This window comes from Rhinatrema bivittatum, chromosome 1 (assembly GCF_901001135.1).
Source record: "Rhinatrema bivittatum chromosome 1, aRhiBiv1.1, whole genome shotgun sequence".
Taxonomy (NCBI): domain Eukaryota; kingdom Metazoa; phylum Chordata; class Amphibia; order Gymnophiona; family Rhinatrematidae; genus Rhinatrema; species Rhinatrema bivittatum.
The window spans coordinates 379,889,533-380,177,890 of NC_042615.1; the positions used below are offsets into that span (position 1 = coordinate 379,889,533).

General features: G+C 45.2%; 1 long non-coding RNA gene across 5 annotated transcripts; it reads left to right on the forward strand.

The window, feature by feature from the left end:
* The first annotated feature begins 54,151 nt into the window (after positions 1–54,151).
* Positions 54,152–196,994, forward strand: LOC115091088. Of its 5 annotated transcripts, XR_003856609.1 has the most exons (8): positions 54,152–54,596; positions 139,891–140,057; positions 140,329–140,407; positions 154,072–154,094; positions 169,817–169,855; positions 171,908–172,119; positions 182,022–182,106; positions 195,243–196,994. It is a non-coding gene; the product is annotated as an uncharacterized LOC115091088 (long non-coding RNA). The 5 variants fall into 5 exon arrangements; XR_003856608.1 differs by lacking the exon at positions 171,908–172,119; XR_003856610.1 differs by lacking the exon at positions 154,072–154,094.
* Positions 196,995–288,358: the final 91,364 nt, after the last annotated feature.

Sequence of the window (288,358 nt, forward strand, 5' to 3'; positions counted from 1 at the left end):
TGGACATGGATGCACTGAATTTATAATATGCGTGCGCCGGCACATGCATGTTATAAACATAGAAACATAGAAATGACGGCAGAAGAAGACCAAATGGTCCATCCAGTCTGCCCAGCAAGTTTTATACTTTTTTTTTTCTCATACTTATGTTACTCTTGGCTATTAGTAACCTTTTGGTTCTATTTCCCTTCCACCCCCACCATTAATGAGAGAGCAGTGTTGGAACTGCATCTAAGTGAAATATCTAGCTCAATTAGTTAGGTTAGCAACTGCCGCAATAAGCAAGCTACACCCACGCCCACCTGCCCACCCAGACTAAATAATTCAGTCCTTGTTGGTTGTTGTCTGTATATAGATCCACCTTTCTTCATCCCCTTGCCGTTGAAGCAGAGAGTTATGCTGGATATGCATTGAAAGTGAAGTATCAGACTTTCACCCCTGTCATTGAAGCAGAGAGCTATGCTGGATATGCTTGAAGTATCAGTCTTTCTCCCCTGCCGTTGAAGCAGAGAGCTATGTTGGATATGCATTGAAAGTGAAGTATCAGGCTTATTTAGTTTGGGGTAGTAGCCGCTGTAACAAGCAAGCTACTCCCCGCTTTTTTGTGAATGCAAATCCTTTTTTCCACATTTCCTCTTGCCGTTGAAGCTTTGAGCAATGTTGGAGTCACATTAACCGTGTGTATGTTTATTGAATAAGGGTATTATCTCCAGGTAGTTGCCGTCATTCCCGCGAGCCACCCACTCTTCATTCACATCCTCTAGACTTTATGGATCCACAGTGTTCATCCCACGCCCCTTTAAAGTCCTTCAAGGTTCTGGTCTTCACCACATCTTCTGGAAGGGCATTCCAGGCATCCACTACCCTCTTCATGAAGAAATACTTCCTGATAATGGCTGCACGCACATGCATAAGGGGGGGATTTTACAAAGCAATATGTGGCAATGCAATCGTGCCTCTTCCAGTTCCCTCCCAATCTGCTCCAATTACCTATCCCTAATTTTTTTTATTTTAATACTTACTGCTTCTACGGAGCAGAGGTAGTCTGCTCATGTTGGCTGGCTGCCGGCACAAGCTTCCTCGGGACAGTGGCTAATGGTGCCTTCCAGAACCCCCACCCTCCCCAGACCACATCCCCAAGCCACTCCTTTTCCCTCGGCAGCCACTTCTTCATGTACCAGGGTTTACGTGCATGGGTGGACTTATTGGCGCCTCTCCTCTACTCAGCTTGTTCATATTTGTTAGATGCATCCCCGAACCTCGTACCCCCCGCCTAGCTCAAATGCCCTTATACAACCCTCTCCTTTGTTGACTACTCTGTATTAATTTAATTCTACAATGTGCCTTTGGTCTTTCTTTTTGATCCCCTCCCAGTTTTTTACTACCTGTTAATTGTATTTCCGTTTTTTTTTTTAATCTCATGTTTATTGTAAACCAATATGATGTACTTTCGAATACCGGTCTATAAAAGCCTTTAAATAAAATAAATAAATAAATAAATAAAAAGTAACATTTTAAAATGCACGCAATGCACACGAGGCCTAACTACATGCATATACCCCAAAACTTACAAGCTTAGCCCTTTTAAAATCCGGACTTTAAGTTTTACCTAGCTGAATGCAGTACTGTATTTATCAGAACCAGTTCTTAGGTTGTGTATTTTAAAAGGAAAAGGAGGGAGAAAGCTACAGTTCTTTGTTTTTAATGTGATACTGAATAACAATTGTTAAAACTGTAACTCAAAAGGGGAGTTTAATCCTTTGCAACATCCTTGCCTTCCCTACATTCCCTGGGAGGCAGTGCTGGGTGGGTTGCATATCCCTTTTCCCCCGTAGGAGACTGGTTGGGAGGTGTCCCTTTCAGACAACATTGCAGGACCCACCGCCATCTAAAATATGACTACGACTACAAGCAGCATCACTATCATCAGCCTTGACAGAGCTCCCTCATAGAAGTTGTGGTTTACAAAGGGGAAAATATCTTTCTCTGCCCCCATTGTTACAAGAGTGTATGTGTATTGGGGGAGGGGGGGTTTCTGTGGTCACAAAGTTTATATTTGCAGAACTGGAGGTACAGGATTTATATTGAGTTTGTCTTGCACATACAGTAACAAGGATGAACCTTTCTTAACCCAGGGTATAGTAGGATGGGTATGATCTCAGACTCTCATATTTACTGCTCTTGTTCTTCTTAATATGTGCGGAAGATATGGACTATAAAGAGTTTCGCAAGTTCTGAGGCTGAAGGTAAGCCAGGCAGTGGCACGAAGTGAGCCATCTTGCTAAAGCGGTCAACTGTGATCCATATGGTATTCATACCTCCAGAAAGGGGTAGATCAACTACAAAATCAGTAGCGATATGTGTCCAGGGCTGTTCCAGAGCTGGAAGCGGTTGCAGCAATCCCCACGGTTGGCCAGAAGTAGGTTTGTGCTTGGCACAATTGGCACAACATGACACATAGGATAGTGTATCTTCCTTGATAGTTGGCCACCAATAATACTTCTATAGCTTCAGCAGGGTACGACTTTGACTAGGATGGCCAGCCAGCTTGGAATCGTGCGCCCAATAGAGCACATTCTTTCTGAGATGTTTTGGCACGATGGTCTTACCAATGGGCACAGAATGAGTAGTCGCTAAGATGACTTTCTTCGGGTCGATTATGTGCTGTGGCTCTTCCGGAATATCCTCCGAGAGGAATGAGTGTGATAGGGCATCAGCTCTGGTATTCTTGTCTCTGGGGTGATATTTGAGCATGAAGTCAAAGCGGTTGAAAAATAAGGCCATCTAGCTTGTCTATGGTTAAGATGTTGCGCATGGTGGAGATACTCTAGATTCTTATGGTCCATAAACATGGTAATTTGATGTTGAGTGCCTTCGAGCCAAGGCCGCCATTCCTCAAATGCCAACTTAATAGCCAGGAGTTCTTTGTCATTGATCCCATAATTCTTCTCTGCCGAAGAGAAATGTCATGAGAAGAAAGAGCAGGGATGTAAGGACTTGTAATCTCCAGTCTGGCTCAGAACAGCCCCCACACCAACATCAGAGACGTCGACCTCTATGATGAATGGCTTGTTGGGGTCCAGATGACATAGGAATGGTTCCGTGGAAAAGGCAGTCTTTAATTCTTCGAACGCGGAAATGGCCTCCGCAGACCATTTAGAAGCATTGGCCCCTTTCAGGGTCATAGCAGTCAAGGGCACTGTTAAAGAAGAATAGTTCTTTATAAAGCATCTATAGTAATTGGTGAACCCCAAAAATCGTCTCAGGGCCTTCAGGCTGGTAGGTTGGGACCAGTTCTTGATACTTTCTAATTTTTGGGGATCTATCTGGAAGCCATCTTTAGACACAATGTAGCCAAGAAAAGGCACGGAGTCTTTATGGAATTCGCACTTGGATAGTTTGGCGTAGAGTCGGTGTTCACGGAGTCTTAGTAGAACTTGCTTGACGTCTTCTAGATGAGTAGACAGATTCTGAGGAAATATCAGGATGTCATCTAGGTATACTATGACACTCTTGTACAACAAATCCCGCAGAATGTCATTCATCATGTTCTGGAACATGGCAGGTGTGTTGCACTGGCCGAAAGGCATTACTGTTGCATTTGTACCTGTTCTCGCCCTCGCGTCACCCTCTCTACCTTAGAAGCGACTCCCTTCGGGTCTGATAGACAATTGCTGCCGCGGCTTCTCCTCGCCGTACTTCCTGGAATCCCGGGCTGGCCTGACGCTGCGGATCCGCCATGTTCCTGATGACATAAGAGCGCGCGTGCGTACTCCAGAGTTTGTACCGGCAAGGTCGCGAACCTCGAGGGCGTCCCCACGTAGTGACGTCATCTGCTTCCAGCTTAAAAGGTCTTTGTTTACAACTACGAATCGAGTTAGCAAGGGGTTTGATTGGGGGGATCATTCCTACTCGCTTCATCCTCCGCTGCTCTGCCTCCACCACCTTACCTAGGGGTACCCACTCCTCGGGGGCCCCGCTCTCTCTTCTTGATTTTAGATTGCTAAGACGGGATCTGGTACTTGCTCCACGAGGGCTTACGACCCTGAATGCTCAGAAGACTCCTTACTACCTGGAAGTGATCACAGACATGAACACAGTGAGTTCTATTACAGATAGGAACCAGTACTCACTCCACGAGGGCCTATGTTCTTAATCTCTGAAGACTCCCTTCTGTCTAAGACATTATCGCAGGTACGGAGATCGTGAGTCATTATTATAGATTGCAGATAGGAACCGGTACTCGCTCCACGAGGGCCCATGTTTCTAAATCCTTTCTCAACTCTCTTCTATATCAGAAGCCATCTCATACGCAGATATTGTGAGTTCTCATTCCAGACTGCATATAGGAACCAGCACTCGCCTACGGCTCCTGTTCCTGAATATACTGAAGACTCTGTTGCATGGAAGCCATTACAGATATCTACAATTGTGAGTGTATCATCTACTACTGGTTATGTATCCAGTATACCCTGTCTACTCACTACCTGTAGTCTTTCTCTACAGCTCAGCAACCCAGAGACCGCAATTCCAGTATCAGAAAGTCTTCAGCCCTGCCGGGCACATCAGCTCACTACTGCCAACTCTGGTGGTTCTACTTCCTGTCTAATAAAGAACTATCTGTGTTTGTATCCATACTTCAGCCTAGCCGGTGGTCCCTCTCAGGATATCCTTCTGGGGTGGCTGTCATCTGCCATTGGCCCAGGGATTCACCTCAAGTGTCATTCCTCACACTACTAGAGTGGTATAGTACGACTGCCACTCTGTGGGAAGCCAACCCACCACAGATCATTAACTCTGCCTATGGAGTATTACAATTGTTAGCTCTTCCCCTTCGCAGGATGACCTATAACTCCTTGGCGGACTCATAACAGATTGTTACTCCTAGCAGCAAGGATTGATAACGGATTGTTAACTCCTCCCTCTCCAGGAGGAGATCCATAACAGACTCCTAACTCCTCCCCTTACAGGAGGAGCTTGATAACAGATTGCTATCTCTTAGCAGCAGATTTATAACAATTACTAAGTACTCATAATGACCGTCTTGAGTGTTGAAAGCCGTTTTCCACTCGTCGCCACTGCAAATTTGGACTAAGTTGTAGGCCTCTTTCAGGTCAAGTTTCAAAAATATCTTGGCCCCTTGAAGCCGGTCAAACAGCTCTGAGATTAAAGGCAGGGGGTAGTGGTCTTTAATCGTAATCTCGTTCAGACCTCGATAGTCGATATCAGGACGTAAGGTATCATCCTTCTTCCCCACAAAGAAGAATCCTGCGCCGGCTGGCAACTTCAAAGGTTAATGAAACCTTTCTGTAAATTCTCCTCAATGTATTCGAACATAGCCTTATTCTCTATTGCAGAGAGTGGATAGACATGTCCCTTAGGAGGTTCAGTGTTTGGCTTCAGCCTGATGACACAGTCGTAAGATCTGTGTGGAGGGAGGATGTCAGCAGCTTCTTTGGAAAACACATCACTGAATGACGAGATAGAATATAAGTAGTCTTGGCGTAGGCTGTGGGAAAGTGTGCAGGCTGCAAGGTGAAATGCATGCAGCATTGGTTTAGGAATCCTCTGGTTCTTTGAATCTCTCCAGAGAAACAAACTGGAGCAGCCAGAGGTACCATAGTCTTTATAGTTACCTCAGGTAACTGACCTTCATTACCGGAAGTAGCGCCTCGCGTCTTCTGTGCTTGTAGCTGATGGAACACTGAAGGGAGCTTTTCCAGTGTGTCTTGTAATTCAGCAGTGCGTAGGGCCAGGCCTGGAATGGCCTGCAAGGCATTGAGCTGTGCCGGATCCATGGAGTTAGCAATCTGATATAATTAGTGAGGTTTGAATGGACCCTTGGACACTGTGGCAGCTGACCACGCCCACGGGGGGCAGTCCCATGAGGGGCCACAGGTCAGGCTCAGCTGAGGACACACAAACACAGAGATTTGATCTTTATTTAAACAATGTTGTATAGCCACCAGAGGTGGCAGTGATGAGTAATTGAAGTAGCCCGGCTGGGCTAGTATCTCTCAGGTACTGGAACAGGACTCCTCCGGTAGCAGTGCTGTAGTGGAAAGAACTGAGAATGAGTACAGTGGAATATGAACAAGCCCCAGTATGGAGAACCCCAGGATAGGAAGAGCAGGTGCTCGTGGAGCCAGCTTTTCCAGCATTTCCCGTTTCAAGGTAAAATTCACATTTATTTATTTATTATTCTATTTATTTATACTATTTACAATAAAAACATTTTTAATTTGAGGTCTAATGGTCCAATGAAAGAGAAACAGCCATACACTGGAATCTACCCTTTGAGACAGTACCCAGTGCTAATTCAACTTCTAATTCCCTGTATGTACCCGGATCAGTCCAGACTCCTGGTTTAATTCATCCCTGCCAGCAGATGGAGACAGAGAAAAGCTTCACTGACACTGCTTGAAAGCTCTGGTGTCACCTGCAGTAGCTCAGTAATTCTCTGTATCCAGCAGATGGCTGGTACATTAACCTGCAGGGCCTTTCTTTTTACCCTTGCTGTTTTTTCTTTCTAGATTTTTTCTTTTTCAGGTGAGCCTTCCTCCAAGGGGACTTGTTCCTTGGGGAACCATTCTCTGCTCGGTTGAGGTGGACCTGTTGAGGTCCAAGTTGTTCTGTGGGGGTATAAATCTGGTGGTCCAGATCCCTCCCCTCACGAGGCCAGTTGTGCAGCTTGCAGCCCTTCTTTTTTGGTCAGAGGTTTTCTCTCCTTTTACTTCAGCAGCTGTTTTGAGCTGGTCAGCTCCTTTCAGCTCTGGGAGAGAAGCTCTCTGTCTTTTTTGTTAACTTTCTTAAAGTTGAAAAAAAAAAAGATTTAAAACAAGAAGGAAGTCTGGTGACGATAAAGCTCCGGGGTGACTTCCCCCGCCCGTGGTTCGTACCTGCACTTTTCCTTTGATTTTTTTTGGTAGTTTATTTTAGTTTTTTGTGCTGCCCATCATAGTTTGTGGGGGCTTGGCTTGCCGCACGTGTGGAGCGGTCCCGGTGCACCTAAGTCGATCGGGCCTCTGTTACGGGTGCGTTTGGGGGGGGGAAGGGCCTCCCTCCTCCCGGGAGTTTCCAAATGCCGGCGACTCTGTAAGAGCATGGCTGCCGTGCTCAGTCCGTTTTTGCAGGCTCCTGCTGCCCCCTGGTCTGCCAGCTCCCTCGAGACGGGAGCGGTGGCCATTTTGGACTCTGCTTCTCGTATGCCGCATTTTCTGAAGAGGAGGGGGATCTTCCTCCGCAGCTGTCCCCCATCCATTCTGGCCCCCCCGATGCACAGGGGCTAGCCAGAGGGGCAGGCTCTCCAGGCCCTTTACCTCAGGGGCTTGGGGGAGACCAGATCCCCAATTTGCCTCCGGGTTCGCATCCCTTTTCCCCGGATTTCATTCTCCTGTTGCACCAGGCTTACCTGGCACAGCAGGAGGGTATATAGGGGGGTCTCCTGGGCCTTTGGCCACTCAGAGTCCGGGTCTGCAGCTTCAGAGTTCCGGGATGGGATCCGCGCGGCCGCGGGACTCGGGCATTCCCATCAGGCCTAACTTCGTGGGGGCACCAGGGGGCTCGCAGGTCCCGGCCCCTCCGGCTGGTGCAGCATCGGGCTTTTCAGTGCCTGATCTGGTTTCACCGGATCCGGACAAGGGAGATGACACAGGAATACCGTCGGTAGCAGAAGGAGATGATCCCAAGATTCTCCGGTTGTTCCGGAGGGAGGAGCTGGCACCTCTGCTTCCACAGGTCCTTGAGGAGCTGGGTTTAAACCCCCTCAGGAGGTTCCAGAGTTGGATGGTGCAGACCCCATTCTGGACAGTCTTTGTGCTCAGCCTTCCATCTTCCCGTATCATAGGTCGGTGTGGCAGTTGATTGAGCATGAATGGGATTCCCCGGACTCCGGTTTGAGAGTAGGTAGGGCTATAGCCAAGCTCTACCCATTGCCGGAAGAGACTTTGCAGCTTTTTGTACTTTCACAAGTCGATGTGGCAGTTTCCGTGGTCACTAAAAAGACTACGATTCCGGTGGAAGGGGCCGCTGCCCTCAAGGATGTCCAGGACCGAAAGTTGGTGCTTCACCTTAAGAGGGTTTTTGAGAGTGCAGCCTTGGGGCTCCAGGCTGCTGTGTGCTCCGGCTTTATGCAGAGGGCATGTCTGAGATGGGCACAGAATTTGCAGGAGGCTCCTCCTAGTCCCGACACGTTGGATGCAGATCACGTAGAGGCGTCGGTCGCATATGTAGTGGATGCGTTGTACAACTTGGTAGGTTCGCTCTTGCGTGTCATGAGTTTAGAGGTCACGGCCAGAGGGTTACTTTGGCTCTGTCACTGGTCGGCGGATGTTTCTTCTAAGGCCCGGTTAGGTTCTTTGCCTTTAAAAGGTCGTCTCTTGTTTGGACAGAGGCTGGAACAGCTCATCAAGCAGCTGAGTGAGACAAAGGTACCTAAGCTGCCGGAGGACAAGTCAAGGAATCGCCAGGCATTTCAATCCAGGTCCCGCTTCAGGGACTCCAGATGGTCTCATTCTTCCAGAGGGCCCATAGGGCACAGTCACAAAAGCCTTTTCAGCAACCGCGCGGCTCGAATTGGGGTCAGTCCTTTCGCGGCGGGCGACGACATTTTAGAGCTCCCGTGGTGGGGAGAGCAGCAACGGTCAAGTCCTCCCAATGAAGTGAGGCTGGTTCACTCTGCCGTTCCCTATATAGGGGGCCTGCTGGCAGATTTTTATGGAGAGTGGACCAAAATCACGCAGGATCAGTGGGTCCTCTCAGTGATAAGAGACAGTTATGCTTTAGAGTTTGCAAACCCCATTCACAACCTCTTCTTAGTCTCCCCTTGTGGGTTCTTGGCAAAGCATCAGGCGGTTCGGGAGACTTTGCGCAAGGTTGCGTGGTTTGGGAGTGGAGGCCCCAGTACCGCCTCGCGAACGGGGCAGGGGTCGTTACTCTATCTATTTTATTGTCCCAAAAAAGGAGGGAATGTTTCAGCCCATTCTGCACCTCAAATCGTACAACAGGTCCTTACACATTCCACGGTTTCAAATGGAGACACTACGGTCAGTAATTGCGACAGTCCGCTCGGGAGGTTTTGGCCTCCCTGGATCTGATGGAGGCATACTTGCATATCCCAATTCGGCCAGCGCATCAGCGGATTCTGCAGTTTGCGGTGTTGGTTCAACATTTCCAATTCCAGGCTCTGCCTTTCGCTCTAGCGATGGCTCCTCGCACGTTCACCAAGGTGATGGTGGTGGTAACGGCAGCTCTCCGACATGAAGGGATATTGGTGCACCCTTAGCTCAACGATTGGCTAATTTGGCATAAGTCGTTCCCTGTACATACCCTGATCAGTCCAGACACCTGGGTTTTGCCTCCCCTCCAGCAGGTGGATACAGAGAAGTTTTTCAAACAACCCTGCCATATATAGTAAGGTGCCACCCACAGTCCCTCAGATTTTCTCTGTCTCCAGCAGGTGGCAGAGGTGCAAAGCCCACAGTCTCTGCTGATTACCTGATGACAATTGGTGTCTAGAGTAGGGTTGTTGTCATGTTTGGAGTTGGCACGCTTTCAGGGATTCCGTGCCTTTAATTCTTAATTCTTTAAAAAAAAAAAATTGAAAAACTTGAAAAAACTGAGGAAGCAAGTCCCTCACCGATGGAGGTTCTGTCAGTATCCCAGGAGGTTGCTAGGTCCTGAGGGGACCATCCCTCCTGGTCGAGACCACTGCTTGTAAGGGTCGAGGACCCTGCATTTCGTGATCAGCAGCGTCGGGGTGATACCGGGGAGCCCAGCTCACTCACCCCTACAGGAGCAGGGCCTGCTACAGAACCAGGGACAGTGATCGGGCAAGTTTAAAAAAAAAAAAGTTTGTGTTGATTTTTGTGCGCTGTATCTCTGGTACTTCTCTATCCCTTCCCCACCTTTTTGCGCCGCCGTTTCGTCGCTTTTCGCCGCACTTTCCAGTTTTCTTTTTGTATTGTATAGTTTTCGTTGCCACGGCAAGGATGCTTCAGGGTTCGGCTTGCCGCAAGTGAGGCTCAGCGCGCGTGCACCTCTCGAGGGAGGGCCTTTGCGCGGACTGTTCACCCGGAGGTGAAGGTCCCTTCGTTTTGCCCCAGGGAGATTGCCAGAGGGCTCCTCGGTTCTCCGCGAAGCTACAAGCAGCTGGCCTGGCCCCAGCTGATCCATTCCAACTGAGCGCAGGAACGGAAGCCATCTTGAATTCTTTTCAGGCAGCCATGTGGGCCACGATGGGGGAGGGGCTTTCACCACCCTTCTTATCTCCACAGTAAATTGTCCCCGAGGGGGATGTGCCAGCGGGTCCTATTCCCCCTGCAAAAGAGGGCCCCAAGAGGGTGGATGATACCTCTTATGATTCTGATTCTTTTTCTTCAGAGTTTGTCCTGCTGATGCACAAGGCCTTTAAGGAGAGAAAGGCTGGGAGAAATTGGGAAAAACTCTCTTCACAGGCTTCTCTTAAAAAAATAAGGAAGTGTGCAGGTTCTGGAGGGGGGGCAGACCATCCTAAGGGCAAGAAGCTCTTATGGTCTGTGCCTCCTGGGATGGATTCAGAGTCCACTTCCCAGGATAACCCAGATCCACAGCCCAAACCCCTGGGAGGGGGGGGGGGGGGGGTTGATGAGGACGCTAATCCACTGCAGGGAGGGAGCCGAGGGGTTCAGGCTATGGAAGGCGACGATCCAAAAGTGGTCCGCCTCTTTAAGAGAGATGAGCTGAATCAGCTTATTCTGGCCATGGTCACTACTACATCCTCGCCCTACTCGACATCTCCGCTGCCTTTGATACTGTCAACCACGATATCCTAATCAGACACCTTACAGAAATCAGCATCATGGGATCAGCCCTTCATTGGTTCACCTCATACCTAGAGAACAGGCAATATATAGTTTAAATTCTGAATCACCTCCCACTCAACTCACACAAGGCATCTCCCAAGGATCCTCCCTCTCATCCACCCTCTTTAACATTTACCTCCTTTCCCTCCGCCATCTCCTCACAGATCTTGGCCTTCCACACTTCATCTACGCGGTTGATGTCCAATTTCTCATTCCCATCCAAGAATCCCTATCCAAGTCTATCAAAACCTGGGAGAATTGCCTCAGCGCGATAAACCTCCTCCTCACCAACCTCCACCTTGCCCTGAACATAGCAAAAACCGAACTCATCATCATCTTTCAAGATAACTGTTATTGTTAATGGTGTTTGGGTGGATCCTTGGACACTGTGGCAGCTGACCACACCCACGGGAGGCAGTCCCGTGAGGGACCACGGTGACAGGCTAGTGACAGGCTAGACTCCGGACAGACAAACACAGATTTGAGTCTTTTATTAAACAGTGTGTATGGCCACCAGAGGTGGCAGTAGTGAGTAGTAGTTGTAAAGCCCGGCTGGGCGCATCTCACACAGAATGCTGGAACAGTGGATTCTCTGCAAGGCAGTGCTGCAGTGGAAAGAGACTGAGAGTTATGAGTACACAATAAGATTAACATTCAGAGTCCCAATGTAGAAATAGGAGAAGCTCTGAGACAGGGAGAGCAGGCCCTCGAGGAGCGAGTACCTGATCCCTTAGAGCAGAGAGACTCGGTAGCGTTGTACTCACTTAGCAGTAACAGAAATTCCACTAGACGAGAGGTCTAGCACCGGAGTGGAGAGCAGGCCCTCGAGGAGCGATTACCTGATTCCAGTGAAGCAGTACTGTGGAGAGAGATGGTTTCTTTACTCACTGATGGTAATTGTAAGTTAGTTCTTCCAAGTAGAAGGATAGAGGTTGCAGGCAGCGACACAGGGAACATGGGCCCTCGAGGAGCGAGTACTGGTTTCCTGATAGCACCTGAAAGAATCAAAGAGGCCGCCGAGGAGCAGGTACTCCGTTAGAGTCCCCGAAGGGTAGTAAGTGTTCCAGATAACGCTGGAGTGACAGAGTAGCTTAGGAACGGAGAGTGAATCCCATCTGTAAGAATCCTGTTGCTAACTTAACGAGCTAGCAAATACTCTAGGCAGATATACCCGGAAGATGTGACATCAGAACAGGGGGACGCCCCTGATGTTCGCGCCAACGTAGAGTTAAAATGAGGGCGGCGTGTGCCCGCGCGCCCTAGAGGTACCTTGAAGCAGAATGGCGGGAGGCAGCACCAAAGCTGGTCTGGGGATGCCGGAGAGAATGACAAGCAGATGCTGTGGTGGCCATCAGTCCAAGGTGAGCAGGAGGAGCCAAGAGTAGAGAGAGGTAGGAGGGGCGAAACAGTTGAAGACCGACAAATGCAACAATAACATCACCAAGCATCCCTCAGAAAAGAACCCCTCCACAATTCCAATTCCCTGTATGTACCCGGATCAGTCCAGACACCTGGGTTGTGACTCCACACCAGCAGATGGAGACAGAGCAAAACTTGTCGGGCTTCCCTACATATAGTGAGGTGCCACCCACAGCCCCTCAGTCTTACTCTGTCTCCAGCAGATGGGGCAGGGTCACCCACAGCCTCTGGGATCCCTGGGTGGCGTTGTTAGTTAGTCAGGGATTTTGTTTGATTGGGACAAGTTTTAAAGAAAAAAAAAATATAGACACAAGAAGAAGTTAGGAGAAGGAAGATACAGCAGCAGTCTCCCTCATCCTGGAAGCCTCCAAGGGGGGTTGGAAGGTTCTGAGGGGACCATCCCCCCCTGGTTAAGGCCGCTGCTGAGGGTCGAGGACCTGGCCTTCCGCAGGTAGCAGCGTCGGGGGTGACACCGGGGAGCCCGGTTCACTCACCCCCGCTGGAGCAGGAGCTCAGGACCAGGGACAGCGCAAGTATAGAAAAAAAAAAAACCAGACTGTTTTATTTCTTCTGACCTCGCCGGCTCTCTGTTCTTCGGTGTCTGCATCGCGGGTCGAGGTGTTTAATTAATATTTAATTACTTTTAATTTTCTACAGTTTTGGCGCGTTGGCAGGGTGGCGGATGCCGAGGGGATCTTCTTGCCGTGCTTGCGGCTTGGCGCACGCGCGCGCTTGTCGCGCAATGGGGTTTGCTCGTCCTGCATTTTGGGCAGCGAGGGGCCGTCCGAGGTTGGTCGGGGGGGGCCGATCTCGGCCGGCGCGATCGCTGCCGCAAGCGAGTCAGCGAGGGGAAGGCAGTTTTGATCCGTTCCCGCTTAGCGCGGGAACAGCGGCCATTTTGGGGGCAGTGCAGGAGGCCACGTGGAAGGCTGCCGGTAATGGCGGCATGCCTCCCGCACTTTCCCCGCAGCAGCGGCCCCCCCTGGGGGGGCGGCATCCCCGGTGGAGGATAGTGCAGAAGAGGTATCCTCGGAGTCGGAGGCTTCCTTTTCGGCTGATTTTGCACTTCTCCTGCGCAAAGTGTTAAAATATAAAGGTTCCAGGAGAAAGGCGGGTAAGGCGTCGGGGGGCTCGGATGGCCAGCCGGGCTCCCGGAAGAGGAAAGCTAGAGATAGGCCCAGGAGGACCTCGGACCCACCTAGGAGGAAGCATCCTTTGCGGGGTATCCCTCAGGACACTGACAGCGAATCTATGTCTTCGGCGGAAGCGGATCCACCTGTAGAGCCCCTGGGGGGGGGGGGGGCAGATGGGTCGGATGCATAGGGACCAGGACAGCCCGGTACCGGCAAGGGAATGCCAGTACCTTTGGATCATCACCTTTGGAGATGATCCAAAGGTGGTCCGGTTGTTCCAGAAAGAGGAACTAGCACCGCTCATTCCGGCCATTCTCCAGGAACTGGGTGTGGAGGCTCCGCCGGTGGAGAACTTGTCAGGGGCCAAAATGGACCCGGTGCTGTTGGGCCTTCCCATTCCACTTTTCGGCGTTGGACATCCTATTCAGGGAATGGGATACCCCGGAGTTGGGCCTGAAAGTGAGCAAAGCTATGGATAAGCTATATCCGCTGCCAGAGAATGCGCTGGAGCTCCTCCGCCTTCCTAGAGTGGACGCAGCGGTATCGGCAGTGACGAAAAGGTCAACGATTCCTTTCACAGGGGCCTCAGCACTCAAGGATATCGAGGATAGGAAGCTGGAACTGCAGCTTAAAAAGGTCTTTGAGGTTTCAGCCCTGGGGGTCCGCGCGATTATTTGTAGTAATTTTGCCTTGCGTGCGGGACTGCGCTGGGCCCAGGTACTCCAGGCCAATGCAGGTCTCTCGGAAGAGGAATCTGCGCAGGCGGATCATCTGGAGGCGGTGATCGCATACAGAGCCGATGTGCTGTATGACCTGCTGCGCACGTCGGCCAGGGCCATGGTCTCGGCGGTTTCTGCACGCCGGCTCCTTTGGCTTCGCAATTGGGCGGCGGATGGCTCTTCCAAAGCTCACCTAGGTGCGCTGCCGTTTAAAGGAAAGTTATTGTTTGGTAAACAGTTGCATGACCTGATGCAGTCGATCGGAGAAAACAAGGCTTTTAGGCTGCCGGAGGACAAGCCCAGGTCTCGCACTTCTTTCTCCAATAGGCCCCGGTTTTGGGGGAGTAGAAGGTCGCGGCCGCAGAGATTGTCAGGTTCTTCCTACAGGTCCGTCTCCTCCAGGTCGCCATCATGGCCTCAGTCCTTTCGGGGGAAAAGGTTTGGCAGGCAAGGTGGACCCTCGGCGGGAACGGGGTCCAAGGCCCCCCAATGAAACGCGGGCGGTCCGTTCCTCGAGGCAGATTCAGTCGGTCGTGCCAAACGTAGGAGCCAGGTTGGCATTTTTTTCCGAGGAATGGACCAAAATAACATCGGACCAATGGGTCCTCAGCGTGATAATGATAGAGTTCAATTTTATGGACTACCAATGTATGAGATACCTGAAGATCTCTGACTAACCACGCCAGCAGTGAAACGCACAGCCATATTGAATGTATTAACATTTGAAACGCAATAACATGCACTACGTAATTACGTGCTTACGTACTGACATTCAGTGGAACGCACCGCCATTTTGTAATTCTAATAAGTTGTATTGTATTAATACGATCATCGCTATAAAATGTCTAACACGTCAATTAAATGACGAAACAATAGTCTGATTATAAGCTACACCTACTAGAAAACCACGCTAGCAAATGCTTGTTCAGCAGGTTGTAAAATGTTTGTTCAGCAGTTAGTAGAACGCATGTGTAAAAGATAAGAACTGTAAAGTGCATAAGAGTCTGCTCCTGAGGGGGTGTGACATGCAGTTGTACTAAGCCCTTGTCTTAGCTGCATCTTGCTGGCAATAAAAGTATCTTTACGAATCAGTTGTCTGGGCCTCCTTCCTGACTTTTAGAGACGGTTACATTTGGCGAGCCAGCCAGGAGGTACCGGGGACGCTATTTTAGCCCCCCAGCTGGTCCGGTAGTTTGGTGGCGGAGCGATCCCCCAGACTTAACTGGTGAGTGGCCACCGCTGAGTTCAGCGATCAGGTTTCTGAGGGGACCGTTCCACAGGAGACTTCTTGAGACCTCTGGGCAGGTGATTCGGGAAGAAGGCTTTCTTCGCGATCGAGAGAACGTTTCAGGCAAATATAATTTTATCCTCACGTGAATGAGAATTAGTGGGAACTTGAATTAGAGATAGGATAAAGCTGAAATTACTAGCCGATCCTGAAATATGGATCGAGGGGGCGTTGATCAAACCCCGCGCAGTGGTTAGTAGGGGCTCCGCTCCGAAGACCTCGCTAATTGAAAATTAGAATTGGAATTTTAGAAATTTTTGGAAATTTTGGAATTTTGAAAATTGGTAAGAATTCTTGGGAATAGGTTTCTTGTTGTGTGAAAGAGAGTGAATGGCCTCGCAGTTCTAGGCCGGGCGACCGCGTTCTAGTCGAGGCGACTGTGACCCTTTTGTGTCTGGCAGATACGGACCCCTTACCTATCTGCTATCCCTTCCCTTCTTTGTCTGTACCTCTATTCTAAATGGGTGGGGGAGGGTCCACTCCGTTAAAAGCCATGACGAAGCACTTTGGCGAAGTGTTCGATAAACATGCCTGCACTAAACCTGGCATGATTCAGCGCTGCGCCTATCGATGGCCGAGTCTGTGCATCAATTGGCCCCCGAAAGGAACTTTCGATTTTTCCACGGCCTCTAGGGTTCGAATTATAGTCACAAAAGAGGGCCAGCCAGGTTTTCCCAAAGATATTCCATATATCAATGCCTGGATTGCAGTTATTCTAGACCCGCCGTCTTGGGCAAAAAAGTTAGTGGAGGGAGCCGCCCTCATCATGGTGGCGCATATGCAGAAGGCGGGCAGCCGGAAGTCCCCAAACCGGAAGAGAAAAGAGAAGTCGGCCATATTGAGCGCAGACGATGTAACGTCATCGGAGGTGGCCATATTGGTAGTCCAAAAGGATGAGGAAACTACAGAAAAAAAAGTTAAACCCCCGCCTGCAGCAGAGGCCATATTAGCTGATGAACCGGAAATTTTAGCACCGCCACCTTACATTCCAATCTATCCACCGTTGCATAGTCTGCCACCGATTCCTGCTTATGAGCCATTTGAACCCTTTCCTAGTACGTCACATGAAACTAAAAGAGAATTAGAATCGGCAAAAACAGTGGACGAGCCAGGACCACCTGTCTCAGCCGGCACCCGCAGTAGGACGCAAGCTGCTGCTAGTCTACATCTCCCAATCAGGGAAACCGCGACTGTCGTACCCGTGGCCCCAAGTGAGGAAAATGCTTTCCAAACCTCGCAAACTATAAGACTATACACCTACGTCCCTTTTTCGTCGAGTGATCTTTTCAACTGGAAACAGCTTGGCCCTTCCTACGCTGAAAAACCGGATCAAATGATCGATTTCTTAAATGGAATTTTCTCCTCACATAATCCCAATTGGGCTGACATCCGTCATCTGGCTTCTTTCCTATGCACCACTGAACAGCGACGGCAAATACAACAAAATATGGAAGAAGCAGCCAGAAATGGAGCCGGGTCAGACGGCGATACCGATGCAATCGTGAGGGAACTTGCCCCGCTTATAGACCCTCATTGGGATTGCCAAACTCCAAATGGACGACACCGCATCGCTGCTTATCAAAGGGCTTTCCTAGAAGCCTTGAGGAAGGGAAAAAGGAAAATTATGAACATGGCCAAAATCCAAGATGTAGTGCAAAAAAGGGATGAAACCCCAGGAGATTTCCTAGAACGACTAATGGACGCATATCGCCGATACAGCCCTTTCGATCCCGAAGATCAAAAAAACCATCCTATAATAGTCATGAGTTTCGTAGGACAGTCATGCCCCGATATACGCCGGAAGCTCCAGAAAACAGAAGGATTTGAGGGAATGAACATCAGCCAGCTCAAAATCATGGCAGATAAAGTTTATGGAAATCGAGAGCTGGAAAACGAAAAAAAGGAGAAAAAAGAAAGTAGTAGAAGGATGAGAGAAAGTGTTAACTTGTTAACCGCAGCCATGGAAGAAACTAATTTTGGAGAGCATACCAGGAAGTATCGGGGATACCCTGGTCAGAGAGGAAGAGGCAAACCGCCATCCAGGGCATTGCCTAGAGGAAGATCAGCTAGAGGTGGATCGCTCAGAGGAGGAAGAGCGCCTCTAGGGGTCAATCAATGTGCATATTGTAAACAAGAAGGACATTGGAAGGCTGAGTGCCCTGAAATTCCACGAGAGGAGGATGAAGGGAAAGGATCTAAACCGTCCAAATCACAAGAAGCTGAATGGCAAATGGCATTGGATGAGCTGTCAGATGAGTCTAGTGATGATATCGGGCGAAACTCATGACTAGATAGGGAAACCCTACCCTCTGACCCGTTAGTGGAAATAAAGGTTGGGGCTAAAACTTTCAAAGGATTACTGGATTCTGGAGCACAACGATCAGTCATGACTACTGCAATAGCCATTCCCACGGCACAAAGTATCTCCATAGTAGGGGCCTCTGGGAAGCCGCTAGCAGCCCCTATTCTCCAGAATCGGCAGGTTCAAGTGGGAGGACAATTAGTATCCCACCGATTCCTCTATGTCCCTGGATGCCCAGTCCCATTAATTGGTAGAGATCTTCTTTGCAAATTAAGAGCAACTCTACAGTTTGATTCAAACGGTGAAATCAAAGCTTCCTTTGCTGACAATCCAGTTTCCCTCATTTGCCCTCTCCAGGAAGAATGGAGACTACATCTCCCCGTCATCGAAAAAATCATTGAACACCGATATGAGGAAGATACCCCTCTTAATGCAAAGCGAAGGTATTTAATGGACAGTGTACCTTCAGTATGGTCTGAAAATAATCCAGGAGGACTGGCAACCGAGGCTGATCCTGTTTGGATAGAACTAAAAGAGAATGCACAGGTCATTAATCAAACCCAATACCCCATTCCATACATGGCCAGGCAGGGAATACAGATATATCTACAAAGACTATTTGACTTAGGCATCCTGCGACGAGTCCGTTCTGCTTGGAACACTCCCTTGCTACCAGTCAAGAAACCCGGATCTAATGATTACCGACCTGTACAAGATCTACGAAAAGTAAATAGCCAAGTGGTGGATCTAGTGGCCCTTGTACCTAATCCGTACTCTATCCTAGCTCAAGTCACCCCCAAGTCCAAATGGTACAGTGTTATTGATCTCAAAGATGCTTTCTTCTCTGTTCCTGTGGCAGAGGAATGTCAGAAAAATGTTGCCTTCACATGGGAAAATGCTCATACTGGAATTAAACAACAGTATACATGGACTCGTTTGCCCCAAGGATTCAAGCATTCTCCCACGCTTTTTGGAGAACAGCTGGCCAAAGATTTGAAAACCTACCAGAAAATACATGGGCCAGTAATACAGTATGTTGATTATCTACTACTATTCAGGGACACATACCGGGAATGCTCAAAAGCAACTTTTCACTTATTACAGACTTTGTACTCTAAAGGGTACCGGGCGAGCAAAAAGAAAGCACAAATCTGTGAATTGGAAGTAGAATACCTGGGCTTTCGAATTCGTGAAGGCACGCGGTGCCTTGGGGTCTCCCGTACAAGTTCAATCAGAAATCAGCCTACACCTACCTGCAAAAAGGAACTTCGAGCATTGCTAGGAGCTACTGGATACTGCCGACTTTGGATTGCTAACTATGCAGTTATTGCCCAACCATTGTATGACAAATTGCGTGGAAAGGAAGCAGAATCTCAACCTTTTCAGTGGGAAGGACATGAGCTAGCACACCTACAACAACTGAAAGAAGCCTTGGTCTCACCCCCTGCTTTAGGATTACCTGATGTAATGAAACCATTTCATTTGTTCGTAGATGAGAAAAAAGGCATGGCCATTGGGGTCTTGACTCAAATCTTTGGATCCTGGGAACGACCTGTTGCATATCTATCAAAAGGAATGGACAATGTCGCAAAAGGATGGCCTGGTTGCCTTCGAAGTATTGCTGCCGCATGCCTATTGATACCTGAAGCCGTTAAATTAACATTTGGACAAACTCTGCAAGTAACAACTCCTCATACTATTCAAGGACTACTTGAAACTCACGGGCCAAAATGGATGACTAATTCACGTCTCGTTAAGTATCAAGCCTTACTGTGTGAAACACCCGAAATTCAAATACAAGACAGCAAAAACTTGAATCCAGCCACCTTATTGCCAGCCCCTGAGGCAGTGAACCATAATTGTGACGAAGTTATGGCTACAGTACACTCCAGTCGACCTGATTTAAGAGATCAACCTTGGCAAGGTGCATGGACTTTATTTACTGATGGAAGTAGCCAGGTCATCAATGGAATACGAGTGGCTGGTTACGCAGTAGTTACTGAAGACGAGATTATTGAAGCTGGACCCTTGCCTCCAGGAACGTCTGCACAAAAAGCTGAACTCATTGCTCTTACTCGAGCTCTACAGTTGGCAGAAGGACAAACTGTAAATATCTATACAGACTCTAAATATGCCTTTCTAACCATTCAAGTACACGGAGCTTTGTACAAAGAAAGAGGATTTCTCACTGCCGAAGGAAAACAATTAACAAATGCGCCAGAAATTCATGAACTGTTAAAATCAGTATGGTTACCACATAAAGTAGCCGTGATGCACTGCAAAGCCCATACTGGAAAGTCTGATCCTATCGCTCGGGGAAACCAGAAAGCTGACTCTGCTGCCAAAGCTGGAGCCCAGGACTTCTATCAAACAAAAATGACCATATGTCCCCTTCTGCAGTTTCCAACTGAAACACCCACTTACTCAACCGAAGAAAATGATTGGGCCCAGGCTGAAAATTTCCATCAACAAAATGGATGGTGGATTATATCAGACGGACGAATATGGATACCTGATACTATTGCCTGGACAATAGTAAGAGAAGCACACAGCAATACGCACCTTGGACGTGATTCATTGGCAAAGTTACTGGCAAAAACGTATTATATTAATCGAATCACACAACTGACCAAACATGCAATTAATCAATGTGTTACGTGTGCAAGGAATAATCCTCGCAACGGACCTGGCCCTGCCCCAGGGCATGTCCTCCGAGGGACTATACCATTTCAAGTTTGTCAAATTGATTTCACTCACATGACCCCTGCACAAGGTTACAAAGCTATGTTGGTAGCAGTATGTACTTACACCGGATGGATTGAAGCTGTGCCGACGCGAACAGAAACTGCAAAGGAGGTCGTTTCCTTACTTCTGAATCAGATTTTACCACGATATGGACTGCCAAGACAGATCAATTCAGACAATGGACCAGCTTTCATCAGCGAGGTGACCCAACACCTCACCAAAATTCTGGGCCTTAAATGGCACCTACATTGCACATGGAGACCTCAAAGCAGTGGAACTGTTGAACGAGCTAACAGAACTTTGAAAAGTCAATTAGCCAAACTATGTCAGGAAACCAAAACCAAATGGCCCAAAATGTTACCGTTAGCATTGCTCCACATTAGATGTACCCCACGACAATCAGGACTAACTCCGTATGAAACGATGTACGCAAGACCACCACCACTGCCCTCGTTCCCTGAATCCTTACAGGTTCAAGGGGAAATGGCACTCAGCAGACAGATAAAAGGATTATATGATACCGTGGAAGCAATTCGCAAGTATACCTGTGAGACAGAGCCACTGATCTTAATCAATCCTATACATCAATTCCAGGTGGAAGACTCTGTGTGGATCAAGGAGTGGGATGAGTCTGACTTCCTTAAACCTCGATGGAAGGGACCATTCACTGTGCTGTTAACTACACCCACAGCTGTCAAAGTATCTGGATGCCCCACCTGGATCCACTGGACCCGCGTCAAACCAGCCACTAACACTTGGCAGGTCTCCAGGACTGGTGACAATACTTTGCGATTTACTAGAAATACAGCAAGGGTTAACATACAGTAAAAGATTAATGCAGTCTCAAGAGCATTAATAACCTGTTTATTTCTTTCCTCCTTCACAGGCATTATAGCACATGATTTCAATACTCTGGAAGTGGGCCGTCAGTGCTCTCCTAGTTACCGCTCTAACTGTCATATGCCCTTCTAACAGCGATTGGAAATGGTTCATCAATATCATCTATATCCTCGTTTCTGCTCAACTATGGCTCATCTACGCCATTATCAGAGAATCCTATGGTTCCTAATGATTCTCCTAGCTACAGTACCAGCATCCTTCCACACTTCACTCAGCCAGAATTGCACAGAATGCATCAAACAAGTACGCACCACAACTGAAGATGGGTACCAGCTGGTATTCACAATCATTCATCAATCTCAACCGCCACCATCATGTATAAAGAAACCTGCTTGTGCCTTAAATACCACCCAAGGACATCAGTCTTTTCATCGATGTATCCTAAACAACAAACTCATCTGTCATTAGCCTACTACACCCAAGTATTATAACATAACGCTCACCACCGGACTGCCAAAAGCTTATACTTCTGATATTATACCAGATGGGAAAGGAATCCTATACGACATCAACTCAACGAAAGTCCTGATGGGCCGACCACCCACTGTCTTCCTTACCTTTGACGCATGCGCTGCCATTGACAGACATCCAAGCGCGATGCATTGTGGATCTCAAGCATGGAAGAGAGCCTACACTTTCAATCACAAATATCTTTGTCCCTATGATCGCTCTAGCAATCCCTCCCATTGGCTGCCATGTGCCGGGGATAAAGAGCTTTCCGGATGGAATTTGGTATGTGACTACACTGGAGGAGGATACTCGGGCTGCCCTGGAATGGGCAGACTAAGCAAAGGAACTGGGAACATTATCACTCTAGAATGGCCAGTCCGGTCTGAGGGATCCCCCTGGCAAGACACTTGGGGTTTTGGGATTGATGGGACAGGAGGGGATCCCATGACATACCTTACCATTACTCAGCGACGAGAAAAACCACTTCCCATCGTCCACCAAACCACTGTGGTGGGATATCAATCCTTCTTCGATGAAATCTCCCAGCTCAACGAGGAACTTAAGAAGCATACCATCTCCCATCAAGCCAAAAATATGTTCATAAACCTAGCCGAAAACATAGCATTGTCTCTGAAAGTACAAAACTGTTTTGTCTGTGGTGGCACCAACATTGGAGAACAATGGCCATGGGAAGCCAAAGAGATCTTCCAGGTTGACTTGGACGTTATGAACACTTCCACAACATATAACCGAAACCACAATCCCTATGAATGGGCTCTTCAGACAGATGTCATCGGAAGACAATGTTTGTCACGGCACTTCTCCAAGTTATATATGGTGCCTGTCGGAAATTCACCATGCACAGGAATCCTCACCGTTACCAGTCACAATCAATCATGGTGGCAAACAGAGAATCAGACCATACCTACCCCATTCTGGACCGAGTCTACTTTGAATGCTACTTGGAAAGCAGCTGGTCAACAAACGTCATTCATAGCTCCCGATGGATATTACTTTGTATGTGGACGACGAGCTTATGAACAACTACCTCCTCAATGGTATGGCACCTGTTTCCTAGCTACAATACGCCCTAGCTTCTTCCTGTTACCAGTCACTGCAGGAGAGACTCTAGGTGTGCCTGTCTATAGTCCCATGAAACCAAGTAGACGACGAAGACGACATAAAGTTTCCATTGGAGATTGGTCTGATCAAGAATGGCCACCTGAACGTATTATAGAATACTATGGGCCAGGTACTTGGGCAGAGGATGGCTCATTTGGATATCGGACTCCAGTCTATATGAATAATCGCATCATCCGACTACAAGCAGTTCTTGAGTTCCTTACTAATGATTCAGCATTGGCACTTAATATTCTTGCTAAACAGAATACCAAGTTAATTACTGCTGTATACCAGAACCGACTGGCTCTGGACTATCTCCTCGCACAGGAGGGTGGGGTATGTGGAAAATTTAACCTCTCTAACTGTTGTCTACAGATTGATGATAAGAGCAAGGTTATCGAGGAAATTACCGACCGTATGGTGCGACTCGCTCATGTTCCTGTGCAGACTTGGTCCGGAGCCCTTGACTGGACCGCCTCACTGCCTTCCTGGCTCTCATCTATTCCTGGTCTCAAGGAACTTTTATTTCCTTTATTATTTTTCCTACTCTCTTGTGCTCTCCTTCCTTTGTGTTTCCCTCTCTTACTCAGGAGCCTGTCGACCATGATGGAGAAGATTGCTGATCGACGTGCAGCTGCCCAAATCATGATGCTGAACCAGTATGCCTCAATTTCATCATTTCCTTCCGATGACTCTTCAGACTCAGAAGATGAATCCTCTGTTTACTATGACACTAACCTTTAAAACTAACATGTACGGCCACCTTGTTTGCTAAGGTGAAGTCCGGCTACAAAGGGGGGTGAAGCCAATAGGGCCCATCCGTCTCAAACCGGTGAAGACATCATCGACCTGGCTAACAATTTAGGGCCGGTACTCAGTATTATGGTACTAACTGTTGTTTGTCATTTCAGCTACCTCACGGATGAAGGTGATACTTGCGCCTTCTTAACGAAGTTGAAGTATCAAAGGGGGGAATGAAGGAGTTCAATTTTATGGACTACCAATGTATGAGATACCTGAAGATCTCTGACTAACCACGCCAGCAGTGAAACGCACAGCCATATTGAATGTATTAACATTTGAAACGCAATAACATGCACTACGTAATTACGTGCTTACATACTGACATTCAGTGGAACGCACCGCCATTTTGTAATTCTAATAAGTTGTATTGTATTAATACGATCATCGCTATAAAATGTCTAACACGTCAATTAAATGACGAAACAATAGTCTGATTATAAGCTACACCTACTAGAAAACCACGCTAGCAAATGCTTGTTCAGCAGGTTGTAAAATGTTTGTACAGCAGTTAGTAGAACGCATGTGTAAAAGATAAGAACTGTAAAGTGCATAAGAGTCTGCTCCTGAGGGGGCGTGACATGCAGTTGTACTAAGCCCTTGTCTTAGCTGCATCTTGCTGGCAATAAAAGTCTATCTTTATGAATCAGTTGTCTGGGCCTCCTTCCTGACTTTTAGAGACGGTTACAATAAGTCAAGGTTACGCTTTAGATTTTGCACGAGTTCCCGCAGACAAGTTTCTTGTGTCCCTTGCAAAGGCCAAGTCAAGCGCGTAGCGGTGCGGGAAACTCTTCGGTGGCTGGAGGCCCTGGGTGCAATAACCCCCATTCCTCCAGGGCAACAACGAAAGGGCCGGTACTCAATTTACTTCATCGTACCAAAGAAAGAGGGCACGTTCAGACCAATTTTAGATTTGAAAGGGGTGAACAGGTGTCTTCGCACTCCACGTTTCAAAATGGAGACGATCCGGTCGGTGGTAGCCTCGGTGCGACCAGGCGAATTCCTGGCTTCGTTGGACCTCACGGAAGCGTACCTTCATATAGGCATTCAGCCGTTCTATCAGAGGTTCCTCAGGTTTTACGTGCTGGGCAGGCACTACCAATTCAGAGCTCTTCCCTTCGGTCTCGCCACCGCTCCCCACACATTTACCAAGGTGATGGTAGTGGTGGCAGCCCAGGTCCGGAGGGAGGGGTTGCTGGTGCACCCCTACCTGGATGATTGGCTCATTCGGGCCAAGTCCGAGATACAGTGTCGGCGGGCGGTCGACAGAGTCCTACAGCTCTTGTGCTCCCTCGGATGGGTGGTCAATCTCGCCAAGAGTCGTTTGGTCTCCACCCAGTCCTTGGAGTATCTGGGGGTGCTGTTCGACACAAAACAGGGCAAGGTGTCTCTCTCCAAGGAGCGTGTGTGCAAGCTTCAGAGTCAAGTGAGACGTTTACTGTCCCTACGGCTGCCTCTGGTGTGCGATTACCTGATGGTTTTAGGCTCTATGGCGTCAACGCTAGCTTTGGTTCCCTGGGCTTTTGCGCATCTACGTCCATTGCAATCAGCATTGCTCTCCCAATGGAAGCCGGTGTCAGAAGAATTTCACCTCCCGCTCCTGCTCACGGACAAGGTGAGGGCCAGTCTTCACTGGTGGCTCAATCCCGACCATCTGATGTGCGGAATTTCACTGCTCATGCCCAGCTGGACAGTGGTCACGACGGACGCCAGTCTCTCTGGCTGGGGAGCGGTCTGTCTGGGACGCTCGGTACAAGGACAGTGGTCCATCAAACGCCTGGAAACCAGGGCGGTAACACTAGCGCTGCAATCCTTCCTCCTGCTGATCCGGGGGAAGGCGGTCAGAGTGTTGTCGGACAATGCAACGACCGTGGCGTACATCAATCACCAAGGAGGGACAAGAAGCCAGCTAGTGGCGGAGGAGGCACAACGCTTGATGGGCTGGGCGGAGCAGAACCTCAGCAACATCCAAAGCAAGAAACCTGTGAAGGAGTTGGTTGGACCATTGGATGACCGAGGGATTGAAGGGGCTCTTGGGGAAGATAAGACCATTGCAGAAGGACTGAATGGATTCTTTGCTTCCGTGTTTACTGATGAGGATGTTGGGGAGATACCAGTTCCGGAGATGGTTTTAAGGGGTGATGAGTCAGACGAACTGAACGAAATCACTGTGAACCTGGAAGATGTGATGGGCCAGGTTGACAGATTGAAGAGTGGCGGATCACCTGGACCGGATGGTATGCATCCTAGGGTGCTGAAGGAACTAAAAAATGAGATTTCTGATCTATTGGTTAGAGTCTGTAGCCTATCATTGGGGTCATCCATTATGCCTGAAGGCTGGAGGGTGGCCAGTGTAGCCCCAGTGTTTGGGAAGGGCTCCAGGGGCGATCCGGGTAACTATAAACCGGTGAGCCTGACTTCAGTGCCCGGAAAAATAGTGGAGACTATTCTCAAGATCAAAATTGTAGAGCATATAGAAAGACATGGTTTAATGGAACACAGTCAACATGGATTTACCCAAGGGAAATCTTGCCTAACAAGTCTGCTTCATTTTTTTGAAGGGGTTGATGGGCATGTGGAAAGAGGTGAACCGGTAGATGTGGTGTATTTGGATTTTCAGAAGGCATTTGACGGGGTCCCTCATGAGAGGCTTCTAGGAAAACTGGGAAGTCATGGGATGGAAGACGATGTCCCTTTGTGGATTGCAGACTAGTTAGGGGACAGGAAACAGAGAGTGGGATTAAATGATCAGTTTACTCAGTGGAGGGGTAGACAGTGGAGTGCCTCAGGGATCTGTGCTTGGACCGGTGCTTTTCAGTACATATATAGATGATCTGGAGAGGAATACTATGAGTGGGGTTGTCGGGTTTGCGAATGATGCAGGTTGTTCGGAGTGGTTGAATCACAAGCGGATTGTGATGCATTGCAGGGGGACCCTGCAGGACTGGAGGATTGGGCATCCAAATGGCAGATGAAATTTGGTGTGATGGGTGCAGGGTGTTGCATATAGGGAAAAATAACCCTTGCAGTAGTTACACGATGTTGGGATCCATGTTGGGGGCTGCCACCAAGGAAGGGGATCTGGGCATCATGGTGGATGATACTTTGGAGTCGTCAGCTCGGAGTGCTGCGAGAGTCAGGAAAGCAGACAGAATTTTGGGAATTATTGGGAAGGGAATGGTTAATGAAATGGAGGGTGTCGTGGTGCCTCTGTGTCGCTCCATGGTGGGACCGCACCTTGAGTGTTGTGTGCAATTCTGGTCGCCGCATCTTAGGGAAGATGTAGTTGCAATGGAGAGGGTGCAGAGAAGGGCAACCAGGATGATGGGGGGGGGTGGAAGAGCTCCCCTATGGGGTGGGGCTGAAGGGGTTGGGGCTGTTCAGCTTGGAGAGGAGACGACTGAGGGGGGATGTGATGGAAATCTTTGGGATCGTGAGAGGTCTTGAGCGTGTGGATGTGAATCGGTTATTTACACTTTCAAATGGTAGAGGGACTGGGGGGCATTCTGTGAGGTTTGCAAGTGGCACATTTGGGACTAGTCAGAGAGAGTTCTTTTTCACTCAGCGCACAGTGGAGCTCTGGAATTTCTTGCCGGAGGATGTGGTTAGTGCAGTTGGTGTAGCTGGGTTTGGGAGGGGGGGTGGGTGTTTGCATGGGTTCTTGGAGGAGAAGTCCATTAACGGCTGTTAGTCGGGTTTACTTGGGGAATGGCAACAGCTATTAATTGCATCAGTGGCATGGGATCTTCTTAGTATTTGGGTGATTGCCGGGTTTTTGTGGCCTGGTTTGGCCTCTGTAGGAGGCGGGAGGCAGGATGCTGGGTTTGATAGATCCTTAGTCTGACCCAGCATGGCAATTTCTTATGTTCTTATGTTCTTTGTTTGAAGCAGACTTACAACTTTTTACCCCCAAAATAGATTGGACAAAATTAAATTAATGTAAAATGTCAGATAAACAGGAACCACCTCCGCCCTCCGGAACAGCCCCTGGGTCGGGTCTTGGCGCGCCAGCAGCCTGCTGGTGCGCGCGGATTTACATCTGCCTCCAGTAGGCGTAAATCCATGGATAAAGGTGTGGGGGGGGGGGTTAGATAGGGCCGGGGAGGTGGGTTAGGTAGGGGAAGGGAGGGGAAGGTGAAGGGAGGGCGAAAGAAAGTTCCCTCCGAGGCCGCTCCGATTTCGGAGCGGCCTCGGAGGGAACGGAGGCAGGCTGCGCAGCTCGGCGCGCGCAGGCTGCCCAAAATCGGCAGCCTTGCGTGCGCCGATCCAGGATTTTATAAGATATGCGTGGCTACGCGCGTATCTTATAAAATCCAGCGTACTTTTCTTTGCGCCTGGTGCGCGAACAAAAGTACGTGATCGCGCTATTTTTTAAAATCTACCTCTCTGGGTAAACAAGCATGGAGGTAGATGCTTATTGCGGCGGTTACTACTCTAAGCCAACTAAGCCTGATACTTCACTTTGAATGCATATACAGCGTTGCTCTCTGCTTCAAGGGCAGGGGGAAATGTGGAAAAGAGGATTTGCATTCAGATAACAAGCAACAAGGACTTAACTGCACAGTCTGGGTAATCAAATAAGCATGGGGGTAGCTTGCTTATTGCAGCGGTTACTACCCTAAACCACTTTGAATGCATATATAGGGGTAGATTTTAAAAAATAGCGCGATCGCGTATTTTTGTTCGCGCACCAGGCGCAAACAAAAGTACACTGGATTTTATAAGATATGCACGTAGCCGCGTGTATCTTATAAAATCCGGGATCGGCGCGTGCAAGGCTGCCGATTTTGGGCAGCCTGCGCGTGCTGAGCCGTGCAGCCTGCCTCCGTTCCCTCCGAGGCCGCTCCGAAATCAGAGCGGCCTCGGAGGGAACTTTGTTTCGCCCTCCCCTCACCTTCCCCTCCCTTCCCCTACCTAACCCACCCCCCCGGCCCTATCTAACCCCCCCTACCTTTATCCATGGATTTACGCCTACCGGAGGCAGATGTAAATCCGCGCGCGCCAGCGGGCTGCTGGCGCATCAAGACCCGACCCGGGGGCTGTTCCGGATGGCGAGACCACGCCCCCGTAACGCCCCCAGGCCCGCCCCCCAAACACCCCCCCGAAATGCCGCATCATTTGGCGACGCCCCCGAGACGCCCCTTTTTAAAAGCCCTGGGACTTACGCGCATCCTGGGGCTCTGCGCGTGCCGGCGGCCTATGCAAAATAGGCGCGCCGGCACGCGAGGGCCCTGCTCGCGTAAATCCGGCCGGATTTACGTGGGCAGGGCATTTAAAATCCGCCCGATAGTGTTGCTCTCTGCTTCAATGGCAGGGGGAAATGTGGAAAACAGGAGTTACATTCAGACAACATCCAACAAGGCATTGATCTGTGCAGTCCGGGTAAACAAGTATCGGGGTAACTTGCTTGATGTGGCAGTTACTATCCTTAACCATTAAGCCTTACACTTCACCTTTGATGCATTTCCAACATTACTCTCTGCAACAATGGCAGGGGATGGCAAGAAATTTGAATCAAAAAATTACCAAGGGCCCTGAACTTGGTGGTTGGTGAAACAGAGAAGTATGGGAAAATAATGAAACAGATAAGTATGGGAAAATAAGTGTGGGAGCTTGCTGGGCATACTGGATGGGCTGATTGGTCTTTTTCTGCCATCATTTCTATGTTTCTATATTTACTTCATAATCTAGGGGTCCCGACTTACATTTTATCTTATAAGGTCCTCTCTATTTGGCAATTAATTTTTTCTGGGAGGTGGGAACTAACAACAGTACAAGGCAAATGAGCATTCTTGGACTCCAGTGTTGTAATTCCCCTTCTGTTTCTCTTGTGCTCTTTCCAAATCTACATGAGCAATTTGAAAAATTGTGCACCATTTCCTTTGAAGATCTGTGGCATACCTAATTACACTGTTATGATATTCTTCCTGACTCACACACAATTCATTAAGTATATCCAATAGACCCCTAGGTTGCCTCCCAAACATTAGCTCAAAAGGGGAAGAGCTAGTTGAGGCTTGAAGTACCTCCCTATCTGCAAACAGAAAAAAGGGGACTAATCTGTGCCAGTCCAAGTCTCCATCCGTACATTTCCTAATCATCTCTTTTAGTGTCTTTGTGGCACCCCTATGGGTAGGCCACTAAATGTCCCTAGTTCCTCATAGAAAGGACTAGGAATTGGCAGCTCCTCCCCTGTGAGATAGCCGAAGAGGTGGACATGGATATAAGAGGGTCAAGAGGAGTTTTTGCAGGAGGAGTCAAGGAGAAAGTTTAATTGGGAGAGGAGACCTAAGGTGAAGGGTCCTTTCCCACTGGAGAGGCCAACAGCCTTTCCCTAATTCTTTTGGGAGAATCAAACCTGTGCACATCCTGCTGGGTTAGGAGCTGCATGGAGGGAAGAAAAATATTTTCCAGAGTTTGGACTGAGGCTCAAATAATTCAGCCTGGACTTTGAGGAAGGTTGACATGGGCTCACCAGCCAGGTCACCAATTCCTGACCATACTCTGTGAGAACAAAGAAGAAATCCCCAACTACAAATCATGGGAGCATTTTTGAAGACCTTTTCCAGGATTTTCAGGCAGGAGACAGGTGCAGGTCAGGGCATCCTGTAAAGTCTGCGGGACCAAGCTAATACTGGGGAAAGTTTCCAGTAAACCAGTGCCATTCAGGACTAGTAGGAGCAGGGAAGCCACAACACTCCCCAGTTCAAGGGAGTCAGGACCCACCACTAGAACCAGGAAGTCAGCATTTATACAGGGGAGTAAACAGATAATCCTTGTACAGACAATTTCCACGCTTGGAAATTGATTTGCCATTTAACAGAATGAGTAAACGTTTTATTTGAACACCCCATCCTGTCCAGTATCCATCCTCAGAAAATGCCTATCACAAGCAGCAATACAATGAGAGGTCACTTCCCCCACCTGAGCCATAGCAGAAGCTTCCCCCATAGAAAGAACTCAATCCTGGGGACAGTGGCAAGGAAAGAAAGTCCCAAGACAACACATTCCTTTATGTACTCTCTAAGGAGATGCCCCTCAGGAGAAAAGTATTAAATAAAATGGTACCCAGTTACATGGGTTTGATGGGGGTGAAGATGTGCAATCATATACAGCGATAATTGTGATGTTTGGTGACTGTACAGTATAAACAAGAGTATTGGAGAAAAAACATGAAACTTACAAAGATGGTGCTCATTCTCACATTCAAGTTTCAGCAGGAAAAAGGAAGAGGGCAAAGACAAGACGTACGTGGCGTGCATGTGATGTCAGTGACGATGTACATGATGTATCACCAAGGAGACAGTATAAAACTGGCATAGTGTTTGCCACATCACCCTTAGCACAAGGACCGGTTGGAGCAACATGCATCAGCCCTAGGTTTGCAAATGCAGTAAATCAAGTGTGTAAGTGAGCGGCTCAGATTTTCGACATTGTCAAAAAATGAAAAAGGGGGATCTTGTGATCCACTAGAGAGAGTAGCTGCGTTTCCCCGGGGCTCCTGCTCTGATTGCCGAAATTGTTGTAATCCGGAAGTGGATCCTTGGGCCGACCGACGATGGAGGACGGTCGGGAGGCAGACACACGCTGCTGGAGCCAAATCTTCACCTGGAAACCCGTGACCCCCCCAGAGGAGCTGTTGGGATCCGGATTGCTAGGACTTAGGCGGCTTCGCCCTGGAAGTCCGCGGTCCCCCCAGGAGGAGCCTGTAGGGAACCGGACCGCTGGGACTTAGGAGATAAGGCGCTGTGGAAGAAGACCAGGAGCGGAGTAAAAGCTGGACGGGCCACCAGAGGCAGCGAAGACAGACGGACCGAGGTCTGGGCAGGCAGCAGAATACGGAGCGATGAGACAAGTCGGAGTCAGTTCAGGTAAGCAGGCAGGCAGGTAGACTGGCAGGCAGGCAGGCAGGCTGGCAGGCAGGCAGGTAGACTGGCAGGCAGGCAGGCAGACGGGCAGGTAGGCTGGTAGACTGGCAGGCAGGCAGGCTGAGCAGGAACAGCAACCTTCTAGGTAACTGCGTTGCAAGGCAAGGGAACCTAGCAGATGCCGGGTTTACATCCCCCCAGCTTCTGAGGTCACAGAAGGAGGTCTGACGTCACAGAAGGAGGCGTGTCCAGCTGACGTCACAACAGTACCCTCCCTCTTACGCCCCCTCCTCAAGGGTACGGGTTTATTGGGATAGTCATGATGAAACTGGGTTAACAGGGACTTGTCCAGTATATTTCGAGCAGGTTCCCAAGAGTCCTCCTCAGATCCGCAGCCCTCCCAGGCCAATAGATACTCCCATCGGTGGCTGTGGAAGCGTACGTCCCGTACTTCCCGTACTTGGTAAACAGGATCTTCGTTTGGGGAGGTGGAGATCGCATCCGGTGTGAGCCGATGGAAACGGGAGAATACCACTGGTTTCAACAACGACACATGAAATACGTTGTGGATGCGCATGGAGGATGGCAGATGAAGTCTATAGGACACCAGACCAACTCGTTCTGCCACCTGGAAAGGGCCGCAGTATCTGGATGCCAACTTACGTGATTGTCCAGCTAAGTGGAGATTCTTGGTACTTAACCATACTTTAGTACCGGGTAGAAGTGTTGGAGCGGCACGTCGGTGGCGGTTTGCACAGCTTTGTGCTTTCTTTGCTGCAGAGGTGAGACGTCGCTGAAGGGCTCTCCAGAGATCGTGAAGTTGGGTAGCCACTGTCTGGGCCGCCGGAGAAGCGACATCGATAGGTACCGGGACGGGTGTCCTGAGGTGGCGTCCGAAGACCGTTTGAAAGGGAGATTGCCCAGTAACCGAGTGAGTGTGGTTATTATAGGCGAACTCAGCCCAGGGAAGGAGGGAGACCCAGTTGTCCTTTCTCTGCGAAATGAAGCTTCGGAGAAATGTCTTGAGGGAACGGTTCATCCGTTCGGTTTGCCCGTTAGACTGTGGGTGGAAAGCGGTAGACAAGTTCAGTTGTACCCCAAACTTTTTGCAGAGGGCACGCCAATACCGGGCTGTGAATTGGGGTCCCCGATCGGAGACAATGCTCTGTGGAAGGCCGTGGGCCCGGAAGATATGTTGCGTGAAAAGAAGTGCTAGCTCTGGTGCAGACGGAAGCTTAGGTAATGGTACCAAATGTACCATCTTAGAAAACCGGTCTACGGTGACCCAGATTACTGTGTTACCCTCGGAAGGAGGCAAGTCCACCACGAAGTCTGTGGCGATGTGAGTCCATGGTTCTGTAGGTATTGGTAGAGGTTGTAGAAGACCCCAGGGTCGGCCGCCGAGAGGCTTCTGTCGGGCACATACCGGGCACGAGTCTACGTAAAGTCGCACATCCTGCCGGACTCGGGGCCACCAATAATGACAGTTCAATAGATCGAGCGTCCTCCCTCTGCCGGCGTGGCCTCCAATGAGGGAATCGTGGGCCCATTGCAGGACTTTCTTCCGGTCTTTGTGTAGAACAACTATTCTGCCCTGTGTAGAGATTGTGGTGCTGGCTAGTTCGATCTTTGCTGGGTCGATGACGTGTTGAAGGGGTTCCTCCTTTTCTTCTATGATGTCATTCCGAGAGAGCGCATCCGCTCGAACATTCTTAGATGCTGGACGATATTTGAGGGTAAAATCGAAGCGACTAAAGAATAGCGACCATCGTGCTTGCCTTGGGTTGAGTCGTTGAGCTTGGCTGAGGAACTCCAGGTTCTTATGGTCGGTATAGATCGTGATGGGGTAAGCGGCTTCCTCCAGCCACTGTCTCCATTCTTCAAGTGCCAACTTAATGGCAAGCAGTTCCTTGTCTCCTATACCGTAATTACCTTCGGCTGGCGTAAACTTCCTTGAGAAGTAGGAGCAAGGCAACAAATGCCCGGAGTCGGAGCTTTGAGACAGTACTGCCCCCACAGCTATATTGGAGGCGTCAACCTCCACAAAGAAGGGCCTTGACGCATCCGGATGGCGCAGACAAGTGTCCAACAGGAAGGCCTCCTTTAAATCCTTGAAGGCCTTACATGCCTCGGCTGACCAAACACGCGTGTCGGCCCCCTTTTTGGTCAAGGCGGTCAGAGGTGCGACCAGTCGGGAGTATTGCGGTATAAAGTGCCTGTAGAAATTGGCAAATCCTAAAAAACGCTGCAAGGCCTTCAGGCTTACTGGTTGGGGCCAATTCTTAATGGCGGACACCTTACTTGGATCCATGAGGAATCCCGTAGCTGAAACGATGTACCCAAGAAAAGGCAGTGACTCCTGTTCGAAGAGACACTTCTCCAGTTTAGCGTATAGGTGGTGATTATGAAGGATTAGGAGCACTTGCCGAACCTGTTGCCTATGAGAGGTCAAATTCTGTGAGTAGATGAGGACATCATCTAGGTAGACTATCACGCAAGAGTTCAGCAGTTCGTGGAGGACCTCATTCATGAGGTGCTGGAACACCGCAGGAGCGTTACACAAACCGTAGGGCATAACCAAGTACTCGTAGTGCCCGTCCCGGGTGTTGAACGCTGTCTTCCACTCGTCCCCGGGACGGATACGCACCAAATTGTACGCCCCCCTTAAGTCCAACTTGGTAAATACTCGGGCTCCCTGGAGTTTATCCAATAATTCTGGAATTAGCGGAAGTGGATAGCGGTTCTTTTTAGTAATGGCATTTAATCCCCAATAGTCTATGCATGGTCTCAAGGACCCGTCCTTTTTTGCCACGAAGAAGAATCCCACCCCTGCGGGTGACGTTGAAGGTCGGATAAACCCCTTGGCGAGGTTCTCAGCAATATATTCAGACATTGCTTTGGTTTCAGGTTGTGATAGTGGATACACCCTGCCTCGGGGTGGAGTTGCCCCAGACACCAGTTCGATGGCACAATCGAAAGGACGATGTTGGGGCAAAAGTTCTGCTTTTTCCTTAGAAAATACGTCCGTGTAGTCTGCATAATGACTGGGAAGGGTGAAGCCGGTATGAGCCAAGGGAATGTGCTGGACTGGTAGAGACTTCATACAAGATTTGAAGCAGTGAGGACTCCATTGGGTAATTTGCAAATCGCTCCATTGGATCACTGGAGAGTGCTGCTGGAGCCAGGGTAGGCCGAGGATCACCGGATGAACTGACTTCTCCAGAACCAAAAACGAGATCTCCTCAAAATGTAGGATCCCGGTCTGCATGGTCAGTGGTGCAGTCTCGGTAGAAATGTGGCCAGGCAGGCAGGTACCTTGTATGGATGTAATCCGTAAAGGAGGCTTCCGGGATTGTGTGGCCAGGCGGAGCTGATGTACAAGATTGGGAGTGATGAAGTTCCCTCCTGCCCCAGAGTCAATGAGTGCCTGAGTCTTGAAAGACCCTCCGGGATATCTGAGGGTTATAGAAACGGTACATTGAGGAGCAGCATTCAAACCACCTAGGAGGCACTCCTCCCTTACTCCTAAGGTGCGGGAGTTTTCCGCTCGCTCTTTGCACTGAGCGAGGAAGTGACCTTTGCCCCCGCAGTACAGGCACAAACCCATACTACGGCGGCGCCGCCTTTCTTCAGGTGTCAGTGACGCTCTTCCCAGCTGCATGGGCTCCTCGGATGTGGCTTCCGTGGACGTGCTAGCCCCCCGTGGGCCCGGTGTGAATGGGCGAGGAGAGGTTGGAGCCAGTGGGACTAAACGGCGGAGAGGTCGCCCCTCTTTGGCCCTCTGCTGAAGGCGGCGATCGATGCGGCCAGCCACTTCGATGAGAGCGTTGAGGTCCTCCGGAAGGTCTCGAGCCGCCAATTCGTCTTTTATCCTTGCAGCAAGTCCCTCTAAGAAGATTCCACGGAGGGCGTCATCCCGCCATCCGACCTCCAGTGCGAGGGTACGGAACTCCAAAGCATAATCGGCCAGGGACCGAGTTCCCTGCCTGAGTTGGAGCAATTCGGAGGTTGCGGAGGTCTGAGAGCTGGTTCATCAAAGGCTGCCTTGAAATCAGCTACGAAGACATTCAAGTCGTTCAGAGCCGGGTCGTTCTTCTCCCACATAGGAGATGCCCAGGTCAGAGCCCGACCGTCCAGCAGCGAGAAGATGTAGGCCACCTTGACGGAGTCCGAGGGGAACTGGTTGGGAACGAGAGCGAACCTTACGAAGCATTGGTTCAGAAAGCCTCTGCAAGCCTTGGAATCTCCCGCGTACCGTGCTGGCGCCGGTAGTTGCGTAGGAGTGTGAAGAGTCACCACCGGAGCCGGAACCGGGTCCGGTGCTGGTGCTGGCGGACCAGCATCCATCCTAGCGGCCAGTTGCTCCACAGTGGCAGCCAGGTTGTCCAAGACCTGTTGCTGCTGTACTAGCCGTTGAGCCAGTCCGGGAATGGCTTGAAGGCCGGCGAGGTCTGCCGGATCCATGGCCTTGCAAACTGTTGTAATCCGGAAGTGGATCCTTGGGCCGACCGACGATGGAGGATGGTCGGGAGGCAGACACACGCTGCTGGAGCCGAATCTTCACCTGGAAACCCGTGACCCCCCCAGAGGAGCTGTTGGGATCCGGATCGCTAGGACTTAGGCAGCTTCGCCCTGGAAGTCCGCGGTCCCCCCAGGAGGAGCCTATAGGGACCCGGACCGCTGGGACTTAGGAGATAAGGCGCTGTGGAAGAAGACCAGGAGTGGAGTAGAAGCTGGATGGGCCACCAGAGGCAGCGAAGACAGACGGACCAAGGTCTGGGCAGGCAACAGAATACGGAGCGATGAGACAAGTCGGAGTCAGTTCAGGTAAGCAGGCAGGCAGGCAGGTAGACTGGCAGGCAGGCTGGCAGGTAGGCAGGTAGACTGGCAGGCAGGCAGGCAGACGGGCAGGCAGGCTGGTAGACTGGCAGGCAGGCAGGCTGAGCAGGAACAGCAACCTTCTAGGTAACCGCGTTGCAAGGCAAGGGGACCTAGCAGACACCGGGTTTCCATCCCCCCAGCATCTGAGGTCACAGAAGGAGGTCTGACGTCACAGAAGGAGGCATGTCCAGCTGACATCACAACAGAAATGTTTTACTTTTTCTTGATTAAAGTCGGTTAGTATCAGCTATCCCAATGCCTAAACCTCCACAGAAAAGATCGCTTCCAGAGGTTTGGGCAGATCATACAAATAAGATGAAAAATAGCGATCAGGTTTCTATAACCCCCCACGCCAGATGCAGGCCTAGCAGATGTGCTCTCGTCTGAAGGAGAAGACTGGTTGAAACAGAGGCAACTGCCACCACAAAGGAGACACTTAAACAGGTCCTTATCCATTTCCTGGTGAAGTTGACCAAACCTATTGATACAAAACTGGGGATCATGGTAGATAAAGTCACCCAGTTGGTTTCCTCAGTTTGTGAACAGGAGAAGAGGACTGATGGCATTGAGACCTGGGTGAGTGATTTGGAAGACTTTCTGACAGTGTATGGTGGAAATTCTGATCGCTTGGATCACCATTATAAATTGCTGGACTCGCATCAAGAAGATCTGGAGGACCAAAATCGAAGAAATAACCTCCAGATTTTGGATTTACCCAAGAAGATGGAAAGGCACAATATGATAGCATTTCTGGCAAAATGGTTGATGGAATTATTGGGGCTTGAGGTGAAGGGAGGACGCTTAAAGTTAGATCGAACACATAGGTTGTTGGCTACTGCCTTGGGCCCTAATGCGCGGTCTTGTATAATTATTTTATGCTTACATCACTTTAGTGACAAATGCTGGGTTATGGAGGTGGCTCATCGAAAGTGAGACCTGCGATTTGGCATGCATAGAATTTTCATTTTCAAGATTTCTCCCCAGCCTTACAGAAAAGATGAGAAAGCTTTGCAGAAGCTAAATGCAACCTCAACATAAAGGCTTCCATTACCCATACTTTACCCAGCTCAACTGAAGATCTAAAATGCTGAGAAACTGCTTCTGTCTGATGACCCTGAGGTGGCTAGTAAGCTTGCTCTGGAACATACTCCTATCTCCTCTACACCTAATATGGAGGTTCAGGACTGCTGCAGGTGAAACATTTTCTAATGGCGTACAGACTAAAGATTATATAGGGATGAGAGTGAGCCCTTATTAGAAACTGTATGGCATTTTTAATTTTGTTTTCCACAATTTGCTTTCTACATATTTCATTTTTACCTTGATTGGTAAACAGTGGAGTACCTCAGGGATCTGTACTTGGACCGGTGCTTTTCAATATATATATATACATGATCTGGAAAGGAATACGATGAGTGAGGTTATCAAATTTGCGGATGATACAAAATTATTCAGAGTAGTTAAATCACAAGCGGATTGTGATACATTACAGCAGGACCTTGCAAGACTGGAAGATCGGGCATCCAAATGGCAGATGAAATTTAATGTGGACAAGTGCAAGGTGTTGCATATAGGGAAAAATAACCCTTGCTGTAGTTACACAATGTTAGGTTCCATATTAGGAGCTACCACCCACGAAAAATATCTAGGCATCATAGTGGATAATACTTTAAAATTGTCAGCTCAGTGTGCTGCAGCAGTCAAAAAAGCAAACAGAATGTTAGGAATTATTAGGAAGGGAATGGTTAATAAAATGGAAAATGTCATAATGCCTCTATATCGCTCCATGGTGAGACCGCACCTTGAATACTGTGTACAATTCTGGTCGCCGCATCTCAAAAAAGATATAGTTGCGATGGAGAAGGTACAGAGAAGGGCAACCAAAATGATAAAGGGGATGGACAGCTCCCCTATGTGGAAAGGCTGAAGAGGTTAGGGCTGTTCAGCTTGGAGAAGAGACGGCTGAGGGGGGATATGATAGAGGTCTTTAAGATCATGAGAGGTCTTGAACGAATAGATGTGAATCGGTTATTTACACTTTTGAATATTAGAAGTACTAGGGGGCATTCCAAGAAGTTAGCAAGTAGCACATTTAAGACTAATCGTAGAAAATTCTTTTTCACTGAGGGGTGGATTTTAAAAGCCCTGCGCGCCGGCGCGCGTAAAGCCCCAGGACGCACGTAAGTCCCGGGGCTTTCGAAAAGGGGCGGGAGGGGGCGTGTCCGGGGGTGTTCCCGAAACGAAGCGGCGTTTTGGGGGCGTGCCGTGGCATTTCGGGGGCGGGCCTGGGGTATGGCGCCGGCCCGGGGGCGTGGTCGAGGCCTCCGGACCAGCCCCTGGGACCGGAACACGAGCGGGGCTGCGCGCGTATCTTATTAAATCCAGCGTACTTTTGTTCGCGCCTGGTGCACGAACAAAAGTACGCGATCGAGTATTTTTTAAAGATCTACCCCTCAATGCACATTAAAGCTCTGGAATTTGTTGCCAGAGGAAGTGGTTAGTGCAGTTAGTGTAGCTAGGTTCAAAAAAGGTTTGGATATGTTCTTGGAGGAGAAGTCCATTAACTGCTTTTAATCAAGTTTACTTAGGGAATAGTCATTGCTATTAATTGCATCAGTAGCATGGGATCTTCTTAGTGTTTGGGTAATTGCCAGGTTCTTGTGGCCTGGTTTGGCCTCTGTTGGAAACTGGATGCTGGGTTTGATGGACCCTTGGTCTGACCCAGCATGGCAATTTCTTATGTTCTTATGTTTTTGTCTTTTGATGTTGTGTCACCTCTTCAGTCATTGCAGGTCTTTTTCGTCCTTCATTCAAAATGATGTTTAGCAACTTTATATTGAGCCTGAGATTTCTGGCGCAATGTTCTAAAGACTTGCCTAGATGATGTATTCCTTGCGCATGCTCCTGCTTTTTCGCAATGGAAAAATGGTTTTTATTTGTACTTTGTGTTTCTGGATATGTTTGCAGTGGAGTTTATACAATTTTTGTATGTCCTGGATCTTTGGAACTGATTGAGAAATATTATATTTGAGATCAAATATTACGTCTCTTTTGAAATGTTTTGTTTTTTGTTTTTCTCTTGCCGATTTTTCTGTACTATTTCAGTCTGGAAATTCTTACTCATTCAGTATTGTTGACAACTTATACAGTGGTCCTTGTTATTTTCAAATTTATTTTGATTTTTCCTTTTTCTTTATATTGCCTGAAGATGGTGGGCATTTTTTCCTGCCCGAGGCAATGAATTGTGATGGAAGGATGGAAGTGGCTGAAATCATGAATGGTAACGGGTATGAAAAATTGTGTTCCACCTCGATACAGTCTATTCCATCATATTTGGTATTTGCAGGGTATTGATAGGTTTAGGATTGGAATGGAGAATTTCAAGTTGTTTTTGTCATTTAGGGTGGGTTTTGAAGAAGGGATAGATAGGGTGGGAAAGCTTTTGTTGTGTTCATGGACCCTTTCTCTGTGATGAGATGAAGTTCAACTCAAAGGAAAAGCCCCTGAGATTTTTGTCAAAGGAAGGCAGTGCAAGCGAAGAAGACTCAACAGGATATTTGTCCATACAAGTCCACGTCCTCCTCAAGTTCAGTCTTTAGATTTTGGGACCATCATCAAAGGGGTGGTTGAGATTGCCAATGTGGCTATTACTGGATCAGGAACAGGCTGGATCAGGAACAGACTGAAGCAGGAACAGACTGAACAGGAATAGGCTGGATCAGGAACAGACCAAGCAGGAATAGGCTGGATCAGGGACAGACTAAGCAGGAACAAGCCGAGACAAGCGAAGGCTGAAGCTGGAGCAGGTTGTCAGACTTCATAGAGCCCTAACTGTTGCCAAGACAAAGGGAACACAGAACGGTTGGTCTTCAAATAGTCCTGTGCCTCTGATGTCAGCTTCTCTGCCTTGAGCCCTGATTTCCTGCCATGGCCCTTGTAAGACATTGCTGATGTCACTGGGCCATGCGCACACGTCCCGGGGGGAGGGGGTGTGTGCACCAATGCTGCCAAAATAACGACTCAAGCCATGCGATCGGCCTGCAGCCTTTAACAAGTGGTGCGGCAGACCCTCAATGCTAAAAATAGATCCCCCATCCCCGCCAGAGCAGGTAGGAAGGCCTGACTGTGGCGAATCATGGCCGGGTTTCCTAAGAGGTTTCTCTTGGAGGTATGGAGATGTTCCATATTCCTCATTATTTCCTCATTATTTTAGAAGAAGTTTGTTTAGTTTAGAAACTGCAAGATTCAGGACATGGATGAAACATGGAAATGTGATGTTTCTTGATGGGATATGCTACTACTCATTTAAAATCTGTGGATATATGGGTCCATGGTGCTTTTGATAATTCAAGAGTACATATCCTGCTGGGATAGCCAGCTGAAAGAGAATCATGAGCCTAGGCAAGCACCTTTTGTCTAAGTCGAAGGGGAACAACTGTCTTCCCTACTGGCACAGTTTGTACTGCAGCAAGGATAATTCATGCTGGATCCACAATATATTGCAGAAAAGTTGGAGTGTCATCTGTCTCATAAGCTCTTGATAGTGCATCAGCCCTGACATTTTTTGTAGCTAGTTGATATCTTAAGGTGAAATTTAAGAGGCTAAAGAATAACGCCCACCGGGCTTGACGGGGATTCAAATGTTGGGCCTTGCTGAGATATTCTAGATTTTTATGGTCCATGAAGATGGTTATTGGGTGTAACACCCCCTCAAGCCATTGTCGCCATTCTTCCAGTGCCATCTTGACTGCCAGCAATTCTTTATCTCCAATACCGTAATTGTTTTCAGCTAGTAAAATTTTCCTGGAAAAATAGGAGCAAGGAAAAGCATTCTGGCATCAGAATGTTGGCTGAGAATGGCTCCAATAGTGACATCCAATGTGTCTACCTCAACCACAAAGGGGCGTGATGGGTCTGGATGCCTGAGACAAGGTTTTTGAAGAAACGCTTGCTTTAGATCTTTAAAGGCCTTCTTTGCCTCTGAGGACCAGTTCTGTGCATCAGTTCCCTTCTTGGTTAAAGCTGTCAGTGGATCCACACGATGAGAGTAGTTTGGAATAAAGTTTCTGTAAAAATTTGAAAGAGGGATTAACAAGGGTTCCTGTTAATTCATCAGAATTGAATAATTTGACAGCCTTTTTAGAGACCTCAACTGAAGAGTTTCTTGAGAGAGTTACTCTCTTGATTACCTTAGTTACTATCATTACATTCAGACTTTCTAAGTCCTCTACTGGCATACAAAATCATACGTTCATGCCCATCTTGGATTTGACTTAATATTGCACTTAAACCTCTAAAACTAGCATCTGTTGTTACAATGAATGGCAGGTCAAATATGGGATATGCCAGTATTGGAGCTGTTGTTAAATTTTCTATAAGTATTCCAAAAGTGTCTTGACATTCAGTAGTCCATTTAAACAAATTTGAAACTGAAGATTCCTTTCCTGCTTTGCCTGTTATTTTATGTAACGGTGCAGCTATTTGAGCAAAAGAGGGAAAGAACCTACGGAAATAACTGGCAAAACCTAGAAATCGACGAACATCTTTTATACATTGAGGTTTAGGCCTGGTATTAAGTGCATCAATTTTTGATGTATGTACAGCAATTCCTGATTTAGAAACTATGGGGTGGATTTATCAAAATGCGGTAAGTACTGCATGCGATAGCAAAAGGGGCGTGTTTCATGCTAATATAGCATTTATAGCAATTTGCACTAATTACCTGTGCGATGAGCTAAGTTAGCGCAAATTGCAATACCATTTTCAGCGATAAGTGCCAGACCTGTTGTATTTCCTTCATTCAACCACCAGGGGACCATTGTTAATGGTGAGAGAGAGAGAGAGAGAGAGAGAGAGTGAGAGAGAGAGACTGGCCATAATGTCATGGCCCATAGGTAGGTATTTGTATCCCTATGGTAGGCCCACCTAGTAACTCGAGGAGGGGATTAGGTAAGAGTGTAGGGGGTTAGGGGCCACTTTGGCATTCTACGTGACACCTACGAACAAGCTAGGTTGAGAGAACATTGCCCAAATCTCATCTTGGAGTGAGTTTCCGCACTCCAAAGGCCAGCAAATCTTCACAAGAGACCACTGTTCTGTTGTAGGTGTCACGTAGAATGTCAAAGTGGCCCCTAACCCCCTACACTCTTACCTAATCCCCACCTCGAGTTACTAGGTGGGCCTACCATAGGGATACAAATACCTACCTATGGGCCATGACATTATGGCCAGTCTCTCTCTCTCTCTCTCTCAATCTCTCTCTCTCTCTCTCCCTCCCTCTCTCCCAATGGCAATGAAACCTTACCACAATCCAAAGAGGTGTAGTTAAAATCAGCATTATAGCTCTTCGCAGACAGGCTAACCCAGCCCACTCTCCACCCCTAACTCCTCCTATTTTTCTGAATTTGCATCGCCTTATCGCATTTTGATAAATGACCCCCTATGTGTCCTAAATATTTTACTTCTTCATCAATTCTAGGCAAAGGATATGCATCTCGAACCGTGATCTGATTCAGCTTCTGATAATCGCAACAGAACCTTATTGAACCATCTTTTTTTTTAAATGATAACAGCAGGTGAGGCCCATGGGCTACTGCTCTTCTGTAAAATGCCTTGAGCTACCAGATCTTGTACATGCCTTTTAAATTATTCATAAACATGTGGTGACACCCTTCTATAGCATTGCTTTATTGGAGTGTGATCACCAGTATTGATAGAATGTCTGATTAACTCTGTGAATCCAATGTCAGTATCACTGACTGAAAATACATTCTTATGTTTGCTTAAGCAGAAGCTTGTGATGGAGTTAAGCTATCCCGCTGTACCTTAACTGGTATTTCCCTGTACGTACCTGGATCAGTCCAGACCGTGGGTTATGTCCCCAATCCAGCAGATGGAGTCAGCCCAAAGCTTCGAGGGGGCGTCACCATAAGTACTACTACCCCCTCTGCAGGAGTTCAGTATCTTCTGACTCCAGCAGATGCGAGTAGGGGAATCTGGGCTTGCTCCCGATTTCCTATATCCTATTCTGTTTTCCCTTGGTTGGAACTTTCTTCTCTGTCTCTGTCTTGTCTTGGATCAAGTTGTATTTAAAAAAAAAAAAAAAAAAAAGATAGTTAATTGATTAATTGGGGAGGCGGGGCTCCTTCCTTGTGCTGCCTCTCTGTCTCCTTTGTTTCCTCAGCGCGAGCCTGTGTTCTTGCCGGGGTAAGTCGTTTTTCTTGGTTTTCTGGGCTGTAGTTTTATTTTCAGCTTGCTGATTGAGACTGCCGGTGTGCCCGGCCTGCCAGCGATTTCCCTCGCTCCCGCGGCCATCTTGCACGCGCCTCGTGGGCTGCAGGGAGCAGGGTGAGTGATCTCAGCGGGTTGCGAGGCCAGGACAGGCCCCCCCGCGGCGCCGCTTGTTTTTCTCGGCGGGTTGTGCAGGCCGTCCGGGCCCCCCCGCAGCGGCGCGCCGTTTCGCGGCCCCCCCCCTTCCGCCCCGAGGCTCACCGAGTGATTTTAGCTGCCGGGGGTGGTTTTTCTGAGCGCCTGCTATGCCGCGGCCGTCGCGTTGCTCGGCCTGCGGCGAGCCCGGTTCGCGCATTTCCAGGGAGGGCATCTGTGCTAGGTGCCTCCCAGGGGGGGAAGGCACGTCCGGGCCCCGCACTCGTTTTCCAGCGGTGCTAGCCTTGCCCGGGCGGCGTGGGCCGGCCCCTCCCCCATTCCTGGCAGGAACGGCGGCCATTTTGCACGCGCTGCGCCGCGAGGGAGATCGGACAGCGCTGGGGGATGGGGAGGCTTCAGGGGACTCTCCCCCGAACTTGCTGCCGGAGGAAGATCCGGAGCTGGACTCACAGGAGCAGGGCCCTCCGGGACCCCCCCCCCGCGGAGATTCCCCCGAGTAGGCCGGGGTTCTCCCCAGAATTTATTCGTCTGATGCACACAGCGTACCTGCAGGAGCTGGCAGCTCCCACGGGGCCTCCGCCCCCCAAACTACCGCGACCTTCGTCCCTCTCCTCGGCCCCCCCCCCCCCCTCCGGGGGGTGTGGGGGCCCCACAGCTCCCCGCACACGTCCGGCTCCCTGTGGGTTCGGGGGGGGCTGGCTCGGACCCAGTTTCCCCGGGATCGGACCCTGCCGTTTCGGGACAAGGGGATTCTACTTCAGAGGGAGAGGATCCACGCACGCTGCGCCTCTTCCAGCGGGAAGAGCTGGATGACCTAATCCCACAAATCATTCAGGGGTTGGACCTCGATCCCCCGCCGGACCCGCCAGCTCCCGTCGCGCCCGCTGTCGTTACTTCTTCGAAGAAGGGGGACCCGGTCCTGGCGGCGCTGCGCCCGCGGGCGCGGGCATTTCCCATCCACGAGTCGTTCCTGCAACTTCTTACTAGGGAATGGGATTCCCCAGAAGCTGCGCTAAAGGGCAGCAGAGCCATGGAGAGGCTGTACCCGCTGCCGGAAGATTTTCTGGATCTCATCAAGGTACCCAGGGTGGACTCCGCAGTGACGGCGGTCACGAAGAGGACGACCATTCCGGTGATGGGTGGAGCGGCGCTGCGGGATACGCAGGATCGCAAGTTGGAAGTATTCCTCAAGCGGGTCTTCGAGGTCTCCGCAGTGGGACTGCGGGCGGCGATGTGTAGCTCTCTTGCCCAGCGGGCTAGTCTTCTCTGGGTACAGCTACTGCTCACTTCTCAGGTGCTGCCTCCCGAGGAGGCCGCCCAGGCGGACCGACTCGAAGCCGCAGTGGCATACGGGGCTGATGCCTCCTACGATCTATTCAGGGTCCTCGCCCGCTCCATGGCCTCGGCAGTGGCGGCGCGTCGACTCCTATGGCTCCGCAACTGGGCGGCGGACACGTCCTCCAAGTCGAGCCTGGGTTCCCTGCCTTTCAAGGGTAAGTTCCTGTTCGGAGAGGAGCTGGACCAGATAATCAAGTCGCTGGGGGAAAACGCGGTCCATCGCCTGCCGGAAGACAGATATCGCTCCACCAGGGCGTTCTCGTCCTCCCGGACCAGAGCCAGGGCGCAAAGACGCTACAGGAGTTACAGGCCGGCGGTATCCCGGCCTCCTCCCTCCAGGGCTCAGCCCTGGTCCCGTTCCTTTCGCGGGCGCCGCCCAGCGTGGGCCGCTTCCACGGCGGGACAGCCCTCGCCCAAATCCTCTCAATGATGTTCAGCTCGCCCACTCCGCCGTTCCCAAGATCGGGGGACGGCTGGCGTTCTTTTACGAGGAGTGGGCACGGATCACCTCGGATCAGTGGGTTTTGGACACCATAGGACACGGCTACGCGTTGGAATTTGCCCGCCCTCCGAAGGGACGGTTCATCTTCTCTCCCTGCGGCTCGGCCATCAAGCGAAGGGCGGTGCAGCTGACCCTGGACAGACTGTGGGAGATAGGCGCCATTACGCCCGTACCCTCCGGAGAGGTGGGCTCGGGCCATTATTCCATCTACTTCGTCGTACCGAAGAAAGACGGTTCCTTCCGCCCCATCCTGGACTTGAAGGAAGTCAACAGATCCCTTCGGGTGGTCCGGTTCCGCATGGAAACGCTACGTTCGGTGATCGCGGCGGTACATCGAGGGGAGTTTCTGGCCTCCTTGGACCTGACGGAGGCCTACCTTCACATTCCCATTCGCCAGGAGCATCATTGTCTGCTACGGTTCAAGATCCTGGATCAGCCTTTCCAGTTTGTGGCGCTTCCGTTCGGATTAGCAACGGCCCCGCGCACCTTTACCAAGATCATGGTAGTTGTGGCGGCTGCCCTCCGGAAGGAAGGGATTCTAGTACATCCTTACTTGGACGATTGGCTCATACGAGCGAAGTCTTTTCCACAGGGACAGGCGGCAGTAGCCAGGGTGATACAGTTTCTGCAGTCCCTGGGATGGGTGGTGAACTTCTCCAAGAGCTCCCTCGTGCCCTCGCAGCGCTTGGATTTCTTGGGGGCGACCTTCGACACCCGTCTGGGCGCGGTTTTTCTACGGCAGGACAAGGCGCACGCCCTACGGGAACACATACAGCGATTCTCTGCATTACCAGCTCCCTCCTCCTGGAACTATCTTCAGCTCCTGGGGGTGATGGGCTCCACCATCGACATGGTGCCTTGGGCATTTGCGCACCTCCGCCCTCTACAAAGAGCGCTTCTATCCCGTTGGAAACCACTCTCGCAGGACTACCAAGTGATACTTCCGCTGCCCCAGTTTGCCAGAAACAGCTTGGCCTGGTGGATGGTCCCGGAGAATCTGGCTCGCGGCGTGTCCCTCGACCTACCAAATTGGGTGGTGGTGACCACCGACGCCAGTCTCGTAGGCTGGGGAGCCGTCTGCGACCGAAGCGCCACGCAGGGGACGTGGTCCGCGGAGGAATCAAAGTGGTCCATCAATCGTCTGGAGACCAGAGCGGTCAGATTGGCGCTTCTCCATTTCCTGCCGCTCCTTCGAAATCGGGAAGTCAGAATCTTATCGGACAACGCGACTACGGTAGCCTACATCAACCGTCAGGGCGGCACTCGCAGTCCGCAGGTCGCGCTCGAGGCAGCGATGCTGATGCAGTGGGCGGAGCGGCATCTGCGCCGCCTGGCGGCCTCGCACATCGCGGGCGTGGACAACGTCCAGGCGGACTTCCTCAGTCGCCAGCGGCTGGATCCCGGAGAGTGGTCTCTCTCCGACACGGCCATGCAACTGCTCGTCCAGCGGTGGGGCTCCCCCCACCTGGATCTCATGGCATCCGTCCAGAACACCAAAGCGCCTCGCTTCTTCAGTCGCCGGAGAGAACGGGGGGCGGAGGGCGTAGATGCTCTCGCGCTCCCGTGGCCGGCCGATCTGCTCCTATACACGTTTCCCCCTTGGCCGTTGGTGGGAAGACTACTCCGACGGATAGAGGTTCATCAGGGGCCTGTGATCTTCGTCGCGCCAGAGTGGCCAAGACGACCTTGGTTTGCGGATCTCCTCCACCTGGTAATCGACGGACCCATCCGGCTGGGACATCTTCCCCGCCTCCTACACCAGGGACCGGTATTTTTCGACCAGGCAGAACTCTTCTGTCTTGCGGCCTGGCTTTTGAGAGGTGCCGCCTCCGTCGACGGGGGTACCCGGAGGTGGTAGTGTCAACGCTGCTGCGGTCTCGGAAGACTTCGACGTCGGTGGCCTATGTGCGAGTCTGGAAGGTGTTCGAACTGTGGTGTACCGACCGGAACACAAGACCCACGGAGGCGTCTGTCCCGCAGATTCTCCAGTTCCTACAGGCGGGAGTGGAAAAGGGGCTCGCTTACAACTCACTTCGAGTTCAAGTGGCCGCTCTTGGCTCCCTCCTGCGGGGAGGAGGATCTCTGTTACAGCACCCGGACATCGGCCGTTTTCTCAAGGGTGTCAAGCACTTGCGGCCCCCATTGCGGGATCCTTGTCCCTCTTGGAGCCTCAATCTGGTACTACGTTCCATGTCGGGACCTCCTTTTGAACCACTGAGGAGTGCGACGATCAAGGACCTCACTCTCAAGGCGGTGTTCCTGGTGGCTATATGCTCCGCTCGGCGTATTTCGGAGCTGCAGGCTCTGTCCTGCCGGTTCTCCGATTCGGGCGTTTCACTTCGTACGGTGCCTTCCTTCCTCCCGAAGGTGGTGTCCGCCTTCCATGTGAATCAGACGGTGGAATTGCCTTCTTTCTCTTCGTCTGAGCCGCGGGCTCTTCGTCTCCTCGACGTCAAGCGCACTCTGCGGGTCTACCTGGAGGCTACGAATGACTTTCGGACTTCGGACCATCTCTTCGTCCTTTGGTCTGGTCCCCGGAAGGGATCCCAGGCCTCGAAGACGACTATTGCCAGATGGCTGAAGGCCGGCATTGCCGCTTCCTACATCGGGACGGGGCGGACTCCTCCACCCGGTATTGTGGCGCATTCTACACGCTCTCAGGCGGCCTCCTGGGCGGAGAGTCGATCGGTATCTTCGCAAGAAATCTGTAGAGCGGCCACCTGGAAATCGTTACACACGTTCTCGAGACACTACAGGCTACACCTCGCCTCGTCCGTCCATGGACACTTTGGCGAACAGGTTCTACGAGCAGGCCTCGCAGAATCCCACCCGGGTTAGGGAAGCTTGGGTACATCCCACGGTCTGGACTGATCCAGGTACGTACAGGGAAAAGAAAATTATTACTTACCTGCTAATTTTCGTTCCTGTAGTACCATGGATCAGTCCAGACGCCCACCGCATTTGGGTTCTACTCCTGCTCGGCTGCCTGTTATATGGTAGTGTCTTCTTCTCCTACTATGTTCTTTCACGTGTTCCCCGTTTCACTGTCCGTGACTGTTTTTCTTGGGGGTCGACACGAGTTGTGACCTCCCATCCATTGGTGGGATGGTACAGTTCTCTCTGTTCTAAATTCAGCGGCTCATTGTTGCCGTCTTGTTTAAACTTGATCCAATTCAGGGGTTTTCTGTTTACTCGGGCTTTGATATTCTCGATACTGAACTCCTGCAGAGGGGGTAGTAGTACTTATGGTGATGCCCCCTCGAAGCTTTGGGCTGACTCCATCTGCTGGATTGGGGACATAACCCACGGTCTGGACTGATCCATGGTACTACAGGAACGAAAATTAGCAGGTAAGTAATAATTTTCTTATGACTTACTGGAATTGAACTTCCTTCCATTTCTTTAGTTTTTAGTTCTGTGTTATCTGACTTATAAATCTGTACTTCATGTCCTTCCTGTTTGAAATATATTGGAGCGGAACATGTAAAGTTTCTCAGACTACTACTTCTGCAATTCTGGACCTTAGAGTAAGACAAATTTGATGTGATCCAGCATTCATCAGTCAAATTGGTATTCTTCCTTCTTTGGGTGTAGCTAATGTATTTGCTACCAAAAGATTACAAGGTAAAGTTACAGTGTCTGTAGCTGTTATGACTACTGAACCAGTCTGGGTATTCTGTAATTTGGTACATTGTCCCTCTACTACTTTCTCAGACAATGGAAGTATAACTATTCCCTTATTTCCTATCAATTTAATGAAACCAATTCTTCCTGACTCACATTGCTGTAATTCAGCCCAGATTTTAAAAATACTTGTTTTTTTTCTTATGGCTTCCAGCTAACATTGATAATTCTTTAAATATTCCTCCCATATCCTGTAACAAATTCATCCCAATGATTCCAGGTATCTGTTCTTCATTCTCACTTTGAATCCAATTTACATCTGGAACAATAAATATACACTTTTGCTGTAACGTTTGTCCTAAGCAGATAATAGTAGCTTCCATACACCCTTTCACTGGCAGATCTAAGCCATTTACTGCTACTAATCGAACCCAACTCGCATCTCCTAATTTGGAATTTTGTTCCAAATTCTCTTTAAAGAACGATTCAGTTATCGTTGAAACATAAGATCCTGTATCGATGTAACATTTTACTCTTATACCATTCATTACCACTTCTACTACTGGGCTTTTCCCGAAAGCTTTTTCTTTTTGTTTTTCTGAAATTATAAGATTCCTTTCAGTGGTACCATGTTGTGCTTTTACAGTACTAGCAGTCATTGCAGGTGATGACACACTGATTATATTAGTTTTCAGCTGTTCTTGTACTCCTACTTGAGATGATAGTGAAAATTGTGCTCCCCAAGTATTCTCTATGGGTTTTTCTGATCTACAATATCGAGCTATATGTCCAGGTTCTTGGCATCTATAACAAATATAGGCTCCCTCAAAGGAGCTCTCTGTCTATCTATGCTTGCAGAGTTTCTTTCATTATTATAGAAGTTTCTCATTCCTGACTGAATTGGAACTACGTCTGTACTAATGTGTGTACTCTTCTGCTGAATCCCCCTGCACAATTCTTTTATGTGTTGTGATATTTTCTCTTGTTGTTGCTGTAACTTATCTTGCTGTACACAAACACTAGTTACCATTTTAGTTAAAATTTCTATGTCCGTGATGTGGTTTCATTTTCTTCAAATCCAGCTTTTAATGCTCTTGCTGGTATTTCCCCCTTGCGAGTCAATAGTCGTGGATTTCTTTCTCTTTCTACTTGTGTTGATTCATCTTCTTCTGCCCATTCAATAGCCTCTTGTATCAATTCTAGGAACGTCATTCTGGGATAATCTTTTAAACTTTTCTTCATTTCTCTTCTTAGGCCAACATCTCTTATTCCCACAATATACCTTTCCTTTAATCTTGCTTCCGCATTACCCATACACTCAGGGTCTCTGGAAAGTACTCTATTCATTTTCTCCTGTAATCTGTATGCATAAATACGTAAATCGTCATCTGTTAGTTGTTTTCTCTCATAAACAAGTATAAAATTAGTATAAGAATGAATTCTTATACTAATGGGAACTTTATCCCCATATACCGTTCTTAATAGTGCAAACAGATCTTCTACTGTTCTTTGTTGGTCCGCAAATACATATTTGGCCGTATCTCCAGCCTAATCTACTAAATGGTCTTTCACCACCTCCAATTGATCCTTTTCCGGTATTCTCAACACTTTCAATGCAGCTTTAGTTCTTTCAATCCATTCTTCTATCGTAAGATCGCCTTGTTTTCTCTGTACTCCTGTAAAATCAGGAATTCTTTTGTCTCTGGGAATATACATTGCCATAGTTTGTGAGCCTTCTATATATCTGCTGTGACGTTCCTCCTGAAAACGTTTCCATTCACTGTCTCACACTCTCTCTCTCGCTTCATTTGCTGTTACTCTTTCTTGTAATTCATCCCATGCAGTTCTCCAATCTTCCATTGTGAAAAAAAAAATCTTGTAGAATCCTGCCCAGCTACGCCAAATATAAACCACCGCCCCTGCAGGGTCGAAGACTGCTGTTGTGACCAAGGTTGATGGTATCAGTAATGTAGTCGTGAAATATGTACAAGGCAGCGAGCTCTCAGATGTTGCCCTACAGCTGGCCAGATGATAATCTTGTCGTTCCCTCGTCCTTTAGTCTTCTTCTTTTCTCTGCTTTTTCTCCATATGCTGTTTCTTCTTTCTTGTATCTACTAATTTATACTTTAAAGAAACGAATAACAAATACTAACTCCCTAACACCGCTCCTGGATCTTCCGAAACTAAATAAATATATATATATATGTCAACCTGTGTATTCTGTCTTTGACAGAGCTACTTGTTACTGTTTAACTAGCTAAATTAAATCAAAAGATAATTTGTATTCCCTATCTTTTCTTCTTCTTCTTTCTCTATTACAATTAAAAGAACAATTCCACTATAAATACTTTCATACAACTCTCTTTCTTTTTAAAATTCTTTCACACTTATTAGTTCCTTCTTAAATTATTCATTGGATATAGACAAAACTTCTTTGGATACAATTTTACTTTACCGTAAAATATTTCCATATGTAATTTGTATCCTCTGTTTAATAGCATGTATGGTAATTGAGCTATTATAGTGATATATTCTTTATAGTGACTGTTGTTGCAGTTTTTATCACTAAAATATTATACACTTTATAATTCTCAATTTTATTGCCATTCCATCTCTTCAAAAATAAAAAAAAATTCTATTCACTCAAACAGTATATATACCCTACTAAATGCTGTTTTAGAACGCGATACAGCAATTTTTAATTACTTATTACTATTTTCTTTTGCCTACCTTATCTTAACAGGAACCCTCAAATATACACATACATATTTTCTTTCATTCTATTTATAGTGCATGTACTTTCATTATTTCACGATGTTTTATACTGCAAACTAGGCCTAAAGTACATAGAATAATGACAGCATCTCTGTACTATTGCACTTCTACCTCTCAACTGACAGTTTCTCTAACTGTCTCTTTCTTTTCTTAGATCCTAAGATTCATTCTCTTGCTGATGTCATTGCTCCAAATAGTGCACAGCACTGCTCACTATATGTGTTCTGTATTTCCCCTCATGTTCATTTCTACTTGGGTTTAATAATTTCAATATCAGAACATTTTTAATAGATTGTTTATTAATCAATTTCCTTTTTATCTTCTATTTTTTATTTGTGCTGAGTCTCTAACTATTGTAACTACTCTCACCTGTTCACTTGTAACTAAGGAAGCTTTTGATATCACTCCCTAGTTACTGCTTTACTTTTCAAAGTTGTTTTAGATTGTACTATCCTACATAGGGGTATTCAGAATATTCCAATTAGACTATTAATTTATTCATTTTACTTTATCAGACTATTATATCTTTCCCGACAGTAATAAAAATATTTTACATATTTTCTCTTTACCTTCCTAGTATTTTAATTCCTTCTTACACTTTCACCCTTCACAGAAACATTATAAATATTAGAGATGTGAATCGGAACCGGAATCAGTTCTGATTCTGGTTCCAATTCACATCGTGAATTTTTTTTCGTGCGGCCCGATCGGATTTTTTTTTATCGGCTGCGCCTGAGCCGATAAACAAAAAACCTACCCCAACACTTCAAAACAGCTTCCTTAGCTTCCCCCACCCTCCTGACCCCCCCAAAAAAATGTTTTAAATTACCTGGTGGTCCAGTGGTGGTCCCGGGAGTGATCTCCCACTCTTGGGCCATCAGCTGCCACTAATAAAAATGGCGCCGTCGGCTGCCACTAATAAAAATGGCGCCGATGGCCCTTTGCCCTTACCATGTAACACGGTATCTGTGCCATAGGCCGGCCCCTGTCACATGGTAGGAGCACTGGATGGCCCGCACCATTTTTAAAGATGGCACCGGCCATCCATTACTCCTACCATGTGACAGGGGCCGGCCAATGGCATGGATACCCTGTCACATGGTAAGGGCAAAGGGCCATCGGCACCATTTTTATTAGTGGCAGCCGATGGCTTGAGAGAGGGAGATCGCTCCCGGGACCACCACTGGACCACCAGGTAATTTAAAACATTTTTGGGGGGGTTGGGAGGGTGGGGGAAGCTAAGGGAGCTGTTTTGAAGTGTCGGGGTGGGTTTAGGGATTATTTTTGTGTGCCGTTTTTCCCGCCCTCCCCCAAAATGATAAGAGAACCCCCACGAACAATTTTGTGGGGTTTTCCTATCGGTTTCGGGGAGCTCCTGATTTCTGACGACTTTGAAAATATGGTACGATATTTTCAATCGTCAGAAATACAATTCACATCCCTAATAAATATACATATCTCATTCAAACTACAACTTAGACTCATTCCTAATACTTAACTAAAGTAACTACAGTTAACTTAAACTGTTTCAATTCCTTCCTAAATTTTCCTTTAAGTTTTAAAGGCTTCTTTAATTTTTAACACATCAGGATGTTCATTGAGTCTATTTAGACATTTAAAAACATTTCTGTTATCCTGGACGTATCTCCTTCAAGGGGCTTAAACCTCTATTTCAGGCTATCAGTATCATTTATTTTATTAAATTCTTAATTTTCTTTATTTTACTTAAAATTAATATGCTCCCACCCCACTTAAGATTGGGTCCCTGATGACATCATTAATGACATCACATAAACTGTATTTTCTTCGGCCTGCATCAGAACTTCAGCCCACCTAAGCTAGACAGAATTCCTCCCTTCATTAAAAAAAGAAACAAACCCAACTCACCTAAGAGCTCTCTGATCCTCCTGACACCAGCAGCTGTTCTTTCCTGTCAGCTTTGATGCTTCTCACACAGAAGGGAAAGGCCATTGGCAGAGACAGTGATTTTTCTCAGCTGATCACTGCCGATCAGCTGATCCCTCCTGTTCCGGTTTCAAGGCTCTCCTTCTCTTCTATCAGCAGCAGCAGCAGCCTGACACAGCACAGCTCATCTGAACCCACAATCTCTCTCTCTTCATTCCTCCCATTTTCTATCCTGCCTACCTTTCAATCGCAGCCTGCTCTGGGCTTGATTATGCTCCCTGCCCCCACTCTCATCAGGCCTGAGGCAGTGACAAACATAAACAAACAAGGAAAAAATATATATCTCTATTGTCTGCACTAATGCAGACTCCACCCTGCTGGTTTTCCCTTCAGCCTCAGGCTAGCAAATAAAAAAAAACCCCAAACATGTCTCAGTTTAAACTGAGACCAGCACTGCTCTCCTGTTTTGTTTAGTTTTTTGTTTTTTTTTTTTTACAAGTGCAGCAGCCACTGTAAGCAGGAAACAGCTCTATTCTTTTTCCTAAAAGGAAACTTAACACCTCTGAAGCCCTGCTCCAGCTCCAGCTCCAGACACAGGTAAACTTTTTTAAATTTAATTTATTTATATATTTTTTAGATCTTATCTACACTGTCAATCCAAAGTTTTCATCAGCCTGGCCTTATGCTCCTCTAGTGTTTTTCCAAAAATGATGAGGTCATCTAGATACACCAGCACCTCCAGGAGGTTCATGTCCTCCACAGTTTTCTGTTATGGTTGTGGACCCTTGGGCTGGCTGAGACAGTGGATGGTATGCTGCGGAAGCCCACAGCACGTGTCACAGTCAGGAGACAGTACTGAAGGAACTCGGAAGAGGCTTCACCACTGGAAGTCCGAGGTCCCCCCAGGAGGAGCCTTTAGGGACCCAGACCTCTTGGACTTAGGTGGGACCCTATGCGACCAAGGATCCATGCAGTGGCCGAAGAGATGAATGAAGGACGGCTGGGCCCAGGTAGTTGAAGAGTCTTCACCCTCGGAAGCCTGCAGCTCCCCCGGGAGGAACCCATGAGAGCCCGAGCCACTGGGACTTAGGAGAATCCTCTGGGCCAGCAAGTACCGGATACCTGAGATGATGGATGAAGCCAAAGTCGGAGTCCAAGAGCAAAGCCAGGTCAGAAGCTAGAAGTCCGAGATCCAAACCAAAGCCAGGGATGTAAGCAGAAGACGGAGTCGTGGAATGGAGCCGGGTCAAAGCCAGAAGTCAGAGGACGAACCAAAACCAGGAACGGAAGCTGGAAGCGAAGTCAGGAGACGAAGCCGGACCAGTAGCCAGACATCAGGAGTCAATACTAAAGCCAGAAGTGGAAGCCAATGACGAAGTCAAGAACAAGTCAGGTCAAGAGCCAGAAGACAAGACGATCAGGACACACTGCAGCAACTAATGACTCAGGGAAACTGAGGAACCTCGTTGCAAGGCCCCATCATCCAGGGCGTGCTCTAAAATTTTCCCGCACTGGCCCCTTTAAGAATGGCTCCTCCCCACGCGCGTGCATCTAGGGGGCAGGGCCAGCCGCTGTGGATCATCGGCGTCTCTCCCGAGGAGGGAGAGATGCACTGGGGGCCATGCAAGCCCGAGAAGACCACGAAACGGCCCGAGCCATCCCTGAGGTAGGTGGAGGGACCGGGGCATGGACCGGGACCACAACAGTTTTCGCCATCAATTGCTGGAATGTAGTCAGAGTGCCTGTAATCACTTGTGGCATTCGCTCGAGCTGGTAGAAACCCAGGGGGAGATGAAAGCATTTTTTTCTTTGTCTCTTTCCTTCATGGGTGTCTGGTAATACCCACTTCTCAGGTCCAGTACCAAGAACCACTTGCTTCTGGTCAGACACTCTAATACATCATCTGTCCTCGGTAGGGTGTACTGATCTGGAGTGGTTCTCTTGTTCAATATTCTGTAATGTATACACATCTGAACTGCCCCATTTTTCTTCCTGGCCACCACTATGGGGGAGGCATAGGGGCTCCTAAACTCCTCAATAATACTGGCAGTCAATAGGTCCTGTAGATGTTTTCTGACCTTTCACAGATGCTTTCTGACCTTTCACAGAAAGGGTGTGGGTCATGCAGTGGTATTGGGTGCTCTACCCCTTTAGCCAGTCCCACATCCCACTCATGGGTTGAGAACACTTTGCCATGCTTGGAGAGTTGGTGTACCAATCAGTCTTTCCACCCTGAGGAATTGGGGAGTCCCCAAAGTTGAACAATGAGGCATCAACTGGTGTGGTAGGCCCCCTCTGGGAGAACATCCAGCTGTAACAGTGTGTACAGAATATATTTGGGCTATTTCTGGGCCTCTGGCCAGGGTGATCTCATTTTTTGATTCATTTCGCATCCAGACCTGAAACTGAGTACTGCTCAGGGCTTGAGCGGGTAGAATCCTCTTTGTACTAGCAGTCCCCCAGGCAGATTTTTATTTATTTTATTTATTTATTGGTTTTTATATACCGCCGCTCATCAGAGATAACACGTCGGTGTACATAGAACAAGAATCCGCAATTGCGTTGTACATAAAACAATAATAAACATTAATAAAACAACTAAGAAACTTTACATTAAAACGGTTAAATGCATTAACAATAAAGCAGTTTATAAAATATAACGTTTTGAACGCATATGTAAAACGCAACTTATTTTTTTTTTAACTTAAAAAAGTGATGAGGCGCAACGATCACGATTTCCAACTTATTCAACATAGCTATGTTGAATAAGTTGAAAATCGCGATCGTTGATCCTAAATAAACACTTAAACCCCCCACCCTCCTGACCCCCCCAAGACTTACCAAAACTGCCTGGTGGTCCAACGGGGGGTCCGGGAGCGGAGGCGCGGTGGACCACGTGACGTCCGCGTCACGTCGGAGTGACGCGGACGTCAGGTCCAGTACCAAGAACCACTTGCTTCTGGTCAGACACTCTAATACATCATCTGTCCTCGGTAGGGTGTACTGATCTGGAGTGGTTCTCTTGTTCAATATTCTGTAATGTATACACATCTGAACTGCCCCATTTTTCTTCCTGGCCACCACTATGGGGGAGGCATAGGGGCTCCTAAACTCCTCAATAATACTGGCAGCCAATAGGTCCTGTAGATGTTTTCTGACCTTTCACAGATGCTTTCTGACCTTTCACAGAAAGGGTGACGCGGACGTCACGTGGTCCACCGCGCCTCCGCTCCCGGACCCCCCGTTGGACCACCAGGGAGTTTTGGTAAGTCTTGGGGGGGTCAGGAGGGTGGGGGGTTTAAGTGTTTATTTAGGATCAACGAGCGCGATTTCCAACTTATTCAACATAGCTATGTTGCGCCTCATCACTTTTTTAAGTTAAAAAAAAAAAAAGTTGCGTTTTACATATGCGTTCAAAACGAATGCACACCCCTAGTAAATGTATCATCGGGTCACGCTAGAGAGATAACGTTCCTGGATGGAATAAATGATAGCTTTATGGAGCAATTGGTTCAGGAACCGACGAGAGAGGGAGCAATTTTAGATCTAATTCTTAGTGTAGCACAGGACTTGGTGAGAGAGGTAACGGTGGTGGGGCCGCTTGGCAATAGTGATCATAATATGATCAAATTTGATTTATTGACTGGAAAAGGAACAGTGTGCAAATCCAAGGCTCTCGTGCTAAACTTTCAAAAGGGAAACTTTGATAAAATGAGAAAAATTGTTAGAAAAAAACTGAAAGGAGCAGCTACAAAAGTAAAAAATGTCAAAGAGGCATGGTCATTGTTAAAAAATACCATTCTAGAAGCACAGTCCAGATGTATTCCACACATTAAGAAAGGTGGAAAGAAGCAAAACGATTACCGGCATGGTTAAAAGGGGAGGTGAATGAAGCTATTTTAGCCAAAAGATCTTCATTCAAAAATTGGAAGAAGGATCCAACAGAAGAAAATAGGATAAAGCATAAACATTGGCAAGTTAAATGTAAGACATTGATAAGACAGGCTAAGAGAGAATTTGAAAAGAAGTTGGCTGTAGAGGCAAAAACTCACAGTAAAAACTTTTTAAAATATATCCGAAGCAGAAAGCCTGTGAGGGAGTCAGTTGGACCGTTAGATGATCGAGGGGTTAAAGGGGCACTTAGAGAAGATAAGGCCATCGCGGAAAGATTAAATGATTTCTTTGCTTCGGTGTTTACTGAAGAGGATGTTGGGGAGGTACCCATAATGGAGAAGGTTTTCATGGGTAATGATTCAGATGGACTGAATCAAATCACGGTGAACCTAGAAGATGTGGTAGGCCTGATTGACAAACTGAAGAGTAGTAAATCACCTGGACCGGATGGTATACACCCCAGAGTTCTGAAGGAACTAAAAAATGAAATTTCAGACCTATTAGTAAAAATTTGTAACTTATCATTAAAATCATCCATTGTACCTGAAGACTGGAGGATAGCAAATGTAACCCCAATATTTAAAAGGGCTCCAGGGGCTATCCAGGAAACTACAGACCGGTTAGCCTGACTTCAGTGCCAGGAAAAATAGTGGAAAGTGTTCTAAACATCAAAATCACAGAACATATAGAAAGACATGGTTTAATGGAACAAAGTCAGTATGGCTTTACCCAGGGCAAGTCTTGCCTCACAAATCTGCTTCACTTTTTTGAAGGAGTTAATAAACATGTGGATAAAGGTGAACCGGTAGAAATAGTATACTTGGATTTTCAGAAGGCGTTTGACAAAGTTCCTCATGAGAGGCTTCTAGGAAAAGTAAAAAGTCATGGGATAGGTGGCGATGTCCTTTTATGGATTGCAAACTGGCTAAAAGACAGGAAACAGAGAGTAGGATTAAATGGGCAATTTTCTCAGTGGAAAGGAGTGGACAGTGGAGTGCCTCAGGGATCTGTATTGGGACCCTTACTGTTCAATATATTTATAAATGATCTGGAAAGAAATACGACGAGTGAGATAATCAAATTTGCACATGACACAAAATTGTTCAGAGTAGTTAAATCACAAGCAGATTGTGATAAATTGCAGGAAGACCTTGTGAGACTGGAAAATTGGGCATCCAAATGGCAGATGAAATTTAATGTGGATAAGTGCAAGGTAATGCATATAGGGAAAAATAACCCATGCTATAATTACACAATGTTGGGTTCCATATTAGGTGCTACAACCCAGGAAAGAGATCTAGGTGTCATAGTGGATAACACATTGAAATCGTCGGTGCAGTGTGCTGCGGCAGTCAAAAAAGCAAACAGAATGTTGGGAATTATTAGAAAAGGAATGATGAATAAAACAGAAAATGTCATAATGCCTCTGTATCGCTCCATGGTCAGACTGCACCTTGAATACTGTGTACAATTCTGGTCGCCGCATCTCAAAAAAGATATAATTGCGATGGAGAAGGTACAGAGAAGGGCTACCAAAATGATAAGGGGAATGGAACAACTCCCCTATGAGGAAAGACTAAAGAGGTTAGGACTTTTCAGCTTGGAGAAGAGACGACTGAGGGGGGATATGATAGAGGTGTTTAAAATCATGAGAGGTCTAGAACGGGTAGATGTGAATCGGTTATTTACTCTTTCGGATAGTAGAAAGACTAGGGGGCACTCCATGAAGTTAGCATGGGGCACATTTAAAACTAATCGGAGAAAGTTCTTTTTTACTCAACGCACAATTAAACTCTGGAATTTGTTGCCAGAGAATGTGGTTAGTGCAGTTAGTATAGCTGTGTTTAAAAAAGGATTGGATAAGTTCTTGGAGGAGAAGTCGATTACCTGCTATTAAGTTCACTTAGAGAATAGCCACTGCCATTAGCAATGGTTACATGGAATAGACTTAGTTTTTGGGTACTTGCCAGGTTCTTATGGCCTGGATTGGCCACTGTTGGAAACAGGATGCTGGGCTTGATGGACCCTTGGTCTGACCCAGTATGGCATGTTCTTATGTTCTTAAAAGAGACAGAGTCTTGGCTGGTCAATTCCCAACTACAGCAGGATGTTGGGACCGGGGGTACAGGCAGCGGCAGGAATCAAGCAGTTTCTGCATGGCAGGAATATACCACCAGCAGCAACGGGGAACATAGTTAACCCCATTCATTGCTTACTAGCTGATTTATCCAATGCTCTAGCCAGTCTTCTTTCCTCCCTGACAGCAAGTGATGGCAGCAGCAGGAAGAAGTGGATCTGGAACTTAGTAACATTGCGACACTGTGCTATCCCACTAAACTCAGCTCTCCCTTTTTCTCCCTTGATGACACGCTCAGGCTTCTCTTCCACTTTCAGTGATGGTCCCAGCGCAGGAGAGAGCGATGCTCCGACACCGTGATTACTCACAGACTCTTCTTCCTCTCATTATTTTTTTTAATTTCATTTTTTTTCTCAATGCAGCACTCTCTCTTTGCGGCTCAATGCTGACCACTGGAGTCTCCATTTTACCATAGCCCCGATAGGATCAGGCCTACTGATGCAGCCCATAGTCATCACTTGTCTGAGAGAGATTTCTTCAGTGTTTTAGAGAAAGTGGATGTTCTGTGTGAGGAGCTACTTTTCAAAGGAAAACATTTGCCTAGGATTTTATGAAATGTATCAGGAGGATTTCCAGCTTCCTAATAGAAAGGAGTCTGTATCCACTTTGCAGGTACTATTGGGGAAGTGCCAAGGAGGGTCCCTTATGAAGAGTGCCAGGGAGTGTAGATTTATCAGTGACTTTGTCAGTGATTTTCTTCTGGAACTTTACTTTCTGTGTCAAAGTGCAGTATTCAAAAGTGTACTTCTTTTGCGATTGTACATTTGCAACCAAATTTTCACTAAACAGATTATCTTAAAATAAGGTCTACCGTATGCAGTGTGTTGCTTTTACTGTGGGAAGCCTAGGATCTTGAAAGACTTTATTCTTTCCCCTGTTCAAAAAAGAACCCTGGGAGAATGGGTCAAATTGTGACCCCCCCCCCCCCCCCCAACACTTCCCAGTGAACCTCTGAGCCCTGTTAACTGGTAGGACAGCAATTAAAACAAATAAGATCATCCATTCACAGAGTCAAACAATCAAAGAACTGAAACAAACACTTGGAAAGTGAAAGTACACAAGATGACCCAATTTCAATTCAAACATTGTCAAAGGCCTACCTAAAAATTGGGCCTTTATTCTTTTGAAAAAGTTTAACTTCCAGGCAACTTCCATCAGGGGCCTTATCTGGCAATGAAGATTTTAATCATTATTTGGAGCGCTTCAATATGATCTCCAGATCTAGAGAAACCAAAACGCCAGCTGACGTCAGGGTTTTGTTTTGTCTGCTATTCAGTGTCTTGTCACAACATTGTGGGGCATGTTTTTGATAGATTGAAAAAAGAGCTGTTCCCTGTTTTTTAGATTAGAGAACATTGTGTGATTTTACATGCATTTCTAAAAAGATTTAAAAAAGACATTTTCTCTCTGCACATCTATGTGATCTTCTCTGGGTGGATGATTGAGAGGTCAGGGCAACCACCCTAGAGGTGGTCTTACACTGGTTTCCCAGCTTGCTCACATCCTTTATTACACACTTTATAATTGTGCGCTTTATATAGATATAGTGCTTTGGATTCTGTTTTGGGTTATTTGGAGAGAATATACTCCACCAGTGCAGATTTTAATTAATTCAGAGTCAATCTTCTCCAAGCTCTGAATATCTGTTTATGTCTATCCAAACACATTTATTAATGTTTCAAAATGAAAGGAAAAGCAGTCAACTAGCCCATTTTAGCACACTAAATATTTGCAAAAACCTGATATGTGGCTGATATTCACCTGCTAGAAACCCCATCCCCTGAAGATATATCAAGTTCATTGATTTTACATTCACATATACCGTAGTTAAAGGCCTCTCTCTTTACACACCCCGGTTTAAGATCTCTGCTTGACTGTGGTCTTGCTGTAAAACTCTTTCTACATTCTCTTGCTTAGGCTCTTTTTGCTCTTTGAAAAAGGACAAATTCTGCCACCTCTACATTTTTTTAATAATTAATCGACACATCTATACTCCATCACATCAAATTAGAAAGTATTTATTTCTGCTCATTGAGCCAGATGGAATCAATAATCAGCAGGGAGTTGCCACAGAATTCATCAAAACAGCTCACTGGACCTCAGTGATAATATATAGTGAGTTCACGCACTACTATGGTTTCCCTGTAGGGAGGGAGCCCTTGATAAAAGATTTCTCAGTTCAAGTGAAAATAATGGATGCTTCTTGCTTTGCATTGCATCCTTTTACCACCTAAAAACAGCTGAGTTTTCTACTAAATAATACAAAAGATGCTGGCAAATCTATCCACCTGATAATTGCAGTGTGCAGGGAAGGGTAAAAAATATGAAACAACAAAATGGCCGTAGCTCTTGACTGGCTTAGTATTTTTTGTTCCACTGTCTAGCACATCAATACATGTAAATGGATCTTTTTGACTACACCATCACAAAATGCTATGTTTGGAATACATAGTAGATTAGAAACACTGAATGCAGTAGGCAGTTCAATTTAGGTCAACATGCCCTTGCTTTTAAAACTGAAGTCAGGAAATATATTGCTTTTCTTTTATCATGACTGAAACATTTCAAAATGTCTCTGTTCAGATATAAAATTGCTATTTGTAATTCTGGGTGAAGAGGGTGTGCAAGAGAGTACAGGACATTTTATAATGCCTCCACACCTTCTTCCCACAAACATACACACAACATAGTCCCCAATAGCACACATACACATACACACAGAGTCAATCCTTATCCACAAACTTACACATAATGTATACACCCTCTTCTCCACACAACCTCCTCCACCCACTCACATGCACTACATACACACGTCCTTCACCCCCAACATGCACTTCATGCCCCCCCCAACATACTTATTCACCTCACACTCTCTCTTCCCTCCATATATACAACTCCATAGGCTCATCTCTACACCTACGGCCATATACCCAGTCAGGATCAATGGCAAGACACATACATTCAGGACATAGTATTTTAAAATATACTTTATTTACATTATATTTTCCACATTTATACTGCTTTAATTCACAAATAAGAACCCAAAGCAATTTACAATACATCACAGTTAAAAAAAAAACAAACAATAAAAATACAAATTAGTCCCTAATATAGGGGCAGATCTTAAAACCTGCGCACAGGCATAGATTTGTTCACACAACCTGGCACAAACAAATCTACGCCCGATTTTATAACATGCATGCGCAGCCGTACATATGTTATAAAATCCAGGGTCGGCATGGGCAAAGGAGTGCACAATTGTGCAACTTGAGCACACCAAGGCGTGCAGTCTTCCTCCATTCCCTCCGAGGCCGCTCCGAAATCGGAACAGCCTCGGAGGGAACTTTCCTTCCACCTCCCTCCACCTTCCCCTACCTAACCCGCCCCCCAGCCCTACCTAACCCCCCCCCCCCCTTACCTTTGTCGGAGAAGTTGCACCTGCCTCCCGGCAGGCGTAGCTTATGCGTGCTGGCTGACGGCCAGTCCGTGATCCCAGGCTCCAGCCATGCCCCCACCCGCCCCCCGGATCGCCAAGGACCGCCCACTCCACGCCCCTTTTTGCAACCCTGGGACATACGCAAGTCCCGGGGCTTATGTGCTCTGCCAAGCCTATGCAAGATAGGCTCAGCGGGCGCAGGGGCCGGTTTTTGGGGTTAGCGCATATGTTACATGTGTAACCCTTTGAATATCTGCCCCATATAGAATATCTCCATTCGCCTCACTGGGAAGCGACAACTCCTGTAATACAAAACTAAAAAAGAAAGTCATTCAGAATAAATCCATAAAACTCAATCCCACATCTGCCCATGTAAATGCCAAATGAAATACTCAAGTACCGAAAACCCAGCACTCCAGAAAACGCAATCCCCTAACTCCAGAAACAGCGTATGCATAGCCCATCAGATACCAAGTATCAATCCCCTCTCTCTAAAGGGCAGCGCCCCCTTTATGTCAATCTGCCTCTTTGAGGTCAATCTACTCAGACATTACCGGCACCAAATTGCAGACTTCTGCTTCAAGTCCTCTGCAGATAATGGCATGAAGGGGATCGAACCATCAAAAAGACCTCAATATTGAATAGGTAAATGTATCATCAGGATATGCTTTTGAGATTTATTTATTTATTTTATTTAGAGACTTTTTTATACCGGCATTTAGTGGGAAACAACATGCCGGTTCACATTTTAACAATAGGAATGAAAGTACATCATAACAGGGAGTTAAGGGAGGGGAACACACAGTAAAGCAATGGAAGTACAGATCAAAACTGCAGAATAACATTTCAAAACATAACTGCAAAAGCTGCAAGATAACATTCTTAAAGCTTGAATTGGTTCATAGTAGTAACTAAGAAAGGGTGATAAGAAAGGGATCACAAGTTCGACGAGGGAGCATCATAACTGCGATAGAAGGTGCGGGTAGGCCTCATGAAAGAGGTGTCGTGGAGTACAAAGATAGCCTAGTGGCAAATGTCATATGTATGGGCACAGGAGTACAAAGGCAGGGAAGGGGTGGGGGAGGGGTGGACTAATCCGGATAGGCCTGTTAAAACAGCCAAGTTTTTAAGTTTCTTTTTAAATTTAGTTGGGCAAGATTCTAGGCGGAGCATCGTGGGCAAGGAATTCCATCGTGTAGGGCCTGCAATTGATAGGGCGCGGTCTCTGGTAGAGGAGAAGTGTGCTATTTTTAGAGAAGGTACGTGCAAGGTTCCTTTATGAGCTGTTCTCGTGGGTCAATTCTGCTGCACAGCGCTGAAGGGTATATCGAGCCAGTGGGAATTGTGAGAGTGAGTGGATTTGTGATTGGTAGTTAATATTTTATAGATTATTCTGGAGGAGATGGGGAGCCAGTGAAGGTCTTTGAGAATGGGGGTGATGTGGTCTGTTTTGCATGCATTAGTGATGATTCTGGCAGTTGCATTTTGTAACATTTGCAGCGATTTTATCGTTGAGTAGGGGAGTCCTAAGAGGAGTGAGTTACAATAATCAAGTTTGGAAAGAAGGGAGGTTTGGATCACTGTGTGGAAGTCTTGAATTTATTTATTTATGATTTTTATATACCGATGTTCATTTCAAAAAGAGATATCACATCGGTTTACAATAAGGTACAATAGGTAATTCACTATCCCCTAAAAGGGCTTACAATCTAAAATTTTTGTACCTGAGGCTAAGTGATTACAAAAATAAAATCATCAAAATCAAAGTTCTTAACAATTAAGCAAAAGGTATAACAAGGAGCATATTAAACAAATAACACAAAGGGGTGCACAAATGTATAGTGTAGCAGGGGCTTGAGATTTTTTAGGACATTAAGTTTGAAGAAATCATCTTTGAGTATAGAGCTCACATATTTTTTCATGTTTAACTGTTGGTCAAGTAGGACTTCAAGGTCTCTTACAAAGAGTTGATCTGTGATAGACTTGCAGGTTGGGTCGAAAGATGGGGGGGTTTGGGAGCAGAGTGCAGGAAGATGAGGAGAAGTTCGGTTTTGTTTGTGTTCATAGCCAGGTGGAGGTTGGTGAGAAGGGAATTGATAGATGCAAGGCAGGTTTCCCAGTGCTTTAGAGCGTCAGGGATGGAATTGTGGATGGGGATGATGATTTGGACATCATCAGCGTATAGATAGAACTTGAGGTTGAGATCAGAAAGTAGACGGCATAAAGGCATAAGGTAGATGTTGAAAAGTGTGGAGGAAAGGGAGGAGCCTTGTGGGACTCCTTTTTGCAGGGGGTGGGGAGTGGAAATGGTGTTACCAATTTTGAGAATTTTCTATTGGATAAGTAGGACTTGAGCCATGATAGCGCTAGGCCAGAGATACCATTGACTTCTAGATGAGCAAGAAGGTGGTTATGGCATATGGTATCAAAGGCAGCGGAAATGTCTAGGAGGGCAAGAAGGAAGCTATGACCCTGGTCCATTCCTATGAGGAGATGGTCTGATAGGGTGAGAAGGAGGGATTCCATGTTGAAGTGTTTACGGAAACCGAATTGTGAGGCGTGGAGAATATTGTGGTTTTCTAGGTAGTAAAAGATGTAGTAGGCCAGATAAAGTTCCTGGATGGAAGAAATGATAGTTTATAGAGCAATTGGTTCAGGATCCAATGAGAGAGGGAGCTATATTAGATCTTATTCTTAGTATAAAACAGGATTTGTGGGAGAGGTAACTGTGGTGGGGATGCTTGGCAATAGTGATCATAACATGAACAAATTTGAATTAATGACTGGAAGGGAGATAGTAAGTAAATCCACAGCTCTAGAACTAAACTTTCAAAAAGAAAACTTTGATAAAATGAGAAAAATAGTTAAAAAAAACTGAAAGGTACAGTTACAAAGGTTAAGAGTGTACAACAAGTATGGACATTGTTAAAAAATGTCATCTTAGAAGTCCAGTCCACATGTTTACACACATTAAGAAAGGTGGAAGGAAAGGTATAGTTAAAAAGAGAGGTGAAAGAGGCTATTTTAGCCAAAAGATCTTCCTTCAAAAATTAGAAGGATCCATCTGAAGAAAATAGGAAAAAGCATAAGCACTGGCAGATTAAATGTAAAACATTGATAAGACAGACTAAAAGAGAATTTGAAAAGAAGTTGGCCATAGAGGCAAAAACTCCTAATAAAAATATTTTTTATATATATCCAAAGAAGGAAGCCTTCAAGGGAGTCGGTTGGACCACTGGATGATCGAGGGGATAAAGAGGCACTTAGGAAAGATAAAGTCATTGCAGAAAGACTAAACTGATTCTTTGCTTCAGTGTTTACTGAACAGGAGTTTGGGAAGGTACCCGTTCCAGAGACAGTTTTCAAGGGTTACGATTCATGTGAACTGAACCAAATCACGGTGAACCTGGAAGATGTAGTAGGCCAGATTGACAAAGTGAAGAGTAGTGAATCACCTGGACCAGATGGTTTACATCCCAGGGTTCTGAATGAACTAAAAAATGAAATTTCAGAGCTATTGCAATCAATAAAAGCATCCTTTGTACGTGAAGACTGGAATATGACCAATGTAACTCCGATATATAAAAAGGAATACAGAGGTGATCTGGGAAAGCTATATACTGGTGAGCCTGACTTCAGTACTGGAAAAAATGTTGGAAACTATTATAAAGAATAAAATCACAGAACATATAGATAAACATGATTTAATGGTACATAGCCACCATGGATTTACCCACGAGAAGTAATGCCTCACAAATCTGCTACATTTTTTGAAGGAGTGAAAAAACATGTGGATAAAGGTGAACCAATAGATGTGGTGTGTTGCGCTGGAGGTGGACCCTTGGCCTGGTGCAGGATTGGTACGGCCCTCTGGTCAGACCCATAAAGTGCTTACCACCAGGAGGTGGCGCACACAAGGAGACAGAGGCTAGTTGGGCTTCACCAATAGCAATCCGGAGTTTTCGCAGCTTGAGCCTTTGGGTACCCGGACTGCCTGGACTTAGGCGGGCCTCATAGGATCTCCTGGAGAGGTAGAGGAGAGGTGTGCCCAACACGAGCAAAGGTGCACGGCTGGTGAAGAACAGAGGGACTAGACCTGAACCAGGATCACCGGAGACTTCTGGAATGCAGCAAGTCCTCCGGGTGAGATAGGCAGTGCCTACTGGTCTAGTCTGATATAGGCCGTGGGCAGTGTTCGAGCAGGCTGGTCTGGTGGTCAAAGGAGCAAACAGATATCCGAGTGTAGCGCAAGGATCAAAGCCAGGGTATCCATCTGAGGGTGGTCAACAAAAGCAAGGGTCAGTTCCAAGATCAGTCCGTACATAGTCAAGATGAGCAAAGGTCAGTTCCAGGCAGCGGTCAAGCATGGTCAGAAGGCAGGCAGTGGTTGGTTCCAGGCAGCGGTCAAATGTGGTCAGGCAAGCAGAGGTCAGTACCGTGAATCAGTCCGAGGATGTATGACAAGAGGAGGAACGTAGAGCAGGATAGGGATGTACAGCAGGGACAGATTTGTCCCATTTGGGATTCGGATTCATAGGGGCCCAAATCCATTGCATCCATTCTTGGGGGCCCCCGATCCGTTCATATGTCAAAAATACATTCATTCCCCCCCAAAAACCCCATCCCAACCTTTTAAAGTTATTTATCTACAACCCCCCACCCTCCTGACCCCCCCCCCCCCCGAAGACTTGCCAAAAGTACCTGGTGGTCCAGCGGGGTCCCTGGAGCAATCTTCTGCACTCAGGCTGTCGGCTGCTGGTATTCAAAATGGTGCCGATAGCCCCTGTGACATAGTAAGGGCAAAGGCTATCGGCGCCATTTTTCCAATACCGGCAACCGACGACCTGAGTGCAGAAGATCGCTCCAGGACCCCCGCTGGACCACCATGGACTTTTGGCAAGTCTTGGGGGAGGGACTCCTGACCCCCACCAAGACTCCTGTCTCCCCACCATGTCATCGGCAGTGTCGACAAGGTGGCTTTTGTGGCTCCAAAACTGGTCAGCGGATGTTTCCTCCAAGGCTTAGCTTGGGGCTATTCCATTTAAAGGTGGTTTTTTATTCGGTGAGGATTTGGAACAGTTGATAAAGTCCCTGGGGGAGAACAAAGTTCACAAGTTACCAGAGGACAGACCAAAACCCTCCAGAGGATTTCCATCCTTCTTCACTTGTTTTCGAGGGCAACGTAGGTTTCAGCAAAGCAGGCCGCAAGCGGCTGGACAGCAACAACCAGTAGCCAGAAACCAAGCCTGGGCCTCGTACTTTCGAGGCCGCAGAACCTCCCGGGATGGTAGTTCCTCCTCCTCCCTCACCTCCAAGACTACACAATGAGATAGGGCTGGCCCATCCCTTGATCCCTCGGGTTGGGGGTTGCCTGTCCAGATTTTACGCGGCATGAGCCAGAATTACTTTTGATCAGTGGGTGCTAAAGATAATAGAACGAGGCTATACTTTGGAATTTGCTCGACCTCTCAGAGACTTCTACTTAATGTCCCCATGCCATCCCCAGGTCAAGAGGCAGATTGTTCATCAGACTCTCAAATGACTCCAGGCTCTCGGTGCTGTGAAACTGGTTCCTCCAGAACACTGGAGGACAGGGAGGTAGTCCATTTACTTTGTAGTTCCAAAGAAGGAGGGATCCTTCCAACCAATTTTGGATCTCAAGAAGGTAAAAAAGTCTCTCAAGGTGCCGCATTTTCACATGGAGACTGCGTTCGGTTATCGTGGCAGTACGCAAGGGAGAATTTCTGGCCTTTCTGGATCTGAAGGAGACATATTTACACATTCCCATTCGCAAGGATCAGCAAAAGTTCCTTCGCATTATGGTCCTGGGAATGCATTATCAATTCTGCGCTCTGCCGTTCGGTCTCACGACCACCCCCATACGTTCACCAAGGTCATGGTGATGGTGGCAGCGTTCCTCCGGAGACAAAGCCTTCTGATTCATCCCTACCTGGACAATTGGCTCATTAGGGCAAAGTCGAGGGAATATTGTCTGGAAGTGATCCACAAGGTGACCGCTCTCTTGGAATCTCTCGGATGGGTAATCAATCAGGCCAAGAGCAATTTGATTCCTTCTCAAGCATTGGGGTTTCTGGGAGCCCGGTTCAACACTATGGTTGGGAAGGTCTTCCTACCGACGGAACGAATGCACAAGCTGATGGGACAAATTCATCGCTTGTTGGCTCTTTCGCTACCCAAGGCCTGGGACTACCTTGCACATCTTCTTCATCAAGGGCCTATATATTTCGACCAGGCAGATCGCTTTTGTCTAGTGGCCTGGCTTTTGAAAGGAGGAGATTAAGGAAAAAAGGATACTCTGAGGAAGTTATCACTAAACTGCTGCAAGCCAGAAAAACATCTACCTCTCTCTCATATATTAGGGTGTGGAGAGTTTTTGAGATATGGTGTTGTGAGCGAGACATTCTTCCCAGCCATGCTACAATTGCTCAGATGTTAGCCTTTTTGCAAAAGGGCATGTCTTTTAACTCCCTCCAGGTACAGGTGGTGGCCCTAGGTGTTACCATTCTGCCCTCCTGGGCAGCTTCTTTACCTTCTTTTTTCACTTTCTAACAGCCAGGAGGCTGCTGCTGCTTAAGCTCGTGGCTGAAGCAGCCACGAGCTTTATCTTTATCTTTATCTTTTATCTTTAGTGGCTGGGGCCGCCAGCGCTGTCTCAGCGTTGCAGGAGCCATACTGCATCATTATTATGTGGCCCGGAGGCCACCATCTTACCTGGGGCCCTCCGGGAAAAGAGGGCCTGAAGCCCCGGACTCTCCTGCGGCAGGGAGCTGCCCTTCCTCCTTCTTCAGCGGCAAGGGAGCCGCTTCTGGCGTCAAGGCCTGCTTGAGGCCTAGTTCCTGCCCCGGAGTCTCTCCAGCATTGTAGCAGGGCCGCTGTCCAAGGTCCTGTACTTCCTGCTTCCTCCTAGGGGGCGAGGCAGGCTCTTCTCTCCACATTTAAAGGAATAGCGAAGGTGTGGTACACCACTGATGTCATCATGGAACCACCTTCCTCTTCAGTACAAAAGGGGCTCATCGTCATTCCCTCCTCGTCTTCACAAGAAGCCAGTTCTCCTTAGGACTTCTCTTCTATTCAGCTTCTCAAGGCTTGTGTTCTTTGTTGGAATTCATGTTTGTCTTCTTCATCCATGGTCTCTCAGCTTCGTCTTCTACTTCAGACATCTTCATCTTCAGATTGTCTGGACGTTTCTCCATTATCTGATGTCTTCGTCTTTGTCCACCTTCATCTTGATCTTCAATCAATTCAGACCTTCTCCGTGGCAACATAGCCTCAGACGTCTGGGTTTTATTGTACTCGCTCCAAGTAGACCTTGTCCTCGTAGAAGCTTTTATCCTTAGGCTACAAACTCTGAGTCCACTTGAGCTCTGTGCTGAGTGAGGTCTCCGAGTCCCTGGATCCTGAGACCTTCCCAAACCCCTACCGGATTCATCACCGCTACCTTTGCCTAAAGATTGGACACTGTTCTAACCTGTACCTCGGCATTCCCCTTGCCTAGTCTTTGTTGGCCGTGCAAGGCTCGCCTTGGCCCAGGCTTCTTTGGAGCCATCAATATCTCCTGTATGGGGAACCACAAGTGTGGTCCGTGACCAGCCATGTCGGGCTGTGTAGGGCACGCCGGCTGGCGTGGTCTGTGACCATCCCTCATCGGTTGTGTAGGGCGCGTGATGTGGCAGTACCTATCCAGTTGTGGATCTTCTTACTCTTCGTGATGCCCTCACATTCCTTGAGTCTGCATCTTTATTCTTCAAGCAAGTCTGAGTATCCACTCAGTCATCAATAATCCATTTGAGTCTTCATGATGTCCTCACATTCCCCGTCCTCAAGTCTCGTCTGTGTCTTGATGTCTTCATCCTTTGACCACCATTTGCCCTGTCGCAGTTGCTGCTCCATGTGGCAGGTCCGAAAGGGCTAGGAGTAGTCAGAGGACCACTCATGAGACCAACATTGTGTTGTCTGGATCTCTTCTGCTGCGTACAGGTGCAGCGGTGGTCAAGGTCCATCTCATCAGCCTACACTTGGATGCCTCTCACCTGCTGTGGCGCTTGCTGGAGCTCCTCTACATCTGCGTCGTCACCCGAGGGCACATGTTCCACCAGAGATGGGTCCGCTATCCATGGTCCTACAACACTAGGCACTCTGGTTGGTAGCTCGGTAGCTTCACATCTAGATGTGGTGCATTTCCTCAGAGGAGTATGGCATTTGAAGCCCCCTGTCCATCTGGTATGTCCGTCGTGGAGTCTTAATTTGGTTCTTAGTGTATTGTGTGATCCACCATTTGAACCCCTTAAAACGGTGATGTTGAAGTATCTCACCTTGAAAAAGGTGTTTTTGCTGGCTATATGCTCAGCTTGCAGAATTTCTGAGTTACAGGCTCTCTCTTGTAGGCAATCTATTTTGAGGATCTCTGATTCGGGGGTGTCTCTTTGAACTGCTCTGTCTTTTTTGCCCAAAGTGGTCTCATCCTTTCATTTAAGACAATCAGTTGAGCTTCCAGCTTTTCCTAATTTGTCGAACGATGTACAACACGCATGAGAGCTCCATCAGTTAGATGTTCAGTGGTCCTTGTCACGTTGCTTGGAAGTCACAAATTCTTTCAGACTTTCAGATCATTTATTTGTCCTATGGAGCGGTCCCAGGAAGGGTCACAAGGTGTCTAAGATGACGATTGCACGATGGTTGAGAGAAGCTATTTCCTCTGCATACATTGGTAAAGGCAGACTTGTTCCTGAGGGCCTGAAGGCCCATTCTATTCATTCTCAAGCAGCTTCATGGGTCGAATGCCAGTTGGTATTGCCTCAGGAGATTTTCAGAGCTGCTACTTGGAAGACGCTCCATACATTTGCTCGCCAATACCGCTTGGATGTTCAGGCTCCTGGAATGATGTGTTTTTGAAATTGAGTTGTGGACCCTTGGTCACTACAAGAGATGACTCCTCGCACAGGGTGGAGCCCTTTGGGGACTTGTAGTGATAGGCTGGTTCTTAGCAATAATACACACAGTGGGGCGATAGACTTTATTATACAGCAATGTAGTTGGTGGCCTGTGGAATGGGCTATGAAGCCAGCCAGAGGAGAAGAGTCTCTGATGCCACAGTCCAGTCTGTACTCTGCAGCGCAGAAAAAGAGTCTCACCAGCTCTTGAGAGAAGGATGGGTCCAGTAGTGGTCCGCAGAGCAGGGTAGGCCGAGAACACAGGTACAGATGATATGCCAGAGAGGGTAGATCCGGTAGTGGTCTGCGATGCAGGATAGGCCAAGAATCTACAATAGCGGAGGTGAGACAAGGCAGAGATAGACCAAGAGCTGAGCTACTCACTCTCAGGCTGGAAGCTGTTGTAGAGAGGAACCCCCTGAGGGTGGAGGTCCAGGACGGAGCAAGGTCCCTGAGGAGTGGGTACCTTAGGCGTCACTGAAGAAGCTGCTAACCCCGGAAGGTAGGAAGGAGCGAGGCAAGGCCCCCGGGGAGCGGGTACCTTAGGCGTCACTGAAGAAGCTGCTAACCCCGGAAGGTAGGAAGGAGCGAGGCAAGGCCCCCGGGGAGCGGGTACCTTGAGAGTCCTTATTGGTATCTGGTATCCCCGAAGGGAAGGAGCGGGTACCTAAGTCGATCTGGAGCGATGGTACACAGAGCAAAGGCATCTGGTAGCAGGCAGACATCAGCAGGGACACTCCTTGTTAACTCGTAGCTGGAATGGAAAGCGGAGGCTAAATACACGGAGGTGGGGTCGTCATGCGGTGGGGACGCCCCCAAGGTTCCCGCCATGACGTATACAAAAGGAGGGCCAACGCTCGCACACGTGTTCTAAGTGAACTCAGAGGGAAAATGGAGAACGCAATCGCCCATTCCGGACCGGGGATGCCAGAGAGGTCAGCAAGGAGATGCGGAGGCAGCCATCTTGCCCAATGGAGCAGAGAAAGAGGAAAGAGAGGTGAGGCAGAGAGGGTGCAGCCGTCTGCGACTGACGGACGCAACATGGAGATTTTGGCAGTGGCGTACTGTGTGCAGAACTCCCGAGGTCCCACCCGGTTTAGGGAAGCTTTGGTACATCCCATGGTCTGGACTGATCCGGGTACGTACAGGGAAAAGAAAATTGGTTCTTACCTGATAATTTTCATTCCTGTAGTACCATGGATCAGTCCAGATGCCTGTCCAATGACTAGGAGTGGGTAACAGGAGGATCTGTGGAGTCCACACTCGCATATTCAGGTTATGTTATTGCAGCATACTAAGAAAGAAAGATGCAGGTTACATGTTTATATGTTCGTTCTTACAGTTCTGTTCTTGCTTGATTCATTGCTAGTATTATTCTGCTTTGATACTCTTTAAACTGAAGGAATGCAGGAGGCACACCAGGTTAAGTGAGGGTGCCTTTCAAGTTTTTCTCTGTCTCCACCTGCTAGAAGGGAGGCATAACCCATGGTCTGGACTGATCCGTGGTACTACAGAAACAAAAATTATCAGGTAAGAACCAATTTTCTTTTATACCTGTACAGATTAAATCATTTTTTCACCAAATCTGTAGATTTGTATAGGCCCATAGTTCAGCCTAATTGTCTTTCACTGCAGGCTGAAAATCATTCTTTTTTGTCTAATTTCTGAAGATGGATATCCTTTTGTTCCCTATACATACCAGGATCAGTCCAGACCATGGGTTATGTTCCCCTTCCATGGTACTACAGGAACGAAAATTAGCAGGTAAGGAATAATTTTCTTTTTGAACTCTGTAACTGCTGTGAGCCCTAGACGTGATCAAGTTATCATCTTAATATTATAACTTGACTTTGATTTTTGAGCATGGTAGGTTAACAGAATTGGGAAGTGAAGCAGCTTATTATTTGTTTGCGCTGGAAAGGGGAGGCATCATTTATTTTTTGTTTGCTTTTTTTTTTTTTTTTTTTTAAGAAAATCAGAACATTTTCAAAGCAGGCCTAAGAGAACATTTAAATCATGTTTTACCTGACAGGAGTTAATATATACTATACTGTAGTATTCTGATTGACACAAAATTAATTCTTTGGGTCTTTTCAGAGAAAGATTTCTCCTGTTCTCAGGCTATAGTAATATTTTTTAGAGAATAGGGCTCTGTTTGTTCTCTATAAATCCAAAAAACATAGAAACTTTTAGTAACATAGAAATGACGGCAGAAAAAGATCAATTGGCCCATCCAGTCTACCCAGCAAGCTCCCACACTTATTTTCCCATACTTATCTGTTTCACCAACCACCAAGTTCAGGGCCCTTGTTGGTAACTGATTAAAATGTCCTGCCATCCCCTGCCATTGATGCAGAGAGTAATGTTGGAGTTGCATCAAAGGTGAGCATAAGGCTTAATGGTTAAGGGTAGTAACCGACGCATCAAGCAAGTTACCCTGATGCTTGTTTACCCAGACTGCACAGATCAAAGCCTTGTTGGATGTTGTCTGAATGTAAATCCTCTTTTCCACATTTATGTCTGCTGTTGAAGCAGAGAGCAATGCTGTATATGCATTCAAAGTGATGTATCAGGCTTAATTGGTTTAGGGTAGTAACCGCCATAACAAGCAAGCTACCCCCACACTTATTTGTTTACCCAGACTGTGAAATTTGGTCCTTGTTGGTTGTTGTCTGAATGCAAATCCTCTTTTCCATATTTCCCCTTGCCGTTGAAGCAGAGAGCAATGTTGGAGTTGCATTAACTGTGCGAAGGCTTATTGAGTAAAGGTAGTAATCACCAGGTAGTAGCATCCATTCCAGCAAGCCACCCCCATGACTCTTCTCTTCATTCCCATCCTTTAGCCTTTATGGATCCCCAGTGTTTATCCCATGCCTCTTTCAAATCCTTCACAGTTTTAGTCTTTACCATTTCCTCCAGAAAGGCATTCCAGGCATCCACCACCCTCTCCATTAAGAAATACTTCCTGACATTGGTTCTGAGTCTTCCTCCCTGGAGTTTCAAATTGTGACCCCTAGTTCTACTGATTTTTTCCAACAGAAAAGGTTTGTTGTTAACCATGGATCATTAAAACCTTTCAAATATCTGAAAGTCTGTATCATATCACCCCTGCTCCTCCTCTCCTCCAAGCTATACATATTTAGGCTCTTCAATCTCTCCTCATAAATCATTTTAGAAAGACCATCCACCTTTTTGGTCACCCTTCTCTGGACCGCCTCCATCCTGTCTCTGTCACTTTGGAGATACGGTCTCCAGAACTGAACACAGTTCTCCAGGTGAGGCCTCACCAAGGCCCTGTACAAGGGGATCATCACTTCTTTTCTCTTACTAGATATTCCTCTCTCTATGCAGCCCAGCATTTTTCTGGCTTTAGCTATCACCTTGTCACATTGATTTGCCGACTTTAGATCGTTAGACACTATCACCCCAAGGTCTCTCTCCAGCTCCATGCACATCAGCCCTTCACCTCCCATCAAATTCAGTTCTTTCAGATTTCCACACCCCATATGCATGACTCTGCACTTCTTGGCAATGAATCTCAGCTGCCATATCTTCGACCACTCTTCCAGCTTCTTTAAATCCCGTCTCATTCTCTCCACTCCTTTCGGCATGTCCACTCTGTTGCAGATCTTAGTATCATCTGCAAAAAGACAAACCTTACCTTCTATCCCATCCACAATGTTGCTCACAAAGATATTGAACAGGACCTGTCCCAACACAGGCCTCCAAATCAAATTGAAGAACTTGACAGAGATCTGGTTGAAGACATCCAAAAGATGGGAAAGAAGGGAAAAATGGTGATTGTTGGAAGTTTTTTTTTTCCTAAAAAGAGATTCCCCCCTCAGCCATCTTTTCTCCAAGCCCTGATTTCTTTAGCCCTTCCTCATGGTAGAGATATTCCATTCCCTTTATCATTTTGGTTGCCTTTTTCTATACTGTCTCCAGTGTACCTATATCTTTATTGAGATATGGCGACTAGGCTTAAATACAGTACTCAAGAAGTAATCTTACCAGAGGTATTATGATATTCTTAGATTAATTTTCCATTCCTTTCCTAATAATTCCTAACATTCTAAAAAAAGATTATTTTTTCCTAAATTCACTCAAAATACACTATTACACCATGACGAAAAAGCAGAATGGCTGAACACAGCACTTCGAGTACACGTCCCACATAGAAATTTAAGATCAGCAAACAAAGCCCTATTAACCATTCCATCTGTGAAAACAGCAAGACTAATCCAGGTTAGGGAATGTGCACTGTCCCTGGCCGGTCCCATATTATGGAACACTATGCCCTTTGATCTAAGACTTCAGAGAAATCATAAACTTTTCAAAACATTCCTCAAAACCTGGCTTTTCAAACAAGTCTTCAAGATAGAGAACGTCGCAGGCAAACAAACAAATAAATAAATTAGGATAGGCGGTCATAGAGCACCCAGCGCACAATTTCCAGATACCACCTGGAAATTATTGTATCCCTCTGATAATTGTAGTCAAACCAACAGGTTGAATAGCAATAAAACATACAATCCCCCATGAGAATTTCATGAATGTAAATTCTTCGTCATAAACCATATTATACTTAATGTCGTTTTTGTTACCGAATGATTATGGCACCCTCTATGTAAAGTATGATCTATATTTTCTTTGTTATATGTGCCCTATTGTAAACCATTATGATGGTAAATAACTTAATGATGGTATATAAAAACTGTCAAATAAACAAATAAATAAATAAATAAATAAATAAATAATAAACAAATAAATAAATAATTATGATGGCTTTTATGAGTGTATAAGAATATCACTTTCTGATGAAAAACTACCTACTATTGCCAGCAAACCCTCAAAACAAGCATGATCTCCTTCCAGAAAGCAGTTATCTTAAGTGAGTTCTCAAATGACTAAAAAGTTCAATCCTTGAACTGCAACTGTGTAGTCAGATTTTGCAGATTGTACTGCAATTGTTCTTCACAATACGGCCCAGGAAGCAGTGATGGATTTTTTCAACTTTAAATGCTGCTCTCTGACTTTTTACCACCAGTACACACTCTCCCCTTACTTTCCAGAGCTTTGCTGTTGGCAGTACCTCTGGAACAACTGTTTTCTTCTGGCATCTCTCAGCTCTCAATGAGTATGAGCTGTCTGATGCCCAACCTCTTACATTGTTCTCAAAATCTTGTGAGAATAGTGAAAGAGTTTGGCACAACACAGCTCAAACTTGGAGAGACTTGTACACGGTAATACAATGAAACAGAATAGCTGTTCTGGAGGTGGTGTCTGCAGCAAAACTCTAAATAAGGTGAGAAGGGATTAAGAATGTAGGGCAGGGGTCAGGAACCTTTTTGGCTGAGAGAGCCATAAACGCCACATATTTTAAAATGTAATTCCATGAGAGCCATACAATATGTTTAAAACTAAATACAAGTAAATGTGTGCATTTTATGTAAGATCACACTTTTAAAGTACAATAAGTCTCTGAAAATATTACACCAGGCCTTAAGACACCAATACATCTCCTATTAGGAAAACGGACCAAGTCAGGCTGCTATAGAGTCCTACACAGAAACTACACGCCAGCAGAAAACCTCACCTGAATCACGTGCTGTCCCTCACCTAACATAGAATAAAGAGACCAAAACGCATAACAAGAAGCATGCAGACAAAAACTGAATTGGAAACTGCAACAAGCCAGAGTCTCTGTATGCAGTGTAACAAAGGAAAAAAGAAACATCACACATCCTTATAAAACAAATCAAGAAATATAAAATCATCAGCAGTAAAACTGTACTAACAAAAAGAACATATTTCGAAACAGCTGATGAGTGGAATATCCAATAATTAAAAACTCATATAAAACATTTCCAGATACCAACAAAATATTTCAAAATAGCAGACACAAAGATCCAGTAATGAAAAATAATAAGGATACAAAATTTTTTTTGCTCTGCATACCTGGGAACGTTTGATATCCAGGTGTCCTGAGATTGTTCTGAATTAGCAGGAGGTGGGGTGGTTTGCTTGGAACTTTCTCCTCTCTCAGTCACATACCAGCGCTCTCTCTCACACTGGCTCTCAATGACACACCTATACACACATGCTCTCAGTCACTCACATATACAAATGTTTTTTCTCTCTCACTTATATAGGCTCTTAATTACACATTTACACACATGCTGTCTATCTTTTCACGCTTACACACACACAGGCTTTCAATCACATAAATACATGCTGTCTTTTTCTCTCACACACAGACTCTCATTCACATGCTTACAAACATGTCCTCTCTTTCTCTCATTTACACACAGGCTCTCAATCACATACTCACATGCTCCCTCACCTAAATCAGCTCTCAATCACACACAGACACACATGGTCTCTCTCTCTCATTTAAACACAGGCTCTCAATCACATACTCACATGCTCCCTCACCTAAATCAGCTCTCAATCACACAGACACACATGGTCTCTCTCTCTCATTTAAACACAGGCTCTCAATCACATACTCACATGCTCCATCACCTAAACCAGCTGTCAATCAGACACAGACACACATGATCTCTCTCTTACTTATACACACAGGCTCTTAATCATACATACACATGATCTCTCTCACACACAAAGGATCTCAATCATACACACATACTCTTTCAAACAAACAGGTTTTCAATTACAAACTTACACATACAGGTTCCCAATGGTAAACTTACATTCATGCTCTCTCTCTCACAGGCAGGATCTCAATCACAGACATACTCTCTTTCACATATACAGGCTCTCAATCATTCACATACATGCAATCTCTCACTCACACACACAGGATCTCAAACACACATGCTTGCTCGCTCATTCACTCTCTCTCTCCCCCCCCCCCCCCCCGGGAACTCGCGGCAGCAGCAGCCACCTCCCAACGCTACCCTCCTTCATTTTCAGCCCTCGCGGAGGCGAAGGCGGAGTCCCATCGGCCGCGGTTGAAGATTTTCATTTTCCTCCGAGCCGCGCTGCAGTCTTCTTCCCGCGCAGGCACCCGATGCTCTCCACTTCCTCTTCCGGGCCGCGGGAAGAAGAGAGCACCGGCGTGCTCTCTTCTTCCCGCGGCCCGGAAGAGGAAGTGGAGAGCATCGGGTGCCTGCGCGGGAAGACCCGCGCAGGCACCCGATGACTCCAGCGCTGGCACCCGGCTGACACCCGATGACTCCCGCGCAGGCACCCGGATGACTCCAGTCGGCGTGCTCTCTTCTCCTCCCCCCCGCGGCCCGGAAGAGGAAGTGGTGAGCATCGGGTGCCTGCGCGGAAGAAGAGACCACGCTAGTGTGGTCTCTTCTTCCCGCGCAGGCACCCGATGCTCTCCACTTCCTCTTCCGGGCCGCGGGGGGGGGGGGGGGGAGGAGAAGAGAGCACGCCGGTGCCGCTGACTCCAGCTGTCCTGCCGCGTTCCGCCCGGGCTGACAGCATTTTAAGCCCGGGCGGCGGAGGACCGGGGAGCAGCTGGGTCAGCGGGGAACCGCGAAGTATGGCGACACGTGTCTGCGAGCCAGATGCAGCCCTCAAAAGAGCCATATCTGGCTCGCGAGCCATGGGTTCCCGACCCCTGATGTAGGGGGAGGTGGCTAGGAACATTCAAATATTAAAATTTCCATTTTGGGTCAGACTGAGGATACATTAAGTCCAATATCCTGTTTCCAATAGTAACCAATCCAGATCACAAGTACCTGGCACGATCCCAAACAGTAAATTGATCTCATAATGCTATTGTGCAGTGTAAGTAGTTATCTCCTATGTCTTCTTGATTAATAACAGTTTATGGACTTCTCCAGGAAATTGTCCAAACCTTTTTTAAACCCAGCAAAGCCAACTACTTTAACCATATCTCTGGCAATGAATTCCAGAGTTTAACTGTGTGTTGTGTGAAAATGCAGAAAAACCCCCAAATAAATAAATAAATAAATAGAAATAAAAAATAATTTTCCCCCATTTCTTTTGAGTGTACTACTTACTAACTTCTTGGAGTATCCTCTTGTCCTTGTATTTTTTTAATAGTGAATAACTGAATAATTTTTGAAAGTTCTATTCCACTCATGATTTTAGAGACCTTTATCATATCCCCCCTCAGCCATCTTTTCTCCAAGCCCTGATTTCTTTAGTCCTTCCTCATGGCAGAGATATTCCATTCCCTTTATCATTTTGGTTGCCCTTTTCTACACTGTCTCCAGTGTACCTATATCTTTATTGAGATGTGGTGACTAGGCTTAAATATAGTACTCAAGAAGTAATCTTACCATGGAGTGATACAGAGGTATTATGATATTCTTAGATTAATTTTCTATCCTTTCCTAATAATTCCTAACATTCTGTTTGCTTTTTTTGACTATCGCCACGCACTGAGCTGAGAATTTCAAAGTATTGTCCACTGTGATGCCCAGATCATTTTCCTGGGTGGTAATTCCTAATATGGAACCTAACTTTGTGTAACTACAGCGTGGGTTACTTTTCCCTATCTGCATCACTTTGTATTTGTCCACATTATATTTCATCTGCCATATGGATGCCCACTCTTCCAGTCTCGCAAGGTCCTCCTGCAATTTATCACAATCTGCTTGTGATTTAACTACTCTGAATAATTTTGTGTCTTCTGCAAATTTGATCACCTCACTTGTTTTTCCCCTTTCCAGATTATTTATAAATATATTTAAAAACACAAATCCCAGTACAGATCTCTGAGACATTCCACTGTTTACCCTTCTCCAATGAAAAAATTGACCATTTAGACCTGCTTTCTTTAACAAATTTGAAATCCATAATAGCACATTGCCTCCAATCCCATGACTTTTTTATTTATTCAAGAGTCTCTTATGGGGCACTTTGCCAAATGCCTTTTGAAAATCCAATACACTACATCTAGTGGCTCACCTTTATCCACATGTTTATTATCTCCTTGAAAAAATGTAGTAGATTGGTGAGGCAAGATTTCTCTGGTTTAAATCTATGCAAGCTGTGTCCCATTAAATTATGTCTTTCTATATGTTCTGTGATTTTGTTCTTAAGAATTGTTTAAACAATTTTACCGAGCACTGAAGTCAGACTCACCAGTCTATAGTTTCCTGGATCATTCCTGGAGTCCCTTTTAAAGATTAGGGTTACACTGGACACATTTTAATCTTTGATTCCCAGTACGTACCAGGATCAGTCCAGACAGCTGGGTTATGCCTCCCCTCCAGCAGATGGAGTCAGAGAGAAAACTGAAAGCACCCCCTATATACACTGGTGTGCCACCTGCGAACCTTCAGTATAATCTCTGACTCCAGCAGATTGAGAGGCATAACCTGCGGTCCTGCTCCGGTCGGTTTGTTATTTTCTCGGTCCTGGGAAAATAAAAAAAAAACAAAAAAATAAAATACAATATAAAGTGTAAGGTAGGACAGGGGATAAGATCATTGGATGCTTCCTTTCTCTCCTCTGTCTGTCTGTCGGTCTGTGTGACTGTTTGTGTGAGTGTCTTGCGCTGCGCAGCTAGGGATTAGTGTGAGGCAGGCTCGGAGGGTAGTACCCTTCTGATATTCCCGGGTTAGTGTGTCCGCAGGCTGGGGGAGAGCTTACCGGTGGGCCGGTCACCCTCCCCCCCCAATTCCAGGCTTTAGTCCTGAAGGGGGTTTAAAAAAAAAAAAAAAAAAAAAGTTTAAAGTTTTTTACTTACAGAGCCATTTAAGTCCTGTTGGGGACAGGCAGTGTGCTCATTGCTACTGACCCCGGCCTGCCCATGCCTGCTCGGACCCCGGAGGGGGTGGCTAGCTCACCCGGCGCACGTTTGCTGTGGGGCTCTCCTCTCTGAGCGTTTTTGGCGCCATTTTTTCGTGCTGCTCCGTTCGCGGTGCCGTTGCCGCGATCTTCGGTCTGCCTGACCTGTGGAGAGGCGGGAGCGCGACTCTCCCGCGGGGGTCTCTGCCCCCGATGTGTTCCCGGGGGCGAGGGACCCTCAGGGGGGCCGAGCGCTGCCCGCAGCCGATCTTCTCTCCTCTCTCCGGAGCGGCACAGCAGCGTTTCAGGCAGTCGTCCTCCGGCCCCTCCTCCACCGGGGAGGAGTGCGGCGGCCATTTTGGCCACGCGGCAGGCTGCATGTTCAGCATCGGAGGAGGAAATCTCCCCTCCTCCTTCTCCTGAGGCACAGAGCCCGTGCTCCCAGGCTGATTCGGGGTCTCCTCACGGCCCCCCTTCATCGGATGGTCCGAAGAAAACTCTAAAACGGTCAGTGCCATTTTCTTCCGATTTTGTGCTTTTAATGCACAAAGCCTTTTTGCAGGCAGAATCCGGCTGGGAGGCGGAGGCTCCCGCTCCCCCGAAGGTTCCCAAGACCGCCCCCATCTCAAGGGGCAGTCCACCAGACGTGGGGTCCTCCGGGATCAAGGGTCCCCGCCCGAGGGGGGGTGGGGCTGAGGACCTGGGAGACACAGGAGCCGCTCCGGAATCCCCGGGGGCTCCGGACTTGCTGTTGGCCGACGATCCGGGGGCTGTAGCTGGGGATGATCCCCAGGTACTCCGCTTGTTTGGAAAAGAAGAATTAAGCTCCCTTACTCTTCACGTGTTGCAGGAGCTGGAGTTGACGACTCCGCCTCAGGAGGCAGACACGTCTACAGGGGATATCGCAATGGCAGGGATTAGAGCTCCCCCGCAGACCTTTCCCTTTCACCACAAGGTCTTACAGATCGTTTCAAAGGAATGGGAGCTCCCAGAGGCTTCCCTGCGGGTGAATCGAGCCATGGAAAGGCTATATCCCTTACCCAAGGATTCCTTGGAGCTTTTGAAGACACCCGCGGTAGATTTGGCTGTCACGGCTGTGGTAAAGCATACAACTATCCCAGTGACGGGAGGTATAGCGTTGAAGGACCTCCAAGACTGCAAGCTTGAGGTTTTATTAAAACGCATTTTTGACGTGGCGGCACTGGGGGTCCGAGCGGCGGCTTGCAGCAGCCTTGTGCAGAGGGCCAACCTCCGCTGCTGACCATGCAGGAGCTCCCTCCGGGCGAGGCTGAGCAGGTGAATTGTGTTGAAGCGGCGGTCGCTTATACAACGGATGCCTTGTATGACTTGTTGCGCACATCGGCTCGCATTATGTCCTCGGCGGTCTCAGCCAGGAGGTTGCTCTGGCTCCGTCGTTGGTCGGCGGATGCCAACTCTAAGGCGAGGTTAGGTTCCTTCCCCTTTAAGGGCAAGCTGCTGTTTGGCGAGGAGCTGGACCAGCTCATTAAGGACCTGGGTGACAACAAAGTTTACAAGTTGCCTGAGGATAAGCCTCGGCAACCTCGGTCGTTTGGTAACGCCAGGGCTCGCTTTCGGGGGCAACGGCGTTTCCGTGGGGGAAGAGGGGGTTCCCTTCCCCAGCGGCAGCAGGCGACAAGATCCCAGGCCTGGTCTTCTTCTTCCTTTCACGGCAGGAGGCCTATACGCGGGGGCTCTTCCCAAGGCTTTCCTGCCATCAAGCCCGTACAATGAAGGTGTGCGGGCCCACTCCTCCGTGCCCGTTATCGGAGGTCGGTTGTCCCGGTTCTGGGAGGAGTGGGCCGCAATTACTTCGGATCAATGGGTCCTCGACGTGGTTCGGTACGGCTACGAGTTGGATTTTGTACGTCCCCTCTGGGATCTCTTCCTGGTATCGCCGTGCGGCCCCGTAGAAAAACAGGTAGCTATAGCCCAAACGGTCGCCCATCTACAGGCTCTGGGGGCGGTGGTTCCGGTTCCCCGGGACCAGCTCAGGACGGGTCGGTATTCCATATACTTCCTGGTGCCCAAGAAGGAGGGCACCTTCCGACCCATTCTGGATCTCAAAGGAGTAAACAAGGCGTTGCGTGTGCCCCGCTTCCGGATGGAGACCCTCCGGTCTGTTATTGCGGCCGTCCACAAGGGAGAATTCTTGGCTTCTTTGGATCTGACAGAGGCCTATCTGCACATCGGAATAAGAGAACGGCATCAAAGGTACTTGAGGATCATGGTAATGGGGGACCACTACCAGTTTTGCGCCCTCCCCTTCGGGTTGGCCACCGCGCCGAGGGTGTTCACCAAAGTTCTCGTGGTGGTAGCGGCTTCCCTCCGCCGGCAAGGCGTCCTGGTACATCCCTATCTCGACGATTGGCTCATTCGAGCGAAGTCGCACGCGGCATGCAACCGGGCGGTCTCCTTAGTGGTGCGCCAGCTGCAGAGGTTGGGTTGGGTAGTCAACTTCGCGAAGAGCAGACTCGAACCAACCCAACAGCTGGAGTTCCTGGGAGCTCGGTTTGACACCTTGGTGGGCAAGGTTTTTCTTCCTCAGCAACGCATGCTCAATCTCATGACTCAGGTACGACGCCTGTTAGAGCTCGAGATTCCCACGGTCTGGGATTATTTACAAGTCATTGGTCATATGGTGTCTACTATGGAAATGGTACAATGGGCTTTTGCGCATATGCGTCCGTTACAAAGAGCGCTTCTATCTCGCTGGGATCCCCGCTCGGAGGAGTACAGGATGGAATTGCCTTTGCTGGAGCTGGCTCGCTCCAGTCTCTCTTGGTGGTTGATTCCGGCCAATCTCCTACAGGGGGTGGACCTCGAACCCCCGTCTTGGTTGGTGGTGACGACGGATGCCAGCCTGTCGGGCTGGGGTGCGGTCTGCCAGTCCCGTGCAGTCCAGGGCAACTGGTCGGCACTCCAGGCGACTTGGTCCATAAACCGCTTGGAGACCAGACCGGTCCGCCTGGCCTTGCGTTGTCTCCTTCCACTGGTACGCGGACGAGCAGTAAGAGTTCTGTCGGACAATGCGACCACAGTGGCGTACATAAATCGACAAGGAGGCACGAAAAGCCAAGCAGTAGCGACCGAAGCGGCGCTGTTGATGTCCTGGGCGGAAAGGCACATAGAGCGTCTCGCGGCCACCCACATTGCCGGCGTGGACAACGTTCAGGCGGATTACCTCAGCCGGCAGCACCTAGATCCCGGAGAATGGGAGATCTCGTTGGAGGCGATGGCTCTCATCGCGCGGCATTGGGGGACTCCGCGCTTGGACCTCATGGCGACCCGTCAAAATGCAAAGGCGGCACGCTTCTTCAGTCGGAGAAGGGAGCACGCGTCAGAAGGGGTGGACGCGTTAGCCCTTCCATGGCCTCGTCACATTCTTCTTTATGTGTTCCCTCCGTGGCCTCTGGTAGGGAAAGTGCTAAGGCGCATAGAGTCCCATCACGGTCCGGTGATTCTCGTGGCTCCGGAATGGCCGCGGCGCCCGTGGTTCGCGGATCTGGTCAACTTGGCAGTCGACGGCCCACTGCGTCTCGGTCATCTCCCCAATCTTCTTCGGCAGGGTCCAGTATTTTTCGATCTGGCGGATCGTTTTTGTCTGGCGGCTTGGCTTTTGAGAGGAAGCGGTTGAAGAAGAGAGGTTATTCGGACGCGGTGGTGTCTACTCTCCTTCGGGCGCGTCGATCTTCCACTACACTCGCCTACGCGAGGGTTTGGAAGGTTTTCCATGATTGGTGTGATACGGCAGGTACTTCGGCCAGACGTTCGTCAGTGGCGGATATCCTTATGTTCTTACAGGATGGATTGAAGAAGGGGTTGGCGTATAATTCGCTTCGAGTTCAGGTGGCGGCTTTGGGCTGCTTGAGGGGTAAGGTCGAAGGCTCTTCCCTTGCGAGTCATCCAGATGTGGCTCGTTTTTTGCGAGGGGTTAGAAACTTGCGTCCTCCCGTCAGGCTTCCCTGTCCGTCTTGGAACTTGAACTTGGTACTCCGCGGATTGTGTGCGGCTCCGTTTGAACCTCTTAAGGCGGCTTCTTTGAAGGATCTCACCCTCAAGACTGTTTTCCTTGTCGCCATTTCCTCGGCTCGTCGGGTGTCGGAGCTTCAGGCTCTCTCTTGCAGGGAACCGCTTTTGCGCATTTCGGCATCAGGGGTTTCCCTACGAACTGTTCCTTCCTTCCTACCTAAGGTGGTCTCCACGTTTCATGTCAACCAAACGGTGGAATTACCTTCCTTTTCGGACGAGGACCTACAGTCTGCTCAGGGTCGGGACTTGAGGCGTTTGGATGTCCGTCGGATTCTCTTACGCTATTTGGAGGTTACGAATGACTTTAGAAAGTCAGATCACCTTTTCGTGTTGTGGAATGGACCCAGGAAGGGTCTTCAAGCGTCCAAAGCTACGATTGCACGCTGGTTAAAAGGTGCTATTGAGTCCACGTATGTTGGCTGTGGTAAGCCTGTTCCCGCTGGACTTAAGGCTCATTCTCTGCGTTCTCAAGCGACTTCATGGGCAGAGAATCACATGGTTTCGTGCCAAGAGATATGCAGGGCGGCCACGTGGAAATCCTGGCATACTTTTTCCAGGCATTATCGCCTGGATGTCCGGGGACCTCCTGCAGAGTCCTTTGGGAGCAGTGTGATTCGAGCGGGACTCTCAGGGTCCCACCCCAGTTAAGGCGGCTCGGGTACATCCCAGCTGTCTGGACTGATCCTGGTACGTACTGGGAAAGGAAAATTAGGTTCTTACCTTTGCTAATTTTCATTCCAGTAGTACCATGGATCAGTCCAGACGCCCGCCCACAGGGTTCTGGGAGTCCGCTCGTATTCTCTGAATTTTCAGTTTCAGTGGTTTTATGTCGGTTTCCGCATGTTTGTGGTTTCCTTGACTGTTATACCAGTGTATCGTGTGTTGTTGTACACTCTTGGTGTTCTATTTGTTGTGTCTGGTTTTATCTGTTTTCAAGGATGTTCTCCGTGATCTGGTCACTTGTTTTAAAAAAAAAAAAAAAAACAAAACAAAACAAAGGGGGCTTCTTGAGGGCAGTGTTGAAAGGGCTTACTTCATTACTTCTGCTTTGATATCACATATACTGAAGGGTCGCAGGTGGCACACCAGTGTATATAGGGGGTGCTTTCAGTTTTCTCTCTGACTCCATCTGCTGGAGGGGAGGCATAACCCAGCTGTCTGGACTGATCCATGGTACTACTGGAATGAAAATTAGCAAAGGTAAGAACCTAATTTTCCTGTACAATGAACAATTTTAATAATATTGTGGATGGGGATGTGGTAAGGATAAGATGGTGTTGGCTAACTGATGGAAGAGGTATGTGGAAGTGGAAGTGGATACTGGCTGGGATGAGTTTGGGGAGAGGATATTGTAAACCACTTTGGAAATTATAAACTGTTTTTATGCATGGTCACATAGGTAGGTGTGGTTTAGGCTTTGGGGTTTCCTTAATTAATTAAAGTTGTTATAAGATAACAGTTTACAATTTTCCTCAATTAAGTTTCACCAATAAAAGAAAAAATAATTATTTTGACACTTGGTATTATTAAAGTTAAATTTATTAAACTGGCAATAGAGAATATGGTTTACTGGGAAAACAAATACAAATATGAATTATGACACAAATAAATATGTTTTAACCTTGGTACCAGGTTTTAAAACATTCCAAACATTTCAGATAACTATAACTGTATTTCAAATTCTGTCTATCTTATAAAATATTTACTGCACTATTAACTATTTAAATGTTTTTTTTAAGTCTTTAATACTTTTATACGTGTATTCGTTGGTGCACTTATCTTTGACTCCCACGATGACTTGTGTACGCTGGTTTTCGGACAAATATGAAACGTTTTGAAGGCAACAGTTCTTTCTGGATTTATGCTTGACCATGTCATCTCTGGAGCTTGACCACATCGTCTCTGGAGCTATTTCCTACTATTCTGACTTTAAGAAATCAATAAAAAAACCTGTCTCCCTGAGACTGTTAATTTATACTTTCTTTAATGTTACTAGCTTCAAAATAAAAGGCTAATTCAGTTCCCTGTCTACAATTAGGAAAGGTGGATAAGAATAAATTAATGTGTTTTTAGATCACTCTTTAAATTAGTTATTTAACACACGAGATCCTTATACCCATTCAGTCACTCTTTCCTCAAACAGTTCTCAGATAACTGTATTTAAATGAAAATGAGGTTTTGAAAATAAGAAGTCTTGAAGCCCAAAATGAAAATCCTTTTGCCCTTCTGCCAAAAGTGCTTTTAATTTCCCTTTGGAATTCAGCAGCAGTCACCCTTATCTTCAGGTGTACAGCAAAATATATATAAGCATCAATATTTGTCTGCTTCTAATAGGGCTTTAACTTCAGTGTAATTATAATATCACACAATCAGTTTCACAAGTTTCTTTCATTCAGCTAATTATGAAAGCTGAGAAAATATCCACGTTTCAGCTGTTTAGCGACGCAGGGAAAGGAGGGGCACGTCAGACAGGATTCTTATGGGGACATCATCCTCTGATCCTCATCTGAGGATGTTGTTTTTATTATATTGAGTTACAGAATTCCACAGCATCTACTATACAATATATGATTGGTTAATATGTCCTACATGCTGGTACATGTTGTCTGCGTGCATGCCTACGTTGCTATGGCTACAATCTCTCATGCTGTGCCGGTTTCTATGTCAAGCAATCATACTGTATCTAGGGCAGAAGATTATTTGTACTAAGAGTAAGTCTGTAAAAACAAGAGCTTAAGAAATGCAGTCTCTGTGTCTGTTCAGAACGAGATAAACAAAATACTTAGAGCAGGGTCAGGAACCTTTTTGGCTGAGAGAGCCATAAACGCCACATATTTTAAAATGTAATTCCATGAGAGCCATACAATATGTTTAAAACTAAATACAAGTAAATGTGTGCATTTTATGTAAGATCACACTTTTAAAGTACAATAAGTCTCTGAAAATATTACACCAAGCCTTAAGACACCAATACATCTCCTATTAGGAAAACGGACCAAGTCAGGCTGCTATAGAGTCCTACACAGAAACTACACGCCAGCAGAAAACCTCACCTGAATCACGTGCTGTCCCTCACCTAACATAGAATAAAGAGACCAAAACACATAACAAGAAGCATGCAGAAAAAACTGAATTGGAAACTGCAACAAGCCAGAGTCTCTGTATGCAGTGTAACAAAGGAAAAAAGAAACATCACCCATCCTTATAAAACAAATCAAGAAATATAAAATCATCAGCAGTAAAACTGTACTAACAAAAAGAACATTTCGAAACAGCTGATGAGTGGAATATCCAATAATTAAAAACTCATATAAAACATTTCCAGATACCAACAAAATATTTCAAAATAGCAGACACAAAGACCCAGTAATGAAAAATAATGATACAAAATTTTTTTTGCTCTGCATACCTGGGAACGTTTGATATCCAGGTGTCCTAAGATTGTTCTGAATTAGCAGGAGGTGGGGTGGTTTGCTTGGAACTTTCTCCTCTTTCAGTCACATACCAGCGCTTTCTCTCACACTGGCTCTCAATTACACACCTATACACACATGCTCTCAGTACTCACATATACACATGTTTTTTCTCTCTCACTTATATAGGCTCTTAATTACACATTTACACACATGCTGTCTATCTTTTCACGCTTACACACACACGCAGGCTTTCAATCACACACATACATGCTGCTTTCTCTCACACACAGACTCTCATTCACATGCTTACAAACATGTCCTCTCTTTCTCTCATTTACACACAGGCTGTCAATCACATACTCACATGCTCCATCACCTAAACCAGCTCTCAGTCACACACAGACACACATGATCTCTCTCTTACTTATACACACAGGCTCTTAATCATACATACACATGATTTCTCTCACACACAAAGGATCTGAATCATACACACATACTCTTTCACACAAACAGGTTTTCAATCACAAACTTACACATACAGGTTCCCAATGGTAAACTTACATTCATGCTCTCTCTCTCACAGGCAGGCTCTCAATCACAGACATACTCTCTTTCACATGTACAGGCTCTCAATCATTCACATACATGCAATCTCTCACACACACACGCCCCCTCCCCCCCCCCCCCCGCGGACCGGAAGAGGAAGTGGAGAGTATCGGGTGCGTGCGCGGCAAGAAGAGGCCACGCTAGTGCGCTCGGCATCGGCCCGAAGAAAAGAAGACTGCAGCGCGGCTCGGAGGAAAATGAAGAGCTTCAACCGCGGCCGATGGGACTCCGCCTCCGCGAGGGCTGACAATGAAGGAGGTTAGCGTTGGGAGGAGGCTGCTGCTGCCGCGAGTTCCCGGGGTGGGGGTGGGGGTGGGGGAGAGAGAGAGTGAATGAGCGAGCAAACACACATGCTTGCTCGCTCATTCACTCTCTCTCTCCCCCACCCTGGGAACTCGCGGCAGCAGCAGCCTCCTCCCAACGCTAACCTCTTCATTTTCAGCCCTCGCGGAGGCGGAGTCCCATCGGCCGCGGTTGAACCTCTTCATTTTCCTCCGAGCCGCGCTGCAGTCTTCTTTTCTTCGGGCCGATGCCGAGCGCACTAGCGTGGCCTCTTCTTGCCACGCACGCACCCGATACTCTCCACTTCCTCTTCCAGGCCGCGGGGGGGGGGGGGGGGGGGGCGGGAAGAAGAGAGCACGCCGGTGCCGCTGACTCCAGCTGTCCTGCCGCATTCCGCCCGGGCTGACAGCATTTTAAGCCCGGGCGGAGGAGGACCGGGCAGCAGCTGGGTCAGCGGGAAAGTGTGGCGACACTTGTCTGCGAGCCAGATGCAGCCCTCAAAAGAGCCATATCTGGCTCGCGAGCCTTGGGTTCCCGACCCCTGACTTAGAGGAATGTTTATGCAGATTCAGCGAAAAGTGCTAATGTAGGCCTTTCAGTGAGGAGTGCTAATGCTTGCCCTTCAGCCTCCGTGGTTTGCCAACAAAAGAGAAAAGGCTTGCATATCAACATCTCACCTTTTCTTTTTAAATTTAAAGGAAATCCTAACATAGTGAATTAGGTAAAAGTATGTTAGCAAAATTGGGTAAGCAATGAATATAGCAACAGCAACATATTAAAATAACAATACAAAGTAATACAATGAGAATTGTCTTTCTGAGACCTGCCAAGTCAGATGTTATGAAATTGTGCATGTGTTCAGTAATGGTTACATTAAGGAAGGAGTGTATTCTGGACATGTTGTGGTGCAGGATGAATGTGTGATTGCAATATGGGTATTTCCCTATCTTGAGCCCTGTGATACTGTCATTAGTAATAATCCCAACAAAAAGCAGCGTTCTCTTGTACCCTACTATCCAAATGCATTACTGTGTAATTGACTGGTGAATTTATAAAGACCGTTCTGTAAGTCCACGGGTAAGTAGTCCATCCTGATAGGTTAAATGGAACTGCATGCATCAATAGTCCTTCTCTGGAATGGGTTGGCATGTGCATGCAAACCCAGCAATCTGTTTGGTTCAATAGTTGTGATAAAGTCTGTGCATCGCTTGGAGTCTGAATTTGGATCTTCGTGGCCTTTGTACTTCTCCTTTTGAACCGCTGAAGCGGGCTACACTCAAAGATCTAACTCTCAAGATGGTTTTCTTGGTGGCTATTTGTTCTGCGAGGCGCATTTCAGAGCTTCAAGCGTTGGCATGCAGGGAGCCTTTCCTCCGTTTTTCGGCCTCGGGAGATTCACTTCGAACTGTCCCTTCCTTCTTGCCAAAGGCAGTTTCGGCTTTTCATGTAAATCAAATGGTAGAACTACCAGCCTTTTCTGGGGAAGGCAGTGAGGCATCGGAGCTTAGGAGGTTGGATGTTCGACGGGCGTTATTACGGTACTTGGAAGTAACCAATCCGTTTCGATTATCTGATCACCTTTTCGTCTTATGGAGTGGCCCTAAGAAGGTGTTCAAAGCTTCTAAGACGACTATAGCCCGCTGGCTGAAGGAGGCTATTGCTTCAACTTACATTTGTCGGGGACGTGCCATTCCGGAAGGTCTTAAGGCCCATTCACTGCATTCCCAGGCGGCATCTTGGGCGGAGAGTGCCTTTGTTTCTCCTCAGGAAATTTGCCGGGCGGTGACTTGGAAATCCTTGCACACTTTTGCTAGACATTACCGTTTGGATGTGCAAGATCCGACGGTACCTTCGTTTGGCAGCGGCGTGCTTCGAGCGGGACTGTCGAGATCCCACCCCTTTTAGGGCAGCTTGGGTACTTCCCAGCAGTCTGGACTGATCCTGGTACATACAGGGAAAGGAAAATAAGTGCTTACCTGATAATTTTCATTCCTGTAGTACCAAGGATCAGTCCAGATGCCCGCCCATGTTAGAAGCAGTCCCGTCAGTGTATACTTGTATTTCAGAAGTCCTTTATGGAGCGCTTACATAGATATCTTATCGTTCAGTTCAGCGGCATTTTCAGCCGGGGATTTTCCTCATTTTTTCCAAGAGTTCATGTTTCACTTGTTCTAGTCACGGGTTCTTGCCTAAGATTTCTTCTATCAGTATATATGGGTGGTGCCTTTTCAGTTTCTCTCTGACTCCATCTGCTGGATGGGAGACATAACCCAGCAGTCTGGACTGATCCTTGGTACTACAGGAATGAAAATTATCAGGTAAGCACTAATTTTATTTTACTACTATATTTCTACTAGTATGAAAATGACAACACGTATCCAGCGTAGAGTAAGGAACAATACAAGGACATCTAAGATTTGGAATCATTATCATGTTGTGGCTGACCAGAGATTTGGTCAATGTATCCATTGTTAGAAGATGGTGTGCCGTGGAAGAATTATTGGACATCTTACTAACAGCAACATGAAATATCACATGCAAAAAGAACATAGCACACTGTTACTTGCAGAAGAAGCTGGTCCCACCGTTCTTGCCCAGGCTTCAAGTAAAGCAACAGGGAAGCAGCCACAGAAGGAAAGGCTGCTACAGAAGATACAGATTGTGTGCATCTGCAGAAGCAGCAGTCTCCTCCTCCTCATCCTCAGCAGCAGCGGCAAGCTACCATTGAGCAGATGGGGTGGTGTTCTTCTGCAATGTCACAGAGTATGAAGTAGGCAATGTCCAAAGTGGGTACACAACATATTGCTCTAATGATTGCTTTGGATGATCAGTCACTGCAGCTTATAGAGAATGAGGGATTTAAGTGGACGCTCCATTATTTTGCCCCTTACTACAAACTTCCTTCGGGAACTACATTTAGCCGTCAGGTGCCTCCTTCCCTATACAGAAAATGTCGTGCTGAAATGCAGATTGTGATGGCAAGGGCAAAGGGGAGGAGCATCCATCTCAACACTGATATTTGGACTAATATGGATGCAATGCACGCGTATTTGTCTCTAACAGCACATTGGTGGCAGCTGAATGAGGCATTAATACCTGTAAGCACTAGCAGTGGCAGCAGTAGCACCAGCAGCTCCAAAAAGGTTTCGCCAGGATACCGGTGGGCTTTACTGCATGCTCAAGTGCTAGACAAGAGCCACACTTCAGAAAATATCTTACAGGCAATTCAGGAGATGATGGAAAGATGGAATGGGCTCCTTAGAAGCAGTGATATGGAATGCTTAAATGGATATTTCATTACTGACAATGCTTCCAATATTATTAAGGCTCTGGCTGATGGTGGATTCAAGGGCATTCAATGCTTTGCACATACCCTGCATCTGATAGGGAGGTATGCTTTGGGGCTTAGTGGCAAGGAAGGTGGTACTAGTCATTGTAGTAGTCAACTCCTGAAGCGGTTGATTGAAAAGTGTTGCAAAATAGCTGAACATTTCAACCACAATGTGAAAAGTGAGAAGCAACTCAGAAAGAGGCAAATAGAAGTTGGCGCACCTTTGCACAACCTTCTTCAGGATGTGCCTACCAGATGGAATTCTACCTATTTTATGTTGGAGAGGTTGTGTGAACAGCAGACACCTCTTCATGATTTGGCAATGGCAACTGAAATTGGATTGGAAAATCCTCTTGGATGTCAGGACTGGACAAACATTGCACAGATGGAGCATGTCCTCAAGCCTTTCAAAGTATATACTGATGCATTCAGTTCAGCTACGGCCATGTTGGGTGGTGTCATCCCTGTAATAAACTATCTGGAGGAGGTATTAGAGGAATTTCTGCATCAGCCATATTTCTCTAAGGAAGTGTTACTGCTTGTTAAATGCTTAAAAGAGCAAGTTCAAAAAAGATTGAAACCTCTCATGCAAAGGGATTGCTATATGTTAGCCATGATATGTGACCCACGTGAGAAAGGCAGTATTGCTCTCAAGTGCAATGTTCTTATACACTGGAAAAAAAGTTGATTACAATGGTTGAAAACATAATGTCAAAGAGGGTCTGTGCCACTGGTAATGATGAAAAAGAATTAGGTTCATCCTCTCAGTCTCCAACTCCATCCTGCTCAAGTACTATTGGCTGCTTCCCTACCCCTTCCTTGACACATCAAATTATTACGTAAATTATAGAACAGAGAACTCGGCACAAATTTAATGCCCATAAATTTTCAAATAATTTTTATTCACAAAAAACTTTTTATGTTTTTAACTAGACCCAACATGTGCTAACAAACTTCATGTATTAAAACCCATCAACGACGCATTAACACTCTATAACCATTCATACCATTCATTCATATAAAATCACCCCAATACCTATAGGACATCACATAAACAATTTAAATATATGCCTATACCACCCAATGTTAATATGCCCAACACATAACAATTATCCCAACATATAGATTATACAAATATTTATATATTGGCTAAATGCCTACAAACAAAATGTGTAAAATTTACAATCATGTATTATATATATGATGGACATATATGCTCTTTGTTATACACACTGTATATGTGTATGCGTACTGTTTATTATTACATCAAATTATTAGTCATTCCAAGTTTAATGAACTGGCTGCCATGTCACAGGCAATCGTATCAGCTGTTGGCAGAAGAATGACTGCTGAGCCCTACCTACAAGAGAATGTTTCAGAAATGCATGTTAAGAGTTTTCTGTTTGAGCCAATTCAGAGCAAGGCTCAAATCCCTTGAGATATTGGGCACAGAAAGCTTCAATGAGGCCTGATCTTGTGATAGTAGCACAGCACTTTCTTTCCTGAAAGGCAAACAGTGTGCAAAGTGAAAGAGTATTTTCAAAGACAGGGAACATAGTGAGTCCACACCGTTCACGTTTGTCTCCAGACTTAGTAGAGCAATTGGTTTTCATCAAAATGAACTTTCCACTGCTTGGGTATCTGGACTTTCCCTTTGACTGGGAGGAGTGAGCTTCTTGTCGAGGCCCGAGATCCAAGGTCGAGGGCTGGAAGAGAGGCTTGGCAATATGCAGCTGTGCTCCCCGCATCACTCGCTGGGGCATTCGGCAGTGCCGCTATCACCACACTGCCACTGCTGCCTTTTGTGCCCCCAAGGAGAAGCCAGTCCGGGAGTCACAAGACATGAATGCTCCATCCTGCTGCATCCCCGACACAGGCTTCTCACTCCCAGGCTCTCTCTCCAACAGACATGGCACGCACACACAGGCTTCTCACTCCCAGGCTCCTTTCCCCCAGTGTCCACCTCTGTCTTGGTCATGCAGCAATTTTTGGCATCGAAGTGTGAGTCATTGCAGTAGCCTGAATGCACACTGCACAATATTGCATTGGCCAGGTTGAAAGATGTGTGAATGGTCAGTAGCCATGGTTGAAGCCTTGAGGATGGCGCTACTGTTTACAAGTATACAACTTGTGCTAATTCAACCAGACTGAATGTTTTATGAAAGTGTATGACTAAGTGCCATACTAGTTCAAAAACACTGAAATTTGTTGGATTATAATATAACGTCCGTCCGTACATGTCTGCTCTCTGTAATTTAGTAGTACCATACTATTTAATTTAGGAATAATTATTATTAGTTTAATAACTCAGAAATAATAAATATTTAAACATTTTAAATAAAAAATATATTTTATTTTTAATAATTCAGCAAAAATAATTTCAAATGTCAATATATAGTTTTCTTATAAATAAAAACAAAAAAAATGAGTGGAAGAGCCCAGGCCAAGGCAAAATATGATGCCTTGACTTCATGATGTTGCAGCAGAGTCAGACTCATCATATGGAGAGGAGGGTGATGACCCAGCAGGAGCCTGCTCTGGAGCAGAAAGAGGCATCTCATGAGGAGGAGGCATCTCGTGAGGAGGAGAAGCCATTTCCCTCTGCTCCTGAGGGGGGGGGGGGGGGGGGGGGCTCCTCCAGGGCTGACAACCTCCTCTCCAACTCCATATTTCTGAGTCTGACATCCTACTGAACATCATGAAGTCTGTATCATAATTCGCCTTGAACTGCCGTATTTCCTGCAGGATCTCCTCCAGCTTGGTAAACTGTGCATAGCATTTACAGCTAGGAGGAGATCCTGGAGGAAGTACGGCAGTACTGGTACTGGGCCGGGCTGCTGATGTTGCTGCTACTGCTGCTGCCGCCACTTCTTCCTCTTGCCCTGTAAAGAAATATATAAAAAAAAATTCAACATGAGACATAGAACAATACATACATATATGGCAAATAAATAAGCAAATACTGGACGCGTGCGAGCAAGTTTAAAAAATAATCTACCCCTTAGTTTATTAACCTTTAGGGTTTTAGGAAAATGAGAAGTCCATAACAGGGGAAAAGAAGGGAGGGGGAGAGCGGAGGGATATCAATCTAGATTTAGAGACACTACATATACATAATTGGAAGGATTGGAAGGAGAAATAAAGGAGGCTCTCTCAAGTTAGACAGAATATGATAGTACACTACAATGAAACAAATTTCTTCTTCTTTCTCCTTCCATTCCTTAGATTACTGTCATAGTCACTCAGGCCTGGGTTTTCTAAGGTTACAGACCTTAGAAAATCCAGTGGTATTGGGGACAGGGGTCAAAGCAGGGGGCAGGCCTGCAAAAGCTATCGCTGCCAGCTTTCGCACCCGATAGCGACATCGTAAAAGGTGATGCTATTGTTCGTGCTAATGTCAGCGATAAGGGTTCTTACCTTTTCACAGCCAGCGATCTTTTCACTGCGTCTGCCCCGGTGCTGCCCCGACTCCTCCGTTTCCAGGTCCGACTCCGCCCCGACTCCACCCCCATTTAGTGATCACACACAAAAAGGCACTTTTCGCATGCGATCGCTTTTGAAAATGACCCCCTCAGTGTTATTATAATATATACAAAGTCAAATACACACATACATCTATCCATTCCCAACCACTATAACTGACTGATCACAAAAAATGATTTTGTTTTTCAGCCTCAGATAATATAATACTGGCTCAGATATATAAATAAAATACCTGGCCCACTAGCTGCAGGTGCCTCCGTCCTCCTTTGGTGACAGCTCCACCTCCTGCTAGGCCCAGGAAGCCCTGCCTCATCCCTGCCAGTGTGTGGTTCTGTACCAGACAAGACAGATCAAAATTCAGAGAACAAGAGTTAAAATTTTAAAAACAGGAATGAGATGAGACACAAGCATTCATTCACTGTTATAATAAACATTAATAACACAAATTCCATTACAATTAATTGAATAATATGTGTGTACCTCTGTACTGTAGTACTCTGAAAACAACCTACCAGGCAAGGGACGGGACAGGATACTGTGGACCTCCTTGAGCCACTCACCCTCATGAAGTCTCAAATGGCAACCTGAGAATTAGAGGAATAAAGGAAAAAGAATAACATTGATTAATAATTACAAAACAATAAATATAAATAATATATTAATACCACAGATAACTTTATTTATTTTGTAGTCTAGTTACTATAGTATATAGCATATAGGCTGGGTAAAGGTGGGACACTACTACTATTTCTGTTTCTGTTATTCTAAAATATATTTATTTTAAATTATTACTGTACTTAGTTATAACTTTATATAACTCACTATAAATATACTACTTTATATAACTCACTTTATATATACTACTACTACTACTACTCGCTCGTACTCTATTCAATTTTCAAATACAAAATATAAATAATAATTAATTAATAATATGACCAACATTATTTATCTCTCACCTTTTTTCTTGAGATCTTCGATCTCACGAGGGTAAGCGGCTCGCCGGCAGAACTCCTCCTGGAGAGAGGCCCAGGCAGCAGACTCCCTTTCCAGGTTAGGTCTGCTGCCTAGGGGGGGCGGGGGGTGTAAAGGTTCTTCTCATCCAGGAGGATGAGCCGGGCTAGGAGATCCACTTCTGCCCGTGTAAAGCGGGGCTTCCTGGACATGCTTTGCTTCTTCTTGGCAGCTGCCACCATGGAGGAGGATGGTGAGGGGAATCAGTGTCCCACTCCCTCCCCCCATCGGACTCCCTCTTCTCCTCCCTGTCACGTTCCATCCTACCATGAGAAAATAAAAAAGAAGATGAAAAAAAAGTTAGTGTTTTGCTTTAGGACAGCTGTCTGTTCAGAAGCTCACACAATGCAGGGAGGGAGATGTCTCACCCTTCTTCACCATCCTCTCACCCCCACTTTCACCCACACACCATTCATTGGCTGGGAATGGGGGAGGGGAGGAGTGAGGGGCCAGGCAGCTCCCCCGTCTGTGAAGGAAATCTGGGTGTTCAGAAGCCAGCCTCACACTAGTACTAATGCAGGGAGGGAGCTGTCTCACCCTTATTCACCATCCTCCTCCCCCTTCACCCACACACCATTCACTGGCTGAGACATGGTGGAGGGGAGGAGTGTGGGGCCAGGCAGCTCCCCGGTCTCTGAAGGACAGCTGACAAAACTGATGACACTGACACAGTCTGACAGTCTCTGTGTTAAACTTTCTTTTTTTCACTAAACTAGCATAAAATAAAATGAAGTACTTTCTGTATAAAACTTTTAATTTATTGTAATGTAACTTAAATTAAAATGAAATAAAGTACTTCTTTTAATATTATTTTTATATTTTATGCTACTTTAGTGAAAAGTAAAAGTGCATTAATTAATAACTAACTAGTAAATATATACTATAAAAAAACTAAAAGAAAACCTTATATACTTACAGTGGTACAACATGCTGGCACAATCTCCGAGTGCTTGACTGTAGTGCTTGGCATCCCTGGTGGTTTGCTGCAGTGTGCTGATGATGCTTGCTGTGTCTCTCTGTATCAGTGGCCAGTAGGCTACTGGAAAAGTTAATGTTAGTGTGCATGAAGAAGGAAAATGGCCACTGGGGACACCACAGAGCATGCTCAGAGTAGTGCGCACTAACTTGCATTAGTGCGCACTAAGGGGCGGATTTTCAGAGCCCTGCTCGCGTAAATCCGCCCAAAACCGGGCGGATTTACGCGAGCAGGGCCCTGCGCGCCGGTAAGCCTATTTTACATAGGCCTACCGGCGCGCGCAGACCCCGGGACTCGCGTACGTCCCGGGGTTTTCGGAGGGGGGCGTGTCGGGGGGCGGGCCCGGTCGTCGCGGCGTTTTGGGGGCGTGTCGGCAGCGTTTTGGGGGCGGGTACGGGGGCGTGGCTACGGCCCGGGGCGGTCCGGGGGCGTGGCCGCGCCCTCCGTACCCGCCCCCAGGTCGCGGCCCGGCGCGCAGCAGGCCCGCTGGCGCGCGGGGATTTACGTCTCCCTCCGGGAGGCGTAAATCCCCCGACAAAGGTAAGGGGGGGGTGTAGACAGGGCCGGGTGGGTGGGTTAGGTAGGGGAAGGGAGGGTAAGGTGAGGGGAGGGCAAAGGAAAGTTCCCTCCGAGGCCGCTCCGATTTCGGAGCGGCCTTGGAGGGAACGGGGGGAGGCAGTGCGGCTCGGCGCGCGCAGGCTATACAAAATCGATAGCCTTGCGCGCGCCGATCCAGGATTTTAGTGGATACGCGCGGCTCCGCGCGTATCTACTAAAATCCAGCGTACTTTTGCTTGAGTCTGATGCGCAAGCAAAAGTAGGCTGATCGCGCTTCTTTTAAAATCTACCCCTAAGGCTAAATGTGTGCGCACTATCTTGAGTTAGTGCACACTAACTCCTGATGAGTTAGTAAATGGCTCTACATTCCCATTGGCTGTCTTCAAGGTGGAGAGAACCAATGGGAACCCAGAACAATACCTCTAGCTAATGAACTCCTCATAAATTGATATGTTTTAATTTTTAAGTTGCACTTTTTTGTTAGTGCGCACTAACATTAGTTTCAGCACACTACTTCATATTTAGTTCTATTAGAGCACACTAACTAACCATGTACTGCGCACAAATTAACTTGGTAGTGTGCACTAAGGGGAGTTAATGGGCAGTCATATATAGCTAGAGCGCACTATCTCAGTCGTTTTACATTGCGCACTAATCCTGAGATGGTGCACACTAACTGATTGTTAGTGTGCGTTAGCTCCCATTAGTGTGCACTAATGTATTTCAGAGAAAAAAATAAAAAAACGACATGCAGAAAAACTAAATTTTAGAACAAAGCACCGACTGAAGCCCGACCCGAACCCTTAAAACAAAGCACATCTCTACTAATGAACCCCAATTAATATGATATTTTCATGAATGAAATGCAAATAGTTTAATAAAAGAAGAAAGTTGAAATAATGAAAAAAACTGTTTTAGTAAAGAGTGCCAATCAATCTGTTCATTTAAACCATTGGATGCCACTATGTTTAAGCGTTGTTCTTTATAGTTTAAAAGTGAAATGGTGTCACTGCTGTTGTGCTTCCTGGCTGCATTTGCTCCATGGCCGGGCCTGCTCACCTCACTATGCCTTCCACTAGTGTTATGGCTGCTTGCCGCGGCACCCCACGACCGGGGCCAGTCCGCACTGTCATGGCTGCCAGCCGCGGTGGTCCGTGACCGGGGCCAAGTAACTTTCTGCGGCATCGGGCCACCTCCAAGTCTCCTGTGGGAGCAGGCCAAGGCAAGGTATTGATATTGAGGCTTCTTGTTTGGCTGGTTCCTGAGCTCCGTGTTCCTGGTTCCTGTTCTTCATCCTGCTTCTGCTCTCCTCCCTTGTTGGACTGATTCTTTTGGATTGACTTCTGGACCAGTGTCCGACCATTCTCCTAGCTACCTCATGGACCGGCGTCCGACCATGCTCCTGGATTGCTCATGGACCGGCTTCTGACCCTTCTTCTGGCATGGACCTTATACCTGCTTCTGACCATTCTTTGGCCTCCACTATGGGACTGACTTATGACCTGCTGGAGGCACCAGCAGTCTGGAAACCACGACCTGCAGGAGGCGCCTGCATCCATACCTCTCTTCAGTCATCAGCAATTTACTTAAGTCCCAGCGGTCCGGGTTCCTACGGGCTCCTCCTGGGGGGATCAAGGACTTCCAGTGGAAAAGCATCAGCTCAGCTTTGCTGCACCCAGTCTTGCCTTCCAACGGTAGGGACCTATGAGGGTTCACTCTCTCCTAGTTGCACTAACCCTTCCTCAGAACAAGGGTCCACTTCCAGGATCATAACAACCAGCTCTGGGCACGTCCTTTCCATGACCACTCCCAGCTCGCAGTGGCTCCGGTCCCCCTGTGCTCCCGCTCCAGACCAGGCCTCACAGCGGGGCTCAGTGTCCTCTGTGGCATTGGCCCCACCCCTAGGCATGCACATGTGGACCGCCCGGCTTTTTAAAGGGCCAGGGGCAGGACCCAGCTCCGCGGCGTACCCTGATTGATCACTACTTAAAAGGAAGTGGTCTGACCCCACTCCCTTGCCTTGGCAACCAGGACAATCACGTTGTGATAGCAAGTTTGTCTTCCTGCATTTCATTTGTCTCCTGTTCCAGTCTCTCTGTTCCAGCATCTCCTTTATCTCCAGTTCCAGCATCTCCTGTGTCTCCCATACCAGTATCGTCTGTGTCTCCAGTCCCAACATCTCCTGTGTCTCCTGTTCCAGCATCTCCTGCTCCTTCGTCTCTACATTCCTGGTAGTACCCTTCAGACGGATCTCACGGTACTGACCTTTTGCCTGTTCTTGACTACTCCTTAATTGCTGCCTGACCTGACCTCTGCCTGGAATACAGACAACTCTCTGATTGGTGCCTGACCTGACCTCTGCCTGGAACACTGACTATGCACGGACAGCCCTCTGCTACTGGTTCTCCCTGGCTGACCATTCTACGCAAAGACTCTGGAATTGATTCTCAGTATACATTTGGACACTCTATTCTGGCCTTCTGTGCCCTGTGGACTTCCTTACTTGAACACCAACCATGCACCCTTGTTCATAGTGGGCACGCCCTTGAACTTTCTCTCTAGGAGACCCTGCAAGGCCCACCTAAGACCAGGTGCCCCGGGTAACCAAGGGCTCAACCTGAGGGAACCCCGGGTTGCTATTGGTGAAGCTCCAGCTAGCCTCTGTCTCCTCCTGTGCTCTGCCTCCTGGTAGCAGGTGCTTTCCGGATCCGACCAGAGGGCCGTAACAACACTGGACCAGGCCAAGGGTCCACTCCCAGCACAACAACTGCCACATGAAGAAGGAATCACTGAGTTGATTATACCCTGTCGGAGGTCTTCAAACTTATGATTTTCAGAAAAATAATGACTAACAATTGGAACTTATTTTCTCTTGTTCTTAAGATAACTTCAGTGTTCAGGAAGATGGGTGCATATTGTGCATTTTATTTTCCTGGCGCCATCTTGTGCTCCTACCATGTGACAGGGGCCGACCAATGGCACTGGTAGCCCTGTGACATAGTAAGGACAAAGGCTATCGGCACCATTTTGAATACTGGCAGCCGACGGCCCAAGTGCAGGAGATCACTCCAGGACCCCTGCTGGACCACCAGGGACTTTTGGCAAGTCTTGAGGGGTCAGGAGGGTGGGGGTTGTAGTTAATTAAATGTAAAGGGTTGGGATGGGGTTTTTTTCAACTTTAATGGGAAACAAATACCATATGTAACTAATGGATAAATCGGGGTCCCCCGAAAATGGATGCAACATTTTTGTGTCCCGACGAATATGAATACCAAATCATACAAAAACGTCCCTGCTGCATATCCCTAGTGTTGGATGATATGAATGTCTTCTTATATCTCAACCATTGTAATGTGGTAGTTCTTTGGTATATTGTTAATATTACCATAACATTGAGATTGAATTTAGTCAAGTGTGTTTACTTATTTTAGAGCATCAATTCATACACCAAAATCATTTGTATTTTAATTAAAAAGCCTAAAACATAGATGCATATGTTTGTGTGCATGGCTCTTCTAGGGTGTTAGCCAATCCTGGAAATTTGTAGTACATTTTTACATTTTACCTTAAAATAAATAGACAAACTACAGAATTCTTATCTTTACTTGTTACAAAGTATCAATTAATATACCAAAATCATACACATTCTTTCAATTATAGAGCCTATAACATAGTTGCATATTTTCAAGCATGCAGATGTTCTAAGGTGTCAGCCACTTCTGGCAGTTTGTTGTATATTTTTAGATTTAATTTGAAATAAATAGACAAACATCAAAATTCTTGCCTTTTGTTATTAAAGAGAATCAATTCATACACCAAAATAATTTTTCTTTCAATTATAAGGTCTAAACATAATTGCATACTTTTGTACACATGGCTGTTCTAGGGTGGTAGCCATTCCAGGTAGTTTATAGTACAATTTTAGATTTCACATTGAAATAGACAAACTATACAATTATTGTCTTTACTTATTAATAGCATCAATTCATACACCAAAATCTTTAGTTTTCTTTCAATTATAGAGTGTAAAAAATAGGTGCATAATTTTGTAAGAACATAAGAAAATGCCATACTGGGTCATACCAAGGGTCTATCAAGCCCAGCATCCTGTTTCCAACAGTGGCCAATCCAGGCCATAAGAACCTGGCAAGTACCCAAAAACTAAGTCTATTCCATGTTACCATTGCTAATGGCAGTGGCTATTCTCTAAGGGGTAGATTTTCAGACGAGCGCGAACAGCCTACTTTTGTTTGCGCTCCAGGCGCAAACAAAAGTACGCTGGATTTTAGTAGATACGCGCGGAGCCGCGCGTATCCACTAAAATCCTGGATCGGCGCGCGCAAGGCTATCGATTTTGTATAGCCTGCGCGCGCCGAGCCGCGCTGCCTCCCCCCGTTCCCTCCAAGGCCGCTCCGAAATCGGAGCGGCCTTGGAGGGAACTTTCCTTTGCCCTCCCCTCACCTTCCCCTCCCTTCCCCTACCTAACCCACCCGCCCGGCCCTGTCTACACCCCCCCCCTTACCTTTGTCGGGGGATTTACGCCTCCCGGAGGGAGACGTAAATCCCCGCGCGCCAGCGGGCCTGCTGCGCGCCGGGCCGCGACCTGGGGGCAGGTACGGAGGGCGTGGCCACGCCCCCGGGCCGTAGCCACGCCCCGTACCCGCCCCCAAAACGCTGCCGACACGCCCCCGGAACGCCGCGACGACCGGGCCCGCCCCCCGACACGCCCCCGACACGCCCCCCTCCGAGAACCCCGGGACTTACGCGAGTCCCGGGGCTCTGCGCGCGCCGGGAGGCCTATGTAAAATAGGCTTCCCGGCGCGCAGGGCCCTGCTCGCCTAAATCCGCCCGGTTTTGGGCGGATTTAGGCGAGCAGGGCTCTGAAAATCTACCCCTAAGTGAACTTAATAGCAGGTAATGGACTTCTCCTCCAAGAACTTATCCAATCCTTTTTTAAACACAGCTATACTAACTGCACTAACCACATCCTCTGGCAACAAATTCCAGAGTTTAATTGTGCGTTGAGTAAAAAAGAACTTTCTCCGATTAGTTTTAATGCTAACTTCATGGAGTGCCCCTAGTCTTTCTACTATCTGAAAGAGTAAATAACCGATTCACATCTACCCGTTCTAGACCTCTCATGATTTTAAACATCTCTATCATATCCCCCCTCAGTCGTCTCTTTTCCAAGCTGAAAAGTCCTAACCTCTTTAGTCTTTCCTCATAGGGGAGCTGTTCCATTCCCCTTACCATTTTGGTAGCCCTTCTCTGTACCTTCTCCATCGTAATTATATCTTTTTTGAGATGCGGTGACCAGAATTATACACAGTATTCAAGGTGCAGTCTCACCATGGAGCGATACAGAGGCATTATGACATTTTCCGTTTTATTTACCATTCCCTTTCTAATAATTCCCAACATTCTGTTTGCTTTTTTGACTGCCGCAGCACACTGAACCGATGATTTCAATGTGTTTTCCACTATGACACCTAGATCTCTTTCTTGGGTTGTAGCACCTAATATGGAACCCAACATTGTGTAATTATAGCATGGGTTATTTTTCCCTATATGCATCACCTTGCACTTATCCACATTAAATTTCATCTGCCATTTGGATGCCCAATTTTACAGTCTCACAAGGTCTTCCTGCAATTTATCACAATCTGCTTGTGATCTAACTACTCTGAACAATTTTGTGTCATCTGCAAATTTGATTATCTCACTCGTCATATTTCTTTCCAGATCATTTATAAATATATTGAAAAGTAAGGGTCCTAATACAGATCCCTGAGGCACTCCACTGCCCACTCCCTTCAACTGAGAAAATTGTCCATTTAATCCTACTCTCTGTTTCCTTTTAGCCAGTTTGTAATACACGAAAGGACATCGCCACCTACCCCATGACTTTTTACTTTTCCTAGAAGCCTCTCATGAGGAACTTTGTCAAACGCCTTCTGAAAATCCAAGTATACTCTATCTACCGGTTCACCTTTATCCAAATGTTTATTAACTCCTTCAAAAAAGTGAAGCAGATTTGTGAGGCAAGACTTGCCCTGGGTAAAGCCATGCTGACTTTGTTCCATTAAACCATGTTTTTCTATATGTTCTGTGATTTTGATGTTTAGAACACTTTCTACTATTTTTCCTGGCACTGAAGTCATATGAAGGCAAAGGTAGCGCCGGTGCTACTTTTGCCCTCACTATGTCATACGGGTCGTATGACGGGTCGTATGACGGGTCGTATGACATTGTGAGGGCAAAGGTAGCGCCGGCGCCATTTTGAATATTGGCAATACGGTGCGAGTGCAGGAGGTCGCTCCCGGACCCCCGCTGGACTTTTGGCAAGTCTTGTGGGGGTCAGGAGGTCCCCCCAAGCTGGCCAAAAGTCCCTGGGGGTCCAGCGGGGGTCCGGGAGCGATCTTCTGCACTCGTGATGTCGGGTGACAGGAACCAAAATGGCACCGGCGCTACCTTTGCCCTGTCATATGGTAAGGGCAAAGGGCCACCGGCGCCATTTCTATTAACGCAGCCGTGGCCCGAGAGCGGGAGATCACGGGAGATCGCGCCGGGACCCCCCCCCCCACTGGACCCCAGGTAATTTAAAACATTTTGGGGGGGTTCGGGAGGGTGGGGGATTTGTTTTAAAGGGTCGGGGTGGGTTTTAGGGTTGTTTTGTTGTGCCGGTTTTCCCGCCCTCCCCTGATTTACGATTTTTTGATGATAAATTAGGGGAATTGTTATTGTATCGCGGCTCTAACGATTTTTGACGATTTAAAATATATCTGACAATTGTTTTTTTTTTTTGTATTTAAAGTTTATTGGTGAACAAAATTAACAGCCAAGTACAATAACATTGAAAGTGAACACCATATAACTACAATTTTCAATAATTATCCCCAAACCCCTCCGTCCCATCCCTCCCCTCCCCCCACCAGCCAGATGTATTGCCAGAATGGTAGTGTGATTTTTGTCCGCGAATAATGCAGGTATAGTACTTCATTTATCCTCAGTTCTCCTCCATTGAATATATGGATCCCAAGTCCGATAGAAAGAAGGAAGAGTTTGTCTTTTCACCACTGTTAATTTACTCATGGTGCAGATATGATCCAGACGTCGCAGAACCGCCTTAGAGTCCGGGCCTTGAGACGACTTCCAAGTCTTGGCAATTTCTAAACGCAATGCGATGCACGCTTGTAGGCTGAGAGACCTACTCCCCACAATATCCAAATTGACAGTATTGTGCAACAAGGCAAAGTCCATGGATAGGGTAATCACTTCACCAAGTATAATGGATAGTAACTCCTGCAACCACTCCCACAATCGACGAATACAGATACCTGACCACCACATGTGTACAAAGGAACCCAATTCTGTACAGCCCCTCCAGCATAAATTGGTGGTATTTGGTACAATTTTGCTCATTCTCTCTGGAGTAATATACCAGCGATACAAGATCTTGTATCCGTTCTCCAATATATTTGCAGAGATAGAAGCCCTGCTAATCTGCAGATATATATGGGACCATGTTTCAGATTCTATGCCATTAGGTATATCCCCCTCCCATTGTTTCACAAAGGCCGGAGTATTTTTTAAAGTCCCATTTAGTATTTTATAAATTTTCGAAATCAGTTTTTGAGTAGAATGTGGAGCAGAACAAAACCCTTCAAACAATGATTTACTGAAAGAGGACTGGACCTGCCCCACCATCCCCCGATAAAAATGGTACACTTGATTATAAGCCATTATCTCCTGACTCCTCAAATTAAATGTTTGACTCACATGTGAGAAAGGAGCTATCCTACCATCCTTCAGAATATGTTCAAGGCGGATAATGCCAGCCTCCTTCCAAGCTGGAAATGCTTTCAAGGAATGACAGGGTGGGAAATCAGTATAATGGAACAAATTCGTAAGATAATAACAAGTCTGTTTGCCCACCAATCTATGCTTCCATTTATCCCAGATTTGCATAGTAAGTCTAGTCGTCGGCAGCATAAAGGGGCATAGCCTCCAACTCTTCCTAGGCTGCCAAGGTAAGGAGGCTAATGGTACTCCAGACATATACTCTTGCTCTATTTGTACCCAGTGTTTACCCTCTTGCACTGCATGCCACACCACCAGGCTCCGTAATTGGGAGGCTGCATAGTACCAAGAGAGATTTGGTACACCAAGGCCACCATCCAGCTTGTGCAAGTAAAGTATGGAACGTGCTACTCTCGGTGGTCTACGCTTCCATATAAAGCTAAAAATCTTCTTCTGCCATCGCTGCAATAAAACCGCTGATATCATAATTGGCAATGAATGAAACAGATATAGCATTCTTGGTAGGATATTCATTTTAACCGTGGCTATACGTCCTAGCCATGACAAGGGTAATCGTGCCCATATATCCAAGTCTCGATAGAGATTCTGTACTAGAGGAACATAATTCAGTTTAAAGAGGTCTTTTGGATGACCTGCCAGCCGCACCCCCAGATACTTAATGGCCCTAGCCGCCCACCGAAAAGGATGCTGGTTTTTCAAAAATTCAACCGAAGCTGGGTTACAGGTAATGTTAAGAATTTCAGACTTATCCCAGTTTACTTTGAAACCAGAAACATCACTAAAGTGTTTAATTTCTTGTTCAATGCCCTGGAGCGACTCGTGTGGTACGCGTACTGTAAACATAATATCATCGGCAAAAAGACACAGCTTATATTGGCTATCGCCTACTTTAAACCCTTGGATTTGTGGATTTGGCTAATGGTTCCAGGAAAAGGGCAAACAAAGCCGGGGACAGTGGGCACCCCTGACGGGTACCCCGTTCAACTGTAAACGAATCCGAGTATCCACCATTAATTTTTAAACAGGCCTTGGGCTTATCATATAGCTTCTGAATCCACGTACAAAAGTATGGACCAAATCCCATCCTTTGTAACACCTTAAATAAGAATGGCCAATGGACCATATCGAACGCTTTTTCAGCATCTATTGATAGAAACAGGCTTTCGACCTTCGTGCGGTGTGCCCCCCACATCAAATTAAGAAGTTTCCTAATATTATCACCCGCCAGCCGGCCTGGGATAAATCCGGCCTGATCTTGATGTATCAAGGATGCTAGATATTTATTAAGCCTAGCTGCCATAATTTTAGCCAGGATTTTTAAGTCCAAGTTTATTAAAGAAATTGGTCTATAGGAACCACAGACCGTAGGGTCACGTCCTGGCTTCGGAAGAACCATGATGCCTGCTAAATTAGCTGAATCACTCAGAGTTCCCCCGTCCCTTAAAACATTATATGCCTTTTGTAAATGCGCCACGACAAAAGGGCCAAATAAGGTATAAAATTTTGCAGTGAGTCCATCCGGTCCTGGAGATTTGCCGGGCTTTAATGTTTTTATAATGGCTAATATTTCAGGAGTGGTGATTTCAGCCTCCAATTCCTGCCGTGCCTCGTCACTTAGTGTAGGTAGTGCCACATTATTTAAATACTCATCTATATGTGATATAGAAATAGTGGTATTAGCGCTATACAATTTAGTATAAAAATCCAAGAAACGTTTTCGAATATCCGTATTACTAGTAAGAATCACATCTCCCTGTCCCATCTCCCGCTTTGTTACCCCCTTCAAAGTATGTTTGTTGAGTAAGTTGCAGGCAGTGAGCCATACTTTCTGCTTCCAGCCGCATTAGATCTTCCTTAGCTTTCAGAAGCAATACTAAAGTTGGATAGTCACCATCAAGTTGATGCCTACGCCCCAAATCAATAATCATTTCTCTCAGTGCTTGGATTTCTTTAGTAGTCTTCTTCTTTAAAAATGATCCCCTTGAGATAAGGATCCCTCTGAGAAAAGCCTTAAAGGCTTCCCAGACCACTGTGGGTGATGTAGTCCCCCTATCGTTATGGACAAAAAATTCCTTAATCTGTGCAATGAGAGATTGATTATAGTCATGATCATTCAGCAGTGCTTCATTTAATCTCCAGAACCGTATACCTCTATCATAAGAATCGAAGTTAATAGTTAGTGTGATAAGCGCATGGTCAGACCAAGCTAAAGGCACGAGATCGGCATCAGTAACCTGATGAAACAAGGCTTTATCTGTAAAAAAATAATCAATCCTGGAGTATGTTTTGTGTGTTGCTGAATAAAAGGTGTATGAACGATTAGATGGATTCCGTAACCTCCATGCATCCACCAACTGGTGTGTATCTAACATCTCAAGTAAATGGCGTCTATGAATAGGAGCAGCCGATACAGTGCCTAACGAGGCATCCATCCGAGGGACGAGAGCCAAATTGAAATCACCCCCTGTTATGAGTTTCCCCTTACCAAAGTTCAAGAGTAACCGAGATAGTTTAACATAAAATGATCTCTGTTCCTTGTTGGGTGCATATGCATTCAATAGAGTATATGTTTGACCATCCACCATAATTTCCAACAACAGGTATCTGCCCTCTGGATCTTTAACCTGCTTTATACATTCAAATACAAAGTTGGCTGCAAATAAGATCCCCACCCCAGCGTACTTGGTCCCCTTCGTACTTGGTGAATAATACTGGGTGGGAAAAGATTTAGATGCCATGAGATGTTCGTACCGTACTTTTAAATGAGTTTCTTGCAAAAATATAAGATCAAGGCGTTGATGTGCCATTTCCTGGAATAATAACCTCCTTTTGAAGGGCGTATTTAGCCCTTTTACATTAAGAGAGCCAATTCGTATATTAGTCATAGGTAACACAAAGGAAATGACCCCTCTAACTTAAACAATAAAAGGCAGTTGCAGTGAATGGTAAAATAGAGCATGGGAAACATATATAGAGAACAACAGGTGCATAAAGACTCCTGGACCCACACATTTCCACAATAGACCTTTCCTGGCTGGTGATGAGACCCCATATTCTTATTAAACCTCAATCCCCCTCCCATGATTAATCTGCTTATACCTCCCAGCAGATCGTATCTCCGCCTATTAGAAGGAAGAATAAACTGGTATAGAAATCTCCACACCCATACAATCAACATGTAACATACATAAAATAAAAGAAAACACCCAAACTTTGGTAGTACTCAGTTTTCAACTACTGAGAACATATCTCATGGTTAAACAGTTAGTTCCATCCTGAGCTCGTTTGCCAATCTCAGTCATTACAATCTCAACAGCCCCGTGAGACAATTGCCCTGAAGCAATGATGAACATTCGAATAATATTTGCAAATTCAAGTAACTGGCAAGTTCTGCTGCTTAGGATCGGAGTTTCTCTTCAATCTGCTCTTAGCAGGTCCAACCCGTTTCCAGCGAGGATGCTGCTCTTGAACCGCCGGTTTTCTTATGGTCGCGTTCATCTCCTTCGGGGGTGAAAAACCTTTCTCCTTTAAAATGGCCGCTGCCTCGTGTATCGTTCGGATCTGTACACTCCTGCCCTCCCACGTGCAGGTAAGACCAAATGGGTGAAGCCATCTATATTTTATATTTTCTTTTCGCAAAAATTGGGTGACTTCTCTTAATTCAAACCTGTTTTGTAAAGTTGCTTGGGACAGGTCTGCATACACTGATACCTCCTGAGATTCCCATTGCCACCTTGTTTGCTTACGAGCGGCCATGTTGATTTGCTCCTTCTGAGAATATTCATGAAAGCTAACAATGATGTCTCTCGTGACATTAGCTCTCGCTGGTTTGAGGGCTCGATGCGCCCTATCTATAAGTATCATTGTCTCTGAAGGAGCCGCTCCATTTTCCTCCGAGTTTAATAAAAATCGACAAAAGCGAGTCACCACCGCAGCACAGTCTGCATTCTCAGGGCATTCTTTAATCCCTCGAAACCGAAGGTTTCCCCTCCGAGCCCGATTCTCCAAGTCAGCGATTTTTGCTCGAATCGCGGTGTTATCGTCTTGCAGTTCTTGACAAGTATCCTGTAGTGACTGTGTCTGTTCCACCTGCCCATCTAGTCGGTTATCAATCTCAGCCACCTTAGTGCCCATAGCGGCTATTTCTTCTCGAAAGTCCTCGATCATGGTATGTATCTCCTTTTTATAGTTTTTTAGGTCCTGGCGAAGTATACAAAACCAGCCCCGAAATTCCTTTCGTGATGGGGCTTCATCCTCAGCAAAATAAATTTGTCAGTGTCATGATCGCTATGGTCAGACTCAGAGCTATCTGCCCGGCCTGTGTCGTCTCGTTTTCCATCTGAGTCAGAGAGCTTACGGTAGGAAAATTTCTGAAGGTCGATCGCTTTTCGTTTCCCCGTCATCTCTAAACTCTTCTGGAGGGCCTCCTTCAAAAAGTTTTGGCTTCTGCTCAGTTTTTGGGTGTTATAAATTTATATTTATATCTGGGTGTGCAGGAGCTCCGAAGCTATGCTGCCATCAGCATTGATGACGTCACTTCCTCCTCATCTGACGATTGTTTTAAATCGTCAAAAAATGATTCACATCCCTAGCCATAACCATGAAGGCATTTCCTATGATTTGTCTATAGGTGTGACAAGCCTAACCAAGACTATCAATACCTGCATGCATGGCAGTAAGGCCAGGACTGAATCTACATATGCTGTCACTCTGGATGCAGTTTCAATTCCTAGTCAGAAGTGTCTTTTTAAGTGCTGAGGCAGTGGCGTGACCTCTGTGTGGCCATGGCCATGTGACGCTAAACAGACCCAATACAGGGGTAGTACCTTACATACACACATTTCTGCACCTTGGAATAAGGCTGTAACCAGCAAATTCGGTCACTGAAACCTTTAACTGTATACCTGTACCTTTCACATGTGTGTTCTTAAGATTCAGAGTTATTTCCCATTTATAGCTTTTTTACATCTGGAGCTCTCGATGCTCCAGGAGGAGCTGGGGTGACAGCACATTGGTGGTCTTATATCACACACTTGTGAAAGGTAGGCTGGAGTCTGCAGGGGAGGGCTGGCAAGGCACACCATGCTAAGTAGCCCACAAAGTGTAGCGCAATAAGTGCCTCTTTTAGTGTGTATCAGGTAGAACACATGGTGACAGCGACATGACTTTGATGTAATCTTTACTTGCACCACAGTTGTCCAGTACAGTCTACTGCTGCATTGTCAAGACAAATGCTGAGTAGGCATATATGTTTTCTTTTACACAGTGACCTACACATGGAAGCAGTGTGAGAAAGAAAGATGGTAGCACAGAGAGGAGCAGCGAACACACTTATCTACTACCTCCCCTGGAATGGGAAGTGGATTGTGAGGTCTATCAGGCAAAGTAGTATTCAATAAGGATTTCCCCGAAGCTGGCTGCCCCTCAGCATGCTCTCCTGGCATCGTGTAGGGTGACATGGTGGCGCTGGGGGAAGATCTGGACATATATATCCATTGGTACACTGTGGCGTAGAGCGAGATTATGGAATACACAGCAGAGCAGCACTATCTTTGCCACTTTGGGTGGAGCATACATTAAAGCTCAACTCATCTTGTCCTAAAAGCGAAAGCGGCTTTTGAAAAATTCGAAGGTGCATTAGACGACACTTCGGGTAGCACATAAGGCCCCATTGTATTTCCTCTTTGCTGGCGTGTTGGGAATGATAATGGGGGTCAGAAGCTCAGTCCTACATCCATACCCAGAATCTGTTGTGGCAATGACAGATTAAAGGCATCAATCAACACATTGTCACTTGCGGATGTGAGTGGCAAACCACAGCATCCGTTAAGACTGTATAATGTAGCTTGTACCTTTGCCGACCCTTTAAAGGTAAGTGCCTATCACATTGTTGTAGGCCAGTATATGTGCAGGCTAGCTGTAGCATTAAGAAGTTCAGCTGCTCATGACTACTACATCAGATGTTGGTATTGTAACTATTGTGTGCCATGCCCTTACAACCCAGCAAGGTTACTGGTATGTAGTGGCCTGCCAACCTTGAGGAGATATATAAGAGCTGCCACACCTGCAGCCTGCTACCTGCAGGCTGCAGGTGTGGCAGCTGCAACTGTTACTTGCACAAGCCAGTGCAAATGTCTGTGGCAGATGTGCAGTCTGTCTTGCCTAGAAAACCAATTGAGAGCCCACACACAGGGAATATGGCAGGCCTTCAAAAAGCACAGGACACTGCTTGTAGTATAGTTTTGTAAGCCTATACAGAAACAGTCTGTGGCAATCTTCCTCACACTTCTGTAACGGAGCACACGGATTGGTGTTGTGCCGGTACTGTGGACAATTTAGGCTTGTGAATCACCTGTGACATTAGAATAGCTCCCAAGAGGAGGATAGGAACAGGGTCATTTTGCTAATGAAGATATTCTACATATATAGCGCCTGCTCACTCAGTGAGCTTTATGTGAAGTGCATTGTTGGTATCAAAGTTTGCCACACTCTTATTTATTTATTTATTTATTTATTTTTTTTTTCTATACCATCGTTAAGTTAGATAACCATCACAACAGTTTACAGAAGGGCACGATAATGATAAATATGGGTGGTATAGATTACAAATTAATCTTGTGCCAACATAGTACGGTAACAATTCAAGGTAATAAACTAAGTGTGTAAGTTAATCATGGGGATAAAAAGCCATGGCCACGGCTAATGGGCTACATATGTAACTGTACAAGCCACTAGTCATGCCTCCAATCCTTTCTTTCCCAACAGTCACCACCCATTTGGCTGCCATTAGCCACAAACACATAGGGAAAGATGGAATACAGAAAGAAAAGTGTGTCTTACCTATGAGCCAAGCATCACCATACATGCCGGCCTCAAAATTGTCAAAGAGGCCCGATTGGCTAAGCATAATGGAATTGTGCATGGCTCCCAGGAACCTGGGCATGACATTGAGTATGCGCATTCAAGCATCGTAGACCACTTGCATGTTGATGGAGTGGAAAAGCTTTCTGTTGCGGTACATCTTCTTCCTCTGACAGGGTGGAATGATGGCCATGTGAGTGCAGTCGATTGCTCCGTCAACATTGGAAAAGTGTACAAAGGCACAAAGGCCGCCTAAAGAAGCCAATTTAAATAAACCCCCCACCCTCCTGACCCCCCCCCCAAGACTTACCAAAACTCCCTAGTGGTTCAGCAGGGGGTCTGGGAGCCATCCCCTGCACTCACACCCTCGGCTGCCGGTTTCAAAATGGCGCTGATAGCCTTTGACCTACTATGTCACAGGGGCTATCGGTGCCATTGGTCAGCCCCTGTCACATGGCCATCAGCGCCATCTTGTGCTCCTACCATGTGACAGGGGCTGACCAATGGCACCGTCGGCCCCTGTGACATAGTGAGGGCAAGGGCTATCGGCGCCATTTTGAGTACTGGCATCTGACGGCCGGAGTGCAGGAGGTCGCTCCCAGAACCCCACTGGACTTTTGGCAAGTCTTTTGGGGGTCAGGAGGGTCCCCCAAGACTTTCCAAAAGTCCCTGATGGTCCAGCGGGGGACCGGGAGTGATCTCCTGCACTCAGGCCGTCAGCTGCCAATAACCAAAATGGCGCTGATAGCCTTTGCCCTTACTATGTCACAGGGGCTACTGGTGCCATTGGTCAACCCTTTTCACATGGTAGGAGCACAAGATGGTGCTGATGGCCATGTGACAGGGGCTGACCAATGGCACCGGTAGCCCCTGTGACATAGTAGGTCAAAGGCTATCGGCGCCATTTTGAAACCGGCAGCCGAGGGTGTGAGTGCAGGGGATGGCTCCCGGACCCCCAGCTGGACCACCAGGGAGTTTTGGTAAGTCTTGGGGGGGGTCAGGAGGGGGGGGGGGGTTCTAGTTAATTTAATTTTAGTGGGGAAACAAATAGGAATTGACGTATAAATGTATCGGGGGCCCCCTTGCCGAATGCAACGTATCTGCCCTCGACGAATATGAATCCCGAATGCAACGTATGGCATCCCTCTGCACATCCCTATTATTGGTGTGTCCGTGATCATAATTTTCTTTATCACGTACAATAATCACAGCGATAATAGTGTGATCCACGATATTCCTCGTGATAATTACTTTTTCCACCATACCACCCCCAAAAAGGTGTTATTTCCCATAATAGATCCATCGATAATGTGCAATACTATATTGCACGCAGAGTTAGCAGAGCCCAAGTTCCATTAATCCCGCCTAAACTCCTTCCACTTGACTACTAATTTCTATTTTGCATACGTAATTCATGATGCGCTATTTATCACATTTGTTATGACACGATAATGCCCTAAAGTGATTTGAAAAATGACCCCCTAAATCTGAGGTATTCCCTATAATGTATGTCAACAATGTCTTATTGTCACTGAATTTTCTCTAATAAAACAAATGATTATTTTTTGTCCCTACTTCTTGTACAGCTAAAATGATCTCATATACACTCTCAAGAGCCATCCTCCAAACATATTATGATGTTTTAAATCTTTTTCTCAAACAATCCTTCATATACATATAATCATGCTTTCAATCCATTAATTACAGTTACCATGTTTACTAATTAATGTTGCTCTGGAACATGATGCTACATATAAATTAAATTTTAAAACTACACTAAACCTTATCTTATTTAGACAAGAAGTTTATATAGACATTCATAATATTCATACTCCATACATACTATAGCTGTTCTTTTGAATTTACTATACATTTTGGCCTTATGTATAAGAGAGCACTGGCAGCACCTCTTCATCCGCTTACAACCAGCTCCTAACTGTTCCAGTCTCCTGTCTATTGTTTTCAATGCTTGGGTTATCAATGTACTTGATGATGTCACCAGGGGCTGTTTAATTGAAACTTGACTGACCCTGAATTGCTTTCTTTTTAATTTATTTTGAATACTGTTGGTGTCCATAAATGTTTAATGCCATTGATGACTCCTGATGGTTCTTTAATTTTAAACTATCACTCTGTGTTTTAACCTGGTTTAGTATGCTTATGCTGGATCCATCATCTGTATCCAGGGAAGCCATTCTCATGGATCCCTAGATATGGCTTCACTTCCCTACCTGGTTGCCATGGTAGTATCCAGTTTCTGATGATACTTTAGATTATAGTATACTATCTTATATAGGGGTATATGGTTGATACCAATGTTATTTATAATAAACATTTTTCTTTACTTTTAATTCTAAAAAAAAACACATTTTTTTACTTTTAAAAATATATTTTTACTTTCTCATATTTTCCTAGTCACTCTGAAACTTTATGCAGAGTCCTTTTTCATAGTTCTGACGCCAGAGCCGTGGCCCAGACCCAAGCCCAATGCCAAAACCCAACCCAGAGGCTGGGTCCCAATGCCTGGGCCTTGGCATAGGTTCAGGCCCATGCTTCGGTGTCCATCCTGGAAATTATGTGGTCTGCCATCTTTCTTCTTAGCTCTTCAGTGCCAAATGATGGGCATCCACTGAGGGTCATGCCAGACTTAAGAAGTTGCCATACTGGATCAGACCGAGGGTTCATCAAGCTCAGTATCCTGTTTCCAACAGTGGCCAATCCAGATTGCAAGTACTGGCAAATACCCAAACATTAAGTAGATCCCATGCTACTGAAGCCAGCAAGAGCAGTGGCTATTCCCTAAGTCAACTTGATTAATAGCAGTTAATGGACTTCTCCTCCAGGAACTTATCCAAATCTTTTTTAAACCAAGTTATTCTAAATGCTTTAACCACAACCTCTGGCAACAAATTCCAGAGCTTAATTGTGCATTGAGTGAAAAAATAATGTTCTCTGATTTGTTTTAAATGTGCTACTTGCTAACTTCATGGAATGCCCCCTAGTCCTTTTATTTTCCGAAAGAGTAAATAACCAATTCACATCTACCCATTCTAGACCTCTCATGATTTTATAGACCTCTATCATATACTCCTCAACTATGTCTTCTCCAAGCTGAACAGCCCTAACCTCTTTAGCCTTTCCTCATAGAGGAGCCGTTCTATCCCTTTCATTATTTTGGTTGCCCTTCTCTGTACCTTTTTCAGTGCAACTATATCTTTGAGATGTGGCAATCAGAATTGTACAAAATACTCAAGGTGAGGTCTCACCATGGAGTGATACCGAGGCATTATGACATTTTCCGTATTATTTACCATGCCCTTCCTAATAATTCTGAACATTCTGTTTGCTTGTTTTGGCTGCCACAGCACATTGGGCCAATGATTTCAATGTATTATCCACTATAGATCTTTTTCCTGTGTGATAGCCCCTAATATGGAACCTAAGATTGTATAACTGCAGCAAGGGTTATTTTTCCCTTGCTGCAGTTGTCCACATTAAATTTCATCTGCCATTTGGATGCCCAATCTTCCAGTCTTGCAAGGTCCTCCTGCAATTTATCACAATCCGCATGTGATTTAACTACTCTGAATAATTTTGTATCATCTACAGACTTGATTACCTCACTTGTCATATCCCTTTCCAGATTTATAAATATATTGAAGAGCATCAGTCCAAGTACAGATCCCTGAGGCACTCCACTGTTTACCTTTTTCCACTGAGAAAATTAACCATTTTATCCTACTCTCTGTTTCTTGTCTTTTAACCAGTTTGTAATCCACAAAAGGAAATTGTCTCCTATCCCATGACTTTTTAGTTGTTTTCTTAGAAGTCTTTCATGAAGGACTTTGTCAAAAGCCTTCTGAAAATTCAAATATACTATATCTACCAGTTCATCTTTATCCACATTTATTAATCCCTTAAAAAAAAAAAATGAAGATGTGAGGCAAAAATGAAGCAGATTTGTTAGGCAAGACTTCCCTTGGGAAAAATATATGCTGGCTGTGTTCCATTAAACCATGCCTTTCTATATGCTCTGATTTTGATCTTTAGAATAGTTTTCACTATTTTTCCTGGCACTGAAGTCAGGCTCACTGGTCTATAGTTTCCTGGATCTCCCTGGAACGCTTTTTAAATATTGGTGTTACATTGGGCACCCTCCAGTCTTCAGGTACAATGGATGATTTTAATGATAGGTTACAAATTTTAACTAATAGATCTGACATTTTATTTTTTAGTTCCTTCAAAATTCTGGGGTGCATATCATCCAGTCCAGGATATTTGCTACTCTTTAGTTTGTCAATCTGGCCTACTACATCATCCAGGTTCACCGTGATTTGGTTCATTTCATCTGACTCATCACCCTTGAATACAATCTCCGTAACTGGTATCTCCCCAATATCCTCATTAGTAAACACAGAAGCAAAGAATTCATGCAGTCTTTCTGCAATGGCCTTATCTTCCCTAAGATCCCCTTTAACCCCTCTGACATCTAATGGTCCAACCAACTCCCTTGCAGGTTTCTTGCTTCAGATATATTTAAAAAAATATTTGTTATGAGTTTTTGCCTCTATGGTCAACTTCATTTCAAATTCTTTCCTAGCCTGTCTTATCAATGTTTTACAAATTACTTGACACTTCTTATGCTTTTTCCTATTTTCTTCAGATGGATCCTTAATCCTTCAAAAATTGGAAGTTTTTTTGGATAAAATAGTCTCTTCTACCTTTTAACCATGCTGTTAATTGTTTGGCTTTCTTTCCACCTATCTTAATTCGTGAAAGACATCTGGACTGTGCTTCTAAGATGGAATTTTTAAACAATGTCCATGTTTGTTGTACACTTTTAACCTTTGCAGCTGAACCTTTCAGTTTTTTCTATTTTCCTCATTTTATCAGTTTTGCTGTTGAAAATTTAGTATTAGAACTGTAGATTTACATATTGACCCCCCTTCCAGTCATTAGTTCAAATTTGATCATGTTATGATCATAATCTGTATTCCACTAATTAAATCTAAAATAGCTCCTTCTGTTGTTGGTTCCCAAACCAATTGCTCTATGAAGCAGTCGTGTATTCCATCCAGAAACTTTACATCTCTAGCAGGTCCCGATGTTACATTTACCCAATCAACATTGGGGTAATTGAAATTTCCCATTACTGCACTGCCAAACTGGTTAGCTTCCCTGTTTTCTCTTAGTATTTCATAGTACATCTCATCATTTTGGCCAGGTGGACACAAGTATACTCCTATCACTATACTCAACACACATGGGATTTCTAACCATATAGATTATACTGAGCATTTAGTCTCTTGTATGAACTTTATCCTGTTGGACTCTATGTCCTCCCGGATATAAAGCACCACACCCCCACCAAGTTGATCCTCCCTATCATTGCCTTATACTTTGTACCCTGATATAGCACTGTCCCATTGGTTATCCTCCTTCCACCAGGTCTCTCAGATGTCAATTATGTCTATCTCATTCTTCACTGCTATATACTCTAACTCTCCCAGCTAACTACTTAGGCTTCTGGTGTTAGCATACAGACATTTCAAAGTGTTTTTGTTTGTATTAACAACCTGCTTTTCACTTGATAGGGATAATTTGGAAATCTTTAGCTCATATGATTCTTTACTTATAGGCACATGGATTACTTTAGCTTTTATTGGAACCTTTCTGTTGGGATTCCCTAATTTTCCTGTTTCATTAGTATCCTTCGAAGATATCTTCCTCCAAACCATGCACTGCTGAGTGACTGTTGGCTTGTTCTGTTTCCTAATAGGAGGTAGGGGTGTGTTATTTAAATTTATATATATATATATATTTACTATTTTTCCTTTAAATTTTCTTTTCACCATTGATTTAGTGAGCAGAGAAAGTTACTTTGGTTGCCAGGTTAGTCCACTAGAATGCACAGAAATAAAAGGTTGAAACAAAAATATATACAGTTTATATGTAAATGTGAAACCGTTTTTGTTTGGATTAATGTAATACATTTCTAGAATTATGATAATCTGATAAAATGTATCTCCTTAGGTATTATTAGGAAAAGAATGGAAAATAAAAAAAGGAAGATATCACATTGCCTCTGATTGCACCTTGAGTTTTGAGAGCAGTTCTGGTCACCCCGTCTCAAAAAGATATAGCAGAACTTGAAAAGATACCGAGAAGGGTGACCAAAATAAGTAAAGGAATGGATTGGGTCTCCTATGAGGAAAAGCTAAATAGGTTAGGGCTCTTCAAACTTACTTAAGTCTGAGGCTTTGGTCTAGTCACCGCCAGTGGATTCCCGCCTGACCGGGTAAGTGGGGGCCAGAGTGGATCCTGGCCCCAGCTTTTTTCTGGAAGGGTGGTTAGGAAGCCCAGTTTTTAATTTTTGGCCTTTTTTTAACTGTGCGATTCATTTTTTCATACAAATCAAATGAATCCAGCAATCTACGAACCGAAATTTGTAGGAAAATGAAACTTCCCAAAAAAACCCCAAATAACGAAAATTAATTTTTTTCCCCTGCATATCCCTACACAGCAACAAGTAGAGAGATCATGTTGATACCAAGAAATTTGAATCACACAACAACAACAACCAGTGCTGCAAGAGACAAGTTCACAAAAGTAAGAATATGATGGAACAGAAAAGAGAAGATCATGAATACCAGAAAACAGCACGCAAACAAGATGGAGGGATTGGCTACAGCACTGTGAGAGAAACCCCAGAGACTGAGAACTACAACAGCAGATAAGGCCCGAGGGAGAGAGCAATAGTACTGAGTTACAATTGTGAGGGAGGCGCTGGAGTAGAGAAGGAGCCAGTGCAGCCATGGGATATTGGTTTACTGGAGAGGCCGATGAAAATCACTGGAATGGCACGTCAGCATTGCCAGAAGAGAAAGAGACTTCCAGGTGCAAAGCAGTGAGGGATAAGGCTGTGTTCAAACTACTAAGGAGACCGAGATCAAGAGAGGGCATCAATGCTGCATGGAGCCATAACTGCTGAGAGAGGGGTCTGCAAATGAAATGAGGTATCTGCCACCCGCTGGCCCTCCTTACAATGAAGCCCAGCTAAAGAGAAATTAAAGGCCTCAAATACAGAACACGGGAGCTGTCTTTGATTAGAGGCTAAATGCATGTGCGTGTAAGTTGCACACTTTCTAAAAAAAAAAAAAAAAGACACCGAAGCTGAGAGAGGAGGCCTGAGATGACTGAAACGGAAGCAGGCACCTTGAGTACTAGTTGCTGTGATGTAGGAAAAGGTCAAACTACAAAAGAAGCTTGGAGACCACACAAAGCACAAAATAAAGAGAGGAAGGCCACAATGCAGTGAAATGCTGGAACAATTTTATGAAGGGAGAGAACAGGGGCATCAGATCTCTGCCATTGCAGGGCACTCCACCGCAATCCAGGAGGGGGAGACAGGTTGCGAAGCTGAGGCAGAGAGGAATAAGCTAACTGGCAGTGGTCAGTGATGATAGTGATGGATGCCGCTGCCAGCAATGTCGTCTTCACATAAAAAGAACCCCAAAGCTGAGAACCTCTTATAAGAAAGCCGGCAACCAAGAATGCTATCACCACTGCTGCTCTGCCAAACCCAGTGTATGTACTTGGGTCCTTCTAAGTTCTGTTTTATTTTGAAAAATACTACAATTATTTATTTATTTATTTATTTTTGGTTTTTATATACCGGAAGTTCCTGTATACAATACATATCACTCCGGTTCACAAATAACAGAGATAACTGTCGCCGGGGAGGCGGTTTACATGGAACATATCGAATAAAATGAACAGATAATCTATAATAAAGTACAATCTAATTTGAAACAACTGAAATCAACTTAGAAAATAACTTGGAACATATAACTGACGCAAGATGAACATTACTTTATTGCTGTAAGACAAGGCTGGATGTTTGTTCTTCTTGCTTTCAGCTCTCTGGGAAAGCTTGATGGAAGAGCCAAGTCTTGAGTTTCACCTTGAAAGTAGTATGGCACGGTTCAAGGTGGAGGTCCGGTGGTAGTGAGTTCCAGAGAGACGGGCCCGCTGTGGATAGAGCACGTTTCCTCAGGGAAGATTTTGCAGGTTGGGTGATCATTCTGTTCTGGTATGCCCTTCTGGTTGGTTTGTTACAAGAGTGTAGTTGAAGCTGGAAAGTTAAGTTGAGTGGGGAGATGTTATGAAGTGCCTTGTGAATCATCATGCAGGTCTTGAACTGAATCCTATATTTGATGAAGAGCCAGTGGAGATGCTGGAGGATCGGGGTGATATGGTCCCTTTTTTTGGCATTGGTAAGGATTCTTGCAGTGGCATTCAGTACCATCTGGAGTGGTTTGGTAGTGTATGCTGGAAGGCCCTGCAGGAGTGAATTACAGTAATCTAATTTAGTGAGAATGATGGCTTGGAGTACTGTGCGGAAATCCCTGTAGAGTAGAAGGGGCTTTAGTTTCTTCAGCACTTGTAATTTAAAGAAGCATTCTTTTGTAGTGTTATTTATGAATTTGTTGAGGCTGAGTCTGTTGTCTAGTAGTACTCCCAGATCTCTGACTTGGGGTGCGGTGGAGTATCCTGAGGCGTCTGGAGAGTTGCTGGATGTTGGCGGGGCAGATTGATCCGGTGCTATTATGAGGATTTCCATTTTTTTGGTGTTTAGTATGAGGTTGAGGCTGGTTAGAAGATCGTTGATGGATGAGAGGCATTTTTTCCAGTAGGCCATGGTTTTGTGTATGGTCTCCGTGATAGGGATGAGAATTTGTATGTCATCCGCGTATAAGAAATGGGTGAGTTTGAGGTTAGTAAGTAGATGACAGAGTGGGAGAAGGTAAATGTTGAAGAGGGTGGGGGAGAGTGATGATCCTTGTGGTACCCCCATCTTGGCTTGGATGGGGTGAGATTCCTTGTTGTTTATCTTAACTTTGTATGATCTGTTCTCTAAGAAGGATTTAACCAGTTGAAAGCTGCTCCTGTGATGCCGATGTTTGTAAGTTGTTGTAGTAGGCTAGGGTGGTTCACGGTGTCGAAAGCTGAGGAAAGATCCAGAAGCGCGAGGAGACAAGGTTGGCCTTTTTCGAGATTGAAGATAATGGTGTGGCTAATAAAGATTCGGTGCTCTTTTTCTTTCGGAATCCATATTGGTTATTGGTGAGGATATTGTTGTCGTCAAGGAATTCAGAAAGTTGTCTGTTGACAATTTTCTCCATAATTTTAGCTAGCATGGGGAGGTTAGCTATAGGTCTGTAGTTAGCCGGATCTGTAGTGGGAAGGTTGGGTTTTTTGAGGAGAGGTTTGAGCAGTGCTAACTTGAGGTGGTCAGGAACTTGGCCTTGGGCGAGGGAGCAGTTAATGATATCGGCAACTGGTTTGGCAATGATGTCATGGATTGAACTCAGCAGGTTTGATGGTATATGGTCTAAGGGGTGAGAGGACGGTTTTATCTTCTGGTTATTCGCTATTTCTAAGGTGGACGTGGGTTCAAGAGATTCGAGCACTGCTGTGTGTGTGAAGGGTTGAAAAGCGGTTGCTGTAGCTGATTGCTGGTTGTGGTTGCTTGCGAGGCTTGTGTGCGGCGTTAGTCCTTTGAGGGGGGCTACGAGTGCTGTGATTTTGTTGTCGAAAAAGTCGGCAAGTTCACTGGCTTTTTTTAGAGCTTGGTCATCTGGGATGTTTGGTCCGGGGGGTTTAGTGAGGGCTGAGACATAAGAGAAGAGGGCTCTTGAATCAAATGAGAAGTGGTGTATCTTTTTGGAGAAAAATTCTCTTTTTGTTTTGTTGATTTCGTTTCTGTAGGTGTTGAGGCATGATTTGTAGTTGAGGAGGGTTGTCGTAGATGGGCTTTGACGCCATTGGCTTTCCTTGTTTCTAAGCTCGTGTTTACGGGACTTCAACTCTGTGGTGAACCAAGGTTTCCTGTTGTCTTTATCCGGGTTGATGGACTTTGTTGTCAAGGGACCCACTTGATCTGCAACCTTGTTGGTGATGTTGAGCCAAGATGAGGTTGCTGAGTTAGCGTCAGTGAGGTCCAGATTCATTAGTTCTTTGGCTAGGTGTTTACTTAGTTGATCTCCTGAGCATTGTTTCCTGACTGAGATGTTGATTGTTTGGGTTATTAGGGGAAGAGGCTCAAGGATCTTTAACATTGATGATATGACTCGGTGGTCAGTCCAAGGTACCGCAAGGCAGGTTGGGGTGGAGTGGGATGAAAGACCTTCGTTTATAAATATCAGGTCTAAGGTGTGACCAGTTTTGTGGGTAGGTTCTGTCACAATTTGTCTGAAACCCATATGGTTGAGGGAGGAGAGAAGGGTTTTGCAGTTAGAGGAATAAGGTTGGACATCCACGTGGAGGTTGAAGTCTCCCATCAAGATGGCCGGTTTTCCTGAGTTTAAGTGTTTTGCTGTTAGTTCTATGATTGGGGAAGGGTCTGATTCCAAAAGACCGGGAGGAGCGTAGATTAGGGCGATGGTCAGATGTTTAGAGTTGAATAAGGCGAATTCCATATTGGCTATGGTATTGGATGTCTGCAATGTCAGACCTAGTGATTTTTTGGTTGCTAAGAGGAGGCCTCCTCCTCTTTTTTTGCGTCTGGGTATGGACAGTATGTCGTAGGTCTGGATAGGAAGCTGGTTGACTAGAGTTGTGTCAGTTGGTTTTAACCAGGTTTCTGTGATGGCACAGATATCTGGTTTAGAGTCGGATAGGAAGTCATTGAGTATGTGTGTTTTCTTGGATATGGATTGTGCATTAAACAGCGTGATTGAAAAAAGAGCCAGGCCAAGGCATTGGGTGATAGGTGTCAGCATGATGGGCCTGAGTCTCTGTTGGTGGTTGTGGTGGAGTGGTGTGGTGGGGAGCTTGGGTGCTCTCCACCTTTGGTTGTGTATGATGGGAATGGTTAGGGAGTGCATGCTGGGAAAGTAACTTTAAAAGTTGGTTGAATGCTAAAGGCAGGAGGATGTTGTCTATTGTTGGTTGAATGCTACAAGGTGGGGGGATGTAGTTTGTTGCTGGCTGACTGCCGGGATGGAGGCTGGTTGCTTCAGGAATAGGTTGGTTAAACGATGGGTGGAGGCAGAGTGTCCGTTTGGGCCTGGAAGGCGGAGCGTTGCAAACACAGCTGTGTGCTCCGTTGGGTTGTGAACACTTTTGCTGTAAGGAATGTTAATTAAGCAGTGGTTTATCTGAGGACACTCCTAGGGTAGGGGTCGGGGCTCCTTCGGGGCTACAACTAAGGGGCGAGACAAAGGGGCAAGCCCCTTTGACGCGCTCCTTCGGTGCGCGACGCTCGGCTCGCGGCACCTGAGATGACTGAAATTTAAAGGTGCTGCTAGTCTACTAGTCTTGGTGTGATTGGCTGCCTTGCAGCCGTCTGCTGGTTGGCCGGTCGGCGATGGCCCCGTCCGGGTAAGAGGTTTTAAAAGAAGGCCTTACCCCGATGGGTCGCCGGCGCCGATTGCGCAGGCCTTGCAGCTGGAGCGGCAGCAGCTCTTCCCAGGTAAGCCGAGCAAAGAGGGCAATTTTAAAGAGGCAATTTTTCTGGAGCAGACATACCAGTCCAGGAATGAAATTTCATTAATGACATCATGATCACTTACAATCCACGGGATGGAAGCTACTAATTTAACTTTAAATAAATAAAATTAACTAAGATAAAATTAAAATGAAGGTTGTGGGCAGCTGAGGGGATAATAGTAAAAAGAGCATAAGCAAACACCAACCTCTGAAATAAATTTTAAACACCCAATGAAAGCACTGCTATGTAGAGGACGAAAACGTCAAAATACAGTAAAAACTCTGACAAGTATCAGCAAAAAATAAAATCAAAATCAGCAAAATAAAGGGGTAGATTTTAAAAGGTTGCGTGTGTGCGTCCATGTGCTCACTACTCGGCATGCACACATGGACGCCCAATTTTATAACATGCGTGCGCAGGTGTGTGCATGTTATAAAATCGGGGGTTGGCATGTGCAAGGGGGTGCACAATTGTGCAACTTGCGTGTGCTGATGCCCGCAGCCTTCCCCTGTTCCCTCTCAGGCCGCTCAGATTTCAGAGTGGCCTCAGAGGGAACTTCCCAACCCCCTAATCTAACCTCCCACCCCCAAGCCCTCACCTAGACCCCCCTGACCTTTGTTGTATCTGTTGTGCCTGCCTTTGGGCAGGCGCAGGTCGCTCGCACTGGCAGCCTGCCGGCACATGATCCCCCAGCACAGTGGCAAATGGTCGCTGTGCCGGGGGCCTCTGACTCTGCCCTGCCCCCGGACCTCCCCGTCCTCCCCCTTCCTGGCCCTTTTCCAAAGCCCCAGGACATACGCATGTCCCGGTGTTTACACGCGGCTCTGGGCCTTTCTAAAATAGACCTGGCGCGCATAACCCCACCTACGCGCGTAATGGATTCACGCGCGTAGGCATTTTAAAATCTACCCCAAAAGGTGCCAAAGATAACAGATCAGGTGGGGCCCTGATTCAGTTTTGAGCTCCCTGAATGAAATGAATTAGCCTTATTCATCGCATTTTGCATTTTCCTTTCAAATGAATGAATGTACATCCTTATTGCTGTGATGATGTCTCTCTCGAACCCTTTTGCGCCCTTTCACTGAGCCTCTAGCCTTCAACAGTTTATTGTAGCCATCATAGTGCTATGACTGGCCTCTGTCCTGCTGTTGTCTTTGTCTCCGGCATTTTTGTCTCAGGACCTTCACCTCAAGCAGCAGTTTATCTTGAGCGGTGGCTCAAGATAAACTGCTGCTTGAGGTGAAGGATGAGATGGCACTCACCCACCCCCCAGAAAAGGCACGGCAAAGCTCAAATCATCAAGAAGGCAAGGGGGGGTGGAGTCTCTTTTTAGTTGTGTGCTTTTGATGATTTGAAATGCTGCAGAAGGCAGAAAGTAGGGTGTTCCAGAGGAGTTTCCAGTGGAGTAACAGGTAGAATATCAGTGATAATATTTCAATGAAGCTAGTAACCCTGCCACACTCCCAGGAGCCCTAAGACCTGCCTCCCACCTTTTCCCCAGCATTTGCCCTCCTGGAAGAGATGGGTGAGTGGTGAGAGACTGAGCCAGTCCAAGGGTATTAGTTGCCCTGGGCGATCCTTAGAGTCTTGCAACTTCCGTCCTCCTGGCCCTGACTATACACAATTAAAAATTATGTATTTTATAACAGATTTTACATTAAAAATTACCTTCAAAGCACAGTTTTCTGAAGTAAAAATATCACAACAACATGTATGTTATATTTTATATTCACTGCTATGGTGCCAGCCTCAGCAGTGCATGCAGAAAAGACACTTGGAACCCATATGATATATATCATATTGTAAAGCATGCTGGGTCTGGGCTTGGCCCTCAGAAAGCCGTAAGTGTTGCACTTCTCGGCCGTGGAGCGAACGCGGCCAGGTCTGCTCACCTCACTATGCCTTCCACCAGCTCCGGGCACGTCCCCTCCACTGTCACTTCCAGCTCACTGTGTCTCCGGCTCCCCTGCGCTCCCGCTCTGGACCAGGCCTCATGGCGGGACTCGACATCCTAAGTGGTGTCGACCCCGCCCCTAGGCGCGCGCCCATGGACCACCCGGCCTCTTAAAGGGCTAGGAGTGGATCCCAGCTCTGCGGCGCGCCCTGATTTGGCGCTGCTTAAAAGAAAGTGGTCTGACCCCACTTCCTTGCCTTGGCAATCGGGTCAATCATGTTGTGATAGCAAGTTTGCCTTCCTGCATTTCCTGTGTCTCCTGTTCCAGTCTCTCTGTTCCAGCTTCTCCTGTGTATCCAGTTCCAGCGTCTCCTATGTCTCCAGTCCCAGTGTCTCCTGTGTCTCCAGCCCCAGGGTCTCCTGTGTCTCCTGTTCTAGCATCTCCTGCTCCTTCATCTCTCCATTCCTGGTAGAACCCTTTGGACTGATCTCACGGAATTGACCTTTGCCTATTCTTGACTACTCCTTGATTGCTGCCTGACCTGACCTCTGCCTGGACACTGACTACTCTCTGATTGCTGCCTGACCTGACCTCTGCATGGAATACCGACTACTCTCTGATCACTGCCTGACCTGACCTCTGCCTGGAATACTGACTATGCACGTACAGCCCTCTGCTACCTGCCTGACTTACCATTCTATGCAAGACTCTGGCATTGATTCTGGCTATACATTCAGACACTCTGTTCTGCCCTCCTGCAACCTCTGGACTTCCTTACTTGAACACCAATCACGCACCCTTGTTCGTAGTGGGCACTCCCTTGAACTTTCTCTCTAGGAGACCCTGAGAGGCCCACCTAAGACCAGGTGGCTTGGGTAACCAAGGGCTCAACCTGAGGGAACCCTGGGTTGCTATTGGTGAAGCTCCAGCTAGCCTCTGTCTCCTCCTGTGTGCCGCCTCCTGGTGGCAGGTACTCTCCAGGTCCAACCCTGAGGGCCGTACCAATCCTGCACCAGGCCAAGGGTCCATTTCCAGCGAAACAGGTTGCCAAGGCCATGGACTCGGCGGAGTCTCCTGTCTTGCAGGCCATTCCTGGCCTAATAGCTCATGCCGAGAAAAACAGAAAACTCTAGAAGCGTTTACTTCATCTGTGGAGAGACTACGGTCTCAACTCGAGAACTCGCTTAAGACCAGCTAGAGGGGCTGGGTCCAACCAGCGCCCTCACGGGCATCTCTGGCCCTTCCTGCTCCACCTCGCTTCAATGGAGACCTGCGCATCTGTCGAGGTTTATTCAACCAATGTTTTATGCAGTTCACCCTGCAGCCTGAACTGTTTCCAAGCAAAAATACAAAGATCAATTTCATCCTATCCCGCCTTGAGGTAAAGGCCCTTGGTATGGGCTTCCCCACTTTTGAAACATTCGGATGACATCCTCTGTCATCTCTCTTACTTCATCACAGTCTTCAAACAAACATTCCAGGTCCCCAGCCGACAGGTGGTTGCAGGTCATCAGCTTCTCCATCTCCGGCAAGGTTCACATTCACTCACTGAATTCATGGTAGAATTCAGGACCCTCACCACAGAACTGGGATGGCAAGAGGACTGCCTACGTGCAATCTATCTGGATAGCTTATCTCCTGCCCTCAAAGATGAGCTAGCCGCTCGTGAGATTCACACATCTCTAGATGACATCATCTCCTTTGTTGACAGAATCAATCATCGCCTATGTCAATGGCATGAGGAGGTAAAAGCTTCTCACCCTTCTGCCATATACCCAGTTCATCCTACTAGTCCTCAGTTAAAGGCTCTACTGGCGCCACTTCCCTCTACAGAGGAGCCAATGCAAATCAACCGTGGGCACTTGTCTCCTACAGAATGCCTTCGATGGAAGAAGGAGGGCCTCTGCCTGTACTGCGGCTCTGGTCATCTCTTACAAGCCTGCCCAGTGCATCTGGGAAACCTACAGAGCCTGAGCCCAGTGGGGGTCCCGAGCTTGGGCACTACTGTTACTGACCCCCAATTACTCCTTCCCATGTCTCTCTTCCGGGAGTCACGATCCTTCGCCACCACTGCCCTTATGGATACTGGGGTGAATGGCAATTTCATCCTGGATGATATTGTCACACTCCTCCAAATCCCACTCAACCTCTGGACATTCCACTTCAGATTGCGTCCATCCAGAGAGAACACCTCCCAGGACGCATCACCCATCACATCATCGTCTTCCACCTCTCCATGGGAACCCTCCATGAGGAAGAAATATCATTATACATCTTGAAACGTTCCACGCACCCAGTAATCCTCAGCCTTCCATGGCACCAGGTGCATGGTCTGCAATTTGATTGGCAATCTCTACAGCTGATCTAATGGGGACCCCAGTACCTACGTAAAGGGTCTGCAGCAGTCACCATATTAAACTCCACAACCCTCAATGGATTTCCTGCTCCCTATACAGACTTCCAAGATGTATTCTCTAAACAGAATGCTGACATCCTACCTCCACTTCGGAGGTTCAATTGCCCCACTGAGCTCTTACCAGGTACCATGCCTCCCAAAGGCTGGATCTATCCTCTCTCATTACCCGAGACTAACACAATGTCCAAGTATATTAAAGAGAATCTGGACAAGGGATTCATAAGGCCTTCCAACTCTCCGGCTGAAGCCGGTTTCTTCTTTGTTAAGAAGAAAGATGGCAGTCTCTGCTATTGCATCGACTATTGTGAGCTAAACGCGGTAAACCGCAAGCATCATTATCCTCTACCTTTCATCAGCGAACTCTTTGACACTCTCCATGGAGCTCAGATCTTGACAAAGTTAGATCTCCGAGGGGCATACAATCTCATCAGGATCCAACCAGAGGACATTTGGAAGACCGCTTTCAATACCAGGGAAGGCCACTACGAGTACTTAGCGATGCCCTTCAGACTTTGTAATGCCCCTGCCGTCTTTCAATGCTTGATGAATGAGATCTTCCAGGACCTACTATACTCATTTGTCATTGTACAGTGGGTCCTTGGGTTATGAATTGCTCGGGTTACAATCAAATCGGGTTACGACCAACATTCAAGGTTTCGGGTTGCGAACAAATTTTGAGTTACGAACACAATTTTCGGTTTCGAGTTACGACCAGATTTCGGGTTACGACCCGTGTGCCACATGTGTGCAGTTTTTTGGGTTTTTTTCCGGATTGGTTATAATTGGCCCGTTGTTGCTGCCTATTACATTTTTTGGGTCTTGAAAGGCGGGATTTAAACAGATTGGATGGCTAGTGTTGCACGTGGGCAGACCCGGCACGGAAATTCAAACAGCATTGGGGAGAGCATCGGGGGCAGCATTGGAGAACAGCATCAGGGGCAGCATTGGTGAACAACATCGGGGGCAGCATCGGTGAACAGCATCGAGGGCAGCATCAGTGAACAGCATCGGTGAACAGCAGCGGGGGACAGCACTCAGCTGGCAAGGTACAGAACAGTTTCTGGAAGCCATAGATGTTCTTATAAACATTGGTAGGAAGGAGGAAAAGAGTGTCTGGGGTTGGTGTTGTTTTTGGTTATACTGTACACCTTACTAGATTTCTTTTTTCTTTTATTTCTTCTCCCTGCAGAATACCAAAGAAGTGTTAAAATGGCCCCAAAAATAAAGAAATCAATAACTATTAAAAAGAAGAAGGAAATTGTGCAGAAATTTGAAAGTGGCATTCGAGTGACCAATCTCGCTCTCATATACAGCATGTCAAAATCCACCATTTTCACAATCTTACAAAGAAAATATTTGTACAAGGAAGTTAGTGTGGCTAGGGGTGTCACTCAAATTACCAAGCAATGATCAACAGTGATAGATGAGGTAGAAAGCCTATTGCTAGTATGGACAAATGAGAGGCAGATGGCAGGTGATTGCCTATCTGAATGTCTAATCTGTGAAAAAGCTAGGGCTATAAATGCAGATATTGTAAAGGATAAGCCATTACCAAGTGAACACGATGAAATATTTCATGCCAGTAAGGGGTGGTTTCACAATTTTAAAGCAAGAACATGGGTTCATAGCATAACTAGGCATGGTGAAGCTGCCAGTTCAAATAAAAAGGCTGCTGAAAACTACATACCCCACTTCGAAGCAATGACACAGAGAAATGGCTTTTCCTGTCAGCAAATTTTCAACTGTGATGAAACTGGACTATTCTGGAAGAAAATGCCCAAGAGAACATACATTACCCAGGAAGAAAAGAAAATGCCAGGCCACAAGCCAATGAAGGATAGGCTAACCTTATTGCTATGTGCCAATGCAAGTGGTGACCTCAAGATAAAGCCTCTCTTGGTTTATCATTCTGAGGCCCCCTAGAGTGTTCAGAAAACAGAATGTCGTGAAGAATAGGTTAGGGGTCATGTGGAGATCGATCAGAAAAACCTGGGTGACAAGAGTCCTTTTTCTTGACTGGATAAGGGAGGTTTTCTGTCCTACTGTGCAAAAATATCTGGAGGACAAAGGCTTACCACTCAAGGCTCTCCTCATCATGGACAATGCTCCAGCTCACCCACGAGACTTGGAAGACGATCTGGCTGAAGAATCCCCATGGCTCACAGTAGAGTTTCTCCCACCCAAAACAACTCCTCTACTGCAGCCTATGGACCAGCAGGTCATAGCTAACTTTACAAAGCTATACACCAAGGAACTGTTCCAGAAGTGCTTCCAGATGGTTTCAGATATGGATTTAACCCTTAAAGAATTCTTGAAGGAACACTACAGCATCCTTTCATTTGTGGGGTTAATAGAGAAATCCTGGGCCAATGTCTCTCAAAGGACATTGAGATCTGCGTAGAAGAAAGTGTGGCCTAAAATTATAGAAAAGCAAGACCTCGAAGGACAGGAGCCTGAACCTGCAACTGACCCCGTGGTCAATGACATTGTCACTATAGCATAGTCCATAGGCTTGCAGGTTGACAGTGCTGATGTTGAGGAACTGGTGGAGGAACACTTAGAGGAATTGTCTACAGAGGAACTTCAGCAACTTCTGGCTGAGCAACAGAGAATGGCAGTTGAGGAGCTTTCTGAAGAGGAGGAGGAGGAGGAGCAACAATCAGTGCAGCAAATTTCCTCTTCTAGAATCAAGGAAATCCTAAAAAAATGGACAGAGCTACAAACATTTGTAGAGAAGACCCACCCAGACAGAGGAAAAGCCAATCATTGCATTCACTTGCTTAATGATAATGTCATGTCATGCTACAGGACAGTGTTGAAAAAAAGACAGAAACAGACAACCTTAGACCAGTTTTTAATTGAGAAAAGGTTGAGACCAAGTGAGCCAGAAGCAGGTCTTAGTGAGCTACAGACTCCCCCAAGGAAAGAAAGGACACCAGAGAGCCAGATTCCAGACGTTCTTATGGAATGGGACTCTCCTTCTGAACAATAACCACCTTCCATTTCATCCCCCGATGCTGTTTGCTTCCCCTTCCACCCTTCCTGCAAACCAAAGATGTCAACTTTCAAATAAATAAATAAATAAATAAATAAATAAATAGAAAAATAAACTTGAATTGTTTCTGGTAGGCTAAGCACATTTTATAACCTTTTGGTGAGTGCACTAGGGAAGTACTGGTGTTTCTGGTAATTAACGACCTTATACAACCATTTTTTATGATAGAAATGTTTAGGCAAAGGGTGCTTTTCGAAGGTTAAGAACACATTATTGGTTTTCCCATTGTTTCGTATGGAAAAAATAGTCTTGATTTACAACCAACTTGGGTTACATCCAGCCCTCTGGAACCAATTAAGTTCGTAACCCAAGGGCCCACTATATATCTAGACGACATACTGATCTTTTCCAAGGATCTAAAATCCCATCGTTCTCATGTTCAGACAGTCCTTCAACGCCTCAGGGACAACAGTCTCTATGCAAAACTAGAGAAGTTATCTTCGAGCAAACTAGCCTTCCATTTCTGGGGTATATTATTTCCAATCATGGTTTTACCATGGACCCTGAAAAGCTCCAAGGAATCAGAGACTGGCCTCAACCTATAGGTTTCCATGCCCTACAATGGTTCCATGGATTCACAAACTATTACAGGAACTTCATCGCCAATTACTCCATGTTAGCTGCTCCACTTACTGCCATGACTAGGACAGGCAGTAACCACAAGAAATGGAGTCCCAAGGCTCAAGCAGCCTTCTAGGCCTTGAAATAGGCCTTCTGCACTGGACCTTGCCTATGTCACCAGGACCCTAATCGCCCATTCGTCGTCAAAGTCAACGCCTCTGTCATTGGGGCAGGGGCAGTTCTGAGCCAGTATTCCTCCAAAGGAGCCCTAGTACCCTGCTCCTTTTATTCACACAAATTTTCCCCTGTGGAGCAAAATTATATGATCAGGGATCGTGAGCTCCTAGCTGTAAAGTTAGCACTCCAAGAATGGTGTCCTTGGCTAGAGGGAGCACAGCACAAATTTATGATCTTCACAGATCACAAAAATCTTGAACACCTGAAGAAAGCTCAATTGTTGAACTCCAGACAAGCCCGCTGGGCGTTGTTCTTCGAGCATTTTCACTTCAAGCTTTGATACCGTCCTGCAGCCAAGAACACATGAGCGGATGCCCTCTCCCGCTCTCTGGAACCTGAGGATACGCCTGATATCCCCAGGCATATCATCGACCTTGCCTTCATAACCCTCGCAGTCACCAATACTGTACCAACAGGAAAAAATGTGGTCCCACACCGTCTCGGCGAATGTGTCCTTTGATGGGCCCACGATTTGAAATTGGCTGGGTATTCTGGTCAAGCTTGGACACTTGAAATGCTAAGGAGGTACTATTGGTGGCCTAACATAGTCAAGGACTCCCACAACTATGTGTACTCCTATCCCATATGTGCGCAACAGAAGCCTCTGACCGGTCATCCATGGGGACTCCTCCAACCTCTCCTGGTGCCAACAGAACCATGGTCAAGCATCTCCACCGACTTCATCACAGACTTACCTCCATCCAAGGGCCACACAATCATCTGGGTCATCATTGCTTGATTCTCAAAGATGGGACACTTAATCCCACTCCAGAAGCTCCCTCAGCTCCTGAACTGCCTAAATGTTTCCTCAAACACATCTTCCGCCTACATGGTCTGCCCAAAGAGATCGTCTCGGACCGAGGCCCGCAGTTTGTCACCAAATATTGGGGCTCTTTGTGTAAAACATTTGAGATTACTCTAAGTCTGACCTCTGCTTATGATCCCCAGGCAAACAGCCAAGCAGAGAGAACAAACAGGTCCTTGAAAACATTCTTACGTGCGTATATTAATGACCAACAGGACGACTGTTCCAACCTGTTACCCTGGGCTGAGTTATCCCACAATACGCACGTCGCTTCCGCCACCGATGTATCACCCTTCTCTGTGGTATTTGGCCGCCAACCACATCTGTCTCTGCCAGTCCCACTCTCAGTACCCTCACCTGTGGCCCAGTCGACAGCTCAGATGATAAAGCGGCTATGGACACATTCAAGGAAAGGCTGGGCCAGGCCGCTGAGTGAGTTAAACGCTCTACCAATGCTCACCACTGCTCTGCACCCAACCAGGCCAAATGGTCTGGTTAAGCACAAGACTTATCAGGCTAAGGTTGCCCTCTCATCGACTGGCGGCAAAATTCATCGGGCCCATCCCTGATCTCCGCTGTGTTGGAGCCGTAACGTACCAACTACAGTTACCTAGGTCGATGGGTATCCACAGTACCTTCCAAGTATCCTTGCTGAAACCACTCGTGCTATCCTGGCCTTCTCAGAGATCTCCTGTGCCCAAGCAACTTGAGGCCGAACCAGAGGACATCATGCAGGTAAATGAGAGCCTTGAAATCCGTCGCCACAAAGGTCATTGGGAGCACCTCCTATCATGGGAGGGCTTCAGTCCGGAGGAGAACTCCTGGGAGCCCTCCCACCACATCTATGATAAGGACCTTCTACTCGACATTCACAAGGACCATCCTGACAGACCCAGGCCAGTAAGGGAGAGGCCTAAAAGGGGGGGGGGGGGGTACTGTTGCGCTACCCAGCCACGTTTGCTCCGCGGCGGGCCTGCTCACCTCGCTATGCCTTCCACCAGCTCCGGGCATGTCCCCTCCATGACTGCTTCCAGCTCGCGGCGTCACTGGCTCCCCTGCACTACCGTTCCGGAGCAGGCCTCACAGTGGGGCTTGGCATCCTCTTTGGCATTGGACCCGCCCCTAGCAGTGTACACGTGGACCGCCCGGCCTCTTAAAGGGTATGACCCCACTTCCGTGCCTTGGTAATCGGGTCGATCACGTTGTGATAGCATGTTCGCCTTCCTGAGTTTTCTGTGTCTCCTGTTCCAGTCTCTCTGTTCCAGTGTCTCCTGTGTCTCCAGTTCCAGAGTTTCCTGTGTATCCCATTCCAGTGTCTCCAGTCCCAGCATCTCCTGTGTCTCCTGTTCCAGCGTCTCCTGTGTCTCCAGCCCCAGGGTCTCCTGTGTCTCCTGTTCCAGCGTCTCCTGCTCCTTTGTCTCTCCATTCCTGGTAGTACCCTTCAGACTGATCTCACGGTACTGACCTTTACCTATTCTTGACTACTCCTTGATTGCTGCCTGAACTGACCTCTGCCTGGACACCGACTACTCTCTGATTGCTGCCTGACCTGATCTCTGCCTGGAACACCAACTACTCTCTGATCGCTGCCTGACCTGATCTCTGCCTGGAACACCAACTACTCTCTGATTGCTGCTGCCCTGACCTCTGCCTAGAACTCTGACTATGCACAGGACAGCCCCTCTGCTACCGACCCTGCCTGGCTGACCATTCGACGCAAGTCTCTGGCATTGATTCTCGCTATACATTCAGACACTCTGTTCTGGCCTCCTGCGAACTCTGGACTTCCTTACTTGAGCACAGACCACACACCCTTGTTCATAGTGGGCACTCCCTTGAACTTTCTCTCTAGGAGACCCTGCGAGGCCCACCTGAGACCAAGCAGCCTCGGTAACCAAGGCCTCAACCTGAGGGAACCCCGGTTGCTATTGGTGAAGCTTCAGCTAGCCTGTCTCCTCCTGTGCTCCGCCTCCAGGTGGCAGACGCTCTCCGGGTCCGACCAGAGGACTGTACCAATCCTGCACCAGGCCAAGGGTCCACCCCCAGTGCAACATTAAGTAAACAATTATAATTTAGGAAATCTCTCTTACCAAAACAGTACTAACTGCCATCATGCACACCGTAACAATCCTCCCTATGAAACGGCAATACTGCAAACATTACACAAGACCTTAAAACTCCAATACACCTCTCATTAAGAAAACAGAACGAGCTAAACTGCTAGGGGTGTGCATTCCTTTGCAAAGTATTGGCAATCCACAACGTATATGCCATATTCGTTGTATTCGTGGGGGTCACGAAATATATGGCGAACCCCCACCAATACAACGTATAACTATATGTAATTGGTAAACCAATCCCTGTGGGAAGACTCCTTGTGGCCGAGTGGTGTCAGTAAAGTCATGGCAACAAATTTGATATTCAATACACAGGAATATAGTTTACCATTAAATTATAAAGGAACAACTTCACTATTATAATACTAATATTTTACTTTTATTTCTACAGAATTTGCTTTTATAACAGATCAAATGTTATAAATGAAACCCTATATAAACTGAATCATATAAAATAATACAATATAGCCATTTTATATCAAATAAGTAACTACATATGTTTTTTTTTACTTTAGATTTTTCCAAAAGATAATTATTAATAGTCTCTTGATATAATTATCTGGTACTTTGTTTTGACTTTTCTCTCCTAGTAAAGATAATAATACAGTCCATATGCAGAAGATTGATGGTAGTCTTTGTTTTCTCTTCCTTCTTGCTATAAGAATTATTTCAATTGTGAGCTCAGGCCTGGCTATCACTATAGTGCATAAGCAAGGTTACTTATCTTTTCTTGTTATTCTACATTTTGTTTTGTTGCTGGCCAGTTATATCTTCTTTCTTTCTTCTTCTTCCTACTATCCTCTCTTTAAACTAAAAAAAAATAAGACTAACTCCCTATACCGCTCCTCGATCTTCCGAAAGCTTGGTCTGAAATGTACCCTAATGTGAATGTCTCTGTTGACTTATTGAAACTTTGTTTGTGCTAACTATATTAAAATAGAGAATAATTATTATCCCTAACTCTAAAGTTTCAGAACAGCTAATATGGAACATTCACTCAATTGTTTTTTTTTTTTTGTTTGTTTCTTTTTACTATCCTTTACTAAAGTGACAATAATACGCGGAGTCACTTATAAATTATTTTAACTAAACCTATATAAACTTAAATTGTAACGAAAATCATTACATTCACACTTCCCAAACTTCTCTCAATCATTCTTAGCTGTTCTGATATTTATTTCTACTTTCCTATACTTAGTAGGCCTTAAGTGAAGAAAACTCCGTCAGTAGTTCCTCTCCATTCAAGGGCTAGCTCCTAACTGACTTACTCTATTAACTGTCACTTGCTATCATTGCAAGGTTATCCCTGCTCTTGATGATGTCATTCCATCAAATAGTTCTGGCAGCTAATTGTTTCTCCCTTTTAATATTGTCTGTTAGTTCCTTTTTTTAATTGTTATTACATACTGATGTTCTTGTTTAATTTTAGATAGCTTTGTTGACTTTTAATAGATCACTAATTTTAAATTCAGTCTTTGCGCTTTAACTAGTTTTAATACTCTTACACTGGCCTCTTTTCTCATATCCAAGGAAGCCAATGACACATGTCCCTAGATACGACATCTCCGACTAGCTTGGTTATAGGGATTAACGCTAAGCTGATGATGATGCGCCTGACTATACTATGTTTTCTGGGTTGCAGTCTATACCAATTACTCTTTTTTAGAAAGGTTTTTCTTTTCTTTTTATTTCCATAAAACATTTCCTTACTTTTAAAAAACTGTCTCTTTACTATTTAATTTTCCTTTATTTATCAGTACCTTTTAATATGTACTTAAGTATTGAATAAAATTTATATTTTTTAATTTAAATTTTGTTGGTCTTGGAATTCTTATTTTTATTTTCCTGTACTCTTTATATTTTTCTTTAAAGGTTTCTGCTTGTAATTTCCTTCCCTGTTTAACCCCGTGTCTAAAAATAACTATTATAAATAGAATAATTAAAAGCCTTTTCAGAGGATGTTTGCTACATTTGTACAGGCCAATAACCTTCCCTAACCTCCTTGCTACTCTTATTTCAGTTTAACATTGACTAATTTTCCTTATTTTTCACTAAATTGGTTCCCCCCCCCTCCCTTCAGAAATCATGGGAGGTTCATGATGTCACTATTAACTGTCACTGCAACTTGCCTGAACTTTTTACTTCTCTCCCTTAGGCTTCCCTGATCCTGAGTCTCAGCACAGCTTTTTAAAAAAACAACAACTTTACAGCACTCACCAGAGACTGTTTCATCAGTGGCAGTGACAACAGTGGGGAAAGGTTTCTTTCATCTTCCTTCTGTGTCTGAGGAGGTGGGAGAAAGATGCTCCAACAATAGCAGCCCTTTTTAAAATTACTGCTGACCATTACTGGTCAACGAAATCCTCTCATTCCTGCTTTCACTCTTCGTCTCTGTCACCACTCCAGCCTCTGCTCTCAGTGATGGCAGCGATGCTTCCTGTTCAATGTTGTTGCTTGTGACCGGAAGGTTAATTTATTCACTGTACTACTTCTTCTTTGTGTACACAGTGTCAGTCACTGGCATCCCTCTTGTATCATGTGGCTCCTGTAATCAAGGCAGTCTTCCTCCCTCTTGTGCTGGGGATGTCAGGTCAGGATAACACTTCCTTTCTTGGGCTCAGTCTGCTTCAGCAGTGAGTAAATTAGTAACAACTCTTTTCAGTGTTCTGGGTAGAGTTGTAATTTGGGATGTCCTTTCATCTTCCCAGTTGCTTATCGCTCTCTTTGTTGTTTGTTTGCTTGTTTTAATCACAGTAATCAGGCTCTCCTTATCTCAGTACCTTCCCAGCTTCAGCTCCCAGCCTCTGGCAGTTCTTTTCAGCACAGTAGAGTGCTGCCTTCAGCCCCTGCCTTGCTGCTGTCATTGCCCCTGGCTCTCTCATCACCAGCTGCAATCACCTCGCAATGACTTCCAGGATCAGGTAAGTCTTTATTTTAAAAATGTTATTTAGGGTACTCCTTTACATACCCCCCTGCTTAAAGAGAGAAGGTTGCCCTCAACATTCCGTTATTTAGTGCATTCACACTCCATTCCATACAATTTAAGTTAAGTTCAATTAGTTTTTGTTATAAATCATTTTACACATGAAAACAGTGTTTCTCTACATTTGGAACACATGTAACCAAGAACTGGTTCATTCTAGACATCATTTGTCACAACAAATCCTTTAATCTCTGGTTCTCATTTACCAGCTTAGCTCTTTACTGCTGACACTGCCCTTGGCTCTCTCATCATCAGCTGCAATCACCTCGCAATGACTTCCAGGATCAGGTAAGTCTTTATTTTAAGAATGTTATTTAGGGTAATCCTTTACATAATGAATAAACCCACACCCTCCTGACCCCCCCAAGACTTGCCAAAAGTCCCTGGTGGTCCAGTGGGGATCCTCAAGTGATCTCCTGCACTCAGGCTGTCAGCTGCTGGTATTCAAAATGGCACCGATAGCCCCTGTGACATAGTAAGGGCAAAGGCTATCGGCGCCATTTTGAATACTGGCAGCCGAAGGCCTGATTGCAGGAGATTGCTCCAGGACCCCCGCTGGACCACCAGGGACTTTTGGCAAGTTTTGGGGAGGTCAGGAGTGATCTCCTGCAATCGGGCAGTCGGCTGCCAGTATTCAAAATGGCACCGACAGACTTTGCCCTTACTATGTCACAGGGGCTACCGGTGCCATTGGTCGGCCCCTGTCACACAGTAGGAGCACAAGATGGCACCGGCCATCCATTGCTTCTACCATGTGACAGGGGCCAACCAATGGCACTGGTAACCCCTGTGACATAGTAAGGGCAAAGGCTATCAGCGCCATTTTGAGTACCGGCAGCCGACAGCCTGAGTGCAGGAGATCTCTCCAGGACTCCCACTGGACCACCAGGGACTTTTGGCAAGTCTTGGGGGGGTCAGGAGGGTGGGGGGTTGTAGTAAATTAAATTTAAAGGGTTGGGATGGGTTTTTTTTGGGAAACGAATACATATGTAACTAATGAATGGATCGGGGTCCCCCGAGAAAGGATGGAATGGATATGCGTCCCAACGAATACGAATACCGAATGGGACGAATCCATCCCTGCTGCACATCCCTATAAACTGCTATAGATCCTTACACAGAAACTACACACATCTAAAGAAAGTGCACAGAAACCTTACCTTGGTCATACATGCAGAATACAGACATTTGCCAGATATACAATAAAGTGATCAAAAAGAATATACAGACACATGAAGACAAAAACTGAACTGGAAACCACAAGAAGCCAGACTCTATGCAGTGCAAAAATGGAAAAAAAGAAACAATATTCTTCCAATTAAAATATAATAATAAAATCAAGAAATATAACATGGCAATCATAAAAGTAAAAACATACTACTAAAAAAGAATACATGTTTCAAAACAGCTGAAAATAAATCATCATTCAATAAACGCATAACAAGTTTTGAAAAGTTCTGAAAAAACAATAAAATATATTGCAACTTCAGACACTTCAACCACCCCCCAATAATTAAAAGCAATAAGAATAAAAATTTACATGCTTTCCATACCTGGGAACTTTGATTTCAAGTCACCCTGAGATTGTAGTGTTAGTGGTGGAAGGGGTCTGCACACATACATTGTCCCCTCTCAAATACCATACTCTCTAACACACATATATACATTCTCGCACACGCACAGGCTCAGATGTTTCCTCACACACCCACACACACACAACCTCACTCTCTCTTCTCCTTTTCTGGAGCTCACAAGCAGCAGCAGCAGTTTCTACCCACACAGTCAATAAGACTCCTTTTTTTCCTGGAGATGGGCTGATGCAGCTCCTTCTCCTTTCTTCTGGACATGCATGCCAGCACTACTCCTACTGCTTATAGCTGCAGCAGACGTGCCTCATTCTTTCTATGTGGGCAAGCGCATACAGTATAATTTCCTTTAACAGGCCCACTCAGACAAGAAGAACAAAGAGGCACAATTATTTATTTTATTTATTTATTTTAACATTTTTATATACTGGTAGCCGTTTACACATCGTACCGGTTTACATGTAACAACAAGGACAAGCCAAAAAGAGGCATATCTTTTACATGGAACAGAGAACAGTTAATAAAATAAGATATAAACAATAACGGAAAAACTTTGGTTAGGAAGTCATAGATAAAGGATGAACAGTTAACATAACTTCTTAGAGCGAGGGCAGTTAAGCGAGGAGGATGGTAATAAATATTTAACAGTTCATATAGGTCACAGTCTTATCACATTATCACAGTCCTGACACAGCAGTGCTGCCTCCTAAACTATAGCAGCCTAGGCAGCCCTGTACTCTATCCCAAGAAATCACCTCCATACATTCTTGCTCCCACTCTAATTCCCACCCTTTCCCATCTTTCCCTCTCACTCACTTCTTATCCTCATGCACATCCCTTCTCTTTCCTCCTCTCTTACCAAATTTACCTTTTTTTCTCACTCAGTCCCTTTCCCTTCCCTCTCCTCTCACTCCACTGCCTTTATTTCCCCTCCTTTCTCACTCAACCACCTTCCCTCAAACACCTCTCTCCTCTTCCAGCTCAATCTCTTCTCAACCCTCCACCTCTCACCCCTTCCTGTTCATTCCTCCCTTCTACCCTTTCACTCCTCTTCTCATCCTCCCTTCCCTCTCCACTCATTCTCACCTCCTTTCCTTACCCTCTCTCTTACCCTTTCCCTATACTCCTTCACACTTACCCCCTTCTTTCTCCCTCAGGCTTCTCCCTCCCACTGAGCCCATTTCCCTTCCTCTACCTGTAAAGGTCAGCTTTTTCTTTCTGTTGGTGGGGTAGAAACCCCATCGACATTACACCATTAACGATGCCATGAGAATTTTCTACTAGCCTGCATAAACAAGACTTCTCTGCAGGACAGTGGGCATATCATCAAGCTGCGCCACACCAGGCTCTTCTGTAGGCCCACAGAGGGGTGGGAACCCCCACGTGTATGTCACTCCTCTGCAGGCCCATAGGGAGCAGAAAACTCCTCGGGTGCATTGCTCTTCTGCAGGCCGGGGGGGGGGGGCGGAAAACTCCGCAGCATATCATAGAGCTGTTCCACACTCTTCTCTAGGCCCACTGGTGCATCATTCAGCTGTGCTGTGTGAGGTTCCTCTCTGGGCACATCATTGAGCTGCATGCCATTGGATTCTCTGTAGGCCTGCAGAAAGTATGAACTTGGTCCGTGTCACCCTCTGGGCTCTTTCAAGCTGAGACATCTGAACCTGGCAAGTTCTTGTCTGGTGGCAAGGTGAGGTGGTCGCCACAGGAGCATTTTGGGGGACACCTTTTGCTGCTCCCAAAGTCTTGTCAGTGAGGTGGTTAACTCACCCAACTTCATGAAAAAACTACCCCTATTGTCTGGACACTTCTATATTCTCAATCTTTAGGATCAGGAAAGTTTTTCTATTATTTATTTTTTATATTTTTGGCTACTTCCTTTACGTGGAGCAACTGTGAAAGGAGTAGTCCATAACTTCTCCTGTACCTTCTCTAACATCTTAGTCTGGAACTGAATTCAGTGATGGTTTAGGCAGGATACATTTGAGAATATCTAGAAGATCATCACTGTTTAGACTGGTATCTTCTAATGGAAAAATAATCTTTTCTGACATCTTTTGAATGAATTGAGAGTCTGAACTTTCATGAACTGGAGATGCTGTGTTATCTGGCTTAGGAGATCTGTTACACAGAATGCCTAAGACTTATTGTTCTGTGACTTGCTCTGATACAGAATCTTGATGACCTGGAGAATGCTCATGTATATCATGGTATAAAGGAATTTGAGGATTAGTGTTATTTCATGTGTTTGAGACTTCAACTTGTTTCTAATAATTTTCCACTACCTTGAACCATATGTGATGCTTATGTTCATCAGGATATGGAGGATTTGAATCAGCCAGAGCAGACTTTCCACTTTGCTGCTGAGAAGTCTGTCTAGAGAGATCTGATGGAGGTGGACTTCTGGATGGAAATGGAGAAAAATATATTCTACCCTTTCTAGCAGAAACTCAAGAAAGTCTAGTAACACTAGAGAAAATGGGTCCCTCTTCATTTGAGATTATACATCTTCATGGGTTCTATTACCAGCCAGAGGAGAAGAAACATTCTTATGAGACTGAAAGACAAATAATAGATCATCTACCTATCTTTGAAAGATTTTCTGCTGCATTGTATGCGTTACTCGAATCAGGTTCACATAATCCCTGCAATTGTGTGAGCCTTCTTGAAGGAGTTATTGGAGAATCATCTTGAGAGATGTGACTATGCAGGGATTGGTACTCCAGATCTAAACATTGGGCAATTGGTTCTGCTTCAAAATCTTGACTCTGACAAATCTGAAGCTTGAAAAGATTTGTGAACATGTTTTTATGTTTGGAAGAGATTTTTTGAGCTGATGGTGCCAGTAAATGCTACTTTGGTGCCGTTGAAGTTTGCTTCAGTTTCTTAGAAAAGTGCTTTCCTCTGAGATGAGTTAAGTCGGCACCAATTAAAATTGGTTCGGTGACATAACTGCTTGCTTCTGCACCAATGAGTGCCTTGGCACCATTATAGATCTCGGCACTGAAATTCATGTTGCCAGTGCTATAGACGAGTTGTGTGCAGAAGATGCCCTTGGAGCAGTAGAATGATCTTGCATGATTAGCAACCCCTCCAGTGATGCTTGATTATGCACAGAAGAGGTCTGTCTCAATGGCATTGATGATGAAATTGTATGTCTGGGTACTGACACTGATGCTAGAGATGTGCATTCATTTTTCACGAATTAGACAATTTCAACAAAATTGTCTAATCCGTCATGGCTCATGGGCACTGAAAAATTTTATTTATTTATTTATTTATTTATTTAAAAACTTTTCTATACCGGCGTTTAGTGATATACCATCACAATGGTTTACAAATAGGCACATGAATAAATTTGAAATAGATTTTACTTTAAACAGAGGGTGCCGAAGTTGTTCAGATACATGATTCAAAATATTATAAGCTATATGTAGTGGGTATTGAAATTCCCTTTATGGGCTAACCATATATGCGATATACTGTAATTATTTAACTTAAAACTTAAGTGTGATAAAAATAAAGGTAAAGAACGCATATATGTTATCTGGTGACTTTTGCCTGTGTGTATAAGTCCTTTTCTAGTTTCTTAGTACTATCTATTCCCCATTCTCATTTTGAAAAGCTTTTTTGAAAAGCCATGTTTTTAGGCTTTTTTTGAAGAGTTTATGGTCTCTCATTGATCTTATTTCAGGTAGGGATGTGAATCGTGTCCTCGATCGTCTTAACGATCGATTTCGGCTGGGAGGGGGAGGGAATCGTATTGTTGCCGTTTGGGGGGGTAAAATATCGTGAAAAATCGTGAAAAATCATTAAAAAATCGAAAAATCGAAAAACCGGCACATTAAAACCCCCTAAAACCCACCCCCGACCCTTTAAATTAAATCCCCCACCCTCCCGAACCCCCCCCAAATAACTTAAATAACCTGCGGGTCCAGCGGCGGTCCGGAACGGCAGCGGTCCGGAACGGGCTCCTGCTCCTGCATCTTGTCGTCTTCGGCCGGCGCCATTTTCCAAAATGGCGCCGAAAAATGGCGGCGGCCATAGACGAAAAAGATTGGACGGCAGGAGGTCCTTCCGGACCCCCGCTGGACTTTTGGCAAGTCTCGTGGGGGTCAGGAGGCCCCCCACAAGCTGGCCAAAAGTTCCTGGAGGTCCAGCGGGGGTCAGGGAGCGATTTCCCGCCGCGAATCGTTTTCGTACGGAAAATGGCGCCGGCAGGAGATCGACTGCAGGAGGTCGTTCAGCGAGGCGCCGGAACCCTCGCTGAACGACCTCCTGCAGTCGATCTCCTGCCGGCGCCATTTTCCGTACGAAAACGATTCGCGGCGGGAAATCGCTCCCTGACCCCCGCTGGACCTCCAGGAACTTTTGGCCAGCTTGTGGGGGGCCTCCTGACCCCCACGAGACTTGCCAAAAGTCCAGCGGGGGTCCGGAAGGACCTCCTGCCGTCCAATCTTTTTCGTCTATGGCCGCCGCCATTTTTCGGCGCCATTTTGGAAAATGGCGCCGGCCGAAGACGACAAGATGCAGGAGCAGGAGCCCGTTCCGGACCGCTGCCGTTCCGGACCGCCGCTGGACCCGCAGGTTATTTAAGTTATTTGGGGGGGGTTCGGGAGGGTGGGGGATTTAATTTAAAGGGTCGGGGGTGGGTTTTAGGGGGTTTTAGTGTGCCGGCTCACGATTCTAACGATTTATAACGATAAATCGTTAGAATCTGTATTGTATTGTGTTCCATAACGGTTTAAGACGATATTAAAATTATCGGACGATAATTTTAATCGTCCTAAAACGATTCACATCCCTAATTTCAGGTGGCATTGAGTTCCATAATATAGGGCCGGCTAATGATAATGCTCTTTCCCTTACTTGTGTCAGTTTAGCTGTCTTTACCAAGGGTATGGTTAGTAAGGCTTTATTTGCTGATCTGAGATTCCGAAATTTCAGAACAATTCATAGTTCATGTTAGTGCATGCTATATCCCGTTAGCGCACACTAACATGAAATTTGGGACCTACGAAAAAAAAAAAAGAATCGCGAGAAACAAAATTTCCCGTGGGGGTCCAAAAACGAAGCCCAAATTGATAGGTGTTAACAATGCACATCTCTGTAATATGCCCTGATAATAACAGGCATAGCATCAATTGTAATCTTTAGAACTTGAGAGATAAAGTTTTTGAAGAGGTCCAGTGGTGGAATCAATTTAACACCCAGGAAAATTAAGAAATCTCAAATTTAGAATTCTCAAAGAGTTCTCGATATTTTAGGATAATTGTTTTTTTTTTTTATTTTGACTATTGGTGAGGAACTTTACTGTATTAAATAGGGTATGGGGATAATTGTTAGAGGTTTGAATTTGTTTGGAGTAAAAGTTCCTTTTTGGGAGAATTAACCACTGTTCTCTATTCAGCAAGTTGTTGAGTGTACATTTTAAGGTTTTCAGGTGTCTTATGTTTCCTCCATGGACATGGAGGACAATATATCAAACAGAAGTTTTCCAGATTTACTATTGAGAAGCATGATTTTGTTCTCTGAGTTACAAAGGGCTTTTTTTTTTTAGCAATGATAGAGAGTGAGTATACCAAAGAACATGTAATTGTCTGATAGCAGAAAAGTTTTTTAGGGGGCGAGTTTGTCCATGTTATTTAATAGGGCAGAAACCCATGTTTTTTACCAAGTGTTCTGTGGAGTCATTAGAAATATCAGAAATCAGAGGAAGAAACTCCTCTTTAAAGAGTGTTGGGTCAATATGTTTTCAGTTAGGAATACATGGGAGAGAATGAGTATTATTAGAGGGGGCTGTGAAAAAACAAAGAGAAGCAGTAATTAGGAAATAAACAGACCAAGGGATGGCAGACACGGTAATATTAGCAGGATTGCTGGAGAATGTATTAGGGTTGAGAAACAGTAGGTCTAGGGTGTGACCAGCTCTGTGAGTAGGGACAGTAATCATTTTCTGCCATTTGCAAGTAAGCATAGAGTTAAGAAAAAGTTCAATGGTATGAGAAGTAGAGTCTTGATCTACATGCATGATAAAACCACCTAGAATAATAGTTTGCTCTGGGGAGGGAAATGAAATAGAGAGAAATTCAATGTGTGGAGAGCAATTATGGGCTAAGGGACATGGAGGACAATATACCAAACAGAAGTTTTCCAGATATACTATTGAGAAGCATGATTTTGTGAGAAGTAGGCAAATTGACAGGAGTCTGTGAAAAGGTTAGAGTATACTTATAAAAGATGATTGTTGCATCCGTCAGTCGCAGAAGTCTGCGCCCGCTCTGCCTCACCTCTCTTCTACCCTTTTCCTCCTCCCTAGGAGGGTGTCTGCCTCCAGTGCTGATTGCCAAAATCATCGGTGTCTCCAACACAGCATAGGCGTCCCTGTCCACCATGCTTCTTCTTGAGGCCTCCTAGACATGTGCGCGCATGCCTACGCTTCTGAATACTTCATGGTGGGAACCTCAGGGGTGTCCCCACCGCATGACGTCAGTGCCTCCGGGTATTTAAACCTCCGCTGCGCTATACCCCAATGAGTTAGCAAGGACTTTGGTTTTGCTACTCTGACCGCTTCTAAGCTGCTCGCTTGGATTCCTCTCTACCCTCCGGGGTAACTCGCTCCAACGGAAGCTCTGGGTACCCACTCCTCGGGGACCTCTCACTTCTATATGCCCTTTGGGGTTCAACTACCTAACCTTGGACACCCGCTCCTCGGGAGGTCCTATCTAATTTCTTCCAGGATCCTTCGGCGCTCCTAGGTACTCGCTCCTCGAGGGCCTATCCTACTCAGGGTATCCTACACTTCAGACCTCAGGTCCCTCTCTTCATTCTTCTACCAAGGAAGTTACCAGCACTGCCACTCTGTATCACTACGCTCCAGCTCTCCTTACGCCATCCTTCAGGTTCGGCTTATCCCATGCTGCGGAACACTACCCAACCTTGCTACATCCGGGTGAGACCATCATCTATAGAGACTGTCTGAGCTTACTGTGATATCGCTGGCCTACAGTACTATCCCTTCCTTGAAGCAAGATTCAACTTACATCAGCAGTACAATAAAGCTTTTTTCCCTTAATGTCTGCTTACTAGAGTCTAGCCTATCACTGTGGTTCCCCATGGGGGCTCCTCTCCGTGGGAGGAGTCATCGCCACTTCGACCAAGAGTCCACATTATGCCACAAACCCAACAATGATAAGACCTCCACCACAGCAATGTTTCTGAGGTAAGGAGAAATAAGTATAATCCTGGGGACAGCATTGATTGAGGAGTGGAGTATCACTATCTGCAATCCTTGCTTCAGTGATACAGATGGAGTCTGGTTTCTTAGGGGGTCATTTTCTATTGCTTATCACATGCAATAAGTGGCTATCGCACACAAAAAGTCCCTTGCCAGGGGCGGAATCAGGGTGGAGTTAGGGCGGAGTCAGGCCAGTGAGGGGAGGGGTTGGAGTGGCGAGGAGGCGGATGCTGCAATGTCTTCGCTGGCGGAGATAAGGTAAGCACCATTATCATCACCAGGAGCACACCCAATTGCAACACCTTTCACGATGGCGCTATTGGGTGCAAAAGCTGGCAGCGATAGCATTGTGGAGGTACAATGGCTGCCGGCTTTTGCAGGCCCTCCCCCCCCCCCCCCCGTTTGCCCCCCACCCCCCGTTTTCTGCATTAGAATGGTGAATGTAGGCCTTAGTGAGGAGAATATCGTAGATGACCAGTGCCTTTTTTGAAATGGAGCGAGCATTGACTAAAAGTAAGATGAAGGTAGTGGAAACAGTTAATAGCTTCAAAGGTTTCAATGGGATATGTATTAAAGTATTCTTTGGTTGAGGAAGACAGCGTTCAGATGAAGTGTTCCATATTGACCTTGTCCAGTGATAATTGGAATATTCATGATAAATTTCAACACTGCAATCAATATGATGAAGAAATAGTGGGACAAGCGAAGGAGCAAACAAAGAGGTGCCTCCAGCCTCCATGGCTCAATTAAATAGTGCCGGTACCCCTGGATGATGTCACAAGGTGGCGTGCTTACCAATACCGAGACGAGAGCAAAGCAAGTCTGGAGCTGTAACAGGGAGCTGCAGGAGACTGATTCTCACAGGTCCCAGTCCAAGGATGCAGTGGCAGGCAAGCAGACAGACCAGCAGCAAGAGAATTTTCATACGTCGTCCACGGCTCGATTAAATAGGGCCGGTGCCGCAGGATGATGTCACAAGGGAGGGCAGGTTTACCAACACCAAGGTGAGGGCTCTGGTGTGTATAAAACCTATGAGTAAAAATTTTATACTCAACTCTTATTTTATCCACACAACTTTTAAAGGCAAAGCTTGTGTTCCTAACTCATGTACTATGAGTATAACTTTCAAGGTTTATAAAAGTTGTGCTCTTAACTCATGTTTTGTGCTCCTAACTTTGGAACATAAATTTATGCTGTATATATGTTATGTTCAAAGGCACTTATACACACCCACACAAAGTTTTATGCATATAAGTAAATCTTTGGAAAGAGCCCCAGCAAGTATGCACATAGAAGCTGGCACAAAACTCAATTGTGCACATACTTTTTTATGCATAATTAATCAGCATTTCAGGAAATGAAGTTGGAGCAGGATTGGTATTTACACAAACATGGGCTAATTTTCAAAGCCCCACATGCAGCGAAAAGGGGAGATATGCACATGGCTGAGCCACAAGTGCACCGCAAGGATCTTCAGAGGCCCCACTACCACGTGCAGTATCTCCTAGTACGCGCATTGTGAAGGAGTTTTGCAAAGGAGGCGGGCTGGGGTAGGGTCTGGGCGGGGCATCGACAGCACCAGTAAGGCACTTTCCCGCTGAAGCGCAGGCCGGCAATGACGAACCCGCAAAATGTGTTACTGCTCCAGAATGCGGGTTAAGTACGAAAACAACAACATCTAGGGTAGTTAGTGGGGTTTTAGGGGTTGGAGCTAGTTGGGTAAAAGGGAGGCAGGTTAGATAGGGGGTTTAGAAAGTCCGCTCCCTTTACTGAAGCAGACTGGGAGTGATTTGGGATTCGGGCTTATTGTGTTGCCACATGCATCTACCAACCCACACACACACACACACACACACACACACACACATATACAAGAGGGCATATGCATATGGCAATATAAAATCATGCACACATGTGCACATGGGTAGCAGATATTATAACATGCGCGCATCGCCTCGCACGTTATATAAAATCAGCGTATCCATGTGCGCGCGGAGGTTTTAAAATCTACCTTATAGTTTTTATTTTTGAAAGCATGAATGTAAATCCACATAGGCAAAGTTATTCCAGCTCCAAAGTAGGTGCAATGTTATGTATCTTTGCTGCTCGAGGTTCTTTGCACACCTATGAATTATTAAGGAGGATTTATGTGTATAAATCTGCTTTCTAAAATTCTGGATAAAGTCCTCGGTAAAAATTTTGCCACAGACTCTTTACGGACTGTTTGAAAACTATTCTCCCCAAGTATAAACCCATGGTTTGTATGCATTAAAGGAGATTTATGCATGCTGTTCCTTTTTGTGGCACACTTTTTAGGTTTATGGGCTTTTTAAAAAATTTCTGATATATTTGCATTTTGTTAGCTCACTGTTCCAGGACTTCATTTTTTTTTTTAGCATGTGTGTTAAGAATATAGTACACATTCTGCCTCAGCATATAAGGCCCAAAGATTGGAAATTTTTAATATATTGTCTAATCATACTTTTTTTTGGCTTATACAGTGCTGATCAAACATTTATCAGAGTGGGAAAATAGCAGAATTGAACATTTTTTATTTTGTGGTTGAATTTTACGGAAAACTGAATTTCACCTTGTTGTTTCATGCATATTATTTATTCATGCAATCCACGAATACTGAAACACCTTAGCTACCCTGACCTTACAGTTTACAAGAACAATATTTCCTTTAGCAGTTCATGTTCAGGAAAGAGATGTTTTGGTTCTGATACACTGTACACAAAATTGCACCTGATATATTCCTTAGAGCTAAGGCATAGCACTAATAGACGAGCTCAATATAGTTCTAACAAACAGAGCATAATGGCCAGCTTCAGGGCGATTGATTTTGGTTCTGCTTGAATTCTTGCAGCATGGTTACACTGCACACCATTACATGTACTCTGCCTGAAAGTCATTTCTCAGTGGCAGATGATAATACTGTGAGCGGAGCACAGCAAAAGTTGCCTAAAGCAGAAGTGTCTCCTGCTGGTGGCAAAGTTATAATTTCAGGCAAGTAAAACTTTCAAGTAAAGGGGAAATAAAAACTTCCAAGCAGTGGTGTACCTAAAGTATATGGCACCCAGGGTGGATATTTCCTATGGCACCCCCTGCCCTGAACCAGGCTGCTTCCTGGTTCAGGGCAGGGGGTGCCATAGGAACTTTTGGCCAGCTTGGGGGGGCCTCCTGACCCCCTCAAGCTGGCCAAAAGTTCTTTTTGGGCCGAACGAGCCGTCCGGCGCGAACTTGCCGGGAATCACGTGACGTCGCGTCTGAGTGACGCGGCGCCACGTGATTCCCGGCTCGTTCGCGCCGGACGGCGCGTTCGGCCCAAAAAGAACTTTTGGCCAGCTTGGGGGGGTCAGGAGGCCCCCCCAAGCTGGCCAAAAGTTCTTTTTGGGCCGAACGAGCCGTCCGGCGCGAACGAGCCGGGAATCACGTGACGCCGGCGTCACTCGACGTGCCGCCGACGTCACATGCTTCTCGCCAAGGATTGCAGAAATGGCGTCCTCACTCCTCGCTCCATCACCAGGGAGTTGTGGTAAGTCGGGGGGGGGGATTAAGGAGGGTGAGGGGGTTTATATTTTTATTTTGGCTCAACAATCGCGATTTCCCACATATCGAACATATCTATGTTCGATATGTGGGAAATCCGATCGTTTATGTCGAATCAATTTTTTAAGTAAAAAAAAAATATGAGTTGCGTTTTACTAATGCGGTCAATCCGAATGCACACCCCTAATACATACACACACATATGCATCACACACATACATACCCCTTCCTCTCTCAATCACATAGGCTCATGTGTGGTTATTTTGGGCCTGTCTCTCTTCAGCTGCAGGTGGGATGGACTACTACAGCTATCTGGCCTCTTTATTACCTGTCTTCTGCTTTGAGTGAAATGAGCTCTGCTCGCGCCATGCCAGGGTGCCTCCTTAGTCTTCTGCTGCGAGCAGGATGGGATCCGCTCATGGCCGCCAAATATCGATGCTGCCAGTGGCCTCAAGTCAGAGTCTCTCGATGGCACCCCCTCCTGGCTGTCACCCAGGGCAAACCACCCCCTCACCTTCCCGATTTAATACGCTACTGCTTCCAAGACTAGTCCATTTGGTTACAGTCTTTTCATATTAGCAAAAATAAACTTTAAGCTGAGTTTACTAGTAACTAAAAAAAATTGGAGAACAGTCTTTGGATATTCCTTTCTGTTTGTTTCTTCTAACCATCATGCCTCTCATCACCATTTACCAACTTCTTCATAAACAATTGATTGAGAAGTAGAAGGTTGACAAAAAAGATATTTAATTCACTATAAACTTGGAAACACATTTCAATTTACACCTTGATAACACATTTTAAATTAAAGGGAAACACATTATTTTTACCATATTCTCTACCATTTTACCTTATTTCACATTGGTTCACACCTATTTTACCCATATCTCTTGTTCACCCTGTCCTTCTTGTCTCTTCTATTTAATTACAAAATAAAAAAAAAAAATTACTAAACTACTTTAAAATCTATTCATAGAAATTAAATTTCATGTTATACTATATACACATACATGATAGTAGGTTATGTTTATATTCAATGAAATGGCTTGCATATCCTCCATTTGGTACTCAGAGGAAATTATTTTAATTAAATAAGATGGAAGTATGGTTAAGGGAATCATCCATTAATTTTCTTAAGGTCATTGTCACTACTGTTTAACTTAATGTTGGCCTTAATGCAAGGTCTAATTATAAGACTGACATATAATTATTTCTGTGTACCAACTTTAAGAAGACAGCCAAAGAATTTTTGTGAATGTAATCATTTTATTACAGCCTTTACAAATCACCTTGTTTTAGTTTAATTCCATTAGTTAATGTGTTTCATGAATTTTAATACCCCCTTTCCGTAGATTCAAATAAGCATGTGGTTTTATAAGAAGCCTCTATTTGTTTCCTGTGTCACTTATAGTTGTTATAAATATAGCTACCTCTAAAAACAGGAGATCTTCTAGCCAGCATTTTTTGGTTGATCATAAATAACTCCAAATACATCTGTTTCTGATTGCCATAAAAACGATCTGAAAATCATCTTTTTTTTATTTATGTAATTATTTGATTTATATTCTGCTTTTCAGGCACTTCATAGTGGCATATTCAGGTACTGTAGGTATTTTCCTTCAAGAATAAGAGAAAAAGAGAGGTACAACTACTTATAGATACTGTGTATGTTTCAATCTGTATATTAGGATTAAACCTTTTTATTGCATAATGAAATGAATATAACCCATAAAAAGAGTTAAAGAATAAAGTAATCTTAGAAATGTATAGATTTAGAAACATTATAACTAAGAATATTTTTTCTTTCCTTTTTTATCATATTTTTATGTAATTTTTAACCAATTAATTGTCATGATATTTTTTTAATTAATGTTTAAAAATCTTCTGCATCTCATTTTTTTATTATGAATTACTCAAGATGAATTAGTTTAACTTTAATTAAGGATCAGTACGAAGAATTAAAAAATAAGATTATTCAGTGGTCCAAGATGTCTTCTATTTTATTTGAAATACAATTACTGCATATAGTTGAATTGCAGTTTGATCATGCTGAGATTGAAAAAAACTGAGTCCCACTAATTAAAATATAAAAAAAAAAAAGACAAGTTTATAAAGCACTTGTCACTAGGAAGTAGAGAGTATATTTCTTGAGATCTCATATGTCACTCTACAAATTAAAATATAGCAGGTTTCCCTCAATTCTCTGTCAGGTGACTACATGTATAGTATTCCAAATGTCTTCATGTATTATTTCAATTATTCCATCCTTTTCAAACTTACTCTAAGGGACTTACAAAGGACAACCTTGATTCTGTATGAATTTATCTGCACTTACAGTACATAGAAATCAATACCCAGCACAGCTCCAGCTTACCCTCATAGTGCAAAAGATACCTCTCTTCTCTTGTCAGAGAAATAGTTTGTTAGTTCCAAATATTCTACATACTGATACTTCATTGAAATAATGTGACTTTACAAGGGTATGTACAGATTTTTGCATAGGAAATAAATCCACAGATTCTGACAGTTTTGTCTATGATAAATTGGACTGCAGCAGTTTACTAAGAAGATAAAAAATGACTCTACTAGTAAACTAAAATAGCTATGACGTGGTCGCCATAAAGCTCTCACAACTAAGGAACTCAAGCATCTCTCTTTCACAAAAAGAACAATTTAGCCCTGGCACATAACCCCAGCTTTGAAGGGATTTATTTGCTGGAAGAAGTTAAACATGGCAATCATATTGTATTGTCAAGTGGAAATGCATGGTTGAATGATACTCTTCTCCTAATGCGCAGGTTTCACTTCAACACTGTGCTTGTATTGCTTTTAAAAATTACAGAGGATTTTCAAGATAAAAATCTTTGAGCACTCAGTTAAACTGAATTAATTTTGGCTTCTGAAAGATGAGCAATAGGAATTTGTCAAATGTAAACTGACATGAAGGGACTGAAACAACCTGAACACTGACAAACTTGACTTTGGAGCTCAATTTGTTCTTCCTGGGTTTTCTTATGCCTCAGTCAGGATGCCCATATTTTTAAAAAAACAATATGGCTTATTTGGTTCTAAGGTAGGACTGATGGTTCTGTAAACAGAATACTTAAATGATAACAACATTCTGTAAACAGAATACTTAAATGATAACAACATTCTCTCTCCAGCCCAGTTTGGTTTCCGCCAATCTAGAAGCACAGAAACCCTCCTAATCTCCTTAACAGATTCCATATTACTGAATCTTGAAAAAAGATGTCCTTGTCTACTCATCTTACTAGACCTATCAGCAGCATTTGATACGGTCAATCATAACACATTAATAGATCGACTGTCAGACATTGGAATTAGAGATACAGCTCTCAACTGGTTCAAATCGTTCCTTAAGAACAGACAATATAAAGTCAAGGTCAACAAGGAAAAATCTCAACCAATCACCTGCGACTTGGGAGTCCCTCAGGGATCATCACTCTCACCAACCTTATTCAATATATACCTCCTCCCACTCTGCCAACTCCTGCTCAACCTCAAACTCATCCACTACTTATACGCAGACGATGTACAGATTCTAATCCCCATCACCGAATCTCTCCAAAAAACTCTGGATTTCTGGAACACATGTCAACAAGCCATCAATAACTTACTCACAAGCCTAAATCTTATCCTCAATCAAAACAAAACAGAATACCTACTCATTTCTCAAGATGGAACCTACTCACTTCCCAGCACCAACTTATCCACCCAAATAACTTTGTCACCACAAGTCAGAAATCTAGGAGTTATACTTGATCACCAAATGAATTACAGAGCGCTCATCAATAACATAGTAAAGGACGGATTCTTCAAATTACAAGTCTTAAAAAGACTCAGACCACTACTCCATTTTCAAGATTTCCGATTGGTTCTACAAGCGATCATACTCACGAAAATAGATTACTGCAACTCTCTTCTAGTAGGCCTACCAGCAAACGCCTTAAGACCATTACAGATGTTGCAAAACGCTTCGGCAAGGATCCTAACCAAGACCAACAAAAGAGACCACATCTCACCCATTTTAAAAAGCCTACACTGGCTGCCCGTCAATTTCAGAATACGCTTCAAAGTGCTCTCATCAATACACAAAGCACTACACAACCTAGCCCCACTCATGCTCAAAACCCCTCTCCAACTCCACACCTCTACTAGACCAGTGAGACATGCCTACCGAAACAATCTCCAGATACCACCAATGAAATCAGCTTTAAGCAAAAGAGCATTCTCCACAGCTGGTCCTAAACTCTGGAATACGCTCCCGCCGGAACTCAAATCAGTGCAATGCCCCATTATTTTCAAAAAAAGACTTAAAACTTGGCTCTTCCACCAAGCTTTTCCATAACATCAGACAGCACAAGCTTCTCTGCCAAGGTCCCCCTTTAAATCATTTTCAATCAAACCATAAGAGAATCTATATAAGAACATCAGTTGTTGTCAACAACCTATAAGAGAACTATACAAGAACTAGACAAGTTCAATTCTAAAAACTCTTTGAACCCCTATTCAATACCCATAGAACAACACAAAGAATTCCATAGAACATCACAAAGAATTCCCCAAAGAATTCTTCAACTTTAACTCCTTGGCAGCCCAAAAGTACAAAATGCAATTCCCAACCTCCTGACAGTCTTAAAAGCTATACACAACCCCACACAGAAGTTATCTGCCTCTGCCTATATTAGGCTATGTATATTGTATTTCTTTGTTTAACCCCATATATTCATTTCCAAGTTATTCTTCCTGTTCTCTGTAAGACATTTGCTTGTCACTGTTATTGTTCAAAATGTAAACCGAATTGATCAGTAATTCTGTTATTGGAAAGTCGGTATAGAAAAGTTCTAAATAAAATAAATAAATAAATAAACCTCACAAATCAAAAACAACTGTCTCTGACAGTCATACTATACAGCTTTTTTTTTTCCTGGTATCACTAGAATATATTTCTGATCGGAAAATCTATCGACCTAACTCTTAAACTCTGGGATATTTATCAATCTGCCATTGAAAAAGTACAAACCCAAATGAATCTTTCCCTAAATAAAAAAAAAACCCAGAAATTCTACACATATCACCTAAACTAAGCAAGACCAAAGAACTTGAAATTCAAAAAGCAACTAAAAATTACCCCATCTCTCTGGAAGTACGTGATCTAGGGATCTTCCTAGATTGCAAATTCACAATGAAAACTTGCATTAAAAAAATCATTAACAGTGTTTTTTTTATTTATGAATTTTTATATACCAATAACCGTAAGCACATCGTATCAGTTTACATAGAATGTATAATAATGATAGAGAAAATACATTGAACAATTTGGTTACATGGCAAACAGAGAAAAGTGCATAACATTATGGGGCAGATTTTCAAAGTGGTACGCGCGTAGGATACGTACGTAACCCCCGAAAAGCTGCCCCTTCCACCCCCTGCATGCGCCGAGCCTATGTTGCCTAGGCTCAGTGGCGCGCGCAAGCCCCAGGACGCGTGTAAGTCCTGGGGCTTTCCTGGGGAGCATGCTGGGGCATGTAAGAGGCGTGTCATGGCGGCACATCATCGGGGGTGTTCTGGGGCGGGGCCTCGGGCGTGGTTCTAGCCCGGGAGCATTTTGGGGGCTTGGCCGAGGCCTCCGAAACTGCTCCCGGGCCGGGGAATCGCGTGCTGGCAGCCGGCCGGCAGGTGTAACTTTTATAATAAAGGAAGGGGGGTTTAGATAGGGCTGGGGGGTGGGTTAGGTAGGGGAAGGGAGGGGAAGGTGGCGGGAGGCGGAGGGAACGGAGGCAGGCTGCATGGCATGGCTTGGCTTGCGCAGGCTGCCAATTTTGCGCAGCCTTGCATGCGCCAACCCTGGATTTTAAAAGATACGTGCGTCTACGCGCATATCTATTAAAATCCGGCATACTCTTGTTTGCGCCGGGTGCGCGAACAAAAGTACGCACTTGCATACTTTTTTAAAATCTGCCCCTATATGCAGAGTGAGCATAACTGTTGATATAAGTATATATATATATATATATATATATATATATATATATATATATATATATTGGATAATATGTGCAAGGTATGGTTAAGAATTTGGTTACAAGGCATGTTTAGAGTGTGGTAAATATCAAATAAACTAGAGAAAAGTACATAACATTATGGGACAGATTTTCAAAGGGGTACGTGCGTAGTATATGCGCGTAACCCCCGAAAAGCTGCCCCTTCCACCCCCTGCTGGTGCCGAGCCTATGTTGCATAGGCTTGGCGACACTCGCAAGCCCTGGGACGCTCGTAAGTCCCGGGGCTTTCCTGGGGGGGCATGTCACGGCGGCGTGTCATCGGGGGGCATTCCAGGGATGGGACCATGGGCGTGGTTCCGGCCTGGGGGCATTTTGGGGGCCTGACCGAGGCCTCCGAAACTGCTCCTGGGTTGTGGAATCACGCGCCAGCAGCTGGCTGGCCCGCGCGAGTTACACCTGCCTCGGGCAGGCTTAACTTTTATAATAAAGGTAGGGGGGGTTTAGATAGGGCTGGGGGTGGGTTAGGTAGGGGAAGGGAGGGAAGGTGGGGGGAGGCGGAAGGAAAGTTCCCTCCGAGGCCGCTCCAATTTTGGAGCGGCCTCGGAGGGAACAGAGGCATCCTCGTGGCTCGGCGTGTGCAGGCTGCCAATTTTGCCCAGCCTTGCACGCGCTGGCGTACTCTTGTTTGCACCGGGTGCGCAAACAAAAGTATGCACTCGCGTACTTTTTTAAAATCTGCCCCTATATGCTGAGTGAATGAAACTGTGTATATAGGCGTATATATATTGATACTATGAACATTGTTTGCTTAAAAATTTGGTAACAGGCATGCTTAGAGTGGTTATTTTAAATAAATGTCATCAAAAGATTAAAACCTCTTCTATTCCCAAAAGATTTTAGAACAGTTTTACAGGCACTTGTTTTGTCGAGATTAGACTGCTGCAATTCATTATTTTTAGGCCTACCAGCAAATACTACAAGACCATTGCAACTTCTGCAGAACTCTGCAGCTAGACTTTTGTCAGGAACTAAAAGATCTGACCATATTACCCCAATATTAAATGATCTCCACTGGTTGCCTGTTAAATACAGGGCCCAGCATAAAATCCTGTCCCTTATTCATAAAACGCTCTACAATGAAAAAATTGAATGGTTAACTTCATCACTTCATTTCCATATTCCTTCAAGAATCACTAGATCAACAGGTACAGGGATGTTGCCAATCCCTTCCCCTAAGATTTTGCATCTAAATAATTAAGAGAAAGAACTATTTCTATTGCTGGACCCATATTATGGAACTCTTTACCTCAAGAATTACGATTAGAAGCAGACATTAAATTATTCAAAAAGGGCATTAAAACATGGCTATTTAAACAAGCCTTCCAAGAGATGTTATCCTAATGAAAACAGACTACTGATTATATACCAAAGTAATGTATATTTTTTATTTTATTAATCTCTGTTCTTACTACACTACCTCTCTAACTGTTTAAATTTTATAATTATTTAGTTTACCATTTTATTTAGATTACTATTTAATTTTATTTATATTATGAAACTATGTATTTACTTCCTTTTGCTTTTGGAAATGCAAATATTTTTAAATTAATATTTGTTAGCTACTGTAAACCGATTTGATATGTTCGCATGAAAATCTGGTTTATAAAAATTATTAAATAAATAAATAGATAAATTGTCAGTGACAAAGAAACCTGCATTAAGGTTTCAGGCTTTCTGATCCAGCTGCAGCCCTCCAGCATTTCTCTAATAGCTGCTAAAATATTGGCAGATGTATGGGCACTGTCCACTAGGTGAATGTGCATCAAAGGCCACCTGCATCCTATTGCTCCGGCCCCTTGGAGCTGCTGCCTGTCTCTACCTCAGCCAGGTTCCACCAATATGCTGTCAGTGAGAGGATGGAGTGTGAGTCATTTGTGGATGTCCAGTTGCCTCTTGTGATATGCCTATTGCTCCCCTTTGCCTTTGCCAACAGTGCCTGCTGGCGACTATGCAATGCTTGCACAAAATGAGGATGACCGCTCTGCTAAAAGTGGTGCTGGGGGGCACTTTATAGTTTGGCACTAACAGCTGCAGCAATCGCCTGAGACCCATGCTGCAGGGGCTGATCATCTAAAGAGATCATAACACCTATAGTCCTAGTTACCATTTTGGATGCTGCCTGCCTCTTTCCCTGTGACCCTCACCCTGTGCTGAGCCTCCAGCACTGGGACCCAGCCTCTGGGTCAGGCTCCAGCATCGGATCTGGGTCTGGGCTGACACTTAGGCATTGGGCTTAAGTCTGAGCCTTTCCTTAGGCCCAGGCATTTGGACTCATCCTCTGGGCTGAGGTTCTGGCATCAGGACCCGGTCTCTGGAAAGAGCTGCTGCGTCCGACATGTGCCTGGGCACTGGCTTAGGTCAAAGCCTGAGTGTTGGGACCTGGCCTCTGGGCTGGGCTTCAGCATTAGCTCTGAGATTATTCAGGATCTATTGCAAGGAGTAGCAATCTGTTCGGGATCTGAAGTTATATAGGAGTGTTGAGGGTTGATCCTTGGACCAGTGGCAGATGACCACACCCCCGGGGGATGATCCCGAGAGGGACCACCGGTCAGGCTCAAAGTTAGAAGACAAACACACACTAGTTCTTTTATTAGACAGTATACTGAACCATCAGAGATGGCAGTAGTGAGCTGGTAAGCCCGGCTGGGCTGTAGTCCCTCAGACACTGGAACAGCGATTCCTGGAGGCTGAGCTGAAGAGAAACTGAGATATCATGAGTAGGCAGGGTATGCAGATGGTAACACTCACACAATGTCCCAATGAAGCCCAGGAACTGGAAAGTATAGGCCCTCGAGGAGCGAGTATCTGGTTCCAGGGAAAGCTCAGAGAGAATGATGGTAACTCACTGATGTAGCCAAGGTCATGGAAAAACTAGTTAACACTAAATTATCAGACTACTTGAGGATCACAAAATTCTTTTCCCCTCTCAATATGGCTTCAGGAAATCATCAAGTACCGAATCACTTCTTATTTCCTTGACAGACTACCTCATTATGGGCCTCGACAAAGGTCAGGCCTATTTATTGATCCTCTTGGACCTCTCAGCCGCTTTTGACACTGTTAACCACGCTATGCTCCTAAACCAGCTATCGAACATCGGCATAACAGGCACAGCATTGGCCTGGTTCAATACATTCTTAAGAAATAGAGGCTACAAGGTCAAAATACACAACAAAGAATCTAAGCGCTACCCTTCATCTCTAGGAGTCCCGCAAGGCTCATCCCTCTCACGTACACTCTTTAACATTTACCTTCTCCCTCTCTGCCAGTTACTAATCAAACTGAACTTAAAATACTATTTATACGCTGACGACATCCAGATTGTGATCCCCATCAAAGAATCCATAAAAAAAAACCTAGATCTATGGGAAACATGCCTTCGAGAAATCAACTCCCTCCTCTCCAGTCTGAATTTAATCCTAAATTCTTCAAAAACGGAACTCCTTCTCATATCCTCGGAGAACGGCAACATCACCACAAATCCTTCAGCAAACCTACAAACAGCCCAAGTGAGAGACCTAGGAGAAATCATTGATAATCGGCTAAACCTAAAAGCTTTTATAAACCAAACCACCAAGGACTGCTTTCATAAACTGCATGTCCTAAAAAGAATAAAACCACTGTTCCACAATCATGACTACAGAACAATCTTACAAGCAATAATTTTCTCTAAGTTAGACTATTGCAACTCTTTACTATAAGGTCTCCCATCATTGCATACTAAACCCCTTCAGATGGTTCAAAACACGGCAGCCAGAATATTGACAAATACACGGAGTAGAGATCACATTTCCCCAATCCTCAAAGACCTACACTGGCTGCCGATTCATTATAGAATCTTATGTAAGTCCATCACCATAATATACAAAGCTATCCAACAATACGCTCTGCTCAGCCTACAAATCCCTTTCAAAAAACATACATCCTCCAGACCCATAAGAGAGTACTATAAGGAATTTCTACAGGTACCTCACTCCAAAACTTCCCACCATATAACCCTCAGAGCAGGGCATTCTCCACAGCAGGACCTCCTCTTTGGAACTCCATCCCACCGAAGCTGCGGCAGGAACCTTGCCTCCCAACTTTCAGGAAAAGACTCAAAACGTGGCTATTTAAAAAAGCCTTCCCAGACTCGGAATAAATGTTAACTACCTCCAACTAACTTCCAATCACTACCCTCACGCAGAAAACTATAACTTCCAGTCACTTCCCTTTCGCAAAAACTACAAAATGGCAAATGGACATGTCCTAGTAAATACAATAAACTCTGTAAATGTACCCCGTCAAATTTCGGTTAATATATTCTGTTAAACTTCCTATCACTTTTCTCTGCTCCTAGTTGTACTTTTCCCTGTTTTATTGTAACTGTAATTGTTTTCTTTCAGCACCTGTTATTTATTTCGTTCACTGTAACTATTATCACTCCCCCTGTTTATTGTAAACCGGCATGATGTGATACTCTCACGAATGCCGGTATAGAAAAAACAAAAATAAATAAATAAATAAATAAATAAATGTAGCCGATATCTATCTATCCATCTATTTATTTATTTATTTATTCATTTATTTATTTAATTAAGGGTTTTTATATACCGCGGCACGTTGGGAAACATCACCTCGGTTTACAGAGAACATTAAATTAGCAACAATCTATACGATCTAGCAATTATAGAATGGTATATATCGTATAAAAATTAAAACTATAAACTAATTAACATTATAATACACATATTTACAATATTGGAATAAGGCACAGGCGATGGAGATTGCTTGAGAGTCAGGCATTGATATACAGGTTAGAAGATCATATTATTCTTTGCAATAGTAAGAGTCTTGCAAGTATATAGGGTGAGTTTGGCAATATTGAAAGAAACTGTGTGGTATGGATAGATGTTATTGGATATGTGTCATAAAAGTCATATGATTAGTAGGGGAAGTGTTCATAAATTGTAGGCTTGTTTAAACAGCCAGGTTTTCAGGTTCTGTTTAAATTTCTTGTAGCAGGGCTCTTGGCACAGATCTGTGGGCATTTTGTTCCAAATGTTGATTCCAGCTATCGTGAATGATCATTCTCTCGTAGACGCATATTTTATGTTTGAGCGATGGGATACAGAGTTTAGCTTGGTGTATTTTTCTTATCGGTCTGTCTGATGTATAGAATGTAAAATGATCAGAGAGCCAATGCATATCTTGGTTATATAATGATTTGTGCATAAGAGTAAGAGTTTTGAATAATATCCTTGATGAGATCGGAAGCCAGTGGAGGAATTGTAGAGCTGGAGTGATGTGTTTGTGGCGGTGTGTGTTCGTAAGCAAGCAAGCAGCTGCATTTTGTAGCATCTGTAGTGGTTGAAGAGAATTTTTTGGGAGGCCTAGTAAAATGGAATTGCAGTAGTCCAATTAGTGAAGACTTCCAGGCAGAAGAGCAAGTCTGGAATCAGGGCCCTTGAGGAGTGAGTACCGGTTCCAGAGTGTCACCTGAAAAACAAAGGAGAGAGCGAGGTCCCCGAGGAGCGGGTACCTCTGGTAAGTCCGAGGAGGCAGAGTTGCTTAGAGAGACAAAGCGAGTCCATTGTCAATCCTTGCTAACTCGATCTGTTAGCAAATACTGAGACCTTAAATATCCGTCGTGGGTGACGTCATCTTCTGGGGACGCCCCCGAGGTTCACGCCATTGCCGTACTTCAGTCAGGGCCATGCCACGTGCGCTCCCCTAGGCCTCCAGGAACAGCATTTCAATCAAGATGTGGGTAACCACTGGACTTCTACCTACAAAATTCTGCAGAAGCAAGTGAAGCAACAGACACTGCATGATCTATCTTAGGAAATGGAGATAGGTGTGCAGGATCCCCTAGGGCATCATGATTGATTAGTCAGTCATGAGACGGCTTGTGAAAGTCCTGAAGCCCTTTAAGGATGCCACAGAGAAGCTGAGTGCCACAAGCACCACCTTGGGAGATGTCATCCCCATAGTAAATATCCTGTTAGAAAAATTGAGAGGGCTTTCAACAAAAAGAGGGAATGAGAACTGAGGTGCTGTGCAGTGCTATTTGGTGTCCTTCTAAAATCAGGTGCCAGAGAGACTAGGACCTCTGAACAGCATCCCCACATATATCTGATCAACATATGAAAGGGAGATTCACAATATGTGATCAACTTGTGAAAGGGAGACTCACATTGCAGGCCAACAATCTGACACAGAAAGAGGAAGTTTGTCAACTAGAGTGCCAGATGTTAAGGCAGAGGAGGGATGTAGCACAGGAGGAAACAACATTATTGCTCAGGTTAGACAGTAGTGCAAGTCAAAGTAGTACCTTATAATAACCACCTAGCACTCCTTCTTCCACATTAAAATGGAAATAATCCTCTCTTTTGTCCCAGTCAATCATGAAAGCAGCTGGGAAGATATACGTATGACACAAGAAAAGTAGATGCAGCTCAAATCTCAGTGGCATGCTATCTCACAGAGACCATCGAAGACATGGACACAGATGTGCTGGCATATTGGTCCCAAAAGTCCAGCATATGGCCAGATCTAGCGTTAGTAGCTCAGCGCTACTCTCTTCCCCACCAATGAGGGTCCCCAGCAAAAGAGTGTCTTCAATGACAGGGAATATCGTAATCCCTCATCACTCCAGGTAGTCACCACACTTGATGGAGAAGCTAATGTTCCTGAAAATTAATCTGCCTTTCCTTGGATTTCCAGATTTGCCATATGAGTAGGAAGACAAATGATAAGAATTTAAAATTCCTCTAGTTGCTTTGCCTGTCTGACTCAAATACCAGCAATGGAGCCTACATAAAACACCAGCAACATCCAGTGATTGACTGACTGAATCTGCCTGCTGTATCCCTAACACTGCCGGTTTGGCCACACTTCAACAAACTGCTGCTGCTTCCCAGACTCAAAAAGCCACAGCCAACCAATGCTGAGTAATGATGAGTCCCCAACACCACCAGTTAGGCCACACTTCAAGAAACACGCTGCTGCTACTGCCTTCCAGTCCCAAGAAGCCATTCCAGGAGCCATAATATACCAATGCTGAGTCCTGCTGTGTCCCTAACATCACCAGTTGGGTCATACACAACCAGATTCTTCCTGCCTTGTCTCTAAAAACACCAATGGGGCCAACATATCATATAGCACCTTCTGCCTGCCTTGCTCTATATACCAAAACTGGGGTATGATTAATCCTACTACCTCCTTCAACATCCCCATCAACAACACTGGGGCTTGAGTCCTCCTCCTTCCTCCTAAAATGTCCCCAACAACACTGGGATTTGACTCAGCTTACTGGGTCCTAATATGTCTCCATCAAGAATACAGAGGCCTGCCACACCCTGCTGCCTCCTGATTTGTCCCCATCAAGAAAACTGTATTCTGTGCCACCCTACTGCCTTCTGACTGGTCCCATAAAAAAAAATGAGGCCTGTCACACTCTCCTACCTCCTAACTTGTTCCCATCAATAAAACTGTGGCTTATCACCCCCTGCTGCCTTCTGACTAGTCCCCATCAAGAAAACTCATGTCTGTTACACCCTGCTGCCTCCTGATTTGTCCTTATTAAGAGAACTGGGGCCTGTCACACACTGCCATGCCCTGACTTGTTCCCATCAACAAAACTGAGGCCTTTCACACTCTGCAGTCTTCTAACTTATCCCTATCAACAATACTAGGGTCTGACTCTGCTTGCTGCCTCCTGTCATGCCCCCAATGACAACACTGTATTCTGACCAATCCTGCTGCCTTCTATGATGTCCCCAATGACAGCACTGGGATTGGATATATCCTACTGCCCCCATTATGTCCCCCATGACAACACTGGAGTCTGACCAATACTACTACCTCCTATCATGTCCCTATTGACAACATTGATGTCTTTAAAATTCTGCTGCCTCCTGTCATGTCCTCAAAGATTATATTGGGGTTTGGCCAATCCTGCTGCCTCCTGACATGTCCCTTATGACAGCACTGGTGATTGACGTAGCCTACTGTCTCCTGTCACGTCACCAATGACTACACTGTGGTCTGACCAATCCTGCCTCTTTCTGTCATGTCTCCAAAGACAACACTGGTTAGATTATTCCTACTGCCTCCTGTCGTGTCCCCAACAACACTGGAGTCTGATTTATCCTGCTGCCTGCTTTCACATTCCCATTGACAGCACTGGAGTCTGACCAATCCTATTGCCTCCTGTCACATCCCCAGTGACAACACTAGGATCTGACCAATCCTTCTGCCTTCTGGCATGTCCACTACAACATCAATACTGGGGTCTGACCAATTCTGCTGCCTTCTGTTATGTCTACAACAACAACACTGAAATCTGAATAATCTTTTTGCCTCCAGATATGTCCCCTATGACACTGGGGCCTGACTAGATTCTGCTGACTCCTGTTACATTCCCAATGACAACACTGGGGTCTGACCAATCCTGCTGCCTCATCTTATGTCCCTAAAGACAATACTGAGGTCTGACCAATCTTTCTGCTTCCTGACATTTCTCCTATGACAACACTGGGATCTGACTCATCCTGCTGTCTCCTGTCACACTCCCATTGATAATTCTGGGGTCTGACCATTCCTGATGCCTCATGTCACATCCCCAACAACAACACTGTGGGTCTGACCAATCCTGCTGTCTCCTAACTTCTTCCCATCAAGAAAACTGGAGCCTATCAAACTCTGCTGCCTCCTGACTTAATCCCATCAACAAAAATGGCAACTGTCTCACCTGATGCATTCTGATTTGTCCCCATCAACAATACTGGTGCCTATTACACTCTGCTGCCTCCTGACTTGATCCCATCAATAAAAATGCTGCCTGTCCCACCCTGCTGTCGCCAAACATGTCCTCATCGAAAATTCTGGGACCTGTCATACCTGCTGTCTCCTAACATGTTCCCAGTAACAACACTGGGTCTGACCAATCCTGATGCCTCCTATCACATCTGAAAAGACAACACTAGGGTATGACCAATCCTGCTGCCTCCTGATATACCCCATATGACAAAACTGGGGCATGACTCAGCCTGCTGCCTTTTGTCACATCCCCAATGAAAACATTGGGGTATGAACATTTCTGCTGCCTCCTGTCACAACCCTAATGACAACATTGGTATCTGATCAATTAACTGCCAAACATCAAAATGGCACCCTCCACTGGGGAAGATGTGCTGAATGTAATTAATTGTGAGCCTCCGAAGCAGACGGCATCATTTCAACTATGAAGATAGAAAAAAAGAAGACCTCTAAGGCCTTGGTGCCAGGCCTGGGCATGACTATAGGCCTAGTTGATGACGTTGAGACCCAGCCTCCGGGCTGAGCCTCAGCTTTGCCTTGGGCCCATGCTAAGGTACAAGCATTAGGATGAAATAAACATTAAAATTGAAAAAAAATAATTGAAAAAAAAAAAAACTTGTCCTTCCAATGCCTGTATACCACCCATCTCTCCCATCTGAAAAAGTGACAGGAGAGATCTGTAACAATACTTAGGCCCAGGCCAAAGTTTCAGACTTCCATAGGCTTAGGCCATGGTATATCACTACGACCTTGGCCTAGGCTGTAAGCAAGGCTCAGGCATCAAGGCCTGGTCCATACACTGGTGCATCTCAGGCATGTCCCAGGTCCGATGCCAGAACTTGGTCCCGAGACTGGCTCCTAATGCCTGGGCCTCAGTCCAAACCTAAGCATGGCACTGGGACCCAACCTGGAGGTTGGGTCTTGATACCTAGGCTTCAGATCAGGCCCAGGCCTGATGCCAGATGTGTCCTGATGCCATATGTGTCCTGCCCCCTAGGCATTAGGACCCAAGACTTGGTCCTAATGTCTGGGCCTCAGCCTGAACCTAAGCTCAACACCGAGTCACATCCAGGAAGCCACATACTAATACCTAGTCCTTGGCACAGACCCAGGCATGATGCCAGGGCCTGACCCAGAAGCCGGGTAATTTATTTATTTATTTATTTTTAATTTTTATAGACCAAAGTTCTTGTAGGAACTACAAATCAATCCGGTTTACATACAACTTTTAAATGCCCAAAAAGAGTAGTGGGCTTTACATAGAACAGTTGAACAATAAAACAGGTAACAATAGAACTAACAATAAATTATGGAACAAATAGAATAGATAATGATATCTGATCCTTGGCCTAGGCCATTGCCGGGACCCAGGCCAAATACCGGGGCCCCACCTGTAGTCCACGTCCTGATACCTGGGCCTCAGCCCAGGTGTAGGCCTGATGCTAGGACCTGGGTCAGAGGCCAGGTCCTGATGCTGGGGCCTCGGCCCAGGGTCAGGCCCAGGACTCAGAGGTCTTCTTTCTTCTGTGTTTGCCATTGAAATGAAGTCATCTGATCGAGAGGCACCAGAATTAAAAATCTCTAGCACATCCTCTCCAGCAGAGGGTGCCAAATTGTTGTGCCATTGTTCAATTAGCTTCCATACATGAAAATGGTGCCTTCTGCTGCGGAGGATGCACTGGAGTTAACTCCAGCTGTTCCCAGGCAGACAGTATAAATTCAAAGGCAAATACAGAAGAAAAAAGACCTCTGAGGTCAGAGTGCTGGGCCCGGGCTTGAAACTAGGCCAAGGCCATGGTGTCAGGACCCAGCCTCCAGGCTGTGTATCCTTGAATCAGGGGGGACTAGTTCCTCTGATTTGTAGATTATGATTTGATGGTTGATTTTATGACTACACATGGGTTAATGTGGATAGTAGCTGCACCTAAGTATGAAATTAAGTTTTCATTTACTAGTTAACCTAATATTGCACAAGAGATGATGGAGTGGCTAGGTAATGTTAGTGATTCTTAATGGGGAGGATTGAAACCTGGAGGTAAATTATTGAGCCACTGTGTGGCTCAGTTAGTTAGCTAGATAAACGGAATATATCTAGCTGTCTTGCAATTAACTGGATAAGTTTATCCAGCTAACTTTAGGACAGCCCTATGAGCCAGCTAGACTTAGCCAGATAAGTTACCCAAGATAGCCAGGAGTCAACTCCTCCCAGAATGCCTCACCCCTCCTATCACTTAGCCAGCTAACTATTTTGTCGTAAAATTAGTTACCTGGCTAAGTGATGACAGATCAGTGGTGCTAAGTAGTGCCGAAATTTTCCATCAGCATGATTTAAAAGTATTTAAATTGCTTATCCCTCTGATCAGCAAGACTTAATTCAAAGGACAATTTATAACATGAAACAACTCTTTGCAATCTTTTTTTTTTTTTTTTTTAGTTGAAGAGGAACAACCTAATGGTAGAGGTCAAAGGAAAGGTAATTGATGATTGTTTATGGTGGGTTATTGATGCCTGGTTCTTTCCTTTGAAATTCCGTTGGGAAACTATTGGTCTTAGGAAGGAATTATATTGGCTGAAAAGCAGTATTGTGCTTTTTTTCTATAATACCCCATGAGGATAGTCCAGTAAGCAGGGAGAATGTTATAATTAACTTTTTGTTTGTCAGCCTATTGAAACTAATTTTAACTGGTGAATTACACACTTTTGCATCAGAATTTAATTAAGCAACATATTATATATGTATCACTATAGCCTATAAAAGTCAAGATATCTAATATGAATGGGACAAGGAAGTGAATCCTGAATCTCAGCCTTGAGGAAAAACATTTGTGTTGCCAGAGGATGTGGTTAGTGTAGCTGGGTTCAAAAAAGGTTTGGATAAGTTCTTGGAGGAGAAGTCCATTAACTGCTATTAATCAAGTTTACGTAGGGAATAGCCACTACTATTAATTGCATCAGAAGCATGGGATCTTCTTAGTGTTTGGGTAATTGCCAGGTTCTTGTGGCCTGGTTTGGCCCTTGGTCTGACCCAGCATGGCAATTTCTTATGTACTTATGGCCTACTGGTATGTTATTATCCAAGTGAGAGTGTAAAGTTGTAAACCACTCAGAATTTTAGATGGGCAGTCTATAAAGTTCAAATAAATAAATAAATAAATAAATAAATAAATAGTAGCGTTTGCTATTTGGCTGCGCTCTTATTAATTCAGCTGAAATGAGCATAGCATTTTTTTTTTCTTTTTATTAATAGTAATTAAGGTGAATTGTAGATACATGTTGATTTGTTTAATTTCTTGTTAATTGAACAGTTTTGGGGTAATTCTTATACCCGATTAGTTTTAGGTAATATGGGTAGCAAGGACATACACTTCTCCCAGCATCCGCCCTTTTGCAAAGAATAAGATAAAATAAACACACTGACACCTGAGTGGAATCAAATAGGCCACAGTTTTATTAAAATGCACAATCAGGAGCCTGAGCCAACAGCACACCATTAATAACTAACGCACAGTGATCATCCACCACCAACCTGCAAGATGAACACCACCTGGCCTGCAGGTTTCTGCCCTTAATTAATGTCAATCACAATCCCTACTTCAACCCAGCAAGGAGCCACACATGGGACAACTGCACCCAGTTGTTCCATGACAGAAATACAGATATGACCACCATACAGTCAGGAAACCATTTAGCATACCGCAGAATCCCAAACTGGCTCAGGCAACCCACCACAGGCACAGGTAGGAAACTAACCTGTGACACACACCCCCCCCCCCCAAAGATGCGGCCATGATTCCTACCTCAGAAGATCCTCCAAGGCCTCCTGAAAAGATTCTCACAAGGAATGACAGTATATAAAACACTCAAATAAATAAATGAATTAAATAAATTCAAGAACAAATCCAAACCAATAAAGGACAAATGGACTCCATCAGTTCGGAACAGCCCACAGTCCAAATCCCATGACCACTCTTTCTTAAAGTGATGCCCACCTAATAAGCCTTGCAATCTTCTGAATTATTTTTGTCCAGATACGATGCCAATTCACCCTACCCATTTCAGAAGGTCTTGTAATAATGTCTGACCAGCAAATCACAGCAGCAGGCAACATCAGGGAAATTGACAATAAGTTCTTCCTGACCATGCTGATGAATTTGTGCCCAGACATCCAAGCCCAGTAATTACCACCCAAGTGAATAATTAACCCTCTCGGCTGACCAAACCTCTCCAACCCCATCGCAAACACGGCATCAACTCATCCCATAACATCCTCCTTTGCCCCAACCAGAGAACAGTCACATCGTGATGAGACAGGCCCAACTGAGACCCAAAAGACTGATCACATGCAAGTCTATAGGCCCATATGATGTACAAATGTCTGACAATCCATGCAAATCAACCTCAGCATGCAGAACCTGCAAAGCAAAAACAATTAGCAACCAAGAAGCACATCACAGGGAACCAGGAAAAACATTTCCCTCAAATGTGTCCAATTTCCACTGACCTATCCTCTGTATCACACCACCAGATGGACCCAAGTGAGCCGCAGATGTAGCCACTTCCATCATAAAGGAATGAGTTCCAAACCGACACACAACCAGGCCAAGAGCAGACCAACCCAACCGCAAGACCATTTCAAACTAGTACTTCATTAATAGAAGAAAGTCTGAATGCACTATAAAATGGAAACCGCCCATCAGACGAATATGAATGAAAGCAACAGTGTTCACAAATGGACAGGTATGTAAATCCAGAACAGCCTGCAGAACCACAGAAGCATCCTTGTTGCTCTGATTGGTTTTCGACATAGGAACATAAAGGATAAGTGAATCATGACACAACATAACATGCTAGACTAACAAGCCCTAGGATTCCAACCCTGACATCGCCCTAGCTACAAGCTCATGAATCTGAAAAGCTCCAAAAATTGTGAGCACAAAAGCCAAATGGAACAAGCATTCATATTGTGAAACACAAATGCTCGACAGGACATCCCATAACTGAAGTAAGATCTCATGAGAGATAGGCAGCTGCCCATCCAAACCTTACGCTACTCCTCTGGACCATCCCACCAATAAGTGATGAACCAAGAAACAACCAATAGGAAAACCCATCCATGCACCAGCATGAGAAAGAAAAACCCCAATAACTGCCTGGACACCTCCACTTTCAATACTCCCTCTGACTTTGCCTTTTCAATAAATTGCAACTAGATATCAAGGACAGGACCCCATGCCAACTCATAGACGTGAGTAACAACACTACTTTATCCACTTCCCTCACATAACTCGTCCAAGCAGAAGGAGCTCGCAGCAGTTTCTATGCTTCCAGGAACCAAATTTCCATAGGAAAGGAAGTACTGAAGTGCTGCACTGATCCACCTCTGGAGCAAGCATCCAGAACTGCGCCTACCTTCAATGAGAAAGAGAATCAGCTACAGAGTTAGTTACTCCCAGGATATGACAAGCCCAAGCGGTAACATTCAACATCATACTACGGAGCACAAATTCACGCAAGAAGTCAGACACCAGCAAGCACTTAGCAGATCTCCTATTGATTACTCAACCACACCTAAATTATCACACCAGATAATCACTTTCTTGTCATGCAAACATGAATCCCATAAACAAGTTGCCACCAGTATTGGAAACAACTTTAGGAAAGTAATGTTTCTTGTGGTGCTGGCAAGCTTCCAGTCCTCAGGACATGACACAGCATACCAGGAACCTTGACAATACCAAAACAAGCAGAACCTGCTGCATCTGTATAGAGGTCCAAATCATGACTCGATATCGCACTAGACTGCTAAAGTGAAGTGCCATTAAAATCTGCTAAGAACCAATACCAAACCGCGAGATCTTCACATACTCCATGAGTGACGCAAATATGGTGATTGCTCTTCTTAATCCCAGACATCGCTGATGACAAATGCCGCAAAAATAATCTTCCCATGGGGATAACCCTACAGGCAATATTTAAACTACCTACTAAAGATTGCATCTGTGGAAGGGTCATTTTCTTGCAAAGCAGTACCCTCTCTACCAAAACTCTCATAGATGCAACTTTGTCTCCAGGCTACCAAGAAATCAAGTCAACTGAATCCAACTTGATCCCCAGAAAAACTAATCGAGTGCAAGGCCCCTCCATTTTCCCTTCAGCAATGGGAATACCAAAATTGGAAACCACCTCCCGGAAGCACCACAAAACATCAGCTCAGACACAAGTTAACCCAGCCCACAAATAAAAAATCATCCAAATAATGCACGATGTTTGGATTCCCTGATTGTTGACTAACCACCCACTGGACAAAGTTGGTAAATGCCTCAAAATAAGCACATGCTATAGAGCAGTGGTTCTCAACCGGTATGTCGCGACACACCAGTGTGTCACCAAGAACACGCAGGTGTGTCGCCACACTTCCCGGTCCCCCGCTGACCCAGCTGCTCCCCGGTCCTCCTGGGCTTAAAATGCTGTTAGCCCGGGCAGAACGCGGAAGAACAGCTGGAGTCAGCGGCACCGGCTTGCTCTCTTCTTCCCGCCCCCCCCCCCCCGCGGCCCGGAAGAGGAAGTGGTGAGCAGTGGGTGCGTGCATGGGAAGAAGAGACCATGCTAGTGTGGTCAGCGTCGACCCGAAGAACAGAAGAGAGGCGCTGCCTGAGGAATGAGCAGTGCGGCTCGCAGAAAAATGAAGAAGAACGTCAACCCCCGTGGTCGATGGGATTCCTTTCTCTGCGAGGGCTGAAAATGAAGGAGGTTAGGGTTGGGAGGAGGCTGCTGCTGCCGCTAGTTCCAGGGAGGGAGAGAGATTGAGCAAGCATGTGTGTTTGAGATCCTATATCTGTGTGTGTCAGTGAGACAACATGTATGTGAATGATTGAGAGCCTGTATATGTGAAAGAGAGTATGTGTGTGATTGAGAGCCTGCCTGTGAGAGAGAGAGCATGAATGTAAGTTTACGATTGGGAACCTGTATGTGTAAGTTTGTGATTGAAAACCTGTTTGTGTGAAAGAGTATGTGTATATGATTGAGATCCTTTGTGTATGAGAGAGATCATGTGTATGTATGATTAAGAGCCTGTGTGTATAAGTAAGAGAGAGAGCATGTGTGTCTGTGAGTGATTGAGAGCTGGTTTAGGTAAGAGAGCATGTCAGTATGTGATTGAGAGCCTGTGTGTAAATGAGAGAAAGAGCAAGCATGTGTGTGTGTGTGTGTGTGATTGAGAGCTGGTTTAGGTGAGAGAGCATGTCAGTATGTGATTGAGAGCCTGTGTGTAAATGAGAGAAAGAGCAAGCATGTGTGTGTGTGTGTGTGTGATTGAGAGCTGGTTTAGGTGAGAGAGCATGTCAGTATGTGATTGAGAGCTTGTGTGTAAATGAGAGAAAGAGACAGCATGTGTGTGTGTGTATGTGTGATTGAGAGCTGGTTTAGGTGAGGGAGCATGTGAGTATGTGATTGAGAGCCTGTGTGTAAATGAGAGAAAGAGAGAGAGCATGTTTGTAATCATGTGAATGAGAGTCTGTGTGTGAGAGAAAAAGACAGCATGTATGTGTGTGATTGAAAGCCTGTGTGTGTAAGCATGAAAAGCATGTTAGCATGGGGCACATTTAAAACTAATTGGAGAAAGTTCTTTTTTACTCAACGCACAATTAAACTCTGGAATTTGTTGCCAGAGGATGTGGTTCGTGCAGTTAGTATAGCTGTGTTTAAAACAGGATTGGATAAGTTCTTGGAGGAGAAGTCCATTACCTGCTATTAAGTTCACTTAGAGAATAGCCACTGCCATTAGCAATGGTTACATGGAATAGACTTAGTTTTTGGGTACTTGCCAGGTTCTTATGGCCTGGATTGGCCACTGTTGGAAACAGGATGCTGGGCTTGATGGACCCTTGGTCTGACCCAGTATGGCATTTTCTTATGTTCTTATGTTCTTAAGATAGACAGCATGTGTGTAAATGTGTAATTAAGAGCCTATATAAGTGAGAGAAAAAGCATGTGTATATGTGAGTGACTGAGAGCATGTGTGTATAGGTGTGTAATTGAGAGCCAGTGTGAGAGAGAGCGCTGGTATGTGACTGAGAGAGAGGAGAAAGTTCCAAGCAAACTACCCCTCCTCCTGCTAATTCAAAACACTCTCAGGAGACCTGGATATCAAACGTTCCCAGGTATGCAGAGGAAAAAAAATGTTGTATCCTTATTTTTCATTACTGGGTGTTTGTGTCTGCTATTTTGAAATATTGTATTGGTATCTAGAAATTTTTTATATGACTTTCTAATTATTGGATATTCCATTCGTCAGCTGTTTTGAAATAATCTGTTCTTTTTGTTAGTATGGTTTTACTGCTACTGATTTTATTTTTCTTGATTTGTTTTATAAGGATTGGTGATGTTTCTTTTTTCCTTTATTACACTGCATACAGAGACTCTGGCTTGTTGCAGTTTCCAATTCAGTTTTTTTCTGCATGCTTCTAGTTATGCGTTTTGGTCTCTTTATTCTTTGTTAGGTGAGGATCAGCACATGTGATTCAGGTGAGGTTTTCTGCTGGCGTGTAGTTTCTGTCTAGGGCTCTATAGCAGCCTGACTTGGTCTGTTTTCCTAATAGGAGATGTATTGGTGTCTTAAGGCCTGGTGTAATATTTTCAGTGTTGCCTTTTCTTAGGTAAAGTGGTTACTGTTAAGTGCTGGAAATTGGTGCTGTTTTGGTGTGGGATGTTTACTATTTATGCAATTTCTGTTCAGACTTAATATGTATCTTTTCCTTGTCATTTTAAACAATAAAAATAATTACCAGACCTTTACTTTTTATTTCCGCCGTGAATTGTAATGAGCAGTGTGTCACAGATGTGAGCGTGGCCTATCAGGTGTGTCACGATGGGAAAAAGGTTGAGAACCACTGCTATAGAGCATCCCATGGGCATACATTTGTCAAAATATAAATGACCATCAAAATGAAATCTAAACAATGTAAAATTATCCAGATGAATCAGCAATAACTGAAACACGGACTCGATATCTACTTTGGCCATCAGAGCATCCTGACCACAACTCGGAACCAAATGAGCTGCATAATCAAAAGAGCTGTAATGTACAGGAATAAAATTATTCACTGAACAATCCTCAGGGAAGGAAAAATTATGAATCAACCTGAATTTGCCCAGCTCCTTTTTAGGGACCATTGCTAAAGGCGGAAAAACCATCCACTGAAATGGAGGTTCCAAAAAAGGAACTGTGATTCTACCCAGTCCGATCTCCTCCTGCAATTTGTCCCTGATCATAGTGACCATCTTCTGAATCAAAGGGTAATTCTCCCTCCCACCCACTGACAGCAGACCCAAAAAAGGAATCCTGAAGCCATATGTAAATCCATTAAACAATAGTAAAGTGACCTCCACATTCTCGTAATCCTTAAGCCATGGCAACATGGCACAGACCCGAATCGGAATTGAAACCCTAACCAAAGACTCATTTTAAAGCTCCTTTGGCTGCAGGCCCACCAATTGTTGCATCACCCGCTCACTTGAGGCATTTAGAGATGGGGTGACTAGCTCCGTAACCGGAGTATACATGACAGAATTTACAGTCAGGGAAGTTGCAGACTGATCGGTTGAAACACCAACAGATATCAAGCATTCACACTCCCTTTCTCTCTGCTCGAAAGGGCTGCCCACTTGAACCACCACCAGCACCACTTGAAGTACTTGCAGATGAGGCAGTGACCTTACTATTCATTTGAGTCAACCATAAGCCCATATCCTGGGTACCCCATGACATAAACTTATTCTCCTCCATTTGGTCCTAAAATCGCTCATCATAATAGAGCCATGACCATCCTTCATACTCCTGACTGGCAGCCAAAATCACATCCATATTGGCCAGTAAAGGCCCGTATTGTGAAACATCCCTATGCCCAACAACACTTGCCAGTCAAAGAAATGATTGGATCCAATTAAGAATATTACATGAAACTTTCTTTTGAGTCCCAGGAAAATGCTCAATACTGCCCTTCTTCTTTTTCTCCTTCCTAAGTCTCCTTGGCCCTAAAACAATTGAAATATATCGATATATTTTTGGTGCCAAATCTTCCTCCACAAAGACCTAGGTACATCTTCCCACAACTCTGAGAAAGTCACCAATGCCAGAGGCCCCCTATCAGACCCTTATTCCCTGCACCCCAGACCCGCCGAAAGCGAAGCACATGAAGAGTCAGATGAGGAAGAAGAGGAAAAGGACGAGTCAGAAGAGCTAGATCTATCACTCTTCTTCCTATGCTTAGACTTATCACACCTATTATCTCCAAGGGAATCGCCAGACATACCCGCCATGAGTTAACTGAGGCAGGAACAACATTAGGCTGAACTGCTACTTGTTCTCCCCGAGAAGAACTGCCAGCCACCAACTCACCATGCTATACCAAAGCTGGCTCCATCCCACCATCCAAATGAATCCAAGGACATGTGGCATTGGCTGTTGCCATTGCATGTTCATTCCACCAACCTTCCTGATGAGAGGGACCTGGGCCATCAGCCGACTCCCACATGGAAGATATCTGAGAAGGAACAAGAGGAGTTGAAGCAGAATAACCACCAAACCCGGCCACCCCCAGCACCCTGCCAGCAGCCCTTGACACCTCATGCCAAGGCCATACCAAAAAATACCCAGGTGCCGGTCACCAAAACCCCTGGCCCAAGCTACCAGGAGGAACCCCCCAAACTCCATACCCGATGGTCAGCCATAAAGAGTACTACCAAAACCCTCCCCTGCACCGGAGAAGGGTATATCCCTTGAAAACATAACCCTGGGCAATAAAAAGGGACCCCTCACCCCCTGCAGGGAAGTAGAGACCCAAGTTCTCCCAGGAAGCCGGGAAATGAGCGGGATGACTTCCAATTCCTATCCCCCAATCAGCAGAAAATCATGTATGAGGAACATTAGCCAAAGCAGAGCTGGCCCAGTCTGGATCTAGATTACCAGGCCCTGCTAACCCACCATTGGTCACATGTTCATACAAATGCCCGGTAACACGACCCTACTACACACTCGGACAAACCGTGCTCAGGTAGTCAGCAATGGCTTGCGCCGATGCACTGGGAATGGTGGCAGAGACAGTGGGCTGATGCACTGATATCGCTGCGCTGAACAGCCTGGATTCCCGTGGCCCTGGAAAACGGCGCAACTGAACTACAGGCCCAATCCCACCCCCATGAAGAGACAGAAGAACTGCGGCCTCACATGTGCAGGCGCCTCAAATCCCTGACACAGGCCTGAGTCTGAAGCTCTCCACTGGCAGGGAAACAGAAACAGCCTCCCCATAACCACCAGCAACCAAAGCAAGCCTGCCACTACCCTCTCCTCTCACCAAGGATGCTCCAGCCTGAACCACTTATCCCGTTGAGCTGCCTGCACTGTCACTTGCCCCCACCACCATCGAGGAATGATCCACTCCACTCTCGGACATCCTCCCCTGCTATAGCTGCCTCCTCCGAATCCATGGCAACAAAACAGATCCAACCGAAGAGAAACAAAAAGGCTTTCAGAAAACTAATAGGCCTAACAGAGACAAGGCATGCTGCGAAACCCTGATGCAGCACCGGCAACAGCAGCAGGCAAGAAACCAGATTCTGCTTACTTGCACCCCCACAATTTTCACCATCAAGTCAGGAAACTATTCAGCATACTGCTGAACGCCAAACTAGCTTTAGGCAACCTGCTCCCCCCCTCCCTGCTGTGACAATGAAAAGTCTGTTGACAAGAACAACATTACTATAAGGGCAGGTGGGTGGGATGCAGCACCAGCAGCAGGCAAGTAGCCAGACTCTGCCTACTTGCACCCGCCCGCCCCCCCCCTCCCAATTCCCGACAGCCCTATATCCCAGGAGCCAATCAGCTCCTCAGACCTGCCATTGTTTGAAATACAAACATTCAAACTATAACTACATTAACTGACTGAATATGCCAGCTGTTAGCAAAATCCTCCCCCCCCCCCCCCTGCTCCTGCTACGAAAGTGTGCCTAGCACCCATATTACCCTGGTTGGCCAGGAACAAGACCCATCCACCCTGCCAGAAACTTAGTTTTAGTGAATAATCAAAAGATTTGTCATGATTTTATACAGAATAGAGAGGACATTTTTATTTCTTTTCGTGAGGTTTGAACATTTTCTCCATGAAGCAGAATTTGCCTAATCTACATGCAGTGCTGGATGTCATCATGGATTCCCAAAGCATCTTGAAATTTCATTTATCACTCAATTGGAGTAACTGGAGTACAGGGAGATTAATCTAGAGTATGGCAATCATTTGAGATTGAAATGAGAAATCATATGCTAATATTCTGGCCAGAATTTAGATGTGGATTTTGGAAACTCAATTTTAATGTGTTTGAACTGAGAACTAAGAGAAAGAAGAGTATTTTCTTATTATAATTTGCAAAAAAAATAATTTTCTCTCTTTATTAAAGCTCATAAATTCTTCTTTTACTATATTGCCATGGATTTCTGTCTCCTATAATCAAGGATGGTAATTTTCAAAAGGGATCGCAGACGCATGTATAGACATGTGCGTCGGCACATGCCCAGAGATGTGGCTATTTTGTGACATGTGTGCATGTATATGTACATGTTATAAAATATCCTAGGCATTTGTATATGGGTGCCTAATTTTAGTCTTATACACACCCAGCAGTGTAAGTGAGGTTTGAGCTGCATGTGTTTATAACAAGCACATGTCCATGCCATAACTAGTTTCACTAGTTCATCCACCAGTTCACTCAATTCACCCTCCAGCCCCACTTGGTTCTATAGCCTGCACTCCCCTAGTTACCCCAGACCCCTTAAACCCTTCAAAGATGCCTGAAAATATTTTTATTAAGACTTAGACTTCCTCCATAGCAGAAGTAGTTACATGATACTGGACCTGTGCATGTACTGATTTTTCTCATATTGGGGATAATTTTAAAAAGGATTTACACACATAAAACTATATAAATGCACTTTACCCATGTAAATGGGCTTTTGAAAATTGCTACGATATATGCCAGTGGATTGTCCTTCATGTGTATGTGAAATCTGCATGCATAAATAGCTTTTTAAAATTTCTACAATCATATGTTTCATTTCCACATGCAACTCATTTCAAAATTACATCTTTTACTTGTAACAGCCTCTGCTCCCTGTCCCTTGAGGAATCTTTAGATGTGTTACATAGTGCAAATGGCCATTCTAAACCACACAGCTGAGAGGTGGATTTATTTATGTGGCCATTCCCACACGTGATCTACTTTCTTAAAAAGTCCTAATGTCAGCCTTCTGATTTATACATTTCTCTAACAAATGCTCTGTGATGCTCCCTTAAGAAAACGTATAATAGGGATGTGCTGTAATTTGAAACACGATAGGAAATATTGGGATCCATATTCAGCTGCTAAGCAGCTAGTGAATTTAGTCGGATACACTTATCTAGTTATCTTAACTGGCATATTCAGCTGTGCGAGAGTGGCAACACCGCTGAATATACCCAGCTATCTAAAAGTTAACTGGATAGGTATATCTGGATAACTTTAGATCTGCCTACAGAGCAGTCAGAGTTAGCTGGTAAACCTAACCAGCTAATTCCATTCCTCCGCAGAACGCCTACTGCCCCACCCCAGGAATGCCCCTGACATATCCAGCTAAATTCTAACTGGATAAAGAGCTATCCAGCTAGAATGTAGCTGGATAAGTCACCAAATATCATGGCTAAGCCATTTCGATGGATAACCTTTCAGTTATCTGTCTAAATGGCTTTTGAATATCTACCGCATTAATGATACTTCATATTTCGTTTTGTTTTCAAAATGAAATGACGAAAAAACAAACAACATTTTGTTAATTTTAAATTTAATTTTGAAGCTACTGCTTCAAAAAAATCACCAGGCCTGGGTCCCTCCTTCTGTCACCCAATTCACAAAAGATAAGAGGCCCTTTCTAACTGAACAACATAATGTTGCCAGCCTTGGGTTGACTGTCATCCATTTTAAATCCCTGATTTGTGAGGCAGGCATGACTGTGGAATACCACCTAAACAGGAAAGAGCGTGTGGGGTGAGGTTGGAGAGGTCTGAAGGGACAAGGGGAGCTTTCAGTTTTTGTGAGTTTGTTGGGCAGCAGGAGGGGTCAATTTGATTTTTCTTGTTTTTCATCTTTCTAGTTGTTTATTTCATTTTGGAAAAATGAAACAAAATGAAATAAACCACAGAAGCAACAAACAAAAAAATGAAATGAAACAATTTTTTCCAGGGCACACTCCTAATATATGGCTTTCCTCCCCATGCAGGTACTGCATGTCATTAATGGATTCCTCAAAAGCACCTTGTTGAATATAGTTCATTTTACAGGTCCCTTAAACTTATCCTCTTGATTGCTTTCAAACAGCTACTTTTGATGTTTAACAGGTGCATGAATTAATCTAAAAACATTTTGAGATCTGATTACTTTCTGTCAAAAACCTCAGTGGACTGTATTTCTTTTAGTGCTGATAAATCATTATGTTTTCTCTTGAGGTTTGTTAGCTTCCAGTTTAGTGGTATTGATAATTAGCAGCATCAAGCTCAGTGAGCATTTATCTAATACTACACACCAACTGTTAAAAAAAAGTACTCTTCTCATTACAGAACTTGGATTCCTTATGAATTTAAAGACCCCGTGGATCCAATTAGCCTGGCAGTATTCTAAGAAAGTAGATGCAAGCAGCTTAGTGTATGTAAAATGCTTGTCTTTTGATTTATAAATTGTAAGTTATCCTCTCTCTCTCTCTCTCTCTCTCTGTGAAGTAGGAACAAATAAAGACCATGTATAGCAGTCTCTCTCTCTCTCTCTCTTTCAGTCTCTCTGTGTGTCTATATATATATATATATATGTATATATATATATATATATATATATATATATATATATATATAAAGCTCAGGTTAGGTTTCCTAATTTATAATTATTTAGGTGATTATAATATCCATGCCTTATCGAGATACAAATTGTAAGAGCATAAACTCTGGAAGCAATAGCAGAACAATGAAAACTGGGGGATGGGAGAGAAGAAACAGCCCCATCAAATACAAAGAACAGGGACAACAAGAAAGATAATAGTTCAAGAAAAATATTTTAAAAAATAGTGAAAAACTTTGAGACTGTAGTCATTCCTAATCTATGTTGCATCTTGACCTTCATCAAAGTCTGAATATATAAACATGAGAAGGATGCTACACTAAACAAAAAGGCCAGAAATTTAAAGACAAGAAAAAACATAAATAGAAAAAAAATAATACATTACAAGAAAGAGCAGGCAACATCGTCATAGGAATTTTTTTTTTTTTTAGTCCAGTCCATTGCATCAATGTCTGTATGATTAGGACACTAAGACCTAGATTCATAGAGCATATTTGTGGGCTGCAATAAAAAGATGGTTGTGGTTAGGGAAATTAAGGACATACCACAACGCATACCGGTATATAAATATCACGTGATACTCTGACTTGATGCATGGCACACTATTATGCCATGTGTTATTTCATGTCACATGTTATTTTTTTTGTTTATATACCGTATATTCTGTCTTCCAGCAACGGCCTCTTTCAGGGTATATCAGGCATTGGAGAGAGAGGAGAAGAGGCAAGTTGGTTAGTGGAAGTTTAGGAACTTTTTCTATTGATTACCTGAGTTGTCCTATTTAGTGTTTTCATCTGTTTTTCTTTACGTTTGTCTCTTGTCTTTAACTTTGTGTGGAAGATTTTGTGTGTTAATTTAGTTTGTCTGTCCCTTTGAGCAGAGGAGTGTTGGAGGAGTCGACAAGTGGAGGAGTTATGAAGGAGTGCTGTAGTGAGTAGTGGCAAGAAGAGGATGGATTGTAGTAGGTGTGGGAAGAGAGGAGAGGTGAGGTAGAAGAGGAGAGAAAAAAAGAAGGGAGATGAGGAGGGAGGAGATGAGGGAGGAGGAGTGCAGGAGTTATAGGAGAAGGAGTAAGAATAGAGATAGGGGGAGGGAAGGGATAAGAGGAGGGGGGAGGGGAAGGGTATAGGCAGGTGACTGTGGAGGGAGGAGGACAGATGGGTAGCGTAAGACAGAGAGGACACAGGAGTGGGGAGCTGTTGGGTCTGATAGACAGGGGAAAAGTAGGGGAAAGTGGAGTGAGTGAGAGGATGTGACACCTCTCCAGAAATGGAAGTGGCAACCCAATCCTCCTGTAGCCAGCCAGAGGCTCAGCCATGTATATACTCCAAAATGTTTAGCATGAAGGACAACAAGCAGCTCATCACTGGCATCCTTGAAAATTACCTGTTCTTTGACAATAGGGCTGGGACACTCTCCAGGGTTTCTAAGGCCCAGATATGGTAAACGATGAAAATGTATATTAACCAGGAGGTGTTATGAAGGTCCTTTTCACAGTATTGGGAATACTTGGTAGATTAGACAAAAATATAAAAAGTTGTATGCAAAGTATTCAAGTATTAATTTTTGGATCTCGGTTGCTTCGCTCAGTCGGACTATTTGTGAGTGATACTGACGCACAGGCCATATCCCAGTGCAACAGAATAAAGAGGACCGGAGAGCAGGTGGCCCACTGTTACAGGGGCATAAAGGTCCATCTAAAAAAGGTGGCAATCCGGAACAAATACATACAGCAGAACGAAAGAGGAGCCCCTTGCCTGATTGTCCTTATTAGGGATGTGAATCGTGTCCTCGATCGTCTTAACGATCGATTTCGGCTGGGAGGGGGAGGGAATCGTATTGTTGCCGTTTGGGGGGGTAAAATATCGTGAAAAATCGTGAAAAATCGTGAAAAATCTAAAAATCTAAAAATCGCAAAACCGGCACATTAAAACCCCCTAAAACCCACCCCCGACCCTTTAAATTAAATCCCCCACCCTCCCGAACTCCCCCCCCAAATGAGTTAAATAACCTGCGGGTCCAGCGGCGGTCCGGAACGGCAGCGGTCCGGAACAGGCTCCTGCTCCTGAATCTTGTTGTCTTCAGCCGGCGCCATTTTCCAAAATGGCGCCGAAAAATGGCGGCGGCCATAGACGAACACGATTGGACGGCAGGAGGTCCTTCCGGACCCCCGCTGGACTTTTGGCAAGTCTCGTGGGGGTCAGGAGGCCCCCCACAAGCTGGCCAAAAGTTCCTGGAGGTCCAGCGGGGGTCAGGGAGCGATTTCCCGCCGCGAATCGTTTTCGTACGGAAAATGGCGCCGGCCATACGCGTATGGCCGGCGCCATTTTCCTCGCTGAACGACCTCCTGCAGTCGATATCCTGCCGGCGCCATTTTCCGTACGGAAAATGGCGCCGGCCATACGCGTATGGCCGGCGCCATTTTCCGTACGAAAACGATTCGCGGCGGGAAATCGCTCCCTGACCCCCGCTGGACCTCCAGGAACTTTTGGCCAGCTTGTGGGGGGCCTCCTGACCCCCACGAGACTTGCCAAAAGTCCAGCGGGGGTCCGGAAGGACCTCCTGCCGTCCAATCGTGTTCGTCTATGGCCGCCGCCATTTTTCGGCGCCATTTTGGAAAATGGCGCCGGCTGAAGACAACAAGATTCAGGAGCAGGAGCCCGTTCCGGACCGCTGCCGTTCCGGACCGCCGCTGGACCCGCAGGTTATTTAACTCATTTGGGGGGGGTTCGGGAGGGTGGGGGATTTAATTTAAAGGGTCGGGGGTGGGTTTTAGGGGGTTTTAGTGTGCCGGCTCACGATTCTAACGATTTATAACGATAAATCGTTAGAATCTCTATTGTATTGTGTTCCATAACGGTTTAAGACGATATTAAAATTATCGGACGATAATTTTAATCGTCCTAAAACGATTCACATCCCTAGTCCTTATACCTATGGAGGAGCACCTGATTCAATGGCTGTGACCAGACATATTTGAGGGGGGTGGATGAGGTTCTGGACACCATGTGAGCTGGGGCCAGTAAGTCACATGACCTGCTAATTTGAAGACTGCTACAAATGTCCATACTTGTTGCGTAGCATGCTTACATTGAATGGTAAATCACAAGCAAGCTGTGATACATTACAGGAGGACCTTGCAAGACTGGAAGATTGGGCATCCAAATGGCAGATGAAATTTAATGTGGACAAGTGCAAGGTGTTGCATATAGGGAAAAATAACCCTTGCTGTAGTTACACGATGTTAGGTTCCATATTAGGACTTACCACACAGGAAAAAGATCTAGGCATCATAGTGGATAATACTTTAAAATTGTCGGCTCAGTGTGCTGCAGCAGTCAAAAAAGCAAACAGAATGTTAGGAATTATTAGGAAAAGAATGGTTAATAAAACGGAAAATATCATAATGCCTCTATATCGCTCCATGGTGAGACCACACCTTGAATACTGTGTACAATTCTGGTCGCCGCATCTCAAAAAAGATATAGTTGCGATGGAGAAAGTACAGAGAAGGGCAACCAAAATGATAAAGGGGATGGAACAGCTACCCTATGAGGAACGGCTGAAGAGGTTAGGGCTGTTCAGTTTGGAGAAGAGATAGCTGAGGGGGGATATGATAGAGATCTTTAAGATCATGAGAAGTCTTGAACAAGTAGATGTGACTCGGTTATTTACACTTTCGAATAATAGAAGGACTAGGGGGCATTCCATGAAGTTAGCAAGTAGCACATTTAAAACTAATCGGAGAAAATTCTTTTTCACTCAATGCCCAATAAAGCTCTGGAATTTGTTGCCAGAGGATGTGGTTAGTGCAGTTAGTGTAGCTGGGTTCAAAAAAGGTTTGGATAAGTTCTTGGAGAAGTCCATTAACAGCTATTAATCAAATTTACTTAGGGAATAGCCACTGCTATTAATTGCATCAGTAGCATGGGATCTTCTTAGTGTTTGGATGATTGCCAGGTTGTTGTGGCCTGGTTTGGCCTCTGTTGGAAACAGGATGCTGGGCTTGATGAACCCTTGGTCTGACCCAGCATGGCAATTTCTTATGTTCTTATGTTCTTATGATGCAGTTAGGATCTGTGGGTTAGTGGGCCCTTGGCCTGAGGTGAGAGTTGGTACCGCCCACAGGGAGGAGCCCCACTGGGCCTCACCATTGGGAGGCAAAGTCTGTTGCAGCAGATGACACAGACCAGAGAGTACGGAGAGAGAGAGAGAGGCTGGGATGTGGATGCAAGTGCCAGAGTAGGAACTCACTGTGGTGGAGCTCAGAGCCGGCCATGAGGAGTGGGGAATGCGAGGCAGTGTATTGGAGGAGTGCCGAGGGGACAACTCTGAGGGGTGGAGCCACGTGGTGAGTCAGCACAGGAAAAATGATGTAGGCTTTCCCGAGGAGGGAAGAAGCCCAGTGGAGTCTCTGACAATGCACATAGGAACTACCCTGAGGAGTGGGGAAGTGTGAGCACAGATTGAAGTGAATCAGGGTGCTGCCCTGAGAAGCAGGGCAGCATGGCATAGTCACTGAAGAATGCAAGGCACTTCCCTGAGGAGTGAGGGAATGTGGCACAGTCACTGGAGAACACAAGGTGCTGCCCCGAGGAGTGGGGAAGCATGGCACATTCGCTGAAGTAGAAGGCAATGGCCCGCAGAGTGGGGTACACCAACTCTGAGTCTCTAAAGAAGCAGTGTAGTTCCAAAAGCAACCCTGAGGAGTGGGGAAGCCAGCAGGCAGGGATTCAGAGGCACAGGGCCTTCCCAAGGAATGGGATAGCTAGAGACAGGAGCGAGCCCCCGAGGAGCAGGTACCCAGAGAAGGTCTCACGCCAGGAAGTACAGATATGGGAACCACGAGTCCGAGGAGACTGCAGCAGGAGTCAGCAATGAGGGAACTCATTGCAAAGTCGATTAGAGCCAGTCCCAGGTGGTGATTAAGAGTCCAGGGCTAGTAATCTCATCAGGAGGAGATGCCCCTGAGGTTCCCGCCCTAGCGTTCTTAAAGGAGGGCCAAGTAGCATGCACGCGTGTCCCTAGAAAGGCCCGGAAGAAACATGGAGTTTGGTGGCATCCCTGCCACCATGAGGAGTCCCAGGACAGGGCGACATGCGTCGGGAGCGGCTAGCCACAGCCGTGAGTTCACCCAAAGAAAAGAGGGTGGCAGCACATGTTGTGAGTAAGAGCGGTCGCAGCCATCTGCGACCGACGGTCATAACAGTACCCCCTCTCTTAAGGGCCCCCCATGGGGGTTTGGGTTTTCTAGGATGTGTGGCATGGAACTGCCTGATTAGATCCTTGTCAAGGATGTTGGCCATAGACACCTGTTCTCTTCAGGCACAAAGCCCTCCCACGAGAGGAGATACTCCCACCTCTTTCCACGCTTCCTGACGCCCAAGACATCTTGGACTTGAAAAGTGTCGTCCGCTTCCGATGACAGAGGTTGGGGCTCTGGTGGTTTCTTAGAGAAGTCGGACAGTACCAAAGGTTTTAGTAGTGATATATGGAAGGCATTGTGGATTTTAAGAGACGAGGGCAGTCGAAGACTGTAGGTAACTGGGCCCAAATGGTGAAGCATGGGAAAGGGCCCAATGTATCTGGGAGCGAAGCAGGCCAAAGGCAGTTTAAGTCGGATAAACCGGGTGCTGAGCCACACCTTGTTTCCCGGTTTAAATTGAGGAGCTTCTCGAAGATGAGCATTGTAGAATCTCTTAGATCTTTGGGCGGCTTGCTGAAGAAATTATTTAGTGGTGTCCCAAAGTCGATGCAACTCCTGCTTGTAAGCCTGCTTTGCTGGGGATGGCACTGACAGCAAGAGGAGGCAGCGGCTTACATCCATAAACCACCTGGAAGGGTGATGATCTGGTGGATGTGGACTGGTGGGAATTTAAGGCAAATTCCGCCCATGGTAGAAGGTCAGACCAATCGTTCTGCCGTAAATTTACACAGGCTTGGAGAAACTGTTTTAAAGTCATGTTTGTTCTTTTCGTCTGATCATTGGCTTGGGGAAGCCAAAGTGAGATCCAATGAAACATTGAACTTTTTGCAGAGGGATTTCCAAAATTGGGCGGTGAATTGTACTTACCGATCTGAGAGGATATGTTTAGGGAGGTCTTGGAGATGGAACACATGATGAATGAACAAGTTAGCTAGCTCTGGTTTCAAAGGAAGACAAGGTAGCACCACGAATTGGACCATTTTTTAAAATTGATCTACGGTGACCCAAATAGTATTGTTGCCACCCGAGGGAGGAAGATCCATGATAAAATCTGTTGCTATGTGCATCCATGGTTCACTTGGCAAGGGAAGCGGTTGCAGGAGACCCCAAGGACAACCCACAGGGGACTTATGATGAGCGCATGTGGAGCAGGACTCAACAGTTTTTGTGGTCGATATATACTGTAATATAATGTTGAGCTCCCTCGAGCAAGGGACGCCATTCCTTGAAAGCCAGTGTAATCGTCAACAACGCCTTATCCCCAATTGTATAATTACGTTCCACTGGAGAAAAGTGTTTGGAGAAGAATGAGCATGGGTGCAAGGTATGGGTGGTCGAGTACTAGATGAGTACTGCTCCCACGCTGACATCAGAGGTGTCAACTTCGACAATGAAGGGATGTCGGGGGTCCAGGTGGCGAAGACAAGGTTCCCGGAGGAAGGTGGTCTTGAGATCCTGGAAGGCGATCATGGCTTCAGGTGATCATTGAGAGGAATTGGCCCTTTTGCGAGTCATGGCTGTGAATGGAGCTGTCAGAGTAGAATAATGGTGAATAAATGACCTGTAGTAATTGGTGAAGCCAATAAATCTCCACAGGGACTTGAGGCCTGTGGATTGAGGCCAGTCGCGGATACTTTTTGATTTTTGGGGATCCATCCGAAACCCTTGGCTGGAAACCACGTAGCCAATGAAAGGAATGGTCTCTTGCTCAAAAGAACACTTCTCAAGTTTGGCAAATGCTGGAGAACATGGCAGATATCCTGGCGGTGGCTCTGAAGGTCTTGGGAAAAAACTAAGATGTCATCCAGGTACACTACGACACATTGGTAGAGCATGTCTCTGAAGACCTCGTTCATCATATTCTGAAAAACTGCTGGAGCGTTACAAAGGCCAAACAGCATCACAAGGTATTCAAAGTGGCTATCATGTGTGTTAAACGCGGTTTTCCATTCGTCGCCCTGGCGGATCCGGACCAAATAGTAAGCTCCTCTGAGGTTCAATTTGGTGAAGATTTTAGCTCCCTGAAACCTGTTGAAAAGCTCTGAAATCAAGGGAAAAGGATAACTGTCCTTCAGGGTATCTCATTTTGGCCACGGTAGTCGATGCAGGGCCAGCATGAACAGTCTTTTTTCCCCACGAAGAAAACTCTCGCTCCAGCAGGAGATTTGGAGGTCTGGATGAAGCCGTTGGCCAAGTTCTAATGAATATATTCCGACATGGCTTGTGTTTCGGTCAAGGACAATGGATAGATCCTATCCTGAGGAGGTTCCGTGTTAGGCAGCAAATTTATTGCACAGTCAAAGGAACGATGTGGGATTACGTTGTCCGCAGCCTTTTTGAAGAATACGTCCGCAGAGGAATACTGCGGAGGGAGGCTCGAAAGAGAGGCTGAAGTGGTCAGGCAAGGCATGGGTGAGATGGGTTCCAGACATTTGTTGTAGCAGGATGAGACCCAGAGAGAGAGTTGTAATGTGGCCCAGTCAAACTGTGAGGTGTGTTGCTGTAACCATGGCAGTACCAGGACCACGGGATGTATTGCTTTGTCCAGAAAGAAGAATGAAATGGTCTCTACATGTTGAGACCCAGTGTGGAGCTGGATAGGAGCTGTGGTGTGAGTGACCTCACCTGGTAGAGGTTCTCCATGGATGAAGGTGAGAAGTAAGGGCACTGGGGAGCAGATGGTGGGAATTTGGAGATGTTCAGCAAGTTTTTTCAAAATAAAATTCCCACCAGCCCCAGAGTCCACCAAAGCCAGTGTGTGAAACTCCTGATTGTCCAGCTTAATGGAGACAGGCACGGTTAATGGAGGAGAGGGCAAAGTCAGACCTAGGAGTTGTCCTCCAGCAGAACCTAGGCCTGGGAGTTTCCTGGACAGATGGCATGAAGCTATAGCATGTCCAGATTTGCCACAATACAAACAGAGGCCTGATTGCTGGCGATGGTGTTTTTCCTTCAGGGAAAGCCTACTTTGACCCATCTGCATAGGCTCTTCAACTTCTTTGCTCTGAGCAATGTTGGGCTTAGGAGAGGATGTACCTCGAATTAGGGGTGAGCTCGGTGCAAACTTCCTGGATGCTCTAACCCCCGTGAGCATTCTCGAAGGAGGCGGTCGTTACGACCAGCAAGGTCTATCAAGGGATCCAGGGATTCTGGCAGTTCCCAAGCAGCCAGTTCATCTTTGATCCAGGGATTCAGACCTTCGAGGAAGATAGTACGTAGGCAGTCAGAGTTCCAGTGAAGTTCAGACGAAAGGGTCCTGAACTCAATGACATAGCTGGTCAGAGACCTGGAGCCTTGTTGGAGATGTAGAAGGGAAAACCAGGATATGGTTCTTCACCCTGGGTCATCGAAGATGGAGCGAAATAAGGCAAGAAAGCCGGGCAAGTCTCGAAGAACCGGGTCAACTTGCTCCCAGAGGGGTGATGCCCAAGCCAAAGCCTTACCATCCAGAAGGGACAGGATGTAAGTCATCTTGGTGATCACATCTGGGAAGTAAGCTGGTTGTAGGCAAAAGTGCATATTATACTGATTCAGGAAACCCCTGCACATAAGAGGGTCTCCCGAAAAACATGGGGGTGCCGGCAAGGGCACGGTAGGCCGGTGGACCGGCATAGAGGTAGTAGGATTGAGTTTGGTAGATATTGAGGCGGCGTCCAAATGAGTACTCAGGTTATCTATGGCTGTTGCCAGAGTTTCTAAGAATTTTTGTTGTTCAGAAATTCGCTGTGCAAGGCCAGGGATGGCATGGAGAGCAGAGATCTCTGCCAGGTCCCACTTGGCCTCACCATCGGGAGGCAAGATGACACAGACAAGAGAGTACAGAGAGAGAGAGGCTGGGATGTGGGTGCAAGTGCAGAGCAGGCCCTGAGTAGCAGGGAATGCAAGGCAGAGTATTGGATGAGTGCTGAGGCGACAACCCAGAGGGGCGGAGCAACGTGGTGAGTCAGCACAGGAGAAATGATGTAGGCTTACCCGAGGAGCAGGGAAGCCCAATGGAGTCTCTGGCAATGCACATAGACACAAGCCCGAGGATCGGGGAAGTGTGAGCACAGACTCTGTAGTGAATCAGGGTGCTGCCCTGAGGAGCAGAGAAGCATGGCGCAGGCACTGAACATAAGAACATAAGTAACATAAGAACATGCCATACTGGGTCAGACCAAGGATCCTTCAAGCCCAGCATCCTGTTTCCAACAGTGGCCAATCCAGGCCATAAGAACCTGGCAAGTACCCAAAAACTAAGTCTATTCCATGTTACCATTGCTAGTAATAGCAGTGGCTATTTTCTAAGTCAACTTAATTAATAGCAGGTAATGGACTTCTCCTCCAAGAACTTATCCAATCCTTTTTTAAACACAGCTATACTAACTGCACTAACCACATCCTCTGGCAACAAATTCCAGAGTTTAATTGTGCGTTGAGTAAAAAAGAACTTTTTCCGATTAGTTTTAAATGTGCCACATGCTAACTTCATGGAGTGCCCCCTAGTCTTTCTATTATCCGAAAGAGTAAATAACCGATTCACATCTACCCATTCTAGACCTCTCATGATTTTAAACACCTCTATCATATTCCCCCCTCAGCCGTCTCTTCTCCAAACTGAAAACTCCTAACTTCTTTAGTCTTTCCTCATAGGGGAGCTGTTCCATTCCCCTTATCATTTTGGTAGCCCTACTCTGTACCTTCTCCATCACAATTATATCTTTCTTGAGATGCGGCGACCAGAATTGTACACAGTATTCAAGGTGCAGTCTCACCATGGAGCAATACAGAGGCATTATGATATTTTCCATTTTATTCACCATTCCCTTTCTAAAAATTCCCAACATTCTGTTTGCTTTTTTGACTGCTGCAGCACACTGATGATCCACGATGACGCCTAGATCTCTTTCTTGGGTTGTAACACCTAATATGGGATCTAACATTGTGTAACTATTAGAGATGTGAATCGTGTCCTCGATCGTCTTAACGATCGATTTGGGCTGGGAGGGGGAGGGAATCATATTGTTGCCGTTTGGGTGTTTAAAATATCGTGAAAATCGTTAAAATCGTGAGCCGGCACACTAAAACCCCCTAAAACCCACCCCCGACCCTTTAAATTAAATCCCCCACCCTCCTGAACCCCCCCCACAAATGCCTTAAATTACCTGGGGGTCCAGCGGCGGTCCGGAACGGGCTCCTGCAATTGAATTGTGTTGTCTTCAGCCGGCGCCATTTTGCAAAATGGCGGCCGCAAAATGGCGGCGGCCATAGACCAACACGATTCGACTGCAGGAGGTCGTTCCGGACCCCCGCTGGACTTTTGGCAAGTCTTGTGGGGGTCAGGAGGCCCCCCCAAGCTGGCCAAAAGTCCCTGGGGGTCCAGCGGGGGTCCGGGAGCGATCTCCTGCCTCCTATCGTTTTCCGTACGGAAAATGGCGCCGGCCATATGCGTATGGGCGGCGCCATTTTCCGTATGGAAAATGGCGCCGGCAGGAGATCGACTGCAGGAGGTCGTTCAGCGGGGGTTCCGGACCGCCGCTGAACGACCTCCTGCAGTCGATCTCCTGCCGGCGCCATTTTCCGTACGGAAAACGATTCGCAGCAGGAGATCGCTCCCCGACCCCCGCTGGACCCCCAGGGACTTTTGGCCAGCTTGGGGGGCCTCCTGACCCCCACAAGACTTGCCAAAAGTCCAGCGGGGGTCCGGAACGACCTCCTGCAGTCGAATCGTGTTGGTCTATGGCCGCCGCCATTTTGCGGCCGCCATTTTGCAAAATGGCGCCGGCTGAAGACAACACAATTCAATTGCAGGAGCCCATTCCGGACCGCCGCTGGACCCCCAGGTAATTTAAGGCATTTGGGGGGGGGGGTTCGGGAGGGTGGGGGATTTAATTTAAAGGGTCGGGGGTGGGTTTTAGGGGGTTTTAGTGTGCCGGTTTTCCTGCCATTGGTTTAGGGCAAGTTAGTAAGTTCCTGCCCTCCCCCTTCCCCCGATTTACGATTTTTTAACGATAAATCGGGGGAATTGGTATTGTATCGTGGCCCTAACGATTTTTGACGATTTAAAATATATCGGACGATATTTTAAATCGTCAAAAAACGATTCACATCCCTAGTAACTATAGCATGGGTTATTTTTCCCTATATGCATCACCTTGCACTTATCCACGTTAAATTTCATCTGCCATTTTGATGCCCAATTTTCCAGTCTCACAAGGTCTTCCTGCAATTTAACACAATCTGCTTGTGATTTAACTACTCTGAACAATTTTGTATCATCTGCAAATCTGATTATCTCACTCGTCGTATTTCTTTCCAGATCATTTATAAATATATTGAAAAGTAAGGGTCCCAATACAGATCCCTGAGGCACTCCACTGCCACTCCCTTCCACTGAGAAAATTGTCCATTTAATCCTACTCTCTGTTTCCTGTCTTTTAGCCAGTTTGCAATCCACAAAAGGACATCACCACTTATCCCATCACTTTTTACTTTTCCTAGAAGCCTCTCATGAGGAACTTTGTCAAACGCCTTCTGAAAATCCAAGTATACTACATCTACCGGTTCACCTTTATCCACGTGTTTATTAACTCCTTCAAAAAAGTGAAGCAGATTTGTGAGGCAAGACTTGCCCTGGGTAAAGCCATGCTGACTTTGTTCCATTAAACCATGTCTTTCTATATGTTCTGTGATTTTGATGTTTAGAACACTTTCCACTATTTTTCCTGGCACTGAAGTCAGGCTAACCGGTCTGTAGTTTACCGGATCACCCCTGGAGCCCTTTTTAAATATTGGGGTTACATTTGCTATCCTCCAGTCTTCAGGTACAATGGATTATTTTAATAATAGGTTACACATTTTTCCTAATAGGTCTGAAATTTCATTTTTTAGTTCATTCATATATTCCAAGAAGTGTCTCATGAGGAACTTTGTCAAACACCTTCTGAAGTATGCAAGGCGCTGCCGCGAGAAGCAGGGGAGAATGGCAAAGTCACTGAAGAATGCAAGGCGCTTTTCAGAGGGTCGGGCGAGCATGGCACAGTCACAGAAGAACACAAGGCACTGCCCAGAGGAGTGGGGGAGCGTGGCACAGTCACTGAAGTAGAAGGCAATGGCCCACAGAGCGGGGTACACCAACTCTGAGTCTCCAAAGAAGCAGTGTAGTTCCAGGAACAACCCCGAGGAGCAGGGACACCAGCTGGCAGGGCTTCAGAGGTGTGGGGCCTTCCCGAGGAGTGGGATAGCCAGAGACAGGAATGAGTCCCTGAGGAGCGGGGTACCCAGAGAGTGTCTCACGCCAGGAAGTACAGGATATGGGAACCACGAGTCCGAGGAGACTGCAGCAGGAATCAGCAATGAGGGAACTCGTTGCCAAGTCGATTAGAGCCAGGCTCAGGTGGTACTTAAGAGTCCAGTTCTAGTGATGTCATCAGCAGAAGATGCCCCTGAGGTTCCCTCCCTAGCATCCTTAAAGGTGGGCCGAATAGTGCGCGCCCGTGCCTAGGAAGGCCAAGAGGAGACATGGAGTTTGGCAGCGACCCTGCCACCATGAGGAGTCCCGGGACAGGGTGACATGTGTTGGGAGCCACCAGCCCAGCCACGAGTTCACCCAAAGAAGAGAGGGCGGCAGCACATGATGTAAGAGTGGTCACAGCTGTCTGTGACTGACGGTCAAAACAGATGCAAATTGCATATCTTATGCAAATCAGCACATGTGCACTTCTTAGCATTCATACTTATGTTATCTTCTTCCTTGCTTCCACAGCTCTCACCCAGGAAAACACTGGTCCCAGGTGTGAAGCCCCAGAGACCAGTAGTGCAGCCCCAGTTCTCAGCAGCACAATCCAATTGGATGCAGAAATACAGTGAAGCGAGGAAGAGGAGGAGGAGGAGGAGCAGCAACAGCAGCCACAGCAGTAGCAGTTGCTACTTCAACCCCTTGAGTTACCTTATTGGCAACCTAAACTTCTAGATTTATGGAGGAAACTGCCCTGCTATGGGAGCAACTAGCCCAGTTGCCACTTGCCTCCAGCATGTCTTGTGACATGCAGGATGTCAAGAGAACCAGCCAGCTCATCCCCTGAGCCCAGTGATGCTAGCACTGGAGGCACAGACTGCACGTCAGTGAGCACCAACTCCTACTACCTACCTGCAGTGGATCCTACAGTGAAGGTCACACTAGATAGCACTGAGAGGAGGCATGGCCTACACTTCACCATATATAGGAAGAGTTGATATAGTTGAGGAGGACTCAGATCTTCCATACCAGTGCCATGCAGCAGTAAACAGTAGCTCTTAAACAGGGCTTAACCACCATATTCACTTCAATGAATAATTTGACCACAGCAGTCACCCAGCTCATTAAATGTTTGCCAGAGCCTGCACCCATGCCATCCCCATCCTACCAGGGTCTACTTTGTGCAGCAGTCTCCGGCTCTCAGGATGACCCGAGGGTAGGCTCCAAGGACATGCCACCCCCAACTACCAAAACGCCCCAGGGAGAAAAAGGCTCATAAGGCACACAGTTGTAAATGCTCCAAAAATTCACTGTACAATGACTTGTCCAAACAAGCCAAGGCAGTCCTCTGTATGGGGTTTGTATGCTGGCTAGTTGGAACAAGACTGCTGGGCCTGTCCTGACTACAGAGTTCCTGTGCTGACTAGATGGAATAAGATTGCTTGGCCCATCCTGACTAGAGTTCCTAGGCTGGCTAGATGGAAGAAGACTGTTGGGCCGATCCTCACATCTGAATTCCTATGCTGCCTGCTGATATGGATGCTCTACTGTCTGCCTGTGGTGTCCTGCTGCTTACTTGTTATTCCCTCCTCTATGCTCTGTCCATAGTCCTGCCTCCTTAATGTGGTCTCCAGTCATGGACATGCTGGTGCCTTCTTTCATCATGTCTTATCTCCTGGTCCTGCTGCTTATGTCTCTTCTCATCTCATGTCACTGCTACCTCCAGGCAGCTGTCATTTCCTGAGGTTACTGCTGTGTCATCTCATCTCATCCTGCTGCTACCTCCATTCTGCTGCCTCATGTCCTGGGGCTGCTGATGTCATGTCTCATCTCAGCTCATCCTGCTGCTGCCTCCATGCTTCACTCTCCAATCCTGATCCTGCTACCTGAACTTTGCTGCTGTGGCCCTTTTGCAATCCCTTTTCAGTTCATTCTTTCAACATGGACTGTCTGGGCCTTCAGTTGCCATTACATTGTTGTGCTGGCATCAACTCTAACATTAGAGCTGAACTGTAGCTTTTGGGTTGCTACTTCTACTTTTTAGGCTCTTTCCTGTAATCATCATTTTGCTAATGGATAAGATCATTTACTGTATATATCATATAGCCATTTGTATCAATCTATATACATGTCTCTACTAAATATGCTGGTAATTTCAGTTACAATATCATGTGTTATTTGATATCTTGCACTAGCAGAAATTGATTACCAAAGATGTTGAACTTCTTTGAATGTTGTTACTACAAATGTTGTTTAATAAAGTGGTCAAATATTTTGAAACTTAAATTTCTGGTTGTGTGTTTTTATTGTATGGTTTTTGTCTTACGGTTTGTTTAGGTTACGTAAATTCACGTACCCATATACCTTTCATGTTAGATTGCCATTGGCTGTTTCCACTAGGCACATTTCTCACATGCAAGACCATGTAACCTAGGCCTTAAAAGGGAAAGCTCATTTTATGCTCCCAAGAAAGACAGCAAGAGCAAGACAGGAAACTCCTTGCTGTGCAGCTTTATAAGTGACTCATGGTGCCTTTTCAAGAGAACATACTCTTAGCTAACTATTAGGTAGATTGGCACTATCTAGCTAGTATTCACCTCCATATGCTGTCCAGTAGAATAGATGTAGAAATGCTTAGCTAGAGGTGATGTAGCAAGGTCTTCACTCTAATGTTATAGTGAAGCTTTAACAAACCATTGGCCTCTTCCTTTTTGAAGATATATCACCTTTGACCAAACAATGGGCCTTCTTTCTGGGTTTAGCACCTAATGCTGGCATCACATATCTCTTTAGTCAGAAGTCTGCTTGAAAAGTGCATAAAGCTCTTGGTCTTGTTCATCTCTAATGAGCAGAAATTTGCAGCTATAGATGCCAAGCCCAGAGTGTAGATAGTGCACATGTAGCTCTTGGTGGAGTAACAATATAATAATGAGCCCACAAGAGATAGATTTTGGGCCCTTACATTTGTACTTACTCCACCTAAAAACAAAGGGCAGAGCAGCCCGACATTGCAGGAGGAGGATGAAGTGGAGCACATGTCCTGTGGCCTGGGGAAAAAGGAGGCTCCTGTGGCTAATAAGAATCGAGACGAGAAGAGAGAATGAGAGTGCATATGCGTGTGGAAGAGGGAGAGAAGTAAATGAGTGTGTATGTTTGTGTGAATGTATTCATTTATGGGCGTATGTGGAAAAGGGAGAGGAGTGAATGTGCATGTATATGTATGGAAGAGGAAGAGAAGTAAATGTGTGTGTGTGTGTGTGTGTGTGTTTGTGTGTGTGTGTGTGTAAAACAGGAGTGAATGCATGTATGCATGTGGAAGGAGAGAAGTGAGTGAGTGTGTGTATATATGTTTTTGGAAGACAGTGAGTGTGTGTGTGTGTGTCTGTGTAAAAGGGAGAAGAGTGAGTGCATATGTATCTGAGTACAGAACAAGGAGAGAAGTGAGTGTGCATATGTATGTGGACAAGGGAGAGAAAGGAATATGTGAGAATAAGCATGTATGTGAGTGAGTGAACATGTGAGTGTGCTAATGTGTGAGAAAGAAAGTTTGTGCGCATGCTGCCATTGTCTCCCCCGCCTCCACCCCCCCCTCCCCCGAACAGGAAATCAAAAGTTCCCAGGTATGCCTCTGGGGTCATATGAATTTAAAAATTCCAAATGAGGTCACTTTGGATAAAAGTTTGGGACTCCCTGTTCTAGAACCATTTAGTGACAGTAGATAAGGTTACACATGGTACTGTAACTTTGAGTGGGAGGGAGGATTTAGCCAGCTATCCAGCTAGCTGCCTTACTTTCTCCCTTCAAAACAACCTCACTCCCAGGTCCACACAGAAGCTAGCCAGCCTAATTTAAGAATCTAAAATTAGGCACCTAATTTTATGTACTCAGCAGGGAGAAAATTTCACTTAGGCAGATCTAAGCATCTAATTCCTGGAGTTGGATGCCTAGATCTTTGTAATATTGATCTTTATTAGGAAACTTTTCAGAGGTATATCCATGGATAAAATAATGCTATACATACAAGTGACCAGTTATAAAATAGCCTGCCCTATATGCAGGTAAACTTAAACATACTGATTATATAGGCTGAATGCAGGTAAGTTTACCCACAGTGAGAAGAAGCATTCCTGGGGATGGAATTGGAAAGGAGTTTTCCTTTATTCATATACATTTCTTTGAAAAACCTCCACACAAAAATTGGCTGGTATAGGTAGTTTTGGTAGGATAATTTTGAAAAGGAAGCTAAATGCCTACATTCCCTTTGAAAATTTGCTAACTTATGCACATCTTTGAGTAAAAATTTAGATGGACTCTTATGAAATGATCCCTACAGATAGAGAGGGTAATGTTATAACAACTTACATAACTAATATGTTGAACAAAGTGCATCACTTATGACAAACATGCCTTGAAAAGTATCCCTAAGAATGTGCACAAACTAACCCTCACAATGTTACACCTGATCTTTGCAGGGTATATCATATGTGGGTTAATTTCCATGCGTACTTTGTAAAATCAAAGTATGTGTATAAATCCCGATCAGTCCAAAGACAGGTGGCGAACAGGGGGGATGTTGGGGAACTGGCAGGATTTAAATCTCTAACTGGCTCTGCTCCCCTACCTCTCATCATTGTGCTGACTAGTCCCCCCTCTTTTCCCCACAATCGGGGTTGTAGGCATTTGTAGCGCAGTCCGATGATGTCAAGAAATCAGTCACAGCCTAAGGGCATGCTGCCACCTCATCAGGCTGCACCAGCAAGAAATATGGCCTCTTGCATGACAGCTGTGCATCCCTCATGCAGTCAAGACCATGCCAAGGATGCATCCACGGCAGCTGCATAGCACACTGCTTCTCTACTACCAACTTGGGGACTAGGTGTACATGAGCGTCCTCACCATGTCAGGTGGATTGGTGCCTCATTACTGGTGGTGCCCGCACAAGGGGGACTACCTATTAAATCCTAACTCTGACCGTATCCTACCCTTTAGATTGCCTATTTTTTGTGCATACAAAAGTATGCACACAATCAAGTTATGCGCACGCTTCATTTCAAACAACTCTAATTAATATTGTCATACCAAATGGCACTGACCAGGACGAGACAATAACATTTTGTTCTAAAGAAATTAAAATGGCACTGGCCTCAATCTGAAGTTATAATTTTAAAATACGGTACCTGTGAGACAGGAGCAACCTTCTCATTCCTACCCTGTGAAGAACATCAGTGTGGTAAGGGGGTTCAAGAACAGTAGAGGGGTTGGAATTGGTAGTGTTTTTATTTTTTGTTTGGTCACATCATTTTTTAACACAAAAAGAATGGAATTGAACTAAATGTTGTTTCTTTCTCTTTCTTTTTATTTTCAATATATCTTTTATTTTCCAATTTCAATTCCAATTTATTTGTTGAGGAATCACATTTCTTATAAGTAAATCAATGCTTGTTTGTTAGATTGTTTATTCATGCAATGAGCAGGATAATTTCTATGGAAATGCATTCTTTTTTTTTTTTTAATGGGTAATCCATACCATAATGGAGCAATGTTTTGCTTGGATTACTCAAAAAAATGACTTTCCCTACAAAAACCTAAAACATTTTCAGGTGTTTTAATTTTGGGAAATAGTTGGTGCTATTAGCAAATGACAAACACTATTTCCTGAGGGCAAAATAAAACATGATGCTTGCCACTAACTGGGGTGAAGCCTATCCGGATGGGTTGAGCCAAACACATCTGGTGCCTTTCCAGGTCCCTACAGCCCCCTTCTGCCCTAAATCAAACCAAATAAACATCAAAAGAAAACAAAAAAAAGAAAAATGAAATGAAATGAAATAATTTTGGCTGTAGTCCTTAACAATTTCTATAGGTGTTTGATGCAATGTTTTCACAGAATGGAGAACTAATCATATGATGTTAGCCTAGAGGAGAGTTTAGCTTTTAATGTATTTGGATTAAAGGTGATTATGGGGATGTGGGTCATTAATGTAATATCTATGATGGATCCTCCTGTACGCATCAAATATTTTTTTTTCTTGCTAAATATCTGATTTATTGACATTTGCTATGAAGGATTTTTGTTCTGTTTGCTCCACAGATTCCAGTTAGGGTGACAAGCATTTATGAATATTCTCTAGGGTTTAGCATGGTTAATTAACATTTTAAAAGTGGTTTGTAAACATCTTCCTGAATTCAGTATCAGACCAGTACAGCTGGGTTTTATCTGATACAGTTCCTTTTCCATAAAATTACTTTATTACTTTTACTATTACATTTCAAATGGGCTGCCTCCTGTAGAGTCTCACAGGACTTCTTTTTATTTTGCCATTAAATTAGGGAATTGGATCAGTACAAGTGTACTACTTAATTTACTATGTTACTAATGAGGAAGGAAGGCTAGAGATATGCAGCATTGAGAGAGAACAGCTAAACTAATACCAAAGAAATGTTATTGACTATATAACTTAAGAGTTAAAGTGACTTAAATCCTTACTTTGCAGTTAAACTGTGCTAAACTTTCTCGGTTCAATGCATCAAACTGATGATATATTGCACTCTACTTAATTACTTTGGTACACAAAGCACTAACACAAAGGGGCATGATGTATCACTGGGATGATATGTCAAGCCAAGAAAGAACTTTCTATCAAGATGGGTTAGCCTGCCCTAGGCAATGAAACATCACAATGTGATACTTTATATTCTATAACATGGGGTAAACTTAAAAGAGTAAGACACAACTTGAAATACCACTACTTTACTGAACATTTCAGGTAATGGATAGAGAATGTGTTCCACCCTAAATGTCCCACAAATAGGCATGCCTGGAAAACCCTCTTTTAAAATAAATTTTCCTTCAACTTATCCTCAAATCCCATATTATGCATAGTATCCTAAATCCAAGTTGTTCAAGCTAAGCTAAGCCCATAAAGTTTTAGAACTTAATTCAGCAAAACTGAGATCACTAGAAATTATTTACAGTAGAAATATTTTCATTTATTTAAGCACTGTGAGGTTTTCTGCCCCTCTGTAATTGTATTGTTGCTCCCAGGATGTTGTACCTCTACGTCATATGACTGCAGTATAAGATACCAGTGTGTGATCTGAGGGTTGGTGTCTTTTTTGTAGTGATTCACCATATTGGGGCATGGTTTCTTACTAAATTAATAGAATGGCCATGCAAGTAATATCTCCAGAGACAATTTTATTTCCAGGATCACTTTCTTTATTATAGATTAATTTCTCTTTCTAAAATGGAACATTATATTAAAGAATCAAGTGCTCTCCTTCTTGTTGAGATAGGAATGTTCCCAAGAATGAGGCATTCATCAGCAAGATGAATTTATAGCTGAAGTCCACACTATAAATGATGGATTCTTCGCATAATTCTTTTTTGAATAAATATGAAGGCTCAGTCATACTCCAATGTCTACTAGATTTGATTGGGGCCTATTTTTATCACTAGGTTGTTGAGAGGAGCTAAAAATATTCCAATAATACCCTATAAGAGCTAGTTAGGCCTATGCTTGCTTCTATGATATTGGTCAGATGCCAGGACTTTCAAGTTCAGAAGTTTAACTTGTTCATTTCTCATAGTGTAGCCTAGGTACTGGATGTACTAGGGTGCATTTACCAGTTTGGCTGTTAGGTCTGTCTATTTTAAATCACAAAAACCCAAAGTCAAAAAAATTGAGAACAGAAAATATGAAAACAACACCAAAGAGCACACAGCAAGAGAGTCAAATGTGCATCATCCAATGTTGAATGTTTAAGACACAGCTGATAAGGTGACAATGGACCATCATAACACCAATGCATGCATTCTCAACAGCGTTGACAATGGGTCATGCATAATCATCGGTCCACAACAAAATTTCACTTTTTTTAAATGTTTACATTGCAGATAAAAAATGGGGAAATTTCTTCCATTTTCTTGAATGGTAGAGCAGCGTTAGGTTGAAAGACACCCTAAGGACATCCGACATAATGTCATGTTTCAATTGCAACTTCTGCTTCAGGGGTGAAAGAGTTGCAGTGGTATCAGCTTTTTTTCTAAAAGATAAAATACAGAATTAGTAAATTTAAATGGCATCGTATTGAACTTACAATTACGCTGAGATGAAAAGCAGTTTCCTACATTGAGCAAGAGAATGCTGTGCCGGCATTCAAATGCCACAATCCAGGCACAAAGGTGTCTTAAAGAAGCTGGCAGATATAATTATATCAAGCCATTAACAAATGGGCTAAAATGACAACACTCAAAAGGGGCATGAGGCGAAAGCATAGAAAATAAATTTAAAACTATGGTTCCACTCGATATCAGATTTTAATCCAAAAGGAGCAGCAGTGTTTAAAGAGTAAATCCATCTTTGTTGACACTTAATTTTTTTGACTGAGTTTTTGTGATTTCCAATTTGAATTGAATCCAATATGGCACATATATGCTGGGACAAAGTGTACAGATATACTGATGAACATCTGGCTGATGCACTCATAAAAACATCATTATTTGATGAACTGGGCAACAGCACACAGTTAGCTACATGGAATGACCTTCTGTCTACACAGAAATGCCTCATATGCACAGAATTACACAATGCCACTTTACTTAAATACCTTAAACAATAGGGAATTCCATGAGGGTTACGGATTTATAAAAACCAAAAGTGTATTGTGAACATCCTGAGTTCTTGGACAAATGGGCTTCCATTCTTAATAAATGTTCCATTGACCGCATGCTCCTGATAGTTGAATAGTTGGGCAAAATGATCACGGAACTTCGTGATCAGTCAACTGCATTTTTAGATAATATCAAAAAAGATTCTGTCCTGGATTTGATACAGTCTTGAATTATTTCCAGCAATCTATGGAAAAATTCTGCATGTATCTCAAGGTGAAAAAAATTTCAACGTGATGAGGCTGATTATAAATGTGGCCCTATTTACGGGTGGATGGCTGATCCTAAACCAGAAAAACGTCTTTCCTTTGATTTATCGTGAATGACCAACATGTGGGAGCTGATGTCACACTCAGAATCAGGACTAATCTTGGAACTGCCCATGGACAAGATCACACATGTGCAGGTAAGCAAATCCATCATTATTATTTTATCCAGCATAACACACACTGCACAGGTCATGACATGTCATTCATTCCTACACATACACATGAACCTTTTGGATTCTATGTCAATTTTTTTAAATGTATTTGTCAGATCCAAAGAAAATTACATTTTGAGCTCAATCCATTTTGCCCTTCAAACTTCTATCATTAAGAACTCTTCCAGCTTGGTTCCCCCAGTCCTATGAATCCCCTTCTTTATACCTTCAAGAAGAAGGTTCTGAAAGATGTAGAACACATTGAATGACACCATCATAGGACTTATTATAATATCTTGAGGAAGGAAAAACTGGCCCTGTTACAACTGCAGGGCAACGGTGACATTGTAATTAAACCTGCTGACAAAGGCAGCATGATTTGTTGTAATGAATCACAAGGATTACAAAAATGGAATTTTTTTACCTATTGAATGATACTGACTCTTACTAACCACCTGATGAAGACCCAACATTGTCCATTCATAAGTTATATGCAACACTGTAGATCGTGGTTTTAAAAAGGCTTTCTAACTCTTAAAGACATTTTTTTTTTTTTTTAGAAAGAGCACATTCTAAGGTATTAGTTATCTATATGTTACCTAAAATACATAAGGGATTACAAGAACCACCAGGCCGCCCAATTGTGTCGGCTTGGGGTTCTTTATTGGAACCCATTTGCATTCTTCTTGATTTAATATTAAAGCCTGCAATTCCATCATCTCAGTCTTATGTGAAAGAAAGTACGAATATGCCGGTTTCTTAACACGGTTTATCTTCAATCTGAAGTCTTTTGATCACATTTCATATTGAATATTTGTACACTGTAATTCCCCATGATGAAGATCTTTTGGAGATCCAGCATGTACCCAGAGAGTCCATCAAGCTAGGTTGAGAGAACATTGTACAAATCTCATCTTTGTGTGAGTTTCCTCACTCCAAAGGTCATCAAATCTTCACAAGAGTGTATTGTTCTGTTTGTACTTCTGACTTTGAATGTCAACGTGGCCCCTAACCCCAACAATACTACCTAACCTCACCTTGAGTTACTAGGTGGGCCTCATATAGAGGTATAAATACCTAACTACTATGTGACCCTTATAGCTAGGTTTGTTCTCTCTCTCTCTCTCTCTCTCTCAGCAATTGTGGTACTTACCACAAAAACATTATTGCAGTAATATCTATGCAAAGCACTAAGATAGTACACTTTGCAATAAATAGGCTATTACCATAAAATATGCCCCTATTGCATGCAATAGTTTGATGAATTCTGGCCTAGGTTTGTACCTATACAAAATTATCTGTTGTTATCCATATTTTGATTTGATCAAGTACTGCTAAACTTCTTGATGCCCCTATTTTTTGCATCTCTTTCTACTGTGTGAAATTATTTTTTCTTTGCCTGTGGGAGGCAATACAGTCACTATGTTGGGCTTGTGGCATATTGTGGACTCTTGATAGAAGTGGCAATGACTCCTCCCATGGGGAGGGGCCCCGTGGGGAAACACAACGATTGGCTAGACTCTAGTAAGCAGACACTGAGAAGAGAAAGCTTTATTATACTGCAGTTGATGAGTAGAATCTTGCCCAAGGAATGGACAGTGCTGTAGTCCAGTGATATCACAGTAAGCTCAGACAGTCTCTGTAGATGATGGTCTCACCCAGATGTAGCAAAGGTCCGGTAGTGTTCTGCAGTGTGGGATAGGCCATGAACCTGAAGGGTGGAATGAGGAGAGCTGGAGCATAGTGAATCTCACAGAGTATCAGTGCTGATAATTTCCTTTGGTAATTGAATGAAGAGAGGGACCCAAGGTCCAAGGTGCAGGATACCCTGAGCAGAATAGGCCTTCGAGGAGCGAGTACCTAGGAGCGCCGAGGGTTCCTGAAAGAAAGCAGACAGAACCTCCGAGGGGCGGGTGTCCTTAAGGATAGGCAGATTAACCCCAGAGGGTGAGTAGAAGCGAGAGGCATCCGAGGAGCGGGTACCCAGAGCTTCCATAGTAGCGAGATACCCCGAAGGGTAGTGAGGAATCCAAGCGAGCAGCTTAGAAGTGGTCAGAGTAGCAAAACCGAAGTCCTTGCTAACTCGTTCAATTGGAGCGGAGCGGAGGTTTAAATGCCTGGAGGTACTGATGTCGTGTGGTGGGGCCGCCTCGAGGTTCCCGCCATGATGTATTGAAAAACGTAGGCAGCGTGCGCGCTTGTGTCCTAGGAGGCCTCAGGAAGAAGCCTGGTGGATGGGGATGCCCATGCTGGCTCGGAGACGCCGAGGGTTTCAGCAAACAGTAGCAGAGGCAGCCATTCTTCCAATGGAGGAGGAAAAGGGTAAAAGAGAGGTAAGGCAGAGCGGTCGCAGCCGTCTGTGACCAATGTATGCAACAGTACCCCTCTTCAAAGGGCCCCCTCCAGGACCTCTTCCTGGTGGTCTGGGTTTTCGAGGGTATGCGAGATGAAATTGACATACCATGTCTTTATCCATGATGTTGGACAGAGGCTCCCATGAGTTTTCTTCTGGTCCATAACCCTCCCAGGAGATGAGGTATTCCCACATCTTGCCTCTCTTGCGTACATCTAAGATGTCTTCTACAGCATACTCAATATCGTCCTCCGTGTCCAGGTTAGTGGGTTCTGGGGTCTTCTTAGAGAACTCTGAGAGCATCAAAGATTTTAACAGAGAGACATGGAAGGCGTTATGTATTCTTATTGATGGGGGTAGTTTCAAACTGTACGTCAGATTTCCCAAGCGCCGAAGGATAGCAAAGGGTCCTACATAGCGAGGTACAAAACGTGCTGAAGGTAGTTTAAGACGGAGGAACTTGGTACTCAGCCAGACTTTGTCTCCAGGCTGAAACTAAGGTGCCTCTCGATGGTGGGCATCATAGATCTTTTTTGCTTTCTGTCCTGCTTTAAGGAGTAGATCCTTTGTTTGCTTCCAAAGCTGAGATAACTCTGCTGCAGTGGCCTGTGTGGCAGGAGAAGCCACTGATAAGGAAATTGGCAGAGGAGGAAGTGTTTGTCATCCATAGATGAGTTGGAAGGGAGAAGACCCCATAGATGTAGCAGGATGTGAGTTGATAGCAAATTCTGCCCAAGGTAGTAGTTCTGCCGAGTCACTCTGTCTTGAATTAACGTAGGACCATATAAACTGTTTAAGCGTTCTGTTCATTCTTTCAGTCTGTCTATTAGACTGAGGGTGGTAAGCAGAGGTTAAGTCCAATGAAATGTCAAACTTTTGACATAGGGCTCTCCAGAACATAGCAGTGAATTGTACTCCTCTTTCGGACAGAATATGCTTAGGCATTCCACGAAGGCAGAAGATATGTTTGATGAAGAGTCTCGCTAACTCCTCGGCTAAAGGTAATCCTGGTAAGGCTACAAAATGGGCCATCTTGGAGAAGCGATCAACAGTGACCCAAATGGTATTGTTCCCATTGGAGAGTGGTAAGTCTACCACAACATCGGTTGCTATATGTATCCAGGGTTCATCCGGCGCTGGCAGGGGTTGAAGCAGACCCCAAGGATGTCCGACTGGTGGCTTTTGCTTGGCGCAGACAGTGCAGGAACCCACATAAGCTTGTACATCCTTTTTCATGGTTGGCCACCAGTAATACCACTGTAACATGGCCAAAGTACAACTCTATCCAGGATGGCTGGCCTGGTGGGAATCGTGTGCCCACTTCATTAGTTTCTTCCTTTGCTTTCTAGCCACAACTGTCTTCCCAGCGGGTACAACATGAGTGGCTGCAAGAACCACTTTCCCGGGATCAATAATGTAAAGGGGGTCGTCTGGCACATCCTGAGGGGAGAAGGATCGTGATAGGGCATCATCATGGGTGTTCTTCTCTTCCGGACGGTATTTCAAAAGGAAATTGAATCTGTTAAAGAACAGTGACCATCTTGCTTGATAGTGATTGAGTCGTGCATGTCTGAGGTACTCCAAGTTCTTGTGATCGGTGTACACTACTATCTGATGTTGTGTGCCTTCCAGCCAAGGACGCCACTCCTCAAAGGCCAGCTTAATTGCGAGTAACTCTTTGTCTCTGATTCCGTTATTTCTTTCAGCAGGCGAGAACCGCCTTGAAAAGAAGGAACAGGGATGGAGCACGTTGGATTCACTGTACTGGCTCAAAACTGCTCCCATGCCAACGTCTGATGCATTGACCTCAACAATGAATGAGTAATGTGGGTCTGGATGGCAGAGGCATGGCTTCTTTTGAAGTCTCTTTGAGAGACAGGAAGGCTGATATTGCTTCAGGAGACCAGTTAGCAGGGTTGGCTCCCTTTTCTGGTCAATGATGAATAGTTCTTGATAAAGGAAAGGTAGTAGTTTGTGAAGCCCAAGAAGCGATGCAGTTCCTTCAGGCCAGTAGGTTTGGGCAAATCTAGGATGCTTTCTAATTTCTTGGGGTCCATCTGAAGCCTGTTTCTTGAAACAATTTATCCCAGGAAGGGTACAGAAACCTTGTGGAACTCACACTTCTTGAGTTTTGCGTATAAGTGGTTCTCCCGTAGTCATCTTAAAACCTTCTGGACATCCTCTTTGTGTGTTTGTAGGTCCTGGGAGAAGATCAGAAAGTCCCATAAGATGTCATTCATCATATTTTGAAAGACTGCAGGTGCTTTATTTAGTCCAAAGGGCATGATGAGATATTTGAAGTGTCCATCATGGGTGTTAAAGGCTGTCTTCCATTTGTCACCTTCTTGAATGCACACCAAGTTGTAAGCTCCTTTGAGATTCAGTTTAGAAAATATCTTGGCTCCCTGGAGTCTGTCAAATAGTTCCGAAATTAAGGGCAGGGGATACCGGTCCTTGATGGTAATTTCATTCAGACCCCTATAGCTGATGTAGGGACGTAAGGTGCCAATTTTTTTCCCACAAAAAAGAATCCTGCATCAGCCGGGGATTTGGAGTGTCTGATAAATCCTTTTTGAAGGTTCTCCTGTATATTGGCAGACATGGCCTTAGTCTCAGCTACAGAAAGAGGGTAAACTTTTCCTTTTGGAGGCTCTGTATTGGGTTTCAGGTTTATAGCACAGTCAAAAACTCTGTGAGGTGGAAGTACATCTGCTGCTTGTTTAGAGAAGACATCCTGGAAGGAGGCGTATTGTGGAGGAAAACCTGGTAAAGATGGGTAGTAGGCATGCATATTAGCGGCGAGACTTCCGCAAGACACCAGCCATGACAGCCAGGTCTCCACTGGGATAATTCCAACATTGCCCAGTTAAACTGTGGCATATGATCTTGTAGCCAGGGCAGTCCAAGTACCACCGAATGCATGGTCTTTTCCAATATGAGGAATGAGATGGTTTCAGAGTGTAAAGCTCCGGTGCACAGGCCGATGGCCTGGGTAATCAACAAAACCTCCCCAGTCAGTGGTTCCCCATGGACTGAAGACAACAGCAATGGCTTAGCTATTGGTGTGGTAGGAATCCGTAAATGTTCTACTAAGCGTTTTAAGATGAAATTTCCTCCGGCTCCAGAGTCTATGAGGGCAAGGGTCTGAAACTCAAGACTTCCGCAGATAAGTGAGACTGGTAGAGATAATGGAGGAGTTGGAGAGGTGAGGCCTGCGGATCTTCTTGCGGATCCTAGGCCTGTCAGTTTCCCGGACAGATGGGACAGGTTTGGATGGTGTGGCCTGATTGGCCACAGTACATGCATAACCCCATGCATTTGCGAAATCATCTTTCTTTAGAAGTTAAATGACTTTGTCCTAGTTGCATAGGCTCATCTTCTTCTAAGGGAGCAGACGGTAGGCTTGAGGCAATTGGCACAGGTTTAGGATGGTTAGCTCCCAGGATGAGCTTCCGAGGACTCTTGAGTCCAGTCTCGAATATGGCAGTCTATTCTCCCAGCCAGTTCCATGAGAGATTCAAGGGTATCAGGCATATCGCGAGCCACCAGTTCATCCTTTAAGCGAGAGTTGAAACCCTCCATGAAGATAGCACATAAACATCCTGTGTCCCAGTATATTTTGGATGCTAAAGTCTTGAATTCAATCACATAGTCTGTTAGCGGCTAATTACCTTGCTGGAGACTAAGCAGAGTGGATCCAGCAACAGTCTGGTGAGCCGAGTCATCGAAGACAGATTTGAAAAGTTTCATAAATCCTGATAGGTCATTCAGGATAGGATCTTCATGTTCCCATAATGGTGAAGCCCAAGCCAAGGCTCTTCCTTCAAGTAGACATAGGATATAGGTGGTCTTGGAAGCTTCTGTGGGAAAGAGGGTATGTTGCAAAGAAAAATGCATGCTGCATTAGTTGACATAACCTCTACACATCCATGCTTTACCTGTGAAGCGGGTAGGCATAGATAATAGAGATGTGAATCGTGTGCCCGATCGTCTTAACAATCGGGTTCGGCTAGAGGGGGGAAAAAATCTGATCGTGGGTGATGTGGGTGATGTGAATCGGAATTGGTTCCAATTCACATCGTTATTTTTTTTTTTAGTGAGGCCCGACCCTTTAAAATTAACCCCTTACCTTCCCCCCCCCTCCCGAACCCCCCCCCCCCAAAACATTTAACGATTACCTGGTGGTCCAGTGGGGGCGCGGGGACCGATCTCCCGCTCTCGGGCCATCGGCGCTATTTTGGCTGCCACTCAAAAATGGCGCCGATGGCCCGATAAAATAAAACCCCACCCGACCCTTTAAAAATGACCCTTAGCTTCCCCCACCCTCCTGAGCCCCCCAAAACATTTTTAAATTACCTGGTGGTCTAGTGGTGGTCCCGGGAGCGATCTCCCATTCTCGGGCTGTCGGCTGCCACTCATAAAGATGGCGCCGATGGCCCTTTGCCCTTACCATGTGACAGGGTATCCGTGCCATTGGCCGGCTCCTGTCACATGGTAGGAGCACTGGATGGCCGGCGCCATCTTTAAAGATGGCGGTGGCCATCTTTAAAGATGGCGCCGGCCAGCCAGTGCTCCTACCATGTGACAGGGGCCGGCCAATGGCATGGATACCCTGTCATATGGTAAAGGCAAAGGGCCATCAGTGCCATCTTTATGAGTGGCAGCCGATGGCCTGAGAACGGGAGATCGCTCCTGGGACCACCACTAGAGCACCAGGTTTTTTTTTATCGGGCCATCGGCGCCATTTTTGAGCGGCAGCCAAAATGGCGCCGATGGACCGAGAGTGGGAGATCGGTCCCCGCGCCCCCACTGGACCACCGGGTACTCGTAAAAAGTTTGGGGGGGGGTTTGGGAGGGTGGGGGAAGGTACGGGATTCGTTTTATAGGGTCGGGGTGGGTTTAGGGTTTTTTTTGGTATGCCGGTTTTCCCCGCCCTCCCCCGATTTACGATTTTTCACGATAAATCGGGGGAATTTCTATTGTATTGCGACTCTTAATGATTTTTGACGATTTAAAATATATCTGACGATTGTTTTAAATCGTCAAAAAATGATTCACATCCCTAATAGATAACGGTACGGCGGTCTTGACAGTCACCACCGGAGACAGCAATTCTTTCACTGGAGTTGCCGAAGTATTCAATTGTGCATGTAACTGATTAAAGGCAGCAGCCAGGCTTTCCAGAGACTTTTGTTGCTCAGTGATCCGCTGGGCTAGGCCAGGAATGGCCTGAAAGGCTGTGAGCTGAGCAGAGTCCATGGAGTCAGCAATCTGAGGGTTCCTGAAAGAAAGCAGACAAGACCCCCGAGGGGCGGGTGTCCTTAAGGTTAGGCAGATTAACCCCAGAGGGCGAGTAGAAGTGAGAGGCCCCCGAGTTCCTGAAAGAAAGCAGACAGAACCTCCGAGGGGCGGGTGTCCTTAAGGTTAGGCAGATTAACCCCAGAGGGTGAGTAGAAGCGAGAGGCATCCGAGGAGCGGGTACCCAGAGCTTCCATAGTAGCGAGATACCCCGAAGGGTAGTGAGGAATCCAAGTGAGCAGCTTACAAGTTTTCAGAGTAGCAAAACTGAAGTCTTTGCTAACTCGTTCAATTGGAGCGGAGCGGAGGTTTAAATATCTGGAAGTACTGATGTCATGCGGTGGGGCCGCCCCCAAGGTTCCCGCCATGATGTATTCAAAAACATAGGCAGCGTGCATGCACGTGCCTTAGGAGGCCTCAGGAAGAAGCATGGTGGACGGGGATGCCCATGCTGGCTTGGAGACGCCGAGGGTTTCGGCAAACAGCCGCGGAGACAGCCATTCTTCCAATGGAGGAGGAAAAGGGTAAAAGAGAGATGAGGCAGAATGGTTGCAGCCGTCTGCGACCGATGGATGCAACTAACTGTTGTACTAGTTTGCCTATGTTTGGTATTTATGGAGTATGACATATTTCGTGATGGCAGAGAATACATACATCCTGAAAACTTCATATTAGCACTTGCATCTAATGTGTCTGACAAGTTCCTCCCTATCTATACACCTAATGTATACTAGCAAATGTCTCCCTATCTATACTTCTGCCTTGTTCTTTGTCCTTTTAGCTGGTATCCCAGTTCCATCCTTCTCAATATGGGCATAGTAAGACATTTTAAATAATCCATGGCTTTAGCAGGTTTACATGGTATACCTATGTGCATCTGGTTGTCTGAATAGAAAACTTTATAATCCTTTTTTTTTTATTATTTTAGAAAACTGTATAATCCTAAATATGATACAGATCCCTTTCATGAGGTTCAATATGAATTTGCTATTCTGGTCTATGACATGGGGATTCCTATATGGATGAAAATCTTGTGTGATGATTTTCGTTGATATGAACTTCAGAGGTACTACAGGTGGTACTGGGAAGTACAATCTACCATCACCAATATATACTGAAATTAGCTCGTGATTTTATCCAGTGGAACTATAACATTTATCTTAATCATTTTCAGGTCGATCCAGTAAGGCCGCGGTAAAAACAGTGAGGTAGTGTCAGGCGCACCCTTCCTCCCCGCACGCACAGTTCTCTTCACTAACTCCCCGATACTCTCCTCTAATCGCATGCAAATGCATGCCGCGGCTGTGAAGCGTTAGGGAAGGGTTATGCCCGCGCAACCCATTTTACTGTATAGGCGCTGTAACAGCGCCTATACAGTAACCTGGGTGCGCTGGTACCTGTCATTTCAAATGACATTTGAAATGACAGGCACCAGGAAGTGTAAAAAAGTTTAAAAAGTGTAAAAAACAAAAAACCTGTGTGTTATATAAAAAAATAAAACAATTTTAAATACCTGTCGGAGGGCTGTGGGTCCCGGTGGGCGGCGGGCAGCCATCAGCGGCATCTGGTAGTCCCTTCTCCCTTCCTCCCTCCCTCCCCTGCCTGGATGAGCGCCAAAATCGCACGGGCGGGTCGGCAGCGGGGGGGGCGGCAGCAGGATCCGGGAGCGGCGGGTAGACGGCAGCGGGGTCCGGGGGGGCAGCGGCAGCGGGGTCCGGGGGTGGCAGCGAGATCCGGGGAGCCAGCAGCGGCAGCATGTTCGATCGGGCAGGCAGCTAGGTGGCAAAGTAAAGATGGCCGCCTGCACGGGAAAATCGTGCAATTGGCCGCTGAAGACGTGACGTCACACCCCGTGACGCCAAACGTCGTGACGTCACGTCTTCAGCGGCCAATTGCACGATTTTCCCGTGCAGGCGGCCATCTTTACTTTGCCACCTAGCTGCCTACCCGATCAAACATGCTGCCGCTGCTGGCTCCCCGGATCTCGCTGCCACCCCCGGATCCCGCTGCCGCTGCCCCCCCGGACCCCGCTGCCGCCTCCCCGCCGCTCCCGGATCCTGCTGCCGCCCCCCCCCCCCCCCCCCGCTGCCGACCCGCCCGTGCGATTTTGGCGCTCATCCAGGCAGGGGAGGGAGGGAGGAAGGGAGAAGGGACTACCGGATGCCGCTGATGGCTGCCCGCCGCCCACCGGGACCCACGGCCCTCCGACAGGTATTTAAAATTGTTTTATTTTTTTATATAACACACAGGTTTTTTGTTTTTTACACTTTTTAAACTTACCATAGCAGGTCCGAGCCTTGCTACTTTTTCGTTTGTTTTTTTTTGCCCTGGTCCCGTCCGGTCTCCTGCAGCCCCGTCTGGTCCGGACGGGGCTGCAGGAGACCGGACGGGACCAGGGCGGGTAAGCAATGTTTTTACCCTACACTACACTACACTAACTCCTACTAGGGGGAGGCGGTAAACTAGCAGGTTAAGGCCGCGGCAGAACAGCGGGTTACGGAGGAGATAATATCAGCGCCCGTTACAGTATCGCAGGGGAATAGCTAATTCCTTCATTATACAGCTTTTTCGTTCATTTACATGCCGGGTGCGGAAAGGGTTATGCGTCTGTTTTCAGAAGCGATACGGACGCGTGAAACTGGAGACTGTATCGCCGAATTGCCTTGCGCGCCCGAATTGTGCGCTACGAGCACGTTACAGACGGGCAATCCTCGAGCGGACGATACTGGATCGACCTGTTTGAAAGGTGTATTAATGATGGGTATAGGAATGAAGAGCTCCTGGTGTACTTAGCTCTATGATACTATTTATATTTATTGCAAGAAGCAATAAAGTTTTGACCTTCTGGTAAATATCCAGCCAAAAATACTGAGATAACAGGCAGGCAAGTCCCTTATTGGACATTGTGCCTTCAGCTCTCACTGTCTTAGTTTGAGTGCCTATGTAATCTGTTAAACCTTTTTCCTTTCCCAGCTTCAAATTACAGATAACTCAATTCTTAAATTCCAAATAGCATTTATTAGAAAGTTGAACAATCCAAACTTACTGTGGATGTTAAGGTATCAAGGGTAGCACATAGACAGCAGAGTCCAGTTCAGCCATTGAGTTTCTGAAAGTCCAGTAGTCAGGGGAGAGACAACTGTGACTGTCATAGAAGCTGTAGATATTAGTGAATAGTAATGGGATAGAAATAAGCAGGTTAAAAGCAAGCTTTAAGGATCCTGTAGAGGAAAACTTAGGGAGAGCTGCTAGCTTGGCAAGAGCTTCTTCTAACTCAGTGGTTCTCAGCCAGTCGGGTTTTCATGATATCCACAATGAATATGCATGAGAGAAAATTTGCATACACTGCCTCCATAACATGCAAATTTTCTCTCATGCATATTCATTGTGGATATCATGAAAACCCGACTGGCTGGGGGGGCCCCCAGGACAGGGTTGAGAACCACTGTTCTAACTGATAGTCTCTTAGGAAATGAACAGTCCCAGGCATTCCTTTGGGCAAGGAACTAATGAGAGCAGGCAAGAGAACAAAGACACAGAGATAAAGCAAAACAGGAAAGGATCCAATAAAGAGCTCAGAATCATTCAAAAGATAGCCAATCAGAAGGGAGATCTCTACAACATGTAGAGAATCCAAACTGTGCAATATCAATGAGATGACACAGGAAGGTAGTATAATAAGGATACATAGATACATATATTTAAATATACTGCAAAGGTAGAATAGACCTCAAATGGCCAGGTAGAGGAGGTGAACGTGTGAGTTTCATATGTTCCTCCTGAAACACAGGGGAATAGTGATTAGTATCTGCTGTCTTTAATTTCCCTTCTATTCATTGTTAGTCCTTAGGTACAAAATATATCATAACCTTCAAAATATGGATAATTTAATGGCCGGTCTTTATTGGTTATTACCCAGTGCATATTGGGTTAATAATTAAATACATCATTGACTTTATATTATTCAACATCCGAAACAAGGGTTTAAGAACTCATAGAGGTTGACTAGGTTTACTTCAGCATTGGCCTCTGAGCAGCTGAATTGCTGGGAATATGTTGCTGTCCTCCTAGCATGCCTTTAGAAGCCTTGAGGAATAATCAGGCTCATCAGAGGCAGGACTGCCAAAATTACAGCTACTTCTTATACAAGGCTAACTGAGCCTGCCTTCAGCTGAGACATTCCTTGGCTCAACATACAAAGCAATACCTTTTGAGTGTCACATGCATGATTTTTTATCCACCGATGAGAGATTGTATGTGTGCACTTGGTGCAAAGAGCTCCTGGCTTTCAGGGAACGAGTTCAATCTCTGGAGGCTAGAGTAGCAGACTTGGAGGAGCTGAGGCAGACAGAGAGGTACATTGATGAGACCTTCAGGGACATAGTAGCCAAGTCCCAAATCCAGTCTGGTAGGCCCAGTGCTGCCTTGGATCAGAAAGGTTTCCCAGTAGGAAAACATCACCCTGGGGTAGCAGGAAGTGATCCTGTAGCAAGGACCTGCTCTCCAGGTGATGTATTGTCCTCTCGCACTGAGGACAAGTCTCCCAGGGCTACTGCCCAGGAGGGAAGGGTTAGGCCAGCCATCATAGTTGGTGATTCGATTATTAGAAATGTAGATAGCAGGGTGTCTGGTGGACATGAGGACCGCCTGGTAACTTGCCTGCTTGGTGTGAAGGTGGCAGATCTCACACATCACCTAGATAGGATTATAGACAGTGCTGCGGAGGAGCTGGCTGTCATGGTACTTGTGGGCACCAACTGGGAGAGAGGTTCTGGAAGCCAAATTTAGGATTTTAGGTAGAAAGCTGAAATCCAGAACCTTCAGGGTGGTATTCTCTGAAATGCTTCCTGTTCCACGTGTAGGTCCCCAGAGGCAGGCAGAGCTCCAGAGTTTCAATGCGTGGATGAGACGATGGTGCAGGGAAGAGGGATTCAGTTTTGTAAGGAACTGGGGGAAAATTTGAGGAAGGGGGAGTCTTTTCCGAAAGGATAGGCTCAACCTTAACTAGAGTGGAACCAAGCTGCTGGCACTAACTTTCAAAAAGGAGATAGGCAGCTTTTAAATTAGAACAAGGGGAAATCCAACAGTCACTCAGTAGTGCATGTTTTGGAGAAATGTATCCTTGAAGGATACTAATGAAACAGGAAAGTTAGGGCATCCCAACAGAGAGGCTCCAATAAAAGCAAACGTAGTCCATGTGCCTATATGTAAAAAATCACCTGAGCTAAAGATTTCCAAATTATCTCTAAGAAATGAAAAGCAGGTTGTTAATACAAACAAAAATCACACTTTGAAATATCTGTATGCCAATGCCAGAAGTCTAAGAAGTAAGATGGGAGAGTTAGAGTGTATAGCAGTAAATAATGAGACTGACATAATTGGCATCACAGATACCTGGTGGAAGGAGGATAACCAATGGGATAGTGCTATATCAGGGTACAAATTATATTGCAATGATAGGGAGGATCAACTTAGTGGGGGTGTGGCACTTTATGTCTGGGAGGGTATAGAGTCCAACAGGATAAAGATCATACAAGAGACTAAATGCTCAGTAGAATCTATATGGGTAGAAATCCCATGTGTGTTGGGTAAGAGTATAGTGATAGGACTATACTACCATCCACCTGGACAACATGGTCAGACAGATGATGAAATGCTAAGAGAAATCAGGGAAGATAACCAATTTGGCAGTGCAATAATAATGGGAGATTTTAATTACCCCAATATTGACTTGGTAAATGTAACATCAGGACTTGCTAGAGACATAACATTCCTGGATGTAATAAATGACTGCTTCATGGAGTAACTGGTTCAGGAACCGACAAGAGAGGGAGCTATTTTAGATTTAATCTTAGTGGAAATGTTAAGCATTAAACCATCTTAACGGTGCTGCCTCATGAACACAAAGGTACCACACCAAATTTAGCAGAAACAAATGTAAGTTTATTATTGCATATCAAAAAGCAATCCTGGTACCTCTGGGAGAGACGGAGTTGCAGGTCTCTCTGTTAGAGATGTACCACTCTGTGTCTCCCTGTATGTCAGTGAGTGCTGGCTTTTTATAGGTGAAACATACAATGATCCCTAATTGGAATCCATCAATGGGAGTATCACATACCACGTGACTTGTGTCAAACCAAGATAAATAAAATCTAAGTTTCCCTGTTTCTCCTCCCACCTTGAGGCCCAATTAAGGCCCAGTTGAGGCCCACGTGTCTGCCGCTCACATCAATCTTCTGCTAGTTCTTTGTCCTGTCAATCTTTTATCCTCAGGGGGAATTGGAAAACTCCAGTTTCACCTGGCCCCTGAAGTCAAAACAGTATCCTGTGAGAATGTAACCTCATCCATATGTTCTGTGTGACCTCATGACCCTCCATCATAAGTTTTGAACAGCTCCAAATGCAGTCCAGATGTCTCCCAGAGTCTCCAATCTAGGTCATTTTGAGGTTTTCATTGCCAGAATTTCAGCTATCCAGACTCCTTTGCAGCTTGGCCTAAGCCAGAATCTCTGTGTTGATTTCAAACTTCAGGCACACATATATCATTTCCCTCTTGAGCCACTTGCAAATGGCAAGAGTGGCACACCAAAGCATCAGAGAAGGTGACAGGTATGTGAGGATCATCCGTGTCAAGTAGGCCTAGAAATGTATTCTAGCAACTAACCCTTGGTTTGTATTGGGTGTGTCAAGTAGTGCATGTGTCCCTCTAGATTTCTAAATTAAGTACGTGATACTCACATAGATACAAGCAGTCCTCAGGTAGCAAATGGCAGCATTAAAGCTGAAGTTACAATGAAAGTCAGTCAGCTCTGTCATTGAACTGCAAGTATAACTGCATTATCATGACATTAGTCTTAAGCTTTAGTTTACATTACATGAGCATAGAGGAACAGTATGAAAAAACTAAACAACTGGCAGAAGGAAGAAATCGTTATTAAAGGGTACAAAGAGAATAATAAGAGGCAGTCCGTTGTAGTGGACAAAGAAAAAATAAAGACATAGACTAGCATTATAGGAAAAATGTTTGAAATCACATATAGTATTTTCCAAGTCAAAAAACTACATATTAGTATTAGACCCAGCATAAGAATAGAAAGAACAATGAAAGGTTATTATGAAAGAAGGTATAGGAAATATGGTTGCATATCCCTGCTACAGTAAGCATCATTTATAATGGGTGAGTCTCTGCAAGGAGGACAGTCTCATAAGAAGCATCAGGGATAGAAATAGGTGTTGAAGAAAATAAGACATGTTCTGGTCATAGGCAGAAAAATAAATATATGTATTTCTTTTTCTGCCTATGAAATATATGCCAGGAACATTGTCATCTCACCTTCAGAAAAAAATTGAAAACATGGCTGTTCGCCCAAGCATATCGCTGAAGAAGCCTTATGGTAACCCACACGGACCACCACCCCTCAGTTGAGTCCTCTTTCCGCCTCACAAAGGAACTGTTATGCTAGAACTGCTCTCTCAAATAACTTGTCAAATCGACACCGCTATGTCAACTGTATATAATTTTACCATGTAAGCAATTGCTCTCCGCTTACCTGCACTGCTCTCCAGTTAGAAATTGTTAATCTATCCCTTTTCTTCAAACGACCTTGTTCTACATTCCCTGTTTTAATTTAACTTTCACTTTCTATGTTAACTGGTTTCCCCCCTAGTTTATTGTAAACCGGTACGATAAGACCTGGTCTTGAGCATCGGTATATTAAAAGAATGTAAATAAATACATAAATAAATAAATGTAAACAGAAATGCCACATTACCAGAAAACATTTGTGAGGAATAACCTAATAGGTAATGGTACAGGAAGAAATGCACAAAAAAAGAATAAAGGGATATCATATTAGAAAGGAATAACCAAATTCAATATATTGGGTAAAGTTAGGAACAGGGGGAATAGAGAAAGTATACAACAGGGAAGGAAGGATCCAGAGAAAAGGACAGGTGGTCAAAGAATAAGGAACTCAAGGGAACATTTGATCCACACTAAGACATATCACACTGTCAAATGGCAAGCATTGGGACAGAGTGATTGATGATTAGTATGATCAAACCAGCTTTCATAGATAAAGGTAAAGAAGAACATAATGAATAATCATTTAGCTAATCCAGCAAGTACATGCATATACGTATTAAAAGTGATAGAACTGGAAAATGCTACAAAACACTTAGAAAGTAGAGACTAATAAAAACTGCATTAATTCAGGCATTAACTTGAAAACCTAAGTAATGGCATTTGCAAATAGGTACATAACTAGCTATTAACTAGGTATATCATAAAAATAATTGTACAACAATCAGTTATCACGTGTGAAAGGTATAGTGCCTCAGAAAACAAAAGAAACCAGGATCTAGGTAAGGCCACTCCCATAGGACAAGAAACACACATAAAGAAAAGATAAATTGTAAGTATTTCAGTCCATATATTGCAGGGTGCAAGATGACTTCTGTGGCAAAGGATGATTTCTGAAATCAATGACACATGGCGTATACTGGGTCGTATGACATAGTGAGGGCAAAAGTAGCGCCGGCGCCATTTTGAATATTGGCAAAACGGCGCGAGTGCAGGAGGTCGCTCCTGGACCCCTGCTGGACTTTTGGCAAGTCTTGTGGGGGTCAGGAGGCCCCCCCAAGCTGGCCAAAAGTCCCTGGGGGTCCAGCGGGGATCCGGGAGTGATCTCCTGCACTCGTGACGTCGGGTGACAGGAACCAAAATGGCGCCGGCGCTACCTTTGCCCTGTCATATGGTAAGGGCAAAGGGCCACCGGCGCCATTTCTATTAACGCAGCCATGGCCCGAGAGCGGGAGATCACGGGAGATCGCGCCGGGACCCCCCCACTGGAACCCAGGTAATTTAAAACATTTTGGGGGGGTTCAGGAGGGTGGGGGATTTGTTTTAAAGGGTCGGGGTGGGTTTTAGGGTTGTTTTGGTGTGCCGGATTTCACGCCCTCCCCCCTCACCTGATTTACGATTTTTTGACGATAAATCGGGGGAATTGTTATTGTATCACGGCTCTAACGATTTTTGACGATTTAAAATATATCTGACGATTGTTTTAAATCATCAAAAAATGATTCACATCCCTAATTGTGATACATTACAGGAGGCCCTTGCAAGACTGGAAGATTGGGCATCCAAATGGAGGATGAAATTTAATGTGGACAAGTGGAAGGTGTTGCATATAGGGAAAATAACCCTTGCTGTAGTTACACGATGTTAGGTTCCATATTAGGAGCTACTACCCAGGAAAAAGATCTAGGCATCATAGTGGATAATACTTTTAAATCATTGGCTCAGTGTGCTGCAGCAGTCAAAAAAGCAAACAGAAAGTTAGGAATTATTAGGAAGGGAATGGTTAATAAAACGGAAAATGTCATAATGCCTCTGTAACACTCTATGGTGAGACCGCACCTTGAATACTGTGTACAATTCTGGTCACCGCATCTCAAAAAAGATATAATTGTGATGGAGAAAGTACAGAGAAAGGCAACCAAAATGATAAAGGGAATGGAACAGCCCCCCTATGAGGAAAGGCTTAAGAAGTTGGGGCTATTCAGCTTGGAGAAGAGATAGCTGAGGGGGGATATGCTAAAGGTCTTTAAGATCATGAGAGTTCTTGAACGAGTAGATGTTATTTACTAGGGGTGTGCATTCGGATTGACCGCATTAGTAAAACGCAACTCATATTTTTTTTTTACTTAAAAAATTGATTCGACATAAACGATCGGATTTCCCACATATCGAACATAGATATGTTCGATATGTGGGAAATCGCGATTGTTGAGCCAAAATAAAAATATAAACCCCCTCACCCTCCTTAATCCCCCCCGACGTCACATGCTTCTCGCCAAGGATTGCAGAAATGACGTCCTCACTCCTCGCTCGATCACCAGGGAGTTGTGGTAAGTCTGGGGGGGGGATTAAGGAGGGTGAGGGGGTTTAAATTTTTTTTTTGCACATATGTACATATACCCAACTCATTGGATTTTTTTTATGTCCATATTGGCCGCAAGTGGGACCCCCTTTCGGACATAAAAAATATGAACATAAAATTTTGCTCTGCACATCCCTATTATTTACACTTTCAGATAATAGAAGGACCAGGGGGCATTCCATGAAATTAACAAGTAGCACATTTAAGACTAATCGGAGAAAATTCTTTTTCACTCAATGCACAATTAAGCTTGGAAATTTGTTGCCAGAGGATGTGGTTAGTGCAGTTAGTATTGCTGGGTTCAAAAACGGTTTGGATAGGTTCTTGCAGGAGAAGTCCATTAACTGCTATTAATCAAGTTTACTTAGCTAAAAGCCACTGCTATTAACCTTTTAGGTACCAACATTCCACAAGTGGAACATTTTTTAAAATAATTTTAATTACTCCAAACCTAAAGAAAAGCAAATTTTCAACCATTTAGTTTGAGAGTATTGAACTTGAAAAGTCTAAATCCAAAAATGTGATGTTCCTAGCTTAATTAAAAATATGAATATGCAAAGTAGGTCAAAACTGAATTTTTTACATAGTTTGACCTTTTGACCTTTTGGTATGATACTGAGCATAAATAACAAACTTTTGTTATATATTCAAGTTCCCAAGGGTTTTCTGATCATTTTGGTATAAATCTTTCTTTTGTAGGTAAGATACAACTTGATTAGCACCAATTTATTTTTTGCATGTTCCACATATGGAACGTTGGTATCTCTGTGGTCCAAAATATTCACATTTTTAAAAAATCAATAAAAATGCAAAAAAAGGTTCACAAATATAAAAAAAAAGGTAAAATACATATAATCCCATGCTCCCTCTCATGCCTACACACACACACACACACACTCACACACACAGGCTTCTCACTCCCATGCTCTCTCTCAAGCACATACACAGGTTTCACTCCCATGCTCTCTCTCTCTCTCTCAAACATGCATACACACAGGCTTCTCACTCCCATACACTATATCAGGGATCTTACTCTCTCCTGGGCCTCCATCTCAAACTGCGAGGACTGAGCACAACAGGCTTGCATCAGGCGTCCTCTTCTCGGGTCACATGAGATTAGCTCCATGATGGCCCTGCTCATTTCCTAATTTGGAATATAATGAAAACTCAGAAGTACTTGACTGTTGAAGAAGCAGTTGAACAAGTTTTGGCTGATTCTGAAGCTACAAAAGCTGATATTGTGATTCCTCCACCATCAGATAATTTAGAAGACTCAGATATCGAAGATATCAATGACGAAGACCTAGCACCAGAAGTACCAGCAGATGTGTGTGGTGAAGTGGAAGTTGCAGTTGAGTCACGTGATGAGGAAGTGGATGAGGATGACGAATTATTATCAACCTATTGTCAAGAATCACGAGATACCAAACGGAAATGAAAACCAGAGACGCCAAAGCCAAGTTGGAACAAGACAGATGATTTCAAGACCACAATGGAAGAGCATGCCCAACAAAGTTGGCTGATCTTCTTCAAAAGACATCATTTGAACTTTTCATGGAAATTATGGGTGAAGATTATTTAGAAGAATTAGCATACAAAACAAATCTATATGCCAGGCAGAAATTGGCAAGCGTTGACACAAATGCTGACGAAATCACTCATTTCTTCGAAATCCTGTTGCTCAGGGCTATCACCATGTTCCAAAGGAAAAGCTGCTCCTTGAAGGAATTATTTCCTGATGCCCCTTTTTACATATCTTAGTTAACTAGACCCAAATATGGTATAAAAATATTTGCAAGGAAATCTGACAATGGGTTTTTGAGAGAAACCCATGTCCACTAGTGGAATGTTGGGATCAACAGGGGTCAAAATTTACTTTTTTTAAATTCTTTATTTTAGGTAATTTTTGTAACATACTGCAATGCTACAGCTGATATCATACAGAAGAATGAAAATTAGTCAAAAAAATCAAACATGATAATCTGGAAAACATTTTTCATGTAAACGTTTACCACAAAAGTCACAGCACTTTTTTTGTATTTTTGGAGCAGACAGCACATTGGCCTTGGGAAGTTGAGGACAAGAAGTGAGGTTGTTATGCCTTTATATCAGCGCTTATGGGTGCTGTAGGACCTCCTTTCCGGATGTGGTAGCTTGAAAGGCCACATTTCATTGCTACGGTAGATACTTCACGTAGGAAGTCCAAGTGGCTCATTGCTTCTTTTCCAAGCAGATGGCAGTGAATTTTCCAAGCTGCCACAACAGCCATGTTCAAGCCATTTGAAAATAAATTCCACCACCACTTTTTGGAGCGAAGAGTTGGGTGGTAAGCTGCTAAAAGCCGGTCAAGTAGTTCAACAGCACCCATGCCTTGATTGTAAGCACTCATGCCTTGATTGTAATCACCAGTTATTTTTGGCTGCTTTATTAGAACTTTTTTCTTTTCTTTGAGAGAATAGCAGCTGGCATTTTGAAGTGGAAATGGCTTCATCCAGTTGGACATGATTGTGACCACACTGCTGTCATTCCAGCGGACACTGATGATGTCTCCATCACCACGATAATCAAATTCCCCACGATCTTTCTTGCGCAGTTCTTTAGGTACCATTAGGGGACATTTCCCAGTCCTGTTTTCTCTGACAGTGCCAATTGCTCGAAATCCCTTTTCTTTCAGTTCCACCATCAAGTTGTGTGATGTGAAGAAATTATCAACGAAAAGGTAATGCTTTCTTGGCTCTTGAATGACTGAAATCAAATCCGAAATTACTCTTGTACCAAGTGGAACTTTTTCAGCTTTATCAGTGCTTGATTCTTCTGGCTGATGTTTGGCACCTGTATAAATCTGCATTGAAAATGTAAAACCATCTGGACTGCACATCATTCATATTTTGTATCCAAATTGAATTGGTTTGCCTCAAATGAACATTTTGCAGCTATGATGGCCCGAGAAGAGGACTCCTGAACAGGGCCGTCGCGGAGCTAATCTCGCACGGCCCGAGAAGAGGACGACCGATTCAAGCCTGTTGTGCTTAGTCCTCGCAGCCTAAGATGGAGACCCAAGACATCCAGATTATCATGCTTGATTTTTTTGACTAATTTTCATTCTTATGTATGATATCAGCTGTAGTATTGCAGTATGTTACAAGAATTACCTAAAATAAAGAATTTTAAAAAAGTAAATTTTGACTCCTGTTGATCCTAACATTCTACTAGTGGACATGGGTTTTTCTCAAAAACCCATAGTCAGATTTCCTTGTGTAACCCTTGAAGTTCAATTTTCTTTATGACTCCTTGTGTCTGAAACCTGCACTTTGATTCCCAACCCAGTATCAGAAATGAATCCACACGCTCTTTAGTGAGTAACAGTTTTATCTTTACTGGAATGAATGACTGAAATAAATCTGTTCACTTCCTAAGCATCTGCATTTGTCATATAAACACATGTATATAGTACAAGAGAAAACTCAACTTTGTCATAACTCATGTTAAGTATTTCAACCAGAATCAGCATGTGATATAGCACCCGACCTTAAGCAGTCTCTGAACAAGCAAAGTCCCAGATTGTATCCTACTGTGTGTCCATTTGAATTTAGAGCTGAAGAGGGCGTCAGTACTGCTCTTTGCTTCAACTGCCAAATCCACAATACAGCAGCCTCTATCCGAAAGAAGAGCTTCAAATCCTGACAGGGCACAGTTCAATTACTCCCAAGTCGTCCACAGCAGGGTTCCAGAAAAGAGAACCTTAATCAGTACAGATAATATTTATTAATTCAGAGCAGGGCAGGAACTCTGTTCAAGCTGAGCAGTGATCTGTTTGCACATGCTCAGACAATCCAATTTTTATAAATCTCTTTAGATAAAGTAAAAACAACTTCAATACATCTCAAAACAATGCTAACTAACATAAATACATTACACATGAATACAATTATAGAGGGCTGCTCACCTTAATCAGTACAGATAATATTTATTAATTCAGAGCAGGGCAGGAACTCTGTTCAAGCTGAGCAGTGATCTGTTTGCACATGCTCAGACAATCCAATTTTGAATCTCCTTCCCCCCCCCCCCCAGCTCTTAAAGAGACAGCACTCTATTGTCAGTCTTTTCATGTCACAATGATGATTCAACATTTCTCTGCCCTAGTTCCTAGAGGTATGTTACATGGTCCCCTCCTAAAACCTGACGTCCCCGGCAGGTATTTATGTCCACAGCTTATATATTAACTCTGTTTGTTTGCTCAATATCTCTTGCATCATACTACTTAGTTGCTGCATGGATATACACGCCTCTAATGGATTCCTTGAATATGACTGTCTCAATATGTTGTGGCTGTGCAACCCCTTGGGCAATTGCACTTCAAAGTCATCGAATCTACTAGGCAGTCTCCTTGGTCTCTGCGATCTTTGAGGTAACGGTAGAAGTCCTATTTTAGTCATTGATTCATCAAGAGTTTTCTTCTTCCCCAAGGAGGATGCATGCTGTTCTTCATTGACTGAGCTGTTCAAATCGCATGAATTGTTATGATTTACTGGTATACTAACTTCCACAGGATCCTCTTCCCATGACTCTGGATGAAACTCCTCCGCATTAGGATTTAATGTTCCATTTGACTGAATTTCACCAGTAATTGGACACTCATCCAGTTCAGCTGGATCTGAACTTCCGCTCTCCATAATAGAGCCATCCATACTATCCTCAGCGTCCTCCTTCTGCTTTTTCCTCAATTGCTTGGTACTATTGAATGGTTCACAGTGAATATCAGCCTCTTCTCTTCCAGAAATAAATCCACAGGGGCGCAGTAGATCCCTGTGTAACGTCCTTTCGGGTCCATCCCCTGTTTCTGGCTTCACCACATAGACTGGTATACCTTCAATTTGTTTTACCACAATATACACTGAAGACTCCCACCGATCAGCCAATTTGTGCTTGCCCCTCAACTTCACATTCTTGACCAATACTCTATCACCCTCTTCCACTGAGGATGGCATTACTTTCGCATCCCATCTGCGTTTGTTGGCTAGTTGATGTTTCTCAGCTTCCTGAGTAGCCAGCTCGTATGCATACTTCAACCTCTGACGTAACTCTCGTACATATTGGTGATGAGTTTTAGCGTTATGACCCACTGGACTGATGCCGAAGCATAAGTCTATTGGAAGTCGAGGTTCTCTTCCAAACATGAGAAAAAACGGAGAAATTCCAGTACTGTCATTCCAAGTACAATTATAGGCATGTACTAGTGGCCGAACATATTTTCTCCAATGTTCCTTACGCTTATCCTCTAATGTACCCAACATTTCTATTAAGGTTCTATTGAAGCGTTCTACTGGATTTCCTCGAGGGTGATATGGAGTGGTTCTGGATTTAGTGCCTGCTATTCTACATAGCTCTGAAATGAGTTCAGATTCAAAATTGGCTCCTTGGTCACTATGGATTCGTTTTGGAAATCCATAGTGGCAGATGAAATTCTCCCACAGGGTAACAGCAACAGTTCTTGCAGTCTGATCTCTAGTGGGATATGCCTGAGCATACTTAGTAAAGTGATCCGTGACTACCAAAACATTTCGTGTATCCTTGTCGTCAGGCTCTAAGGTAAGGAAGTCAATGCAAACTAGCTCCATGGGGGCGTAAGCTTTTATATTTACCAAGGGGGCTGCTTTTTCTGCTCTAGCTTTTCTCCGCACACATCTTTCGCATGTCTTCACCCATTGCTCTACCCCATGTGCCATTCTCGGCCAATAAAAACGTGCACGTGCTAAGTCCAAGGTCCATTCACAACCCAGATGGCCAGTTTCATCATGTACCCCCTCCAGAGCTCTCTGATGATATTTTCTTGGAATCACAAGTTGTTGGTGTGGTCCTCCACTCCTCATCACTTTTCTGAAAAGTACTCCCTCTTGAAGACATAGTTTTTGCCATTCTCTGAAGAATAATTGAAATTCTGGATGCTCCCGATTCCTGTCTCGATCTTCAAATTTCTCACCTCTCTCCAGCATCATTATGACTTGGGATAAACATGGGTCTTCCCTCTGGAACACTCTCCAGTCACCCAAGGTAAACCCAGGTAGGGTGGGTTGTCCAGGCCACAGGTCCGGGTCATCAAAATCATCTGGAACAGCATCTCCTCCTGCAGGTAAGATTTCCACCAAGGCACCAGGGCTGCACTCAAACTTGGAAGTAGAATGAGGTGTAATGGGAGTGTCGTAGTCTCCCGAATCTTCTGAAATATGTGTCAAAATAGAGACATCATGCTTCTGGAATGCCGCCTTACATATTACCTTAGATAGAGTGTCCATTCCTTCTTGATCTGTCTTCACACGAGATAGCATCTTGGCAACCCTCTCCTCATATTTCAAAAATTCTTCATCATCTTCTTCAGGATCATGTGGTCTCCTAGACAACCCGTCAGCATCTATATTGGCTTTACCAGATTTGTATCCGATGTCAAAGTTGTACAGGGAGAGGGATGCTAACCATCGATGACCTGTGGCATCCAGTTTAGCAGTCGTCAGGACGTACGTCAGAGGGTTATTATCTGTCACTACTTTAAACTCTGCACCATATAGATAATCATGAAATTTTTCACAAACTGCCCATTTAAGGGCTAAAAATTCCAATTTGTGGATAGGGTAATTCCATTCACTTTTAGTGAGCCCACGACTGGCATATGAAATCACTCGCAGTTTTCCTTCTTGAATTTGGTAAAGTGCAGCGCCTAGCCCTGTAGTGCTGGCATCAGTGTGTAATACATAAGGTAGCTTCCAATTTGCGAAAGCCAACACAGGGGCAACCGTGAGTTTTTCCTTTATAATTTCGAATGCTTTCTGACATTCTGAGGTCCACCGCGTACCCAATAGCTGCTGACTTTGAATCCGGGCTTCTTTCCTATCCTTTCGACTGTTTGTTAGTCCCACCAACAGATTACTGAGCGGCTTCACCAAGCGTGAGTATTGATTCACGAATCTTCGGTAATAGCCCGCAAATCCTAGAAAAGATCGCAGCTCTCTAATGTTTTTAGGTTGTGGCCACTTAGTAATGGCTGAAATTTTCTCTTCATCGGGGAGCACCCCCTTCTCTGAGATATGATGACCCAAATATTTCACTGACTTCTGAAAGAATTTACATTTAGATGGAGAGAGCTTCAATCCGCATTTCAACAGTCGTTGTAACACCCTCATCAATCGGTCCTCATGCTCTTCCAGTGTGTCCGAGAATATTATAAGATCATCCAAGAAGGCCACAACTTCATGTAGATTAATATCAGTCATTACTTTCTCTATCATTCTTTGAAAACTTGCTGGAGCATTTGTCAGTCCTTGAGCCATTCTCTTAAATTGCCAGTTTCCAAAGGGCGTGGTGAATGCAGTTTTAGGCCTATCCATTTCTTCTACCTCAATCTGATAGTACCCACTCTTGAGATCTAGTACTGAGAACCACTTGCTACCTGATAGGAGAGTGAATGTCTCTTCAATTCGAGGCAATGGATAGGAGTCTTTTCTGGTTATGTTGTTCAATTTACGATAATCAACAACCATCCTCAAGGTACCATTCTTCTTTCTAACCAATACCACAGGTGAAGCATAAGGGCTATCAGACTCCTCAATCACTCCTGTGGCTAATAGCTCCTTCAGGTGCTGCCTGAGATCCTCAAAGTCAGCTGGGGATACATGACGTGTGCGCTCTTTAAATGGAGTTGGATCCAACAGGGTGATTTTATGCATTATTCCTGGAATACATCCAATATCAAGGTCATGACAGGAAAATGCTCCTTTTGCCTCTTGATTAATTCTCTTTTCTATATGCTGTTTAAACTCTTCAGATATTGGAGAATCTCCGAAGTCTAGCGACACCTTCTCAGACTCCATGTTACCCTCTCCAATAGATTCTAGTTTAGCACCATCCTTATAGGTCGAGCCTGTAACGTTCATGGTCCTCACTATATCGACTGGCTCACCTACACCCAGTGTCCTTCTAGGAGGCAAACTGATGCTACAATCTGATATATTCTTCATTAGCACCCTAGCCTTTGTGTGCGACTTACTGCCAGTTCGGATGAGTTGAGGTTGTACTAGTAAGCCTCCGGGTAGAGGATAATTTTCTGAAGCCTCAAGCAATATGGACAAACTCTGACCATGTCTGGGCATTCTCAGAATGCATTCCACTTCCTTCGCTTCATCCCTTTCGAACACTATTGGTCTGGTGCTGGTCAATCTAGCCATCATTGGCCTAGTAACTCTTTGATTGGAACTTTGATGAGAAACATAGGTCTGATATGTAGTTACCCAATTTTTGTCCATGGCTAACTCCTTAAGGTAATTTGGGCCAGCCAGTTCTTTACAGTCATGTATTAGATGTCTGAGAATATTCGTTCCCACTATTAAAGGCAGGGGTTTGTTCTTTTGATCGGGACAGACTAGAGCAAGGACAGAATATTTGTTCCCACTTCCACAGGCCTCCTTGGGAAACTGTACTTCAACTTCAATATACCCCAGATAAGGAACAGGTTGACCTCCTGCACCCGTAACACAAAGTAAGTCTTCTAGCGGGTATAGCTTCCGATGTGATAAATAGTCTTCATAGAAGGTTTGTGTTATGCACGTCACTTGAGAGCCAGTGTCCACTAAGCAAGGGCACTGCACACCATCCAAATAAGCGGTTGCAGAACAAACCTTTCCCACGAGGCGTTTCAAAACATCATCTGGTAGAGGACATGGTGGGATATGATCACTGGATATTTTTCTTTTGGGACTTATCTGAATTGCATTTGGTGCCTTTGTCTGCCCCTCGCAAAAGCACCTTTTTAGTTTAAAGGAGTATTTGAAACCTGCCTAATGCTGGGTATTTTTTTTTTTTTCAAATTTTTCCCGCAATTTCTGTTGGACTAGAGCAGCATTTACAGGATTGATGCATTCTCCCATCATGTGTCCATTCTCTCCACAGTTATAGCAAAATGAAAGTATCTTGGGATGATGCCTCCCTTTTTGAGGCATCTTCTCTACCCAAGAGTTTCTTCGCATCATGCTGTTTGCAGCAGGGCTATTTACTATTTCTGAATTGGCAGCTCTACAATGAGTGATCAATGGGGCGAGCAAAACATTATCCTGAAAATGTTCCCAACTCAGATCCCACCTTAAACTCACTTGCCTCTGGTGTCATATGTTGAGCAATGCTTATGTCATTTGCTAGGGAAGTCCTGCTTACAGGTTTAATCTGGGTAACTCCCAATTGACGTATCCTCCTAGATTCTTTCATGTTTCTTTCTTCCTCAATCGTTCTAATTTTAAATAGCAGCTCCGAGTACTGTGGCAGTTTCTTCGACTGGCTCTCTAATAAGTCCCTCAATTGCAGTCGGGTAATCAGGGTCTCCTCCCAGCACCCACGTACAAACTGTTGTAGTAACTGCCTGTCTGGGGCGAGCCCAAAGAAAATTCCCCGCTCCACGACTTTCTGTAACAGGACCTGAAGCCTTCTCAAATAGTCTGAAGATTTTTCTTTGCCATTCTGGAAAGTTTCAATAAATTGAAAAAATAATTCCTCTCCATTAGTTACACTGCCATATGCCTTCTCCAGTTCCTCTAAACACTACTCTGCTGTGGCGCTTTTATCTATGTAAGAGACAATATTTAAAGCTGGAGGAAGGAGACTTTCAATTAATTTCCTTTTTTTTTGCACCTGCGGTGAGATCTGGATCCTGCAGTAATTGCTTAATTTGAATATGCCAAGTTTCATAGTCTCCTTCATTACTAGGTTTAGGGACATTTCCAGAGAAAACTTTAATTTTGTAGTACGTATGATTCAACTCTGCACCCTTTTCCTTAGGAGTTTTGATCACATGCTCCACTATAACCTTTGAAACATCCGCAGGAATAGAAATTGGTGGAATGGAATATTGAGAAGAATTGACTGCCACAGAATGTTGGGTCAGCAAAGCATCCCGCCACTTGGGAACATTTTTTTGGCTTTTAACTGGAGTCTGCAATATACTCTGGGGTGATTGATCCATATCTCGTGTTTCTTTTTCTTGTGACCCCAAACTCTCAATCATGAGAGCAGATGTTCTTTTCCTCAGATCTTGAATATTGATTTTATGACTGTCAGCTATATATGCTAATTCTTCTTGAAGTCGATCTGTCATATCTAAAAGTATGTCACTCACTAGTGGGTCAGTGCATGCTTCAGGGGACATCGACTCAACATTCTGTTCTGATACTGTCTCATCTAAGACAGGTAAAATTATCCACTGACTGTCCAGTTCCCCTTTTAAGCTCATTCTTTCTAAAATAATTATAGAAAGCGGTTCTTCAAACTCACACAAAACTTGATCAGATGACTCAGCTCTTAAACGTTTCAATTTTGTAACTACACCCGCTGGGCTTAATGCATCTTCTACACTTGCTAAAGATATTTCAGGATTTACAGAACTCAGAATAACAGATCTATCAGGAATACAATCATAGTACTTGCAATACTCCATTTTGTATGAGAAAGAAACAAAGAGAATACTGTGCTCACTTCACTAATGATGCTGGGTCGCTCAGTAGCAGGTCAGACAGAGAGAAGAAAAAAAAAAACACTGCCCCACGTTGATGCGCCAGAATTTGTTGTAACCCTTGAAGTTCAATTTTCTTTATGACTCCTTGTGTCTGAAACCTGCACTTTGATTCCCAACCCAGTATCAGAAATGAATCCACACGCTCTTTAGTGAGTAACAGTTTTATCTTTACTGGAATGAATGACTGAAATAAATCTGTTCACTTCCTAAGCATCTGCATTTGTCATATAAACACATGTATATAGTACAAGAGAAAACTCAACTTTGTCATAACTCATGTTAAGTATTTCAACCAGAATCAGCATGTGATATAGCACCCGACCTTAAGCAGTCTCTGAACAAGCAAAGTCCCAGATTGTATCCTACTGTGTGTCCATTTGAATTTAGAGCTGAAGAGGGCGTCAGTACTGCTCTTTGCTTCAACTGCCAAATCCACAATACAGCAGCCTCTATCCGAAAGAAGAGCTTCAAATCCTGACAGGGCACAGTTCAATTACTCCCAAGTCGTCCACAGCAGGGTTCCAGAAAAGAGAACCTTAATCAGTACAGATAATATTTATTAATTCAGAGCAGGGCAGGAACTCTGTTCAAGCTGAGCAGTGATCTGTTTGCACATGCTCAGACAATCCAATTTTTATAAATCTCTTTAGATAAAGTAAAAACAACTTCAATACATCTCAAAACAATGTTAACTAACATAAATACATTACACATGAATACAATTATAGAGGGCTGCTCACCTTAATCAGTACAGATAATATTTATTAATTCAGAGCAGGGCAGGAACTCTGTTCAAGCTGAGCAGTGATCTGTTTGCACATGCTCAGACAATCCAATTTTGAATCTCCTTTCCCCCCCCCCCCCAGCTCTTAAAGAGACAGCACTCTATTGTCAGTCTTTTCATGTCACAATGATGATTCAACATTTCTCTGCCCTAGTTCCTAGAGGTATGTTACACTTGCAAATTTTTTTATACCATATTTGGTCTAGTTAACTAAGATATGTAAAAAGGGGCATCAGGTAATAATTCCTTCAATGAGCAGGATCTAAAAGGTTAATTGCATCAGTAGCATGGAATCTTCTTGGTGTTTGGGTACTTGCCAGGTTCTTGTGACCTGGTTTGGCCTCTGTTGGAAACAGGATGCTGGGTTTCTTAGAACCTTGGTCTGACCCAGAATGGCAATTTCTAATGTTCTTATGTTCTTATCTGAGCAAACCCTAACACAAAGCTGGCAAAAGCCTTTTATGCCCTAACATACCTCTTCATTAATGAACTGCTTGTCATAAAAACGGCATAAGACTGGATTTGTTTTCTAGTTCTGCAAGATGAATGGGTACTTCTGCATGATCTCTAGCCCTAGACTTCCAGGTAAAATCTTGGAGTTATGCATGGGATCATTTGACATGAGACATCTTCTTCCCTTGTCCTGCCTCATTCCATTTTTTTAAATCTTGAGTCTGTGAAAGAGAATATCTTCTTCACAGGGTGAGTCATTGGGGGTCCATAATTTCCCTGGTCCTAGCCCTCATAAGACCACAAATACACATTTCTGTAGCAACTTCATGAAAGTTTTCCAGTCTCAGCCCACCTCTGCCAGGAAAGGTAGCCCCTCACTATAGCGGACTTCATTTGACCTTGTTGTCTTTTAGTTTCCAACCTGTGATATGAGTGAGTCACTCCATGAATACAGTGTAGTGGAATTTGTGCTATCTCACACCTCAACCAGGATTCTAACAAAATGGGCCAGAAAAATGTCTAGAAAATGCTCGAGTCCATTGGTTTTCAATGCAAATATCTTCTATTAACAGAAAACCCACTATGGATCCTTCTCTTTAAGTCTCTGGAGGGCTATCAGTCATTCAAACATTCTCATAGTCACAATTAATATAAAACATCCCCAAAAGTACCCATGTTGACCACAGTTAAAATAAGGTCCTATATTTTCCCTGGTGGGCCCATCCTTCAGCATTTCCATGATATGGCTTTGAATAGATATAAGTCCCAACTGGTCTCACTACTTCTCTCAGCTAGTTTCTGGGTTGGTATCCCTTTTAGGGTATCAAAGTCTCCCACCCTCCATTCTCTATCCCAGGATATTTATTTGTTTACTTACTTACTTATTTGTTTGTTGTAATTTGATGTACACCTTATCAATGGCCTAAGGGTGTTACAATAAAAATACAAAAGAAACATGGAGGCCGATATTCAGCTGCCATGAGGCTCAGTTAATTAGCCAGATAAACTTATCCAGCTAACAGCATATATATGTTATGACCGTCGGTAGCAGATGGCTGCAACCAATGCCACTCACTTCATGTACAGCTCTACTCTCATCTCCAGGCCTACTCGCGGATGAGGCTATCCGCTATCGCCGCGTTTCTCCAGGTTCCCAGGACTCCTCTTGGCGTCCGGGACGCCGCCACCACCGAAGTCAACTCCGGGCCTTCTTAGGCATATGCACATGCCACCAGCCTCTCCTTTGAAGACCCAAAGATTTGTACAATGTTCTCTCAACCTAGCTTGATGCTACCCAGGTAGAGAGTCCATCAAGCTAGGTTGAGAGAACATTGCACAAATCTCATCTTTGGGTACTCCGAAGGTCATCAAATCTTCACAAGAGTGCACTGTCTGTTCATACGTCGCACTCTGAATGTCAATGGGGCCCCTAACCCCTACACTAATACCTAAACCTCACCTTGAGTAGTTAGGTGGGCTCATATAGAGGTATAAATACCTTCCTAGTAGGAGGATCTTATAGCTAGGTTCTCTTTCTCTCTCTCTCTCTCTCTCTCTCTCTCTCTCTTTTTCTCACATAGCAAGGCTGGCTTTCCAGCAGCTTGAAATGGTATTTGCAAAAACATCACATCCCCTAAGACAGATAGCTGTATAAGTAATGCTTTTTAGACTTATCCTGCTCTCTGACTTATCCACATAAGTAGCATTTAAAGTCTTGTCCAGAAAAGTAGCAACTTTGCTGTTACATAGCCAGAAAAATCGGAGCTTGTCTGGATAAGTGCTACTTTCAAAATTTAGCCAAATAAGTCAGAATTTATGCGGATAAGTAGAGTGCAACTGCTATATTCACTTATTTTTACATCTACAGAGAAATTGCATACTATCAGAAAAACTGCACCTCAGTCACACATGCAGAACACAGACTGACCCTTACCCAATATAGAAAAAGGGACTACAAATTAGAAACAGAAATATGCAGACAAAACAAATTGAAAACCTGAGAAACCAGACTCTGAACAGTGAAGAAAAAGCAAAATACTAAAATATAAGAAATGCACATTCTCAAAGATGACTTTCCAATTAATACAATTTCAAAATAAATTATTTTTTGACTTTTTATCTGATCTCATTTTTCTAATCATTTGGTCCCAGTCTCTTTTTTCTATTTTCCCCTTGTTAGTCTGTTTCTAATTCCTTATTCAGGGCCTCTTCTTTCTGTTTCTTCACTCTTTTTCTCTCTGTCTTTTTCCCTTCTTCCTTCATACACACTCACACAGGCTCTCACTCTTATAGATTCTCCCTCACACATCCACACACACACCCACACACAGGCTCTCACTTTCACATGCTCCCTCTCACACACATTAAGTTCTCTCTCATAATGCTCCCTTACACACGCACACACACACACAAATGCAGAATCTCACTCTCACATGCTCCCCCTCTCGCATATATGTTCTCTAACACACACACTAACTCTCTCTCACACACACACACACACAAGCTCTCACACACATCTCACTATCAGGGCCTCCCTGTCTCTTCTAGAATTCTTCTTGAGTCACTATGGGATGGGATTTTGTGGTGACCCTGTTGCAACTCAGCTTCATTTCTTCTTGTGCTGCTGTGAAATAGAGTCTGTAATCGCCCTGCTTTTCCACAGCCTCATTTTTTCTTGGGCCACTATGGGGTGGATCCACAGTGGTCCTGCTACACAGCCCACCCATGGCCACTCCATGGTGTATTACAGTGAGCTAAATAATCAAATGTGGTACTAGGGGTGTGCATTCGTTTTGAACGCATATGTAAAACGCAACTTTTTTTTTTTTTAACTTAAAAAAGTGATGAGGCGAAAACGATCGGATTTCCAACTTATTCAACATAGCTATGTTGAATACGTTGGAAATCACGATTGTTGATCCTAAATAAAAATTTAAACCCCTCACCCGCCTTAATCCCCCCCCAAGACTTACCAAAACTCCCTGGTGGTCCAGCGGAGAGTCAGGACGCCATTCCTGTATTCCTTTGCGAGGAGCACGTGACGTCGGCGTCACGTCGGAGTGACGCGGACGTCACTTGATTCCCCGCGCGTTCGCTCCAGGACCCTCGTTGGACCCAACCGGAACTTTTGGCCAGCTTGGGGGGGTCAGGAGGCCCACTCTTTATGTTTGCACCAATAATCATAGCAAAACTGCATTGGCAGTTTTGTTTACTACACAAGGACAAATTTTGCACACAAAAAAAAATGCATTTTTTAGTATAAAATAATGCTCTTTCAAAACAATGCATTGTTCAATCCCCCATCCTAGCCTGCAGGTAAAAGCACATGCACTAACCACATGCATACGTTTACCTACTGACAGGTCAGCCAATTTTTAAACCCATGTATTTTTGTGGGTAAAATACTTCTTTTTTTCCCCCCTCAGAAAGGGCTATGAAAAGTGCTCTATTTTTCTTTGAAGAAACAGTTTTATTGTATGGAAAACACTAGGAAAATAAACCAAATTGTTTTAATATTTTTGCCAGAAGTAGTATATATTAGAGATGTGAATCGTGTGATCGATCGTCTTAACGATCGATTTTGGCTGGGGGGGGAGGGAATCGGATCATCGTGGTTTTGTTTTTTTAAATATCGTGTAAATCGTAAATCGGGGGAGGGTGGGAAAACCGGCACACTAAAACAACCCTAAAACCCACCCCGACCCTTTAAAATAAATCCCCCACCCTCCCGAACCCCCCCAAAATGCCTTAAATTACCTGGGGTCCAGTGGGGGGGTCCTGGTGTGATCTTCCACTCTTGGGCCACGGGTGCGTGGGGGATTTATTTTAAAGGGTCGGGGTGGGTTTTAGGGTTGTTTTAGTGTGCCGGTTTTCCCGCCCTCCCCCTTCCCCCGATTTACGATTTTTAAATCGGGGGAATTCCTATTATATATCGCCTCTAACGATTTTTGACGATTTAAAATATATCGGACGATATTTTAAATCGTCAAAAAATGATTCACATCCCTATATATTCTTAACCTTATATAAGTTGGTATCTGTATCATTTTTTTATGGTAAGATGAATCCCCTTGATAGAGGTAATGTGCTGTTTTATGCTGGCTTAACTGCTTGTGCTTAAACTATACAGTTCATGGAAACATACTATCTAGACAAATACTATAACACAGGATCTTCAATGTGCATTTCTAATACTTTAGAACACTTTTCTCTGCTATAGTGCATTCCCTGTTCTCCCTCTAGGTTTCTATTTTGATAATAAGTTAAACTGTGTTTATTGCACTGAATTACTTTGGAACAGCTAAAAAGATAATGTCACCTCCAGCTTTTATTATATCCTGAAAAAGTCAGGTAAAATGTGCAAAGCAATAGTAACACAGTGATTTTATCAGTGTAATCCTGTTGCCTCTGGATGTCTGAGATTACCGTGTAAAAAAACAAGTGAAATGTGGTCTGGATACACAGGAATTTTTGGCCATTACTTCCAAGATGCAGCTTGAAAAGAACTATACAGCAACTTTATTTGAATGAAAAAAAAAGAATCTAAAAGAAATTTAGAAATAGAATATTTGATGTGTTACTCTTTTCTACCAAATTCCCTAAAGATATTTGTTGAGATAATGCCATAGATATGAACTTAAGTATTGGCAGAACAAATGTAAAAACAGGGCTAAAGGGCTTCCAGAGATCCCAGGAATATCATATAGTAAGATTTGCTCCATGCTGTGGATCCCTATTATATTATCTCCCCTTCTTTTTGTCTTCTCCTTTTGTTATTTTTAGTAGGATATGTAAAACAGCATGATAACATGCATATCTGTAAAAGATACTGATGGTTTCTACTGAGCTAAAGTCATTACATGGTGTGGACATGGAGCCAAAAATTCTTGCTTTTACTTCAGGAAATATAAGAATCAGGGGTTCTAGCCGATAAAAATGTGGCACCGCCAACCGATTGTAGTACTTGAATAAAATTCATCTTACGTGGAGGCCGTTATCCTTAGCATCAGAAAACAAAAAAGATTACATGAGAGAAGATCTCGACACCATCAAAGCATAGACAAGCAGCAACATCATACAATCTTGTCATGCATGTGTTTATTAGCGAAACCCTTCCACCAAAATGCAAGGAGATAAATATTCAGCACATTTGTCCAGCTAAGGGCCAGATTCAATTAAAAGTAAATTTTAAGACCACTCCAGCATGCAATAAAAATAGGAATTTTAACAGACACACCTACCAGGCTTTACTGGGCCAATAAAAACACCTATTCTTACCTGGCCTAGCTTCCTAAAACCATAATGTTTGTGGCAAGTTTAATTGTTGGGGATGCTGGATGCTTTGGGAGGCTCACTGCAGACAACAACAAGAGTAACAACAACTTCAAGAACAGACAAGGACAATTCCAAGGCCTCCTGGGGAAGTCCCTGCACTGGAGGCCGAGCCACTGACCTCGCAGGGTTGGGGCCTATGGCAGCACCTGGCATGCAATTGGCCATGGTGGAAGAGATATAGGGAGTGCATCTTTCCTCCATGAACATCATTGTTGGGCATACCAGAAGATTATGTGTTTAACAGGTATCGCCTCGGCTCTCGGGCTATCCTGGAATTATAAGAAGAAATCTGAAGGGATCAGAATCCCATCACAGAAAGGTCCCATGCTGTGCTGGGCCTCACCAAACTGTTGGCCACCCTGCAATTCATGGCAACCAGCTCCTTCCAAATGACAGTAGAAGTCATGGGGGATGTTCCAAATCATTTTTTCCCACTGTCTGGGCCAGGTCATAACAGCTGTCTCTGACCAGATGAATTGCTACATTGCATTTCCTTGGAACAGGCAGAGAAGAGAGGCTTTTATGTCTTCATAAACTTTCCCAGTGTTCTGGGTGCTATCAACTGCACTCACAGGGTCATCAATCCACCCCATGTCAAAAAGGTACCGCAACAGAAAGCTCTTTCACTCCATCAGTAGTGCAAGTGGTCTGTGATACTCAAATATGGATCCTTGATGTGATGGCCAGGTACCTGGGAGCTGTGTACGATTCCTTTATACTTAGGCAATCGGGCCTGTGTAAAGATTTTGAGGATGGCCTGTACAGTGATGGTTGGCTAATAGGTAAGAGAGACGCCTCTTCTTCTAGACCATCTCTGACTATTTGTTTGTGGCAAGCAGCTCGGATATGGGGAAAAGACAGTGTGGGGATGTAACAGCATTGCTGCTATGACAAGTAGCTTTTACACTTATGTCTGCAGGCCATTGCCCCAGGGCCTGGCTTTTTCTCCCCATGCTGCAGAAGCCTCCTAATCTTGTGAGGGCAAACAATGCACTTGCCGTAAAGCTCAGTGTATGTGCTAGAACTATACACTGTCTACATGTTCACTTTCTAAATTGCCCTGTTCCTTTTGGCCCATTAGGAGCAATTGAAATCTCACTGGTTAATCACAAGTTTGAAGTGTCTACACTGCTGGTATTGCCAGATCACATTTGGCCTGTTAGTGATGCATCAGCCAGAATGTCAGCCACAGTTTGTCTTGACCCTCACACAGCTAAACCAGATGCAGTGTACTGTGCATTTTGGGGGTCCAGGCATATTACCTTTGTCAGGGCTCACAGATTGGTTTCTCTAGAGGACATACTGCAGAGCAGGCAGGCACTTGCCCAATCACACCATGAGGTACTGTTTTTTATGCTAGCACAGGTATGGTAGCCCTTGTGTATTGCTTCAGGGTTGGCTGACTGCTACACACTAGTAGAGAGGAGCTTCGTTTTTCTGGGTGGGTCGGGTTTTAGTTCAGGCGCTTCGTGGGAAAACTCATTTTCCCACAGATCGTTTTTCAGCAAAAATGAAGCTGGAACTCAAACCCGAAACCGGAAAAACAAAAAACAAAAAAAATCCAAATCGGAAAAAAAACAACCCCAACCCTTCAAATTTACTGTATTACAAACCCCCCACCACCACCACCACCATCCTGATACCTCCCCAAGACTTACTAAAAGCCCTGGTGGTCCAGCGGGGTCCTGCAAGCGATCTCTCCCTCCAGGCCGTCGGGTTGTCGGGCCTGCTATGAATCAAAATGGTGCCGATGGCCCTTTGCCCTTACGATGTCACAGGGGTTATCGGTGCCATTGGTCGGCCCCTGTCACATGGTAGGAGCAATGGACGGCCGGTGCCATCTTGTGCTCCTACCATGTGACAGGGGCCGACCAATGGCACTGGTAGCCCCTGTGACATAGTAAGGGCAAAGGCTATCGGCGCCATTTTGAATACTGGCAGCCGAGGGCCTGAGTGCAGGAGATCGCTCTAGGACCCCCGCTGGACCACCAGGGACTTTTGGTAAAAAAAACCACTCCAACCCTCCAAATGTACTGTATTACAACCCCCCCCCCCCCCACCATCCCAATCCCTCCTCAAGACTTGCGAAAAGTTCCTGGTGGTCCAGTGGGGGTCCTGGAGCGATCTCCTGCACACTGAACTTGATAGCCCTGAGACGAGGGTATCCTGCTTCCTGGCTGCCAGAAGGGGGTGCCACTTCCATTTCCAGAGAGGTATAATCCCTTTCCTCACTCTCTGTCCCACTCCCCTCTCCCCTTCCTTCTTCCCCTGCCCTGCAAACTTCCCCTTTGCCCTCTCTCTCTCTCCGTCCTCACCTGCCTATCCCTTTCCCCCTATCTCTACTCCTGTACTCTTCCCTACTCTACTCCTTGCATTCCTGTCCTTGTCTTCCTACCTCCTCTTCTCCCTCCTCCCCTCCTTCCTCACCCTCCTCCCCTCCTCCCCTCCTCTCCTCACACCTCTTCTCCCCTCTCTCCCCACACCTCTCACGCTCCATCCTCTTCACTCCTTCACTCCGCTAAAAGTACTCCTCCACTCAAACCACTCTTCCAACAACATCACTCCTCCACCACCATTCCTCCACACCAAAAGACAGACAGACAAACTGGAATAACAAACAAAAACTTTCACTCCAACAAAGATAAAAGACCAAGGTAAAGGGAAACAGATAGCAAGAGAAGACCAGACAATGCATTCAGTTAATCAAATCTGAAAAAGCTCCTTCTCCCACTATCCAATTCACAAACTCTCCTCTCTTCTCTCGCTCACATACCTGACACACCCTCAAAGAGGTAGCTGCAAGAAGCCGGGATATATAAATTACAAATATAACATACCATGTACTAATCAATGCTAACTGCGTAAAATGACGCGGCATGTGCTGACGCAACGTGCCATACGTTACTTACCTATGCAATGCGGTAGACAGGAAATTATCCTAAATATGCCCTTTTTTAATCACAGGTACCATTTTTGCTATATTTATAGCATTTTGATAAATCTAGGCTTAAGTTAGGAGCTGAATTTAGGTGTTTATATTCAGCAAGTAGAGGAGCCTATAATTTTTCTTTGAATATTGGCACCTAACTTTCACTTTATATATCTTAACCTGAGGACCCTAAAGTTAAGCCAGGTTTAGCGAGGCCTAACTTTATGCACCTACCTAAGGCCCCCAGAGCTGAAAACCTGCACTGAGGACCCATGTTCATTCCCCAACCTGTCCCTGCCCCCTTTGTAGGAACCTAAAATTAGGGGCTCAGAACAGGTGATTTTTATATTTCAAAAATCTAAGTGCCTAACTCATGCAGTCAGACATCTATACCTTTTAAATATTGGGCTCCTGGTGACAACAACATAACACAATCATGACTTCCATCCCCACCAGCTCCCCTATCCCTGGACTCCCATCCCCTAAGTCAATAATAGATGAGCATCCCCAAAATTGTTGTTTCATGTTGTTTTGTGTTGTCCCTGTAAATCTTAGGTTCCTGCCATGTTTCCAAGCTGAGATGGTCCCTTCTGGTATGGGTACACCTAGACCATGCCTCATACCTTCCAGAAGCAATAACCATTCCCTGTTTACCAGTTCCAGCCAGCTCATGATTTTATAAGCCTCTTATCATATCTCCACTCAGCAATCTCATCACCAGGCTTAAGTGTCCTAACCGGTTTAGCCTCCACTCATAGTGGAGCCATTCCATCCCTTTTAACATTTTGGTAGCCCTTCTCTGTACCTTTCGTAACTGTACTAAACCTTTTTTGAAATGGAGCGACCAGAACAGCACACATAGTTTGCCTCTCCCTACAGCCCCTCTCTTCCTCTCCCTCCACCTAAAATTTCCACTACAGGAAGGTCTCCATCTCCATGACCAACACCATCACCCCCCTCCACCCCCCCACGTAGGATTACCTCTCCTTTCCCCTATTCCTCTCCCTGCCCCTTACGCATGTAGCCTCTTTTTTCCCCATCACCGACCACCCCACATGATGTAAGTTTCCCTCTTCTTGTCATCCACATGTGCCCCAATTCCATTTCCTCTACATTTCTAATTGTGTATGTGCTGGGAAATAGATTGAGGGGTAATTCTCAAAAGGATTTACACACTTAAAACTGTATTTTAATGTGTAAATGAATTGAGCACATGCAAGTGGGCTTTTGAAAATTGCTACAATATATGTCTGAATTGTCAATAACTTTTATGTGTGTAAGTGCACTTTTATAGGTGAATTTTCAAAACATATACATCTGTAAGTAGCCGCTACTCGCACATTCCGTATTTTATAAAAGTCCAAAATGCACGTGTGTTTTCATTTTCACTCACACATATGTGAATAAAAAAAAGAGACAGTATAAAGGGTTTTCCTGGATGGGGCCAATAGTTACACACAAAAGTGTTATTTTAAGACACTTATACATGTTAATTTTCCCACATGTATATTTATTAGGGATGTGAATCGTGTCCTCGATCGTCTTAACGATCAATTTCGGCTGGGAGGGGGAGGGAATCGTATTGTTGCCGTTTGGGGGGGTAAAATATCGTGAAAAATCGTGAAAAATCTAAAAATCAAAAAATCGCAAAACCGGCACATTAAAACCCCCTAAAACCCACCCCCGACCCTTTAAATTAAATCCCCCACCCTCCCGAACCCCCCCCCAATGAGTTAAATAACCTGCGGGTCCAGCGGCGGTCCGGAACGGCAGCGGTCCGGAACGGGCTCCTGCTCCTGAATCTTGTTGTCTTCAGCCGGCGCCATTTTCCAAAATGGCGCCGAAAAATGGCGGCGGCCATAGACGAACACGATTGGATGGCAGGAGGTCCTTCCGGACCCCCGCTGGACTTTTGGCAAGTCTCGTGGGGGTCAGGAGGCCCCCCACAAGCTGGCCAAAAGTTCCTGGAGGTCCAGCGGGGGTCAGGGAGCGATTTCCCGCCGCGAATCGTTTTCGTACGGAAAATGGCGCCGGCAGGAGATCGACTGCAGGAGGTCGTTCAGCGAGGGTTCCGGCGCCTCGCTGAACGACCTCCTGCAGTCGATCTCCTGCCGGCGCCATTTTCCGTACGAAAACGATTCGCGGCGGGAAATCGCTCCCTGACCCCCGCTGGACCTCCAGGAACTTTTGGCCAGCTTGTGGGGGGCCTCCTGACCCCCACGAGACTTGCCAAAAGTCCAGCAGGGGTCCGGAAGGACCTCCTGCCGTCCAATCGTGTTCGTCTATGGCCGCCGCCATTTTTCGGCGCCATTTTGGAAAATGGCGCCGGCTGAAGACAACAAGATTCAGGAGCAGGAGCCCGTTCCGGACCGCTGCCGTTCCGGACCGCCGCTGGACCCGCAGGTTATTTAACTCATTTGGGGGGGGGTTCGGGAGGGTGGGGGATTTAATTTAAAGGGTCGGGGGTGGGTTTTAGGGGGTTTTAGTGTGCCGGCTCACGATTCTAACGATTTATAACGATAAATCGTTAGAATCTCTATTGTATTGTGTTCCATAACGGTTTAAGACGATATTAAAATTATCGGACGATAATTTTAATCGTCCTAAAACGATTCACATCCCTAATATTTATACCTGCTAATTATCTGACATGATAAACGTGTTTATTGTGTTGTACTAACTGGGTAGGAGGTCTGGGTGAACTGAGGAGAGTTCAGACTGAAAAAACAGGAAGGTCTTGATGACCTGGAGAATGAATGGGCAACATGAGGACTAATTAGTTAAACTGGTAATTTCACTCACATGCTTATGTTTCAAAATGTAGGGATTTTGGTGTGTATCTCCCAACTCATTAAAGTAAGTCATACTTTATTTTTGCATGTAAAATAAATACACATATATTTAAAAATAGATTATTTTATTATTTAAAATTATTTATATACTGCTTTTACAACTAAAATTGGTAAAGTATGCTTGTTCAATGTATTCAAACACATGAGTCATGGATGTGATCCTTTGAGCTGTTGCATGAGTGATGCAGCCTAGTAGATGAATCTACTAAGCCACGTCGACAGCTGGGACTGGAGTTAGAGCTTCAGCTGTACCAGCCCTGTTGCTCGTGGGTTGAGCCTTTGGGTTCCAGGGACCAGCAGAGCTTAGGCGAGTGTCCCTTAAGGTGTGGTCAGAGAAAGTCCAAGTTCGGGCAGTGGCCAGGGCAGGCAGTGTGAGCAATGTCCGAGTTCAGACCAAGAGTCAGAGCAAGCAATGAGCAGGCACGGCCAGGGAACAGACAAGTTAAGACAAGACAGTGAAATAATGAGGCAGGCACATGGACAGCAAGACAAGGCATGGGAACAGAGAGGCAAGGCACAGGGAATAGCAACATGCATTTCAAGGCAGGAGGACCTGTTGTTGAGGTGCTAAGGAATGGAACAGCTGGGCTTAAGAGGAGAGCTTCCCATGACATCATAAGGCAGCGCCACCACAGCTTTCCCATTGCAGGGTCAATTTGAGAGGAGAGAGAGTGTGCCAGCAGCTATGGGAGCACATGGTAGTAGCAGCATTCCAGGCACAAAAGAAGCAAGTTTGGTGTTGAGTGGGACAGCGGCTCCTGGGATAAGAATGGCCGGTTGCAAGGCCGTTCCACAACTGGCGAAATGTCACAACAAGGTTAAAATGCAATACATGTATTTGCATATTTGCTTTCATAAATGCATACATCGTATTTTATAACATGCACAAATTTGATAATGATATGTTATAAAATATTTTGACATATATACATGTATATGCCACCATGCACAATTCTTTTAAAGTTATCCTCTAAAAGTTAAATTTTGAAAATTTATGCATGTAAAAATCAGCAGATATGCATGTAAAATAGCATATTCTCGTGTATATGCTATTTTATAATCCTCAAAATACACAGGTAAGAAAGGGTCCGTGAGTGCATTTTTACATGTAAAAAAGAGGTGGGCCGGCACATTTTGGGGTGGAACCAACATTTCTGCAAATAAAATAAAAAATTGAAAAATCGCCAGGAAACAAAGAAGATTTGAGAGAGCTCAGTGAGGATGAGATCCGCCCCCCCCTGACATCACCTCGCTCAGCGTTCGAGCCGGTAAACAACGCCGGTCCACCAGGCGTCACGCGTCGGGCGTCGAAGGGGCGCAACAAAGGGGCTCTCCCCTTTGTGCACCCCTTCATGCAAACCTTTGTGCTTCTTTTAAACATTTTTATTTATGTTTCCTTTGTTAATTAACCTTTATTAAAGTTGTTTAGCTTTTTGCCTTGTTAACAATTGTTTCGTTATAGATGTTCATTGTATTAGACTAAGGAATCATATTTCCTGCTTATTCTGTTTCATTGTAAACCGGTATGATTTGCATTTGATGCAAGAATGTCGGTATATAAAAGTTAAAAATAAATAAAATAAATAAATAAAATAAATAAGCTGCTATTTTATAAGCAATTTACATATGTAAATTTGGCAGAGTGCTTGAGTATATTTTCACCTGTTGTTTATCTGAAGAGATTGTAATCATCTTAAAAGGGAAATACTGACTGGGTATGGGGTCTGTATGAAACTGGGGAAGTTCAGGCTTAGGAGCCAGGAGGTCCTCGATGACCTGCAAATGGACTGGGTGAGCTGGTAGATTGATTTGTAAAACTGGTAATTTCATTGCCACACACACATGTTAGAAAATTTCCCAACTTACATGTGTAAAAGCCAACTTATTAGGGGGTACATGCATGTAAATATTGCAAGCAAAATCTATATCATTAAATCTTTAAAGTTAGATGCAAAAATATGTGAGTGTAGTACTTGAGCACTATGAGGTGAATTTTGAAAGAATTGCGAGAGAAATAGGCCTGTATCAGGGAATATATGGGCCGAGTGCACACAACTTTTATTTTAAAAGCAGCAAAGTAAGTGCGCATATGTATTCAAGCAACAGAATACGTGTTAAAAAGGGGCATGTTAGGAATGTGGGCATGGCCTGGATGTGACTATGTACAGGATACATATGTAATGATGTATTTTAAAAGTGTCTTATATACAGATGAGCACGCACTTATGCACGTCCATTTGCTACAACTCAGTTATGAACGCATCTCGAGAGAGACTCTTGAATAGTGACTTTGAGTTTGCAAGGTAACCTTCTCCCACTGAGTGAAAGCAGGAACTGCCCAGTGGGTGAGAAGGAGGACCTCTGGTGTGGACAGGGACCAACTGGGGGACACTGGGAAAACCTTGCCTATACATCGTGGGAACAAGGACAGACAGGGTCACACGGGGAAATGCTGTGAGAGTACCAAGGATAGACCTGGGTAATCAGGTTGCTACATGCAACTTCATGCATTCAACTGGAGGATAGAGGAACATTTTGGGGGAAACAGGGACCTAAAGGGTCATGGTGAGAGGAGGTTGAAGGAGGGGAGTATCTGGAACATATTCAAAGGTGTGAGACAGTGGCTGAGACTTAAGTTTCAATATGACTCTAATCATTGTATGGGTACTCAGGGCTATAAGACTGGTGATAAAGGAAAAGAGGAGGAGAAGATACCCTGCACAAAGGGTCTACAAGACAAGAACTCAGTTCTTAGAATTGTCAGAGGAGCAAGTCACGGTATAGGTTCAGGTTCAATTAAAAAAAAATATACTGTATCTATGCCAGCAGTTAGATCAGGATTTACAATCTAACAGCCAGAGGAGCAATGCCTTGCCAACACATGTCAAGATCATCGCTGCCCTAGCCTTTTTTGCAGCTGGCACCTTCGAAGCTCCTCTTGGCCTCACAGCTGGCATCTTCTAATCTGCCACCTCTATGTGCATCAATCAGATCTGGGCTGCTTTGCTAAGGAGAACACTCTAGTATATATCCTTCCCTCAGAAATGACAGTAAAAAGAGCAAATCATGACCAATTTCTATCAAGTGGCATGCTTTTCCTCAGTCCTGGGGGTTATTAATTGCACACTAATCCCTATAAGGGCACTAGAGGGAGATGAGGCCACCTACCGCAACCACAAGGGCTTCAACTACAACATACAGGTGATATGTGATGCTAAGAACCTCATTCTGTATGTTGTGCCCACGTTTCCTGGATCCCCTCATGATGCCTACATCCTCTCACATTTATTCTAAACCAATTTCAACTTTTTTTTACCATACCAGAAACCTCTGGTCCTAGTATTCTCTGCTTAAAATTTTTTTTAGAAGTGGTTCTAATTATATGAAACTTACTGCCACTGGGCAGTAAGTTTCATATAATTATTAGTGCCCACGGCACTGTGATAGTTTGTAGTATAATCATCAACTTCCAACCACCTCCATATTTTTCTTAAATTGCTAAAATCCAATGTATTTTCAATTGAATAGCATTACATTTTTTGTTGTATATTTTCTTTTAAACTATTTTTTTCACACATTTTAACTTAAAATATAAATTACCCCTGCTCAAAGACTCAAATAGATGTAAACAATCCCAATGTGACCACGTTTCATACAGACCGTCCTTCCTCAGGGGGTGTTAAACTGTATAAGTATTTAGCGGGTTTTCCCCATAAGCCTTGTCTCTTCAAAGCATCCTCTCTTACTGTGCCACGTTATTCTGAAAAAATGCCATTCAGAAACAGCTGATCCCTAACATAATACGTACTTATATGCATCATCTAAGCTACTCAAATCGACCAATCCGCTATCGAAAATTCACTCTTAGCCAATGGGAGACACTCTGTCTACTGTACCTGCCTACAACTCTTCCTTGATATCAAGTTAACATCGCAAGATTGAGTTCCTCATTCATCCCCCTTGGAAAAGAAGTACTTAAAGTGTAAATCCAAAAGGCTTCATGATAATTAAGTTTGGCAATAAGGTGTCCTCCACGGGCTGGAATACTGAGCTGTTCTATTATAGTGTTACGCTCCTCGTCCACACCCAGCCTGCGCACGGGCCTTCTCACATCCCTGGTTCCATGGCAAGTCCTGGGTCGGCCTCCCTAGTGGCAGCTGTGAGCTCTTCCAAGCCTCAGTGTCCCGCGGCGGTGGTCGCCGAGCCTTCCGCTATGCATCGGGCCTCACGCTGGAGGCATCCTCGGTGGTATTAGCCACGCCCCTACACACACACGCGAGGACTGCCCGGCTTCTTGTAGGGCCAGGGGCGGGTCCTAGCTCCGTGGCGTGCCCTGATTGATTCCCTGATATAAGGAAGTCCCTGCTTGTACTTCCTTGCCTTGGCATTCGGGTTAGTGTCTTGCTAGATTGTCACTACATCTTTACCTTGTTCCAGTCTTGTTCCAAGTCTCGTTCCAGGATCCTTCTGTTCCAGTCCTGTTCCTGCCTTGTTCCTGCATCCTAGTTCTCCAGCGTCCTCCTGTTCCTGTTCGTCTGTTCGTCTATCCAGGTAGTACCCTAGGACTGTCTCTCTGGTAATGACCTCGGTCTTCTCCTCGACCTGCCTGCCTGCTGCCTGCCTTCTGACCTCAGCCTGATCCTCGACTCGTCTGCCTGCTCCCTCTGCCCTTGGCCTGTGACCTCGTCTGACCCCTGCTTTGCTGACTACTCCTCGGACTGACCCCTGGATTCTGACCTCTGCCTGTTTGACCACGTCTCAAGATTCTGGCTCTGTTCCTAGCCTTGTCATTACCTATGCTGTTCTGTTCCTCCTTGCTCCACCTGACTTCCAGTCTCGAACCTGACCATGCTCCCCTTCTGTCTGTGGGCACACCTGACACTCATCTCTCTAGGAGACCCTGCGATGCCCACCTAAGTCCAAGCGGCCTGGGTCCCTACGGCCTCCTCCCGGGGGACCTCTGGCTTCCAGTGGTGAAGCTCATCCTAGCCTCTTCTCCTCCAGTGCTCCACCCCCTGAGGGTAGGTGCTTCCTGGTCCCTACCAGGGAGCCGTTCTCCACAGCTCCAGGAGAAGGGTCCACCCCCGAGTGCAACATATAGTCCACTTCAACTTTGCAAAATCGTATCCAGACTCCATTAAATGTTGTACCAAATATTTAAAAAGGATGTATAAAAAGTTGGCTATTCCAACAGGCCTTCCAATAATTTTATTGATTTCATACCCTTTTAATATTTAAGATTTATTTATTTTACTGCTTTTCTTAATCTTTATAATCTTTAAATTTTAAATTTTAAATGTCTTATCTATTTTAATTTTTATTGTTTTATGTTATTATGAAATAATGTATTTATATATTTTCCATTAATTTTGAAATGCAAATGTTTTTAAATGAATATTTGCCTGTAGTATAAACCGATGTGACATGTTCTCATGAACACCGGTATATAAAACTAATAAATAATCGGTACAGTCTTTTTCGCTGTGTTGAAGCGTGATCTGTGCACCACCACCCTTACTGTAATAGAACGTGTGGTGCACCCCACATAAATCTTAGGACAAGGACATACTATCTTATAAATCACATTCATAGAGTTACAATCCGTGTTTGTCTTCCTCCAAATTCTATATCCTGTTACCACTAGACTGGTTCAGAAGGAAGTTTGTGCTAAACCTGCACTCCAGACAGTCCCAGCAATACCTATCGCCAGTGGAGAAGAACCGATGCAACTTGGTCGCAGTCACCTGACTTCAAAAGAGATAATACTTCGGAAGAGGCATGGCCTGTGTATGTACTGAGGAAAGACTGGTCACGATGTCCCAAAATGCCCAATTCGTCCAGGAAACGGACGGGCCTAAATCCTGCGGGAGGACTGTTCTTACTCCTTACCACGACCTCTCTTCTGCTCTCTCTCCCAGTCTCCCTGATCTGCGGACCATCCGAACTTCAAACTCTTGCCCTGGTGGATTCAGGGGCAGGAGGCAACTTTATACTTCGACGTCTAGTGGAACACTTGAGGATTCTCCTCATCACTTTGGAAGTTCCACTGCTCTTATCCTCCATCCATGGAGATCCTTTGCCAGGTGAAGTAACCTGGCGTACCGAGCCAGTAATCCTTCATACCGGAGCTCTCCATAGAGAATCAATTTCCTTCATTGTGCTGGAGAAGGCTATGCACTCTATCATTCTGGGGTTACCCTGGTTGCAGTCGCACCAGCCTCAATTCGACTGGGCCACCTTGGAACTCTCCCGCTGGGGCCCTGGTTGTCATGGCAAGTGCCTTAAGGAGGTGTCTCCTGTCCTCTGCATGCCTACGACTCCAGTGATGCCAGGACTGCCGCCTCAATACGCATCATTCAGTGATGTGTTCTCCAAAGAAGCTGCTGACATCCTTCCTCCACACAGATCGTATGACTGTGCCATAAGGTTGAAACCTAACACTGAACTTCCTAAAGGACGTGTCTATCCTCTCTCTGCCATAGAGAACAAGGCTATGTCCGAGTACATCGAGGAGAATTTACAGAAGGGATTCATTAGACCATCAAAGTCTCCAGTCGGCGCAGGTTTCTTCTTCTGGGGAAGAAGGACGGTACCTTGCGTCCTTGTATCGACTATTGAGGTCTGAATGAGATCATGATTAAAGACCGATATCCCCTGCCTTTAATCTCAGAGCTGTTCGACCATCTTCAAGGTACCAGAATATTTTTGAAACTTGACCTGAAGGGGGCCTACAACTTAGTTTGCATTTGCAGTGGCGATGAATGGAAAACAGCCTTCAACACTTGAGATGGTCATTTCGTGTACTTAGTAATGCCTTTCGGCCTGTGCAACACCCCTTCAACTGTTCCCACTGCCAGCCACATACATGAACTTTTGGAGACCATCCACACGCTGACTGTGGCTGTGAATTCCCTGGTGAGACAGATGGAATGACAGATAGAAGCACCCGATGGCCACACCAAGGAAATAGGAGACCTGATGTAGAACATGGAGCTTCTCAAATGGACAATTGACCATGCAGGCCCTATCTAGGCATTGCTATACAACTGCTATTGAACAGCTGCATGGACTGTGGGCCAACCCATGGATAGCTGTGCCCAGTTTAACATTTTTTGAGGTGGGGTTTGTGATTTTTCATCCTGTGCTTACTTTATGCTGTAGAAAAATAAATACATTGAATTTGACTTGTATGTGTTCAGGTCTCTTTATTATTATTATTATTGTTGTTGTTGTTAATCAATGTTACATCACACCCATAACTGTAATCTCTCCATACAGTTCTCAGCTCATGATTATGCTTTAATATGATGAACCTCAATCTATAATGAAAAATATCAGCTACTTTACTTACTAGGCCGCCAGAAAACGTGCTTAATAAGCATTGAATAGCAAGCCTGACCATTAACTACTATCCTTTACATTTTCCATAACATAGCATACAGAGTCCTCCTTAGGTGATGTCTGTGCACCTACTGTGATGGTGAGTCCTCTTCTGGTTATAGAGTAAGACCACCTCACAGATCCCCAAAGCAGGCAGTACTGCATAGAAGGCATGCCTGTGCTATCCAGAAAGGGTGAAATACAGCATGTGAGGAACAATCAGTCACAGGTCTTCACTATGCTGCCTAAGAAAACCTATTTTGAAAACCCTACACTGGCTACCCGTGAAATTCAGAATACTATTCAAAGTGCTCTCAATAACCCACAAGGCTCTACACAACTTGGCACCACTCGAGCTCAAAATCCCTCTCCGATTCCACACCTCCTCCAGACCAGTAAGACAAGCCTATAAAAACAACCTACATACACTACCGATGAAGTCAGCATTAAGCAAAAGAGTCTTCTCTACAGCGGGCCCCAAAATCTGGAACTCTCTCCCACCAGAACTCAGAGCAGTGCAATGCTCATCTACATTTAAAAAAAGACTCAAGACTTGGTTGTTCAACCAAGCTTTCCCATAACAGCTTCCTGTGGAACATCTCGGCCAATGATTACCCACCTGAGAGCTATTTAGATCATCTATAGTACTCACTTAATCTATGGCAGTCGAAGACATAACCTAGTCTTATAATTAGCAACTGTTTATTTAACCTACATTAGGCACTGTATCTTTTACTTATACCTATATTAGGCAATGTATCTTTACTGGTTAACCCCATATTTACTTATCCAAGTTATATCGACCTGTTCTTTGTAAGACATTTACTTGTCAATGTTATTGTTCTGTTAAAATGTAAACCGAATTGATCAGTAATTCTGTTATTGGAAAGTCGGTATATAAAAATGCTAAATAAATAAATAAATAAGAAGGAAAACAGTTTCTATTACTAACCAGTGTATTACTAACCAGTGTCATAGCACTTCAAACAGTATATCCAGCCTTTTTGTAACCTATGTAGCTAAGAGAGGTTATCACAACTAGCTCCATATTTAGCTAGAACCTGTGCCTTAATATAAAAAAGACTGATGCTGGGAAAGCCAGGACATATTCTTCACCAAACGCAGGATAATATGTTTTGCTGCCCGGCCGTACAAGGCCTACATGGCACTGTCCTATACAAGACACATAACACACTTGGAAACTCATGCTGTAACTTCACACCCTACAATTATTCTCTTGTATGCTTGGTTTGTTACCTGTCTTTATGAGCCTCACCACTCTTACTGAGAAACACAGGATAGGTAACCAGGGCTATGTACTATCACTTTTAACACTAATCCTGAGTTGACTATTCCTGCTTTACCACTTCCCCGCTCATAATTACCATTGCAGCAGCCTTCTTTGTACATGGAAGCATTATGTAGCTCTTATGCCACTGTGCATACCTCTCTCAGGTTCTCTGTCTAAGAGTGATTCTGTGATTGCTGGCTTTATATGGATAGTAAGCTATCTAGGTAGGTAATGTAGTATGGCAGCATCTGCAAGTGCAACACATATTGCCCTTACAACATGGCATATCTATAGCTTGCTAGCAACATTGTAAGGACACAGATCTGCATAGGATGTGTTTGATTTTAAAGTACAGCTCCAGCTTAATATACACTTTTGTATGCTGCCACTTAGAGATCCATTTATCAGACATTTGTTTGAGGTGTGCCTACATATAGAGTTTTCACTGTGGCCTGCCTGTTCTCATATACCTCTCTCTGCTTCTGGCACCTCTCAAAGTTCCTGCCAGCTTCTACATCCTCATTGTGTCTTAAAAGGGCAAAGGGATATCATCTAGTCATCATAGCTAGCATTACTATTGGTTGCATGGTTGCCCAAAATCCACGTTTTAACAACTAAGAGGCTACAGTAAACAACCAGCAGAAAGAAGCTCACTAATTGCACATAAAGCAGTGAAAAACATGGGACAATGCAATGAGGCACACATTCCTAGATATCATCATTAGGTAAAGTTCCTGTATCTAACAGAAACCATGCCACAGGAGAGCTCACACTCAGATGTTAAACATGCTCTCATCTGTGAGGCTCTTACTTTCCACAGAGGGGTACAATAGGATTTCACCTTTGTGATTAGATGTAGCACACAGGTAAGAGCTGAGAGATTACTCTGGTCACAGTACTGTTTTGGTTAAGATTGGAGCAGGCTCTTTTTCAGTTTGCTGAAGGTTGATTAAAAGCTGCAGCGGGATGCTGGTACACCTATGCATGACTGACAAAATGCACAGCTACACCTTACCTATGGTGTGAAGGCAGCCAATAGCCTTCATGGCACCCCCCCAAGCTCTATAAAACTTTCTTGCTGCTTCCTGGTTAATAGCTAATTTGGAAGGCAACCTACCTGATACCAAATAAGGTCCCACTGGGAACATCCACATACAACTTTGCCAATCTGCAACACTGAGGTAATGCACACCGTTGTCTCCTTTTTCATGACTCCAGCCATCTTACATCAGGGTCACCCCACCTCAGATAGCATTTTGTCCTATAATTGCCTCTAATTAGGTGAAGACATTGATAGCAGCTGATCCTGAAAGTACATGTGTTCTGCAATCAACCAAGGTAACCCAACATACAAGCTAGAGATCTTTCATCTGCCAAGGGAATACAACCTCTTTGCTGTCAAGCAAATAAACCAGTGAGCACTTAATCTGTCATTACTTCAGCTTTAATGGAAATATTACTACACATGGCTAATCAGTAAATTACCAATTCTGGAATAACTGGCTGTTCAGGCCATCATATACTTTATTATAGAAACCAAATGCCCGCTAAATGGATAGATATGTATCAATATGATCATAGATGTCTATTACAGTTCTATGGACAGGGTGGGAGCAGCAGGCCAAGAAGTGTGAAGGAGATAAAATATTGTTTGGGGTTTTGGGATAAGTATTAAAGCATCAATTGTTTGCTTAGTAATTTATTTTTTTCATGTGCGCCAGGTAGAGGCTTTGAAAAAAAGGGCCCAGAAGTGAAGATGGGAGGAGAGGGAGTGGTGCCAGGCGTACTAGGCCCTCCATGCTCAGCATGGGCAGCGGGATGGTGAGCGGAGCTGTGGTCAAAAATCTTAAGCCTGCCAGGAATGCTGACCCAAGGAGATTGTCATGAAGGAAGGAATGTAGGAAATCACATGAATGTTCATCATTGATTTCTGTTGTAAATTTGGACTGTGTGGGTGGGTGAGGGTGGGAGCATCACTTGGGTTTTGTAGTGAATATCAGTTTACTAGAAATTTGGTTTGTCTCTATCTGTTGTGTACAACTGCTAAATCTTTAAAACTACCTCCCTCCAGCTCTCCCTCCGCTACCTCTTCCCCTCTAGTGAACAATAGTCATGATTTGGTATTTAACAAATCAGACACCTCCAGCAGCATGTCATCAAAAGAAGAGAAGGACGAGGCCAATGATCAAGCACCCCCACCACTGCCACTGATACCTCCGCCTGTGGGGGAATTTCTGGCCCCAGAACCGCCACCTTGGTCCACAACACTAGCGGTGGTAGAAGGAGAGGGACCGCTGCCACCACCACCACAACCTCCACTGTCACGCAGCCTTTGTTCCCCCCGGGTCCCCAGAGGATGAGAAGGTTGTCGTTGATGAGGAAGAGCCCTCTGTAGATGCTCCATCAGCAGCTCAGAGGGTACGAGAGGAAGCCATACCATCGGGGGGGGGGGGGAGGACTGTGCTTGCTCTACTGGCCCGTTTGAACCATGGTATGGACTCTGTGGAAGGGCTACTGGGGTATTTGTCGGCCAACATGGCAGAGCTGGTGCATGGTCAGGAGTAGATAATTGAGCTGCTCTCAGCTATTTCTAGCGCTCAATCGCTCATGGCAATGGCCCATCCCCAGCCAAGCTGGCCACCCTTCCCATGGCAGTGATGCTCCTCCTCATCTATTGGGTACCCAACCCTCTCTCCATCCCCACCCTTCATTACTTGTTTTAATATTATTTATTATTTATTATTTATCATTTTCTATTTTTGCCAAATGTTTAATTCATTTTACTTTAAAAATAAATAAAAAATATAAAAACATCAAATTATGTGTTACATAAACAACTTTATTTTCTTTAAATAGTTGCTGCTCATCATTTTGATTCCTGAACTCTGATGGCCAGCACCGCCCTTCAGTGCCATCACATTGCTTGAGGAACTTATGCATGGGCAATAATAGAAGCTTTATAACATGCATGGGAACGCTTGCATGGAAGGTGATGATAATACGAGGGAGATGGATGCTGATGTCAGGGGCCAGTGGAGATAGGGAAGGGAAGAAGATGATACCAGGGGAGATCTATGATTATCATTATGGGGCAAGAAGGAAAGGAGACCGTAATGATGCCATGGTGTAGGGGAGAGGAAAGAGAAGAGGAGAGAATGTGATGATGGGGAAGTAGGTGGTGTGCCACAACCTAGTGATCCCCTGTTCCAGGTGTACCATGAAACAAAAAAGGTTGGGAACCACTGCTTTATAGTCATTAGTTTTCACCTGGTGCCAGACTAAAGATGACTTACCATCGTTTCATATTCTTACTAATTATAAAACTGACAAATATAAAAACATAACTAAATATAAAAAAATATATAACCAGCAATAAAACATAAGGAAATGAATGGACATCTCATAATTATATGAAATCCTGTTGATAGAGATATGTCTTATGTGTGTAGGACTTAAAAATGTGTTCTTTTTTGGTTCATTTTTGAGAGTTATTTTTCCCATGTCTGTTGTATGAAAAGAAAATAACAAAAAGCTAAAGCAGGAAAATGAACCCAAAAAAAGAAAACAGAGCCTTACAAGGCCTCCTGTTCCCACCACCTATCCCTATCACCAGGAAAAATAATGGGGCAAGGATCCTCCCGCTCCCTACTCACCCAGTCCAATGGTTACATACCAGTGAGGCCTAGATCAAGACTGAAGACTTGATCTTGCATAGGCCTAGCATGTGGTATGTCACCATGACCTAGGCCTCAGCCTGTGCAAGGCTGACATCTTGGTCTTGGTCTAAACCAAAGCCCATAAATAAGATACATAACTCATTGATTACTGACAAAAAAAATCTGTATCAGACAAACAGATGCAACTCAGTAGTGGTTCTCTGACCTCAAGGCACTGGCTACATCTCAGACAGAGCTGATAAGTTCACTCATCAGGCCAGCCATAGGATACACAGCCACAGCATTCTCCCAACACATTTCTAGTAGTACTGAGTGAACTAAATGCCAACCGTGGGTGACAGATTCATTGTGAGGCTCATGTCGTGCCATCAGGTCTACCACCAAGTCTGCACCCAGCACATTGAGGCTAATGATGGGAGGCATGTCAACCACTTCTGCTTCCAGTTCCTTTTGGGTCACTGTTGTCTCCAGTATCTGTGTTTCTGGTACGACCTCTGCCAGTGTATGTGTGAGCGGGTACTTGGGCTGACTCTCCTCAACAAGTTGGCTTTCTGGGCAGGGGGACACTTGAGTTGCCATTGGAAATGTGAATTCTGGATAGGGAGGAGACTCTGTCTCTCCTTCCACACCATTTTCAACATTGTGTGAGTTCACGTTGTTGACTGCGTGATCTGCAGAAAAAGATAGAGAAGCACAAGTTGCAGGTCATTATTTAGTTCTCAACTGTTAACTACCCAAGTGCCGAAACGTGAAACATGAAATGCAAATATGGTAGTCTATTCAAACATCATACCTTCTCTGTGGCTGTGTCACAGCTGTTCAGTGTATCTACCCCATCCACTATCTTAGGGCACAGAGTGCACATGATGCATTTCTCGGGGGGGGGGGGGGGGGTGTCAAAACAAGAATATGCTGGACCAGCCTTTTCTTTAACCACCCTGCATGTGTCAGACCTCGGTGCTGGATTTGTTTTACATCTCTTGTCTTCACCACCAGGGAGCTGACATCAAGTGTCATCCTCTCCCAAATCCTTTTCTTTGTAGCCACGGAAGCCTTCTAACAGAAGAGCACTGTATAGTTCTTGCACACACACCAGCACAGCAGGTTCTTCTCTGTGTCTGAGAAGCGCACATCACGTGATCACTTCTGTGGCACTTGGCTACCACTTGGTTCTGCCTGTTCTTCCTGCTCACCAATCTCTCTTTCCACCTGAGCCAACTTTCTTTTTTCTCCTGTTCCTTCCTAAAGCCATTTCCAAAGTTTCCAATGTTCGCCATGACAATGATGTTCTCTGCTCATCAGAACTGTGAATGCAAATAAAAAGCATTGCATACCTCTTAGAATGGTGTTTGCAAAACAATTTTGCGAATCAAGATAACATCTAGAAATACATACTATCCAGTAATCAAATTCTGATAACTTTCCACAAATGATTCTTATAAACCTATAAAACATTTTTTTTTGCAAAAAATAAGGAGTGTACAATGATCAGCACTCGCCTGCTCTCCTCAGAAGCATTCCATATGCCAGCATAATCAGAAAGATAAAAAGGCAAGAAATGGAAGGATAATGGAAAAACAATACAGCAAATGGCCTGCAGCCAGAACTGGACAAGGAATGATAGGAAAACAAGCAGTTATTGGAAGCTCAAAGGATCAGGCCACAAGGATACCAAGAACATATAGGAAAAAAAGATTTCTTGAAAGGACAAAGGAACAGGCCACATGAATAGTATGAACAGATAGGAAAATCAGCAACAAATGAAAGGACAAGGGAGACAGAACAGGCCATATGGATAGCATGGATAGATAGCAAAACCACCAGTTAATGGAAGGATGTCCCTAACTTGAACAACCATTTACAGGTCCCTGGTGACGCACATAGCAAGCGCCCAAGTACCGTGCCTTTCGGTGGCATCCAGGACTTGGGCATCTGTTCACAAAATTTTGAAAAATTATTTCAACACTCACAGTCATCAATCCATATTGTGAAGAAAAAGCAATTGCAAGTAGGGGGAATCTGAACAATTTGTAATTCCAGAAACATTTGCATATTACCTATTTGTATCTAGAGTGAAAAAAATTGCATCAATATGTAAATGCTAAGATTCTTGCTTCTATACTCTACTGTAATGATCCTCTAAACTTATCTCCTATGGAAAAGAGGCCTGGGCATTGAAAGTCACCCTGAGCGCTAGCCAAGCAGCATCTGCCCTTTCCCGATTTCGGCGGTGTCCAGGCAAAAGAAAAGATCTTGCACACCAGTGACAAATTGTGCAAGCAGCAGAAATCTCCCTCAGAAAAATTGGGAAGTCATCCCCAGGGCATGGTGGTTTCAGAAAAGGCCCCGCATCAAAGAGACGTCTGAACGTGGCCACGCAGGACAGGCGTGCAAGATCATGTGCACAAATGCTCTCGGCTTCTTGGAGTTCCATATACCAAGAGTCCACTATATGTATCATGGGCCTAAATGGCAAGATTTGTGCAACTGAATACATAGGGCCTAGATGTATTATGGATGACTATGAAAGCCACAGAAACTGGGCGCTCATTACGTGCGTTATAAGGGCCGTTAATGGATGCAGAAGTCCTGGACATCAGTGAAAACATGGGATTTGGATGCCCATTATGGGTATTGCAAGACAATAGTTGATATGCAGAACCTGGGCGTTCATAAATGTGTCATAATGGCCCTATGAAATGGTTGCACAAGTAAGGCATATGTGGTGTTCCCTTGAGGCTTCCTGTGCATCCTACTCCACACAACAGGTTCTTAAGCTAGGGTGGCCTGTGATGGGCTCAGGAGAGGTAATTCAATGCTGGGGGCTTGTGAGAGGGCGAGGGGATGCACACCAGTGATGGGAGTTGGTGAGGGGGATGCCCACACCTGTGAGGATGTTATTAAGGACATAGGCATCACAGATACACTGGTCCACACAATTGACTCTATTAAACAAAGTCAATTAATGTATTGGTTAAATAAGAAAAATATAGAAGAAAGCAAAAAATTCTGGTTGCCTGGTCCTTTTTTCATCTATTCTGATTACAACTCCTGAAATAATACATGAAACAATGGATTTAGCTTTTTGCACAATAAGCAATTTTTTTTATTTCAGACAGGATCAATATCTGGGCAAGAGGAGAGGGGTTATTGGTATCATTGGTAAGAACTTACATGAGAAATAATCAGCAATGAGCTTTCAGCGAACCTCAGAGTCTCGCACTGTGGTTTCCACCTCTGCTGCTGGTTGTAGTGGTGGATCTGGTGTTAAAACATCAGCAACCTCCTCTTCCAGCCTGAAGCACAACACAATGTCATGTATCATGCTGGAGGCCATAACAATGCATGTGACCTATTCAGCACTTTACTGCAGGGCACCACCCGACCAGTTCAAGCATCTGAATCATCTTTTCAGCACGCTGAATGTCTGTTTGATGCAGACCTCAAGCTGGTATGTGCTTCATTGTATCAGCTTTCAGTGCCGTGCGTGAGGCCAGGAGTGAGTAAGAAATTATGGCTTACAGCCATAGCCTGCATCACCTATAAAAGGGGTAACTAATATTGCATCAAACACAATGGCACAACACGAAACACATACACTACTCCAATTGGCAAATACATATACATAGCCAGATCATTTTAAACCCCACCCCATATCAATACAGTACAACAGAAATGCTTTCATAAATAAACAGTACACAATGAGTTACATCTTTTTTTAGGTTAGACAATGATCTTGAACTGGGCCCTGCATACCTCCACCCCACCTGGCTGTGTATAACCACTCCCCATATCCACATTACTGACGCACAGCAACTATTTATTTATTTATTTATTTATTAGCTTTTATATATCGACATTCGTGGGAACATCATGCCGGTTTACAATATAACTGAAGGAGGAAATTACAAAAAAACCAGGGGGGGGGGGGTTAGAGGGAGCAGATTGGAAGAGAGAAGGAGCGAGAGAAGAGAGGGAAAACAGGAAGAGGAGAAAAGGAACAGTACCTGATGGAAAACAACAGAAGAACATAATAAGTAGCATTGCAAATTATACACTCAGTAAGGGACTGTGTATAACCTTATACCATCACCTTCTTTTCTCTCTGCAAAATCAGTCCCACATGTGGACAGAGCATGGATGATGGAATCATTGGAGCTCCCAGGAAATCCTGACACAACATTCAGGATATGAAGATGTGCATCACACACAATCTACACATTCATGGAATAGAATCACTTGTGGTTGCGGAATGCAATCTCCTGTTCTGACTTCAGGGTGAGTGTGATATAGGTACAGTCTATCAGCCCAACACATTGAGAATCCCACTATTTCATAGAACCCACACTGGATCTCATAGATTTGAGCAGGATCCTCTGGATAGTAGATATACTCCCTCACGCGCTTCATCATTGCCCTCAAGACTTGGTGAAGGGCCGTGAGAATGAGGACTGATACATCCCGACAATGCCAACCATATTCTGGAAATTTCATATGGTAAAAAAATGCAAAGCACACAGACATTTCACCAATCCAGGAACAGCATGGTTGTGAGAGGTGAGGGGGATCAATGTCATTTCTCAGGTCCTCATAAAGTGTTAACATTGCCCATGAGCTGAGACGGTATCTTCGCACCATATCTGTCTCAGCCAATCCAAGGAGGCCTATCCATGGCCAAATGATGTGCTGCCTAAAGGTCTTTGGATGGATCTGTGCCTGTGCTGCATGGTCAGCTTGGTTCTCTTGCTTCTTTTGTAGGGATGTGAATCGTGTCCTCGATCGTCTTAACGATCGATTTCGGCTGGGAGGGGGAGGGAATCGTATTGTTGCCGTTTGGGGGGGTAAAATATCGTGAAAAATCGTGAAAAATCGTGAAAAATCAAAAAAACGTAAAATCGCAAAACCGGCACATTAAAACCCCCTAAAACCCACCCCCGACCCTTTAAATTAAATCCCCCACCCTCCCGAACCCCCCCCCCCCCAAATGACTTTAATAACCTGCGGGTCCAGCGGCGGTCCGGAACGGCAGCGGTCCGGAACGGGCTCCTGCTACTGAATCTTGTTGTCTTCAGCCGGCGCCATTTTCCAAAATGGCGCCGAAAAATGGCGGCGGCCATAGACGAACACGATTGGACGGCAGGAGGTCCTTCCGGACCCCCGCTGGACTTTTGGCAAGTCTTGTGGGGGTCAGGAGGCCCCCCCCAAGCTGGCCAAAAGTTCCTGGAGGTCCAGCGGGGGTCAGGGAGCGATTTCCCGCCGCGAATCGTTTTCGTACGGAAAATGGCGCCGGCAGGAGATCGACTGCAGGAGGTCGTTCAGCGAGGCGCCAGAACCCTCGCTGAACGACCTCCTGCAGTTGATCTCCTGCCGGCGCCATTTTCCGTACGAAAACGATTCGCGGCGGGAAATCGCTCCCTGACCCCCGCTGGACCTCCAGGAACTTTTGGCCAGCTTGGGGGGGGCCTCCTGACCCCCACAAGACTTGCCAAAAGTCCAGCGGGGGTCCGGAAGGACCTCCTGCCATCCAATCGTGTTCGTCTATGGCCGCCGCCATTTTTCGGCGCCATTTTGGAAAATGGCGCCGGCTGAAGACAACAAGATTCAGTAGCAGGAGCCCGTTCCGGACCGCTGCCGTTCCGGACCGCCGCTGGACCCGCAGGTTATTTAAGTCATTGGGGGGGGGGGTTCGGGAGGGTGGGGGATTTAATTTAAAGGGTTGGGGGTGTGTTTTAGGGGGTTTTAGTGTGCCGGCTCACGATTCTAACGATTTATAACGATAAATCGTTAGAATCTCTATTGTATTGTGTTCCATAACGGTTTAAGACGATATTAAAATTATCGGACGATAATTTTAATCGTCCTAAAACGATTCACATCCCTATTCTTTTGTTCTCTGGATTGTTTGCTTGACTGATCACCCTTCATTGTCTGGTAGTCCTTATTCTGGCTTGCACTTGCAAGAGAAAAGTCAGCAGAACAAAGAAGTGCAGGTAATCCTTGGTGAATGGCAGGGAAGCCTTCACAAATCATCAGCTACAGCTAGCGCCAGTACAATAACTCTAGGGACAGGGCTCACCCTACATTTTAAACAGAAAAAAGCTCGTTATAGACTCACAAGTTTTGGACACACATTACTGCATCAAGGGATAGTAGCTAATCGAGTCATTTAAATATAATTTACATGTGATCAGCACTATTTCCTATGCTGGTATGCGCACATGTTCTGGACACACTAATTCTGTTATTGCATTGGGTGCTTGTTTAGCACATCCAATCGCATGTTAACCTGGGCACCAGGCAGGGCACACTTTATTTCATTGGCCTGAAAGAGTTTATCACTGGGGTCATTCCTTTTTCTAAAATAAAGTACAAACTGTCAGGCAAGTTGGGAAAGCAAAACACCATCTCATGCTGTGTAAAATGAAATGTAAGCCCTCTTCCAGGAACTTCATATGAGCTCATGATTCAGTCCCTGCCCAGTGAGATAATGTATTTCAGCATTCCTGTTTTCAGGTAGAAAGCTGTTATGGAGTTCTGGACTATTTAACTGAGTAATTTCCAACAAAGGTTCTAATCTGATTTGACTCAGGGAGACAGGACTAAACTTACTATATAAAGGAGTAAATGAGCAAACATGTCATTAAAAATGAAGGGGTTTATTGCAGTACCTTTTTTCAGAAAATGGTGCCACCTGAGCTTTCCTAATAGCTGGTGACATCCATTAGTAGTTTGCTCTGAAATTGAAAACATTTTCCATCTGTTCATACGTGCTCATTACAAAGTAGTTAAGTGCTTGTGGGATCACACAGGCACACTTTTTTGCAAATTACGAAATATCAAAATGAGTTATTAGGGAGGCAGCAATGACTGTGCAAAGGCTGCCAGTGCTTCAAATCTGCACTATACTTCTTATCACAAACAGGACACAGTGGTGAGTTTAAAACTGCAATCACATAGAAGAAAGCAGATTATCTTTATGTACTTTTGATATAAGCATACCTATCCGTAGTAGATATCTCAGCATGTCTCTGTGACTCTAAGAATATAGAGTAGTATCCTTTTCCCACAAGCCTTACTTAATGATGCAATGATATGTATATATATTTTTTTATTTTATTTTTATTTGCAATGATATTTTAAACCACAGACAGATGATAAAAAAAAAATCTCTGAATGTCAAAATTAACCTAAAAACAGATGATCAGACCTCCTGTAAATACAAACACATATCCTAAACCAAAAGGATCCATGGTTATTTTATGTTTGGACTTCAAAATTCCATAATCCTACATGAATGGATCTTCATATGAGATTTACACCAAGGAATTTCTTGTTGATGTTTGCCAACAGTGATTGATGAACCAAGAAAATAAAAGAAATTGTGGGAGGGAGCAGCAAGCAGCCAGACGCAAAGCCCATCTTGCAGGACATGGAAAAGAATTGCAAGGCTGCTAGATGATGTCCAACCAAAGCAAAGACAGTGCCAGGACAAGAGAGTAGAAATGGAGGAACCTACATTGGGGTGTCATGGCAGAAATGATTTGGGGGAAGAATGATGCCGAGAAGAATTTGGGGGATATTTATTTATTTATTTATTTGTTTGTTTGTTTATATGCTGCCTATACGGAAGCCCTAGGCAGCACACAGGTTTACATTCATAAAATTCTACATGAAACAAAGAAAATCAAATACAACAACAAATGGAAATCCTCACAAGTCCAGGAATATGTCTGCAAGATTTGAAGCGAGATTCTCAGGCCTAAAGGAGTGCTTCACTGAAATGTAGGGGGGAAATATTGTTGGTTTTTCCACATGGAAAGAATTAAGAAAAACAAAATAAATAATCCATAGAATGTGTTCCAGAAATTATTTTCAAGCCACAAGTTCAGAATCATTTGAAATCAAAAGTAAAAAAATTGGTATGTTCATATATAGAAAATCACAAACAAATTGCACCCGAAATTGTAAATATAATCACATAAATCAATTTAGTTGGAGGAAAATTTCAGATGCACAATCTCAGCAACACATGCCATTGATGTGAAAAAAAGCTCCATCACTCCATCATCAGTAAAAAAAAAAAAAAACCTCCATGTCAATTTTTTAATTCTTTGTGCTAAATTTTAATTACTGTGTTTTTTTATTTTTTATCTAAAATGAGTATATCGCTACAACAGCATTTTTGAAAGTAAGCAAAAAAGCACTGCATTAGCACTTATCTTTTAACGGTGGCTCAAATCCTCCGATGCTGTCAGTGTTTCGCACAATGGGTGTTTTGTCAGATAAATTAAAAACAAGAGTCTCAGTGTTGTGCATATTTTCAAAAGTTGATGATCCTATACTTCCTATTGCCAACTCTGGTTTTGCTAGTGAGTGAAAGGATGTGACCCTTGTTTTCTGCTGGCAACTTCTGTCTACTCCTTTTGGGATTGCTGCCCGCTTCTAAAGAACAATCCGATGGGTTGAATTCTAACATTGAATGGGGACATTTTTTTTCTAAATTATTTGAAGATGACAGTGAGAAAGTTCAGGTGTTTCTTAATACTTAAGTGATGGTCATGTGATCTACTTTTGATTGGTTTATACTCTTAAATAAGAGTGGAAGGAAGTAGCTTCCATGGCAGCTATTTTTCAAAGCATCAACTAGTAACACAAGGGATAGAAAATAAAGGTTGGTTTGATTGATTTTGAATTATACAGCACCTTGATAGTGTCTAACATTTTTGTATTTTTTGTCACAGATAAAGCAAAGATGTAAAGTTGGTCTTGCTACACTCTCCCTGGCACAGACCAAGTTGGGTGAAACACAGTGTTGGAGGATTTGAATCACAGTTAAAAGAATTGCTAATGCAGTGCTTTTTTGCTCACTTTGAAAAATGCTGTTGTGGCAATATACTCAATGTTTTACATTAAAAAAAAAATACAGTAATTAAAAATTTTGCACAAAGAATTTAAAAATTGGCATGGAGGTTTTTCATTTATGATGGAGCTTTATATCCACATCAATGGCATGTGTTGCTGAGATTGTGCATCTCAAATTTTCCTACAACTAAATAGATATATTTGATTACATTTACCATTCCGGATGCAATTTATTTGTTATTCGTTAATTTATTTTGCATTTGGTTCTCCCTTCTTTATTGGAAATGTTCATATATAGGCCAACTATTTACAAAGGCAGGGTTGTTTATTGTTTAATCATAACAAATCCCTTACAAAAGCTTTTGCATACCACATGCTACTTGCTTGTTCAATTATCTAAATATCTAAATATTTTCAGTTTTTAAACGTTTTAATATTTTTGTTTCTAATTTGTTTTCAGCAAATTGTTGCAAATAGTGTGCATTATTTGCAAAAAAGTTTCAGAAAATGAATGAACAAAAATTTTCATTTTGCAGTCAAATTCCTTTTGTTTGATATGAAATGAAAATGGTCTCATTTGTCCCATTTTCCATTTTTGTTTCAAATGAATGCACACCACTAGGAAACATTAGCATACCTAATTGTAATGTGGGCTAGGAAATGTCATAGCTTTATATTTTACTTAGAAGAAGGTTTTATATTATTTTTTCTAACTTGCTACAAATATCAAATTATTATATTTAATTTACAGTGCTGGCTTAAATAAATTAATTCAAGATTAAAACAACACATAGAGGGGTTAATGCACCCATTTTTTGCATCTTGAAAAGAGTATGAGGTAAATGGTTATTCAACTAGGCTGGCAAATAAAAATAATTTCTATTTAAAGCTGGAGCAGAAAGGCTATGCAGAACACAGAAAAGGGATGACAAGGATGAAAATGAACATTTAATGATATATTTCAGGCCAGTCTACCTGTAAAACATAGAAGTCCAAATTTTCAAAGCCTGACGTAAGCAAAAACTGGAGGATACGTGCGTGATCGGGCCGTGCACCCGCCGAGTGCATTTTCAAAACATCCTGGCCACGTGCCTATCTCTGGTTATGCGCTGAAGTGCTGGGTTCCTTGAAAGGGGTGGGCCAGGGATGGCGGGGCAAGGGCAGGGTGGGGTGGGAGCTGACCAGGACAGCAGACATTGAGCCCTGTCCTGGGGAAGCGCACATTGGCAGCTAGGGGTGTGCATTCGTTTGCAACATATTGGCAATCCGCAATGTATAGGGCCATATTCGTTGTATTCGTGGGGAAGCAAAATGTATCGCGATTCCCATGAATACAACAAATCTTCACCAAATTATTTGGCCGTCTAAAGGAGTGAATTTAAACAAAACCCCCCACCCTCCTGATCCCCCCCCCCCAAGACTTGCCAAAACTCCCTGGTGGTCCAGCGGGGGTCCGGGAGCCATCTACTGCACTCATGCCGTCGGCTGCCGGTATTCAAAATGGCGCCAATAGCGCCTGTGACACAGTAAGGGCAAAGGCTATCGGAGCCATTTTGAATACTGGCAGCCAACGGCCCGAGTGCAGGAGATGGCTCCAGGACCCCTGCTGGACCACCACTGTAGCCTTTGACCTTACTATGTCACAGGGGCTACCGGTGCCATTGGTCAGCACCTGTCACATGGTAGGAGCACAAGATGGTGCTGGCTGTCCATTGCTCCTACCATGTGACAGGGACTGACCAATGGCACCGGTAGCCCCTGTAACATATCAAGGTCAAAGGCTATTGGCACCATTTTGAATACCGGCAGCCGATGGTGTGAGTGCAGTAGATGGCTCCCAGACCCCCGCTGGACCACCAGGGAGTTTTGGCAAGTCTTGGGGGGTCAGGAGAGTGGGGGGTTGTAGTTAATTAAATTTTAGCTGGGAAACAAGTATGATTGGAATGCATGAATGGATCGGGGCCCCCCCCTTGCCGAATGCAAAGTATCTGCCCCCCCCCCCCACGAATACCGAATGTAACGTATGCGGTCCCTCTGCACATCCCTATTGGCAGCCAGCTGGCATGCAGACTTACTCCTGCTCAGAGGAGTGGGTAAGTTCTAAAACAAAACAATTACGATAGGGTAGATTTAGGGGTCAGGAAGGAGAGGGAAAAGGGAGGGAGTCTAGGTAGGGAGATAGGAACGTTCCCTCCCAGACCGCTCATTAATTGGAGCAGACTGGGAGGGAACTGGTGTAGGGAGGGAGGAAACCAGTGTAGGCCCAGTCATGTTACCACACTATTTTAAAAATCCCCCCTAGCGAGAGCAAGACACTATCCATCCACACATGTGTGCACCGATATTAAAATCGGTGCTCGCATATGTGCGAGAGAATCATATTTTATAGTATGTGCAAGGCAATGTGAACATGTTATAAAATTGCTGCATGTATGTGTGTGTGCCGGGAACCTCACGCACATGGATGCACACATGGGCCTTTGAAAATCTACCCCAGAATGCATTAGTTGTTACTAAAAGGCAAAATGAGTAAAATATGCATAATAAAGGCACACATTAAAGATGTTGAGGGAGCAAGGGTTCCTTGGTGATAGATGTAGGACAAACTTGGGCCTGGATTTATCAAAATGCACTAAATAAATATTGCATGCGATAGGAAAAGGGGAGTGTTTTGGGGTAATAGGCAATCTGTGCTAATAGCTATGTGAAGTGCTAAGAACCAGAATTATTGTATTTCCTACATACAACCACTGGGGGACCATGTTTAGTAGTTTTAAACTCTTGGAGAACCAGCCTAGCTGTCAGGGTCCTTCTACAGATGGGGGATGGGGAGTAGGTATTTGTATCTCTATAGGAGGCCCATCTAGTCACTCGAGGTGAGGTTTAGGTATTAGTGGTTAGGGGCCACTTTGACATTCAAAGTGAGATGTACAAACAGAACAGTGCTCTCTTGTGAAGATTTGATGACCTTAGGAGTGAGGAAACTCACCCAAAGATGAGATTTGTGCAATGTTCTTTGGGTGAGTTTCCTCACTCCGAAGGTCATCAAATCTTGTTTTTAATAAATGTGTTTTTAAATGTGTTTTTAAAAAATGTGTCCTTTCTCCCCTCAAAAAAACAATGATAGGAAAGCCACATGAAATTTCGTAGGTTTCCCTTTCATTTTGTTCGCTTTCCGAAATGCAATGAAATAGGAAATATCATCTTTATTTTCTATTTCGTTGCAAACGAATGTACACCATTAATTTGTATTATCCAATTCCAGTTGGCAGTGCACTAACAAATTATATCATGCCAGAAAAAGGGAGATGAGGGAATGTTGACAGAGTTGACAGCCTTAGCAGGAAGACAATCTTAGTTTCTGTCATTCTATGGCTATCTCTCACAGTATGTGCAAAAATATCTGTGTCACACATATACACACACTCATAGAGATGCATTTTTGAAATGTTACAAAGGCAAAAATTACATATATGCATGTAAATAGCCTTTGTTCATGTAATCAGGGTGGGTCTAACATTTAAATATGCAAGCTGCTTTTTTTTTAAAAGACATGTGTGGACATTAGACAACTTACGCAAATATTTTTACACCTGCTCTTTATCTGGCATAATGATATTAAACATATTTATTGCATACTGACTGGGTGGGAGGTCTGAGTGACTGGAGGAAGCTCAAGCTGAAGAATCAGGACATTCTTGATTGCCTGGAGAAGAATTGGGAGAACTGGTAGACTAATTTGTTAATTTCATTTATGCATACATGTTTTAAAATTGGTTGATTTACACAAATAAGTCCTACATTACTTTTGCATGTAAAACAAGCAAATATATTTTTAAAATAGGTAGGAAAAATATGCATCCTCAATGCTTTGATGTACATGGTTTTAATTCATTGCATGTATTTGGATGTAAGCCTAATTATGTTCATAATTTGTGGGTAGAGTTACATTTATTTTATAAAAATACTTTCAAAGATCTACTCGCGACCATATATGCATGTATATGCCACCAAATGTTTGTTTGAAAGATATCGTCATACAGTGTATATGTGTGCTGCTGACTCACTCCTCTTGCATATATAACCCCTTTTCAGTGGATGGATTGAATACTAATGGGGCCATAAAATAATTTATAGATCTCGAGGCTAACTCCAACTGTCCTTTCACCAATCTTCTTGTCCCAAGGGGTAGGTTCTTTTCTACTGGGGAAAGGATAATCTTCAAGGCCCAGGCATTTTAATAGAATCCCCTAGGGATGGACATTCAGGAGAAACAAAATAGGAAATGTGATGAAATTTCCTATTACATTTTATGTCATTTTCAAAATAGAATGAGTTAAATTCTGATGAAATTTCATCATTTTGTTTTGAAAATCAATTAAAAAAAAGTCACCGATAGGGCCTAGGACTAGGCCCAAAGCCAGAGCCTCACCTAGGGAATAGGCTGAGTACCAAAGCAGGGGGCCCTGGCCAAGCCTGAGTGCACCTCCAACACCTTGGTCTAGGCCTAAGCGACGAAGGGGTTGCAGCCTATACCCAAGCATGACACTGGGGTATTGGTCTAGGCCCTGGCCCAATGCTGGGGCCTTGGCTAAACCCAAGCAAAGGCACAAGCTCCTACATTTTTTTAACTTATCTCATCTGGCATCCGACCCAGTCTTCAGGATGGGTCCTGTTGTCTGGGCCTCGGCTTTGTCTGCCTTCCATAGCAAAGAAGAGGAGATGTCTGGGTACAATTCACAGTTAAATAGACCACTTTGCATGCAAATAACTTTGGAAAGCATCATCATGAAAAGGTGTGGCTTATTCTCTAAGAGAACTCTTGGTGTTGCAAATCCCCCAGCTCAAACCCAAACAAAACTGGTGCATGGTCAGAACAGATATGGACCTATTGCAGAGTCACTTACTTTGGCAAATAGGATTTCAGAGACCAAGAAATAATCCAGTTTCAAATAAGATCTATATTGATTAGAGTAAAATGTAAAGTATAATTCCCCAGATGGACAGTCTTCCAAATATTTAACACATGTCTATGTGTATCTGGAAAACTGAAGATAGGAGGCTTGAGTAGGGTGTCTTTGAGGAGGGAGTGCTTTTGTGATGCTGCTCCCGGGCTCAACTGCGAGTAGCCTCTCACCTCTTGCCGGCCGATGCCGCTGTGGCCTCGCGGGTCCTTCCTCGCAGCAGGGTGCCGCTGCTGTCAGCTTTCTTCTGTGTGGTGGGAGTGCCACCGCTGCTCTCACCTTCACAGCCTGGAGGCTGCCACCATCACTGCTCTCCTTGCGGCAGTAGTACTGTCCCCATGCTCTCCTCAGCCCGGGTGCCAAAAAACACTATCCTTATGCAGGAGTGCCAACTCCAATTTTCCTCTTCATGGCAGGGATGCCACTGAAGCTGCCGACTCCGACCTGGCTCTGGCTTACCCTAGGCATGCGGACGTGCCTCTCAACGGTATTTAAAGGGCCAGCCGCAGGAAAAGTCACGTGGCCCCCACGGTTGAGGTCATTCCCCATCGCATGTTCAGCCCTATAAAAGGGCTTCTCTTCAGTTCCTTATGGCCTTTGCAAGGAGCTGCCTGCTTCTGGATTCCTTGGTTCAAGTTCTTTGTTACAGGAGGATTCTGAGGTACATCATCGCTTCTTCAAGGTCTGTGTTCTTCGTTGGAGCTCCCTTGTCTGTTGTTGTGTGTTCCAGGTCTCTCGATGGATCCTGTGTCCAGTTGTTCCTGCATCCAGTTGTTCCAGCCTCTTCAGTTCCTGTGTCCATATGTTCTAGTATTTTCGGTTCCTATGTCCAGATGTTCCAGTCTCTTCAGTACCTGTTTCAAAATGTTCCAGTCTCTTTGGTTCCAGTGTCCCTGACTCTTCAGTACCTGGGTCTGGGTGTTCCAGGCTTGTTTCTTGCTGCTGGATCCAGCCTCCAGATGACCATCTGTGAGTTTAAATCTGAGTCTGAATCTGAATCTGAGTCCTGTACCCAGTCAGTGGAGCCCTGTTCCAGTTGGATCCTCCTTCCAAGTGCTGCCTGGATCTCTCTTTCTTCCTGAGTTCCAGTCCTGAGCCTGTCCCACTCTCTGCGTGGTCTGCGACCAGCCTGTTAAGGCAGTGTAGGTCACGCAGTGGGACAGAGTGGTCCGCAACCAGCCCATGGGGGCCTGTGTAGGGCATGCTGAGGGGCAGTACGTAGTCTGACTCTTCATCCCTTCCACCTTCATCTCGTCCAAGTCTCCAAATATCTTTGCCTCGTCCAGGTCTCCAAGTGCTTTGCTACATCTTGTCTTTGTTCCAGCATCATCATCGTTCTTGACCTCTGTCCATCCTGACATACCTCCTGTCCCCATGCCACAGGTCCAAAAGGGCTATTGAGTGGCTGGAGGGCTATCCCAGAGACAAGCATTGAGTTACTGGGTCTCTCCTTGGTGTGATCAGGTATGGCAGAGGCCTGAGTACTCTTAGTCTTTAGCCTGTTCGCCCGTGCTTGGATAAGTCTCACTTGGCACGATGCATGCCCTGGTTTCTTCCTCTAGGGTTATACTGCGGTCTAAGGTCACACTCTCCCTCGAACAAGCAACCGCTCTCCTGCGCTTGCACCAATTATGCAGAATAGTTAAATCTAAAGTGGATTGTGATGAATTACAGGAGGACCTTGAGAGACTGAAAGATTGGGCTTCCAAATGGCAGAAGAAATTTAACATAGACAAGTGCAAAGTGATGCATATAGGGAAAATAATCCTTGCTGTAGTAACACAAAAAAGTTCATGAAGGGGTGTCTGCAGCTCCAGTAACCTCTCCAGCATCATAAAGGTGGAATTCTACCGGGTGGCAATGTCTTGAATGAGACGCTTGTGAGGCATATCCAAATCAGTCTGCTTTTGTCGGAGAACCTGCCCCGCCTTGACACTTCTGTGGAAGTGTGCTGCTATGTTCCTGCACTTCTGTATTAATCTATGCAGATATTCATTATCCTTGTCATTGGACTCCAAGCCCAGAGCTGATTTCACTACCAGGTGCAGACTGTGTGCAAAACATCAGATGTTCTTAAACCGCCCATCGCTTATTGCCTTAACCATGTTTGCACCATTGTCTGTGACAAAGAACCCTGCCTGCGTTTTCCTGTCTCGCTGGTGTAGTTGCCAGCCCTCCAGCATCTTTCTGATGCATGCTAGAATATTTGCTGCGGTATGGGCCTGGTCCATCAGGTGGGTGTGCAGTAAAGCCCATCTCCACCCTGATACTTCTTCAGTAATAGAGCTGCTGGCTGCCCCTGCCTCTGCCATGTCCCACCAGTGTGCTGTCAGAGAGGTAAGAGTGTGCAGCATTCATGGCGGTCCAGATATCGCAGGTGAAATGCACTCTTCCGTCTGCCTTAGCTAGCAGTGCTTGCAAGCGACTGCAACACTGCTTGTACAGGCTGGGGATGACCTTTCTACTAAATGTGGTTCTCACGGGATTTTGTAATTTGGAAGTACGACTTTCAAAAAACGCTTGAAACCCACATTCTGCACTAGCTGCAAGGGCTGGTCATCAAGGACAATCATTTCCCCAATGCTCCTGGTTACAACTTTTGAAGCTGCCTGCCTCCTACCCCGGGATAGCGTTACCGCACTCCACCCCATTTCCTCCATGGTGGTTTGTCGCTTCTGCCACATGTCAGGGAGTTGCTGGCCTGCCGCCTGACTGCCAGAAGGGTATGAGGGCGTGGGCAGACTCTGCTGCTTTCCTACCACTACACACTGGTTGGAAGGGGTTCCCCGACTAGAACTGCCACCATCCCCAGATGGCAGTAATCTTGTTGGGTGTTGCCTCTTCATATGATGGTTCATGCCAAAATTAGATAGATGTCCCATTTGCTTGCCTCTGCTAATATTCCTGGCACAGTAATTACACCGAGCATAACGCAGGTCTTCCGTCACTTTAAAGTGTCTCCAGATCGGAGATGTCTTTCGTGATCCTCCCCTCTCTAACACCTTGGGGGTGGAAGCTGGCACTGGAGTTGAGGTAGTGGGTGCACCCTGAGAAGCAATGCCAGAGGGGTCACCAGTAACCCTCTGTCCTGTACTGACTGCTCTTCCTCCTCCTCGATATCACTGTCATCTCTCCCCTGCTGCACATTTCTGGAGGCTAAGACAGGACTAACTGATTCTACCGAAGATTCGTCAGCTATTACTTCTTCTGTTTCTGATGAGAATCCCACCCAAGAAGATTCTTCATCTGAATCAGAAGCTAACAGTGACTGCGCTACCTTGTGAACGCTAAGTGTTAGTCGAGACCTGTCCCCCTGCTGCTTTTGTGTGTCTACATTTTGTCTGGCATGACTCTGCCTCCCCTTCCCTCTCCTCCAAAATTACAGGGCCAGAAACAAGTGGTGGCGATGGTGATGTATCATGGTCAGATTTCATTTTTTTTGGCATGGAACTGCCATCCCCTACAAAGAGTTTAGATTGTGACAGTTTCCTTTTTAGCTGAACTGGTGGTGTTGCACTAGTGTCTTTTGGGGTGCCTCCTCTGCCAGTCCCAATAAGTCGATTGCATCTCTCTTTCCCTGACATTATGGATTTTATGTCACTGAGTGGTAACTCTGCCCACTGTCCCACAATTATAATGTTCAGTCTGTTAAAAATGCCCACTGCCCACTGTCACGCTGCCTGGCTGTGCACTAATGTGTGTTGCGTGCACACAGAACCTGCTTGCTTGTAAGCACAAAAGAGGCAGACTACTCCCCGGGCACTTGACTGCACAGACCCACTCAATAACAATGTTCAGTCTGTTTAAAATGCCCAGATGGCCATTGTCACACTGCCTGGCTGTGTGCACTAATGTGTGTGGCGTGCACACAGAAGCTGCTTGCTTGTAAGCACAAAAGAGGCGGACTACTCCCCGGGCACTTGACTGCACAGACCCACTCAATGACAATGTTCAGTCTGTTTAAAATGTCCAGATGCCCACTGTCACACTGCCTGGCTGTGTGCACTAATGTGTGTGGCATGCACACAGAAGCTGCTTGCTTCTAAGAGGCAGTCTACTACTAGCCTAGTATCTCTTCTCTATCAGTTCTGCTTCTGCCTGCCTGCTCCCTGCCTCTTCCACCCAGCCCACCTCCCCACAGAATCGCTGGAAATAACTGCGTGCCTCCTCGTGCTGCTGTTTATATACTGCTGGCTCTTCACTAAAATCCACAGAGAGCACTGAATGACAGCGCGATTGGCTGCATTCAGTGCTGCTCAGAAAATGTCAGCGCAGATACGCTGCGTTCCGGTATCCATGCCGACCTGTCCGACCCTTTCCTGTGAGTCACTGCGACTCACAGGAAAGGGTCAGACAGGTTGGCATGGTTACCGCAGGGACGCCGCCATTTTGTGGTAATCCTGGGTACTAGGTCTCAGCTAATGGTGGCGAAGAAAAGCGCGCGCCTTGCGGCGCGCCGAATAAAACAGAAATCTGTTTTATACGTGGGGAGTCGTGATGCGTTTCACCTCCCCACGTATGTAACAGATAGCAAAAAATAAGTTGCGGATTACAAATACGTAGAAAACGGATGCACATCTCTACTGAAATATAACAGAACAAAAAAATCAGAATTGATAACTCCAAGAGTATATGCATAATGTTATTAAATGACACAAGTCCCATAAACTGAGGGCACAAATAATAAACATTCAAATATTCCCAAATTTACATATGAGAATGAAACAACAAATCATTGCATATTGCTTTAGTTGCTGAAAATCAGAAAAAACACAGACAATCCTTTTAGTCACAGCCAGAGGTAGCTTTTTTAAAAATAGCTAAACATAAACTGCAAATCAATATAAAAGCAAAGTATAATGTAGGAACTGCTATTTATATCTGAGAGCTTATACAAAGCACCAATGCAGATTTCATTTTAACCAAATCACAGGTCTTTATGTGACATTGGCCTGTCCAAAAAGCAAACAGCTCATTGAACTTATGCTACCAAAGTCATTCACCCTTAATGGCATCACTGACCCTTGAACTCACTCTCCTTCAGTGAATTCCAGTGTGACCAAGAAAGCAGCTACTTCAGATTTGGAAGCAAAAAACAAGACTCTTGTTGTTTTGATATACTTGGAGTTTGGCTGGGAAAAGAATAGAAAATTTAATCCATCTGTGATGTAGCTTTGATACGATGATACCACATGAGCAGAGAAATCTTGCTTGCCATATGCGCAAAAAATCTTGACTTTGTGCAACCAGTTGAGAATTTGATCCTCTTACTTTCATAGGGCTTCAATGCGGTGCACTCTTACACAGCGGGGTCCCAACCAATCTGGGAACCATGTTTTGATACATTTGTAAATATCTGCTTCCTTTCACTATTCTGGGAGCCCCACTATTCTAATGTTATTGTGCCAATTTCAGTTCTCTTGGTCCTCAATCTATCAAGGAGGGCTGTATGTTTAGCCCTGTTTTCCTGTGAAGGCATGCGCTGCTCAGCTTGGTCAAGCCTTATAGAATGATTCTCCAGGCTTCCCTTAATCTCCTCCATTATCACTTATAATTTAATAAGATGATTATCAAGTGAAAGAAAAACACTCTTTAAAATGTGCTTAGCACTTCTTCAAAAGTAGCATCCAAGATGTTTTCTTACCATCCACTGCCACCATCTGTGACTTTCCAGTTTTACAGTCATGGGTGCACCACAGAGTTTTTGCACTCATAGCTGCACAAATTACACCAGACTTCAATGATAGTTTTCCAAAATATATTAGGGGGGGGGACACCAATTTAATTTAATAGTGATTTCAATGCAATGCCTTTGTTAAAGATGATTTGGTGAGATCGGCAGGAGCTTGAACCTCTTGCATCTCATCAGGTGAAAAGCATAATCAGATGTCCATATATTTTCACTTGTAAACTACCTGCACAAGAGGCTCCCACCCACAATCACATGTCCTAAGACCGAGAGGAATTGATAGGAAACCACATAATATTCCATCTTCCCTACTGTGTCTTTTAGAAATATCCAATCAATACTTCTCCTGCTGGTATGGAGGGGAAGTAGGGGTTAGAAATAGGCTAAGGCAAAATGTAGATTGTCAATTATCTACAAACAATTATTTTATTAATAAATGTCTATTGCAATTACTCATATTGGATATTGGTGAACATAAAACTTATAACATTTATATATCTTTCTATTTTTACAGAACTCAGTGAAACGTGATAATCACATTGAATAATTATATTCATATCAAGGACAACAAATACCTTTCAGGTAAGTATCTCCTGTTTTTCAATCTAATCTTGCATTTATCTATCTTTACTTTTCACATGTAAGTCTTTGAATTGATACTTTGTATTGTTTTCCTTTTTATTTTTATTTTCAGGTAACCAAGGCATGACTAAAAGATGAATCTCCTCCATGGATGGCAGAATGCCTTTCAGGTAAGTAATTCTTCTGTATGTTTTTCTTTTGTCTTTCTAATGTTTTTGCTTTAATCTGTAGTATTTTTCTTTGCTTTTAGAAACAAACTTGATTTTTTTATGTTTTTGTTTTTTTATTTTGTTTTGCTTTTGTGTACACATTTTTTTTCTTTTTTACAGTCTCTGTATCTTCTCTTAGGATGCATGCATCACCTGATCTTTTCTCTCGTTGTACTCTTCTTTTACAAATCAAGAGAGGTTAACTCCCTGTACCTACTCAGATCTTCTGACAACTTTGTATGTGTGTTCTCTCATTGTTCATGGTGTTACTTGTCATAACTGGTCATCTAACTACTAAAAATAAAAGATAATTAATTTTGCACTAGCAAGTCAAAATTTTATCGTGGGAAGCAATAAAAAAAATGTCCTTTCCTAGAGAGTTTTTTTTATTTTTGAATTTTGGGCTTGAGAAGTGCACATTTTTCAGTGAAGCAACAAACCTAGGCCAGGATTCATCAAACTATCACATGTGATAGGAAGAGGGGAGTTTTATGGAAATAGCTTATTTATCAAAAAGTGTGCTATTTTAGCGCTTCGCAAAGGTATTACTGCAAAGTGCGATAACTTTTTCGTACTTTGTGGTATGTGCCACAATTGTTGTAATTTCTACCTACAACTACTTGGGGGGTCGGGAGAGAGAGAGAGAGAGAAATAAAGACTACCTATAAGGCCCTCATAGTAGTTAGGTATTTATACCTTTATAGGAGGCCCACCTAGTTACTTGAGGTGAGGTTTAGGAATTAGTGTAGGGGTTAGGGGCCACTTTGACATTCAGAGTGAGACATACGAACAGAACAATACACTTGTGAAGATTTGATGTCCTTTGGAGTGAGGAAACTCACCCAAAGATGAGATTTGTACAATGTTCTCTCAACCTAGCTTGATGTTAGCCAAGTAGAGAGTCCATCAAGCTACATATTCATTGTGAATATCATGAAAAAGGAACGTACAGAAGAAAAAATTTCATTTTATTTCAAAATTCATTTCATAGAGATCCAAATTAATTTCTTTAGTTTCAAAATAAAAGAAAATAAAGTTTTATCATTTGATTCATTTTTCATTTGCCATTACAGTCAATTAGGGAAGCATTATTGTTGCGATCCCCCCTGCTGCTGCGCTGCAGGAGGTCTCTTACCTTCCTCCAGAGGCCGCTCTGAAGCCAGGGCCTCGCCTGCGCATCATCCAGGACTTGCTCCAGGGCCTGAGAGGCCTAGCTGCTCCTGAGGCATGCCGGTGGCTTGCAGCCTCAGTGTTTGGACTTCCTGTTGGGCGACGCCCTTCCCTAGGGGCTGGCCCGCAGCTCTCTACCCTAGTTATAGGACCAGCGGTGGGCGGTCCTGGCAAGCTCCTCCCAGGGAGTTGCCTTCTACCTCCAGTACTTAAGGACTGTCTGTTCACTTGCACTGTGCCTTCGGATTGGGTTACACAGTTGCCTGTGGCCTCTCCCGATCCAGGTCCTCCGTGACTCCGACTCCTGCTTGTCGTCAGCCTGCCTTGACTCCGGTCCGTGACTCCGACTCCTGCTTGTCTTCAGCCTGCCTTGACTCTGGTCCGTGACTCCGACTCCTGCTTGTCTTCAGTCTGCTTTGACTCTGGTCCGTGGCTCTGACTCCTGCTTGTCTTCAGCCTGCCTTGACTCCGGTCCGTGACTCCGACTCCTGTTTGTCTTCAGCCTGCCTTGACTCCGGTCCGTGACTCCGACTCCTGCTTGTCTTCGGCCTTCGGATCAGGTCCTACTGTTGTCTGCTTCTGTTCCTGCCTGCCTGGCTCACCATGCCTGCTCAGCTCACCTCCCACGGTGTGGCCTTGGGCTCCTCCTGGGGTCCTGCCGTGGCCCAAGGGCTCACCACCCGGCCGAGACGATCGCGCCCGCGCGCGCTCTTAACAGAATCCGAAGGCCATGAGCTCGGTGGGCTGTGCTCGTGATGGACTTGTCTAGTTCCAGGATTTTTTCTTTTGTCTGCTTTCGTCTCACGACCTGCTGGAGGCGCCAGCTGTTTGGGTTCCCACGACCTGCAGGAGGCGCCTGCGCCCAAACCATCGTTTCCTTGTTCCCAGGATGGAGTTCCACGACCTGCAGGAGGCGCCTGCGCTCCTCCTGATGTTGCTGTAGTTTCTGCCCGCCCTCCCCCCCTCTTGTTCTTGCTCTTGCTTCTGCTTGCTTTTGCCTGTTTCTGCTTGCTTCTGCCGTGGGTGCTTGTTTCTGCTGTGTGCCTGGGTATGCTTGTTTCTGCTGTGTGCGGCGTGCGTGCTCGTCTGTGCTGTGTGCGGCGTGCGTGCTCGTCTGTGCTGTGTGCGGCATGGGTGCTGTTGGCCCTGTGTTGCTCGTTTGTGCTGTTGGTCCTGTGTTGCTCGTTTGTGCTGTTTTCCCGCTTGTTGTCTGTTTGCCTTGTGTTGCTCGTTTGTGCTGTTTTCCCGCTTGTTGTTTCCTGCTTGTGGGTTCCCGTCCTCCTCGTTCCCGCATTGTTTCCCCTGCTTCCTGTCTCTCGCCCTTCGCTCTTTCTCCCTTCGCTCTCTCGCTTTCCGCTCTTTCCCTCTCTGCTCTTTCGCTCCTGGGCTCCTTCGCTCTCCGCTCCCTTGCTCTCTGCTCTCTCTGCTCCCTCGCTCTCTGCTCCCTTGCTCGCTGCTCTCTCGCTCTCTGCTCCCTTGCTCTCCGCTCCCTCGCTCTCCGTTCCCTTGCTCCCTCTTTTGTTTTTGTGTGTGTCGCTCGCGCGGTCTCCGTTCGCTCGGTCGCTGCTCGCGCGGTCTCCGTTCGTTCGGTCGCTGCTCCCTCGGTCCCTTGTTCCCTCGGTCCCGTGTTCATGTCGTCTCTTGTTCCCTCGGTCCCGTGTTCGCGTCGTCTCTTGTTCCCTCGGTCTCGTGTTCGCGTGGTCCCGTGTTTCCTTGGGTTTGGTTGGTCTCTCGTCGTGTTTGGTTGCTTGCTTGTGGTGTGTGGTTGTTGTTTGCTTGCTTGTGGTGTGTGTGGTTGTTGTTTGCTTGCTTGGCCTTTGTTTTTGGTCCCTCTGTGAGGGGGGGGATTCTTTGAGGGGGGGGTACTGTTGCGATCCCCCCTGCTGCTGCGCTGCAGGAGGTCTCTTACCTTCCTCCAGAGGCCGCTCTGAAGCCAGGGCCTCGCCTGCGCATCATCCAGAACTTGCTCCAGGGCCTGAGAGGCCTAGCTGCTCCTGAGGCATGCCGGTGGCTTGCAGCCTCAGTGTTTGGACTTCCTGTTGGGCAACGCCCTTCCCTAGGGGCTGGCCCACAGCTCTCTACCCTAGTTATAGGACCAGCGGTGGGCGGTCCTGGCAAGCTCCTCCCAGGGAGTTGCCTTCTACCTCCAGTACTTAAGGACTGTCTGTTCACTTGCACCGTGCCTTCGGATTGGGTTACAAAGTTGCCTGTGGCCTCTCCCGATCCAGGTCCTCCGTGACTCCGACTCCTGCTTGTTGTCAGCCTGCCTTGACTCCGGTCCGTGACTCCGACTCCTGTTTGTCTTCAGCCTGCCTTGACTCTGGTCCGTGACTCCTGCTTGTCTTCGGCCTTCGGATTGGGTTACACAGTTGCCTGTGGCCTCTCCCGATCCAGGTCCTCCGTGACTCCGACTCCTGCTTGTCGTCAGCCTGCCTTGACTCCGGTCCGTGACTCCGACTCCTGCTTGTCTTCAGTCTGCCTTGATTCCGGTCCGTGGCTCTGACTCCTGCTTGTCTTCAGCCTGCCTTGACTCCAGTCCGTGACTCCGACTCCTGCTTGTCTTCAGCCTGCCTTGACTCCGGTCCGTGACTCCGACTCCTGCTTGTCTTCGGCCTTCGGATTGGGTTACACAGTTGTCTGTGGCCTCTCCCGATCCAGGTCCTCCGTGGCTCCGACTCCTGCTTGTTGTCAGCCTGCCTTGACTCCGGTCCGTGACTCCGACTCCTGCTTGTCTTCGGCCTTTGGATTGGGTTACACAGTTGTCTGTGGCCTGTCCCGATCCAGGTCCTCCGTGGCTCTGGCTCCTGCTTGTCGTCAGCCTGCCTTGACTCCGGTCCGTGACTCCGACTCCTGCTTGTCGTCAGCCTGCCTTGACTCCGGTCCGTGACTCCGACTCCTGCTTGTCTTCAGCCTGCCTTGACTCCGGTCCGTGACTCCGACTCCTGCTTGTCTTCAGCCTGCAGATTGTGCATTACAGTTGTCTGTAACCTTGCCAGTCCAGGTCCTCCATGTTTCCTGATGTCTGCCTAGACGTGTTTCCTGATGTCTGCCTTGACGTGTGCCTAGTTGTTTGTTCCTGTGCCTGCCAGCCGTAAGGACTTCGGATGTGAGTTTCCCAGCATCGGAGTTCTTGTTCGCCTGGGTCTTCCCCGCACCCTCCTTCTCAGCGTGGTCCGCGACCAGCCTTCCTGGGCTGTGTAGGGCGCGTCTGGGACAGGGTGGTCCGCGACTCAGTCCCACGGGTGGGCTGAGTAGGGCGCCCTGATGGACAGTGCAATGTTTCCGTCCAGCCTTGTCTACAGTGTCTGCTTCAGCCCTTGTCCGGATGTCTTCCTGTCTCTGCCTTGACCTGGTTCCTGAGCCTTCTGTCCTGTTGGGCCCTGGAGTGGCCAACAGGAGGGATTCGTCCCACGGGCTCTTGAGCTTCTGCCAGCCGAGGGGGCTTCGGATGTGAGTATTCCAGCATCGGAGTTCCTGCTCGCCTGGACCTTTCCTGTGTCTCACTTCAGCCCTTGTCCTGATGTCTCCGTCTTGCTTCTGCCCCGTCTGATGTCTGTCCGGCCTGCTGCCCATTGCCGTTCCCTGCGGCAGGTCCGAAAGGGCCGGGAACAGTCGGAGGACCGTTCATTAGTCAACTTCCCCGTGTTGGCTACCATGGGCACGCAGGTCCGGCTGAGGGTCGGACTCCCTGCTTCTGTACCTGCCTGCCTGGCTCACCATGCCTGCTCAGCTCACCTCCCACGGTGTGGCCTTGGGCTCCTCCTGGGGTCCTGCCGTGGCCCAAGGGCTCACCACCTGCCCGAGACGACCGCGCCCGCGCGTGCTCGTAACAATTATAGCCTATATTATACTCCAGAATTGAGGTTTTCTAATCAATTGTCTTAAAAGCAATCATCAGAAGAGTTAAAGAACTCCAAGATACCTAGAAAGATAATGGAAAGTGGATACCCAAAGTGGTATGAATAGCCTAAGGCTCTCTAAAGGTACAAAGGAATACCAACATTGGCAGGAATTCTCTACATCACTGTGGGAGAAGTAAAAAAGTAGCAAAAGTAGGACAAACTAGGACCCAAAAATGTTTCAGTTTGTGTGTATTTTTGTATCGGGCATGTGCCATTTTGGGTCCCCCTCTTAGATCTTTTTTTGTTTCTTAAAATTGTTTTTAAAAAACCCACCCCAACCTTTCCCATTTTTTAAAATATAAAGCCCCCCACTACCAGCAGAGCCCCCTGATCACTCTCCTTCCCATCCCAGGACTCATCCAAAATCTGTGGTGGTTTAGCAGGGGGTCTGGGAGTGACCTCCCACTCCTGGGGATGGCATCTGCCATTAGTTAAAATGGTGTCAGGTACCCTTTGCCCCTATCATGTGACAAGGACTGCCCAATGGCAGTAATGAATTCCCATCCCTAGGAAGAATATCTCAAGGCTTCTTATAAATTGCAATTTGCAATTGAAAATGATATCATATTCAGAACATGTCAATGGTTACTCTAATGAGTGTGGTTAGGTTTTATAGTAAGTTGTGAGGGTTTTTAATTTTTTAAGAAACTTTTTCACATATAATGTATCTGAACTCTGGTTGTTTCATTATCTGATTTTCTGATTTGGCATGTGTTCTCATTGCTTAACTGATACTTTTTAACACACTCAATACATATAAATGGTTTCTGTCATCTGTGTTTTCTGTTCTGCCTATATTTCTTGCTTAAGACTGAGGGCTTAAGCTACCCCTGTATAATCAACAAATAAGCAGGGTGGGAGAACCAGGATAGGATCATTGTAGATGGGTTAGAACAAAACAAAAGGCCATAAAATAGATGAAAGTGGGGATTTTATTTTTGCTTCTAAACTATTTTTTTTTTCTGGGGAAGAGCAAATACCGTAATACAAAAAAGAAACATACAGTAAACAAGATGGAGATTCTACAACTCTGCTATTCCTGCCTAATATGCTTATATGTATTAGTCAAGCTTAGCAGGTAAGCATAGCAGTAGCACGAAGACCTATGTAGTGGTATAAGGAGCATGGAAGCCAAATAGATTGGTAACAGACAGATCCTTGTGGTATTATAAGGGGCATAGCAAGTAGGCATGAGGAAGCAAATGCAAGTTCCCTATGGTGTCATAAGGGGCATGGCAAGTAACCATGTGCTACCAAATCCTCTATAGTAGAATTAGGGAATTGGCAGCTAGACATCAGGAAGGAGGTCCCCTATGATGATACTGGTATTAGTGATATGGCAGTTGGGCATACAATGTTTTATACAAATAATCTATTATATCCATGGACCGCTCCCCTATATCACCTATACCCATTAGTTCCTAAAACTAAAAATATTATCTCCTCGTACTGAATCTTGCTTTACCCTCCAGTCACTGCAATCATCCCATACATGCATTTATTTGTATAAAACATTGGTGTAAAACAGATTGTTGAAAATAAAAAGATAGTGTGGCATTAAGTATTGCCTTAAGACCTCTGATTTTTCAGAGGACATGCAGGTGTATGTTTACCTTAAGGTATTAAAGGTAAGGCAGCTGGGCATCAAGCAGCAGACAGACATGACAAAGACTACAGAAAGAATTCAAACATTGCACAGCACATCTCAGACATGTTCATTCTTCAAGATCGGTATCTCTGGATCTTCAAAACAGTGATAGGTTGGTTTACAGAAATGCTTCAGTGCAATACATTGTCTCCTTGACAATATGTCCTGCCAAGGTCTAACAAAGTACACATAAATCACTTGGCTGGCTGCTGACAGCTATACTATAACCATTCCCAACTGACTGTTTTGCATATGTTCTTCTTCATAGACTATAATGGCCATTGAAATGAATGGAGGAAAAAATGAATGAAATGAATAGGATTTGTTTAATTTGGGAGTCCCTCTCAATTCATTTTGGAGACTCCAAAATAAATGAATTAGACCTACTTCATTTCATAATGCCCATTTGTTTAAAATGAATGCATATTCCTATCCTGAAAATCAGATCTGTTTGTGGCTCTTAAGGACCAGAGTTGGCCACCCAAGCCATAATCTGCTGGCTGGTATTACAGTTCACAAAACTCACCCTCTCACTTAAGTGTTCTCAATTTGTCTCCCACTGCACTTATAAATCACTGAGTCTCCACTTTGTTTTCTGAAAGAAAATCAATATAACCTTGTAGTTCTTCAAGATCCCCAAGTGTTTTGGTCTTATTGTTCACAGCTATTTTTATTGTACCTGGATAGAACACTCCTAGCCTTGCTTTCATATTTCTTAGTTGCTCTCACATTTCCAAAAATGTTTTCCTTTTCAGAGCTGTAACTTTATTTAGAGCTGCTGCAATCAAAATGTTCTTTCCTTCCCATAGTACAGCTGGGACCTAGTATATTTTAAAGCTGATGTGAACTGGCCTTGAGGCAGTAATTTTCAACAGGTAAAACAGTGTTTCACATTCAGACTTGACCTTTTACAAAATTGCTTGCCCAATATGAGGGTAAAGTCATGTATGTATGATCTGTTTACACATTAGTTCGCACGGATTTAGTGGAAGTATTTCTGGGATGAAGTTGAGCAGGGGTTTCCAATTACACATATTTTTGAACTTTAAAAAATAAGTGCAGACATTTTCACAGGAAATTAGTGCAGACATTGTAGCAGATGCAAAATATGCAAATACATTTGGTGGGATAATTTTACAAGCTGACTTATGTGCATAAGTCTGCTTTGAAAATTGGTGTAACATATGTGTTGTGATTGACCAATCCGGAAGTGGATCCTTGGGCCGACCGCCGGAGGGAGACGGACGGGAGGCAGACTAGATGAAACGATGAATCTTCACCTGGGATCCCGTGACCCCTCCAGAGGAGCTGTGGAGGCCCGGGTCACTAGGGCTTAGGAGTCTTCACCCTGGAAGCCCGAGATCCCCCCAGGAGGAGCCTGTAGGGACCCGGACCGCTGGGTCTTAGGTGATAACAGAAGAATCAAAGGAAGCGATACGAACCGGGGTACAAGCAGGCAGAGAGCGGAGTCAGGCAGGCAGAGATCAGGAACCAGGCTGGCAAACGATACCGGAGTCAGGCAGGCAGAAGTCAGGAACCAGGCAGGCAGATAAACGATACCAGAGTCAGGCAGGCAGAAGTCAGGAACCAGGCAGATAAACGATACCAGAGTCAGGCAGGCAGAAGTCAGGAACCAGGCAGGCAGATAAACGATACCAGAGTCAGGCAGGCAGAAGTCAGGAACCAGGCAGGCAGATAAACGATACCAGTCAGGCAGGCTGAAGTCAGGAACCAGGCAGGCAGATGAACGATACCAGAGTCAGGCAGGCTGAAGTCAGGAACCAGGCAGGCAGATGAACGATGGCAACTAGCACTCCGAAGAGAAACTTCGTTGCAAGGCGAATTGCAACTTCAAAAGTCCCGGCTTAAATCCCCTGCTCAATCAGCTGACGTCAAAAGAGGCGTGTCTGCACATCCGGGTGCAGACGCCTTAAAACACGGCTCTTCGCGCGCGCGTACCAGGGCTGGGGGGAGGAGTTTCTGACGACGTCTCCACGAGGAGACGCCGCTGCCATGCGGCCCTGGAGGCCAGAAACCCGGCGGTTCGCGGCGCCACGGAGGAAGGTAAGAGCCCGGTCACTAGGCTAGTGACCGGGATCGTAACAGTACCCCCCACTTTACGCCCCCTCTTTGAAGGACCGGGCCTTCCAGGGTTGTCCAAGTGAAATTGGGACAGCAGAGTCTTATCCAGGATATTCCGCGCAGGTTCCCAGGAATCCTCCTCAGGACCACAGCCTTCCCAGGCTAGCAAATATTCCCACCGACGATTGTGAAATCGTACGTCCCGTACCTCGTGTACTTGATAGACCGGATCCCCAGGAGATGATGCTGAGACATCATCCGGAGTGAGGTGATGATAACGGGAGTGGACCACAGGTTTTAACAGGGACACATGAAATACATTGTGAATGCGCAATGATGATGGCAGTCGAAGTCTGTAGGATACCAATCCAATACGTTCTGCCACTGGAAATGGACCACAGAATTTAGGAGCCAACTTGCGAGAGTAGCCTGAAAGGTGCAAATTTTTGGTACTTAACCATACTTTAGTACCAGGTAGTAGTGTCGGAGCAGCCCATCTATGACGATTCGCTGTTGTCTGTGCTTTCCGTGCTGCAGAAGAAAGACGATGCTGAAGAGATTGCCATAGGTGACGAAATTGAGTCGCTGCTGACTGAGCCGCAGGAGATGCCACCTCCACTGGAACTGGGACAGGAGGTTTGAGATGACGACCAAAAAATGTTTGAAAAGGTGATTGGCCCGTGACAGAGTGTTCATGGTTATTATATGCAAATTCTGCCCAAGGCAACAACGCCACCCAATTATCTCTTTTCTCAGAAATGAAACTGCGGAGAAAAGACTTGAGAGACCGATTCATTCTTTCCGTCTGTCCATTACTTTGGGGGTGAAAAGCGGTGGAGAAATTTAACTGAACCCCGAACTGTTTGCAAAGGGCTCGCCAATAGCGAGCTGTAAACTGAGGTCCACGGTCAGAGACTATACTTTGTGGAAGACCATGGACTCGAAAGATGTGTTGTACGAACAGCTGTGCTAACTCAGGTGCAGAAGGCAGTTTGTCCAGTGGTACGAGATGTACCATTTTAGAAAAACGGTCCACAATAACCCAAATTACAGTCTTACCCTCTGAAGGAGGGAGATCTACCACAAAGTCTGTGGCAATATGTGTCCATGGTTCTGTGGCAATGGGTAACGGTTGTAGCAGACCCCAAGGTCGACCCGAAAGTGGCTTTTGCCTGGCACATACTGGGCAAGATGCCACGTATTCCTGAACGTCCTGACGTACCCGAGGCCACCAGTAGAATCGATTCAAGAGAGTGAGAGTTCTTACTCGGCCGGCATGACCTCCTGTAAGGGAGTCGTGAGCCCACTCCAGAACCTTCCTTCGGTCTCGTCGAGTTACTACTACTCGTCCTTGCTGAGATACACTAGTGCAGTCAAGAGAAATCCTGGCTGGGTCAATGATATACTGTGGAGAGTCACTCCTTTCCTCAAGGATGGTGTTACGGGACAGAGCATCGGCTCGGATGTTCTTAGCGGCGGGTAGGTACTTGAGGATAAAATCGAACCGACTAAAGAACAATGACCATCTCGCCTGCCTGGGATTGATGCGTTGGGCTTGGGAAAGAAACTCCAGGTTCTTATGGTCAGTGTACACCGTGATTTGGTGCTGAGCTCCTTCTAGCCACTGCCTCCATGCCTCAAACGCCAACTTGATGGCGAGAAGTTCTTTATCGCAGATACCGTAATTGTTTTCGGCAGGAGTGAATCTCTTCGAGAAATACGAGCATGGGAGTAAAGTTCCTGCACTAGAGTGCTGAGAAAGTACTGCACCTACCGCCACACTGGACGCATCTTCCTCCACTATGAAGGGACGTGACGGATCAGGGTGTCGTAGGCAAGTATCCAACAGAAACGCGTCCTTTAAATCTTGAAACGCTTTACAAGCCTCTGCAGACCAGTGGCGAACATCCGCTCCTTTCCTTGTTAAGGTGCCACCAGCCGGGAGTATCCTGGAATAAAGTGGAATAAAGTGGAATAAAGTGTCTGTAAAAGTTGGCGAAGCCCAGAAAGCGTTGCAACGCCTTTAATCCTGTAGGCTGAGGCCACTTCTTGATGGCCGAAACCTTCTCTGGGTCCATGCGAAATCCTGTGGCAGACACGATATACCCTAAGAAAGGCAAAGAGTCCTGCTCAAAGAGACATTTTTCCAGTTTGGCGTAAAGGTGCTGGTCTCGGAGAATTTGAAGAACTTGCCGGACCTGTCGGCGATGAGAATCCAAATCTTGCGAAAATATGAGAACATCATCCAGGTAGACAATGACACAAGTGTTTAGCAGTTCCCTAAGAATCTCATTCATGAGATGCTGGAATACGGCAGGAGCATTGCACAAGCCGAATGGCATAACCAGATATTCGTAGTGCCCGTCCCGGGTGTTGAAAGCAGTCTTCCACTCATCCCCGGGACGGATGCGCACAAGATTGTAGGCTCCTCTTAGGTCCAGTTTGGTAAAAACTCGAGCCCCCTGGAGTCTGTCCAAAAGTTCTGGGATCAAGGGTAACGGGTAGCGGTTCTTTTTAGTAATCCTATTTAAACCACGGTAGTCGATGCAAGGACGTAAAGATCCGTCCTTTTTGGCTACAAAAAAGAATCCTGCCCCTGC